Source organism: Ascidiella aspersa, chromosome 4, assembly GCF_963924565.1.
Source record: "Ascidiella aspersa chromosome 4, kaAscAspe10.2, whole genome shotgun sequence".
In the NCBI taxonomy this organism is placed as follows: domain Eukaryota; kingdom Metazoa; phylum Chordata; class Ascidiacea; order Phlebobranchia; family Ascidiidae; genus Ascidiella; species Ascidiella aspersa.
Genome location: NC_139450.1, coordinates 31,963,895 through 32,252,252, shown reverse-complemented (window position 1 = coordinate 32,252,252; position 288,358 = coordinate 31,963,895). Strand labels below are relative to the sequence as shown.

The 288,358-nt window shown below is 36.1% G+C and overlaps 21 protein-coding genes and 1 long non-coding RNA gene across 22 annotated transcripts; 8 read left to right on the top strand and 14 right to left on the bottom strand.

The window, feature by feature from the left end:
• Positions 1 to 1,409: 1,409 nt before the first annotated feature.
• On the bottom strand, positions 1,410 to 6,194 carry LOC146157533 (uncharacterized). Its single transcript, XM_083387729.1, has 4 exons — positions 5,408 to 6,194; positions 4,149 to 4,212; positions 3,354 to 3,395; positions 1,410 to 2,540 (listed from the first exon to the last, which is right to left on the bottom strand). Exons 1-4 carry the CDS (start codon positions 5,990 to 5,992, stop codon positions 2,152 to 2,154), a joined length of 1,080 nt encoding a protein of 359 aa, XP_083243855.1. The 5' UTR covers positions 5,993 to 6,194; the 3' UTR covers positions 1,410 to 2,151.
• Positions 6,195 to 89,709: 83,515 nt separating this feature from the next.
• On the bottom strand, positions 89,710 to 92,719 carry LOC146157532 (activator of basal transcription 1-like). The gene is made up of 3 exons (XM_083388239.1): positions 92,524 to 92,719; positions 91,556 to 91,745; positions 89,710 to 90,064 (listed from the first exon to the last, which is right to left on the bottom strand). The coding sequence occupies exons 1-3, from the start codon at positions 92,717 to 92,719 to the stop codon at positions 89,710 to 89,712; spliced, it is 741 nt and encodes a 246-aa protein (XP_083244365.1).
• Positions 92,720 to 95,617: 2,898 nt separating this feature from the next.
• LOC146157531 (uncharacterized) lies at positions 95,618 to 114,668 on the bottom strand. Its single transcript, XM_083388238.1, is given in 16 exon segments — positions 95,618 to 97,424; positions 98,500 to 98,588; positions 99,562 to 99,697; positions 100,760 to 100,979; positions 101,696 to 101,784; positions 102,906 to 103,072; positions 103,905 to 104,031; positions 105,003 to 105,074; positions 105,968 to 106,107; positions 107,177 to 107,336; positions 110,191 to 110,373; positions 110,952 to 111,169; positions 112,120 to 112,249; positions 112,731 to 112,901; positions 113,568 to 113,638; positions 114,514 to 114,668. Coding segments are annotated over 16 exon segments (2,169 nt in total). The 5' UTR covers positions 114,535 to 114,668; the 3' UTR covers positions 95,618 to 97,249.
• A 1,252-nt stretch (positions 114,669 to 115,920) lies between these two features.
• Positions 115,921 to 122,601, bottom strand: LOC146157530 (uncharacterized). Its single transcript, XM_083387836.1, has 11 exons — positions 122,468 to 122,601; positions 121,083 to 121,186; positions 120,341 to 120,470; positions 120,218 to 120,273; positions 119,927 to 120,022; positions 119,301 to 119,465; positions 118,859 to 118,936; positions 117,821 to 117,991; positions 117,171 to 117,257; positions 116,757 to 116,835; positions 115,921 to 116,228 (listed from the first exon to the last, which is right to left on the bottom strand). The coding sequence occupies exons 1-10, from the start codon at positions 122,562 to 122,564 to the stop codon at positions 116,767 to 116,769; spliced, it is 1,053 nt and encodes a 350-aa protein (XP_083243962.1). The 5' UTR covers positions 122,565 to 122,601; the 3' UTR covers positions 115,921 to 116,228; positions 116,757 to 116,766.
• A 536-nt stretch (positions 122,602 to 123,137) lies between these two features.
• LOC146157529 (uncharacterized) lies at positions 123,138 to 124,973 on the top strand. Its single transcript, XR_014494839.1, has 3 exons — positions 123,138 to 123,277; positions 124,022 to 124,075; positions 124,871 to 124,973. It is a non-coding gene; the product is annotated as an uncharacterized LOC146157529 (long non-coding RNA).
• A 190-nt stretch (positions 124,974 to 125,163) lies between these two features.
• Positions 125,164 to 135,439, top strand: LOC146157528 (proto-oncogene tyrosine-protein kinase Yrk-like). Its single transcript, XM_083388237.1, has 12 exons — positions 125,164 to 125,176; positions 125,771 to 125,858; positions 126,310 to 126,405; positions 127,230 to 127,333; positions 127,710 to 127,844; positions 128,481 to 128,639; positions 129,479 to 129,606; positions 130,935 to 131,057; positions 131,987 to 132,134; positions 132,789 to 132,920; positions 133,731 to 133,876; positions 135,386 to 135,439. The coding sequence occupies exons 1-12, from the start codon at positions 125,164 to 125,166 to the stop codon at positions 135,437 to 135,439; spliced, it is 1,326 nt and encodes a 441-aa protein (XP_083244363.1).
• A 9,856-nt stretch (positions 135,440 to 145,295) lies between these two features.
• LOC146157527 (uncharacterized) lies at positions 145,296 to 152,470 on the top strand. The gene is made up of 15 exons (XM_083387835.1): positions 145,296 to 145,389; positions 145,730 to 145,812; positions 146,183 to 146,300; positions 146,642 to 146,737; positions 147,078 to 147,407; positions 147,774 to 147,886; positions 148,187 to 148,320; positions 148,629 to 148,740; positions 149,178 to 149,297; positions 149,533 to 149,699; positions 149,958 to 150,080; positions 150,490 to 150,615; positions 150,698 to 150,771; positions 151,195 to 151,358; positions 151,879 to 152,470. The coding sequence occupies exons 1-15, from the start codon at positions 145,296 to 145,298 to the stop codon at positions 152,353 to 152,355; spliced, it is 2,331 nt and encodes a 776-aa protein (XP_083243961.1). The 3' UTR covers positions 152,356 to 152,470.
• Positions 152,471 to 153,415: 945 nt separating this feature from the next.
• LOC146157526 (uncharacterized) lies at positions 153,416 to 162,977 on the bottom strand. Its single transcript, XM_083388236.1, has 12 exons — positions 162,781 to 162,977; positions 161,893 to 161,969; positions 161,524 to 161,636; positions 160,856 to 160,998; positions 160,267 to 160,469; positions 159,124 to 159,214; positions 158,859 to 158,911; positions 158,548 to 158,703; positions 158,048 to 158,219; positions 157,424 to 157,590; positions 156,780 to 156,971; positions 153,416 to 155,526 (listed from the first exon to the last, which is right to left on the bottom strand). The coding sequence occupies exons 1-12, from the start codon at positions 162,910 to 162,912 to the stop codon at positions 153,951 to 153,953; spliced, it is 3,075 nt and encodes a 1,024-aa protein (XP_083244362.1). The 5' UTR covers positions 162,913 to 162,977; the 3' UTR covers positions 153,416 to 153,950.
• Positions 162,978 to 164,513: 1,536 nt separating this feature from the next.
• Positions 164,514 to 173,621, top strand: LOC146157525 (uncharacterized). The gene is made up of 12 exons (XM_083387205.1): positions 164,514 to 164,748; positions 164,955 to 165,121; positions 166,258 to 166,395; positions 166,714 to 166,860; positions 167,553 to 167,627; positions 168,096 to 168,201; positions 169,577 to 169,668; positions 169,986 to 170,065; positions 170,624 to 171,107; positions 171,701 to 171,833; positions 172,697 to 172,819; positions 173,401 to 173,621. The coding sequence occupies exons 1-12, from the start codon at positions 164,605 to 164,607 to the stop codon at positions 173,479 to 173,481; spliced, it is 1,770 nt and encodes a 589-aa protein (XP_083243331.1). The 5' UTR covers positions 164,514 to 164,604; the 3' UTR covers positions 173,482 to 173,621.
• A 646-nt stretch (positions 173,622 to 174,267) lies between these two features.
• LOC146157524 (uncharacterized) lies at positions 174,268 to 177,102 on the top strand. Its single transcript, XM_083387684.1, has 3 exons — positions 174,268 to 175,322; positions 176,152 to 176,307; positions 176,822 to 177,102. Exons 1-3 carry the CDS (start codon positions 175,129 to 175,131, stop codon positions 176,970 to 176,972), a joined length of 501 nt encoding a protein of 166 aa, XP_083243810.1. The 5' UTR covers positions 174,268 to 175,128; the 3' UTR covers positions 176,973 to 177,102.
• Positions 177,103 to 177,430: 328 nt separating this feature from the next.
• LOC146157521 (threonine--tRNA ligase 1, cytoplasmic-like) lies at positions 177,431 to 204,241 on the bottom strand. The gene is made up of 18 exons (XM_083388479.1): positions 203,946 to 204,241; positions 203,236 to 203,350; positions 201,500 to 201,619; positions 200,997 to 201,105; positions 193,338 to 193,458; positions 191,952 to 192,076; positions 191,307 to 191,442; positions 190,506 to 190,634; positions 189,874 to 189,981; positions 187,335 to 187,472; positions 186,169 to 186,335; positions 184,834 to 185,005; positions 183,717 to 183,845; positions 183,189 to 183,278; positions 181,752 to 181,840; positions 180,560 to 180,689; positions 179,403 to 179,624; positions 177,431 to 178,185 (listed from the first exon to the last, which is right to left on the bottom strand). The coding sequence occupies exons 1-18, from the start codon at positions 204,183 to 204,185 to the stop codon at positions 178,060 to 178,062; spliced, it is 2,466 nt and encodes an 821-aa protein (XP_083244605.1). The 5' UTR covers positions 204,186 to 204,241; the 3' UTR covers positions 177,431 to 178,059.
• On the top strand, positions 194,805 to 197,240 carry LOC146157523 (uncharacterized). Its single transcript, XM_083388482.1, has 3 exons — positions 194,805 to 195,048; positions 195,732 to 195,861; positions 196,437 to 197,240. The coding sequence occupies exons 1-3, from the start codon at positions 195,003 to 195,005 to the stop codon at positions 196,519 to 196,521; spliced, it is 261 nt and encodes an 86-aa protein (XP_083244608.1). The 5' UTR covers positions 194,805 to 195,002; the 3' UTR covers positions 196,522 to 197,240.
• Positions 197,258 to 200,932, top strand: LOC146157522 (uncharacterized). The gene is made up of 6 exons (XM_083388480.1): positions 197,258 to 197,321; positions 197,664 to 197,780; positions 198,757 to 198,878; positions 199,096 to 199,150; positions 199,571 to 200,612; positions 200,643 to 200,932. Exons 2-5 carry the CDS (start codon positions 197,669 to 197,671, stop codon positions 200,563 to 200,565), a joined length of 1,284 nt encoding a protein of 427 aa, XP_083244606.1. The 5' UTR covers positions 197,258 to 197,321; positions 197,664 to 197,668; the 3' UTR covers positions 200,566 to 200,612; positions 200,643 to 200,932.
• Positions 204,242 to 207,242: 3,001 nt separating the features above from the next.
• On the bottom strand, positions 207,243 to 219,746 carry LOC146157520 (uncharacterized). The gene is made up of 12 exons (XM_083387434.1): positions 219,543 to 219,746; positions 218,322 to 218,451; positions 217,856 to 218,009; positions 216,579 to 216,705; positions 215,985 to 216,160; positions 215,037 to 215,221; positions 214,438 to 214,549; positions 213,498 to 213,638; positions 213,010 to 213,080; positions 211,326 to 212,369; positions 208,897 to 209,206; positions 207,243 to 208,155 (listed from the first exon to the last, which is right to left on the bottom strand). Exons 1-12 carry the CDS (start codon positions 219,697 to 219,699, stop codon positions 207,508 to 207,510), a joined length of 3,255 nt encoding a protein of 1,084 aa, XP_083243560.1. The 5' UTR covers positions 219,700 to 219,746; the 3' UTR covers positions 207,243 to 207,507.
• Positions 219,747 to 222,798: 3,052 nt separating this feature from the next.
• On the top strand, positions 222,799 to 229,790 carry LOC146157519 (alkaline ceramidase 2-like). The gene is made up of 6 exons (XM_083388235.1): positions 222,799 to 222,900; positions 224,234 to 224,354; positions 224,957 to 225,101; positions 226,380 to 226,517; positions 228,918 to 229,058; positions 229,604 to 229,790. Exons 1-6 carry the CDS (start codon positions 222,799 to 222,801, stop codon positions 229,788 to 229,790), a joined length of 834 nt encoding a protein of 277 aa, XP_083244361.1.
• Positions 229,791 to 231,808: 2,018 nt separating this feature from the next.
• Positions 231,809 to 240,741, bottom strand: LOC146157518 (alkaline ceramidase 2-like). Its single transcript, XM_083387804.1, has 6 exons — positions 240,636 to 240,741; positions 238,755 to 238,875; positions 234,726 to 234,867; positions 234,120 to 234,257; positions 232,893 to 233,033; positions 231,809 to 232,151 (listed from the first exon to the last, which is right to left on the bottom strand). The coding sequence occupies exons 1-6, from the start codon at positions 240,735 to 240,737 to the stop codon at positions 231,956 to 231,958; spliced, it is 840 nt and encodes a 279-aa protein (XP_083243930.1). The 5' UTR covers positions 240,738 to 240,741; the 3' UTR covers positions 231,809 to 231,955.
• A 9,495-nt stretch (positions 240,742 to 250,236) lies between these two features.
• Positions 250,237 to 256,354, bottom strand: LOC146157517 (alkaline ceramidase 2-like). Its single transcript, XM_083388234.1, has 6 exons — positions 256,253 to 256,354; positions 255,337 to 255,457; positions 254,030 to 254,171; positions 252,452 to 252,589; positions 251,333 to 251,473; positions 250,237 to 250,423 (listed from the first exon to the last, which is right to left on the bottom strand). The coding sequence occupies exons 1-6, from the start codon at positions 256,352 to 256,354 to the stop codon at positions 250,237 to 250,239; spliced, it is 831 nt and encodes a 276-aa protein (XP_083244360.1).
• An 858-nt stretch (positions 256,355 to 257,212) lies between these two features.
• Positions 257,213 to 262,537, bottom strand: LOC146157516 (CDAN1-interacting nuclease 1-like). Its single transcript, XM_083386536.1, has 6 exons — positions 262,352 to 262,537; positions 261,822 to 261,889; positions 260,713 to 260,855; positions 259,793 to 259,977; positions 258,607 to 258,779; positions 257,213 to 258,082 (listed from the first exon to the last, which is right to left on the bottom strand). Exons 1-6 carry the CDS (start codon positions 262,535 to 262,537, stop codon positions 257,923 to 257,925), a joined length of 915 nt encoding a protein of 304 aa, XP_083242662.1. The 3' UTR covers positions 257,213 to 257,922.
• On the bottom strand, positions 262,352 to 263,582 carry LOC146157515 (prefoldin subunit 6-like). Its single transcript, XM_083386538.1, has 2 exons — positions 263,308 to 263,582; positions 262,352 to 262,763 (listed from the first exon to the last, which is right to left on the bottom strand). The coding sequence occupies exons 1-2, from the start codon at positions 263,467 to 263,469 to the stop codon at positions 262,548 to 262,550; spliced, it is 378 nt and encodes a 125-aa protein (XP_083242664.1). The 5' UTR covers positions 263,470 to 263,582; the 3' UTR covers positions 262,352 to 262,547.
• On the bottom strand, positions 263,511 to 264,923 carry LOC146157514 (small ribosomal subunit protein eS12-like). The gene has a single exon (XM_083386537.1). The coding sequence runs from the start codon at positions 264,831 to 264,833 to the stop codon at positions 264,417 to 264,419; it is 417 nt and encodes a 138-aa protein (XP_083242663.1). The 5' UTR covers positions 264,834 to 264,923; the 3' UTR covers positions 263,511 to 264,416.
• A 401-nt stretch (positions 264,924 to 265,324) lies between these two features.
• On the bottom strand, positions 265,325 to 283,830 carry LOC146157513 (pre-mRNA-splicing factor SYF1-like). Its single transcript, XM_083386442.1, has 21 exons — positions 283,734 to 283,830; positions 283,347 to 283,451; positions 282,369 to 282,536; positions 281,595 to 281,792; positions 280,490 to 280,603; positions 279,528 to 279,713; positions 278,587 to 278,734; positions 277,697 to 277,834; positions 276,941 to 277,074; positions 276,389 to 276,483; positions 275,388 to 275,556; positions 274,056 to 274,169; positions 273,392 to 273,554; positions 271,175 to 271,277; positions 270,387 to 270,462; positions 269,212 to 269,346; positions 269,007 to 269,123; positions 268,383 to 268,431; positions 267,033 to 267,150; positions 266,030 to 266,121; positions 265,325 to 265,442 (listed from the first exon to the last, which is right to left on the bottom strand). Exons 1-21 carry the CDS (start codon positions 283,755 to 283,757, stop codon positions 265,366 to 265,368), a joined length of 2,523 nt encoding a protein of 840 aa, XP_083242568.1. The 5' UTR covers positions 283,758 to 283,830; the 3' UTR covers positions 265,325 to 265,365.
• Positions 283,831 to 283,918: 88 nt separating this feature from the next.
• Positions 283,919 to 286,002, bottom strand: LOC146157512 (gamma-tubulin complex component 4-like). Its single transcript, XM_083388233.1, has one exon. It carries the CDS (start codon positions 285,944 to 285,946, stop codon positions 283,919 to 283,921), a length of 2,028 nt encoding a protein of 675 aa, XP_083244359.1. The 5' UTR covers positions 285,947 to 286,002.
• Positions 286,003 to 288,358: the final 2,356 nt, after the last annotated feature.

The following is a 288,358-nucleotide window of genomic DNA, read 5'->3' as shown; positions in this document are numbered from 1 at the left end:
CAGAGCTTAGAAACATAACAAAATCGTTGCGCTTTCCAATCTTCTATTTGCTTATTTTCTGATGTTGAATAAATATCTCCCTTTTGTGTTAAACGAATATTCTGTAGGTCGGCTTTATGCTTGTTCTAATGGTCAGCAAACTGTGGGCCCCTGCCCAAATGTGGGCTGCAGAGCCGTTTTTAGTGGGCCGCGAGTTACTTGTTAACAGTTTAGTGTTACCATGTAGTTGTGGGCCACGTGATACCCGTATTCACAGCACTGTATTAAAAAAATGGTGTTACTAAGAATTTCTATATTGTTTAACGTTCTATATTGTTTAATTTAAAGCCCGCATGCCAAATGTGAACTTGAGAGAGTCTGTCAAACTATATTCTTGCCTGCTTTAACTATATGCAACCGCAAAAATTTTCGCGCTTCGCGCGTAGGCTACATTCTTCGTTTTATTATATTTTTTTAAATTATGGAATGGCAGTGTTTTCGGCACCAAGGCGCCGTGTAATGTTTTTCACATTTTCTTAGTGTCAACAGCCTAACGCTGTATGGACTAAGACTCCTTGGAAAATCACTTTTCTTTACCAAATTATCTAGTTAATGTAATTTACCTTTTACGTGATTGCGAGTATCGCATTTTAGCTGTGGAGATAATATAGTGTTAATCTATTTTTATGTATTAAGTATAATATGTGTAAGGCAAACGTTTCGCCAAATGAAACCAAACTACATGTATATAGGCGCAATTTGTTTTTGCGTTTCGCGCGATAAACTTGGTTTAGTTCATAATTGTTTGGAAACAACACGTTTCTGATATTACTTTAACTATGACGATACTCGTGACGTCAAATGTAAGAATTTTCGGTTTTACTTAAATGAAATCGATTTAAGTATCTATTTTTTTTTGCCCAAATGCAATATTGTATGGTTTCTTGGGTCGTTTGACTCATAACTTTACAGTTCAATTTATGCTAAATTGTACCATAAATTCCGTTATTTCGAGCAATATTTGAATCCTTTTATGTGCCGTGTGCCTCACGTTTCCTTTTAATTAAAGATTTCCAGTTTAAACAAAAAAAAATCTAATTTGATTTGCAAAACGCACAATTAAACTGGATTTCAGCTTTACATTTGCGCGCAAGTTGCTTATTCTAAGAACGATTGTTTTATGGCGTAACTTTGTGACGTTATTCTAATGCCTCGAAGTCAAAACAAATATCCTGAATCCGCCATTGTTTTGCGTAGTGCTTTTATGTAGTGGGCTTTCAAGAGCTCTGATTAGAGCATTTTGGGCTGCGACAAAAAACGTTTGCCGATCACTGTTCTAAGCTATGTTCCAGAGTAACTTTTATTATAACTACAAAATTTCTATTAAACAATAAGAGCTTCTTCAAAAAATACACAGAAAAGATTAAATAAGATCTAAAAAAACGTAAAACTAACGAAAAGCGCTAAAAACAAAACTAAAAACAAAATTCGGTCAACATAGTTTCTTGACAGCAGTGACGCGAGTTCTTTGTGATTTACATTTCGCAAGGATAGGTTCCCCATAAAAACTTACAAAACTTAAGTAAACTTGGGACTCTTTATAGTTGTTGATTTTTTTTTATCGATTCGCCAAAATTTAGTACGGCTGTTGTATCGCAATGAATACGCAGGTGAAAATACAAGTTTCACAAGAAGAAAAAAAAAACTGAGAATATCGTTCTACGTCGGGCACAAATATAAAACTGAAAGTTGGTTTAAATACATTCAAGAAGGTGACGGGATGGCAAAAAATATTTTTTAACCGGTTTGGCGTAAATCTAGTTTACTGGAATGCCCTTCTAGATCGTTTAGGCTTGCTTTCACCACTGCCTTTACTTGTTATTTTTAAGCATTCACGGCGTTACTGCAAATAGTTTTGCGATATCATTGGGAAAAAAGTTAAACACAATAACTGATTTTAATGAACATATTTGTGTGAGCTCTTGTCTAACATTGTTGCCCAAGTCAAAAGTCCAAACCTCACGAAAAACTTCTTCTAAAACTGAGAAGGTTTGATTAACCAAATGAAAATTAAACAACCAAATGAAACCTTTTACGGCTTTGAAAACCCAAATTAGTGCGTTTTTTCTTGAGACATATTGCCCTTCCCATAAATAGTGGAAGACCAATATTCTAAATTAAGCAATGTTTCTTTATATTGTCCATTGCATTTATCAGATTATCGACTTTGAAACGGTGCGTGTCGGCTTTGTCCGAATCGCCATGAAATTGCAACTCGGACGAAACGATGAAAAACAAGATGCCGATCACGTGGTAGCCGGAATCAGTGAGAAAATTTGCAAACCCATTCAAATCAACGCCGGCCAATAAACTGTTTCGAAGGAGTTCACAGAGCGCCTTTCTCGCCTGGTTTGCTTCGACCATTTCCCTTGCGTCCATATGTAGCTTGTACTGCTGTATCAACCTCCCAGTGTAGTGCCAGTCAGGATGAAGAGGCCGGCCGTTCTTCTCGATACTTCGGGCACGTTTGAAACTTCCCAATTCCAAGTGCCTGTTGTATTCTACACAAAAAAAAAAGCATTCTGTTTCAAGGGTAAGGGCGAATCCAGGCCTCAGCTTTTATTCCACAAACTATTTGTATGTTTAACCAAATTTTACTGCGAAAAGGGGCGGATCCAGGTGGGGCATCCCCCCCCCCCCCGAATTGTGCTTGTTTGCCTATTTTGACTAAATAAATGCAAAGAAATTCGCTCTTTATGCGAATTTGAAATAGGTTTCTAGTATGTAGGCGCTTATTTTGTTGAAATAGCTTTAGTCCAAAGGCGTCGTCGGTCCAATTGCACTATCGGCAAACAAAGTTTTATAAAGGCGTTTTTTACTCAGCGCGAATCGATAACCTCTTTGTAGTATACCTTTCATACTGAAACACATTTGCAACCTAAAACTTATGCAAAATAAACTTCCTTATGACGTCACATTTATATGACTTAAATTTGCGACATTATCTCTGAAATTGTGCGGAAAAGCTTACAAGAACTAGCTAAACTCCTTGATTCGTTACGGTTTAGGCGCCCTTAACTATATGATTTGTTGAGGCGCCTTTAAGTGTGTGAATTTGTACGCAGGCTTTAAGCACTTCAATCCGGTGCTACAGGTAGCTCAGTTGCACTGAAGGCCGCAAATTATTGGTTCTCGACTTGCCAAACCACTAAGCCTTGCTAGAAGTCCCAGAGCAAAAAGTCCCACTTTACTGAGGTCGTGAGTTTAAATTTCCTTGCACGTAAACCCTTGCATTTTAGTTTCCAGCCTTCTCGAATTCGCTTTAGGTTATTTAACATATATTACTTTAAAATGGACAAACTTAAAATACCTACCTATAATAGATGTAAGATCTTCCAATGTAAGGAACTCAGGAACTGCAAATGAAAAGTGTAACTCGAAGTACAGGTAAAAATGTTGTTAAAGATCAATAGTAAATTATGGCATTGGATCTCGTCAGATATAAAATCTAATGATGCTAATGGGCCAGTTATAACAAAAATAATTCAATTGTTTACTGAAACAGTAAATACTGAAAACAGTAAAAACAGTAAATACTTATAATTGACTTTAAAGCTTGCGTCGAAAGATGCTCAGAATAAGTGATGTGACTTAAACCTAAAAATCAAAACACAAAAGTAATCGTTGATTTTGGTTTCGTATTAAAGTAATGTTTCACAACTAAAACTGGAAACACCGCGACTTATAAAACTTAGATGGCTTATTTATAAATTTCCAATCTAGATTACAGATATAAAAGTAATATTAGTTCTAAATTAGTTCTAATAATTCTTTAGCAGGGCTGCGAATTCGGAGTCGTAGTCGTTATGTTTTGCTGGAGTTGGACTCGGAATTCCCGACACTTTTCGAGACTATAAGGCCGCAAATTGTAAATTGTAAAGGTGAACTGGAATGTTGTGGAACTTTTTCCAACCATGTTTTGTGGGTGGATAACTTGTATGATACCTCTATCATTGGATGTCGGACCCATGACCCGAAATTAGGCCTAACAGAGTGGGACTCTAATTTTTTTTAAACCGACCTACGCAGCCTGCACTTATTCAAGAAGTTAACCATTTGTCCGACGTGTAGTTTATTTTTCGTAAATATTTGTTTTTCTGGCCACTTACTTTTTCTTTCGATTTTTAGCTGAGATGAATCATTTTCATTTTCTGTTGAAGACGATGTATGTCGCTATAAAAAGCATAAACTTATTTTAAGAGGGGAAATAATAGGAATTTTAATTTGTAGTACGTCATCGCCAAAAAACTATCTTTCTTTTAAAAGAGAAAATCGCTTATTATTCGAATGGTAAAATTACGTAAACATTTAACCTTTGGACATTTGTTCGCTTGTTAAAATGCTACAAACCGTTGCATCAAATTCCAATCAGTAGCCTATTCATAAAAAAATTTTATCAACACTTTAAAAAAAGCGCATTCATTGGTCATATTGGACAATCTGATTTTAAGTAAGGGGATTAGTGTTTTTTTTTAGGAAGTCGAATCGCAACTGAACCGGAACTTTATGAACTGATTTTGGGTCAATTTTTGCTAAACCGTAACCGAGCCTGAACCGTTTTTTTGTAAGCCGAACCCGAACTGAAACGAATAAACCGAAAAAACGTGAACCTTAACCGAACCCGAACCTGTAACCAAAAGCGGTTTACTCAAGCATGACGTAACATATTGTATTTTACAGAGTCAAGTTATGTCATGTTCGAAATTAAAAAAAATATATAAATGTTGATTAAATAGAACGTTGATTGTCTTATTTTTCAGATATTTTAATAATAAGTTACGTTTTTTTTAATACGTCCTGTCATGTAACTTAGATTAAGTTACTTACAATTTCTCTCCTTTTATTGACCCACAGTTTTAGATTTAACGCAACTTATATTTCATCCGAACCGGAACTTTATAAACCGGTGATGAAATATCGATGGTCGAACCGGAGCTGAACCGAAACTTTTTAATTACTTGAACCCGAAGCGGGAACTGAACCGGATTCGAAAAAATCCTTGAACCCGAACCGAACCTGAACCGCAATAGTCAAACGGTTCGACTCCCTAGTTTTTATTAGAAAAAAAAACTCAAAGCCATATTTTTGTTAAAGATGAATTAAAATGTATTGGAAATGTTTACAATATGCTATGTACTTCTGTATTAACTGTTATATTTATTTTACGTCCAACTACAACCTCCAGCCATTATCTTAAGATTTATTTAAAACGTTCAAAAAATGCTACCTACTTCTGTATGAGCTTTGATATTCATACTCCGTCTATAACTACAATCTCACACCATTATATGATACAACGCTTTGTCGTTATTTTGCAACGAACAAGTTGAGAGCTACAACAGTCAAAGTTTTGTCTACCCGCTCTAACCTGTGTGCCAATCTTTATTCCGTTTTCAATAGCATCCTGCATGACCTCTTCGGCTTGTTGCTTTAAATCCTCAAATTCTTCTTGGGAGATCTTTGAGCTCTTCTCTTCGACCAAAGTTACATTTGTGAACTCTGGTTGGGGGTCGTTGAACTTTGACACATATTCCTGCAGAGACTTGTTAAGTTTTCCAAGAAAAATTCCCTCCTCGGCGAAATACTTTACAATTTTAGCGGATATTTCAGTTTCAGTCAATATCGTCACTGTGACAGAACCAGGCGATACTCTTTCCACGGTCACACCTTCGACACTTCGGAACACCCCGATAAGAGAATCAAGAAACCCAGTGTGGTTTAGAACCTTGAAGACAACGTACATGCCGGTTAAGGCACCCGCTACTACCGGTGCTGCTTCCTTTAAAGCACGAATCATCTCCGGACCGCCATCGATTCGAAACACCATCCTTCGCGCGTCTATAAAGATCCCGCCGTAGTTTTGCTCTCCCAAGTGCTGGTCTGGTAGTGCAGGTTGAAACCTCTGTTGTTGGTCGTCTTCGTAAATATCGTCGAAATCACCCTGCTGGTCCATTTTCTAACTATAGGCGTTTAAAAACTATAATGCGACGGTTTCAACAGAGCAACATTTCAGCTTAACTTCAATTATAAAATGTTGAAAAGCCAACGTACATTTAGCGATAAGATGCAAAATCGAAAATACACACATAAAAGAAAGAATCAATCAATTGATATTAAGGTCAGACCTTGTTTTATACATATTTAAACAACGCTTATTGCCACTTTAAAAGAGTTAATTTATCTCTCCGGAAATATTTTTCTCAATTCTTCTATGTCATCGCCTTACGCCGCGTTTCTTTAGAAAAATACAATTCAATGGCGGTTAGCGCGAATCTATGACGTCTTTGTCATTTAGCTTGATTGCACCACCTCTGCAACTATACTTTGAAAAATAAGGCTATACCTTATGATGTTTGACATAGCTTTCTGACGTAAACTCTGAAAAATTCCATGCCCTTCTTACCAAACATCCTAGATTCGTCCCTGCTCTCATATTACCTAGCTTTCACTTAAACCTATTTAACTTATCACAATGTCGTCCAATTAATTGCAAATGCTGTAACAACTTCAATGTTTTCATTTAGGGGTAAGCCGCGAGTAACATTGGGGGTTAAACAATGATAGATCTAAACCATTGCAACATTGCCCTTACAGAATTTTTTCACAATAAGTAGCACGGTTTGGACCAACAATTAGGTCTTGTTGCTTTATTGTTTTTATTTATTCATTGTTTTCCTGGTATATATATATTTTCGCATAGTTGTAATTTATAGTTGTAATTATATTGCCCTGAAAAAGATTGCCCAAATAGGTGGTCGAAACGTTGGCATTTTAATAAAACAATTGAAGCCGCATAAAAATGCAAAACACTTTATTATTTTCAAAACAATAGAGCTTAACTGAATGGTGTCGATTATTTCTCGTCAACACAAACAAACTGATATAAATGAAACGTGTTTATAAGTTTTCTTAGACTGTTACCGGTTTTTTTTTAGTTTAAATGGTTTACGAGATTACTATAGTCAGCAACTTCCTGATTGATAAAAGTAGTCTGACATTCAAATGATGTATTATAGACTTTTGGATATTTGGTCTAGCATGCTTAAGTTTAAATACTGGTACATACCAATACACGAGTTCTATCTCTCCCTAAAAACGCCGACGCATATTCTAAAACGACGTCGGCTATTATCTGTATACCGTTTCACTGACTTCGTAGCCTAAAAGCATTCACAGTTAAAAGTTAATCAACGACGAAAATTGTAACTGTTAAAATGATACTGTCACTGTAGAGAAGACTATTTGACAAATTTCAGGTAAATTTTCTGTAACTGAATCAAAATACCTTCACCAAACAGTGGCATATTTTGGGGAATCCAGTGTAGCGGTGGTTAAAACCCACACCAGCAACACCTACACAGCGTAAAAAAGTAACTATTGCTTTATTTATTTCAATCCCGAACGCAGCCATAGAGCAATAGCTAGTCGCCTTACAGCGTCGCTTATTGTGCAGCCTTCAGGCGCTGTAAAACTAATGTTATTGACAGCTAGCCTACAGTGTGCTCAAGTTTCAGAACTCACGTAAAGGGAACTATATTGTTACAGTTTGAACCACCACCTGTAGCGAAACAACCCAATTTTTTTACTACACTGGATTGGTCAAGGTAAAACTTCTTTACTCCAAGTGGTAAATAAGTCATTTGAAAACGATTATAAAGTCCCAGTCAAAACATTTGCGAAAAAAACAGGATAGGATGAGTAATTTTACTCAAATCAAGTACCATTCCAGGCAAAACAAGGTATAATATAACAAGACAAACTCAAGTCAAATCGTTTGCTTCAAAATAAAACTTAAAATTATTAAAACTGATAAACTTGTGCGATAATTAGGTATATTTTTATCAGCAAGCAACAAAGATAGCAGAACTTTTTGTAAAACTAACAATTTAAAGAACGTCGTTTGCTAAGTCAAGTCATTTGTCCGAGATACAAAGTTATTTACAAGCAACGGCTTGAGTACACTTTAGTCAAATTATGGAAGTCATAACAACACTAAAATACAAGCTCTATAATTTAGAAATTTAAACTGGTATTCTTTTAAGTTAGTTCATTTTCAATTCTGCAGCACCTTCATGTGTAAAACTGTCAAGGTTTTAAATAAAATACTGATGGTTTAAGTTAAAACTGCAGGCGGTAATGCTGTAGGCTCGGTTGCAAGACTCTGTAACCTACACTATTGTCCTCAACTGGATTGTGACTGGCATGTTTGCTAGCTGATGATAAACATGAACAAAAGGCAGTCAAACTAGTCGTCAAACACGACCAGTAGTGTTTTTAAGGCTTCTGGAGGAACCGAAACATTTTCTTAAGTTTCTTCTTTATTGTTAGAGATCGACCGATATTTCAGGTGAACTATATCATATTTTCGTAGTAAATATTCGCGAAATATCATTTAAAATTTACCGGTACTGGTGGAAGAAAAGTATCGGCCGGTATTATCGGTAAACATGTGATTTTTATGCAATCATATAGTTCAGGGTGGTCCAAACCTAGGCCTGCGTGCCACATGTGGCCCGCGACGTCATTTTTCGTGGCCCGCGAGCACTGTTGAAATATTGCAAAGAGTATATTGAAGCTTAAGACTTTAATCCGCAGTAGCTCTCAACCGGGTTACGATGTACTCTAGGGCGCGCTCAAGGGTGTCGAGTTGATTTTTGCTCTATTGGTACCTAAGCTTCTTGATACAATTTGTTATGTACGATAAAATGCCAAAAATTAAAAAGTTTTTTTCAACCTTGTTGCACAGTTGTGCTGTTACAATCTCGTTTATTATAACGTTACAGTTAGCCACTTAGCAGAGCAAGGGTGCCGCGAACTATTTATAATTTCTGTAGGGTGTCGCAAGCCAAAAAAGGTTGCGAAATACTGGAATCAAAGAAATATAAGTGACCAACGAACAACAAGCACGTTCGAATTGTTTGGTGATGATTACAGTTATCTCCGGCTATACATCATTAACTAAACCAGTTTACTATCGCTCATCAAGTTCGGATACAGGGGTGACAAGAAAGACCAATGTTTGGTATGTGTTAGACCGGTTGGAAAGTCGCAGTACGTCCTATATGAAACTTTTTAAAATGGTTGATTTGCGAAATTATTAGATATATTTTTATCGTGTTTTCCATCTTTTTAATATGAACGTAACCATGACAAATTTTGCAACTTTAAAGTAAATGAACCACTAAATATATAGCGTTTCTGGAAAGTATTGTTTTACAGGTTTTCATTGGACTGAGGGCTAACGCCCTGGCCCTTCTTCAGCAAAATTGATCTAGTTAAAAACATTCAATGCTTATGAAATGCAGTCTTGCGAATTATCATTGATTTCATTTTGCGCACAACTTCGACGAGTGCAGCAAGTTTATGGGTCTGATATGTCTTTCGACGTAACTTTTTAACGATGCTTTGTGGCGTCATCTTTAATTTCATACCCTGAACAAACGAAAATCATTAATCCGCCCCCAGCACCCATATAACCTAGTACTTTATGTGGCCCGCAAAGAAGATGTAAGAAATATTGTGGCCTGCCATGCTGTCAACCTCTGACCACCCTGACATAGTTTATTGAAGACTAGGATGCCGCAACATTTTTATGACGATCCCAATGATACTTTTCAGTAGCGCTGGTAACAAAACACCTAAAACACTGTTACGTGTTAAAGCTTTTTTTCTCAAAAGGCACACTTTCCTGGACTATTTTAACAAAACTGTCAAAAAGCAAATAAATAATACAGCGCAGAGCAACATTATGAGCGTTATAACCAAATCAAAAGCATGTCGCTGCAAGTCAAACAGTTTAAATGACACTTTGTAGCCTAACGAAGATAGCATTTAGAGTTCCTTTTCGGTGAAATGTAAATGCTCCATCGCGAATTTTAATGAAACAGAGAAACACTAAGCAAAATATAATTCTGTCGGTTTGTTTTAGTTCGAAAGCTGCACTAAACGGGATCTCCAGTTCTTCACATAAACATCAGCGTTAAACCTGCTCGGTTGCAGTAGCCTGATGCCTGTTATGTGATCTAGCCAAAATGCGGAACTAGCTTAGGTTGTGCGCTTTACGACGCTTTTCCGGTTGTTAATCGAGCGCTGATCTACGCCTTTATGAATCAAACTGCGTGACGAGTACCTTGGAAGTACTATTTTCGCGGGGTAACAAGTCAATGAAGTCACAAATGCTTTTATGAGGTTTGTTATATCATACGACGTTTTAGTCAATAATGAAGAGCATTTGTTTTGAAAATACTTTATCTCCACTCATGACTCGAACCCAGATTAAAAAGAAACATCATTGCATCTTACGAAATGACTAAAATAGAATTAATCTGCTACACTAAAAATAACTTCTGGTTCTGGAATACCAGAAGAACTTATTTTTAGTATACTATGCCTGGTAGTAACAGCATATTTATAGAATCAATCTGCGGAAGGTGAAAAATACTCAACGTCTAGGTGGCAACAGAGAGCCAGCTAACACGTTTAACAATCAGTTCATTCAACATGCAAAAAAATCATTAAACGTGTAGCGCAAACAGAAAGAAAGGTCTACATGTAATGTTTTCGTGATAGTTGAATGATCTAAAGTTGTAAAAATCTTAAATTCATGCAGGGCTGCGGAGTCGGTTAAAAAGAGTCCGACTCCAGCTAACAAATTAAACCCGAGTCCGACTCCGACCAAATGTGTTGGCGGCAATATCCGTTTTAAAATTTGGTATTGCGCATGCGCACTTCGGACTCGGGACTTGGGTAGTTTAACGTGGTCTTACTTGAGTCCTGAGTCGGACTTCGCAGCCCTGCTTTCAATAAATCCGTCATGTTTTACCAATTCAATGTTAGGGCTGTATGAAGAGTGAGATTTACAGATTGACGTAACAGGTTATTGATTAATGATAAGGGTCACCAAACTTCTTTATAATGGGCCAGATAATTGCAAGGACTAAACATATCACGGTCCGGATTTTATTACTTATACTGACACATTATTATTACCTACACCACAACCAAAAAGGCGAAAATGCTGACCTTCTGCCGATGCGCAGTTATAACTCGGGCCCTACCTCCAAGTGGCTGCACCGTCTCCCTTTGGGAATGGTTTTCCTGAGGACTAGGCTTACACCTATTACTGACACTTCAGGCATTCCCGGCCTCCTTTTTCGCCAATGGAAAGAAGCCACTACCCCTTTACCCTTTACTTTACTTTACTCTTACTTTCTTAACTTTATTTTAGTTAGTAAAAAAATATAGCAGATTAATTCTATTCATTCATTCCGTAAGATGCAATGATGTTTTTTTTTTCATCTGGGTTCGAGTCATGAGTGGAGATAGATTTTGTTTGTACGAGCTATTTGTTAGAAAGTATTTTCAAAACAAATGCTCTTCATAACATTTCTATTAAATACATTCAATTATCAGTAGACATCTTAACGCCACTTTTAACTAACCTTTACAACACTTGTATTATTAACTCTGAATTTCCCAAATGCTTAAAAAATTCCCAAATAACACCTGTGCCAAAAATCTCACACCCAAAAACACCACATGATTATAGACCAATAGCAGTAACTTCAGTATTTGGAAAACTCTTGGAAAAGGTAATATATACTCAACTCCAAAAATTTTTCTTAAAACACAAAACAATAACACAACACCAACATGGTTTCAGAAAACATCATTCCACAGGCCTTGCAACAGCACTTCTTTACGAAAATTTGTTACTAAACAAAGACAAACACAATCAAAGCTGTATAGTGTTTCTGGATTTGGCAAAGGCCTTTGACACTATAGATCATCAAATTTTATTAAATAAACTTAATCACTATGGTGTCAGGGGCCCACCTTTAGCATTACTTAAGAGTTTTTTAGAAAACCGCCAACAATACACAAAAGTGGGTTCTCACATTTCACCTTGTCTAATGCCTGTATGCGGTGTCCCACAGGGATGTATATTGTCCCCCCTTCTATTTCAAATATATATCAATGATTTGCCAGCAAACACTAAAATTAACTGCAGCCTATACGCCGATGATACTGTGTTGTATGCCTCCCATTCCAATCTGAAAAGCCTAGAAAATATAATGCAGATTGAAATACAAAAAATAGATGATTGGTTTTGTTGCAACAAATTATCAATAAATTATTCAAAAACGCATTTCATTGTGACAGATTTAAAACATAAGAGTTGCAATAATCAGTTCAACATAAACATTAGGGGAAAAACACTCAAGTACCTTCTGCAAAATATTTAGGCCTTACCATTGACTCCCAACTAACGTGGTTACCACATATTCAACAAGTAGAGAGAAAAGTCTCCAAAGCAATTGGCCTTATGGCTAAAATGAAATTTTACCTTAATGCACATTCTTTACGCCTGGTTTATTACAGTTTAGTAAACACACATCTACAGTATTGCGTTCTAAGTTGGGGTAGAGCTTGTTTTTCAAACTTAAAACACATCACAGTCCTACAAAACAAAGCTATCCAAATTTTAAGCAGTTCCCCTCCCAGAACAAGATTATCACCATTATACCAAGAGCACACCATTCTAAAATTAAATGATATATTTAAACTTGAAATCCTAAAAACAGTACACAAATTTCAAACAAAACACTTACCGGATGCCTTCTTCAATATGCTTGTTCCCCTAACTAGTATACACTCTTACAACACACGACTACATGATCAGCAAAATTATTTCCGTCCTAAGAACAAGCTTACTTTGAATCCTACCTCGTGTGATCACAACAAACCAAAACCACGTGGTCCAAAAAAAAACATGGTAAACGCAGCCTAGCAACCGTCACGCTTAGTCGCTTACGGAACCTTCTCTATCGTGCCTGTATTAGTTGTTTATTTAGTTTTTTGGCTGTTGTATCGTCCCCGCTCCATTCCGTTGCATTGTTATATTTTTGTTTCTGTTTGTTATACCCTTGTTCGTGTTTTATTGTATTGTTATCATTGTATTGTATTTAGTTATCATTGTAATTATTGTATTGTATGGCAAAGGTGCCATTCACAAATTGTGCCCCTTCTGTCGCTTGTTTTGCACCGTTGCCCTTTTGTTTTTTGCTGTTTGTTTGTACCTCTTTTTGTTTTGTTTTTCCACAAAGGTTGTTCACTGTTATAGCAGCCACTAATGTGGCCAAAATTATGTTGTTTCATTGTATTTAATTGTTTTTTAATGATTTAATTTGCCGTACCTGTACATGTATTCTGATTATATTGCGGTCAGGGAGCGGCTGACTTTGATGACCTAACGGTCTTTCGCTGCTCCCTGGGAATCTACTTCCCTAACAATAAACATATCTATCTATCTATCATTATTGACTAAAACGTCGTATGATATAACAAACCTCATAAAAGCATTTGTGACTTCATTGACTTGTTACCCCGCGAAAATAGTACTTCCAAGGTACTCGTCACGCAGTTTGATTCATAAAGGCGTAGTTCAGCGCTCGATAAACAACTGTAAAAGCGTCGTAAAGCACACAACCTAAGCTAGTTCCGCATTTTGGCTGGTTCACATAACAGGCATCAGGCTGCTACAACCGAGCAAGTGTAACGCTGATGTTTATGTGAAGAACTGGAGATCCCGTTTAGTGCAGCTTTCGAACTAAAACAAACCGACAGAAAGAATTGTATTTTGCTTAGGTTCTGATTCTCGGTTTTATTAAACTTCGCGATGGAGTATTTACATTTCAACGAAACGAAACTCTAAATGCCATTTTAGTTAGGCAACCAAGTGTAATTTCTAATGTTTGATTTGGAGCGCCATGTTTTGATTTGGTTACAATACTCATAATGCTGCTCTGCACTGTCGTTGTTATTTAAACAGTTCTGTTAAAATATTCCGGAAACTTGTACGTTTATTGGGAAGAAAAGTTTTAACATGTAGCAGTGTTTTAAGGGATTTCTTAACTGCACTACTTGGAAAAATAGCATTAGGATCGTTATAAAAACTATCGTCATAATGGCGGCACCCTATAGTCATTTATAAACGATATGATCGCATAACAATCACGAGGCTTCAAGTTATATAATGTAGTGCGCTATGCTGTCGATTTGTTATAAATCTAATGTTGAAAATATGCATTTTTAGTTCATAGTAAACCTACACTTACGCACATTACGTTTTTGCAGTTGTGTGCACGATTTTTTGAATATTTGGCTTTGGCGGCGGTTAACATATTTAAATGACCTTAACTAAAATGACCTTAACTATTGTATTTAAGAATGTCACAATAACAAGAGTTAGACCGACATATGGGTTTACAGGTAATACCGGCCGATACTTTGCTTCCACCGATATATCGGTATCGCTAAATTTTGTTTGATTTTTCGGCCGATATTTACTACGAAAATATGATATATAGGTTTTACTGGAAATTTAACAAATTTCCCATTTTTTGCTAATTTTGTTTTAATATCCTGCCAAGTTACTACGCAAAATAGGAGTTATAAATATAGGTAGATGAACTGAAATGTTATTTAACCCTTTTTTGTTAATTTTAATTATTTCAAATTTTGAATATATTCCAGGAATAAAAAAATTTGGTTATCCGTATCGGTCCGAAAAAGTGATATCGTTCGATCTCTAACAATAAAAATAATATTATTTTAGAGACCGCTGGAGAATTTTAAGAGAATGTATCGGTCCCACAAGGCACCTTAAAATCAGTAGTTGTGTGTTAGGACTGGTTCGTCTGCCTTTTGTTCATCTTTATCATCAGCTAGCAAACATGCCACTCACAATACGGTTGAGGACAATAGTGTAGGTTACAGAGTCTTTTGTAAACAAGCCTACAACATTGCCTCTTACTGTTTCACACTGAACCATCGTTTTTTTTATTTAAAACTTTCACAATTTTCCGGGCTGCAGAATTGAAATGGACTAACCTAAATGCATACGAGTTTAAATTTCGAAACTATATACAGCGTGTATTTATAGGCTTGTAATGACTTAAATTCATAATTTGACTTAAGTGCACTTAAGTTATTGTTATCCCGGACAAATGACTTCGACTTTATTCAAATTGTTATTTTTATCAAATATTCTGTTTTCAAGCAGTTTGCTTCCGATATATTTTCTTGTTAGCTGATAAAAATTTCGCCCATGATCGAACTAGTTCACCAGTTTTAATAATTTAGTAGTTTGTTTTAAAGCAAACGATTTGACGTGAACTTGAACTTGTTATGGCTTGGACCGGCACTGGATTATAATTTTTTTGGGGAGAATTTTCGGTTGAACAGTATTGCAGCGTCGGTGTTATTACTAGGCTAGGCTGGTTCTCTGCGTGGCGAAAGTTAATTATTAGTTTAGCTTGTACAGCTTGTTAAAATCGCTGAGGCTTTGTCACACACATTGTATAAACGGCGGATATAGATTTAAGAAAGATGTATACTTTGAAAAGCGAAGCTTTTTGTAATTTGCGAATCTTCATAGGTAGCTATTTTTTAATTAATAAGCAAAACAAAAACACGCTGGCATAATGGCCGAGAACGTTCGACAAGAGCAACAAAATTTGGAAGCTCCATTGAACGACGACGAGCAACAATTGGAAGACAACGAGCAACTACAGCCACAAGAAATTGAAGGCAACGAGCAACTACAGCCACAAGAAATTGCACCAAACAACGCAGGTGGCATCTTCATAGACGTGCGAAGACAAGTTTTTCGCATAGATGGCGGCCCAGAAATGGTTCGAGCTGTGGCGGATGCAGCAATACCAGTAGCAACTGCTGCATCAGGAGCCTACCTAGTCTATAGGGTGGCCAATCACCCTGCGTTTCTCGATGCAGTTACACAAGTGTTTAGAGATGCGGGTTCCGCAGCAACAAGATTAGTTGAAGGCCTTGGTGATGCTGCTGTTGATACATTTAGAGGTCTGGGCCAAGTGATCGTGGAGAATATCACAGGCGGTTCGCTGAACGTAACAGTTTTGACGAAACATACCATGACCTCCGATGTTTTGAGAGTCTTGAGTAAAAACGGGATTATTCTTAAAAAACTTAACAAGTCTCTGCAGGAATATGGGTCAAAGTTCAACGACTCCCAACCAGAGTTCACAAACGTGACTTTGGTCGAAAAGAAGAACGACAGGATCTCTGAAGACGAGTTTGAGAAATTGAAGCAAAAAGCTGACCTAAATATGCAAGATGTCGTCCAATACGGGATAAAAGACAATAAGGTAAACTTGGCCTTTGCATTAAGCGTTTTAACATAATGGGTATAGGCTATAAGTTAAAAAACACTGTTACTGGTTTGTACATAGTTAAACTAATTAAAACGTAGGTCTGGCCATAATGAAGTACAATCTTACTGTAACCTTCACCACCCGTTCGTATTTACTTCGTTTGTAAAACAAAACTAAAAATGAGAAACATTTGATGAACATATTTTTATGTCTAAACATATTTAATTGGACGTAGCAGAATACTCAAACAAAACTAGCAAAAAATTAATTTATTAATTGGATTAAGATATACTGACGATGTCTTTGCTGGCGAAATATATATATAAATAATATTTTAAGATATTTTAATAGTGTCTGACCAGTAGTATTCTGTTACTGATCAGGAATTAAATTCGACATTTATCTTGCATAGGTCAAGGTGATTTCCATTATTACATATTCAGTGCAACATATTTTTGAGTTAAATGTTATATAATACAGTATAGTTACCCAATACAAATGTTACCGTTTTTTTAATGAAATTCTGTCAAAATTAACACATTTTGATGCGTTTTTTTCAACTTGTGAAACGAGAATATTTCTGCAATCAACAGCCAGCTGCATTACCGAAAAAAGAAAATGGAAATGCAAATTTTTTGTCACCTCATTTACATAAGCAAAGCACAGGTAATTAGAAATTAACACTTTGGTTGTTTAAACAAAATTTAAAATTGTCCTAAGTTCAGGTCTTTTTCATTAAATAACATGTCAAGTCCCAGTCCAAGTGTGACTCTGCGTCCATTTCCCAAAGCTTGGGCCCTATAAGCACATAGATTTTTTGAACAAAGCTGTTGAATACTAAGAATTGGGCCTGTTTTTTTGGGTCAATCCCAGGAAATGAAAACTCTTTTTTATGGGTAGATAACAATGCGATTGTATAGTTTTAATTAAAAATAATAATTTTTTAATAGGGAGGTTTTAATATACTTTAGATTCCATTGCTTCAAAAGACGAAAAAACTCTTACGATGGAAGATGTGCGGTCGGTTGTGGGTAGGATTAATTGTTTAGTTTTATTGCGGTTTGTGTGATATAGAATATTTTGCATAGATCTAGCATCTGAGCAGATTTACCAGGAAAGAAAATACTTCACAGACATGATACAACACTTATATAAGCTTACATGACTGTTAATTTAACCTAGTCACAACGGATGGGTTATTTAAGGGATATGCTTCCTAAATTTATTGACAAAAATAGTTAATTTTTAGCCCAAATGACAGCCCAATGACAATATGCTACGCTACAGTTACGAATCAAACAAGTCTAACTTTTGCATGGATTCTGATATTCGATCTACGTCTAAATACAATTTCCAATCATTATCTTAAGATAGGTCGAAACATTTGCAAACTTCTACCTACTTCTGTATGGGCTTTGATGTCCATTCTAGGCCTAAATACAACCCAGTCATTATCTTAGAATTGATTTGAAACGATCACAAATGCTAGCTTCTTCTGTATGGAATTAAAAAATTCTTTCTACGCCTGACTAACTTCGAGTAATTATCTTAAGATTTTTTCGAAACGTCCGATCATTATCTTAAGCGTTATTTAAAACGTCCATAATGCTACCTATCCTTATGTAAAGTATGGGCTTTAAAATTCTTTCTACGCCTAACTAAAACTTCTAGACATTATCGAAACGTTCACGAAATTCTACTTACTTCTGTATGGGCTTTGATATTTCGTATTACAGCTTTTAGTTCTTATGAATCAAAGTAATATTTTGTAGATTACCACATTCTTATGGACAAGGGGAAGACTAAGCAAGCCAGGATGATCGAAAAAGGTCGCCGCCCTTTGCACCCAGACTGGCATTTCGTCGGAAATCTGATACAGCAGTACAAACAACGCATGGACGCAAAGGAGTTGTACGAAGCAAGCCAATTGCAAAAGGAACTGGGCGCCTTTTTGCAAACAACTTCGTCAACGGATGGACAAGAACTGAATCACTATGCTCGTCTGCTAACCAGTAGTGGCCATCATGTGATTGGCATTTTATTTTTCATCATTTCCTCGGAAATGTATTCCAACACATACAACGACAAACTGAAAGTTTTTACAAATGTTTTGGAATTTTACAAAAATGAGCTTAACACTTCCAGTGGAAATAAGAATTTGTTTTAGAAAAACTCGATATAGTTATTCTTTATCGACTAATTTTGTTTCGATTATGCCACAAAATGTTACGTTATGTACATAAAGGTAAAAAAATAACAGTTTTACATACTTCAGTCTACTGTAGATCATTGCAACGTATTGTGAACCTTATACCTTTGTATGAGTTTTAAAATTTCGTTTTGTTTGAATGCTGTCATTTTCAAGGTGCCTGGAAAACGTAATAACTGTTCATAACTGTTTATTTTAAGAAAGATGCACTGAAAAAGTCTTGTAGGGAGTGAAATTCCATTTACAAGTGCCTTTTAGTAATCCTAATTTTAAAAAGTGCATACATCGCCTACTTATGTTATGTTGTGCTAAAATCAAACGTTTTGCGTTTTTGATGAATCTAATGTATAGTCTAATGTAACGTACAGCTTAAAGCGTATTGTGGTGTTAAAATAAAGTAGTAAAAAAACTTGTTTCCAGCATGTTTTTTTCAAGGGTGGCAGCAAATTTGGCACTGCAAAAAAGTTCAAGCGCAAAGGCTTTTTGTATGGCTTTTAGTGTGTTTGTTACAGCAATGGCCGGAAACGTTACAGTTAACCCCTCAGCAAACAAAATTCTAGCAAAGGTGTCACGAACTTTTATCATTTCTGACGGGCGTCGCAAGCCAAAAAAGGCTGCGAAACACTGCATTAATTGATATATCATAGCAGTATGTAAATATTTCCGCTTTGTATGGTTTGTGTCTTTAGCGATTCTGACATCTTGACTCCCATCGGGAGCGAGATTTTTAATAAACGAAAATTAGAACTTAGCGTCCACTTTTACCAGCCTGCAAAAATTAATGTGCGTTTGGCTCGTGTTTAAGTAGTTTATTGCCTAATCTTTTCAAAAGAAATTCTCCAAACAAACAGAACAATAATCAATTGAAAAGAAAGGTTGTAAAAAAATGTTAAAAAAACACTTTGTTTTTAATTAGGAAAAATGCCTGTGATCGTAATTTTAGAAAACATACAAAACTGGTCCAAAAAGGTAGTTGATGTCTACATCGTACAGGTAAATATTTAAATATATATTACGTCAGTAAACGAAAGAATACTGTATATATATAGACTCTAAATACCTACCTTTTTGTAAAGAGTATTAAAACACAGTATAATCAAAGGACGAGGGTGAACGGTTGGCCATGAGTCATACTTTTATTTAACAAGCTACACGGATTTATATTTCACCATTTATGAAAGCTCTTTCTATACGTGGTGCTTTCGAAACCACTGCTAGCTGATAACACAATCGCTTGCATGACTTTCAGGAACAGCTCAGGGCTGCACCAAGATAAAAGTAAAGCCAATAGAAGGAAATATTTCTTCCAACTTTAAACTTTGTGTGTTTTTATTTACGTTTTATCATAGGTAACGACCAGGGGCAGATCTAGAGGTAGGGAGGGGGACATCGGGCAATGGCCCACCAAACTATATATTTTTGGCCAACTTTTACTATGTAAATTAAAATAAACTCGTTTTTTTCACAACAAATTTCTTCTTCGCGCGTTCTTCTATTCATTTTTACTACGATTTTCTCCGGTTGAGAGAAATCTGTTGAGCCCAAAGATGTCATACATGATATGTAATGTTGGGCTGCGTCAACTGCATAGATTTCTGCTTAAAAGCTATTATTTCGAGCAATATGCAAAACTCTTTTATGGGCCTAAAGTGTCACGCAAACTTGAAAATTGTTTGCAAATTCAAATCAAATAAACTTAAGTTTTTGTGGATTCAGCTGCAATTTACGCACGAGTTCGCTCGAGAACATCAAGCGTTTTTAAGATGAATTGTTTTGTTTTTGATGTCACGTTTTTGCGAGTATCCTCCCCCCCCCCCCCAAAAAAAAAAAAAAATTATGCCTCCTCCCTCCCAAACTTCTCAACTTACAACTTTAAATAGATTGAAAATAAATTCACTAACTTGGATATTTTACTTCGTGCTATCGGTGCCGACTCCAACATTTCCGGGTTTCGTGAAACTTCTCGCAGACAATGGCCGGTTAAAATTTCGGAAATGACTTGATTAGTGCTCGTCCTTTAAAAGAAGAAACAAACAACGAGAACAGAGCAACCGCTTTTAAGCGATCGCAGTCACCCAATGACTCGGTAGTTTTTAAACCAGATTTTCCAGCATCAGTTATTTCAGCGATGTGTTTCTGTGATTGTCAGGTGGATTTTTTTTATTGTAAAGAATCATCTCTTGATAATGAATCACAAAACTAAAAAGGTCGACGATATCAGCATCATCTTGATTAAGACGTTTCGATACCTTGTATCATCTTCAGTTAATGTGACTGAGAAGTAAATCAAAGCATCACCGAAGCGTCTTGATCAAGATAATGTTGAACATCTCGACCATTTTGGCTTTGCAATTCATTATATCAAGCTAATTTACAGTTCAGTGCATACCCAAGAATCTTGTTTTTTTGTGAATTTTGCAGTTTAGTTTGACTGAAACGATTGAGGCAACATGTCCGTCGTTTGTCTAGTTCTGCTATTAAGTGTGAGCTGCATATGTGTCTATCGAGTCCATTCGGGTAAGTTCATGAAAAAAGAACTATGTGGAGTAGGTTAAATACTGCGACTCTAGCTATTTCTGTGTAAGTCGCATAACCGTGAGTTTGTTGCAGCGGAAAGGTATACTCCACACGGAGATTTACCTTCATAGAAAGACAAACACAGTTTAATTCGACTAAACGTTTTGCAAAAAACGATTTTTGTATTATTTGTGGAGGCGTATAATTAGTTGGGCCGAAAATCGAGTCCTGTTAAAAATGTTTTTTGAAGTACGCTTTCGAAAAAATATTGCTCGTTTTGGTAAACGAAACAGCTCGACTGTGCTTTTTTCAATACCGTCAGGGTTACACAAATAACTGCAGAAAGGGCGTTCCAAAATGTTATAGAACTCTTGCTTTTTAGACGACTGCAACCTGACTTATTCTGAAGACAACAAGGAATTGGAATCTTTCACTTGGGCTGTTGGAGTTCCAAATATCACGATTGTGATCACGATGAACACGACTCCAGCTTTCAAATCTGGAGATATTTATTTACAAAGAAATAGTAGCAGCAAATGGATTGCGCAAGTACAACCTGCCCGAATTTACCACCATAACAGAACCCTGGCAAAGTTGCACTCAAACACCTTGACAAACAAAACCTTAAATTTTACTTTGAACCTTCTAAGATCAGATCTGGTTGATGGACAGAGTATCTTTACCTTTGGGTTTAGCGGTTGTAGTATGAGCAACAGCCCCAAAATACGAATAATATGTAAGTTGATTTTTAGTATTTTTTACTCGCTACACTATCAGACCTGGGTTTATATAACGTTTCTTACATATCAGCTGCGTTCCAAGTGCGAGTCAACAAAGATGACATGCAAAATCGTAAATCGTGTTTATTTTAAAAAGGGAAATAAGAAAAAAAAGGGAAATAAGAAGAGTTTTCTTGAGATCATGTTTATGTCAGAGTTTCATAAGTCCAATCTAAAGGTTCTTAATCCCTTGTAACTACCGAAAGGCTTGAAATTGACTCGCTCTAATTATGACTTTTTTTCAGAAATACTTGACTTTTACCTAATATACTTTACAAATGACTTGACTGGGACTCATTTCGAAATGACCTGAAGTCATCACGACTTCAATACAACTTTGTATCATTTTGGTGTTTAGATTGTCCTGAACCTGAAGGTGTTGTTGAATCCACCAACACAAGCAAGTGGAAGTACAATAGCGAAGTGGAGGTTGGTCGGCCTTGCAACAACTCGGTGTATGTCGACTCGACGACCAACGCTGTTATCGGGAGATACGCGAAGTTGAGATGTGGAGCAAAAGCAAAGTGGACGCGACCGGACAACCAGCAGTGCTGGGATGGTGAGTTGGGACAAAACATAGAGTTCAGTTGTAAGATATTAAATGAAATCAATTAAGGTCGGTCAGTGTCGGGATTGGAAAACTAAATTGTTCAATTGAATGACCAATAGTTCCAGCGAAGCTTTGATATTTTCAATTTTCAAGTGCCACCTGTCAGCTCTAATTTAGTGTGTTTTTCCTAAAACGCTCGTTTGTATAGTTGGGGGTTTAAGCAAATCAGAAATGTCTTCTTGTGCAGAGTAAGTACCACTTCCTCATTCTGCTTTGCGCTTTCAACTTTTTGCAGACGTTGCTACTTTCGCTTTATGGCCAATAAAAATGCTTTATTAAACGCTCGGGGGACAAAGCTGGACTTCACAAGTGTAAAAGTCCCGGAAAACCCGAAAGTTTTCAACAAACGATTGATAGCTTCGAGTTTTGTTTAAAGAACTTACGTTAGATTTTGTGCTTTTATTATCTTTTTGCGACATGGAAATTCCCTGAAGGATTTATATACAACGTCTTAGTATTCTGGGGTCCATCTAACCCCCGTAACTAACCCCCTGATTTTGATACCTTACACTAGGGGTGGGCAACGTGCGGCCAATATCCATTTTTTGTGCGGCCCTTCGCCTTCTTCCAGCCATTTTGCCCTAAATAAGGCTATGACAGTGCACCATGTTGGAACTTTTGCTCTATCAGTTCCTGTTTGAAGTGCTATGCAACCCAGAGGCTACACCGCTACACTAATGCAGTTGTTGAACTCGAATGGGAAGCATCTATTACAAAACAATCTTCATTCAAAAAGTTTTATTTGTATGATAAACAATTGTTTGCAACAATTACATTTGTCTGTACGGTCAAGGTGTAACAGATTTTTGCCACGCATATTGACGGAGATGTTATGTTTAAAAGCTGGTTTTGAATCAAGGCTGTTAATTAATTTGTACTGAGGCGATCCGTACGAGCAAGGCTTCATTGGAATTGTAGGAAACGTTATTTCCGAAACCACAAGTAGACGCACTGACAAAACCACCGTAGTTGCAGCCTAGTAGCTCATTAGTTTTTTCTAGTAAAACTGAAAATATGAATTAGTGTTTATTTTATGTGCGATCCTCCTGTAAGCATTACATTTCCTAATTAGCCCTCCTGTTAAAAAGTTTGCCCACCCCTGCCTTACACCCATCCTGTTAAGCACGTCACACCACCAGCCGCCGTTTTCAGCGCACAAAATATTACCGAACATTTTCAGATAATTTGACAGAGTCGCGGTATCGGTTGGTCTGAGGTCGTGAGTTCGAACCTCGCAACAGGCTTTTTTTTCGAGGACGTTTGCATACTTGAGATTTTCTTACCTTCTAAAACGCCTAACGGACACATTTTCTGGTGGGTTAAATCGCTTTCAGCAAAATAATATTTTTACTTGGTGTTGTGCAATTTGCAGGTTCGTTTAGTTTTACTTGGTGTTGTGCAATTTGCAGGTTCGTTTCTCGACTTGTGGAAAGGAGATCGCGTCAGAAAATTTACAGCGGGAGAATCGGTTTTGTTGTTCTGTGACGTCACAGACCACACAATTGACAACGTCACAATACAAGGAAGGAACGTTAACACTAGTGGCGAAATGGTGAAACAATGGCTTTTCACTTTGTGGTTTCGAAGATATCTATTAAATTTCTTGCATCTTGCAGATGGCGTCGAGTTATGTTCACTTTTCGAGCGAAGATAACAATCGAAATGTGACGTGTCTCCAAACTACATCGACGTCATCACTTTCAAAATCAGTGGAGCTTGACGTGCTATGTAAGTTTGCGCCATTTTTTTACAATTTAAGTAACACCATTCACAAAGACCAACACTTCGTATTGTAATTATATATATTTTTTTTGCACTTAAATATTTGCGAAAGTTAACATTGCATTCTACAAAAGGAGAATTCTACAGACTTCTAGTTTTTATGAGGTTAAGTAGCCTTTATTTAGAAAGTGTATTCCTTTGAAATTTTATTTCGTCCAAACCGTGGAACACAAGCCGTACAAAGAAATCACGATGTCGCCATTTCTAATGTTACCCATGGGCTTCTACTTTGTAATTACAATGCATTTGATGGGACCAACAGACTGCTGATTGATTAATACGCTGTTGATTATTTCCTGTCTAATGTCCGCCATTTTTTATTTTGCAGTTCCTCCAATAATAAACAAGGTTTACACAAGAAATGTAACATTAAACAAAGATGGCCTGACTGTAATTGAGTTTGGATCGAATCCCGCTATTTCTGGTGTAAGTGCAACAAAGCAAGGTAATTACAGCGAACCTATTTGTCCTATTACATTATTAAGTGATTAAAAGTGCATACAATTTTAATTACTAGGTATAAAGGTTAAAAACATCTACAAGAGATACGACCGAGGTGTCAACAAACTCTTACTAATATTCCCAAAGGTAAGTAAAATTAGTAATTTAACACATTTTTATAAGCTGTTGTTACGAAAGTTAATCATGCTGCTTCAACAATTGGAGTTTGTTATAACTGAAATGAACTAGTGGTATTGTAGCATGCACGAATACTGATGGAAGACTTGTACCTTTCTTCAGGTTTCGCGTTCAGACCTAGGCGAGTACAACGTTACAATAGAGTCGGGGCCTCCGTTCCACACAAGGCAGCACTTCCTTGTTCGAGTCAGCGCAGTAATTGCAACAACACCGACGACCAGTAGAACTACCCTTTCACCAACGACAGGTAAAACTACACTTTCGCTTAATTACATTTATTTCATGTTTATATTATGTTTGTGTTATTTCTTTGTAGCTTCGTTTGCAAAATTAGGCCCACTGGTAAATAGCCTTAGGACTACAGTACCCTTAATCCGGCCCAGCCGGCAAAACTACCCTTTCACCTCTGACCAGTAAAACCACCCTTTCACCTCTGACCAGTAAAACTACACTTTCACCTCTGACCAGTAAAACTACACTTTCACCAATGACCAGTAAAACCACCCTTTCACCTCTGACCAGTAAAACTGCACTTTCACCAATGACCAGTAAAACCACCCTTTCACCTCTGACCAGTAAAACTACACTTTCACCTCTGACCAGTAAAACCACCCTTTCACCTCTGACCAGTAAAACTACACTTTCACCAATGACCAGTAAAACCACCCTTTCACCTCTGACCAGTAAAACTACACTTTCACCTCTGACCAGTAAAACTACACTTTCACCTCTGACCAGTAAAACCACCCTTTCACCTCTGACCGGTAAAACTACCTCTCACCAATGACCAGTAAAACCACCCTTTCACCTCTGACCAGTAAAACCACCCTTTCACCAATGACCAGTAAAACTACACTTTCACCAATAACCAGTAAAACTACACTTTCAGCAACGACCAGCAACTTACCAGCAGCATATTCCACAATCGTCTCCCAAACTTCGGTTTCTACTTGTGTGTTTTTTTATCTGTTCATCTGCGTCACAATCTTGCTTCTGGTTGGAACGACTCTGGGATTGCTCAAACATTTCGGCTTGCTCTGCTTCAAAGCGCGTCCGAACGCCGGTAAGTTGTGGTTGGAAAGCTGTACTTAAAAAATTCTATAAAAAATAAATTTAAAGTTAGGACAAATATTCTCTAGTGTCTAGACTTTCCTGTTTTAGTCAAAGTCAGTCATTAATAAGTTCTAGTCATTTAAAAGAGAAATATTTTGGCTACAAAATAAGGCTACGTCAAAACAAAAACAGTTAATGATTCATTCATTAATGTCTGACTTTGACTGCAGGAACGTCTAAAGGATATTTTCTTGCATTGGGAGTCAATATCGTCATTTACGTGTAAAGCCGAGGTGATATTTTCAAATTTTTCACATTTAGTTTGTCATCAAACAAAAGACAATTTATACTTCTTGTTTGCGATTTAAAGAGAATTGACTAAAATAGAGGTCGCCTACATTTTAACTTTAAAATGATTTAGTAGTACAGGCCCAGAAACTTGTACAGGCCAAGAAAGTGTTTTCTGGAAAATGCTTTCATCCTTTTGATAAAAAACAAGTAAGTACATGCCCTTTAAATCAAAACTTAATATTTTACACATTTTTGTGGCTTAATGTTTGTAAACTTGTCACGTGGGCAGCACAAGTGTAGCCAAACGTTTCGATAAAAAGCAACAACCAAAAAAGTACGCAAACCGGCAGAGTGCTCATCCTAGCGCGGCGGTTCTCAAAACTTGTTTTTTGCATTGTAAATAACCTAATTGTTATCCATTTTCCTCCCAAATTCCTCCTTGGGACAAATTTCGTCCTCAAATTTATTAATTCCTCCTCAAGGAACCAAATGACTCTTTCGAGAACCACTATGCTGTATTTTGCTTTTATTTGCAGAATCCGGACAATTGCAGGTTCGTTACGACCGCGACAAAGACAACGTGCGGGTGCAACCTGGAAACCAAGGGTAAGTATGAAGCTTTGTAGAGACGAAATTAAAGCAATGTTCATCAACTGTGCCTTGTTATCAGTAGCATTTGCTCTAACAAGAAACAAAATATCAAAAAAAAAGAAATCGCTATTCTGGTGTAAAGGAATTTATAAACCGAAGTTACAGCAGCAGATACCAGCTGACCTCATCACGGTTAACTATTATTAAAACGAGAATGCGTTAGCCAGCTTATACAGTATATTGAAAAAATGTAAAAATGTATGATGCAGATCAGCGATAAATTAAGACGTCGCTTAGGTATACATTAAGCTGGTATTTCGTGCAAAACTTTGAACGCAAAAGTTGTATTTTACTTGCATACAAACCAACAAGACACTGCCGTTGAAATGATCTCTTTCAGGATAAACACAAAATACTGTCAAAACTTAGTTTGATTCGTTTGTTTCATCAAATAAATCGGTGATATATATTGATGCTGTATTGGTGTAAGTTGTACGTTTGTGCTTAGATTTCGTTCATCTTTTTAGCCATGCACTTGAAACATTTTTAGCAAATATTTTAATTTTGTACAAGTATTTTTTTTTTTCAGTAACTACCAGGATGTGATGCCTGTCAACCCTGGTGGGCCTGGAATTGAACTTCAAGAAGATTGTTACGAGAACCCTTTACCAGCTTCATCTCAGCAACGTGACCCACAACAGGAGGCTGCATACGAAACCTTCTGACTCATCAGATTCGAAACTTACCAGGATGCTTAATTACTAAACGAACTTAACACAAACAAAAAGCTTAAACTATTATTAGAACTTATTGGTTGGAAGTTGTCTGAGCAATGATTGTATGTTGTAGTTAGACGTATAGTAAGAATATCAAAGCCCATACAGAAATAGCTATCATTTTAAATGATTCTAATATAAAAAATGAAATGATAAGTTTAAAATGAATAAAGAGATATTCGAAACGTTCAAAATGCTATTCTTACTTCGGTATGGGCTTTGATATTCATTCTGCGTCTAATTAAAACCTCCAGCCATTATCTTAACATTTATTTGAAACCTATAAAATGCTACCTACTTCTGTATGGGCTTTGGAGTTCTTACTATGTATTATTACAACGTTGGTCGCCCTGTGCTGTTCCGTACCGTTCCGTCTTATATTCACCACATATCTAATCATGTTATTTGGTCAGATAAGACAGGAATATTTTATTTGTAAGTATTAATCTTTCCTAGCAACCTATAGCTCTAACTTTTATTCCAATCCAGCCCTTCGTTTTTACCCGCCCTCGCACTTTTTTCTCCGAAATAAAACTTTCAAACGCATTGTAAGTAAGAAATATTTCACCGTCTTAATAGACATTATAAGTGTAGATTGAACTATGTCAGCACAAAGCCACGCTCCGATTATTTCGTAAATTTGTAGTTTGTTGAAAGTAAATTTGTAGTTTGTTTCTCAATTGCTGAGGCGCAAATCTGACGTAGCAGTACGCAGGTTTATAACAAGTTTAGACTTTAGAGTAGGTCCCGGTGTTGTAAACACGTCCTTTTGAAATTACTCAAGTCCCAGTCAAATCATTTGTTAAACCATTAAGTCCAAGTCAAGTCATTTTGAATAAATGACAAGTCAAGTCCACTCAGGTCAGAATTAGAGTAAGTTTCAAGTGAGAAGCCGTTGCTGTAAAAAATTAACGTTAAATTTTTTAAAATTGGTAAATTGGTCCAATTATGGGCTATATCCTCTACTAAGAAATTACAAAAAACCAACACATTGGAAGCAAAATGTTTCACGTGCAAATCTAAAGATAGAACTCAATTTTGTAATTAAAAATACTCATGAAAACACTTTATTTCAACCCAAAACATTTGTCCAAAAGTCTTAAATCAAGTCAAGTCATTTTGTCCAAAACATTAAGTCAAGAAAACCGTGAGTTCAGTGCTCTTAAGTCAAGTCATTGACTTAAGTCAAGTGCACACCTAGCGCTCGCATTTGGCTACAGCTTGTCTTACACCACTAGATGGCAAACTGTGCTTAAAATTTGTCCGATACGCTCTGTATCCCGCGAAGAATGCTGACGCTATAGCAAGCAGTACAGACAGGTAAAATCGTTGTCAAAATAAACCACACAGCGCTGAAAAGGGAACCAGGGGTTTCCCACGGCCAAACGCATTACTTAATTGTTTGCACAAAATTCCTGAGTTTGTGACACACAGGGGGGGGAGGTAATTATCTTGGACAGAAACTTAACTTTTAAAGGCTTAACTTTTTAAAGGGCTGAGCTGGTTTATGCAAAACAAGAAGGATTAACTAAAATTTTAGTTTAAGTTTTTTCACTATCAATAACATTACTCTCTGTGTGATGATGAAACAAAAAATCCGTAAGTAAGATTTTTGAATCGGTGGATACTTGCAAAAAATGTCCGCTTTTTGATAGAATAGATAAATAGCAGTCTAAAAACAGCTGTATATCTGAAACCTTGTAGTGCATCAGCTGTAGTTTGTTGACCGATGGCCATGGGCCCATCTCTATCTGGGACATTTTGGCAACATTGGCTCTCAAGAATCGCAAATATTATTACTAACATATAAACTGTTGTTGTCAGGTATAATGTTAATCAAAAATAACACCTCCCCTGGTAATTATGTTTCAAGGCAATTATATATTAACACATTTATTAACATGTTTTGAATATTAAGTTTCAGTGTCTCGTTAGTTTTTAATTCAAATATTTTTTTTTTGTTCTGATAAGAATGAAATATTTCATTTATAAGTTTGTTTGTTTTTCTAACAACCTAGTTCTCACTTTTGGTGTTTTTCATAATTTCTTTTTTAGCTGCTCTTGCACTTTTCTTCTCCACAAAAAAACTTTCAAAAGCAACGCAACACTTTATACCTACTCGAATTCTATTTCTATTGATGCGCACAAACTATACAAGAATATTCGCATATATTCGCATAACCACAAACTACAGAATGGCGTCCCGACGTTAATTAAGTCATAAGGTACGTCATTTTAAATGCAAATGTTGTTCTAGAGCGAACTAGGGCGTAAATGAGCAGCTTAAGATTGGCAAAACTTTTAGATGAAAAGTATTCGTGGCGCATTGGTTGCATTTATAGTCTTTTTAACAGAAATTGCACTTCGTCGAGAATTTGGGCTGAATAATTTTGCTTAAAACGAGAAATTTTAAAAAGTTAAAAAAGTTGGAAAAAATGCTTTTAAAGCGTAAAATGGTGAAGAGGCGTGTTCTGGTACACACCACCCTCAATTCGCCCCTAAATCGGCAAGACAAGAAAAAGATCATTTTAAGTATATACAAGTCATGCAGACGCCGTTTCCATATCTGTGTAAAGGAACTATAACTCAATAAACCGATTTTTAAGTGTTGGGCACAAAACACGTATGGCACTATGTAAAACACGAAAAAGTCGGGGCGGAAAATCTCCAGTAATACTTTTTATTTACATGTTGCTCTCCCAAAAAGTTTAACATATTAAAACAATAGGAAACTGGTAAATGCGTAGCTAAAGTTGTTCAGTTTTGTCCGTTTCGTATGCATAAAGAAATGGCTTGACTGAGACGGTAACGTGAAATTTTTGCTGTCAACTGCGGTTTGTTCTTCATACCGATTTTTACGGCGATGGTCGATGTTCAAATTTTGAAATTATTAAATTTAATTGCCAATTTTTAAATGAGGGTCGCATGACGGCCTTTCTACAAACACAATCACCCACTAACCGGAAAACAACCCTAAAATTGCCTGGAATACTTCGTATGCTGCACTACCTATGCCTCTTGCTAGGTCATAGACTATTTCACAACCATCGGTAAATGCATTGGTGACCGCATCCAGAAAAGGACGATAATTAGTCAGCTTGTAGACAACCTAGCCAACGGCAAGTGCTCCCAGTATGGCTAAAAACTCAGCCAAAGTCAGACATGTAATTGTTGCGATCACTGTTTCACCAATAACTATCAGGACTTTGGTCAATCCATCGAGGAACGCAGGATGGTTCGCTAGTCTATAAACAACATAAACTGCTCCTCCAGCGAGAATTACTCCTGGCGCTCCATCTGCTACAGCCCGAACCATTGACGGGCCGCCATCCAGTAAAATACGTTGTCTTTGAGCGTCCAATTCGAGGGTACCCACTCGAATTGGGGTTCTTTGTCGGTGACTTGAGAATGTGGAAAGTGACATCTTAATTCCTATTGTTTTTAGAACAATTCTGTTTAAAACACAAAATAAAATTAAGTAATAGGGAAAACATAAAACAGACTTTACACACATATAATTTCTAACATGCTACCGCGAATTATGTACAGTAAAACAATTAGAATGCTATACAAGAGATTCAACGACGCTATAGGCTACCAATGGGATTCCAATTAAGCAGTCAGTCCACAACTTGCAAAATGTACCCAAGCAGTATTAGGCTATTCAAATTTATATAGCGTGAACCCATCAAACTGCTGTTCAAAACTAGAATCCACTTTACAATTTTGGTTTCTATATTTATTAGGCTACTATGTTAGATATTTGCACTAAGCGGTATTTCTACATATTAAATATCTTTAAACTTGCTTCATTGTCATCCTGCTTGCTTAGCCGAAATGCGGAACTAGCTTAGAATCTGTGCTTTTTAACGCTTCACGGTTGATCACCAATCCTTACACTATAGTGACAGGCAGCTCGGCAGCAAAGTTCGTTCCGTCGGGTAATAATTCCTAATAAGGAAGTCATTGGGTCCGATACAATTTTGTTAAATAATAAAATATAATATTTGCTTTCTAAATGCAAACTAACAAACATACGAACAAAACCTATCCACACTCAGGACTCGAACCTTAATGAAAAAAAACATTGATTTTTTCAAATGATTAAATTAAACCAATCTGCTCGTGGAATTAATAAACTACACGGCTAGGTGGCAATGAAGAGCAAAACTTTTCCAGTCAGTTAATTAAACATGTCGCGCAAACAAAAAGAAAGGTGTAATGTTTCTGTGACGATAATTGATCCAATACTCTCAAAAAACTTTTTATAACTAGGACTAAACATCGCGGTCCGGACCTGAAAAAAAATTTATTAAAGTGCCATTTAGCTTAAACTTCAGCAAAATTTAGCTAAGTTTTGTATCCACCAAATATTTATTCTTTTTGTTTCTACGGATCATTACGGAACCTAACAAAAATAACAATGCCAGTAACGTCATTAGACAAAAATATTGTGGTGTTAGAATGAAAATTTATTCGGGAAATCTTCGGACTTCATGCGGGAATGGGCCTGCAGTGGGTTCGAACTCACGACCTCCGGTCAAGCCGGGACCATCGCTCTACCAACTGAGCTACACAGACTCAGGGGGGAACAAGACGATAAACAACCATGACGCCAATACTTGCCCAATCTGTTAGAACAATTAACTTCATATTAAAGGGGATCTACAGTGTCAACAATTACATTTGTCTGTACGGTCAAGGTGTAACAGACTTTTGCCACGCATATTGACGGAGATGTTATGTTTAACAGCTGGTTTTGAATCAAGGCTGTTAATTAATTTGTACTGAGGCGATCTGTACGAGAAAGGCTTCATTGGAATTGTAGGAAACGTTATTTCCGAAACCACAAGTAGACGCACTGACAAAACCACCGTAGTTGCAGCCTAGTAGCTCATTAGTTTTTTCTAGTAAAAGCTGAAAATAGGAATTAGTGTTTATTTTATGTGCGGCCCTCCTGTAAGCATTACATTTCCTAATTAGCCCTCCTGTTAAAAAGTTTGCCCACCCCTGCCTTACACCGATCAAAAAGCACGTCACACCACCAGCCGCCGTTTTCAGCGCACAAAATATTACCGAACATTTTCAGATAATTTGACAGAGTCGCGGTATCGGTTGGTCTGAGGTCGTGAGTTCGAACCTCGCCACAGGCTTTTTTTTCGAGGACGTTTGCATACTTGAGATTTTCTTACGTTCTAAAACGCCTAACGGACACATTTTCTGGTGGGTTAAATCGCTTTCAGCAAAATAATATTTTTACTTGATGTTGTGCAATTTGCAGGTTCGTTTAGTTTTACTTGGTGTTGTGCAATTTGCAGGTTCGTTTAGTTTTACTTGGTGTTGTGCAATTTGCAGGTTCGTTTCTCGACTTGTGGAAAGGAGATCGCGTCAGAACATTTACTGCGGGAGAATCGGTTTTGTTGTTCTGTGACGTCACAGACCACACAATTGACAACGTCACAATACAAGGAAGGAACGTTAACACTAGTGGCGAAATGGTGAAACAATGGCTTTTCACTTTGTGGTTTCGAAAATATCTATTAAATTTCTTGCATCTTGCAGATGGCGTCGAGTTATGTTCACTTTTCGAGCGAAGATAACAATCGAAATGTGACGTGTCTCCAAACTACATCGACGTCATCACCAAAATCAGTGGAGCTTGACGTGCTATGTAAGTTTGCGCCATTTTTTTTACAATTTAAGTAACACCATTCACAAAGACCAACGCTTCGTATTGTAAGTATATACTTTTTTTTGCACTCAAAATTTTGCGAAAGTTAACATTGCATTCTACAAAAAGAGAATTCTACAGACTTCTAGTTTTTATGAGGTTAAGTAGCGGGTTTCTATAACGTTTCTTACATATCAGCTGCGTTCCAAGTGCGAGTCAACAAAGATGTCATGCAAAATCGTAAATCGTGTTTATTTTAAAAAGGGAAATAAGAAAAAAAAGGGAAATAAGAAGAGTTTTCTTGAGATCATGTTTATGTCAGATTTTCATAAGTCCAATCTAAAGGTTCTTAATTCCTTGTAACTACCGAAAGGCTTGAAATTGACTCGCTCTAATTATGACTTTTTTTCAGAAATACTTGACTTTTACCTAATATACTTTACAAATGACTTGACTGGGACTCATTTCGAAATGACTTCAATACAACTTTGTATCATCTTGGTGTTTAGATTGTCCCGAACCTAAAGGTGTTGTTTCCACGAACACATCAAGCAAGTGGAAGTACAAGAGCGAAGTGGAGGTGGGTCGGCCTTGCAACAACTCGGTGTATGTCGACTCGACGACCAACGCTGTTATCGGGAGATACGCGAAGTTGAGATGTGGAGCAAAAGCAAAGTGGACGCGACCGGACAACCAGCAGTGCTGGAATGGTGAGTTGGGACAAAACATAGAGTTCAGTTGTAAGATATTAAAGGAAAGCTATTAAGATCGGACCGTATCAGGCTATTTAACATCCAGTCGATTGCAAAACCTAATTGTTCAATTTAATGACCTAGAGTTCCAGCGAAGCTTCGACATTTTCAATTTACAAGTGCCGCCTGTCAGCTCTAAATTTAGTGTGTTTTTTCCTAAAACGCTCGTTTGTATAGTGTGGGGTTTAAGCAAATCAGATATGTCCTCTTGTGCAGAGTAAGTGCCACTTCCTCATTCTGCTTTGCGCTTTCAACTTTTTGCAGACGTTGCTACTTTCGCTTTATGGCCAATAAAAATGCTTTATTAAACGCTCGGAGGACAAAGCTGGACTTCACACAAGTGAAGTCCCGGAAAACCCCAAAGTTTTTAACAAACGATTGATAGCTTCGAGTTTTGTTTAAAGAACTTACGCTAGATATTGTGCTATTATTATCTTTTTGCGACATGGAAATTCCCTGAAGGATTTATAAACAACGTCTTAGTATTCTGGGGTCCATCTAACCCCCTGATTTTGATACCTTACACTAGGGGTGGGCAACGTGCGGCCAATATCCATTTTTTGTGCGGCCCTTCGCCTTCTTCCAGCCATTTTGCCCTAAATAAGGCTATGACAGTGCACCATGTTGGAACTTTTGCTCTATCAGTTCCTGTTTGAAGTGCTATGCAACCCAGAGGCTACACCTCTACACTAATGCAGTTGAACTCGAATGGGAAGCATCTATTACAAAACAATCTTCATTCAAAAAGTTTTATTTGTATGATAAACAATTGTTTGCAACAATTACATTTGTCTGTACGGTCAAGGTGTAACAGACTTTTGCCACGCATATTGACGGAGATGTTATGTTTAACAGCTGGTTTTGAATCAAGGCTGTTAATTAATTTGTACTGAGGCGATCTGTACGAGAAAGGCTTCATTGGAATTGTAGGAAACGTTATTTCCGAAACCACAAGTAGACGCACTGACAAAACCACCGTAGTTGCAGCCTAGTAGCTCATTAGTTTTTTCTAGTAAAAGCTGAAAATATGAATTAGTGTTTATTTTATGTGCGGCCCTCCTGTAAGCATTACATTTCCTAATTAGCCCTCCTGTTAAAAAGTTTGCCCACCCCTGCCTTACACCCATCCTGTTAAGCACGTCACACCACCAGCCGCCGTTTTCAGCGCACAAAATATTACCGAACATTTTCAGATAATTTGGCAGAGTCGCGGTATCGGTTGGTCTGAGGTCGTGAGTTCGAACCTCGCCACAGGCTTTTTTTTCGAGGACGTTTGCATACTTGAGATTTTCTTACGTTCTAAAACGCCTAACGGACACATTTTCTGGTGGGTTAAATCGCTTTCAGCAAAATAATATTTTTACTTGGTGTTGTGCAATTTGCAGGTTCGTTTAGTTTTACTTGGTGTTGTGCAATTTGCAGGTTCGTTTAGTTTTACTTGGTGTTGTGCAATTTGCAGGTTCGTTTCTCGACTTGTGGAAAGGAGATCGCGTCAGAACATTTACTGCGGGAGAATCGGTTTTGTTGTTCTGTGACGTCACAGACCACACAATTGACAACGTCACAATACAAGGAAGGAACGTTAACACTAGTGGCGAAATGGTGAAACAATGGCTTTTCACTTTGTGGTTTCGAAAATATCTATTAAATTTCTTGCATCTTGCAGATGGCGTCGAGTTATGTTCACTTTTCGAGCGAAGATAACAATCGAAATGTGACGTGTCTCCAAACTACATCGACGTCATCACTTTCAAAATCAGTGGAGTTTGACGTGCTATGTAAGTTTGCGCCATTTTTTTTACAATTTAAGTAACACCATTCACAAAGACCAACGCTTCGTATTGTAAGTATATACTTTTTTTTGCACTTAAAATTTTGCGAAAGTTAACATTGCATTCTACAAAAGGAGAATTCTACAGACTTCTAGTTTTTATGAGGTTAAGTAGCGGGTTTCTATAACGTTTCTTACATATCAGCTGCGTTCCAAGTGCGAGTCAACAAAGATGTCATGCAAAATCGTAAATCGTGTTTATTTTAAAAAGGGAAATAAGAAAAAAAAAGGGAAATAAGAAGAGTTTTCTTGAGATCATGTTTATGTCAGAGTTTCATAAGTCCAATCTAAAGGTTCTTAATTCCTTGTAACTACCGAAAGGCTTGAAATTGACTCGCTCTAATTATGACTTTTTTTCAGAAATACCTGACTTTTACCTAATATACTTTACAAATGACTTGACTGGGACTCAGGTCATTTCGAAATGACTTCAATACAACTTTGTATCATCTTGGTGTTTAGATTGTCCCGAACCTAAAGGTGTTGTTGATTCCACGAACACATCAAGCAAGTGGAAGTACAATAGCGAAGTGGACGTGTCTTGCAACAACTCGGTGTATGTCGACTCGACGACCAACGCTGTTATCGGGAGATACGCGAAGTTGAGATGTGGAGCAAAAGCAAAGTGGACTCGACCGGACAACCAGCAGTGCTGGAATGGTGAGTTGGAACAAAACATAGAGTTCAGTTGTAAGATATTAAATGAAATCAATTAAGGTCGGTCCGTGTCGGGATTGGAAAACTAAATTGTTCAATTGAATGACCAATAGTTCCAGCGAAGCTTTGATATTTTCAATTTTCAAGTGCCACCTGTCAGCTCTAATTTAGTGTGTTTTTCCTAAAACGCTCGTTTGTATAGTTGGGGGTTTAAGCAAATCAGAAATGTCTTCTTGTGCAGAGTAAGTACCACTTCCTCATTCTGCTTTGCGCTTTCAACTTTTTGCAGACGTTGCTACTTTCGCTTTATGGCCAATAAAAATGCTTTATTAAACGCTCGGGGGACAAAGCTGGACTTCACAAGTGTAAAAGTCCCGGAAAACCCGAAAGTTTTCAACAAACGATTGATAGCTTCGAGTTTTGTTTAAAGAACTTACGTTAGATTTTGTGCTTTTATTATCTTTTTGCGACATGGAAATTCCCTGAAGGATTTATATACAACGTCTTAGTATTCTGGGGTCCATCTAACCCCCTTAACTAACCCCCTGATTTTGATACCTTACACTAGGGGTGGGCAACGTGCGGCCAATATCCATTTTTTGTGCGGCCCTTCGCCTTCTTCCAGCCATTTTGCCCTAAATAAGGCTATGACAGTGCACCATGTTGGAACGTTTGCTCTATCAGTTCCTGTTTGAAGTGCTATGCAACCCAGAGGCTACACCGCTACACTAATGCAGTTGTTGAACTCGAATGGGAAGCATCTATTACAAAACAATCTTCATTCAAAAAGTTTTATTTGTATGATAAACAATTGTTTGCAACAATTACATTTGTCTGTACGGTCAAGGTGTAACAGACTTTTGCCACGCATATTGACGGAGATGTTATGTTTAAAAGCTGGTTTTGAATCAAGGCTGTTAATTAATTTGTACTGAGGCGATCCGTACGAGCAAGGCTTCATTGGAATTGTAGGAAACGTTATTTCCGAAACCACAAGTAGACGCACTGACAAAACCACCGTAGTTGCAGCCTAGTAGCTCATTAGTTTTTTCTAGTAAAACTGAAAATATGAATTAGTGTTTATTTTATGTGCGGTCCTCCTGTAAGCATTACATTTCCTAATTAGCCCTCCTGTTAAAAAGTTTGCCCACCCCTGCCTTACACCCATCCTGTTAAGCACGTCACACCACCAGCCGCCGTTTTCAGCGCACAAAATATTACCGAACATTTTCAGATAATTTGACAGAGTCGCGGTATCGGTTGGTCTGAGGTCGTGAGTTCGAACCTCGCAACAGGCTTTTTTTTCGAGGACGTTTGCATACTTGAGATTTTCTTACGTTCTAAAACGCCTAACGGACACATTTTCTGGTGGGTTAAATCGCTTTCAGCAAAATAATATTTTTACTTGGTGTTGTGCAATTTGCAGGTTCGTTTAGTTTTACTTGGTGTTGTGCAATTTGCAGGTTCGTTTAGTTTTACTTGGTGTTGTGCAATTTGCAGGTTCGTTTAGTTTTACTTGGTGTTGTGCAATTTGCAGGTTCGTTTCTCGACTTGTGGAAAGTAGATCGCGTCAGAACATTTACTGCGGGAGAATCGGTTTTGTTGTTCTGTGACGTCACAGACCACACAATTGACAACGTCACAATACAAGGAAGGAACGTTAACACTAGTGGCGAAATGGTGAAACAATGGCTTTTCACTTTGTGGTTTCGAAGATATCTATTAAATTTCTTGCATCTTGCAGATGGCGTCGAGTTATGTTCACTTTTCGAGCGAAGATAACAATCGAAATGTGACGTGTCTCCAAACTACATCGACGTCATCACTTTCAAAATCAGTGGAGCTTGACGTGCTATGTAAGTTTGCGCCATTTTTTTACAATTTAAGTAACACCATTCACAAAGACCAACACTTCGTATTGTAATTATATATATTTTTTTTGCACTTAAATATTTGCGAAAGTTAACATTGCATTCTACAAAAGGAGAATTCTACAGACTTCTAGTTTTTATGAGGTTAAGTAGCCTTTATTTAGAAAGTGTATTCCTTTGAAATTTTATTTCGTCCAAACCGTGGAACACAAGCCGTACAAAGAAATCACGATGTCGCCATTTCTAATGTTACCCATGGGCTTCTACTTTGTAATTACAATGCACTTTATGGGACCAACAGACTGCTGATTGATTAATACGCTGTTGATTATTTCCTGTCTAATGTCCGCCATTTTTTATTTTGCAGTTCCTCCAATAATAAACAAGGTTTACACAAGAAATGTAACATTAAACAAAGATGGCCTGGCTATAATTGAATTTGAATCGAATCCCGCCATTTCTGGTGTAAGTGCAACAAAGCAAGGTAATTACAGCGAACCTATTTGTCCTATTACATTATTAAGTGATTAAAAGTGCATACACTTGAATTACTAGGTATAAAGGTTGAAAACATCTACAAGAGATACGACCGAGGTGTCAACAAACTCGCACTGATCATTCCAAAGGTAAGTAAAATTAGTAATTTAACACATTTTTATAAGCTGGTATTATGACAGTTAATCATGTTGCTTCAACAATTTGGTTTCTTATAACTGAAATGAACTAGTGGTATTGTAGCATGCACGAATACTGATGGAAGACTTGTACCTTTCTTCAGGTTTCGCGTTCAGACCTCGGCGAGTACAACGTTACAATAGAGTCGGGGCCTCCGTTCCACACAAGCCAGCACTTCCTTGTTCGAGTCAGCGCAGTAATTGCAACAACACCGACGACCAGTAGAACTACCCTTTCACCAACGACAGGTAAAACTACACTTTCACTTACTTACATTACACGTTTATAATATGTTTGTGTTATTTCTTTGTAGCTTCGTTTGCAAAATTAGGCCCACTGGTAAATAGCCTTAGAACTACAGTACCCTTAATCCGGCACTGTCGTCAAAACCACCCTTTCACCTCTGACCAGTAAAACTACACTTTCACCTCTGACCAGTAAAACCACCCTTTCACCAATGACCAGTAAAACTACACTTTCACCTCTGACCAGTAAAACTACCCTTTCAACCTCTTATCGACCATTTTTATGTTGATTATGCCCCAAAATGTGACGTTATGTACATAAAGGTAAAAAAATAAGAGTTTTACATACTTCAGTCTACTGTAGATCATTGCAACGTATTGTGAACCTTATACCTTTGTATGAGTTTTAGAATTTCGGTATGATTGAATGCGGTCAATTGCAAGGTGCCTGGAAAACGTAATAACTGTTCATAACTGTTTATTTTCAGTAAGGTGCACTGGAAAAGCTTTGTAGGGAGTGGCCATCAGTTTGCCAGTGCCATATTTTTTAGTAATTTTAATTTTTAAAAGTGCATACATCGCCTACTTATGTTATGTTGTGCTAAAATCAAACGTTTTGTATTTAAACGAACCTAATGTATAGCCTAATGTAGCGTATAGCCTAAAACTTGTTGCGGTGACAAATTAAAGTAATGAAAAAACTTGTTTCCAGCATGTTTTGTCGAAGGGTGGCAGCAAATTTAGCACTGATGGGAAATAGTTCGCGCATGCGCAAAGGCTTTTATTATGGCTTTTAGTGTGTTTGTTACAGGATGGATGGATAAATTAATATGCGTTTCGTGTTTAAGTAGTTTATTGCCTAACCTTTTTAAAATAAAATCTCCAAAAAAACAGAACAATATTTAATGGAAAAGCGAGGGTATAAAGAAATGTTAGAAAAAAACACTTTGTTTCTAATTAGGGAAAATGCCTGTGATCGTAATTTTAGTTCAATGCCACTATTCATTTCAGTTATAAGAAACCAAATTGTTGAGTGACAGTGTGCCCAACAGTCATATCTTTTTATGAATTTTGCAGTTTAGTTTGACTGAAACGATTGAGGCAACATGTCCGTCGTTTGTCTAGTTCTGCTATTAAGTGTGAGCTGCATATGTGCCTTTCGAGTCCATCCGGGTAAGTTCATGAAAAAAGAAAATATGTGGAGTAGGTTAAATACTGCGACTCTAACTATTTCTCTGTAAGCCGCGTCGCCGTGAGTTGTTTTGCAGCGGAAACGTAAACTCCACACGGAGATTTGCCTTCATAGAAAGACAAACAGTTTAATTTGACTAAACGTTTTGCAAAAAACGATTTTTGTATTATTTGTGGAGGCGTATAATTAGTTGGGCCGAAAATCGAGTCCTGTTAAAAATGTTTTTTGAAGTACGCTTTCGATAAAAATATTGCTCGTTTTGGTAAACGAAACAGCTCGACTGTGCTTTTTTCAATACCGTCAGGGTTACACAAATAACTGTAGAAAAATAGAAGGGCGTTCCAAAATGCTATAGAACTCTTGCTTTTTAGACGACTGCAACCTGACTTATTCTGAAGACAACAAGGAATTGGAATCTTTCACTTGGGCTGTTGGAGTTCCAAATATCACGATTGTGATCACGATGAACACGACTTCAGCTTTCAAATATGGAGATATTTATTTACAAAGAAATAGTAGCCACAAAAGGATTGCGCAAGTACAACCTGTCCGAATTAGCCACAAGAACAGAACCCTGGCAAAGTTGCACTCAAACACCTTGACAAACAAAACCTTTAATTTTACTTTGAACCTTCTAAGATCAGATCTGGTTGATGGACAGAGTATCTTAACCAAAATATTCTTTAAGTATCACAGGTGTATAAGCAACAGCCCCAAAATACGAATAATATGTAAGTTGATTTTTAGTATTTTTTACTCGCTACACTATCAGACCTGGGTTTCTATAACGTTTCTTACATATCAGCTGCGTTCCAAGTGCGAGTCAACAAAGATGTCATGCAAAATCGTAAATCGTGTTTATTTTAAAAAGGGAAATAAGAAAAAAAAAGGGAAATAGGAAGAGTTTTCTTGAGATCATGTTTATGTCAGATTTTCATAAGTCCAATCTAAAGGTTCTTAATCCCTTGTAACTACCGAACGGCTTGAAATTGACTCGCTCTAATTATGACTTTTTTTCAGAAATACCTGACTTTTACCTAATATACTTTACAAATGACTTGACTGGGACTCAGGTCATTTCGAAATGACTTCAATACAACTTTGTATCATCTTGATGTTTAGATTGTCCCGAACCTAAAGGTGTTGATTCCACGAACACATCAAGCAAGTGGAAGTACAATAGCGAAGTGGAGGTTGATCGGCCTTGCAACAACTCGGTGTATGTCGACTCGACGACCAACGCTGTTATCGGGAGATACGCGAAGTTGAGATGTGGAGCAAAAGCAAAGTGGACGCGACCGGACAACCAGCAGTGCTGGAATGGTGAGTTGGGACAAAACATATAGTTCAGTTGTAAGATATTAAAGGAAAGCTATTAAGGTCGGACCGTATCAGGCTATTTAACATCCAGTCGATTGCAAAACCTAATTGTTCAATTAAATGACCAAGAGTTCCAGCGAAGCTTCGACATTTTCAATTTACAAGTGCCACCTGTCAGCTCTAAATTTAGTCTGTTTTTCCTAAAACGCTCGTTTGTATAGTTGGGGGTTTAAGCAAATCAGAAATGTCTTCTTGTGCAGAGTAAGTGCCACTTCCTCATTCTGCTTTGCGCTTTCAACTTTTTGCAGACGTTGCTACTTTCGCTTTATGGCCAATAAAAATGCTTTATTAAACGCTCGGGGGACAAAGCTGGACTTCACACAAGTGTAAAAGTCCCGGAAAACCCCAAAGTTTTTAACAAACGATTGATAGCTTCGAGTTTTGTTTAAAGAACTTACGCTAGATATTGTGCTATTATTATCTCTTTGCGTCATGGAAATTTTTCTGAAGGGTTTACTAACAATGTCTTAATATTCTGGGTTCCATGTAATCCCCTTAACTAACCCCCTGATTTTGATACCTTACACTAGGGGTGGGCAACGTGCGGCTCATATCCATTTTTTGTGCGGCCCTTCGCCTTCTTCCAGCCATTTTGCCCTAAATAAGGCTATGACAGTGCACCATGTTGGAACGTTTGCTCTATCAGTTTCCTGTTTGAAGTGCGATATAACCCATAGGCTACACCAGGGTGGTCCAAACCCAGGCCCGCGGGCCGCAGACACCATTGTTCGTGGCCCGCGAAGCACTGTTGAATTATTGCAATGCGTACCGATGAGGGTTTATTCAAAGAAAGCTAACCAACGAACATTAAGCATATTGCAATTGTTTGGTTATGATTACATTTTTGCGGTTATACCATGTAAAAAACAGTTTCCTATCGCTCACCAAATTCGGATCCAGGGTGTGGCAAGAACGCTTAATTTTTGGTATGTATTAGACCGGTTTGAGAGAAGCCGCAGTGCGTCCTATGGAACTTTCTAAAGTGATGTTGTGCGAACTTGTAAGTTATATTTGCGTTTTAAAGTAAATGTACGATAAAATATATGGCGCTGCTCAAAAGTATTGTTCTACAGGTTTTCACTGTGACTTTAGGCTAAACGCCCTGACCCTTTCCAAGATGCAATTTAAACCAAATCAAAGTGGTGAATAAAACCTTTTTGCGCAAAACGATGACGTCTTTGTAATTTAGCGATTGTGTAGTATGCAACATCTCCCTTAAAAGTTGAGTAAGATACGCACACGGGTCACGGTTTACGGCTTACGCGAACATTTTAACTCTTATAAAATGCAGTCTTCGTTAAATACGAAAATTTTTCGCGCTTTGCGCGCACCTTTTCCCAATTCTCATTACATTCGATTTCATTTGCGCAAAACTGTGACGATACAAGCAAGTTTCTTGAGCTTATACGTCTTTCAAAGTTACTTTGTGACGTTTTTAACTTTTTGAGCCCCGGCCACACGGAAATCGTTGATCCGCTCCTGGCACACATGTAACCTTACTTTATGTGGCCCGCAAAGAATATGCAACAAATATTGTGGCCCGCGATGCAGTCAACCTTGGACCACCCTGGGCTACACCGCTACACTAATGCAGTTGGACGCGAATAGGAAGCATCTATTACAAAACAATCCTCACTCAGAAAGTTTTACTTATGTCACGTTGTGTATGATAAAGAATTGTTTTGCAACAATTACATTTGTGTGTACGGTCAAGGTGTAACAGACTTTTGCCACGCAAATTGACGGAGATGTTATGTTTAACAGCTGGTTTTGAAATAAGGCTGTTAGATTGTACTGTGTCGATCCGTACAAGAAAGGCGTCATTGGAATTGTAGGAAACGTTATTTCCGAAACCACAAGTAGACGCACTGACAAAACCACCGTAGTTGCAGCCTAGTAGCTCATTACTTTTTCTAGTAAAAGCTGAAAATAGGAATTAGTGTTTATTTAATTGCGGCCCTCCTGTAAGCATTACATTTAACTGGCCCTTGTGTTAAAAAGTTTGCCCACCCCTGCCTTACACCGATCAAAAAGCACGTCACACCACCAGCCGCCGTTTTCAGCGCACAAAATATTACCGATCATTTTCAGATAATTTGACAGAGTCGCGGTATCGGTTGGTCTGAGGTCGTGAGTTCGAACCTCGCCACAGGCTTTTTTTTCGAGGTCGTTTGCATACTTGAGATTTTCTTACGTTCTAAAACGCCTAACTGAAACATTTTCTGGTGGGTTAGGTCGCTTTTAGAAAAAAATATAGTTTTACTTGTTTTTTTACACTTTGCAGGTTTGTTTCTCGACCTATGGAAAGAAAAGCGCGTCAGAACATTTACTGCGGGAGAATCGGTTTTGTTGTTCTGTGATGTCACAGACCACACAATTGACAACGTCACAATACAAGGAAGGAACCTTTATTCTAGTGGCGAAATGGTGAGACAATGGCTTTTCGCTTTGTGTTGGTTTCGAAGATATCTATTTAATTTCTTGCATATTACAGATGGCGTCGAGTTATGTTCACTTATCGAGCGAAGATAACAATCGAAATGTGACGTGTCTCCAAACTTCATCGACGTCATCACTTTCAAAATCAGTGGAGCTTGACGTGCTATGTAAGTTTGCGCCATTTTTTCTACAATTTAAGTAACACCATTCACAAAGACCAACGCTTCGTATTGTAAGAATATACTTTTTTTTGCACTTAAAATTTTGCGAAAGTTAGCATTGCATTCTACAAAAGGAGAATTCTACAGACTTCTAGTTTTTATGATGTTAAGTAGCCTTTATTTAGAAAGTGCATTCCTTTGAAATTTTATTTCGTCTAAATCGTGGAACACAAGCCGTACAAAGAAATCACGATGTCGCCATTTCTAATGTTACCCATGGGCATCTACTTTGTAATTACAATGCATTTTTATGGGACCAACAGACTGCTGATTGATTAATACGCTGTTGATTATTTCCTGTCTAATGTCCGCCAGTTTTTATTTTGCAGTTGCTCCAATAACAAACAAGGTTTACACAAGAATTGTAACATTAAACAAAGATGGCCTGGCTGTAATTGAGTTTGGATCGAATCCCGCTATTTCTGGTGTAAGTGCAACAAAGCAAGGTAATTACAGCGAACTTATTTGTCCTATTACATTATTAAGTGATTAAAAGTGCATACAATTTTAATTACTAGGTATAAAGGTTGAAAATATCTACAAGAGATACGACCGAGGTGTCAACAAACTCTTTCTAATATTCCCAAAGGTAAGTAAAATTAGTAATTTAACACATTTTTATAAGCTGGTGTTATGAAAGTTAATCATGCTGCTTCAACAATTGGAGTTTCTTAAAACTGAAATGAATAGTTGCATTGTAGCATGCACGAATACTGATGGAAGACTTGTACCTTTCTTCAGGCTTCGCGTTCAGACCTCGGCGAGTACAACGTCACAATAGAGTCGGGTCCTCCGTTCCACACAAGCCAGCACTTCCTTGTTCGAGTCAGCGCAGTAATTGCAACAACACCGACGACCAGTAGAACTACCCTTTCACCAACGATAAGTAAAACTACGCTTTCGCTTAATTACATTTATTTCATGTTTATATTATGTTTGTGTTATTTCTTTGTAGCTTCTTTTGCAAAATTAGGCCCACTGGTAAATAGCCTTAGGACTACAGTACCCTTAATCCGGCCCTGCCGGCAAAACTACCCTTTCACCAATGACCAGTAAAACTACACTTTCACCAATAACCAGTAAAACTACACTTTCAGCTCTGACCAGTAAAACTACACTTTCACCAATGACCAGTAAAACTACCCTTTCACCAATAACCAGTAAAACTACACTTTCACCAATGACCAGTAAAACTACACTTTCACCAATGACCAGTAAAACTACCCTTTCACCTCTGACCAGTAAAACCACCCTTTCAGCTCTGACCAGTAAAACCACCCTTTCACCAATGACCAGTAAAACCACACTTTCACCTCTGACCAGTAAAACCACCCTTTCACCTCTGACCAGTAAAACCACCCTTTCACCTCTGACCAGTAAAACCACCCTTTCACCTCTGACCAGTAAAACCACCCTTTCACCTCTGACCAGTAAAACCACCCTTTCACCTCTGACCAGTAAAACTACACTTTCAGCAACGACCAGCAACTTACCAGCAGCATATTCAACAATCGTCTCCCAAACTTCGGTTTTTACTTCTGTGTTTTTTTATCTGTTCATCTGCGTCACAATCTTGCTTCTGGTTGGAACGACTCTGGGATTGCTCAAACATTTCGGCTTGCTCTGCTTCAAAGCTCGGCCGAACGCTGGTAAGTTGGTATTAGAAAGCTAAACGAGTACTACGACTTTTTTGCATAGAGTGCGTTATATATTTGACAAATTTTGTAATGAATAAATTCAAACAAACGACAAATATTCTTAAGACTTTCTTGTTTTAGTCAAAGTAAGTCATTAATAAGTTCTATAGTCATTAAGAAGCGAAATGTATTTCGCCACAAAATAATGCATCATTATTCTCTTAATTCGAATGAATGATTCATCCTTATTTTGTGGCCAATTTTTGTGGCATATAACCGATAAATTAACTTTTTTTATCAATTTTTCCTCCCCAATTTCTCCTAGGATAAATTTCCTCCTTAAGGGAGTCAAATGACTCCTTTTGAGAACCACTGTGCTAGATTTTTCTTTCATTTGCAGGTTCCGGACAATTGCAGGTCCGTTACGACCGCGACAAAGATAACGTGCGGGTGCAAGCTCTAAACCAAGGGTAAGTATGAAAATAAAGCTTTGTAGAGACGAAATTAAAGAAATGTTCATCAACTGTGCTGCGTTATCAGTAGCATTTGCTCTAACAAGAAAAAATATCAATATATAAAAATCGCTATTCTGGCGTAAAGCAATTTATAAACCGATGTTTCGTCAGCCGATACCAGCTGACCTCATCACGGTTAACTATTATTAAAACGAGAATGCGTTATCTAGCTTATACAGTATATTGAAAAAATGTAAAAATGTATGATGCAGATCAGCGATAAATTAAGACGTCGCTTAGGTATACATTAAGCTGGTATTTCGTGCAAAACTTGGAACGCAAAAGTTGTATTTTACTTTCATACAAACCAACAAGACATTGCCGGTTAAATTATTTCTTTCAGGATAAACACAAAATACTGTCAAAACTTAGTTTGATTCGTTTGTTTCATCAAATAAATCGGTGATATATATTGATGCTGTATTGGTGTAAGTTGTACGTTTGTGCTTAGATTTCGTTCATCTTTTTAGCCATGCACTTGAAACATTTTTAGCAAATATTTTAATTTTGTACCAGTGTTTTTTTTTTTCAGTAACTACCAGGACGTGATGCCTGTCAACCCTGGTGGGCCGAAAATTCAACATCAAGGAGTTCGTTACGAGAACATTTTACCGGCTTCATCTCAGCAACGTGACCCACAACAGGAGGCTGCATACGAAACCTTCTGACTCATCAGATTCGAAACTTACCAGGATGCTTTAATTACTAAACGAACTTAACACAAACAAAAAGCTTGAACTATTATTAGAACTTTGGTGCAAAATGGTTGGAAGTTGTCGTTATAATAACTTGAGGTTGTATCTAGACGTAGTACGAATATCAAAGCTTATACATAAGTAGGTAGCATTTTGTGAACGTTTTAAATAAACGTTAAGATGATTGCTGCAGGTTAGTTAAACGTAGTATGAATATCAAAGCGCGTACAGAAGTAGGTGTTACGTCAAACGTTTCGGACATGAAAATGGAATACGATGTTGAAAATGAACAGAGAGTTTTTCTAAACGTTCTACTTTTATATGGGTTTTGAAATTGATTCTACTTCTAACTACAATCGCAACGCATTATCTTAAAATTTATTCGAAACCTTCTGACTCATCAGATTCGAAACTTACCAGGATGCTTAATTACTAAACGAACTTAACAAACACAAAGCTTAAACTATCATTAGAATTTAATGATTGGAAGTTGTCTGAGCAATGATTGTATGTTGTAGTTAGACGTATAGTAAGAATATCAAAGCCCATACAGAAATAGCTATCATTTTAAATGATTCTAATATAAAAAATGAAATGATAAGTTTAAAATGAATAAAGAGATATTCGAAACGTTCAAAATGCTATTCTTACTTCGGTATGGGCTTTAATATTCATTCTGCGTCTAATTAAAACCTCCAGCCATTATCTTAACATTTATTCGAAACCTATAAAATGCAACCTACTTCTGTATGGGCTTTCTTACTATGTATTATTACAACGTTGGTCGCCCTGTGCTGTTCCGTACCGTTCCGGCTTATGTTCACCACACATCTAATCATGTTATTTGGTCAGATAAGACACGAATATTTTATTTGTAAGTATTAATCTTTCCTAGCAACCTATAGCTCTAACTATTATTCCAATCCAGTCCTTCGTTTTTACCCGCCCTCGCACTTTTTTCTCCGAAATAAAACTTTCAAACGCATTGTAAGTAAGAAATATTTCACCGTCTTAATAGACATTATAAGTTTAGATTGAACTGTGTCAGCACAAAGCCACGCTCCGATTATTTCGTAAATTTGTAGTTTGTTGAAAGTTTTAATTGCTGAGGCGCAAATAACAAGAATGCATTGAGACACGATTCTCTGACGTAGCCGCGCTTTGGTTCAACCGGGCACACCAGGTTTATAATAAGACTTCCCAGTGTTGTAAACAAGTCCTTTTGAAATTACTCAAGTCCAAGTCAAGTCATTTGTTAAAACATTAAGTCCAAGTCAAGTCATTTTTATAAGAACTTAAGTCCAAGTCAAATCATTTGTTAAACCATTAAGTCCAAGTCAAGTCATTTTGAATAAATGACAAGTCAAGTCCACTCAGGTCAGAATTAGAGTAAGTTTCAAGTGAGAAGCCGTTGCTGTAAAAAATTACGTTAAACTTTTTAAAATTGGTAAATTGGTCCAATTATGGGCTATACCCTCTACTAAGAAATTACAAAAATCCAACATATTGGAAGCAAAATGTTTCACGTGCAAATCTAAAGATAGAACTCAACTTTGTAATTAAAAATACTCATGAAAACACTTTATTTCAACCCAAAACATTTGTCCAAAAGTCTTAAATCAAGTCAAGTTATTTTGTCCAAAACACTAAGTCGAGAAAACCGTGAGTTCAGTGCTCTTAAGTCAAGTCATTGACTTAAGTCAAATGCACACCTAGCGCTCGCATTTGGCAACAGCTTGTCTTCCACCACTAGATGGCAAACTGTGCTTAAAATGTGTCCAATACTCTCTGTATCCCGCGAAGAATGCTGACGCTATAACAAGCAGTGCAGACAGCCAAAATCGTTGTCAAAATAAACCACACAGCGCTGAAAAGGGAACCAGGGGTTTCCCACGGCCAAACGCATTACTTAATTGTTTGCACAAAATTCCTGAGTTTGTGACACACAGGGGGGGGAGGTAATTATCTTGGACAGAAACTTAACTTTTAAAGGTGAAGCTGAAAAATTGATGCACAATAAGAAGGATTCACTAAAATTTCAGTTAAAGTTTTCTCACTAAACAAAAACATTACTTTCTGTGATATAATGAAACAAAAAAACCGTAAGTAACGTTTTTGAATCGGTGGATACTTGCAAAAAATAAACTCTTTTTTTTCTAGATAAATAGCAGTCTAAAAACAGCTGTATATCAGAAACCTTGTAGTGCACCAGGTGTAGTTTGTTAGCCGATGGCCATGGGCCCAATCTCTATCTGGGACATTTTGGCAACATTGGCTCTCAAGAATCGCAAATATTATTACTAACATATAAACTGTTGTTGTCAGGTATAATGTTATTCAAAAATAACACCTCCCCTGGTAATTATGTTTCAAGGCAATTATATATTAACACATTTATTAACATGTTTTGAATATTAAGTTTCAGTGTCTCGTTAGTTTTTAATTCAAATATTTTTTTTTGTTCTGATAAGAATGAAATATTTCATTTATAAGTTTGTTTGTTTTTCTAACAACCTAGTTCTCACTTTTGGTGTTTTTCATAATTTCATTTTTAGCTGCTCTTGCACTTTTCTCCTCCACAAAAAAACTTTCAAAGGCAACGCAGCACTTTATATCTACTCGAATTCTATTTCTATTGATGCGCACAAACTATACAAGAATATTCGCATATATTCGCATAACCACAAACTACAGAATGGCGTCCCGACGTTAATTAAGTCATAAGGTACGTCATCTTAAATGCAAATGTTGTTCTAGAGCGAACTAGGGCGTAAATGAGCAGCTTAAGATTGGCAAAACTTTTAGATGAAAAGTATTCGTGGCGCATTGGTTGCATTTATAGTCTTTTTAACAGAAATTGCACTTCGTCGAGAATTTGGGCTGAATAATTTTGCTTAAAACGAGAAATTTTAAAAAGTTAAAAAAGTTGGAAAAAATGCTTTTAAAGCGTAAAATGGTGAAGAGGCGTGTTCTGGTACACACCACCCTCAATTCGCCCCTAAATCGGCAAGACAAGAAAAAGATCATTTTAAGTATATACAAGTCATGCAGACGCCGTTTCCATATCTGTGTAAAGGAACTATAACTCAATAAACCGATTTTTAAGTGTTGGGCACAAAACACGTATGGCACTATGTAAAACACGAAAAAGTCGGGGCGGAAAATCTCCAGTAATACTTTTTATTTACATGTTGCTCTCCAAAAAAGTTTCACATATTAAAACAATAGGAAACTGGTAAATGCGTAGCTAAAGTTGTTCAGTTTTGTCCGTTTCGTATGCATAACGAAATGGCTTGACTGAGACGGTAACGTGAATATTTGCTGTCAACTGCGGTTTGTTCTTCATACCGATTTTTACGGCGATGGTCGATGTTCAAATTTTGAAATTATTACATTAATTACCAATTTTTAAATGAGGGTCACATGACGGCCTTTCTACAACTAAGCGGAAAACAACCCTAAAATTGCCTGGAATACTTCGTATGCTGCACTACCTATGCCTCTTGCTAGGTCATAGACTATTTCACAACCATCGGTAAAAATGGCATTGTTTAAAATTTCTTGCAAGTTTTTATTACATTGCCGAAAATAAAAATAAAAAAAATGTTGAAAAATATATGTCCAATATTTTTGAATACGTTTTCTGTTAGGTCGCGACTCGCGAGGCACTTGGCAGCCTTCCACAGCGCAACGTTAGAGAAGCGCTAATCTAGTTCAATAGACAGCATCAAAACGTAAAAACCGGATGTAAAAAGAACATTAAAAATTTTTCGCACTTACGTAGTTAAAATACTCACTCAAAAAGTATTTAAGATGGACTCGTGTATAGTTTGTTAAAGAGGCAGCGGGCCCGATTAATTAAAGCGACCGCTTGATTGACTGTTATTAATTGTCGAACACCCACTTGTTCATCAGCCAACCCGAACGAATAACGAAAGGCGAAAGACAAAAAAATATCCTGCGTTTACGGTCGACCAAACAAGAAACGAAAAAGGCGTTTTGCCTTTGATTTTGGTTTCGCATTAGCAAGACGTGTGACCCAATTACACTGAAAAAAACACGCAGCTTCGGACGGTGAGGTAAACCCTGACAAAAACGAACAATAAACGTTAATGTCACTTCCGAAAAGGGGGGGGTCCGAACCCCCAAACCCCCCCCCCCTGGATACGCAACTGGATGTAACTTGCCTTCCATTTTAGAGCATTAACATAGATGTTGTATCGTCGGCCTTAATTGTTCACCTATTGAATACGTTGTACTTTTTTGCATGTATAATGTGCTTCTTTAATTTGTTTACACAAAGTTAGCGTTTGACGCCATAACTAGCCTTCAGTCTTAAGCATTTTAGATATTATGTTGCAAATCAACAAAATAAGTCCAATAGGTCTGATAAAAAAAACTAATTGCGCTAAGGAAATATGCCAGTGGGGTCAGTGGATGTCAAAAGCTTAGAACAAATTGCACCTGCATTGGTGAGCGGGGGGAATATTACTATCTTGGGACCACACCAATTACCTAAAGCATCCTGAAGTTAGCTTGTGGTTTAAAATATATATATAAAAAAAAGTATTTTTTTTTAGATTTTCTAAAAGGAATATAATATTGTTTTAGGGCCCCAAGCCAGCCAACATCAACATCATACAAAGTCTTGTGCTTATACAAAAGTTATACTTTGTCTAAAAAAGTGAGTATTAATTTAATTCCTCAAATATGTGTAATATGGGCAACAAGAAATGTTTTGTTTTGCTACCGAACTTGGTCTTAATGAATAAGCGATGTAGGACTAAAAGTTCAGAGTCCTGCTTTAATTCTTTACCTTCAGGTTGTAAAAATATCCTTCCAACTTCGCCATACTTTTCAAAGATCTGTCGTATGTGAAGAGGGGTCATGTTAGGGGGAAGAAAACTGATGTAGATTAACCCAGGGGTGGTTTTCTTTTCATTTTCTGCTCGATATTCTTCTTCACCTTCATATGGGTCCAACTTATCAGATTCCGAAATATCTTCTGACATGGTTTCAATGCCAGTAACACAAGTGTTTAATGCTGTATTTAGCTCTACAAGATACTAATACAGTTCTTATGTGATCAAAGAAATATGTAAAACAAATATTGTTAGAATGACTTCTAGTGTGACATATCGTTTTATTTAGCTGTATACAACTGCAAGGCACTCTGTGTACATTGCACATTTTGTTGAGATTTAGGGTGTACAATAACAATTAACTGTTTCAAATTTTTATGAAACACATTTTAGGCTTTATGAGCAGGTGTGCAACAGAGATATCCAATAATATCATTTGAAGCAGATATCCGATACAGGGTTGTTCCTAAGCAAAAATTTACACTCGCCAGCCGGGCGAGCAGCTAGTTTAGGGAAATAACTGGAGCTAAGTTATATTTCGCTTAGTATTAACACACGTTGTCTTACACCAATCTGTTAAATTTCTCGCTGAAGTCACTTGCCAGGTGGGTGCCAATCAGCACTCGCCAGGAGCAATTTGTACTCGCATTGGCGAGCGGGCGAGTGCTTAAGGCCAACCCTGCGCTACCATGTTGTTGTATCGTAACTCGTCCAATACTAGAGTTGTACTAGTGCCATACCAAATTAACATAGGAATTTCAGTCATGATTTGCGATCCAAACAGCGTTTTTTACCTTGAAACACAAATTAATCAAATTAGGTGTACAACTAGATTACTAGAGGTAATTCACCTAATAACAATATATCAAATTTGACCCGGTAAAACTCAGTAAGAAACCTAATTCTAAATTAGAGGTGTGCAGTTAGTCAAACTGGAAACTTTTGATATTGCATAGGTGGCCAATCTGCATTTTATGGCACTTCACGCCACGATTTTGGGTGTGCAGAGCGAAAAATTTTGAGGTGAGTAAACATGTTTTCTGCCTAGCCGTTTATAAAAAATGCTAAAACATCAGTAATTCTACGGCCAATAGTTTAGCACTGTAGGGTCGTATTATTATTTCTAGTTGTTTTAATGACATGGCCCAATCGCAGACCTGCCACCATTCACATTGCTCGTAAAGTAACACAAAGATGTTATTTGCATTTCGTTAACACGCCTCTGCTAAACGATGGCCAGGCGATGTGTACAAAAGCGAAACGAAAGTTAACGAAACCAGATCCTAACTTATTCAACTGAACGTAACTGGAACTGACTGGATTTCAACTTATTCAACTCAAATAATTTAACGGACAGAACTTATTATGCTGGACTTTAAGCTATTCCTGTAAGTTGATTGCCAGTCTGATGTTGTTCAATAAAATCAGATCCGTTTAATAAATTGCTGTGGCTAAGCTGGTCATACACGCAACCTTCAAGCACCTTTTGAACTACCTTTACCTAGGGATGTTCAAAGTAGAATCCCCAGGTATTCTAGAATAATAGGTTTCGAATCTAGGATAACGAATCCAGAATATCGAATTCTAATATATTTTTGTTAAATTATTTAACCTCGATTTTGTTTGGGAAGGGATAAATCCTAATCTACCCTACAGGGCCCACAATCACAGCAATAAATCGCCCAAACAATTTGCTAACGAATGCTAGACAATTAAGCTGTACATAACTGCATAACCTCGCTGAATATTGGCCTAAAGTTGACCTTAGGTAACCCTATAGCGCAGTTTGTACAGCCAGCAAGTTGACATTTAATTATTAGACGACGTTATGCGAGACGCGGTAATTGGTCGCCCGAAAAAACGCTGACATTGCACTACCAGGTTACATTTAAAGCAAGCATTATAAATACGTCCCGCAGCGACAGACCAACTTAACACACGCGTTTATACAATTAGGCGCAACAATCGGCGGTAAAACATTAAATTATATCGGTTCCAATTACCCGAAATAAACGACAGAATTGGATTTGAATCTCATCTGGATTCGAATCCAAGGATTCGATATTCTACTTTGAACAAGCCTACCTTTAACAAATGGAGTCAGACTCAAATCATAGCTCAGTCACCTGCATCTGTCCCCAACAATTCAGTTTAGCCCTGCAGTATACTACTTTTTTTTAGCAGCGCACAGACTACAGATTGGGTCGGAGGAAATGGTTACGCAGCTCAAAATTGCGCAGCTGTAAATGAGTTACTACTGATAATTGTAAGCGCAGCTTAAGTTTTCTTTTTGCCTCAAGTCTCTACAGCTGGTGACAATGATTAAGCTTTAGTTCATACAGGAGTTTTTTGAAGGAAAAGGCTATTTACGCGTACATCAAAGTAGTTCGACATATATTAACGGGTGCAATTGCAACACAGTGATTTGGTCGAATGTCCTATAGGCACCTCCTGAGACTAATTTACCCGGCTCCAAAAAAAATCGAAAAATTAAATCTAACAATACCACCGACAAACCCAACCCTCCCAAATCAATCAATAATCACGTATTGGTGCAGACGTAAAAGAACAATCTGAGGCGCTCTTTTACTTATGTACATGAAAATTAATAAAAAAAACTTTTGTTCAAATGCCGCATACCACAACGCATATTGTTTAGGTTAGCGTTTGGGTGAGGGTGGGTCAAGTATTATTAATAGTAAACAAAATATTACTTGACCAACCCTCACCCAAACGCAAACCCGCACGTTAACCCGCACCCTAACCCAAACAATGCGTTGTGGTATGCAGTATTCTTTTGTTTTGTTTTTTGCATAACTTTTCACATACATAAGTAAAAGAGCGCCCAATCTGGTTCAATAGGCATTTCCTTTCATTTTTAATAGGTCGGAGTTGCAAACAAGTTTATTCTTTTGAGTGGTTTTAACCACTATTTTAACTATTCTTATATAGGTGTGATCTTTTGGATACAAATTAAGACTCAAGAACTGTTAAGTTAGTTAGTGAGTCTTGTTCTTGGTAATTTATAGGCCTTTAAGTGTTACTAAACAAAAACGCTTTTTAAGTGACTGTGACAGTTACTTTAGTTAGAACTTCCAAAATTATTTCCAGAAACGTGATGAGCATGGTATCTATTCGAGAAAGGCAATGCTTTTAAGTTAAGCTTCAGGCTTTTTTACACATGTAGTTTTACTGTAAAGTAAGTTAACACTATATATACATACCACAGACAATAGAAATAGAAATAGAAATAATTTCTATAGACTTTGATATTTTACAACCTCGTTAGTTATTGTTTACAAATTGCACATGTTATTAACTTTGCGTCATATCCGAACCAGTAGGGTATTGGGTGGCCAAATCTCTTGGCCAACACAAAAGTGGCCAACTCCTTATTACAAAGCTGTTTTTATAGATTTTCCTAATAATTATCCTATTTGAAAAGGCAAAAAGAATAAAAAAAAAATAAAGTTTGTGGAAACTACCTTTGGAGAAAAAATGTTTAAAACTCGGGAAAAACTAAAGTCGTTATTTCAACGGGTTATGGACACAATAAAGATGGTGAGAATATAAAATTTGTGTTCGCTGCCCGCAGCGCACCGTAATAAATTGTTCGCAAGCTGAGCTGCACCGCAAATTATTTTTAAAATCTTAAGCTGCGCTGCCCGCAAATTTAAGCACAATAAGCAATATATTCCAACATTAAAAACAAAACACTACAAACACCAAGAAAGCTAGTTCAAGCATAAAAGTAAGGACAACAGCTCACTTTTTACCCAGCTAACACACAACGTTTTTTCGACGTTCGGATTTTTTTTTAAACTAAGTAAACGTTTTGGTTATGTGTCCAAACGAACGTTAAGAAAATACGTCGAGGCCGTGTTATCAAAACGTAATGTAAAACGTAGCACTAACGTCAAAATTAACGTTAAGAAAAACCGCAATGCGACCAAATTTCAACGTCATTTGTAACGTACAAACAACGTTGATTACAGACGTCGATTTTAACATGTTTTACATCATTTTGGACGCCACTTCGAACGTTTGTTGAACGTTATTTTTTAACGTTGCGACGAACCACAATGAAACAAATTTACAACGTCATAGGTGACATGCAAATCAGGGCTGGGGAGCCACCGTAAAATAGCATTAGCTCCGGCTCCAGCTCCGGAGCCATCAGGCAATTATTAAATGGCTCCGGCTCCAGCTCCGGAGTCGTAAAACTCAATCCTTTGGCTCCGGCTCCAGCTCCGGAGCCATCAAACACACACCCAATGACTCCGGCTCCAGCTCCGGTGCCACCAGTCACTTATTCAATGGCAAGTTTTAAAAATTGCTTTTGGCTAATTAACGTTGGTGATGGAACAAAATATAATTTCTTAGCTTTAGCACCACAAATTGAAAAATGGCTCCAGCTCCACAAAAATAATAAAAATGGATCCGGCTCCGGCTCCAGCTCCACAAAAATAATAACAATGGCTCCAACGCAACCAGCTTAGAACGTCATACGTGACGTAGAATTCACGTTCATTTCTGACGTCACAATTAACTTGTTATAGACAAATTTTAACGTAACTTCAAACGTTTGATTAACGTTCTTTCGTAACGTTGAAACAAACCAAATGCAACTTATTTTAAAACGTCATAAATCACGTACAAAAACGTTGTTTACTGACGTCAAAACTAACGTCTTTTCAGCCACTTTTGACGTCGTTTAAACGTTTTTTTAATTCAATTGTATTCTTTAAAAAAATTGTGGCGCACCTCAAAGTAACCTGATTATAACGTCAAAGGTGACGTACGAACAAGGTTAATTAATTACTTTGAGGCCAATAACTTGTTTTAGGCTATTTTGTACGTCAGAGCGAACGTTTTGCTAACATTATTTTTAAACTTTGTGACCACCATTGATGTAACTAATTTACAACGTGATACGTGACGTACAATCAACATTAAATTCTGACATCAAAGCTAATTTCTTGGAGACCAGGACGCCATTTTAAGCGTTATAATAACGTCATTTTACCGTTTTGACTAACTACAATGTTATACAATTAAAACGTGAAACGTGACGTAACAACAACGTTACCTTTTGTAACAAGGATAATTTTTTTATGAATATTTTATACATCATTTCTAACGTTTTAATAACGTCATTTCTCAACCTTATTACAAACCTTGTGGTAACCAATTTAGAACGTCATAGGTGACGTACATGCAACGTTAATTACTCACGTCAAAGTAAACTTGATTTCATTTCATACGTTGTCGTGAGAAACCACAATGGACCCAATTTAGAAAATCATACGTGACGTACAATCAACGGTGATTTCTGACGTCAAAGCTAACTTATTTAAGACCGTTTTGGATGTAATTTTAAACGTTTTAATAACGTTATTTCTTGACGTTGCGACAAACTACGATCCAACTAACTGACAACGTCACGCGTGAAGTATAAATGACGTTGAATTCTAAGGTCAAAGCTAACTTCTTTGACAGCATTTTGGACGTGATTTTAAGCGTTTTAACAACGTTATTTTTTGGTTTGTAACTAACAACAATGCAATCTAATTAGAACTTCACGTGACGTAAAAACTACGGTAAATACTGACATCGAAGCTTACTTGTGTTTAGAATTAGACTATTTTATACGTCATTTTTAACGTTAATATAACGTTATTTTTCAACGTTATTACAATCTTCAATATAACCAATTCAAAACATCATACGTGGCGTATATTCAAAAAGCAATGATAACTGTCGCTGAAGATAACTTATTTGAAACCATTTTAAATGCTATTTTCAAAAGTTCCAATAACTTTATTTTTTGACATTACGAAAAACTAAAACGCGACCAAATTTGCAACATCTTAAATGATCGTAGTCATTTCGAAGGTTACGGCAAACCACAATGCAACCGGATTAAAACGTTAAACGTGACGTATACAACAAGGTAGGCTATATACCTGACATCGAGGTCAACTTGTTTTAGACTATTTTATACATAAATTAAAACATTTCATTAATATTGTTTAGCGTTGATACAAACGTCAAAGGAACCCTATTAAAACGTTAAACGTGAGGTAGAAACAACATCAATTAGCCTACTTACGTTGAAGGTAACTGATTTTAGACGAATTTGCGTGTCATACACAGTTTTTTCGACTGAGCTGAAGTACAATCGAATCAAAATGTCATACGTGTCGTATAAAAAACGTTGTTTACCGACGTCAAAACTAACTTTCCAAGTTTTAATTTTCGTTAAATAGAAATGCTCTCTTTTAAGGAATGCGTCGGGATTATGTAGCCTATGTACAAAATATTTGTTTTTTTCTGTAATGTGTTTTGATTAACTTTTTTAGAAAATGTAAAGTAGTATACTTAGTTATGCTTACATAAAATAGAGATGTGACTTAATTTAAGATAGCATTTTAGTAAGGGTAACATTGTCTTTACATGAAATAAATCGCATAAAAAAGTACTTAGCGCAGCGACCGCTATAGACGCAGTTTCCTGGATAGACAAGAATGTCGCATCCCCCCCCCAAAAAAAAAAAAAAATTATGCCTCCTCCCCCCCAAACTTCTCAACTTACAACTTTAAATAGATTGAAGATAAATTCACTAACTTGGAACTTTTGCGTTTTGTTTTTATTGCCGACTCCAACATTTCCGGGTTTCGTGAAACTTCTCGCAGACAATGGCCGGTTAAAATTTGGAAATTACCTAATGAATGCTCGTCCTTCAAAGGAAGAAACAAACAACGAGAACAGAGAAGCGCTTTTAAGCGATCGCAGTCACCCAATGACTCGTTAGTTTTCAAACCCGTTTATCCAGCATCAGTTATTTCCAGTGTTTCTCTGATTGTCAGGTGGATTTTTTTGTTTTGTAAAGAATCATCTCTTGATAATGAATCACAAAACTAAAAAGGTCGATGATATCAGCATCATCTTGATTAAGACGTTTCGATACCTTGTATCATCTTCAGTTAATGTGACTGAGAAGTAAATCAAAGCAACACCGAAGCGTCTTGATCAAGATAATGTTGAACTTCTCGACCATTTTGGCTTTGCAATTCATTATATCAAGCTAATTTACAGTTCAGTGCCTACCCAAGAATCATATCTTTTTGTGAATTTTGCAGTTTAGTTTGACTGAAACGATTGAGGCAACATGTCCGTCGTTTGTCTCGTTCTGCTATTAAGTGTGAGCTGCATATGTGTCTATCGAGTCCATTCGGGTAAGTTCATGAAAAAAGAACTATGTGGAGTAGGTTAAATACTGCGACTCTAGCTATTTCTGTGTAAGTCGCATAACCGTGAGTTTGTTGCAGCGGAAACGTAAACTCCACACGGAGATTTGCCTTCATAGAAAGACAAACAGTTTAATTCGACTAAACGTTTTGCAAAAAACGATTTTTGTATTATTTGTGGAGGCGTATAATTAGTTGGGCCGAAAATCGAGTCCTGTTAAAAATGTTTTTTGAAGTACGCTTTCGAAAAAATATTGCTCGTTTTGGTAAACGAAACAGCTCGACTGTGCTTTTTTCAATACCGTCAGGGTTACACAAATAACTGCAGAAAGGGCGTTCCAAAATGTTATAGAACTCTTGCTTTTTAGACGACTGCAACCTGACTTATTCTGAAGACAACAAGGAATTGGAATCTTTCACTTGGGCTGTTGGAGTTCCAAATATCACGATTGTGATCACGATGAACACGACTTCAGCTTTCAAATATGGAGTTATTTATTTACAAAGAAATAGTAGCCGCAAATTTATTGCGCAATTAAACCCTGCCCGAATTTACCACCATAACAGAACCCTGGCAAAGTTGCACTCAAACACCTTGACAAACAAAACCTTTAATTTTACTTTGAACCTTCTAAGATCTGATCTGGTTGATGGACAGAGTATCTTAACCGAATCATACCTTGGGTATAGCAGTTGGTGTATAAGCAACAGCCCCAAAATACGAATAATATGTAAGTTGATTTTTAGTATTTTTTACTCGCTACACTATCAGACCTGGGTTTCTATAACGTTTCTTACATATCAGCTGCGTTCCAAGTGCGAGTCAACAAAGATGACATGCAAAATCGTAAATCGTGTTTATTTTAAAAAAGGAAATAAGAAACAAAAAGGGAAATAAGAAGAGTTTTCTTGAGATCATGTTTATGTCAGATTTTCATAAGTCCAATCTAAAGGTTCTTAATCCCTTGTAACTACCGAAAGGCTTGAAATTGACTCGCTCTAATTATGATTTTTTTCAGAAATACTTGACTTTTACCTAATATACTTTACAAATGACTTGACTGGGACTCATTTCGAAATGACTTCAATACAACTTTGTATCATCTTGGTGTTTAGATTGTCCCGAACCTAAAGGTGTTGTTGATTCCACGAACACATCAAGCAAGTGGAAGTACAAGAGCGAAGTGGAGGTGGGTCGGCCTTGCAACAACTCGGTGTATGTCGACTCGACGACCAACGCTGTTATCGGGAGATACGCGAAGTTGAGATGTGGAGCAAAAGCAAAGTGGACGCGACCGGACAACCAGCAGTGCTGGAATGGTGAGTTGGGACAAAACATAGAGTTCAGTTGTAAGATATTAAAGGAAAGCTATTAAGATCGGACCGTATCAGGCTATTTAACATCCAGTCGATTGCAAAACCTAATTGTTCAATTTAATGACCTAGAGTTCCAGCGAAGCTTCGACATTTTCAATTTACAAGTGCCGCCTGTCAGCTCTAAATTTAGTGTGTTTTTTCCTAAAACGCTCGTTTGTATAGTGTGGGGTTTAAGCAAATCAGATATGTCCTCTTGTGCAGAGTAAGTGCCACTTCCTCATTCTGCTTTGCGCTTTCAACTTTTTGCAGACGTTGCTACTTTCGCTTTATGGCCAATAAAAATGCTTTATTAAACGCTCGGGGGACAAAGCTGGACTTCACAAGTGTAAAAGTCCCGGAAAACCCCAAAGTTTTTAACAAACGATTGATAGCTTCGAGTTTTGTTTAAAGAACTTACGCTAGATATTGTGCTATTATTATCTTTTTGCGACATGGAAATTCCCTGAAGGATTTATAAACAACGTCTTAGTATTCTGGGGTCCATCTAACCCCCTTAACTAACCCCCTGATTTTGATACCTTACACTAGGGATGGGCAACGTGCGGCCAATATCCATTTTTTGTGCGGCCCTTCGCCTTCTTCCAGCCATTTTGCCCTAAATAAGGCTATGACAGTGCACCATGTTGGAACTTTTGCTCTATCAGTTCCTGTTTGAAGTGCTATGCAACCCATAGGCTACACCGCTACACTAATGCAGTTGTTGAACTCGAATGGGAAGCATCTATTACAAAACAATCTTCATTCAAAAAGTTTTATTTGTATGATAAACAATTGTTTGCAACAATTACATTTGTCTGTACGGTCAAGGTGTAACAGACTTTTGCCACGCATATTGACGGAGATGTTATGTTTAACAGCTGGTTTTGAATCAAGGCTGTTAATTAATTTGTACTGAGGCGATCTGTACGAGAAAGGCTTCATTGGAATTGTAGGAAACGTTATTTCCGAAACCACAAGTAGACGCACTGACAAAACCACCGTAGTTGCAGCCTAGTAGCTCATTAGTTTTTTCTAGTAAAAGCTGAAAATATGAATTAGTGTTTATTTTATGTGCGGCCCTCCTGTAAGCATTACATTTCCTAATTAGCCCTCCTGTTAAAAAGTTTGCCCACCCCTGCCTTACACCCATCCTGTTAAGCACGTCACACCACCAGCCGCCGTTTTCAGCGCACAAAATATTACCGAACATTTTCAGATAATTTGACAGAGTCGCGGTATCGGTTGGTCTGAGGTCGTGAGTTCGAACCTCGCCACAGGCTTTTTTTTCGAGGACGTTTGCATACTTGAGATTTTCTTACGTTCTAAAACGCCTAACGGACACATTTTCTGGTGGGTTAAATCGCTTTCAGCAAAATAATATTTTTACTTGGTGTTGTGCAATTTGCAGGTTCGTTTAGTTTTACTTGGTGTTGTGCAATTTGCAGGTTCGTTTAGTTTTACTTGGTGTTGTGCAATTTGCAGGTTCGTTTAGTTTTACTTGGTGTTGTGCAATTTGCAGGTTCGTTTAGTTTTACTTGGTGTTGTGCAATTTGCAGGTTCGTTTAGTTTTACTTGGTGTTGTGCAATTTGCAGGTTCGTTTCTCGACTTGTGGAAAGGAGATCGCGTCAGAACATTTACTGCGGGAGAATCGGTTTTGTTGTTCTGTGACGTCACAGACCACACAATTGACAACCTCACAATACAAGGAAGGAACGTTAACGCTAGTGGCGAAATGGTGAAACAATGGCTTTTCACTTTGTGGTTTCGAAAATATCTATTAAATTTCTTGCATCTTGCAGATGGCGTCGAGTTATGTTCATTTTTCGAGCGAAGATAACAATCGAAATGTGACGTGTCTCCAAACTACATCGACGTCATCACTTTCAAAATCAGTGGAGCTTGACGTGCTATGTAAGTTTGCGCTATTTTTTTTACAATTTAAGTAACACCATTCACAAAGACCAACGCTTCGTATTGTAAGTATATACTTTTTTTTTGCACTTAAAATTTTGCGAAAGTTAACATTGCATTCTACAAAAGGAGAATTCTACAGACTTCTAGTTTTTATGAGGTTAAGTAGCGGGTTTCTATAACGTTTCTTACATATCAGCTGCGTTCCAAGTGCGAGTCAACAAAGATGACATGCAAAATCGTAAATCGTGTTTATTTTAAAAAGGGAAATAAGAAAAAAAAAGGGAAATAAGAAGAGTTTTCTTGAGATCATGTTTATGTCAGATTTTCATAAGTCCAATCTAAAGGTTCTTAATCCCTTGTAACTACATAAAGGCTTGAAATTGACTCGCTCTAATTATGACTTTTTTTCAGAAATACTTGACTTTTACCTAATATACTTTACAAATGACTTGACTGGGACTCATTTCGAAATGACTTCAATACAACTTTGTATCATCTTGGTGCTTAGATTGTCCCGAACCTAAAGGTGTTGTTGATTCCACGAACACATCAAGCAAGTGGAAGTACAAGAGCGAAGTGGAGGTGGGTCGGCCTTGCAACAACTCGGTGTATGTCGACTCGACGACCAACGCTGTTATCGGGAGATACGCGAAGTTGAGATGTGGAGCAAAAGCAAAGTGGACGCGACCGGACAACCAGCAGTGCTGGAATGGTGAGTTGGAACAAAACATATAGTTCAGTTGTAAGATATTAAAGGAAAGCTATTAAGATCGGCCCGTATCAGGCTATTTAACATCCAGTCGATTGCAAAACCTAATTGTTCAATTTAATGACCTAGAGTTCCAGCGAAGCTTCGACATTTTCAATTTACAAGTGCCGCCTGTCAGCTCTAAATTTAGTGTGTTTTTTCCTAAAACGCTCGTTTGTATAGTTGGGGGTTTAAGCAAATCAGATATGTCCTCTTGTGCAGAGTAAGTGCCACTTCCTCATTCTGCTTTGCGCTTTCAACTTTTTGCAGACGTTGCTACTTTCGCTTTATGGCCAATAAAAATGCTTTATTAAACGCTCGGAGGACAAAGCTGGACTTCACACAAGTGAAGTCCCGGAAAACCCCAAAGTTTTTAACAAACGATTGATAGCTTCGAGTTTTGTTTAATGAACTTACGCTAGATATTGTGCTATTATTATCTTTTTGCGACATGGAAATTCCCTGAAGGATTTATAAACAACGTCTTAGTATTCTGGGGTCCATCTAACCCGCTGATTTTGATACCTTACACTAGGCGTGCGGCCAATATCCATTTTTTGTGCGGCCCTTCGCCTTCTTCCAGCCATTTTGCCCTAAATAAGGCTATGACAGTGCACCATGTTGGAACTTTTGCTCTATCAGTTCCTGTTTGAAGTGCTATGCAACCCATAGGCTACACTGCTACACTAATGCAGTTGTTGAACTCGAATGGGAAGCATCTATTACAAAACAATCTTCATTCAAAAAGTTTTATTTGTATGATAAACAATTGTTTGCAACAATTACATTTGTCTGTACGGTCAAGGTGTAACAGACTTTTGCCACGCATATTGACGGAGATGTTATGTTTAACAGCTGGTTTTGAATCAAGGCTGTTAATTAATTTGTACTGAGGCGATCTGTACGAGAAAGGCTTCATTGGAATTGTAGGAAACGTTATTTCCGAAACCACAAGTAGACGCACTGACAAAACCACCGTAGTTCCAGCCTAGTAGCTCATTAGTTTTTTCTAGTAAAAGCTGAAAATATGAATTAGTGTTTATTTTATGTGCGGCCCTCCTGTAAGCATTACATTTCCTAACTGGCCCTCCTGTTAAAAAGTTTGCCCACCCCTGCCTTACACCGATCAAAAAGCACGTCACACCACCAGCCGCCGTTTTCAGCGCACAAAATATTACCGAACATTTTCAGATAATTTGACAGAGTCGCGGTATCGGTTGGTCTGAGGTCGTGAGTTCGAACCTCGCCACAAGCTTTTTTTTCGAGGACGTTTGCATACTTGAGATTTTCTTACGTTCTAAAACGCCTAACGGACACATTTTCTGGTGGGTTAAATCGCTTTCAGCAAAATAATATTTTTACTTGGTGTTGTGCAATTTGCAGGTTCGTTTAGTTTTACTTGGTGTTGTGCAATTTGCAGGTTCGTTTCTCGACTTGTGGAAAGGAGATCGCGTCAGAACATTTACTGCGGGAGAATCGGTTTTGTTGTTCTGTGACGTCACAGACCACACAATTGACAACGTCACAATACAAGGAAGGAACGTTAACACTAGTGGCGAAATGGTGAAACAATGGCTTTTCACTTTGTGGTTTCGAAAATATCTATTAAATTTCTTGCATCTTGCAGATGGCGTCGAGTTATGTTCACTTTTCGAGCGAAGATAACAATCGAAATGTGACGTGTCTCCAAACTACATCGACGTCATCACTTTCAAAATCAGTGGAGCTTGACGTGCTATGTAAGTTTGCGCCATTTTTTTTACAATTTAAGTAACACCATTCACAAAGACCAACGCTTCGTATTGTAAGTATATACTTTTTTTTGCACTCAAAATTTTGCGAAAGTTAACATTGCATTCTACAAAAGGAGAATTCTACAGACTTCTAGTTTTTATGAGGTTACGTAGCGGGTTTCTATAACGTTTCTTACATATCAGCTGCGTTCCAAGTGCGAGTCAACAAAGATGACATGCAAAATCGTAAATCGTGTTTATTTTAAAAAGGGAAATAAGAAAAAAAAAGGGAAATAAGAAGAGTTTTCTTGAGATCATGTTTATGTCAGATTTTCATAAGTCCAATCTAAAGGTTCTTAATCCCTTATAACTACCGAAAGGCTTGAAATTGACTCGCTCTAATTATGACTTTTTTTCAGAAATACCTGACTTTTACCTAATATACTTTACAAATGACTTGACTCGGACTCAGGTCATTTCGAAATGACTTCAATACAACTTTGTATCATCTTGGTGTTTAGATTGTCCCGAACCTAAAGGTGTTGTTTCCACGAACACATCAAGCAAGTGGAAGTACAATAGCGAAGTGGACGTGTCTTGCAACAACTCGGTGTATGTCGACTCGACGACCAACGCTGTTATCGGGAGATACGCGAAGTTGAGATGTGGAGCAAAAGCAAAGTGGACGCGACCGGACAACCAGCAGTGCTGGAATGGTGAGTTGGAACAAAACATATAGTTCAGTTGTAAGATATTAAATGAAATCAATTAAGGTCGGTCCGTGTCGGGATTGGAAAACTAAATTGATCAATTGAATGACCAATAGTTCCAGCGAAGCTTTGATATTTTCAATTTTCAAGTGCCACCTGTCTGCTCTAATTTAGTGTTTTTTTCCTAAAACGCTCGTTTGTATAGTTGGGGGTTTAAGCAAATCAGAAATGTCTTCTTGTGCAGAGTAAGTACCACTTCCTCCTTCTGCTTTGCGCTTTCAACTTTTTGCAGACGTTGCTACTTTCGCTTTATGGCCAATAAAAATGCTTTATTAAACGCTCGGAGGACAAAGCTGGACTTCACAAGTGTAAAAGTCCCGGAAAACCCGAAAGTTTTTAACAAACGATTGATAGCTTCGAGTTTTGTTTAATGAACTTACGCTAGATATTGTGCTATTATTATCTTTTTGCGACATGGAAATTCCCTGAAGGATTTATAAACAACGTCTTAGTATTCTGGGGTCCATCTAACCCCCTGATGTTGATACCTTACACTAGGGGTGGGCAACGTGCGGCCAATATCCATTTTTTGTGCGGCCCTTCGCCTTCTTCCAACCATTTTGCCCTAAATAAGGCTATGACAGTGCACCATGTTGGAACTTTTGCTCTATCAGTTCCTGTTTGAAGTGCTATGCAACCCATAGGCTACACCGCTACACTAATGCAGTTGTTGAACTCGAATGGGAAGCATCTATTACAAAACAATCTTCATTCAAAAAGTTTTATTTGTATGATAAACAATTGTTTGCAACAATTACATTTGTCTGTACGGTCAAGGTGTAACAGACTTTTGCCACGCATATTGACGGAGATGTTATGTTTAACAGCTGGTTTTGAATCAAGGCTGTTAATTAATTTGTACTGAGGCGATCTGTACGAGAAAGGCTTCATTGGAATTGTAGGAAACGTTATTTCCGAAACCACAAGTAGACGCACTGACAAAACCACCGTAGTTGCAGCCTAGTAGCTCATTAGTTTTTTCTAGTAAAAGCTGAAAATATGAATTAGTGTTTATTTTATGTGCGGCCCTCCTGTAAGCATTACATTTCCTAATTAGCCCTCCTGTTAAAAAGTTTGCCCACCCCTGCCTTACACCCATCCTGTTAAGCACGTCACACCACCAGCCGCCGTTTTCAGCGCACAAAATATTACCGAACATTTTCAGATAATTTGACAGAGTCGCGGTATCGGTTGGTCTGAGGTCGTGAGTTCGAACCTCGCCACAGGCTTTTGTTTCGAGGACGTTTGCATACTTGAGATTTTCTTACGTTCTAAAACGCCTAACGGACACATTTTCTGGTGGGTTAAATCGCTTTCAGCAAAATAATATTTTTACTTGGTGTTGTGCAATTTGCAGGTTCGTTTAGTTTTACTTGGTGTTGTGCAATTTGCAGGTTCGTTTAGTTTTACTTGGTGTTGTGCAATTTGCAGGTTCGTTTCTCGACTTGTGGAAAGGAGATCGCGTCAGAACATTTACTGCGGGAGAATCGGTTTTGTTGTTCTGTGACGTCACAGACCACACAATTGACAACGTCACAATACAAGGAAGGAACGTTAACACTAGTGGCGAAATGGTGAAACAATGGCTTTTCACTTTGTGGTTTCGAAAATATCTATTAAATTTCTTGCATCTTGCAGATGGCGTCGAGTTATGTTCACTTTTCGAGCGAAGATAACAATCGAAATGTGACGTGTCTCCAAACTACATCGACGTCATCACTTTCAAAATCAGTGGAGCTTGACGTGCTATGTAAGTTTGCGCCATTTTTTTTACAATTTAAGTAACACCATTCACAAAGACCAACGCTTCGTATTGTAAGTATATACTTTTTTTTGCACTTAAAATTTTGCGAAAGTTAACATTGCATTCTACAAAAGGAGAATTCTACAGACTTCTAGTTTTTATGAGGTTAAGTAGCGGGTTTCTATAACGTTTCTTACATATCAGCTGCGTTCCAAGTGCGAGTCAACAAAGATGTCATGCAAAATCGTAAATCGTGTTTATTTTAAAAAGGGAAATAAGAGAAAAAAAGGGAAATAAGAAGAGTTTTCTTGAGATCATGTTTATGTCAGAGTTTCATAAGTCCAATCTAAAGTTTCTTAATCCCTTGTAACTACCGAAAGGCTTGAAATTGACTCGCTCTAATTATGACTTTTTTTCAGAAATACTTGACTTTTACCTAATATACTTTACAAATGACTTGACTCGGACTCAGGTCATTTCGAAATGACTTCAATACAACTTTGTATCATCTTGGTGTTTAGATTGCCCTGAACCTAAAGGTGTTGTTGATTCCACGAACACATCAAGCAAGTGGAAGTACAATAGCGAAGTGGACGTGTCTTGCAACAACTCGGTGTATGTCGACTCGACGACCAACGCTGTTATCGGGAGATACGCGAAGTTGAGATGTGGAGCAAAAGCAAAGTGGACGCGACCGGACAACCAGCAGTGCTGGGATGGTGAGTTAGGACAAAACATATAGTTCAGTTGTAAGATATTAAAGGAAATCAATTAAGGTCGGTCCGTGTCGGGATTGGAAAACTAAATTGTTCAATTGAATGACCAATAGTTCCAGCGAAGCTTTGATATTTTCAATTTTCAAGTGCCACCTGTCAGCTCTAATTTAGTGTGTTTTTCCTAAAACGCTCGTTTGTATAGTTGGGGGTTTAAGCAAATCAGAAATGTCTTCTTGTGCAGAGTAAGTACCACTTCCTCATTCTGCTTTGCGCTTTCAACTTTTTGCAGACGTTGCTACTTTCGCTTTATGGCCAATAAAAATGCTTTATTAAACGCTTGGGGGACAAAGCTGGACTTCACAAGTGTAAAAGTCCCGGAAAACCCGAAAGTTTTCAACAAACGATTGATAGCTTCGAGTTTTGTTTAAAGAACTTACGTTAGATTTTGTGCTTTTATTATCTTTTTGCGACATGGAAATTCCCTGAAGGATTTATATACAACGTCTTAGTATTCTGGGGTCCATCTAACCCCCTTAACTAACCCCCTGATTTTGATACCTTACACTAGGGGTGGGCAACATGCGGCCAATATCCATTTTTTGTGCGGCCCTTCGCCTTCTTCCAGCCATTTTGCCCTAAATAAGGCTATGACAGTGCACCATGTTGGAACGTTTGCTCTATCAGTTCCTGTTTGAAATGCTATGCAACCCAGAGGCTACACCGCTACACTAATGCAGTTGTTGAACTCGAATGGGAAGCATCTATTACAAAACAATCTTCATTCAAAAAGTTTTATTTGTATGATAAACAATTGTTTGCAACAATTACATTTGTCTGTACGGTCAAGGTGTAACAGACTTTTGCCACGCATATTGACGGAGATGTTATGTTTAAAAGCTGGTTTTGAATCAAGGCTGTTAATTAATTTGTACTGAGGCGATCCGTACGAGCAAGGCTTCATTGGAATTGTAGGAAACGTTATTTCCGAAACCACAAGTAGACGCACTGACAAAACCACCGTAGTTGCAGCCTAGTAGCTCATTAGTTTTTTCTAGTAAAACTGAAAATATGAATTAGTGTTTATTTTATGTGCGGTCCTCCTGCAAGCATTACATTTCCTAATTAGCCCTCCTGTTAAAAAGTTTGCCCACCCCTGCCTTACACCCATCCTGTTAAGCACGTCACACCACCAGCCGCCGTTTTCAGCGCACAAAATATTACCGAACATTTTCAGATAATTTGACAGAGTCGCGGTATCGGTTGGTCTGAGGTCGTGAGTTCGAACCTCGCAACAGGCTTTTTTTTCGAGGACGTTTGCATACTTGAGATTTTCTTACGTTCTAAAACGCCTAACGGACACATTTTCTGGTGGGTTAAATCGCTTTCAGCAAAATAATATTTTTACTTGGTGTTGTGCAATTTGCAGGTTCGTTTAGTTTTACTTGGTGTTGTGCAATTTGCAGGTTCGTTTAGTTTTACTTGGTGTTGTGCAATTTGCAGGTTCGTTTAGTTTTACTTGGTGTTGTGCAATTTGCAGGATCGTTTCTCGACTTGTGGAAAGGAGATCGCGTCAGAAAATTTACTGCGGGAGAATCGGTTTTGTTGTTCTGTGACGTCACAGACCACACAATTGACAACGTCACAATACAAGGAAGGAACGTTAACACTAGTGGCGAAATGGTGAAACAATGGCTTTTCACTTTGTGGTTTCGAAGATATCTATTAAATTTCTTGCATCTTGCAGATGGCGTCGAGTTATGTTCACTTTTCGAGCGAAGATAACAATCGAAATGTGACGTGTCTCCAAACTACATCGACGTCATCACTTTCAAAATCAGTGGAGCTTGACGTGCTATGTAAGTTTGCGCCATTTTTTTACAATTTAAGTAACACCATTCACAAAGACCAACACTTCGTATTGTAATTATATATATTTTTTTTGCACTTAAATATTTGCGAAAGTTAACATTGCATTCTACAAAAGGAGAATTCTACAGACTTCTAGTTTTTATGAGGTTAAGTAGCCTTTATTTAGAAAGTGTATTCCTTTGAAATTTTATTTCGTCCAAACCGTGGAACACAAGCCGTACAAAGAAATCACGATGTCGCCATTTCTAATGTTACCCATGGGCTTGTACTTTGTAATTACAATGCATTTTTATGGGACCAACAGACTGCTGATTGATTAATACGCTGTTGATTATTTCCTGTCTAATGTCCGCCATTTTTTATTTTGCAGTTCCTCCAATAATAAACAAGGTTTACACAAGAAATGTAACATTAAACAAAGATGGCCTGGCTATAATTGAATTTGAATCGAATCCCGCCATTTCTGGTGTAAGTGCAACAAAGCAAGGTAATTACAGCGAACCTATTTGTCCTATTACATTATTAAGTGATTAAAAGTGCATACACTTGAATTACTAGGTATAAAGGTTGAAAACATCTACAAGAGATACGACCGAGGTGTCAACAAACTCGCACTGATCATTCCAAAGGTAAGTAAAATTAGTAATTTAACACATTTTTATAAGCTGGTATTATGACAGTTAATCATGCTGCTTCAACAATTTGGTTTCTTATAACTGAAATGAATAGTTGCATTGTAGCATGCACGAATACTGATGGAAGACTTGTACCTTTCTTCAGGTTTCGCGTTCAGACCTCGGCGAGTACAACGTCACAATAGAGTCGGGGCCTCCGTTCCACACAAGCCAGCACTTCCTTGTTCGAGTCAGCGCAGTAATTGCAACAACACCGACGACCAGTAGAACTACCCTTTCACCAACGACAGGTAAAACTACACTTTCACTTACTTACATTACACGTTTATAATATGTTTGTGTTATTTCTTTGTAGCTTCGTTTGCAAAATTAGGCCCACTGGTAAATAGCCTTAGAACTACAGTACCCTTAATCCGGCACTGTCGGCAAAACCACCCTTTCACCTCTGACCAGTAAAACTACACTTTCACCTCTGACCAGTAAAACCACCCTTTCACCTCTGACCCGTAAAACTACCCTTTCAACCTCTTATCGACCATTTTTATGTTGATTATGCCCCAAAATGCGACGTTATGTACATAAAGGTAAAAAAATAAGAGTTTTACATACTTCAGTCTACTGTAGATCATTGCAACGTATTGTGAACCTTATACCTTTGTATGAGTTTTAGAATTTCGGTATGATTGAATGCGGTCAATTGCAAGGTGCCAGGAAAACGTAATAACTGTTCATAACTGTTTATTTTCAGTAAGGTGCACTGGAAAAGCTTTGTAGGGAGTGGCCATCAGTTTGCCAGTGCCATATTTTTTAGTAATTTTAATTTTTAAAAGTGCATACATCGCCTACTTATGTTATGTTGTGCTAAAATCAAACGTTTTGTATTTAAACGAACCTAATGTATAGCCTAATGTAGCGTATAGCCTAAAACTTGTTGCGGTGACAAATTAAAGTAATGAAAAAACTTGTTTCCAGCATGTTTTGTCGAAGGGTGGCAGCAAATTTAGCACTGATGGGAAATAGTTCGCGCATGCGCAAAGCCTATATTATGGCTTTTAGTGTGTTTGTTACAGGATGGATGGATAAATTAATATGCGTTTCGTGTTTAAGTAGTTTATTGCCTAACCTTTTTAAAATAAAATCTCCAAACAAACAGAACAATATTTAATGGAAAAGCGAGGGTATAAAGAAATGTTAGAAAAAAACACTTTGTTTCTAATTAGGGAAAATGCCTGTGATCGTAATTTTAGTTCAATGCCACTATTCATTTCAGTTATAAGAAACCAAATTGTTGAGTGACAGTGTGCCCAAGAGTCATATCTTTTTATGAATTTTGCAGTTTAGTTTGACTGAAACGATTGAGGCAACATGTCCGTCGTTTGTCTAGTTCTGCTGTTAAGTGTGAGCTGCATATGTGCCTATCGAGTCCATCCGGGTAAGTTCATGAAAAAAGAAAATATGTGGAGTAGGTTAAATACTGCGACTCTAACTATTTCTCTGTAAGCCGCGTCCCCGTGAGTTGTTTTGCAGCGGAAACGTAAACTCCACACGGAGATTTGCCTTCATAGAAAGACAAACAGTTTAATTCGACTAAACGTTTTGCAAAAAACGATTTTTGTATTATTTGTGGAGGCGTATAATTAGTTGGGCCGAAAATCGAGTCCTGTTAAAAATGTTTTTTGAAGTACGCTTTCGATAAAAATATTGCTCGTTTTGGTAAACGAAACAGCTCGACTGTGCTTTTTTCAATACCGTCAGGGTTACACAAATAACTGTAGAAAAATAGAAGGGCGTTCCAAAATGCTATAGAACTCTTGCTTTTTAGACGACTGCAACCTGACTTATTCTGAAGACAACAAGGAATTGGAATCTTTCACTTGGGCTGTTGGAGTTCCAAATATCACGATTGTGATCACGATGAACACGACTTCAGCTTTCAAATATGGAGATATTTATTTACAAAGAAATAGTAGCCACAAAAGGATTGCGCAAGTACAACCTGTCCGAATTAGCCACATGAACAGAACCCTGGCAAAGTTGCACTCAAACACCTTGACAAACAAAACCTTTAATTTTACTTTGAACCTTCTAAGATCAGATCTGGTTGATGGACAGAGTATCTTAACCAAAATATTCTTTAAGTATCACAGGTGTATAAGCAACAGCCCCAAAATACGAATAATATGTAAGTTGATTTTTAGTATTTTTTACTCGCTACACTATCAGACCTGGGTTTCTATAACGTTTCTTACATATCAGCTGCGTTCCAAGTGCGAGTCAACAAAGATGTCATGCAAAATCGTAAATCGTGTTTATTTTAAAAAGGGAAATAAGAGAAAAAAAGGGAAATAAGAAGAGTTTTCTTGAGATCATGTTTATGTCAGAGTTTCATAAGTCCAATCTAAAGGTTCTTAATTCCTTGTAACTACCGAAAGGCTTGAAATTGACTCGCTCTAATTATGACTTTTTTTCAGAAATACTTGACTTTTACCTAATATACTTTACAAATGACTTGACTTCAGGTCATTTCGAAATGACTTCAATACAACTTTGTATCATCTTGGTGCTTAGATTGTCCCGAACCTAAAGGTGTTGTTGATTCCACGAACACATCAAGCAAGTGGAAGTACAAGAGCGAAGTGGAGGTGGGTCGGCCTTGCAACAACTCGGTGTATGTAGACTCGACGACCAACGCTGTTATCGGGAGATACGCGAAGTTGAGATGTGGAGCAAAAGCAAAGTGGACTCGACCGGACAACCAGCAGTGCTGGAATGGTGAGTTGGGACAAAACATAGAGTTCAGTTGTAAGATATTAAAGGAAAGCTATTAAGATCGGACCGTATCAGGCTATTTAACATCCAGTCGATTGCAAAACCTAATTGTTCAATTAAATGACCAAGAGTTCCAGCGAAGCTTCGACATTTTCAATTTACAAGTGCCGCCTGTCAGCTCTAAATTTAGTGTGTTTTTTCCTAAAACGCTCGTTTGTATAGTGTGGGGTTTAAGCAAATCAGAAATGTCCTCTTGTGCAGAGTAAGTGCCACTTCCTCATTCTGCTTTGCGCTTTCAACTTTTTGCAGACGTTGCTACTTTCGCTTTATGGCCAATAAAAATGCTTTATTAAACGCTCGGAGGACAAAGCTGGACTTCACACAAGTGAAGTCCCGGAAAACCCCAAAGTTTTTAACAAACGATTGATAGCTTCGAGTTTTGTTTAAAGAACTTACGCTAGATATTGTGCTATTATTATCTTTTTGCGACATGGAAATTCCCTGAAGGATTTATAAACAACGTCTTAGTATTCTGGGGTCCATCTAACCCCCTGATTTTGATACCTTACACTAGGGGTGGGCAACGTGCGGCCAATATCCATTTTTTGTGCGGCCCTTCGCCTTCTTCCAGCCATTTTGCCCTAAATAAGGCTATGACAGTGCACCATGTTGGAACTTTTGCTCTATCAGTTCCTGTTTGAAGTGCTATGCAACCCAGAGGCTACACCTCTACACTAATGCAGTTGAACTCGAATGGGAAGCATCTATTACAAAACAATCTTCATTCAAAAAGTTTTATTTGTATGATAAACAATTGTTTGCAACAATTACATTTGTCTGTACGGTCAAGGTGTAACAGACTTTTGCCACGCATATTGACGGAGATGTTATGTTTAAAAGCTGGTTTTGAATCAAGGCTGTTAATTAATTTGTACTGAGGCGATCTGTACGAGAAAGGCTTCATTGGAATTGTAGGAAACGTTATTTCCGAAACCACAAGTAGACGCACTGACAAAACCACCGTAGTTGCAGCCTAGTAGCTCATTAGTTTTTTCTAGTAAAAGCTGAAAATATGAATTAGTGTTTATTTTATGTGCGGCCCTCCTGTAAGCATTACATTTCCTAATTAGCCCTCCTGTTAAAAAGTTTGCCCACCCCTGCCTTACACCCATCCTGTTAAGCACGTCACACCACCAGCCGCCGTTTTCAGCGCACAAAATATTACCGAACATTTTCAGATAATTTGGCAGAGTCGCGGTATCGGTTGGTCTGAGGTCGTGAGTTCGAACCTCGCCACAGGCTTTTTTTTCGAGGACGTTTGCATACTTGAGATTTTCTTACGTTCTAAAACGCCTAACGGACACATTTTCTGGTGGGTTAAATCGCTTTCAGCAAAATAATATTTTTACTTGGTGTTGTGCAATTTGCAGGTTCGTTTAGTTTTACTTGGTGTTGTGCAATTTGCAGGTTCGTTTAGTTTTACTTGGTGTTGTGCAATTTGCAGGTTCGTTTCTCGACTTGTGGAAAGGAGATCGCGTCAGAAAATTTACTGCGGGAGAATCGGTTTTGTTGTTCTGTGACGTCACAGACCACACAATTGACAACGTCACAATACAAGGAAGGAACGTTAACACTAGTGGCGAAATGGTGAAACAATGGCTTTTCACTTTGTGGTTTCGAAAATATCTATTAAATTTCTTGCATCTTGCAGATGGCGTCGAGTTATGTTCACTTTTCGAGCGAAGATAACAATCGAAATGTGACGTGTCTCCAAACTACATCGACGTCATCACTTTCAAAATCAGTGGAGCTTGACGTGCTATGTAAGTTTGCGCCATTTTTTTACAATTTAAGTAACACCATTCACAAAGACCAACACTTCGTATTGTAATTATATATATTTTTTTTGCACTTAAATATTTGCGAAAGTTAACATTGCATTCTACAAAAGGAGAATTCTACAGACTTCTAGTTTTTATGAGGTTAAGTAGCCTTTATTTAGAAAGTGTATTCCTTTGAAATTTTATTTCGTCCAAACCGTGGAACACAAGCCGTACAAAGAAATCACGATGTCGCCATTTCTAATGTTACCCATGGGCTTCTACTTTGTAATTACAATGCACTTTATGGGACCAACAGACTGCTGATTGATTAATACGCTGTTGATTATTTCCTGTCTAATGTCCGCCATTTTTTATTTTGCAGTTCCTCCAATAATAAACAAGGTTTACACAAGAAATGTAACATTAAACAAAGATGGCCTGGCTATAATTGAATTTGAATCGAATCCCGCCATTTCTGGTGTAAGTGCAACAAAGCAAGGTAATTACAGCGAACCTATTTGTCCTATTACATTATTAAGTGATTAAAAGTGCATACACTTGAATTACTAGGTATAAAGGTTGAAAACATCTACAAGAGATACGACCGAGGTGTCAACAAACTCGCACTGATCATTCCAAAGGTAAGTAAAATTAGTAATTTAACACATTTTTATAAGCTGGTATTATGACAGTTAATCATGTTGCTTCAACAATTTGGTTTCTTATAACTGAAATGAACTAGTGGTATTGTAGCATGCACGAATACTGATGGAAGACTTGTACCTTTCTTCAGGTTTCGCGTTCAGACCTCGGCGAGTACAACGTTACAATAGAGTCGGGGCCTCCGTTCCACACAAGCCAGCACTTCCTTGTTCGAGTCAGCGCAGTAATTGCAACAACACCGACGACCAGTAGAACTACCCTTTCACCAACGACAGGTAAAACTACACTTTCACTTACTTACATTACACGTTTATAATATGTTTGTGTTATTTCTTTGTAGCTTCGTTTGCAAAATTAGGCCCACTGGTAAATAGCCTTAGAACTACAGTACCCTTAATCCGGCACTGTCGTCAAAACCACCCTTTCACCTCTGACCAGTAAAACTACACTTTCACCTCTGACCAGTAAAACCACCCTTTCACCAATGACCAGTAAAACTACACTTTCACCTCTGACCAGTAAAACTACCCTTTCAACCTCTTATCGACCATTTTTATGTTGATTATGCCCCAAAATGTGACGTTATGTACATAAAGGTAAAAAAATAAGAGTTTTACATACTTCAGTCTACTGTAGATCATTGCAACGTATTGTGAACCTTATACCTTTGTATGAGTTTTAGAATTTCGGTATGATTGAATGCGGTCAATTGCAAGGTGCCTGGAAAACGTAATAACTGTTCATAACTGTTTATTTTCAGTAAGGTGCACTGGAAAAGCTTTGTAGGGAGTGGCCATCAGTTTGCCAGTGCCATATTTTTTAGTAATTTTAATTTTTAAAAGTGCATACATCGCCTACTTATGTTATGTTGTGCTAAAATCAAACGTTTTGTATTTAAACGAACCTAATGTATAGCCTAATGTAGCGTATAGCCTAAAACTTGTTGCGGTGACAAATTAAAGTAATGAAAAAACTTGTTTCCAGCATGTTTTGTCGAAGGGTGGCAGCAAATTTAGCACTGATGGGAAATAGTTCGCGCATGCGCAAAGGCTTTTATTATGGCTTTTAGTGTGTTTGTTACAGGATGGATGGATAAATTAATATGCGTTTCGTGTTTAAGTAGTTTATTGCCTAACCTTTTTAAAATAAAATCTCCAAAAAAACAGAACAATATTTAATGGAAAAGCGAGGGTATAAAGAAATGTTAGAAAAAAACACTTTGTTTCTAATTAGGGAAAATGCCTGTGATCGTAATTTTAGTTCAATGCCACTATTCATTTCAGTTATAAGAAACCAAATTGTTGAGTGACAGTGTGCCCAACAGTCATATCTTTTTATGAATTTTGCAGTTTAGTTTGACTGAAACGATTGAGGCAACATGTCCGTCGTTTGTCTAGTTCTGCTGTTAAGTGTGAGCTGCATATGTGCCTTTCGAGTCCATCCGGGTAAGTTCATGAAAAAAGAAAATATGTGGAGTAGGTTAAATACTGCGACTCTAACTATTTCTCTGTAAGCCGCGTCGCCGTGAGTTGTTTTGCAGCGGAAACGTAAACTCCACACGGAGATTTGCCTTCATAGAAAGACAAACAGTTTAATTTGACTAAACGTTTTGCAAAAAACGATTTTTGTATTATTTGTGGAGGCGTATAATTAGTTGGGCCGAAAATCGAGTCCTGTTAAAAATGTTTTTTGAAGTACGCTTTCGATAAAAATATTGCTCGTTTTGGTAAACGAAACAGCTCGACTGTGCTTTTTTCAATACCGTCAGGGTTACACAAATAACTGTAGAAAAATAGAAGGGCGTTCCAAAATGCTATAGAACTCTCTTGCTTTTTAGACGACTGCAACCTGACTTATTCTGAAGACAACAAGGAATTGGAATCTTTCACTTGGGCTGTTGGAGTTCCAAATATCACGATTGTGATCACGATGAACACGACTTCAGCTTTCAAATATGGAGATATTTATTTACAAAGAAATAGTAGCCACAAAAGGATTGCGCAAGTACAACCTGTCCGAATTAGCCACAAGAACAGAACCCTGGCAAAGTTGCACTCAAACACCTTGACAAACAAAACCTTTAATTTTACTTTGAACCTTCTAAGATCAGATCTGGTTGATGGACAGAGTATCTTAACCAAAATATTCTTTAAGTATCACAGGTGTATAAGCAACAGCCCCAAAATACGAATAATATGTAAGTTGATTTTTAGTATTTTTTACTCGCTACACTATCAGACCTGGGTTTCTATAACGTTTCTTACATATCAGCTGCGTTCCAAGTGCGAGTCAACAAAGATGTCATGCAAAATCGTAAATCGTGTTTATTTTAAAAAGGGAAATAAGAGAAAAAAAGGGAAATAAGAAGAGTTTTCTTGAGATCATGTTTATGTCAGATTTTCATAAGTCCAATCTAAAGGTTCTTAATTCCTTGTAACTACCGAAAGGCTTGAAATTGACTCGCTCTAATTATGAATTTTTTTCAGAAATACCTGACTTTTACCTAATATACTTTACAAATGACTTGACTTCAGGTCATTTCGAAATGACTTCAATACAACTTTGTATCATCTTGGTGTTTAGATTGCCCTGAACCTAAAGGTGTTGTTTCCACGAACACATCAAGCAAGTGGAAGTACAATAGCGAAGTGGACGTGTCTTGCAACAACTCGGTGTATGTCGACTCGACGACCAACGCTGTTATCGGGAGATACGCGAAGTTGAGATGTGGAGCAAAAGCAAAGTGGACGCGACCGGACAACCAGCAGTGCTGGAATGGTGAGTTGGAACAAAACATAGAGTTCAGTTGTAAGATATTAAATGAAATCAATTAAGGTCGGTCCGTGTCGGGATTGGAAAACTAAATTGTTCAATTGAATGACCAATAGTTCCAGCGAAGCTTTGATATTTTCAATTTTCAAGTGCCACCTGTCAGCTCTAATTTAGTGTGTTTTTCCTAAAACGCTCGTTTGTATAGTTGGGGGTTTAAGCAAATCAGAAATGTCTTCTTGTGCAGAGTAAGTACCACTTCCTCCTTCTGCTTTGCGCTTTCAACTTTTTGCAGACGTTGCTACTTTCGCTTTATGGCCAATAAAAATGCTTTATTAAACGCTCGGGGGACAAAGCTGGACTTCACAAGTGTAAAAGTCCCGGAAAACCCGAAAGTTTTCAACAAACGATTGATAGCTTCGAGTTTTGTTTAAAGAACTTACGTTAGATTTTGTGCTTTTATTATCTTTTTGCGACATGGAAATTCCCTGAAGGATTTATATACAACGTCTTAGTATTCTGGGGTCCATCTAACCCCCTTAACTAACCCCCTGATTTTGATACCTTACACTAGGGGTGGGCAACGTGCGGCCAATATCCATTTTTTGTGCGGCCCTTCGCCTTCTTCCAGCCATTTTGCCCTAAATAAGGCTATGACAGTGCACCATGTTGGAACGTTTGCTCTATCAGTTCCTGTTTGAAGTGCTATGCAACCCAGAGGCTACACCGCTACACTAATGCAGTTGTTGAACTCGAATGGGAAGCATCTATTACAAAACAATCTTCATTCAAAAAGTTTTATTTGTATGATAAACAATTGTTTGCAACAATTACATTTGTCTGTACGGTCAAGGTGTAACAGACTTTTGCCACGCATATTGACGGAGATGTTATGTTTAAAAGCTGGTTTTGAATCAAGGCTGTTAATTAATTTGTACTGAGGCGATCCGTACGAGCAAGGCTTCATTGGAATTGTAGGAAACGTTATTTCCGAAACCACAAGTAGACGCACTGACAAAACCACCGTAGTTGCAGCCTAGTAGCTCATTAGTTTTTTCTAGTAAAACTGAAAATATGAATTAGTGTTTATTTTATGTGCGGTCCTCCTGTAAGCATTACATTTCCTAATTAGCCCTCCTGTTAAAAAGTTTGCCCACCCCTGCCTTACACCCATCCTGTTAAGCACGTCACACCACCAGCCGCCGTTTTCAGCGCACAAAATATTACCGAACATTTTCAGATAATTTGACAGAGTCGCGGTATCGGTTGGTCTGAGGTCGTGAGTTCGAACCTCGCAACAGGCTTTTTTTTCGAGGACGTTTGCATACTTGAGATTTTCTTACGTTCTAAAACGCCTAACGGACACATTTTCTGGTGGGTTAAATCGCTTTCAGCAAAATAATATTTTTACTTGGTGTTGTGCAATTTGCAGGTTCGTTTAGTTTTACTTGGTGTTGTGCAATTTGCAGGTTCGTTTAGTTTTACTTGGTGTTGTGCAATTTGCAGGTTCGTTTAGTTTTACTTGGTGTTGTGCAATTTGCAGGTTCGTTTCTCGACTTGTGGAAAGGAGATCGCGTCAGAAAATTTACTGCGGGAGAATCGGTTTTGTTGTTCTGTGACGTCACAGACCACACAATTGACAACGTCACAATACAAGGAAGGAACGTTAACACTAGTGGCGAAATGGTGAAACAATGGCTTTTCACTTTGTGGTTTCGAAGATATCTATTAAATTTCTTGCATCTTGCAGATGGCGTCGAGTTATGTTCACTTTTCGAGCGAAGATAACAATCGAAATGTGACGTGTCTCCAAACTACATCGACGTCATCACTTTCAAAATCAGTGGAGCTTGACGTGCTATGTAAGTTTGCGCCATTTTTTTACAATTTAAGTAACACCATTCACAAAGACCAACACTTCGTATTGTAATTATATATATTTTTTTTGCACTTAAATATTTGCGAAAGTTAACATTGCATTCTACAATGGGAGAATTCTACAGACTTCTAGTTTTTATGAGGTTAAGTAGCCTTTATTTAGAAAGTGTATTCCTTTGAAATTTTATTTCGTCCAAACCGTGGAACACAAGCCGTACAAAGAAATCACGATGTCGCCATTTCTAATGTTACCCATGGGCTTCTACTTAATTTTAATTTTTGTAATTACAATGCACTTTATGGGACCAACAGACTGCTGATTGATTAATACGCTGTTGATTATTTCCTGTCTAATGTCCGCCATTTTTTATTTTGCAGTTCCTCCAATAATAAACAAGGTTTACACAAGAAATGTAACATTAAACAAAGATGGCCTGGCTATAATTGAATTTGAATCGAATCCCGCCATTTCTGGTGTAAGTGCAACAAAGCAAGGTAATTACAGCGAACCTATTTGTCCTATTACATTATTAAGTGATTAAAAGTGCATACACTTGAATTACTAGGTATAAAGGTTGAAAACATCTACAAGAGATACGACCGAGGTGTCAACAAACTCGCACTGATCATTCCAAAGGTAAGTAAAATTAGTAATTTAACACATTTTTATAAGCTGGTATTATGACAGTTAATCATGCTGCTTCAACAATTTGGTTTCTTATAACTGAAATGAACTAGTGGTATTGTAGCATGCACGAATACTGATGGAAGACTTGTACCTTTCTTCAGGTTTCGCGTTCAGACCTCGGCGAGTACAACGTTACAATAGAGTCGGGGCCTCCGTTCCACACAAGCCAGCACTTCCTTGTTCGAGTCAGCGCAGTAATTGCAACAACACCGACGACCAGTAGAACTACCCTTTCACCAACGACAGGTAAAACTACACTTTCGCTTAATTACATTTATTTCATGTTTATATTATGTTTGTGTTATTTCTTTGTAGCTTCGTTTGCAAAATTAGGCCCACTGGTAAATAGCCTTAGGACTACAGTACCCTTAATCCGGCCCAGCCGGCAAAACTACCCTTTCACCTCTGACCAGTAAAACCACCCTTTCACCTCTGACCAGTAAAACTACACTTTCACCTCTGACCAGTAAAACTACACTTTCACCAATGACCAGTAAAACCACCCTTTCACCTCTGACCAGTAAAACTGCACTTTCACCAATGACCAGTAAAACCACCCTTTCACCTCTGACCAGTAAAACTACACTTTCACCTCTGACCAGTAAAACCACCCTTTCACCTCTGACCAGTAAAACTACACTTTCACCAATGACCAGTAAAACCACCCTTTCACCTCTGACCAGTAAAACTACACTTTCACCTCTGACCAGTAAAACTACACTTTCACCTCTGACCAGTAAAACTACACTTTCACCTCTGACCAGTAAAACCACCCTTTCACCTCTGACCAGTAAAACTACACTTTCACCAATGACCAGTAAAACCACCCTTTCACCTCTGACCAGTAAAACTACACTTTCACCTCTGACCAGTAAAACTACACTTTCACCTCTGACCAGTAAAACCACCCTTTCACCTCTGACCAGTAAAACTACACTTTCACCAATGACCAGTAAAACCACCCTTTCACCTCTGACCAGTAAAACCACCCTTTCACCAATGACCATTAAAACTACACTTTCACCAATAACCAGTAAAACTACACTTTCAGCAACGACCAGCAACTTACCAGCAGCATATTCCACAATCGTCTCCCAAACTTCGGTTTCTACTTGTGTGTTTTTTTATCTGTTCATCTGCGTCACAATCTTGCTTCTGGTTGGAACGACTCTGGGATTGCTCAAACATTTCGGCTTGCTCTGCTTCAAAGCGCGTCCGAACGCTAGTAAGTTGTGGTTGGAAAGCTGTACTTAAAAAATTCTATAAAAAATAAATTTAAAGTTAGGACAAATATTCTCTAGTGTCTAGACTTTCCTGTTTTAGTCAAAGTCAGTCATTAATAAGTTCTAGTCATTTAAAAGAGAAATATTTTGGCTACAAAATAAGGCTACGTCAAAACAAAAACAGTTAATGATTCATTCATTAATGTCTGACTTTGACTGCAGGAACGTCTAAAGGATATTTTCTTGCATTGGGAGTCAATATCGTCATTTACGTGTAAAGCCGAGGTGATATTTTCAAATTTTTCACATTTAGTTTGTCATCAAACAAAAGACAATTTATACTTCTTGTTTGCGATTTAAAGAGAATTGACTAAAATAGAGGTCGCCTATATTTTAACTTTAAAATGATTTAGTAGTACAGGCCCAGAAACTTGTACAGGCCAAGAAAGTGTTTTCTGGAAAATGCTTTCATCCTTTTGATAAAAAACAAGTAAGTACATGCCCTTTAAATCAAAACTTAATATTTTACACATTTTTGTGGCTTAATGTTTGTAAACTTGTCACGTGGGCGGCACAAGTGTAGTCAAACGTTTCGATAAAAAGCAACAACCAAAAAAGTACGCAAACCGGCAGAGTGCTTATCCTAGCGCGGCGGTGTCAAAACTTGTTTTTTGCATTGTAAATAACCTAATTGTTATCCATTTTCCTCCCAAATTCCTCCTTGGGACAAATTTCGTCCTCAAATTTATTAATTCCTCCTCAAGGAACCAAATGACTCTTTTCGAGAACCACTATGCTGTATTTTGCTTTTATTTGCAGAATCCGGACAATTGCAGGTTCGTTACGACCGCGACAAAGACAACGTGCGGGTGCAAGCTGAAAACCAAGGGTAAGTATGAAGCTTTGTAGAGACGAAATTAAAGCAATGTTCATCAACTGTGCCTTGTTAGCAGTAGCATTTGCTCTAACAAGAAACAAAATATCAAAAAAAAAGAAATCGCTATTCTGGCGTAAAGGAATTTATAAACCGAAGTTACAGCAGCAGATACCAGCTGACCTCATCACGGTTAACTATTATTAAAACGAGAATGCGTTAGCCAGCTTATACAGTATATTGAAAAAATGTAAAAATGTATGATGCAGATCAGCGATAAATTAAGACGTCGCTTAGGTATACATTAAGCTGGTATTTCGTGCAAAACTTTGAACGCAAAAGTTGTATTTTACTTGCATACAAACCAACAAGACACTGCCGGTTAAATGATCTCTTTCAGGAAAAACACAAAATACTGTCAAAACTTAGTTTGATTCGTTTGTTTCATCAAATAAATCGGTGATATATATTGATGCTGTATTGGTGTAAGTTGTACGTTTGTGCTTAGATTTCGTTCATCTTTTTAGCCATGCACTTGAAACATTTTTAGCAAATATTTTAATTTTGTACAAGTATTTTTTTTTTCAGTAACTACCAGGATGTGATGCCTGTCAACCCTGGTGGGCCGAAAATTTAACATCAAGGAGTTTGCTACGAGAACATTTTACCGGCTTCATCTCAGCAACGTGACCCACAACAGGAGGCTGCATACGAAACCTTCTGACTCATCAGATTCGAAACTTACCAGGATGCTTAATTACTAAACGAACTTAACACAAACAAAAAGCTTAAACTATTATTCGAACTTATTGGTTGGAAGTTGTCTGAGCAATGATTGTATGTTGTAGTTAGACGTATAGTAAGAATATCAAAGCCCATACAGAAATAGCTATCATTTTAAATGATTCTAATATAAAAAATGAAATGATAAGTTTAAAATGAATAAAGAGATATTCGAAACGTTCAAAATGCTATTCTTACTTCTGTATGGCTCTGATATTCATTCTGCGTCTAATTAAAACCTCCAGTCATTATCTTAACATTTATTCGAAACGTTTAAAATCCTACCTACTTCTGTATGGGCTTTGGAGTTCTTACTATGTATTATTACAACGTTGGTCGCCCTGTGCCGTTCCGGACCGTTCCGGCTTATGTTCACCACACATCTAAATATGTTATTTGGTCAGATAAGACACGAACATTTTATTTGTAAGTATTAATCTTTCCTAGCAACCTATAGCTCTAACTTTTATTCCAATCCAGCCCTTCGTTTTTACCCGCCCTCGCACTTTTTTCTCCGAAATAAAACTTTCAAACGCATTGTAAGTAAGAAATATTTCACCGTCTTAATGGACATTATAAGTTTAGATTGAACTGTGTCAGCACAAAGCCACGCTCCGATTATTTCGTAAATTTCCAATTATTTCATAAATCAAATAACAATAATGCATTTAACCACGATTCTTTGACGTAGCCGCACCATGGTTCAACCGGGTACAAAAGGTTTATAATAAGCTTAGACTTGCCAGTGTTGTAAACAAGTCCTTTTGAAATAACTAAAGTCCAAGTCAAGTCCTTTTGAAATAACTAAAGTCCAAGTCAAGTCCTTTTGAAATAACTAAAGTCCAAGTCAAGTCATTTTGAAATAACTAAAGTCCAAGTCAAGTCATTTTGAAATAACTAAAGTCCAAGTCAAGTCATTTTGAATAAATTACAAATCAAACCCAGTCAAGTCAGAATTAGAGTTTCAAGTCAAGTCCTTGTTGTAAAAATTTAACGTTAAACAATTAAAATGGGTAATTAGTGCGATTATGGGCGATACCCTCTACTAAGAAATTACAAAAATCCAACATATTGGAAGCAAAATGTTTCACGTGCAAATCTTAAGATAGAACTCAATTTTATAATTGAAAATACTAATGAAAACACTTTATTTCAACCCAAAACATTTGTCCAAAAGTCTTAAATCAAGTCAAGTCATTTTGTCCAAAACATTAAGTCGAGAAAACCGTTAGTTCAGTGCTCTTAAGTCAAGTCATTGACTTAAGTCAAGTGCACACCTAGCGTTCGCATTTGGCTACAGCTTGTCTTACACCACTAGATGGCAAACTGTGCTTAAAATGTGCCCGATACGCTCTGTATCCCGCGAAGAATGCTGACGTCATAATATTTCTCAAAATAAACAACACAGCGCTGAAAAGAGAACCACGTCGGCGACGTATCACTTAATATTTCGACCTAAATGGCTGTGTTTGTGACACACAGGGGCGAAGGGGTGGGGGGAGGGGTAATTATCTTGGACAGAAACTTAACTTTTAAAGGTGAAGCTGAGAAACTGATGCACAATAAGAAGGATTAACTAAAATTTCAGTTGAAGTTTTCTCACTAAACAAAAACATTACTTATAATGAAACAAAAAAAACGTAAGTAAGATTTTTGAATCGGTGGATACTTGCAAAAAATAAACTCTTTTTTTATAGATAAATAGCAGTCTAAAAACAGCTGTATATCAGAAACCTTGTAGTGCACCAGGTGTAGTTTGTTAGCCGATGGCCATGGGCCCATCTCTATCTGGGACATTTTGGCAACATTGGCTCTCAAGAATCGCAAATATTATTACTAACATATAAACTGTTGTTGTCAGGTATAATGTTAATCAAAAATAACACCTCCCCTGGTAATTATGTTTCAAGCTAATTATATATTAACATATTTATTAACATGTTTTGAATATTAAGTTTCAGTGTCTCGTTTTTAATTCAAATATTTTTTTTTGTTCTGATAAGAATGAAATATTTTATCTATAAGTTTGTTTGTTTTTCTAACAACCTAGTTCTCACTTTTGGTGTTTTTCATAATTTCATTTTTAGCTGCTCTTGCACTTTTTTCCTCCACAAAAAAACTTTCAAAGGCAACGCAACACTTTATATCTACTCGAATTCTATTTCTATTGATGCGCACAAACTATACAAGAATATTCGCATATATTCGCATAACCACAAACTACAGAATGGCGTCCCGACGTTAATTAAGTCATAAGGTACGTCATCTTAAATGCAAATGTTGTTCTAGAGCGAACTAGGGCGTAAATGAGCAGCTTAAGATTGGCAAAACTTTTAGATGAAAAGTATTCGTGGCGCATTGGTTGCATTTATAGTCTTTTTAACAGAAGTTGCACTTCGTCGAGAATTTGGGCTGAATAATTTTGCTTAAAACGAGAAATTTTAAAAAGTTAAAAAAGTTGGAAAAAATGCTTTTAAAGCGTAAAATGGTGAAGAGGCGTGTTCTGGTACACCCCACCCTCAATTCGCCCCTAAATCGGCAAGACAAGAAAAAGATCATTTTAAGTATATACAAGTCATGCAGACGCCGTTTCCATATCTGTGTAAGGGAACTATAACTCAATAAACCGATTTTTAAGTGTTGGGCATAAAACACGTATGGCACTATGTAAAACACGAAAAAGTCGGGGCGGAAAATCTCCAGTAATACTTTTTATTTACATGTTGCTCTCCCAAAAAGTTTAACATATTAAAACAATAGGAAACTGGTAAATGCGTAGCTAAAGTTGTTCAGTTTTGTCCGTTTCGTATGCATAACGAAATGGCTTGACTGAGACGGTAACGTGAAATTTTTGCTGTCAACTGCGGTTTGTTCTTCATACCGATTTTTACGGCGATGGTCGATGTTCAAATTTTGAAATTATTACATTAATTACCAATTTTTAAATGAGGGTCACATGACGGCCTTTCTACAACTAACCGGAAAACAACCCTAAAATTGCCTGGAATACTTCGTGTGCTGCACTACCTATGCCTCTTGCTAGGTCATAGACTATTTCACAACCATCGGTAAATGCATTGGTGACCGCATCCAGAAAAGGACGATAATTAGCCAGCTTGTAGACAACGTAGCCAACGGCAAGTGCTCCCAGTATGGCTAAAAACTCAGGCAAAGTCAGACATGTAATTGTTGCGATCACTGTTTCACCAATAACTATCAGGACTTGGGCCAATCCATCGAGGAACGCAGGATGGTTCGCTAGTCTATAAACAACATAAACTGCTCCTCCAGCGAGAATTACTCCTGGCGCTCCATCTGCTACAGCCTCAACCATTGACGGACCGCCATCCAGTAAAAAACGTTGTCTTTGAGCGTCCAATTCGATTGTACCCACTTGAATTGGGGTTCTTTGTCGGTGACTTGAGAATGTGGAAAGTGACATCTTAATTCCTATTGTTTTTAGAACAATTCTGTTTAAAACACAAAATAAAATTAAGTAATAGGGAAAACATAAAACAGACTTTACACACATATAATTTCTGACATGCTATCGCGAATTATGTACAGTAAAACAATTAGAATGCTATACAAGAGATTCAACGACGCAATAGGCTACCAATGGGATTCCAATTAAGCAGTCAGTCCACAACTTGCTAAATGTACCCAAGCAGTATTAGGCTATTCAAATTTATATAGCGTGAACCAATCAAACTGCTGTTCAAATCTAGAATCCACTTTACAATTTTGGTTTCTATATTTATTAAGCTACTATGTTAGATATTTACTTAGCAATATGGTAAAAAAATAGGCAAAAATGGGAAGTTTGTTTAATTTACCGGTGAAAATATATCAGCGGGTCGCGACCCACTGGTTAGGAAACACTACTTTAGAGTCAGATACCGACAAGAAACGTGTGATAGACTTTAGGCAGCCGTTGGTTCTCGCATTAAGAGCCAGCGCCTACTTACCCGTAACTACAGCTCTCGATCGCTAAAGTAGCCCAACTAAGATTGCATTTTGAGTTGTGTTTGGGTGCGCCAGTGTTGTAATGATTTGTTTTCAAATAACTTGACTTGACTTCAGTCTTTTGGACAAATGGCTTGGGTTGAAATGAAGTGTTTTCTTCAAGTCTTATTTTAATGAAATTGAGCTGTTTATCCAAATTTTTGCACATAAAACAATTTGCTATCATGACTTGACTTACACAACCGATAACTTTTTATTTATTCAAAAATACTTGACTTAGATTTAAGTTATTTTAGAAATGACTTTTATTTTAAATGACTTGTTTACAACACTGCGGTGTACTGTAAATAGGCATACTCCTTTGCGAATTTTAATGAAATACCGAATTATACACTAAACAAAATACATTTCTTTCTGTCGGTTATTTTAGTTTAAAAGCTGGACTAAGCGGTATTTTTCTACATATTAAATATCTTTAAACTTGCTTCATTGTCATCCTGCTTGCTTAGCCGAAATGCGGAACTAGCTTACAGTTACCTGAGCAAACTAAACTCAACAAGGATCTGTGCTTTTTAACGCTTCACGGTTGATCACCAATCCTTACACTACGCCATTTTGAATCGAATTGCGTGACAGGCAGCTCGGCAGCAAAGTTCGTTCCGTCGGGTAATAATTCCTATTAAGGAAGTAATTGGATCTTTTGGTAAATAATAAAATATAATATTTGCTTTCTAAATGCAAACTAACAAATACCTTGTAAGAACAAAACCTATCCACACTCAGGACTCGAACCTTTATGAAAAAAAAACATTGATTTTTTCAAATGATTAAATTAAACCAATCTGCTTGTGGAATTAATAAACTTCACGGTAAGGTGGCGATAAAGAACCCGCAAAACTTTGACAATCAGTTGAATTAACATGCAAAAAAAAATTATTAAACATGTCGCGCAATTTTTACGGAACCTAACAAAAATCACACATATTTTAAGTGATATTTCATCCCTTAAACGCAAAAACTCATATTACAAATAAAAAAACAAAACGCAGCGATTGCAATGTTGTACAAAAAATAGGGAGAAGTGTATTTTAAGTGTTATTTTTAATCCCCAAAATGCCAATAGTTTAAATCCCTAAAAACTCATATTACAAACTAAAAACAAAACGAGCAATTGCAATGTTGTACAAAAAAAGGGGACTAGAGTCACCAAACTATTTTACAATGGGCCTTTGGTGAGGTTTGAACTCACGACCTCTGTCATGCCAGCACCATCGCTCCACCCACTGACCTACGCAGACTCAGAGAGGGGCGAGTCGACAAACAACCCTACAAAAATCATATACGTTAAGTGATCTTTAATCCTTAAAATGCAAAAAAATTCATATTACAAAAAACAAAAAACGCAGCAGTTGTTGTTACTACAGCGAGAAGATTTTACTTAAAACAGTTTTCCGCTGCGAAGGAGCTTCTCCTTGACTCTGTTGCTCCTCAACATCCACCTTGTCCCCTCCTCCAATCAACTTCCTCCTCTTCAATGCTCTCAGCTCCTCCACAGTCTTCCTCTGCTTTACTTTCCTCGTCACTTTGTCCCCTCTCCATTCTTCTCCTTGCTTGATCTTCCGCTCCCGGATACTTGCCATCCTCTTGCTCGCTGCAACGTTGGAGAGGAACGCGGAGGTCTCCTTGCGAGCTTGCTCCTGCTCGATCCGCATCTTCTGCTTCCGAGACTCGCGCTCATGAGCCAGACGCTCCGTCAGATGCTGCCAGCGGAATCTGGAGATTTAGAAAGATTTTTTTAAGGGTTAAAGAAAATTATTACTATAACAAACACAAAATGTGTTATCTTAGTTTGAGGTTCAATGTATGATTATAAAAAAATTAAAAAATTGTCGATCCGTTAGCTTGTGAGTCAGACGCTGCGTCAAAGACTGTCAGCGAAATCTGAAGATGTTTGGAAAATATCTGAGATGAACTTTGATGTTTTTAAGGTTGATTTATTATTATAAAAAAATGGATTATCTTAGACTCTTAGTTTAAGGTTAAAAAACAAAAAAATTGTCGCTCCATTAGATGCTGCCAGCGGAATCTTGGGGATGTTTAGAAAAAATGTGTTTTTTGTGAAGGTTAAGATTTACTATTACAATAAAACAAAATGTATTAGCATCATAATTAAAGAAATTAAAAAAATTGTCGCTCCATCAGATGCTGTCAGCGAAAACTTAAAAAACAAAATGTATTATTTTAGTTTAAAAATTATTTCAAGGGTTAAAGTATTATTATGAAAAATCAAAAAACGAAACCTTGGGAAAGTTTGGTAAAAAATATCTAACCTTTTTTAAGGTTAAATTAAATTGTATAATTTAAGGTTAAATGTATTATTAAAAAAAATTAAAAGTGGTTTAGCTATTTTAGAAGATGTGAGTTGCTACCGATAAGTAGGCACTTGCCCTTCAGGGGAGAGCTGACAGCTGCCTAATTCTCTAACACGTTACTTGTTACACCTGTCTCCAAGGAACAGGCAATTTATAGTTGGCCTTTCATAATTTGTGCCGAAAAATATCTAGGCAGAAAAATCTCAGGACTAAAATTCTTTGCACATATATTCCAAAAATTAACATTTATTGTAAATTCAATATGTCTGACATATTTCATGCCAAATGGCGTTACAGCTGTTAAATGTCCTTATAACTTCTTGAACTCTAGACCGAGTCACTTCACTCAATTGATATTGCCCGTTGAGTATATATTCACAAATCTCAGTATACGCAATAAAAGAACACAGTGATTTAAGCTGCTAGTTTAAAAGCAGTATTAGGTAAAATCAATCAAAAAACCGCAAACACACTCGCCTGGGCGTTGGTCACACCTCAATGGAGACCTAAATTCGGCAACGCAGTGGTAAGTTAGGGAAAACTACTTTCTATTGCTAAGCGGCCTTTCTGGTATGGCCAAAATCGTGAATTCCAATCTCATTACAGGCGAGTTTTACGGACATAATGCAGAAGGCAAGAGAGCTCTGGTGATTTTTTGACATGCTACCCTGTAAGCCTGTATACTGTTTAGCTCAGTTGATAAGGGCTCAGTCCCGGTAAGGCCAAGGGTGTAAGTTCAAATCTCACCACACGCTTGTTTTACGAACAGCAGCAGACAACATTCTTGCAATACATATACACGTTTTTACAGATAAAAGCTGTTTCAAAAGAGCTATAAATTAGAAATCTTGTAGCTGACCAGCAATTTACAATCATATATTCCATGCATTACCTGTGCAGATATTTGACATTCCATTGGTAATTTGAAAACTTGGATTTCTTGCCATCTTCTATTAAACTATTGTTGAGAGTCATAGCGAGTCGTTTTGCCAGTTTTTTGTCTCCCATCTCCACCCATCCTTCAGAGAATGAACCCTTGTTGTATTTCGGCTTAACTTTTTTCTTTTTAGACGGGCCATGTTCTGAAAAAAAGGGTTTATAATAAACAGACGGTCCCAGGGTTAAAATGAAACCAAAATTTAGATAGTTAGGCAAGTGTATTTATCAGCACTCGCCTTGATAAAATACCACTAGTAAATGTCGGTACAATGACTGTAAATTTAAATCCTCCACCTAATAGTTTTTCTCCAATGCTTTAATCAAACTTTACAGGGGTTAACATAGTTCTCGTAACGTCAGCCTCAATTGTTTACCAAACTATTGAATACATAGAACTTTTTTGCTGTGTCTAATGTGATTGTTTAATTTGTTTGCACAAAGTTAGCGCTTTGTGCAATAACTGGCCTTCAGTCTTAAGCATTTTAGATAATATGTTGCAGATCAACAAAATGAGTCCAGTAGGCATGATAAAAACAACTTATTTACCGCTAAGGAAATTTGGTCAGTGGATGTCATTCAACACTCTCCGAGAGCAAACTGCAAACATTGGTGAGCGGGGGCAAACAATTATATTGTTTTAGGGATCCTTAGTCAGTCAGCATCAATTTCATACAAAGTCTTGTGCCAATACATAAATTGTACTTTCATTTATCTAACTTTTAAATTTCAAGGTTTGAAAGTAACTTTCAAAGGTTTGCAAGTTAAAAAAGTAATAAAACACAAGTTCGTAGTGAGTATCAAATTACTTTGTCAAATATGTGTCAATGTGGGAAACAAGAAATGTTTAGTTTTACTGGTGAAACTTGGTCTTTAAAAGGTTAAATAGGATTTAAAGCTTAGAGTCTCGCTTTAATTCTTTACCTTCAGGTTGTAAAAATATCCTTCCTACTTCGCCATACTTTTCAAAGATCTGTCGTATGTGAAGTGGGGTCATGTTAGGGGGGAGAAAACTGATGTAGATTAACCCAGGGGTGGTTTTCTTTTCATTTTCGGTCAGATATTCTTCTTCACCTTCATATGGGTCCAACTTATCAGATTCCGAAATATCTTCTGACATGGTTTCAATGCCAGTAACACAAGTGTTTAATGCTGTATTTAGCTCTACAAGATACTAATGCAGTGCTTATGTGATCAAAGAAATATGTAAAACAAATATTGTTAGAATGACTTCTAGTGTGACATAGCGTTTTATTTAGCTGTACACAACTGCAAGGCACTCTGTGTACATTGCACATTTTGTTGAGATTTAGGGTGTACAATAACAATTAACTGTTTCAAATTTTTATGAAACACATTTTAGGCTTTCTGAGCAGGTGTGCAACAGAGATATCCAATAATATCATTTGAAGCAGATATCCGATACAGGGTTGTTCCTAAGCAAAAATTTACACTCGCCAGCCGGGCGAGCGGCTAGTTTGGGAAAATAACTGGCGCTGAGTTATATTTCGCTTAGTAGTGGTCGCTTAGTATTAACACAAGTTGTCTTACACCAATGTGTTAAATTTCTCGCTAAAGCCACTTGCCAGGTGGGTGAGTGGGTGCCAATCAGCACTCGCCAGGAGCAATTTTGCATTGGCGAGCGGGCGAGTGCTTAAGGCCAACCCTGCGCTACCATGTTGTTGCATCGTAACTCATCCAATACTAGGGTTGTACTAGTGCCATACCAAATTAACATAGGAATTTCAGTCATGATTTGCGATCCAACCAGCGTTTTTTAACTTGAAACACAAATTAATCAAATTAGGTGTACAACTAGATTACTAGAGGTAATTCATCTAATAACAATATATCAAATTTGACCCGGTAACCAGAAAAAAACAAAAAAAAAACAAGAAACCTAATTCTAAATTAAGTGTGCAGTGGAAACTTTTGATATTGCGTAGGTGACCTATCTGCATTTCATGGCACTTCACGCCAAGATCTTGGGTGTGCAGGGCAAAAAATTTTGAGGTGTGAAAACATGATTTTGCCTAGCCGTTTCAAAAAAATACTAAAACGTGCAGTAATTCTACGTTTAATAGCATTTGGTATATTACTTTATTTTTAGCGGTGCACAGAATACAGATTGGGGAGGGGGAAATGGTTACGCAGCTCAAAATTGCGCAGCTGTAAATGAATTACTACTGATAATTGTAAGCGCAGCCAAAGCTTCTTTTTGCCTCTACAAAGTCTCTACAGCTGCCGATATTTTTTTCTAAAAGTGTGATTGCTGGATTGCTGAAGCTATTATAAGGCGTGTGTGAAAATTTCAGATCTCTAACGTGAATATTAGATGGTATTTGGGGCATTTGAAATCGAAAGGCCATATGTCGAACTTGAGCAGTTATGAAAATTTTGATCGCATATTAAAGCATGGCCCGATTGATATTGACTACAAGCGATGGCTTATTTTGAAGAATATGCCTTGTAGTTTATTTCGTGAAAAAATTAGCGAGAAAATTTAAAAATTGGGTGTTAATATAGCTAAATATTAATATTCTTAAAAATGAATATTATTATTTTTTCGCCAAAAGTGTGATTGCTGGAAAGATGTAAGCAATATAGGGATTGTGTAGAAATTTGAACTTTTGGAGATATTGCCCAAAACCAATCCAGCGCGCCAACTTCGCCCAGGTCAACAAACCCCAACCCTTTCCCAAATCAATCAAAAATCACATATTGGCGTAAAAGAACATCTGGTTCAATAGCGTTTTCCTTTCTTTATTTATAGGTCGCCGAGGTCGGAGTAGCAAACAAGTTTATTCTCTTGAGTGGTTTTAAACACTCCGTAGCCTCGGTTATGCAATTTACTACTTCAGGTAAACACACACCCTGATTAAAAATCTCGGATCTTATATAGGTGTGATCTTTGGATACAAATTAAGACTCAAGAACTGCTGAGTTAGTTAGTGATTCTCGTTCTTGGTTATTTATAGGCCTTTAAGTGTTAATAAAGTTAACAAAAACGCTTAATAAGTGACTGTGACAGTTACTTTTTAGTTATAACTTCCAAAATTATTTCCAGAAACATGAAGAGCATGGTATATATTCGAGAAAGGCAATGCTTTTAAGTTAAGCTTCAGGCTTTTTTACACATATAGTTTTACTGTAAAGTAAGTTAACACTATATATACATACCACAGACAATAGAAATAGAAATAATTTCTATAGACTTTGATATTTTACAATATCCTAAGTTATTGTTTACAAATTGCACATGTTATTAACTTTGCGTCATATCCGAACCAGTAGGGTATTGGGCGGCCAAATTTCTTGGCCAACACAAAAATGGCCAACTCCTTATTACAAAGCTGTTTTTATAGATTTTCCCAATAATTATCCTATTTGAAAACGCAAAATTAAAAAAAAAAGTATGTGGAAACTACCTTTGGAGAAAAAATGTTTGAAATTCGGGAAAAACTAGGTCGTTATTTCAACGGGTTATGTACACAATAGAGATGGTGAGAATACAAAATTTTTGTTCGCTGCCCGCACCGCACTGCAATAATTTGTTCGCAAGCTGCGCTGCACAGTAAATTATTTTTAAAATCTAAAGTTGCGTTGCCCGCAAATTTGAGCACTATAAGCAATATATTCCAACACTTATAAAAATACTACAAACACCTAAAAAGCTAATTCGAACATAAAAGTACGGACAACAGCTTACTTTTTAGGGATCAAACATCAAAGTGCAAACTGCTTGCTATCTTTTTTCAATTAACTGAAATGAAAACTTTGGAATGTCGCGGCAATTTTTTTTAGATTTATTTACGCAGCGCTGTGCGGTTACTTAGCTAAACCGCGCAAGCGGTCACAAACGCTGCGCGGTTTCCTACACAATATGATATCCCCGACAGTAGGGTGGATTTTGCAATGATTAGTACAGAAAAGATATTCGTCTTAGTTTTAAACATGTCTGTTTACTCTAGTATAAATGAATATAAAAGTTAGCTTAACTGCAATCAACACACTCGAGTCAGTAAGTTGTTTATAATCAAAGATAATCACAAATAAATACAAGAAATAATAAGATAGAACACAAATTGGCTATATATAATTTAAAGACACTTTAATAAAATCAACAATAAACTCAGAAATCACGTTGAAGGCAATTTAGTAGAAATGCAAACGTGTAGGGCAGTTAAAAATGAACTCTCTTACAGATATGCTGCGCCATAGTAACGGCAATAGTACCTACGCGAGTCACAGCTATCGATAAAACAGTAAAATATATACACAGTCAAATGAAACGTCGGTTTAAATGAGATACCGCAAAACAATTCAAATTAAAGTTTCGTCGTTGAATAAAGCACAGCAAAAATAACAAGTTATCAGTAACACGGGCCTTTGTGAGTGGTATTTTTTTATTTTTTTTGAATAGTACCTTGGACGGTAAAATAGCTTTAAAACGCTGTATATTCTAAATTTCTTACATATTGGCAAGAGATTAAATGATCATAGCATCTAGGATATAACACTAGTATTATAGACGAATTGAAATTCAATCGTGAAAATATCGCCTCATATATATGTAACGCAAATATAGAGTAGTAGTTTTTAACCAGGATGCGGCATATTTTTAGATTTTTTGAAATTCTACATATTGCAACAATACAGAAATCCAAAAACAAAATACTTGTAAACAAGCCGCAAAGGTTAGGAACATATAGAAGGTTACGAATGCGCTATCTACTATTCGTTCAACCTAGCTTGGCCCCAGTTTATTGGAACCTAAAGAGAAGTATGAACAGTTATTTTGGTAAGCCTTACTTAAAAAGGCGGCTAGAGTTACCTTGATTCGTGTGTAATTTTCGGTGATAGAATTACGCGAAGATATAAATTCTTGTAGTATGTCAATAGTTTTATGTTGGGCTTTTAACCGTTTTGGTATATATTCTGATTAAATGCCGTGGTTTAAAATTGTTTTGCAATTATAATCCTTAACTAATATAGGCATACAAATATATAGGCATAATAGTAAGAATATAGGTGTGAAACGCATAGCTTTGAATCTAGCCTTATTTAAATAAAAAAATATAAATTAGGCGACAGCTTGCCAAGATACGGGAATATATAGTCTCACTAAATTTTAAATTAAATTAGACGGTGCACTTGTTCACTAACGGTTTAGATTAGGCGGCAGACATTTTAACTTGCGGACCGCGGTCCGTATTCGAACCTTTGAGTTGTTGAATGTGGAGCTCAACAGAAGACCATGGGTACACCATACACGGGTCTGTAATGTTGATAATGAATCTCAAAGCTAAAAAGTACTTCTCAGTCACATTAACTTAAGATGATACAAGTTCGTATAGAAACCTCTTAATCAAGATGATGTCGATTTACTCGACCTTTTGGGCTTTGAAATTCATTATCAAGCAACAAATGTCTAGTTATCTAAAAAAATGACTGACTACTTTGTGGTACGATGAGTGACATTCTCGAAAAGCTTATGGAAAAAAATTCCACGAGCTGATTAGTAGAACAGTTATTCGCCTTGCGCTTCGAAAAAAAAAGCATTCACGTTATGAAGTAGCCCTGACCTATACAGCCTGCCGAGCACTTTAACACTTGGTAACAGTCTCACGGTCCACATTTCATCACTTGGTCACAACTTAAGCATTCCACTGACACCAGCACCACCAGAATGTCGCGATTGGAGCCTTGTAATGGCTGGAAGCTGATCCCTTAGCCGCTGGACTCCAGCAGCGCTTACGTTGCGACACATGGAAAGGTCCAACTCACGCAGCCACTTGCAGTTGGACGCCAGGTAGTCCAGCGATCTGCAAGCAGTAAAACGTTTTTATGATATAGAACAGGAGTGGGCGACTCGCCGGCATGTTTTTGTGGCTCTTCTAGTCGAATCGTAAAATTCCAAAAAAATTGTAAAGGCTACCAATAGAAACGTTCATAGTGCCATTTATTAACGTTTCTGTCTTTTTATTTTCTTTATTTAGACAAACATTTCGGTTATGACGTAAACTATACTTAGAATCCGAGACAGCAAGTTAACGCAATTTCATTCGCCAAGGTTTCAGAGATTAGCCATTCAAACGAAAGACTGACATTGATAAATTTTGTGTGTGGTATTTTGTTATTACCGTATGGTTATATTAAAATTGTGCTATTATTGCTGAACTTACATTATTTACTGTTTTTGTATTGAATTAATTTTGGCTCTCTAGTACTTGTATTTTCTGCAAATGGGTCATTAATTGAATACATTTGCCCAACCCTGATATAGAACGTGAACTTGACGTGGTTTGAACGATGAGTAAAGTTAGGTTTGTCGTATATTTTTATGAAATAAATTGAAAGACAATCAAAGACTTTAAAAGAGAGAAAAATCTTAATAAGAAGCCCAAAGAAAAACGAAACCTTGCTGGAAAAATACGGTCATAGTCCGGTGTTTATAATCACTGCATTTATTTAACTAAGAGCAAAATTTCTAGGTTTTTAAGACCTAATAACGATACACGATGTTTTGGACAAAAAATTATGCGATAATGACTCTTTACTATCGGTAAGTAATCCAAAAATTTAAAATTGAAATGCCCAAAGGTTATATATTATTAGGCGAAAATTTGTTTTAGCGTAAAACCGGTTAGTTTTTTGATCAATCAACGTTTCAAGGTAGAAATCACTATGCTGGACGCAAACCATGGGTGAAATTTCTACATTAATTGGATCGGCACCGAAACCAACTCAATTTGGTAACGAATTTGCGGCGATATATCACCCTATTATCGCACGCATGCCGATACTATCACTTGGTATCGGATACCGGCTCCGATCCGATATTATCGGACATTCCTGGTACTGAGGAGTTAAAAAAGTTCTGAGTTAAGCAAAGTGTACTTGTCAGTGATTCCATCGCAGCTTGAGAGGTCCAAGTTGTCGATGTTACGGAGGTACCTTGTTATTTGAAGCACACCAACGTCGGTTATCTGCAAACAATTATAAAGTCGTAAATTGTTTGTTGTGTAATATAAAGTCAAGAACTTGAAATCTCCCTTTCTGTAAAAATCGTAAAAATCCCGCAGCAACTTTTTCAAAGTAGCGTCATAATTAGGGCGGGGCAGGGGTAACGATTTGGGGATACTCCCCTTCGATATAACCAGAATGCCCGATAATATCGGATAGCAGCCGATACGCAACGCCAGGTGGAAGTATCGGTACCCGTCCGATAAGAAATTCTTTCTTTAAGGGTTGACGGATAATCAGTTATGTTGTGGAGAGGTTGCAGTCGAAATACAGAAAAATAAAAAAAATTTGGGCAATTTTATGTAAAACTAAAATATTGGCGTTGGTAAGGCTAAAGCTGCAAGTGTTTTGTTTTCCATTTTTCATTTTGATTTTTGAAAGCAAAAGAACATTTGTAGCACGACTGTATGTGGCTCCTTACAAATAGCAAAGCTAGGAATAGTGGCTGAATTGACATTATTTCTAAACATGGTACACAATTTAATAATTTTGAAGCCTTTATAGAACAGTACTATACACACTATTTTTAGTTTGATATGAGCTTAATATAATTTCCATTTCTAATCCCTCCAACTAGTACACCGACAGCCATTGTGGACTACGAATCTGTCGATCAATGATGCAAGCAGGGCAGGGTAGAAATGCAACTAGCCTGCAGTGAGGTTCGAACTCACGACCTCCGGTCAAGCCGGGACCTTCGCTCTACCAACTGAGCTATGCAGGTTCAGAAGGGAACGAGTAGAGAAACAACCATACGTCAATGCTTGCCACATTCTGTTAGTACAAGTAACTTCATATTGAAGGGGATCTACAGTACTATATCATTATATCCCTCCAACTACTAATTGTTACGCGAGACCGCCAACAAATTTGATATGGAACTTGTTAATCGGAGAATTATTAGAACTTTTTCGATTAAAAGCTACAGTTTCTTACGTCGGCAAATGCTAACGATAGATTAAGAATATCCGGGCATCCACTGACAATAATATTTGCCAAGTCATCGTTCACAGCGTGACGCATCATATTCAGGTTGAGGCTCTCAAGGTATTTGAACGGTCCACCTTTGTAACTGAACAAACAGTAAGTTTAACTTGCTAAAAATAAACAAGGCTACATTATGCAGGAATCTTTAGCTTGTAGATAAATTGCAAAGCAAAAAGGTCGAGTAGATCGACATCATCTTGCTTAAGACGTTTCGATACGAACTTGTATCATCTTCACTCAGGGTCACATAAATAACTGTAGATGATACAAGTTCGTATCGAAACGTCTTAAGCAAGATGATGTCGATCTACTCGACCTTTTTGACTTGGTAATTCATTATCAAAAATGATCAATGTGACAAAAAACATTAATTTTTAATATACTTTTTTGCCCTAATTAAAAATCCAATTATGTAATGGAAGACCAGCTTTCGAACGAGTGCTACTGATTTTAAATAACAAGAACCTATATAGCAATTGAGCTGTGGAATATACATAGGTATATACACTATACAGTGATCTCGCCCCTCTAAAGCAGAACTGACCAACGTTTATGACATATACATAAAGTAGTGTATCGTGTGCCTTTGCGAAGGTTATTGCCGGAACATTGGATGTCCGATAATATCGGATCGCTGACGAGACCAGAAAATTTATATTGTTATTTCAGGTATGATTTGCGGTAAAACGCGGCGTTTTCTACTTCAAAGGGTAAAAATTTACGAAACAAAAGCAGTTTAACAACTGGAGGTAACTAAACTATCTAACGTTTAAGCAATTTTGGCTTAGAATCCTAAAAAAAACTCATTTTTTACTCATTTTTCTGTATAAACATAATGATGACGTCATTTGGCATCAGACCAGATGGAAAAACTTTTTTCCTCAATATCGGAAATCGGAATAAAATGCCAGGTATCGGACATTCCCTTTTATTTGTTTGTAAACTTGCTTATTCTCGCTTTTTAAAGTTAAATTTGTCGCCTTTTAATTGATAAACCTTGTAACGCAGCATAATTTAGACCACTTTCAATAAATAAACCAATACCGGGTTCTAGACATTATATGGCCAAGGTAAGAGAGGTTAGCAAATATTGTCTGTTTAAAAAGGCCGTGAACTTGATTTGGAATTCCCCGATTAAGAATCTCACCCGAACACGCATCGCAGCCCTCCCAAGGTGACCTTGCGGCAGTTGGAAAGGTCAAGTTCCCGTAGTTTGGTGAGTCGAACAATTCCTCGCTGGCTCATGTACGTGTCCAACAAGTCGCTATGAAGCTGCAGCTTGTCGCCTGAAACAACACCTCTTTGTTGGACGCACACCAAACTGTCCAATAGACTTGGACAACTGGATAAGTAAAAAGTCAAATTGTTTTTTCACTTGCAAGACTCCATTAAATTCAAATCTTTGAAAGTGCATACCAAAACAGGGATGCAATGAAACCTAAAATGCGTTATTATTCCATGTTCATAAGGACTATATATGTTTTTTTCCTTTTTATGCCCAATAGAAAGCTAAAGCTTATCCTTCACGTAGTAATTCCTAACCAGTGATTCCTAACCTTTTGTTACGCAAAGGCGACCTGTAGAACTCCAAAAACGACTTAGAGAAAAGGAAAAAATTATATTAAAAAATATATGTTTACATAATATTGTTGTATTAGTTTTTCCATATGTCTGCGGCACAACGGTTGAGGCGCACCGCAAGTGTTCTGTTGCGACGAGTTGGAGCCTCATGCTGCTAATTTTAATTCTAATCTAGTTTTAGTTCTCACCCAATTTCAGTTTTAAGCAAAACTGCTGCGATTTTTTCTCAAAAGAACAAGTTATGTGTATATCTTGAAGCACTAATTTTTGCCATTTACATTTGCTGTGGGAAAAAAATGTGTTTTAAAATAAAAAGGATTGTAAATTGATTAGAGCTAAATAAAAAAGTTTAAAGTATATTTAAAAAAAAAAATTTTTTAATTGCCTAATTTTGGCTCTTTGTTGCTTTTTTCATGTTTTGAATTTTATTTTTCATGTCTTTACAGAATTCTGGACAAACTAGACATAAAAAGAACAAATCTCCTAAGGAAAAGTCACTCACTTGATCTCTTTTGCTTGAACTGTGAGCCTGGTTGCTGAATCAAGCCACTGTAGCTGTGGTTTGTACTGTGCTTGCCAGATGTGATTAGCGTCACTGTAAAAAAGCAAAATAAAAAGTAAACGGCTAATGTACATCGCTAGCTTGCCAAAATAATTCGTTTCTTTTCCACAGTGAGGTTCGAACTCACGACCTCGGCCATACGGAAATCCGCAGAATGTTTAGATTTTGTATCAGAAATCGTCTGATATTTTTGCTCCGGTTAACGCAGTGGTCGGCAAACTTTTGTTGTCGCGGCCCAAAGTTATCTTTGAAGAGCAAGTGAAGGCCCACTAAGTAAAACTACTACGAAAACAGTGGCAGACACAAGATATTTGATTTAAAGGTGAAATATTACACGGCGCCTCGATTCCCAAAACACTGCCATGCTATAATGTAAAACATACTAAAAACAAAACGAATAGGCGCAAAGCGCAAAAAATTTTGCGTTTACATGTAGTTGAAGTTGGCAAAAAAATATAGTTTGACAGGCTCCAAGGACCACATTTGTCACTTGGGCCTTTCCAAGCTGATCCAATATAAAAATTCTATACCACATCAACTGTTGAAATAAGTACAATGAATGTACGCCGTACATTGTACGGCTATGCGCGGCCCACAGTTTGCCGACCACTGGGTTAACGCAAAGGTCATTGTAAAGACGGTTTTACGTTTTTTCGCTTATACAGGGCACCATAAACACAATATAAACACAACAGGAAAGCATCTAACCGGCTTCACAAAGCTTTAAGCATTTAAAACAATTTAAAATGTCAAATAGCGAGGTTTTGCTCATTAGGAACAAGTTTTGCAAATGAATGTAGCCAGCTGTGTGAATTTTGACTCAACAACTAATAACAATATGGAAAGCGCCAGTTTATAAATAACGAGATGTTGTGGCTATAGGCTTGACTTAAGCTCATCTTACAAGATTCACACGTGGAATCACACGTGACATCATATGTGGACGTGCGACATCACGAAATCGTATCACCTCATGCCATCATAAATTACATGTGACAAATCACGAGTACTCATGAAACCACGCTGAAAATAAACACCAGTGAGAAATCTTGCTTTCCCAACGACTTAACATTAGGCCAATAACGACTAAATAACAGGAAAATTTACCTCGAAAATCACATTAGCTTAAGATGCCCAATGTATTAATCATGACATTCACTTCAACTTGTACTCACAAAGTTCGATCGGTATTTTTTCGTCGAGGTCGTTCACCCCGTTGAAGGTTTTCTTCACGATGCCGAGCAAGCCGAAGTCGGTGACGGAGGAACACCAGGAAAGCTTCAGCACTTGGAGGTTGACTAGATGCATGCTTACAGCCTGTAAACGTGCGATGAGACGTTTAAGCAGAAGTGCTTTTACGCTATTTTGAGGTTTATCGACGTAACTCTTTTACAATACTTCATGTCACATATTTTTAACTATGTTAACTAGACGATGGAGCATAATGGTTGGAGGTTGTAGTAAGACGTGATGAGAATATCAAAGCCCATACAGAAGTAGGTGTAATCGTCACTTTGAACGTTTCGAATAACTCTTTATTCATTTTCAACATCGAAAACGAATAAAGATTTATTCGAAACGTTCAAAATGCTACCTACTTCTGTATGGGCTTTGATATTCTCATCACGTTTTAACTAGACGAAAAATATTTTCTCTCTAAACTTAAAGTTTCTCCTATTTAAATCTGTATATTTTTTCGCTGATGTATTCCGGCTTTTTACGATAAACAGAACAATAATATAATTAGAAAATTTGCATCTTTCATTTTATTTGTGCTCAATGAGTTACGTCTTATTGTAAATTAAAAGGTTTGCAAATTCAACCTAACAAACGCAATTTTTTTTCGCTAAGCGCGTTGTTACTTTTATAGCATGAGGGAAACTAGTTTTCAATTGAATAAAACAGTTAGGTCGTACCCTGATCACAAGTGCTTGAAAGCCACACGAAATTTATTACGGCCCGCAAAGAACTGAGTTTGTTTTAGCCTGCGTTTAGGAAAAGGTTGCCGAACCCTGTCTTAGTAATTCCAAACATTCCCTTTAAAACACATGCCGTTTGGGGTTATAACGTCAATATAACCCCAAACTGCCTCAAATTGTAAGTAAAGAGGATCCACACCCACGCCCCACCCTCATGGTCGACCAATCACCTGCACTGTAGCGTCATTGACGTACTGCGATGAGCTGATTTCCAAACACCTGAGTGATAAAGGCAGAAGAGACCGGGCGGCGATATTTCGAGGAACTGAAACCGAAGTGGCAAGACCATTCTGTGAGCTGGAAACACAAAACAGTGGTTGGTATTAGGAATGTCCAATATTAATGTATAGGAGCCGATGTCCCATGTTAAATGTTAGTACTGGCAGTCGTTTGATACTGGGGTGACATCGGTGTCGATCGGACACCAAATTGATCTGGGTTTTGCAGCTAAGATTTGCGGACGAACGCAGCGCATTTTTCCGTAAAAGTTATATTTACCAAATTTTAGCCAAATAACCTGGAAAACATTGCTATTTCACGATCTATTTGCTTTTTATTCACGCCAGTTGGTTTCGAAATGGATTACAATACGTTTTGTCTTTAATTTCAACTATAGGCATCGGAATAAAATGTCAAGTGTCGAACATCTTTACTAGCAATTCATGCCTCCTTTACAAAGATTACAGACATACAATACACATCAGGGCCGTTCAATGCTTGATGTTTTATTCCACTACTCGGTATTTTGGTAAAAGGTAACGCGGTCCGAACCGACACCAAACGACGTCATTAGAATACTCAAACAAACAGAGTTTATCAAACTAGAACGTGCATTGGTAACTATTTCCAGGGCGATAGGCCGAAACATGATTTTGCTTCGGAAAGTCAATTTTCAGGTAATATTTTGATATTTATCTCACAAATTATATCAAATTACACGTTGGATCGAAAAACGGGTTTAAAATCGACAAATGAATTTGGTAGCGGATCGGCACCGATACCTGCCTAGTATCGGACAAATACCAATACTACCAGTTGGTATAGGGCAGTGGTTCTCAACCGGGCAGCCGCGGCATTCTAGTGAATTACCTAGGGAAATATCTTGTAGGGGTGCCGCAATCTATTATTATTTCTGAGGAGTGCCGCAAGCCATAAAAGGTTGAGAACCACTGGTATAGGGCATCGGCTCTGATCTGATATTATCTGTATTAAACAAAATGTATAGAAAATGTTATTTTTCACAGGTTAACCACCAATTTGCCAAAAACCTGTTAGGAATAGAGGTATCGGCGTTGTCGGGTAATGTGAACGCATCGGTAAACTTTGTGAGATTGCAACCTCTGAAAATATATGGAAAAAATGTTAAATCTCAAACAAGGAATGTTGGGCATTTCAAAAGCAGTGTTCAAGCTACAAGTGTTGAATAAATGTTCGCTTTACAAGTTTAGATAGGAAGTTATGTACAATGGCATGTATAGCGTAGGTATAGACTACGCTTTACAAATATAGTGAGGGACGAATATAGTAAGGAAGTTATGTACATTGGCATGTCAAGCGTAGGTAGACGTGTGATTTGTGGTACAGACCACCATCTAGAAGTTCTAATTCGTAGTTTTGCCCATCACGAGTTTGTTTCGAGGGGCCGAACCGGATTTTCAAATTTTTCCAACTGTTACACCCGTAACGTGTATATTATACTGTCAGTGTCATGTGGTTCTCAATTTGCTGACTTTCTGTGTTATGAGATTGCAGTTGCAGACAACTTGAAAAACCAAACCTTATCCTAATTTAAAAGTTTCTTACGGCGCTATTAGGCTAAAATGGGCAAAATGTAACATTAATTAAAAAAAACGTGCTTCCATATATTTTAAAAACATAGTTTTGGGGATTCTAAGGCCTCGTGCTGAAATGGTAATTCAGGAAAGTATTAATCACTTTTGGTTGACTACAACTGTGCCACAGGAATTGATTTTAAACATTTGTTAATAAGTTGGTAAAATTCTAGAGCGCATTGACGCCCTGTCAGAAGTCTTGGGCGTTCTAAAACGCTCTGCACACCCACGTTAGGCGCTTATGACATGACCGTAATATACATGTTACGGACGTAACACCAAGCGTCTGGCAAAATATAGCCTATTACTGCAAATACAACAAAAATCAGCAATGCTTATACTAAAAGGGTCGTGGTCCTTTGAAATCAAATTCTTGCTTACAAGCAAAGTCAAAATCTCACTTCATTTCTAGAGTCTTGAGCAATGTTAATTCGCTGATTCCCTTATGTAGAGCGGCCATCCCGACGTCGAAACACTCAGAAATGTCCAAGTGACGAAGATTTTTTAACTTGTGCAGGTTCTTAACCGAGTTGTCAGAAATCTGGAAAAAAATTATGTGTGCGTTTTATAATTTAACTTCATTGAAAATGTGGAAAATGGGATCAGTGTTTGGTTTTCTTAAAAAACGGTTAAAAATGTAACGTTTTTTGCTTAATCCTTTGATTAAGAAGCTGTTCAGCTGATAACCAGTAACAGAAAAACTGGAAAATTAAAGTAATGCCCTGTTGTATAAGTCATTAAACAGATGATTTAGGATTTTTTTTATCTATGACGCTAAGAAGCAGAGAGGAGGTTTAACACAGCGTGTTTAATAAAGAGTCTACTAAATTGAGAGAAAGCGGATGGAACATATTTTAAATCTGACTTTACGAACTTACGATAAAGTATTTTTATTTTCTAGATTTCATTAATTGCAGAAAAAAATTAAAAAAAATTAGATTTAAGTGAACAACACTAAGTGCATTTAGCGGATCGTAAAATAAAAAACGCTTGTACCTAAATTCGCCTTTTGTACGAACAACGAACTATAAGCACATTACTTGAAGTTGTAAAATAAAACTGTGCGAAAAATGCCAATTCATCACATAAAAAAACAACACTTGCAACTTGCTCTTATTTAATCTAACAACCAAACAAAACCACAAAGTCTCTCAAAGGGGAGGCAAGGGGGGTGGGGCAAGTCATGCCAATAAAAAACAGTGATTTAAAATACAGTTATTTTAATTTGACTTGGGTTATTTGACTCATAATAGCACACTTTTTTGTCTTCACTAAAACTTCGTATTTTTTATGTTTCATTTTACTTACTTTGGGGCATTTTCTCATTTTTAAAGTGTTCACATAAATATCGCTTTGATAGCGCTCCGCACCAAAAATACAACTTGAACTTAACAAGCAAAATTTAACCAAATAGTCTTTATCAGTAAACACGGTTAAAAACGTAAAAACGGCGCAAAATGCTGCGTGCGGATGAATACGAGGCAGCTGGAAAGAAAGTTCGCCGCCGGTCAGCTGACTGAGCAAAAATAATGTTGCTTAGAATGTTGCTTCTCAACACATGTTTGCATTTTGGACATCCATGAAAATTACTAATCATTTATTTTACTCACCTTAGGGCATTTTCTCATTTTAAAGGTGTGCAAGTCGTACAGGTTGTCGCACACCGCGCACACAGTTGCGTCGCCCAAATCCGAGCTACCTGATATATTGAGTTCGACCAGACCTCGCTGTTTACGAACGAGAAGGCAAAGTCCTCCGTCTGACAGCTCCCTATAATAAGTAATCGTACACTTCCTCGTTAAACTCGTAGAGTTTAGAGTTACATAACGCTTGGTTAGAGGGGTTGGGTTTATTTTCGGTCATTTAGGCGTGTTTAATTTGAATAAATAAAAAGTCATATCCCATTCTAGAGCAAGTCAATGTCAAGTCAAGTCCTTTTTATAAAAATTAAACGTTAAACTATTAAAGTTGGTAAAAATAATACACAGCGCAAGATATAGCAAGCATATTGTTGATTGGGCAAAACGCAAGATAAATATCCCAGTTTTATAATAAAAAATGCTTAATGGAAGCACTTCATTTTAAGTCATTGTCCAAAAGACTTAAGTCAAGTCAAGTCATTTGAAAACAGCGACTTATAAGTGCACTTAAGTCTAGTCATTGACTTGAGTACTTACAACACTGTAAAACTGGTAGAGTTTCGTGTTACATAATGCTGGGTTAGAGGGGTTGGGTTTATTTTCGGTCATTTAGGCGTGTTTAATTTGAATAAATAAAAAGTCGCGTTCTATTTTGCACAGTCATTATGACCCGTGCGAAAATTGCCATCATAACTAACGAGAGATATCAAAGCCTATACAGAAGTAGTTACCATTTTGTGAACGTTTCGAATATCTATTTTTTTCACTTTCAACAAATGTTGAAAATGAATAAAGAGTTATTCGAAACATTTTAAAATAGTTATAGAGCGAAGGTCCCGGTGTGACCGGGGTTCATGAGTTCGAACCTCACTGCAGGCCAGTTGTTTTTCTAGCCTGCCTTGTTTGCATCATTGATCGACAGATTCGGCGAGTCTGCGATGGCTTTCGGTGTACATTCAAATCTAAAATCCTTACATGGTACGGATGACAAAACGTAAGTAATCGAACACTTCCTCGTTAAACTGGTTATTGGTTAAAAGTTTCGTGTCACATAACGCTAGGTAGGAAGGGTTTTGTGTGTTTTCGGTTAAGCGCGTTCTATTTTGCACAGTCATTATGACCTGTGCGAAAATTGTCATCATAACTGACTACAGATTGATTAGATAAAATTATTCTAAGGTCAGCAAGAATATCAAAGCCCGTACAGAAGTGTAGGTAGCATTTTGTACACGTTCCGAATTTCATTTTTAACGGGTGCTGATAAATGAATAAAGAGACGTTGAAATGAATACAGAGTTATTCAAAACTTTTAAAATGCTACCTACTTTTTTATGAGATTTGATATACTACGCCTTACAAGACTAATTTAACCGATTTTTTTAACATTTGATAGAAGCGGGCTTTTTGCAAAAGTTTTAATAATTAATCAATTAAGAGTGTAATGAAGAGTGAAAATCACAGTAAATCAAAATAACTGGCAACAAAATAAGTTGATTTCATTTAAATAGAATCTTCATTTGCAAACAGTTTGCAAATGACGCATTATTCCGTAATTTAACTGTTTATTTTAAGTAACTATGGCCTCCTTATAGGTTATGCAATATTATTATGAGCCCGTTAAAAACTGAATTACTATACGCAATTTTTTTACCAAACATTTGCAGAAAAACGATGGCTTATTCGAAACACTATGACAATCTACTCGGGTAATTATAGTTCCCGTATTCGCCTGTGCACGTTCATTTCTTGTGTTACGTAACTTCGCCAATTAGTAAAAGTGACGAATGTATTCGTTAAACAGTTTGCACCATCCTTTTTTATAGCCTATAGTAAACCACGAGCGTCCACAAAATGTATAACTAATTGATGTTTCACAGTAACAAATCAATTTTCCCGTAGCTTTTCAGTTTTTATTATTAAAACCCCAAAAAAATCTAATCTGAAAAAGTTTGCCCAATAACTTGCTGAACTTAACACAAAAATTGCTTTCTTTTTCTATACAGCAAAAACGACCTTGAACAATGTAGGCATGTTACCACTACCATAACTTTAGCAGCGTACTTAATATATAGGAAGGCAACGGGTAAATATAATACTGTATCACTTATGTAGCACGCCCTTACTAAAATAAAATTTTGCAAACGAAGTAATTTCCGGGTTTAGGTATGTCTGGTACTTGACATCTTTATTCCGATAACAAAAACCGATACTTTTATCCAATAGCAAGTGACATCATAAAGCTCATACTAACCAAATAAAACAAATTTAAACGCTTGAAGATAGTTTTTGAATGTATTTTTCAATGTTAAGGCCCAAATTGTATTTAGCATTACCAAGTTGAGTAACTTCCAGGTGTTAACATACTTCGTTTTGTTAAATTTACCAAGATAGAATAGCTGCGCTTGGCCCCAAATCAAGACTGAAATATGCCCATATTATTTGGTTTTTGATCGCTACAGACCAGGTTTTTTTTAAGGTTTTTTTAAGGTTTGGTTTGGGTGACTGCTAAGTAGTTTTAAGAGACCGCAAGTGTTTCATTTAAATACCAAAAAGTTGCAAGTCCAAAATTTGGGAAACTGCTGGAGAAATTTGGGGGACCGTTTCGGTTCCCAAAACACTGGCTACAGATACAACTCTAGTGTCGCGTACCAATGCTACCACTTGGCAGTGGCAATTATCGACTGCGATCCAATACTATCTGACATCCCTAATTGGGAACAAGTCTGCGCCCCCTTTTTTGTTTCATAAAAATAATTCCTGATTTGCTCTACTGTTAAAACATGCAAGTTAAACTTAATTATCTTAGGAGGCTCTAGTTTAATCTCTAGTTGGTGTGTATTACTTTTTTAGTTGACATAAAGTATTAAATACTTTTAATTCTATGTAATTCGAATTTCCGAAAAAAAATTGAACAAAATCCAGTTTGTTGATTTCTGTATAAATTAAGGACAGCAGACCAAACAAAAAAACAAAGCACGCCTTACTTGCAGTATTGTATCACCAGTGATTTGAGCTTAAGTCCTTTGGTTAAAGCCAGCATCTCCATGGCTTCAGACATTATCGAGGTCCTGCTGAAATCCAGGCTTGTAATGGTCGTTGCGTGCATAGAAATCATCTGCTGGACAACCAGAAATGTCAGGGAATTGGACTTGGAAATTCCCAGCGAACTAAACATAATAATAAAGAAAACTGGTTAAAATACACCATACTCCTTTTTTAGGCGTTTTTCAACAATTGTAACGGCTTAGATGCTTTTTTCAGTTGCTGAACAGAGATAAAAGCTTCAGAACATTTGTAAACGTATCCAATCGACCTTTTTTCAGTTACACACTTTAAATACCCTAAAATTTAAAAAATTGGTTAAAGAGAAAATACCAAATTAATTTGCTAACTTGGACGTCCTCAAGCTGTGTTTTATTAAGATTTACCTTCACTATCTTTTAAAATCATGTTTTGCTAAATTTTGTTACCTTAAGCACATCCTTGATATTGATTTCAACTAAAGAGTAGTTATTGTACATTTTTAAATTTTACTTTTTACAAAAAAAAAACTTAGTTTCAATTTTTTTTTTTTTGTAAAAATTTTATAAAAAAAATATTTTAAGTAAGCATAGGGGGCCCCACAGGTTATGAAGTTTAAGAACCACTAACTTTACATTTTTTTAAAACTATATCAACACTTCATGGCAGACTATATAAACGAAGATAAAATCAAACCGAATATTAAAAAAAAAACTTTTCTTACTGGCATAACAGGTTGTTGGAGGCGAGCGATAGTTTGGAAACTTCGGGACACAGACTGAAGAACTGGCAGATAATGGAGTCGTTCATGTATCGCGATGCTGACAACTCAAGCGAGGTAATCTGCGAGAGGATTTGTCGTGGCAAGGAGTCGGGAGCAAGTTTCGACAAAAAGTGGGAACCGGCCATAAAAAGAGAATTGCATCCACTCAGGTCCAAGCTCTAGAAAAAAAAATATTCAACTCTTGATTTAAAGTAGAAAAGTATTCTTTACAAGTTTTTTTGGCATAATCAAAGTCAGCCTTTTTACTGAATGCATGGAGAAAAAATTTGACTTATAACTGGTATTATTAGCCTCTGAAACGAAAAGAAAAAAAAACAGTACAAACATAAAAAACAATTTCTTTCTATAATTTTTTAATATTTTTAAAGACATTGCAGCCATTCTGCAAATATTTAGTTTGCTAATGATTAAAGTAGGACTGATGTGAGGTACAAATCTTTTCGATGAGACATATAATTACTACAGGTCACTATTTTTAAATTTAAAACTAAAAACCTTTGTTTATTAAAGTGCAAAAATAAAAAAAAGATAAAGCTAATACTTTGTCATGTTAGTGCGGGGCTGGGTAAAGTAATTTCTAACAATCTATCTTTGCAAACATAGGGCTAAACAAACAGTTAGACTAATTTAAAGTGGAGGTCTAAATTTTTAACAAAGAGCATGATTACCGTGAAAGCAGGATTACAAGGTATTTATAAAGCCTAGGACTTCAACTATATTAAAAAAAACAGATCATACAAAAATATTATAGCACTCTTTATATAGCAGTCAATTAGTTTATATTTTTTAATGTTTAATTTGTAGTTACACCTGACAAATATTTCAATATTTTAAATTATTGAAGAAAATATGCCATAGAACACAGTTTGGTAGCCTCTAAATTAGAGGAAGGCTCCATTGGAAAATTTTCTCTCTGTCTGTTTCAGATTGAGAAGTATAAGTACAAAAACTTTACAAAACAAAATGTTGAAACCAGTTAAGGTTAATGTGAATGTACTTTTGCTGCCTGTGTGGTGTTGTGTACATTAAGCTTTAGAGTAATTAATCACCAACATGCTGATGATTGTTAGTGAGTAAGCAATAAGGTTGTTCAGCCTGATTCTTTCACCTTAAGGTTTTCACAGTGTGACAGAATTTCAATGAAGGTACTTTCAAGAATACTTGAATTCTTCAAGGAAAGATGTTCAATGTGGGGTCCAAGTATTTGCATTCCATTCTTGTGCAGCCTTAAGAAATACCTTTCACAAAACAATATATATTATTGTCTACTACAAGAAATTATGTGAAAAACATCTTTTATAAAACTTATACTATGAAGTATGGATAAAACAATTAAAAAATGCACAAATAAATAAACTGTTCCATATTTAAAAAAAGTGTATTTAAGCATAATCATTAGACTTTGGAGGTTAGTTAGCGTTACTTATATTTATAAACTTATTTTAATAAAAAAAATGGAATTTAACTACTAAAGGCCCTAGTGGTTGTGGTATATCTATTTTCACATGTTCAACAATACTTTTAAAAAATACTAATGCATTGAAATTTCTGTCAAAGCAAAAATTTATAATTCACAATCAATAAAACTCTTAAAAAGCATCAAACATAATTATACCTAAACTCAATAAAATAAAAACACATTTCAGCAAGTATTGCACATCTTTTAAAATCTTGATACCTTAACCCTGGTATTTTGTTTAAACAAAAAAGGAAAATTACTTTGCATTGAAGTTTTCATCCAATCCAAGAATTTGCACATTGGGTGACTTTGACATACAGTCATAACAAAGGTGCTTGCCCTTGTTAAAGTACTTCTCATCTTCCAAGATGGTTGCATCGAACACAAAGCGAGTGTGTTTTAAAAGTACAGGGTGCAAACTGGCCTCATACCTGGCAAAGACAATTAACATGTGGTGTCTTGTTGTATACAAGCCTTAACAAATTGGAAGACAGAATGATTAAATAAAATACAATTTATATCATAGAATGCCAATAAGATAGGATCCAAGCAAATAATTAATTCAAAGATTAATTTTTACTATTTAGCCATGGTTTTAATTTAATGTTATCATTTATCTGTCAAAAACAAATTTCTTACTAATAACCTTTAAGTATAAGACGTATGAAAAAAGTTTGATTAAACTGGGAGTTATGTAACAGTATTGGTGGTATTTGAATTCAGATCAGACTGCTGTAGTTTTCCTATAAAATATTGGGTAGCATTGTACAATAGAAACCAAGGTATTGCCCATCACTAATTTAAATATAAGTTATGAACAAGTATGAGTCAGAAAGCAGTGTTTGATGTGATAGTGTCATAGGGCTGTTCTAATGACAACACTACAAATACAAAGTCATTCTGGAACCAGGTAAACATGTTGGTTCAAACAAACTGACAAACTTCTAAAAACGTTGCACCAACAAGAAGGCAAAGTTTGCATAAAATTATCATACTTAACATTACTTGGCAAAATACCACATATTGATAACATTGTTGTAACACATAGCATTTTACAACAGCCATTATTGGTAAATAAATAAATGAAGTATTTTTACCAAGATCTGCAAACTAAAGCTGCTTCTCTTCTACTTGAAAAATCCAAGTATCGCAAAATGTTTGATAGAACCTAGAAAACAAAAGTGATCTCAGTTATACTATTTTAGCTTTCAGTTAGTGGTCACCAAATTAGTCAATGTGGTAATTTTTACAGGCCAGCCGCATATTGCCCTAAGGAAGATAGTGAACCATCGCATAAATGTGAGACAATTAGTTTATGACCGAAAATTTTACTTGTGCCACTATTTTTAGACGGCTGTCTTCAAACCAATTTCAGCATTCCCTCCAGGCTGCATTACTTGGCCAAATCTTGGGTGTGCAGGTATGCAATAAAGACAGGGCATAAATATTTAGGTGTGCAATTACCTGAATTATTTATGTGCACAAATATCTGTGAAAATAAAATTGGTTGTGCAAGCGCCTGCCACAGAATGCAGATAAGAATTCTGCTAGATCTTCAAACAGTTTTCTACACCAAAATTCAGCGCTGGTCTAGAATCCTATTTTTTTATGGTAGTGTAACAAGTTGTCATAATTGAAATTGCAAGGAAGAAATAAATATAATAATAATATTTGACTCACCCTAACCTAAATAATGGTAGCAATATAAACCCCTGAAAGTTCCAGTCAAGTCGCGCCGAAGATTCTTACATTGCGGATAGTTAAATTAACCATAACCGTGAAAAGCTATATCACACGTAAAATTAGGCAAGAATTGGCGCTGGTCTTTAATCCTACCACAGCGTTAAAAATATTTTCAAGCAACACACAATATTTGGGTGAGGGTAGGTTAAGTGTAACTATATTTATTAGTTAATAATATTGCTTAACCTACCCAAACTAGCACCCTAACCCAAATAATGTTCGTTGTGATAGGATTCTAGACCAGCGCCCAAGTATTTGATAAAACGTATTTAAACAAAACAATAGATAAATTTTGCTTACCTCAATTGGCAAATCCTGCATTATTTTCACCAGTTTTCCAAACCTTTTTACTTGTTATATCGTAGTATCTTCAGGACATTTACCGTGACCTTGTGGTTCATGGCATACAAATTAACCACTTAAGTTTATCTTGCTAAGATTAAGCCCCTCGGGCCACAATTAATTAATAAAACTTTACTTTGAATGTCAGATGTTATAAAGCTACAGAAATCAAAACTGGGGAATACCCGTGTAAGGAACAGGTTGTCATGTGATTTCCTGAACTTTTTAGATAAATTAGTTGTGACGCAAAATTGTCTTGTGATTAAGTTTTACCTGATTTTTGTGTAATTAAAAAGTGAACACTCATTTTGATTTTACCAATGGTATGGATGATGTTTCGATTTAGATTACAAATTAACCATGTTTTTCTCACCCTTCGGCTGACTGTACAATACAGGTTCAGGTTCCAAAGCTATTATTTAGGACCTAAATTTTAGGTGGCCATGTTAAGAACTCTTCATAAAGTTTCCAACAATTTTTTATGCCCTTGTTTATTAGACTTGAAGTGAATATGTTTTTCCTGCGGCTCATTCACAATAAACAAGAATAGCCTACGTTTAGGGTACCGGTAGTTGTAGATCAAAAATTAAAACTGTAATCGGTTGAGGGGCAAATCACCCCAGAAACCATATTATATTTTAATCTATGAATACACACCGGATTTCCATTCCCAATGACATCCTAAAGTGACAAGCTACGTAATCTAAGCCCTTATACCAGTGCTTCTTAAACTTTTTTAGTATTGTTCACCCCTAGCATCTAACTCCAGATTTCATTCACCCTTACTCATTATAGTTTGAAAGTAGTTTTCCTTGTCTCATTATGTGATAATACTATCTCGTGTATATTTCACTGAACAAGCTGAACACCTGGAACATTCGCCCTGCTCGCAATCAATCATCCATTTCTGACGGTTCACCCTTATTCACTCCTTTCGGTTGGTCCACCCCTGCAAAAAATTTATTCACCCTGGGATGAACCATACACCTGATTAAGAAACACTGCTTTATACTACTGCAGCGATTTTTCAGCTTTAATACACTTTTTTAGGGTTTATATAATGCGGAATATTACTGAGGCTACTTCAGCTTGCATATTTACTAGACATAAAAAGTTGATGGAAAATTGAAATTAAACGAAATTTCAAATAATCCTAATTATATACTGTTGAAAATGAATTAAAGAGTTATTTGAAACGTTTAAAATTGTACCTACCTCTGTATGGGCTTTAATATTCTTACTACATCTCCCTACTACCTCCAACCATTATGCTCCAAATAATACTCTTTTGTATGTTATAAAATTCGGGTTTTTATGCATTTAAACCGCCAAAACTCGAAGTATATATTTCAGTCAGGTGGCAGTTTTCCAAAAAGTTACACCTCATAAAAAAGAATCACCAAAAAAGTGTCGGTATTATTAAAAAACATTTGCGAAAAATCTTTAGCACAAATACAAAATGCTAACATAATTAGCAAAACGGACGAAATACTAGAAAAAAATCGCAGTACAACCATTCTTCTTTATGTTGTGGGCTTTTTTTGAAGTTATCACAAGTATGGAAAATGTCCCTTTAAGGCAGGAAGCTTTTTGTGCCGTTTTTCACCTTATCTTCTCTTTACTCTAGGCGAGCAACACTTGTGTCAGCGTGGGGAAGAATTAAAGAATTAAGCCTGGAAATAAACAAAAAAAAGTTTATTTGTTTCTGTCTAGTTAACTCAATAAGGCTCATAACGAAAAACTAACTTTTTTGACACTAGTAAATGTCATTTTAAATGAATAACAAGTCAAGTCCAAAGGCAGATCCTTGTCATAAAAATTAATCGTTAACCTATTAAAATGGGTAAACTGGTCCTGATTATGAGCAATAACTTAACTAAAAAATAACACAAAACGCAACATATAGCAATTAGCAAGCAAATTGTTATATGTACAAATCTTAAGATAAATAACACAATTTTATAATGAAAAACGCCCAATGAAAACTCTTCATATTAATCAAAGTCATTGTCCGAAGACTTAAGCCAAGTCAAGTAATTTTGTCTAAAATACTTAAGTCGAGTCAAGTCACTTGAAAACAGTGACTTGAGTGCACTTAAGTCAAGTCATTGCAAAACTGCGAGCAACAAACTTTATAAAACTTTAAATGACAGGACTTCTGCTTTTAAACCAATAATAAAAGAGCTTTAAAAGCATTTTACCGCCTTTCCTTTAGGTTTGTCCTTGCGAAACATCTATGGTTTTCACCAGTTGTAGTTGCCCGTCAGGTCCAAGTTGTAACTTAAAAAACATTCTTTGTTATGAATGAGGCCTTTGTTAACTCGTGAAACTATTTTGTGGACAAAATTTTGGAAGGAATTAGAAAAAAAAGTAAAACAATGAACTTACTCGGACATAACTATACATTTTTTTTTCTTTTTGCTATTTATTTTGACAGACTTGTGAAAAATTATCGAAATTGATAACTTAATACCTTGAGAATGATTTTTTCATTTGAGCTGGTTATTTTAAAATGCCTTCCTTACAGTTCAAACAATGTCAGTAATTTCCCGGAAATGCCAGTCAATTATTTCCTATATTCTTCTTGCAACCCAAAAATATTAATTTCAACTTACCGAGTGCATTTCTCCTCCTAAGCTGTTGTTGCTATTGGTCAGGAATTGCTGGATCACGTTGTTTTGTTGACGATTCTGTTGGGATGTCTAAAGTATAAAAGTAAATTTGTATTTTATTTTAAAGTAACTTGTGAACGATTATATTAAAGCAATGTCCGATACTAAAACAATTTCTATATTTTCATTTCAAAGATGGAAAAACCAAAACTTTTGGAATTTAATGATTCTACATTGTGCAAGTCATTGTGTTTTGGGTTGATTTTGAAAATATTACCAACCTAGTACCCTATATGTTTTTATAGTTGCTCAAGTTTTATAAACTTGTAGAGCTTCAAAATCTGTCAACAATTTTTTTTTTCATTTGGCTAAAATGGGCAAGTGGTTAAAAAGTTATGGATTTATAAATCGTGTAACTTATTTTTTTATGACAATAAAACAAATCACAAAATGATTCAATAAAAACCAATTCCCAATTTTCCACAATTAAACAAATAATTTTAATGTTAGGTCAAAAAACGCATAGTTGTAATAAATGGGACAATTTTTTTTTTGTAAATTATCCCTTCGCTTAAAGTCCGCATTCTCTAACAACGCTAATAATATTCGTTGTTTAATTTAAATCTTTTTTACGTCAAGCAACAAGCTCACACCTCAGTCTGTGTGTTTAAGATGGTCCCAAGTTGCTGTAAGTTTCCACCAAGGGCGATGGCGCCTCCAGTGGTAGCGGTCTGCTGAAAACCCTGAGTTCCACCGACAACCAACGAAGCACCAACATTAGCAGTGGTCGTACCGCTCACCTGCTGGGTCTGTGGCTGTGTTATCTGAAAGTTACATGATTTTAGCAGTTTCTTCAAGTGGTTTACAAATATTTTTATCTTTGCAAAACCCTTATGCTTTTTTGAAACAATAGCTTAAAATAATGGCCAATGTTGAAAACAGTCAAGATTTTAATTTTACCAAAAAGTAGTTAATCTCACATTGGAGCATAGCGGCTGGAGCTTGTAGTAAAACGTAATAAGAATATCAAATGAAGAAGTAGCTAGCATTTTGAACGTTTCAAATAACTCTTACCTCATTTTCAACATAGAGCTATAGAGAATCTGACATTCAGTTCGCTAATCTGACACTCGGTACACATACTAACTATGCATAAATTGCATATTGCATACTGTAATAAGCTGTCGGATAATTGATTAATTATTATCAAAAATTTCAACTAAAAATAATATAGAATATGTTTTGTTGACCCCTGTAAACCTTTCTCACTAACCCCATAGTTTGAGAACCGGTTTATATATTTGAGAACACAGTATAAGAACATAACACGACTTACAAACTGTTACAAGGCAACTGAAATAGAAGTTTGTTTAAAATTAAAAAAAAATTACATGGAGGGGGTCAGAAGGTGTCATTATAATATAGATTTTTTTCTTTTTTGCTTGCACAATAGACTTTGTTGACCGACTCGTTTTAGTTATCCCCTCTAAAGACCTCCATTGTAGTATAAAATGTTTGATGTTGGGGTTCAAGATTTCATATTTTTACATATGTGTATAAATTCTATATTAGTCATATATGTGGTATATGTGATATATGTCGTCCAACATCAAACTTGACGGATTTTTAGTGGGATTTTGACAGATTTTTAGAATAAAATTCATAACAAAAAACACGTTTACAAGACTTGCCTGTTGTTGAGGTATTTGAATGATTTGTTGGTTTCCATCAACAGACACTAGCTGGCCATTCTGTGACAACTGAAGAATCTAAACAATTTCACACCAAATTGAGTTTTGAAATTAACTGCAACAGTATACACGGTCTAAACTTAAAAGCCCAGGTATTTGTCTGATCTCAGATTTTAACCTGTCTAAGTTAGTGTTTTAATTTGTCGGTTCAGGCAAATTAAGATTGAAATACCCAGTTTACAAGAGTTTCATAAACAAGCCAGGCCTAAAAAAAATCTAACACGTGTTTAGCTTTTCAAACTAAAACATTGCATATCACTTTTCAATATAGCTTTTTTATGAATAACCTGTCCACCATAATGTAACGCTTATGTTTGTCCAGCTGTTAAATAACATTTTTAAGAAATGGCAAAAAATGCCTGTAGCTTATACAAAGGCTCACCTGTCCACCGGATTGTGTGAGAAGTATTTGTCCAGCAGGTGTTGAACTCGCAACGGTTGAGCTTACAGGTGTGGGTTGGGTCTGCACCACTGTTTGCTGGGCTTGGTTGGGAAGTGAGTAGAAGTACTGGACGTTCTCTGGAGCTGTAGATGCTCGTACTTCTTCCTAGATAGATTTCACAGACGAATTTATCATCAGTTTTCACATAATGGTTTGAAGTTGTAGTAAGAATATCAAAGCCCATAGAGAAGTAGGTAGATATTTAAATGTTTCGAAAATCCCTTTATTCATTTTCAACAACTAACCTTCTTTTTAGAAAAATGTTTAGCAATTCTATGTTTCAAAGACAAAATCCCATTATAGACTTTTTTGGATTAAAATATTTAACACTTTGCAATAAGCAGAGCGAGTATGTGGTCTCATTTTTTACAGGATTCACAAAACTTATATAGTTGCATTGTATTTTTTGCAAGTTGAAAAGGTTAACAAAGTTTTGTTTGTAATTCAATACCAATTCCCTATTGGGGTGACCTTAAACTGTTGATTGAGAATTTAACAATGTTGCAAGACTCACAACATACAAATCAACAACATACAAATCAACAACATACAAATCAACAACATACAGGTCTGCGAGCTGGTTTCAGCTCCTCCCTTGGCACAATATCGATCAAGAAATCAAACTGGTCGAACTTTGTGATTGCGGTTGCAATGTCATTTCTCTGCAATAATTAAATTTGGCTGATTTTCGTAAAAAAACGCTAGGACATATTTAATGATATGCAACTTGACACATTTTAAAATATTCAAGTAGAACTCAAATAACTTTACTTTTATATTTTTAGTCTCCTTAAAATCAAGTAAAATTAACAAATTACATACCAAGCAATTGCATACATAGTAAGTTAATAACCTACTTGTAATGTCCTTCTTTTATTTTCTTCTGTATGAATCCAAGCTCGCAAACTCAATTCTAACAACACAATGTTTACTTTAACTACATATACATATACATAATAAGGCAATATTGTATTTCTCACCAGTAACAAACATCTGGGCAGCTTTGGCAAAAAGCAAAGGTGCTTCGGCCGATATCATTTTCACATCATCATCCATTTTCATAATCTTCTTGATTCTTGCAAGCGGTAAGTCTTGCACTTTGAAGTCATTCTGTAGAAAGAAGATGATAAACTAAGTAAAATAGGATGCACAACACCTCACTTATCCTACTCACAAGTATTTAGGTATTTTACGAAAAAAGCGTTTTTTATGGATTTTTTATTGTGCTCATAATGTTCTTATGCTAGTCATTAATTCAAACACAAAATCAAACAACACAAACTAGAGAGTATTAAATTTAATGATAATTTTTCGGGGTGTGACACACACCGAAGTGTTTACTGAGGGCGCAATTGCCATGAAAAGGAACGGGAATTGCATTAATTCCCGTTCCTTTCTGCGCAAAGATTTTTATGTGGAATGCATGCTCAAAACCTTGCCAGTCAGTTATTTAACATAAAATATAACAAAGTCTAGTAAATTCAAACTGAAAAATAGCCTTGATATTGTATATATTACAAAATGTTGGAAAAAGATTTGACTTTGGCGACTTTGGCCACAAACTGTCCAATGCAATGTGAATATCTACCATAACCCAAAATGTAGAGTTAACAATTCTTAAAAAGACTGGGTGTAATTTTAATTTTTAACCTAGAAACCAATAAAAATACTGCTCAAAAAAGAAAACAAAGCAAGGCAAAAAAAGCTCAACATTTTTTATACCGATGTGACATGCTGCACTTCTTGCAATTGATTTTGCCAGAAATGTTGAAGAAGTTGTTGGGCCTCGCTTGGTTGTGGCGGGGATGAAGCCGCTTGCTGGACCTCTGAGTAAAAAGTAAAGAAATTTCATTATTTCGTTATTTCATTATTTTTCATAATATTTCGGTGACTGTGGAATGGTGGTTTCATATATTACCGTCCATGCAAGACATTCTGCATTCTGTGTCCAAATATTTTTTTTAAATAAACTTGTGTGCACACCGCAGGTCACTCTCACTAAACAGTGTGGCAAGTGCAAATGTGATTTTTTTTTAATAGACTAATCCTGCACCCCTAAAAAATAAATATGCAACACATTGTCTCATATATTTTTGTAATAGGGGGGGCTTTAGGAAAATAGGGTTTTGTACTCTTAGCAGCGACATTGCTGAGAAGTGTTTCAGTTGCAAAAAATAGCCCAAACTGGCAAACCTTCTGTTGCACTTCTGTTGCACATACTGTTGTTGGCAGTAATTATTGAAAGTAGCTATTTAATCAGATTACTCTTTGTACCAATACGTAGGTAACTATTGAATTGAGTTAGGATTAGCATTTGGGTTTGGGTGGTAGTAGTCTTAGACTTAGTTTCCAGAGTTTTGCATCAACAATAATTTTTTTTGGAAAATGATTTAAAAATCTTTGTTAGTCAGGACAGCCAGGTTAATAGCCTCAGAAGGGGCCTATAGGCCAATGTAGAAAGTATGGCAAGAGCACCAGCGAATTTGTTTTAATCTTTTAAAAGTGCACACTAAAAAAATATGAACTGCACCCCAAATTGCGCGGCATACGTTTACAGTGCAATGTATGCAATCACAGAGTGCATCGGAAAAATCATAAAGTACACCAGAGGTGCACTTTTTTTACCTTTGTTGCACTCGGTCACCTGTATTTTTTCGGCCGTGCATTTGCGAAATCGCGTCCAAATCTGCCATACTTTTCAGACTGGCCTCTAGGCTGTTTACCTTTATCGCTTGTTTACGCTTGCACTTGTCAGTGATTATTGTATATTTGAACTAGTTTTGTGTCCAGGTAAATAGCCTCTTCTGTAATTAATACACTGATCGAACTAATTTTAGCAGAAATAGATTTTGGGCATGTATTTTTAAGCGGCATAAGCATCTACCCTATGTCCAAAGTTTCTAATCATCTGGCGCACGCCAGAATTAGTTCACTAAAACTTTAGAAAAAGGTTGTAAGATTAAAAAACATGATCATGCAAAAAACATGAATTATACAACTACACACCTGAAAATATCCTATAGCTTATTATTTAATTATTAAAGATATAAAGATAGTTAACACAACTTAAGCAAAGAACACTTTAATATGAAAATTTGTTCACTAACCTATTGTTGTAGGTCTTACTGAATTGTTGCCAGCCGAAGATAATATGTTAGAGGTGACAACCAAACTCGGCGGGGTACCGGTAAGTATTGTACTCATTGTATTTCGTATTAAACACCTTTAACACTTTTAAAACTTGTAAAGCACTAAATAAACAATTTTAGAAATTATTTACAAACGCATTCAACCAGAAAAAATTGTTACGCATTGATACATTAATAGAAATCGTATAATTTAAATTAAATAAAATTAAATTGCATTTCTCGCATCTAAACATATTTTAGTTCTTCTAATATTGAAAGAAAACTAAATTGACTAAAATAAACAAGTTTTAGTTCTTCCTCTGTTTTAAAAATAGAATACGACTTTAGCATTACGTTATCAGAATTATATGGGTAATGTAAATAGACACGGCTTTGTGTAAACTTTTCTGCTAGGCTCGATATCAATGGAGTGCTCCCACCTATTCTATTCAACTGAAAGCGTTTGTCATGAAAAACGTCAGAACTGAAATCTGATACTTACGCAAGGTTTAGTTATGATAAGAAAACCATTTCGAAGGCAATTACTAAGTTAAGTAAATTTTAGAAGAGAAGTGTATTTCGTGGAATATGTGCTCGATTTTGATGCATATATTTTATGTTTAAAAGGAAAGCGGGTGGGTATGCCATGTCTATGCTTTAAGTGGTGTTGTAAAACTTGCTGCTGCTGTTGCTGTTGTAAAAGCAAGGCAGACCAATATGCACCTTCAGATGCGAATAGTTTGAACGGAGGACATGTAAACCAAGCAATTGACAACATCTATGAAAACGGTAAGTAAGAAGAAAGAAACACCGAACAAATGGCAAAAATTCTCACCAGGGGAGGATCCAAGGGGGTATTTTCCCCCAAAACTGTGTTTTAGCCTAGTTTAACTAAGTAAATTTAAAAACGTTTCGCGCTACGAGCGAATCTACTTATTTTTCTTTTTATGTGTTCATAAGGTTATTCTTTTAATGACGCAACATTTAGATGTAACTTTGTGGTGTCACATCTTTACGTAACCGTGTGACGTCACATTATGACGTAACTTGGTAACGTTATCTCTAATAAAATGTCATGGCCACCCAAACAAAATTCCTAGATCCACGCCTTTACCTGTTTTACAAAGTTCCTAGATTCCCTTTACTTGTTCGTTTTAAACTTGCCTAAAGTGGTGTAAGATTGTGTAAAAAAAATAATAATGTTCGAATGAAACACTGCAGCTTTACACGACTGTGTAGCCTACATTTTATTACCCTCATTAAAATGTCAATAGCGCTCCTGTTTAACCGGGTGACAAATAAAATCTTTAACTTTTTTTCGTGTAATATTAAAATGTCAATAGCGCTCCTGTTTAACCGGGTGACAAATAAAATCTTTAACTTTTTTTTCGTGTAATGAGAAGCTTTAACTCTGCAGTTTTCCTCGCTTTGTTCATTACCGTAACATAGATTTTGTTCATTACCGGAACATCGTATTCCGGTAACTTGTTTTTGTCTTTGGTAAGTAGCACAGTTTATTTTTATATCCAACAGAACCAACAGCATTACCTCTGAGGGAAGTTAACGCAACCCCAACTAGAAATGCAGGTATGAATGTCAGGCATTTATTGCGTCAACATATAAATCAGAAAGCATTTTATTATCAATGGCTGCAAAGCGTACAGTTCTTTTAATTACATTGTTTTTTAGTCAATTTTTTACTTTTGGAACAAAGCACAACAACAAATGATACAAACATTTAAAAATAAGAAAGCTAAACCAAACTGCTTCGTGCTGACGTATTTAAGGTTTCTCCCGCTGACATACCATAAGTAAAAAAATACTTGTCTTTATTAAAAGAACTGAAGACTATTTATTTGAAACTTCCAAAAACAAGAATAACTCCTCAACAATAGCACTTTGAAATGATATAAATCAGTGTTGTCATGACTTAAGTCAATGACTTGACTGAAGTGTATTTAAGTCACTTTTTTCAAATGACTTAAGTCGTTTTGGTAAAATTACTTGACTTGATTTAAGTCTTTTAGACAAATGACTTGACTTGTACAGTCATTACATCAAAAAAATTAAGGGGTTGAAGTCACAGGTTTTTATTTAACATTTTATCATAAATTTGAGCTATTTATCGCAAGTTTTGCACATTGGACGAGTTTACCAATTTTAATGGTTTGTCGTTTTATTATTATATTAATGGTTTGACTTGGAGATGACTTGTAGTAATGACTTGACTGAAATTAAGTGATTTCAAAATGACTTGTTTACAACACTGTTGTAAAAATACATTTAACTTTGAATTTTATTTTTCTGTGTTATTTTTTACAGTTTGACTAATAATTTTTTTGAGTTTCTTAAATTCACAACGATTCCTCATTACCATTCCAGGAAGCGCACCGGTTCGAGTGAGAACAGAGCAACCCAGAACAGCGTCACCTACCGAGCAAGTTGATAACCCAGTGTCGTCGCTCGCTATTACGTCACCCGACGGTAATGAAAAGAATTCACGAAACGGGTCTATTAATTGGGCACACCATGCACAGATCTGTAATGTAGCTTATAATAAATTTCAAATCCAAAAAGGTCAAGTAGATCGACAGCATCTTGATTCAGACGTTTCGATACGAGCTTGTATCATCTTCAGTTGGTGTAGGCCCTAGCCAAATGAAACCAATTGAAAAATGATACAAGTTCGTATCGAAACGTCTTAATCAAGATGCTGTCGATCTACTCGACCTTTTTGGCTTTAAAATTTATTATCGGGCCTATTAAGTCTTGTGGTTTCCAAACAATTTTCACACAACGTGTTATGATTATAATCAAGATTATCAAAACATTCCCAAATAGATCATATCCCTTGTATAAACAGCTCAGAATTAATTTTAAAGGTATTCGGCTAGGCTCTCTATTTACTTCAAGGCCTATTGAACGCAATGAGAAACTGCGTTGTTAAATACCCGCTGTTAATTGCATTGGTCATGTTTTCGTGGTGAAACTATATAAAATAATTAGAAAAAAAGTCAAATAACATTGGTAGCTTGTCAGAATATAGCAAGGTTTTGGGCTGTGGTTCTTGTGATAGATGTGTATGTCTTTAAAAACAGGACTAATTTCCTTTACAAAATTTTATGCGAAATTTCAAATTTAAGGATTAGCAAATTAGTTTTTAATTTAACCAAAACGATAACACATTAAATTTACATGATTGCGCACCTTTGAGGAAATTCCTACCCTAAAACTATGTTTTGTAAATGGTAACTACAAGGTTATTATATATTTTATTTACAGGAATTTACAGGACATCGTATGATTTTGACGCACCAACTACGGAACACTTGCAATGTCTGAGAGGAGAAAACCTTACCATTCTGGAAATGTGGGTTTTAGCGTTTGAATGTACTTACATCAGAGTGATCACAGAATATAGCAGCATTTGATTTAACATGCAATAGGTGTAAAAACAAGAATTTAATTCAACTTATTTTGATTTACACTCGACAGCACTACAAATGGCAATATACTTCTTCCAATCATTCATAAGTTGTCCACCGATTAACGAGTGTAGACTTATGAAAAAATAAATAAATTCAGCATCTTGCTGCTTAATAGAACCCTCTTTAAAAGGTTTAGAAAGGAGTTGGGTGTTTTTGTTTATTATTTTAGAGAAGGGCGTCAATTGGCTTCACAAACAATTAATTTATACTTATTTCTGCATGGGCTTTATATTCTTATAACAGCTCACTACTACCTCAAACCATTATGCTCCAAACATTAATTTCCAGTGTGTTGGCTTTCTATGAAAGTAATACAATTTCTATGAATTTCAGCGGGAAAGAGTGGAGTCGAGTTCGCAGTGAAAGCAACAGAGAGGGATTCGTCCCCACAAACTTCCTAGCTGCACCAAACAGTTTGGAAGGACAACCGTAAGTTGTTGTTATTGCTGGATTGTGCCTCAATATATGTTTTGCTTGTTTTTTTCAAACAACACCTTCCAGGTAATATACTTTTTGATTTACAACGCTTCTATTTTTATCACACCATATTATTGACCAGATATTAGCGCTCCAACGATTTGGTACGTAGAAATAAAACCGTCTACAAATACCGTATACCGCAGAGCGCATTATCTGGGTTAGAGTGTGGGTTAGCGTTTGGGTTTATGTGGGCCAAGCATTACTATTAATACTAAATATAATAATAATTGACCCACCCTAACTCAAACACTAACCCGCAGCCTAACCCAAATAATGTGCGTTGCGGTATGCGGCATTTGTAGACCGTTTTTTGCGTTGCTTTCTACGTACCAAATGGAAAGAGCCCCCTATTTTTATCTCACCCTATTATTGACCAGATATTTCTATTTTAAAACCAACATCTCATCGTCGTTCTGTTACAACAACTTCTCGTTTCTTGATATACAAAGGGCGTATTTGAACAGAAACCGTTTTCTGATGCAGTGCTTCCCAACCTCAGTTCGCGACCCACTCTTAATGCAAGTTTTATAGTGCGACCTACAATAAGATATGGCCAAAATATAAAAGTTCCTGCAGATTTACTACTGGCATACGCACTGAAACAGTTAATGCGACACAATAGATCTAATTGTTAGGAATTTGTGTTATTCTTGCATTGCTACGTAATGAAAATGCAATAATTTCCCGATCCAATAGAAAACTGTAACATATAGAAATGCTTCGCGGCCCACTGGTTGGGAAGCACTGTTCTAATGTATACCAACCTCTCACAGCTGGTATTTTGGCAACTTGGGTCGGCAAGAGTGCGTCCGCCTGCTCAGCCTTCCACCGGCGTCCCGTGGAACCTTCATGGTGCGGAAATGTCTTTCAAGGCCAGGTAACTAACAAAAACAGAATAGAATCCGAAGGTGTTCCAATGACAAGCACTTGAAAAATAAGCTTCCGAATGATAAGCTGTATATCATAATGATATAAATACAAAGAAATGATAAGCAGTCCGAAAATTGTTTTGATTTTAAGACCAACAGATAAATAAAAAAACACTAAAACACTTATATGACGATAAATGGGTTTAGACGAAGAAAAATGATGCAAATGGAGACGAATGAATGGTAGCCATTTAAATGTGGGTTTATTATACATTTTAGGAAATGCACGAGCTGCTTTTCATTAGTTGGTATAGAACAAAAGTTTAAACGACGACTATTTCTTATTGTTTCTTTATTTAAAAAACTTTGTTTTATTTCGTTCAGGAAACTATTCGCTGTCGGTTTATCAAACGCACGAAAACGTTGTACACTGCATTGTTTTCAACGAGAACGGACAGTTTTATCTCCAGCAACGCTTGAAGTTTCCGGATCTGTTGTCACTGGTCGAATATTATCAAGGTGACCTGATTTGTTTCATACTTTTATTGGCCCAAGCTCTTAAGACCAAGCACTTAACGTCTTTCGATAAAAATATATTTCAAAATAGTTTTGAATCCAATGGTCCGCTATGCCGTTTCGGTAAATAATTTTTGCAGGTAGGCTACGCTGTACCGGTGAAAAAAACTTCAATTTCTTACCGAGCCATGTTTTATTTAACAGTCCATCCCACCATCTACTTTTAATTTGTTTAAATTGTATTTGTGTATAAATTACACTTCCCGTTGAACGATTATCTCAAGTTTCCTGTGTTACTTTAATGGCTAGCAATGTTAAATTTTTCAGTTTCTTTCATTCTATACTGTGTTATGTTTTGAGGTTCAAATTTAAGGTTGTTGAAAATTTGTTTGTTAAAATGGCGGAGCGTTTAAGCTTTTGACAAGGCGGATCATGCTTGTTTCGTGTATTTTAAGTTTAAACTGGTTAGCAAATTTTAGTTGAATGTACCGGTACAAAAAATAATTTTTTGGATTATTTCTAAGCTGTTTAAATTTAAATTTTTTTTGAAACAGCGAATTAAACTAAAAAATCTTTTTAGAATAAAAAAAAATATCTTTAAACAACTTTTTTTTTTTAAATACCTTTTCTATTTTTTAGAAAACGCGAGCGAAATAATCGGTCGTCTGATCGAACCATGTCGTCACAAAGCCACTCCCCCCATCTTGTCGCTAGGTCTGACGTCATTGAGGGTAAATCGCTCGAGCGTGGAAAAACTAAAGCTTCTGGACTCCGGAAATTTCGGGGAAGTTTACCAAGGTAAGGATTAAGATGTCGTTTGATGGATTATATTATAACAGTATTGAAGCGAGACGCTTTATGTAGCTTTGAAAAAAAACAGTCAATTCCACAATGCGATGCACAGGAAGAGAAAAGGCAATCTGTCCGGTTCGTTGCAATAATAAAGTGTGCGTCGATAAGCATAAAGGGCCGCTACGGATGTGTTGTTTGCAGCTGACTCAAAGATTTCAGCGCAGTTTTAACAAGTGGCGTGCTTTATATAAACTGTTTTACCAGGCTGAACGTTAGAAACAGCACCCCTGGTAATATATTTCTTGCAAATAAAACATCAAATTATTGCATCACTCAAAATATAGAGATATACGATAGTAGGTACCAAATGACGTCATTCATATCGCCAACACTCGAAATGCATAGAATTGAAGCACTAAAAGTTGTTTGTTGTAATTAGGCAAAACTTTGATTTACCTTTATAAAGTAATTCCATAAAAGTCGCGACAAATTTGAACACACGCGAAATGACCTACGAAAATATTAACAACGCAAGAAAGCAAAAATGGCTTTCACTATTTTGTTGGTAATTATAACCTAAATACAATATTGTAACCCTGTCAGTTTTTTGTTTAATAAAGTAGAAATGCCGTTATTCCGAACAACATGTGAATCCCAAAGTTTTAGGAAGTTGAATAAAATAAAAGCATTTTTGTGCCTGGCGTGATTAGCCTGAATTTCATCCGCACATTTGCGCAAGAGTTTTCTCGAGAACAGCTGGCGTGTTTAATCTTTAATTTTTTCTGCGACGTCACGCTATGATGACGTAACTTCGTGATGTCATATAAAACTTGTTTCGATTCCAGGACGCTGGAATCAGTTCGACATCGCGATTAAAACTCCGAAAAGTCGAATTGATCGAGAGGAATTCATCGCTGAAGCTGAACTGATGGCGAATCTGACCCATGAAAATATCGTCAAGCTGCTCGCAGTGGTAATGCAAGGATTTCAATTAGAGATCGACCGATATCAATCTTTTAGACCGATAGCGATACCGATTTTTTACAATTTTGTCAACCGATACCCGATACCGATACCGATTATTTTATATATACCTTGGAAATGCTCAAAACTTGAATTAATTGAAAATAAAATTCTAACAAAGTGTTAGTCTATGTACCTTTATTAAATATTAAACTATTGTTTTTTATTAAATTGGCGTAATGCTAAAACCACCATATTTTATCATATTTTTCGTAGTAAAATATCGGCCTACATTTACCGATACCGATATATCGGTAGAAGCCAAATATCGGCCGATATTATCGGTAAACCGATATATCGGTCTATCTCTTATTTAAATAGGTATATCACATACTCGACATTTTGTTCCGATACCCCGGTATCGTGGCTTGAAAATATCGCGATCCGATACCTGATGACGTCATTATTAAAAAATTGATCAAATTGAAACGTTCATAGGTAATTTACAACCATTTTTTTCGCCCAAGTTTGCTGTGGCGACGAGTTTAGTTACCGCCAGTTGTTAAACTACAATTGTGTATGATAAATTTACATTTTAAGGTAGAATTTCGTGCCTAAATTTCGATATTAATTTGCTATCGGATCGGCACCGATACCACCTTAGTATCGGACGAGTGCTGATACTATCACATGGTATCGGGTATCGGCTCCGATCCGATATTATCGGACATCCATAGATTTTAATTTCCTTTTTGTGTTTTCTTTGAAGGAAAGCAGGCTATTGGAGAGTACGGTAGTTCATAAAAAACATTTTTAATAATCCTGTGCTTTTTTTGTTTACACATTTTACCGAAATGAACAATCACCTTGATATTGATCAACAGATTCGGTGAGTCTGCAATGACTTTTCGGGTCACCTTGATATTATTCGTTTCCAAATTTACGAACATCAAATACATGGACATTTTTTTACATCAAATACGTACCAAAACAATATAACATAGATTCCCTAATTTATCTTCAGAGCAAAATTGCAAGAGTCCGTCACATACAAAATTGGTTTCTAAATTAACAAACAATTACCTCAATGAACATTTTCACAACAAATATGGAACAAAAAAAAAAACTTTTTTCTCATTTTAAAAAGATTTCTGCAGGCGTTTACCTTAAACACAACAATAATTTACGTTCTTGGCAATAGTTTAATCAAAAGAATATATAGATATCCTACACATTGGAAAATATAAAAATGTCAGCCATCGGAAAGTTGCGCAATACATTATCTACTAGTTGAATTTCTTACTTTTTGTTCACATTGAAAACTTGTTATAACGCCAGGTAGCAGAGGACCCGCAGTACATCATAACGGAGTTCATGCGGAACGGCAGTTTGTCAAACTTTCTCAAAAATTCAACTGGAACGCAAACAAGCTTGTCGCAAACCATCAGCGCAGCCGTGCAGGTATAACGCTAATTAGGATTGCTACTGAAAGACAGGGCTGCGAAGTCGGGAGTCGGAGAGTCAAATAAAGACTATCTAGGCTACTTAAGTCACGAGTCCGAAGTTGGCGTCTGCAGTAGAAAGTTCGCAACCCATAAGGCTGCACATTGTAAATTACTGTGGAACTGCATTACGCAGGGGCCACATTTCACCTGGTCGATCGCGTAGCGGAACATTAAATGTTCCATTGTTGTCGGGACAAGCAAAAAAGAGTTCTTTGACGTAACAAATTAACCTCTATCGCTTGCTTGGAATGCAATTAAAGTTCAAAAGGTTTAATAAGAATTCTTGTGACTTTTTTACTAGACCATTCGTTCAAGAGTCTTTAAAAATATTTCAATCGATCGCAATCAAACATAAGTTGGCTACATTTGTAGGGTTGAATATTTCTAACCACGTATTGTTAGTGAAAGAGTTATAAATGGATTTGCCTTCTATCCACCCTATTTGGGTTGCATGTATGGGTGGAATACAGGACGTTAAGTCAGAGCCAGACTCGGGTCTCGATTTTCAAAGCGAAATGCCTTTGTAGATGGAATGTAAAAAATGTGCTTGTGTTAAGCAAACCTTGGCAGCCTCCTAAGCAAATGTTGCAATTACCCATCAAAAAGTCAATGATTTACATGTTGACAAACGTATGCCGCGAGAGAAATTATAAACTAAACATTTCATATATAGTTGGTAAGATTAATTTTCTTACAACTCTAACACGAAATTTAAGGTTTAGGAGGCTAATTCAATGAGGGTTGATGCGTACATACGTTCATGTACTTGCGTATATGCGTATATGCTAAATTGTATTGGTACTGAATGACGTATATACGTATATGTATGTGCGTACGTGCGTAAATCTATCAGTGCGTCCGTACGTGCATACTTTTTCCTTATAGGTTGCAAACGGTATGGCTTACTTGGAGGAGATGAGATACGTCCACCGCGATCTCAGGGCTGCTAACGTTTTGGTCGGGGAAAACTTTATCTGCAAAATCGCCGACTTTGGATTGTCAAGGTTCATTCCCGAATCCGAGTACAAAACAAGTGAGAAAGTACCCCAGTCCTGGTTATTTACTTTCTATTGCTTAGCTATTAGGCAAAATATTTGGTGTTGCCCGGAAAAGCAAACGGTCAAGTGTTACCACAGACGTGCAGAACACATCTTGCCCTATGCTGCAAATATTTCGTCTGGGTCAGTTACAATGAAAATGTGTACTAAAATTTGTGTGTTTTAAAACGTTAGCTTTAGAAAGAATGGTAAACCAAGTTGACCAATCTTTCGTGACTCTTCAATTATAAGGTTCGGTGATTGGATAGGGTTGCCAATCATATACAGTTTTTTTAAATGTATCGCATCAAGCAAATTCTTACCAAAACATAATTACCACTCTATAACTACGAAAAACATAAGCAGGTCGATTTTATTGTTAAAAAAAGCAAAATTCCGAATGCAAATTTGTGTGATACACTCCTTCCAATTTATTTACGAACCCACATATGTGTTCTGAATGCCTTAGTCGGTTGAGAACCTTTTGCAGCATATGTTAAAAATGACTAACGAGATATTGGAAAGGTTTAAAATGGCAAATACTTCTGTTTGATATTTTTACTACGTCTTGCTCCAACCTCCAACCATTATACTGCAAATTTTTGCGTAAAATTTTACAGCATTGTAACTTGATTTTTAACTTGTTTCAGCCGGTCAGTTTCCAGTACGTTGGACTGCCCCTGAGGTGCTAGCTTTCAACACTCACACCCACAAGTCGGACGTATGGAGCTACGGGGTCCTTCTCTACGAAATCACAACCAAAGGCGCACTGCCTTATGAGGGTAATTAATAGTGGTGGCGAAACGCATTTGTTTAATTCGTAAGGCCACAAATAATAAAAGATTTTTTATTTTTATCGAGTAAAATAGATGAGCAACATTTTTGTTAATCACCAAAAAAATGTATTTTAAAAGTACAACCTGATTTAAACTAAAAAATGTAAATTTAAAGGAGTAAAATATACGAAGTTATATTTTCACAATGTATTACTGTTCAATATATACGAGAGCTGAATGTTGTAAATTATTATAAAACTGTTTTAATGACCTGACTTGGAATTAAATCCTTGCGTCACGGATTGAAATTAGGGGCTTTCATAAAATTCTTTTGCATAAAATTTGGTAATTTATCTAATTTTTTCACCTTAAACAAGTTGCGTCATATATGTTACTTTTTTGTTAGTTTTTGTTTTCATCACTGGCTTGACGTGGAGGTAACCTAATATAAAACTGCATGATCTGAGACTTGGCTTGTTATTGTAAGCATCAAACTATGACGAAATTTGCATTTTTTACAAAAAAAAAATAAAAAAAAAAATAAAAATATCATCGCTAGACATAAAATATTGTACAAAAGATTTGACTGAGATTTAAGTCATTTTAAAATGACTTGTTTACAACACTGGTAATTAACCATTCCATAGGAAAAATTTCTCTTGAACACAAGGCGGAAAAGCATTTCTTTCAAAACTTTTTTTTTTTTTTTTTTTTTTTTTTTTTTTTTATGCCAATATCTTAAATTATGTGTTTTAATTATTTCTTCCAATTTAGAGTTCGACTTTTATTTTAGGCTTATAAACAAATCAATTACAGATAAAACCAACGCTGAAGTAACGACCTACGTTTGTAACGGGAATTTTCTGGAAGAACCAGCTGGTTGTAATGACTTGCTGTACAGCATTATGACGCAATGCTGGGGGAAGGAAAGCTGCGAAAGGCCGACATTCGCCCAAATCAAGGTTGGTTTATGAGGTTTATTAGGCTTTAAAACTCACAAAAATTGCGTGCCGGTAAATAATTGGCAATAATACAAATTGAAGTTTCACATTTAAAGGCCAAATTGCCTCTGTGAGTTTATAATTGACAGCTTTTAGGATAAAAAAAACTAAAAAACGTGATGCATATTAAATTAAACAAGTAAAGAACTAAAATTGATTTTTAGTTAAAAATACGCTCAAGCTTCAAACCAAGTTTATACCAGAGTGGAAACCGACAGAGACGAGTATGATCAAAGTTAGAATCTCCGATAATTAATTAATGTGTTATTCCGATAACGATTTCCGATATTTAAAAAAAGTATCGCCATATGATTCGATACCAAATTCCTGCATTATGGTGAAATAAGCAAAATAGGTGAAATGAAACGTTAAAAAGTTAATCTTCAGTTTTTTTCTGAATTAGCTTTAGCATCAAGTCAGTCAAGTTACTTTCAGTTGTTAACTGCTATTCAATCTATCTTTCAAGGTAAAAATAAGTGAGTTGGATTGCAAATGGACGATGAAAACATGATCAAATTGGTATCGGATTGTAACCGATACAACCCCAATATCCGAGAAGCAACGATAATATCGGACAATTGATAATCACACTGCCAAAAATTTATTTCAAATGACTAAATAATTAAACAAATTAAAAAATCTAAATTCCAACCTTATCTTAAGTGTTTTTATTTAACATTTCATTATAAAATATAGAGCTATTTATCTCAAATTTTGCACGTAAATCCATTATATTTGCTGTTGTTTTTTTGTTTATTTTAATTGAATTATTGCTCTTAATCGGACGAGTTGACTCATTTTTATGGTCTTATCGTATAATGAGTATATTAGTGGTTTGACTTGGAGATGACTTGCTCGAATAATGAATTGACTTGGGCAGCTTATGACTTGAACTGGAACTTAAATTGCTGTTTTTTTAAAAGCCTTAAACTTGGACTTAAGTTATTTCACAACTGACTAGACTGGAACCTAAGTCATTTCAAAATTTTACAGCAGGGCTGCGGAGTCGGACTCGGGACTCGAGTAAGGCCACGTAAAACTCCCCGAGTCCCGAGTCCGACCTGCGCATGCGCAGTACCAAATTTTAAAACTGATATGGCCGCCAACTGGAATTTGTAAAGGTGGAATAGCTTAGGATGGAACATTTTCCAACCGTGTAAGTGAATGAATTATACGACACCCCTATAAGCGGATTTCTGAATATCAACGTTATTTTAGTTACGTCAATAGGTGAAATAGAGGCTGTGGGATCAGGGTCGGACTCAGGACTCGACGAAATTGCATATTTGACCGGAGTCGAACTCAGGACTCGGTAGTCGGGTTTATTTTTTTGGCCGGAGTCGGACTCGGGTTATTTTTAACCGACTCCACAGCTCTGGTACACAACATTTTATGCTAGTAACGATTGTCAAGATTTGGTTTATATTGAGAAAAAGGCAAAGATACTGACCACGATTCGTTTCTTTGCAGGATTTTTTGGGCGGATTTTGGAACCTTGATGAGCCGGAATTTGAAAACCAGTGAAGAAACTTAAAACCACCGATACGTTTATGCAGCGAATTTAATATTGCTACAACATCCAATCTATTTCACAGATAAATCCTTTACTTTATTGTTTTTCGTTGTTTCTTTCTTTTCGCCTATTTAATTACTTGTATGCAATCTTGTGGACGATTTACGCGTATGCTTTGCGCTGCCAAAGCATTTTTCTTTGTCTGTTGTTCTTCGTCGTCACATGTGAACTAATAAACCACAGTTATGGCGATAATTCAGAATGACGTCATATAATTTTTTACGTCCAAGGTATGACGTAATCAGCGCCGACCAAGACGCAAAGGCCAATATCGGGGGACAGATTGTGGATTACCCATAGAAAGTGAATTAAATAAACGATTCGCATATTTTTCGATGTAATAGTGATGGCGAAATAATAAAATGACGGAACTTTAATATCTTGCAAGGCGAAAGGACTAACTTACGATACAGTGAGTGCCTAAACTAGATTAACATGGCGTAAAACTTTTTTCTTAAAGAGCCATTTAAAAAAGGTTTTGCGTTTATGTGTTTTAAGTAAGCAACAAACTATAGTTTGGAGGGGCTATGGCCTTTGCCATCCTTCTGTAACCACCCGTGAACAGTGGTACTGTCTACCTTAATCTACATTGAAGAAACACCCATTACTATTATATTCACGCAGCTTTTAGTCCATGTATATTGTCAGTTTCTAGGGTCGAGCTTATGCACACAAACACAAAAAAGATGGTTTGGTTCAGATGATTAAGATCTTATTCTGTCGTAGAAATTGCTGCGTAATTGGCTTTATTATGTCGTTGGTCTTAATACTGTGGTATTATATTCGGCTGTAACTATTGTTGCTTGGTAGGTCGTATAACTTGTTGCGTGTTCCAGCGAAGGCTGAGGATTCGGAGTCGGACTCGGGACTCGAGGAGTCGGTTTGTTTTGCTCTGGACTCAAATAAGACTTCGTAAAACTACCCGAGTTCCGAGTCCGACATGCGCATGCGCAGTACCAAATTTTAAACTGATATGGCCGCCAACTGGAAATTGTAGAGGCGGAATAGCATATGGTGGAATATTTCCCAACCAAGTATTGTGAGTGAATAAATTATTTGACACCCCTATAAGTGGATTTCTGAATATCCACGTTATTTTAGTTACGTCAATTGGCGGAATTCAGGCTGTAGAGTCAGGCCCGGACTCGGGACTCGAAGAAATCGCGCATTTGACCGGAGTCAGACTCGATTACATTAACGCAGCTTATAGTCCAAGTCAGTTATATCGGGCGCCGTGCATTTTCGGGTTTGTTGTGACGCGCTTATGCACACAAATGCAAAAACGATGGTTTGGTTCAGATAATTTAGATCTTATTCTGTCGTAGAAATTGCTGCGTAATTGGCTTTATTATGTCATTGGTCCTATTGGTATTATAGATTACTCGGCTTTAAATATTGTTGCTTTGTAGGTCTTATAACTTATTGCGTGTCCCCCCATTAGCTTAATGCCACTTTAAAGACCTTTTGAAGTCCTAAGAAAATACACAGTACACTTCGAAAGGTTTTATTATGTCATCTTTTTTCGCTGAAATTCTTCTTTGCTGATGACATTTCTGAAATAGAAATATTTTAGTGTTAAAGAGTTGAAAACTTTTACAATCTAAAAACTAATAATTCAGTGGTCTGAAAAATTTATTATATTCACCATTTCTTTTCAACATCTTTTACTGAGTCCTTCGTATCTTCCATAGACGCTTCAATGTCTGGAAGATATATCAATGATTAAAAAATGATAATTGTAAATAAGATTACCAAAAAACTTGGAGGATAATAGCTTCAGTTAGGCACTTATGAAACCTCAAGAAAAAAACAATAACAAGAAAAAAATTCGGGTGGTTGCATAGAAGAGAGAGAGAGAGAGAGAGAGAGGAGGGGGGTGTGAGAGAGATAATAAGAAAGAAGAGAGCTAGAGAGAAAAAGAGAAAGGAAGAGCCCTCCAGGAAAAAGGACGCTTAAAAACATGTGTTGAGCGCATGACAGGGAAAAGGCTCAGGAAAGTGACAGTAGCACGTTTTGGAAGCTGGCACATCGTTTAGTGCTATACAGGAAGCCTTGATAACATCCGTGATTAAATTACTCAATAGAATGCTAAAACTTCGAGCGGGGATTAATCGAAGCATATGTTTACGAAGACTTATGAATAATAATTTGAAACAATTATATATTAGAAGACTTGCGAACATTACAAATGTCTTACCCAGTGTCTTTTTGGCTTGGTCACTGCAAAAAAAGTAAGATCGTTACTGCTTAAGTACTTTAACATTGACAAACTATTAGTTACAAGTAAATGACGACAATGACTTCAAACTAAGGCAATTATTCTGTAGACTTTTATTTACACTCTTGTATTCAAATAGAATTGGAAACTGTAGGTGATTTTATTGCGAAATATGAGGGTACCGATATTTAAACTTAAAACTAAGCAACAAAGTACGGCATTGTAACAACTTGTGTTTATGATTTGTAATCGTTTAGGCCGGCGCCATTCAGCTTAATTGATTAGGAACAGGTTTCAGTCAAATATATGCTTGAAAAAAAAAAGAAAAACAGTGGTACTCAAGATTAATTGGATTAATTCAACTTAGTTGCGTGAATTTAAATTCCACAATCACACGATAATTTTACTCTATTATAGGATTAAAAAACGTAAATTATGCACAAATGGCGGCTTTGACGGTTATTGTCCTGCGTGGCAATCTTTCGACACGGAAAATGATATGACCTTTTTATGTATAATATATCAACATTAATTTGAGGGGTCGCGTAAGTTTCTGAAAGCCCAAAATGGGTTCGCGGGAGCAATGAGGTGGCGAACCATCTTCTTAGAACAGGGGTTCTTAAACTTATTTTACCGCGGATTCTAAATTTTATTTGGGCTTCGCGTGGACCACGGTAGCCAAAAAAACTAAAAATGTGCGGCATATATTGACGTCACAATACAAAAAGACTTCCTAAATCTGCTGACTTCCAAAACGTGCTACTGTCACTTTCCTGAGCCTTTTCCCTGTCATGCGCTCAACACATGTTTTCAAGCGTCCTTTTTCCTGGAGGGCTCTTCCTTTCTCTTTTTCTCCCTAGCTCTCTTCTCTCTTATTATCTCTCTCTCTCCCCCCCTCCTCTCTCTCTCTCTCTCTCTCTCTCTCTCTCTCTTCTATGTAACCACCCGAATTTTTTTCTTGTTATTGTTTTTTCTTGAGGTTTCATAAGCGCCTAACTGAAGCTTCTATCCTCCAAGTTTTGTGGTAATCTTATTTACAATTACCATTTTTTAATCATTGATAGATCTTCCAGACATTGAAGCGCCTATGGAAGATTCGAAGGACTCTAAATGGTGATTATAATACATTTTTCAGACTACTGAATTATTAGGCTACTGAATTATTAGACTAGGTTACTGAGTTATTAGTTTTCATATTGTAAAAAATGTTAGACTCTTTAACACTAAAGTATTTCCATTTCAGAAATGTCATTAGCAAAGAAGAATTTCAACGAAAAAAGATGACATAATAAAACCTTTCGAAGTGTACTGTGTATTTTCTTAGGACTTCAAAAGATCTTTAAAGTGGCATTAAGCTAGAGGGGGGACACGCAATAAGTTATAAGACCTACAAAGCAACAATATTTAAAGCAGAGTAATCTATAATACCATTAGGACCAATGACATAATAAAGCCAATTACGCAGCAATTTCTACGACAGAATAAGATTTTAATCATCTGAACCAAACATATTTTTTGTGTTTGTGTGTATAAGCTCGTCACAACAAACTAAACTTACGGCGCCTGAAAAACTGACAATATACCTGGACTAAAAGCTGCGTGAATATAATAGTAATGGGTGTTTCTTCAATGTACAATAAGGTAGACAGTACCGTTGTTCACGGGCGGTTACAGAAGAGTGGGAAAGGCCATAGCCCCTTCAAACTATAGTTTGTTGCCTACTTAAAACGCAAAACCTTTTCAAATTTCTCTTTAAGAAAAACTTTTTACGCCATCTTAATCTAGTCTATGCGCTCACTGTATCGTAAGTTAGTCCTTTCGCCTTGCAAGATATTAAAGTTCCGTCATTTTATTATTTCGCCATCCCTATTACATCGAAAAATGTGCGAATCGTTTATTTAATTCACTTTCCATGGGTAATCTACAATGTGTCCCCGATACTGGCCTTTGCGTTTTGATCGGCCCTGATTACGTCATACCTTGGTCGTAAAAAATGATATGACGTCATTCTTAATTATTGCCATAATTGTGGTTTATTAGTTCCACATGTGACGACGAAGAAAAATAAACAAAGAAAAATGCTTCGGCTGCGCAAAAACATACTCGTAAATTGTCCACGAAATTGCATACAAGTAATTAAATAGACGAAAAGAAAGAAGCAACGAAAAACTCATTTTGAAAATTGAAAATTATTCACCATTTTCGGCTCTGTGAAAATAATTGCCAACCTCTTCTCTTGATCGTTCCAAAATTTATGCGACTTTAAAATATAGGTTTAGACCTGATACAAAAATATTATTATTACGTGGTACTATATAAACACATATTGAATTGTATTCTCGAGAAGCTTTTGCACAACCGTCAACCGTGCTTCATAAAATCAAAATAAAACTTTTACGATCTACAAACTAGTTTACAATGGCTTTTGAAGAGCATAGAGTTTTAAGCTCCATAATACCCGTCAACTGCGGCCGTGCTTTCAAAAACTCTCTGTTTTGTTGCCCACAACCCACTACTCCGCTTACGCTGGTACCCACCCATGTGCTATGACACCGTCCTAAAGTGGTTAATGCATCTGATGGAGCAATGCATTTGCAAACCTAACCTGGGTCTGCGGCAATGTAGACGAGTTGGTCTGCCAAGCAATTTTATTTCGTTACGCTGCTATTTTTTTCTCATTTTTAATAAAGCTAGTTTAAGCAAAAATTGGAATTTAAAATTTTTTCTTGATTTTAGAATATTTCATTCAATAAATTACCCTTGTCCGCCGGCCCAATATGCGGTTTCGTCGAGTCCTGAGTCCGGCTCAGACTCTACAGCCTGCATTTCGCCAATAACGTAACTGAATACGGTAGATATTCAGTTCTAGGTCGGGGTGTCATATAGTTCATCCACTCAAAATAAATAGTTGTGAAATATTAATCATATGCTTTTCCACCTTTACAATTTTCAGTTTGCGGTAATATCAGTTTCAAAAGTCGGACTCGGGACTCGGGTAGTTTTTACGTGGTCTTACTCGAGTCACGAGTCACGAGTCCGACTCCGACTCCGCAGCCCTGCTTCAGGACATTATCTATTACTTAAGCAGCCCGGTCGAAAATAATGGCCAACCTCTGCTCTTACCAAAGTCATGCGTCTTAACCAAGGCTGCGGATTGTTTTTGCTGTACTCGGACTAAGGACTCGAATAAGACCACGTAAAACTACCCGAGTCCCGAGCCCGACATGCGCATGCCCAGTACCAAATTTTAAAGCTGATATGGTCGCCAACTGTAAATTGTAAATGGGTAATTGCGAAGGATGAATATTTTTCCAATCATGTATTGTAAGTGGATGAATTATACGACACTCTTATAAGGTGGTTGCTGAAATCTGAAGCGGGAGTTGAACTCGGGTTTTTTCTAACCGACTTGGCAGTCCTGGAGTTGACACAACACTTGCAGAAAGCCTACTGGCCTTCAGATGCAGAATAAAACATATGGTAACGCCAAACAGTGCACTTCGCACAAGAGGAAGTTAAGTGGAAAAATTAACGTGGGATTTCCAATCTAAACTTGAATACAAGGAAACGGCTCGATGTCTATAGAGGAAACAGGAAGTTTGCTCGAAATTAATCGCGATGGGAATATTTTGGATGAAAAGCGTTTATTTTGTTAGTTACGGACTTTGTTGCCGGTTGATTGTTGATTGTCGACGGTCGACGCCATATGCTCGCCCGCGTGGGAACTTGCCCACTCTGGCATTTCAAAATGCGATTATACATATTTATATCATGGGTACCGAAGTTAAATTCCGTTTATTTTTCATATTCCCCCCCTCCCCCCCTGGAAACTCTTCTGCTGACGTCACTGTTTGCCGGTAAAAATCAAGTCAAGTATGTATAGGTAACCTACATTGTATTTTTAAAAAAAGTTTAGAATTTTATGTTTAATGGCTTTTTGCAGTTTTTTAACAACGTATAAGATTTCGCCAAATATCGCGTTTATCGCAGCGTGGTTCTTGACATTATTTTATTAGGCATCAAGACACTACTTACACAGACAACGTACAGCAACCCTAACCGAATGTGGGTCGATAAATGTAGAGAATAATCTTTGAATTGTAAGTCATTTAATCTAAATTACGTGACTGATTAAAAAAACAGCAACTCAATATTGAAATATCTAAAAAATAAAAAAATAAACGATTTTTTTCATTCAATATTTATATTTTTTTCATAAAATTTCGAGCATGGCGTAACTTGACTCTGTAAAATAGAAGTTGTGACGTCATGCAGGAGCGAACCGCTTTTATTTACAGGTTCGGGTTCGGTTAAGTTTAGGTAGGCCTACCTACTTTCAAATTATTCGGTTCACTTCCGGTTCCGCTCCTTAAAATCTTTTAAAAACCGGTTCAGGTTCGGTTACGGTTCGCTGTGGGGGTGTTACTCTGATTGTTGTGTGGAAGCATTAGGTTAACCGATTTCAAACACACTTAGCGTCAAACAGAATAGGAACGACCAGAGACAGCTTTGCTTGTTACAGTGTAGGCCTAGCACCGTTTGATCACCGCGTAAAGCATAAAAACACATAACATGATATAGAATATCTATTCACTGGCACGTAGTACAAACGTTTATACATAATTAAACAGTTACACCATTTGAAAAAGTATTTTCGCATTATCTATTCCTCTTACGAAGATCTTACGTTATCCGTAACATTACTTTTCGGGTCACTGTAAAATTTGGAGGATGTAATAATCCACCTTGGGGTAGACATTGATCGAAAATAGTGTCAAGTTCCACCATCATGCGACAAAAGGTAGAAGTAAAACTCCTAAGAGTAATTTTTCACCAACACCAATAGCATGAGATTTATAGCGTGGAAATCCCCACCCTGCGATCATAAAAGCGTGGTGAAAGTCAACGTGCTGATTGCCACGTTATTTCTCATAATCATGGGCTTTAACACGATGCTATAGCAGTTCAACATGTTACTGTAATGTGCAATAGTGATGAACAGACTGGGCTCGTTATTTATCCGAAATGACTTGAGATGCACTTCAGTCCTTTTAAAATGAATTGTTTCCACATTGTCATTTAAGGCAGCGGTCGGCAACCATTGGAGGAGTTCGTTACCGGTCCGTAGCAGGGTTGCCAAAAAAAATTGATTTAAACCCAAACCGTACGTAAAATGCGGAAAAAACAGAATAAAGTAAAAAATAAGTAAACAAATTTTCTATTCAAAACACATTACCTTTCGTTTAAACATACTCCATGGTTGATTGGTTTAATAAAAAACTCTCTATTAGTATTAAGCACTCGTGAGATTCAAAACAAACCAGTGTGCTGTGGCCATATGAGATGCATTGCAAAATGATTCATTATTTTGATTTTCAGGCTGAAAAGTTTTCATAAACAACTTAAAAATTTTACATCGTTCATTGAAAAAAAGGTATTACCTTTGCTGAAAATTTGCATTTTTTTTAAGCCGGTGCGCGAAAATAAATTTAGTTTTAAACCGGTCCGCAGGGCCAAAACGGTTGCCGACCCCTGATTTAAGGAATTTAAGCGGTAAATGTGTACTATTACCACTCGGCAATAAAATTAGTTAACGTGTATTAACATTGAAAAAGCATAAAAAAACAGAGGCTGTGTAATATTGTAATATAACTGTATCACTTATATTTCGCTAATATTTCGATCTAATTTGATTACTTTGCAAAGTTAGTGATCTCATCGTGACCTTGCTAAATCAGCGTTATTATATATATTCATTCTATCTAAAAAAAATTGCTATTTAAGAAAATCATTTGAGGAAACATTGGTTGAACGCATATTTTCGCAATAACAAGCGGTAGGCGCCCGACAGTCACCAAAAGATTTATGTGTAGCCTATTTAAGTCTACATCAGATTACAATACGTTAAATGGGTTTGGTTAAAACAGTGGTTCTCAACCTTTTATGGCTTGCGGCACCCCTCAGAAATAATAAATAGATTCCCTACAAGATTTGACCGCACGTAGTTCACTAGAATTTCACAATAAACGAAACTGGAACAACACACGTCAACTCTACACAACGTAGGAAGTAGTAACGGAATTTATTCCATTCTAATCTTACACAAAAGTTGTTGTGCCAAAATTAGATTCTTAAAGATTCTTAAATATCTCTCGGCACCCTTGAACATTAGAAATTGCACCCCAGGGTGCCGAGGCACCCCGGTTGAAAACCACTGGGTTAAAATTCCAAACGTGCATAAGTATAATAGACAGTTAAGTAATAATAATAATACGCACGTAAGCAAACCGGATGTTAGCAATCCTAATGTAATTGGGGTTTATTTGAAAAAGCTTAAGTAGGCTACCATGTGTAGTTTTGGAAAAAAGGAAAATATAATCTTCTAGACATAGACCTGGTTAAAGGTATTTTTGAGTGTAGGCCTACATATTTGTAATGCTATCCTTAAAATAGCTATTAACAGATAAAGGTTTAAAGAGAAATGTAAACAGAGTTTATTTGGGCCCCTACAAAACAAGAATAAAATCCGCACCAATAAAGGAATTTCTCAGTAGGCTTGTGCTACAACAAAGGGTGGCAGCTTAAGACGCGCTATCCAAACATTGTGTTATCAGTGAGCTTGGGCAATAAACCCTAACACAAAAGCACGACATTGCTGTTTGTGTCCATTTTAACATCGTCCAGTTTTTCAAACCCGAAACAAATACATTGGCAGCCGAAAGAGCGATCTTCGCCAAACAAGAAAAAAGGAAAGTTTCAATAAAAAAGAGAAAGGCTCGCCTCTCTTCTCTCTCTCATTCGAGCGCGTTGCTACAGGCGATCGGCCATCTTGAGCGCCAACAAAACTCAATGAAATTACAAGGTTACTACGTAAAGCGATAACCTGCGTGTTGAATGTTTACCAATACAAAAGGCGAGGTGTCTCGTACCTATGTGCGCTGGAGCCTCTATGTAAAGAGGCCGCCAATCGACCTGCTATTATTTCAGCTTGAACAATAGGCTGGTATTAGAGATAGGTGGAAATGTGGTAGCGGCGCGAAACCATCCTAGGATGTAGTTTGACGTATTTTGGAATCGTAAACTTGTTATGTTCCTTCAGTTTATGGTTTTTAGAATTATTTTGTCAGATTTTATCAGAACTTTAGTAGAGTTCTAAGGGATTGCTTACAGTGGCATCTCGGTAAATTTTATGTCAGGTAAAGAATGTTGAATTTTAGGCAAGTTAGTTCAAATGTTATTTTGGATATCATTAGACGAAAAGCTAGTGACTCACTTAAACATGACTTTTTTAAATTATTTTTGCTCTGGGTTTTAAACGAACATAGAATATTTGCTTTATTTACAACAAATGGTTGTATGTAGTCCATTTTTGTCAGGTTTGAGAAAAACATACACTTGTTTCTGTACAAGAAAATATCTCTTGACACTTGTTGTCTATTTAAAGTAGATAAAGTTTAGACTTGTAAAATAACTGAAATCTGTTGTAACAATCCTTGTTGTTTGGTTATGTAATTTCCTTTTTTAGAGTTTCTAAAATAACTGGGCTTGAAATGTAACCAACCATGACTTTTGTCTGATGAAATTAAAAAATGACACAAGATGAAAAGGAACTTGAAGACAATGACCTTCACATTGCAGTGAGGTTGGGTGATGTTGAGGCAACAAAGTCAGCTTTGAACAATGGTTAGACTAATTAGTTATTAATATATATATATATATATTTAGCCTAACTATGAATATGAATAATTCATAATGTGTTTTGTCTGAATTTGTTTACAAGAAAATATAAATAAAATTTCAATTAAACAAAACTTATTTAGAAAATAAGAAAACTGTAAACTGAAAACTATGATGTTTTGATTTTGGTATTTGACTTTTTAATAATAAAAGTCAGCTAAACAAAATTTTTTAAGGCTGTGTACTTTACTTGAAAGCAATAGAGCTATCAGGCTAAATACGTATCTCAATTAAACCAATGCTAGAAAATACAAAGTCTGTAGCGTGAATAATTATTTACTTTTAGGTTACCAGCCTGATGAAATTGGTTTGTTTGAGTGGAGTGCTTTGCATGAAGCTTCAAACAATGGAGACTTTGAACTAGTTGAGGTAAATCACTTATCTGGTTTCACAACACCTTTAATAGTAGACATATAAAAAAATGGATAATGTATGTTAATTATCCAATAAGATATAACAGAAAGATATTGTCGAAAAAGCTACATGTCACCGTGGTATGATTTAATGTGACAATATATAATTGAAAATTTTCATGCAATAAATTCAAACATTACTGTTTTGCAATACGTTTTACTGGTGCCTACTCGAACCTAATTTGGTAACAAATATAATTTAACTATGGATAAATGCTCTTCCTTTCTTAAGGCGTTTGACCAATTTCGATTTTTAAGTCAATATAAGCAGAGTAACAAAAAGAGTTGGACAAAGAAAAATTATAAAATTATTGTATGTTTTAAAGGTTTTGCTTGAGCATGGCGGCAATCCAAACCATCCTGACTTGGTTAGTGCAAACACATCTCTGCATTACGCCTGTTCAGAAGGTCATCTTTCATGTCTACAAGCTCTGATTAAACATGGTGAGTTATGTTTGCTGTTGCTAACAAACAGGAACAGTGTTGACATACTTAACTTCTGTTACATAAGTTTTTAGCAAGCATCAAGATGAACATATAACGCTTCTAATTTTTGTGAATAGTTTATCATTAATAATATTTAAACATAGAAAAAGAAGCTCTTAGGCAGCAATAACACCACACAAAGTAAATTTAAACAAAAAATGGAATAAAATTGAATAACAAATGAACATTCTCTGATAAAGGCATCTGTATACTCATTTAGTGCCAGAGGAGTTTATTTTTTTAGTATACTATGTCTGGTAACAACAGCATATTAAAGTTTAAATATTTTAATTAAATAGGTGGAAACATTAACATTAAAAACCGTCGGGGAAAAACTTGTATTGATTTAGTGGAAGATACAGAATGCCTGGCACTGCTAAAGAATTTAGAAAAAGGTAAGATTCAATAAGAAAAAACATGGTTATCATTAGGGCCTGAAATCATGTTGTATGTTTTGTGTGGATGTTAACCTGGGTCATGATAGCTTTTCTATGTGTGACATCATTAATACAATAATTTGTTAGCAAACATAAAATACAGCCTTATGAATAAAATGATGTGTTTTGTATTGTTTTAATATGCAAAATGATAAATAAATAACTAAATAACTGGGCACTAAGCAGTTGATGCTTTGAAGCATCGACAGCAAAATACGAAAAAAGTAAATTTCCTGCATCTATGCACGTGAACAAACATGCAACCATGTACACCAAAATACAACAATAATATTTTCAGGCAAAGAAGAAACAAAATGCAAACAGCTTACCTCACAAAAGTCACTTCACACTACGACAACGGCAATGGTTCATGAACCACCGGTTTGCAAAACACCTGAGAAATCAAAACCTCACAGCAGATTACCTCAGCAACATACAAAGAGAATAGCCTCAATGGACAGTATTGACAGCGGTGTAATTTCACCAACTCATTCTGTGAATGGAAGTAAATTGTTGGGAAATGAAAGAGTCCACCTTAAAGTTCCTTCATCGCCTGTTAGGTCAATTGGAAGTTCATACGGAAGTTTAACTTCGCTTGGGTCATCAGGATGTTCATTTTCTGATGATTGTGAGTAAACTTATTATTTAATTTCAGTCAGTGGCTAAGTCAAACAAGATGTTGTGTGTAACTTTCAATTTGTTAAATATTGGATGCTATTTTCAATATTTCAGGCAGTTTTTTTTTTAAGATCTTACGAACAAATTAGAAAATATTAAAGTTGTTTTACCTGCACTTTATACGTTTCATTTAATATTGCTGTAAAGATTGCTGTCAAAATTTTCTCAAAGTGAGCTTAACTAGAATACACCAAGGTATTTAGCTTTACTACTTTTATGTTTAATACTTTGTTTTTACATTACATATAATGAATCTGAATTTGAATATGTATATATTTAAAAAAAAATTACTTAAATAGTGATATTTTTTATCTAGGTGCTGGAGAATTTGTACTTTCATTTCGTTACAACAGCAAAAAGCAAGAGTTGAAAGTTTGCATTTGGGAAATTCGCATTCTAAGCCTTCTACCTCCTTCGCAAATGCCAAAGGTAGCGGTTAAAATCAATTTTATACAGACATTTTTATAATTTCTGTAGTATTTTGTATATTATGCATCATCTATTAACTGTAAAACAAATTATATACCTGTAGATATGTATGACAACTCTTCTAATTTGCATGAACCATCTAATTTAAAACATGTTAAAAAAATCCTTTAAACCAACACCTTTTTTTTAATTACAGTTTTTTATAAACTATCAAGGTAATAAATGTTGAAAACAGCTAAAAGGTCAAAATTACTGATTTAGTAGAGAGATAACCAACAAAAAAGAGATTTTCTTTTATAGGGATCAAGCATACATCTTTACATTAAAACCGTCATATTGCCTGCCGATCAATATGAGCCATCGACCAATCTCAAAAGAAAAACAGGGATTTACAATTTACATGCGGGCAAGACAATAGAACAAGAACACCAACTGTAAGCTGTTCTAAATTATTTGAATTTGTTTTAAAAACTACAATTTATTTCCCAAACACGACATTGTATCTCTAAAAGTGTAAAATTGTTTCAAATAAAAGAGAATAAACCAAATGTCAGCTTTGATGCCTAATTTTATTAACATTTATTTTTAAATTAATTTAAACATTTATTAAATTTTACATGTATGGCATGTAATGAATCTAGTCTAAAATGAAATAGATTTCATTAACTCCAAAAAAGTCAATAAAACTTGATCGTTAAAATATATTTTTGAATTTTGCTCAATTAGCTTTGTTTACTTTTAGCGGTACCACGTTGTCTTGGCTAGACGGGGAAGCCAAGCTGGAATTTAAAAACTCACTGGCTCTTGAGTACAGGGAAGTGCCAAAACAACTTGTAGAGCCAAGTGGCATTAAGGTGAGAGCTTGAGACGCTAAAGAGTGCCCATCAATTGGAGGGCAACCTTTTAAATGGTGGCAAGTCTTTTAGGACACAAGTGTCAGCCAAGTGGCTCCTTGCCCGCTATTTAAGTTAAAGATGTAGTGGCACAAAATAAGCCTAAGCTAAAATTTATTTTGATGCTGAAATATATAGATGTATATGATAAATTGTGTTCATTTAAGGAGTTATTAAAAATCAACTATCGTTTTTTGCACTATTAGCAACATTTACATATTACATTGCAGTGGCTAAACAGTGTTATTCATGTACTTTTTGTTTCAATTTTGGCCAATTTAATAAATCATTTTGTAAAAGTCAAATTTACTCTCGCCCCCATTTCAAACCAATTGAGTTTATGACACTCCACAAAAATAAAGTGAAACCTGTTTATAACTATGCAAAATTTATTGCAGATATCACTATGTGTACAGCCAAAGCGATCATTTATATCAAATAAAAGCAAACTACCTTCGGATCCAGTTTTAGCAAGTACAGAAATGCCTTTATCACAGGCAGTAAAGCGTCTAATGAAGGTAAATTAATGACAATTTGCTTGTATATATATATCAAAACAGCAGTTTTCTTTTTACATCATTCCTAAACGACAATAATTTAGGGAATATTTTAAAATTCTTTTCACTCTTTGTAACATCAAAACAATATTTCTCATTTTGCTACACTGTATGTATAACAAATATTTTTAAACTAAATTATTATCTGTTCTTTTGTAGAAGTGAGAAAATAATATTGAGAGTCTATTTCTAATAGGAATCATACGAAGCTGAAAGGCATGAAGTCCCGGGAATTACAAGACAATCATATCAGCTTGACTCTGTGCTGTCACATAGTGGCGTATCGAATCCTTCGTTTAACAGCGATCCTAGCGTTCAAATAGAGATGTCTTTGCTAAACGATGAACCAGAAAATAGTCCAAGGTTGGTAAAAAACTAAATTTGTTGGATTCTATCGTTTGCACAAGTGTTACTCTTGTAAATATACCGGTATAAAGTAACTTGGCTAACACATGTGCCCTAATTACTTGTGGTTAAAAGGTTATTAGTGGTAAAATCAAAATGTTTTAGAAATTTAGGAACTTCAAAACTTTGTTTTTTAAATATGGTAAATTTAAAGCCTTCGAAAAGGAAAAAAAGTGGGTGCTTATAATTTTGTTATTTATTTTATTTTTAATACAGATGTGCCAGTGATAGTGAAATTAAACACAAATCAAGCAGCAGATCAAAGCCAGTAACTTCTCCAGTTTTGCTTCATGTTGAAATCGATGACGATTTAGAAAACGAAATGGCAGTAAAATACAAGTAATACAAATTTTGTATTTTTTCTGTAGCAAAAGTTACAACTTGTAAAGCACAAGTCTTAAGATGCATTTCTTAGTTTATATTTAATTGGTATGGTTAAATAATATATTTACAGTTAGATTAGTTTATATGTCCTAAAATTTGTTTTTATTAAACGCATATATTTAAAGCGAAAAAAAGTTAATTGTTGTTTAAATTGTTTGTAAAAAGTAGTAAGAATATCAAAGCCTATAGCCTACAGAAGTAGGTGGCATTTTGACCGTTTTGAATAGCTTTTTCGGTGTTAAATATAAAGTTCTGTATGGGCTTTGATATTCTTACTACGTCTTAATACAACCTACAGCCATCATGCTCCAATGTTTGTAAAAACTATTCAAACCATTAAGTTCTTCAACTTATGCTGTTGCAGTGAATCGTCACTTAAAAGCGTTTCAACACACGTTGGTCATGCAAATAAGTCCTACAAAATTCCCATCGGTGTTCCAACTATTTCAGCAGGCTTAAGTCGGGTTGAGGTTCATTCCACTAAACGCAGGTAGAATTTAAGTCCTACAGTACTTTTAAAAATGACAGGCCTCTCAATTTTAAATCAAATGTAACAATCTATTATTTTGCAGGGATAAAAATGTAGGACTACAAATGCCACAACTGACCAGCGACTATTACAATCCTGCATTGATGAAACAGACTGGTAAGTAGGTAGAATCAATGTGATAAGAAAAAAAACAAAATCTATGGTTTTAACCTGCCATAAAAAAGGCTATAGATACGAAACCAGGGAACATTATAATTTAAAAAGCGTCCAACTATTTATTTGTAAAATTTTATGATTTTTTTGTTAGTCTACATCCCTTCACCCCAAAATGAATCATTAGAAAATTGTGAACATAATCATTATTCATCACATCATTAGAAAGATGTGGACATAATCATTACCCAAGCATTTCAATCTATTTAAAAAGCCCTTACAGAAGTAGGTAGCCTATAATTTTGAACGTTTCCAATATCTCAAAGATATTCTACCTACTTCTGTATTGGCTTGAATACAATTAGAAGCACTTAATGGTAAATTTTATTCTTCTGAAAAAATACGATAACTTTACTTTATCTGCAGATACTCGCGGAAGAAGCAGTCACCATCATCAAAGGCACAAACACAGACCGAAGTCTGCCAGTAAGTTACTTGCCTCTGTGTCAAGCAGCCTTATTCTGCCCAACACTTCTGCTGTTAAGGCTCTAGACAATGAAGAAATGTCCGTAGGAAGTCCTTCGGAAGAAGTAAGCAAAATTATTAGCTTTGTAGAAAGAAATTTTGATTTTAAACACATATTTTAACGTTGCATTAATGTTACGTCTAAAAGTTACTATTATTTGTTTTGGTCAATTCGTATGCACTATTGGAACCATTAAGTTCTTCAACTTACATTTTAGTAGTGAATTGTCAACAAAAGCGACTCAACACGCTTTGATCATGAAAATAAGTCCCCTTTCTTTAAATGCTTATTTTGGAAGGCCACTTAAGAAATAATCTTGAGACTAATTTTCAACTGTTTAGACTAAATAAATGTGTCCTAAATTGAGTGGCATTTTTCATTTAGGTGCTTCTTTTTGTATGGCCAATATACATTAAATCTCAGTCAATCTTTTAAGTTGGTGCTTTGACAGGTATAGGCCTACATATTTAATTAACTGAATTTGATTTATTTCTTGAACGATCTAAAGACTTTTCAATATCCGTTAAATGCGACACTTCACAAAAAACAATAGGACTGACAAGACCGTTTATTTTGTTTTTCAGCAAAGTGATTTTGAGCCAAGCGAAGGCGGTCAGCTTTATACTCACAACCGTTCAAACTCGTCAAGTTCATTCACAGAAGTCGACGAATCTCCTTCGAGGCGAAAAAACCCAGTGACCTATTCCTCGCCCAAGCAAAACCGACAACTCACAGTTCCACAACGACGCCAACAACATCCAAAGCAAAGTGCCTGGACCCTACAGATGGACCCAAACGACGTGGCTGTTGATTTGGAGCGGAGAATTAAAACGCAGCGAGACACGACAGAGCAATACGAACTGGACACCTTTGCAAAACACGGCGGCGATTTTACGCACAAATCACGCGGTGAATCTAGAAATAGGCAGAGACATCGCAAAACCGACTCTGGTAGATCTCCCACCAAAGAACAGGCGCTTAGAAGACTGGTTTACGACGAGTTTAGTTTGAGTCGCGAGGCGCATCAGTCGAATGCTAACCCGGGCTTTGTAAACGATTAATATCGACTGGATTGTTTTATCGTAGAGAGCAGTGGTCGGCAAACTGTGGGCCGCGGCCCAAATATGGGCCGCAGAGCCATGTTTTGTGGGCCGCGAGCTACATTTGAATAGTTTAATGTTATCATGTTTTTTTTTATTATTGGATCAGCTTTTTTTTTATTTTTTATATTGGATCAGCTTGGAAAAGCCCAAGTGACGAATGTGGTCCTTGGAGCCTGTCAAACTATATTTTTTTGCCAACTTCAACTATATGTAAACGCAAAATTTTTCGCGCTTCGCGCCTATTTGTTTTGTTTTTAGTATGTTTTACATAATAGCATGGCAGTGTTTTGGGAATCGAGGCGCCGTGTAATATTTCACCTCTAAATCAAATATCTTGTGTCTGCCACTGTTTTCGTAGTAGTTTTACTTAGTGGGCCTTCACTTGCTCTTCAAAGATTACTTTGGGCCGCGACAACAAAAGTTTGCCGACCACTGGTATAGAGTAAACGCAGTAAGAAAATTCTTGTTGGTAGCAGTACCAGGCATTTCAAATGTTTTTTTATTTTTCGTTATAGCAGTTAAAAAATGAGATCGTGAAATGGCATCAAACAACTTCATTAAAAAACTAAACTGTGTCTTACAGTTGAAATGGCAATAAGTTTTAAACTGAATAAAACAAACTACTGTTACAAAGTGAAAACATAAATTTCACTATTTTTTTACAAAATAGAAACCTGAATTTAAGTACAGCCTATATATTTTATTTGAGGGTGAATTCCCTTTTTGTTTATTCCGTCTACCAAACTTAAATAACTTCACAAGTGCAAAAATAAAGGGTTATTGGACAGCGCGTTATTATAGAAACGCTTGTTTTTAATCAAATTTGCCCACAATGTGCAAGAAAAGCGTTTTCGCCATGGTCATAGATAGAGCCACGAGCTTTGATCAAGTGCAATGGTGTTGTTTTTTTCCATTTTTTACACCATATACCTTTATCATATATTTCGTCTTCCATGTTTTGTTCGCGCAGTCGTATTTTTTAATGTTTCAACGAACGATCGCCTTTTTATTTGTGCCACTGTAACTGCGAAATAAATTATTATTACACAATTTAAAATAGTAAAAAAAGGAAAATTGACAAAAAGGTTTAAGTACGACAGAACAAATTTTGAAAACCGGGCGAAATCTTTGCTCTGCGTGAAAATGAAGAAGTGGTGTGAAACAATAAAAACGAAACTTTTATTGCAGCAATTAGGAAAAATATATTCGGTTAAAAACTCTTCAACCAAAAGCCATCGCAGAATAACCAAATCTGTCGTTTAATGATGCAAGCAAGACAGGCTAGATACACACCTAGCCTACAGTGAGGTTCGAACTCACGACCTCGGTCATATCGCGACCGTCGCTCTACCAACTGAGCTACACAGGCTCAGAGAGGAGCAAGTGGAGAAACAACCATACGCCAATGCTTGCTACACTCTGTTAGTACAAGTAGCTTTACATGGAAGGGGATCTATGTGTTCAACAACTGTAAACGTTGGTCAAAAAGCAGCTTCAGAAGGGCTAGATCACTGTTGTTGAACACATATGTGCGTGTATCTTTCATTGAATGGTTAAAAACCCATCATAATTTTTCGTTTTTTCGGCGTTTTTCTGCGCGAGGTAGACTTGGGAGAATAGGTTTCCTTTACTTTGGCAGAAGATGCGGTTCTAAATGGGGAAAGCACATTAGAACCATCTCTGCCCCTGAATTGAAACGATGCACCAGCTGCAGGGGAGCTTTTAGCAGGCGAAAATAATCGCGAAGTCGACTGGAAAAAGCTGAACTGACTTGGACCGGTTTGGTTCAAATGCTTTGAGTTTTTCTGAGGAGAGGAAACGATAGCGTCGGTTTCAATGCCAGGTTGAATAGAGCTGTTATGAGCTGGAGACGAATAAGGAGAAACAAGGCTTAGTTTGTTGATTTCAACGTTATCCAACTCGTCCTGAAGAGGTGCGGTTGCTGGACTTAGGTTTGCTAAAACGTCGCTTTGACTAAATTGCAAAGAATTTTTTACTTTGTCTTCCGCTGGAGGATTTAAAATTTCGCCTGTTGCATCTGAAGGATCCGGACTCGCTCTAGGTGAGCGTAGATCGAACGCCGACATCGATTTTCGTCTTTGTTCTTCTAGCTGAAGCGCTTGCTTCTGTTCGTCCTTTTCAATCCAAACGTCCTCATAGGATCCGTCCCATGTGGAAACCAACACTCGACCAAGATCAGTCGCGTTGCTGGTGTCTATTAACTGGAGCGGCTTAACTTCGTGTTTTGTCACAGTCTCATCGAACATCACCGGGCGACCTTCTACACTTCCCGACGTGATTGGAACGCCGGAACGATGGCAGTGCAGCAGCGAGGAGCCGTACTCGAAGCAAACTCCGCACCTTGGGCAGTTCTTAGCGTTTTCTAGCTGAAGGCGGCGGAAATTTTCCAAATCGCTGTCGTCCGAGCCGCTGCTGCTGTTTTCAAACTTGGTGGGCAAGAAGTGATGGCGCGTTCTCAGAATGCACTCGTCCTGACAGAGCGGGCATTTTGCCGAAGTGCGCACGCGGAAGTTCTTCTCGAACCTTCGCTTCATTATAGGCGCCGAGTAGCGGACGAAATGCACAGGGCGCTTGCCTTGCGCGACAAAACAGCTCTCCCGCTCTGAACGCTCAATATTCTGCGCCGCGATTTTGCCAGCCCAGTCTTCCTGAAGCCTTTTCACCGCCGAGGACTCTTTAGACACGGAGGGCTCTCTTAATCCAGTCGTCACGTTAAAAACGTCGGTTTCTTCCGCTATTTTACAAACGGAGTGCATGGGCTGGTACAGCAAGTCGCCGCATTCAGATAGCTGTAACACAACGGCTTTGCGTTTAAAACCAAAGGCGGCTAACCCTACAGTGGGCATCGACAGTCTGCCAGCAATGTGAGTGCTACAAGGGAGCGGAAAACTTGAGGCCGATCTTCGCAGAGATTTGAAGCTGCCGATTGATCGAGGAAGGGTTTGAGACGACGGTGGGTTTCGGCTTGTTCCTTGTGGTGTGAGTGTTGTTGTTGTCTTGTACTGGAAAGAGTGGACTTCCTGGGGTAGTTGGTTTGCGGCGACCAGCAGCGAAACGTTTTCGTTTCTGTCGGGGAAACTCACGTGGGCCAAGTGCTGACAGGGTTTTCTGCAAAATAAAAAGAGCTTACTAAAAACAAGCTTCCGGAATTTCTTATCTGTTTTATCCAACGTTTCGGCTACCTAGTACCTCTTATGCAGGATTGATCAGGAAATGCAACAGCAACACTTTAAACACCACCTAGAATGCCTCGACAAAAAATAAGATAAAATGCAACAATCAACGAACTTGTTTGTCTTTTTAAGACAGCAGCCGGATTGCATTAAAATCATCCTTTTTATGAAATAAAAAAAAACTTAACGCCGCGAACCTAACAACACACTTACAAACATTCAGCAAGCTATAGTTGTCTTATCTGGTGTGTGCATGGCTCTTCATCTTGTGTAGCTCAATTGGTTGAGCGATGGTCCCAGTACGGCAGAGGTTGTGAGTTCGAATCTCAGCACAGGCTCGGTTTACGAAATGTGTGCAGCAGGCTACGGTGGGAATGTTTGTTTCCCGAATTGCTCCCAACTGAGCATGTGTGTTAAATTTTGATTTCGGTTTCACCAAGGTCGTTAGTTCGAAGCGCACACAAGCTTAGTGAAGCCTAGCCGTGCTTTGCATTAAATCCTTGGTCAGACGAATAATTGGGAAACCTATCTTTACAAAAAGCAAATGGTATCTGTTCAGTGCATTTCAGTGTAACTATTTTTTATTCTTTATTTCATTTATTTGCCAATTTAATTGGGTAAGCATTCTATCAAAATAAGATCTGAATCCAGGGGAACATACAATACCATGTTTGGGGTACGTGGTGGCTAATGGGTGGGGTTAGAAATTGCTCTAGGGTTTAAATTATTAGGGGAGTATTGTACTTATGGGTTTGGGGTTAGGTAAAGTGTTGTATAGGCCTTATTCTCGCCATTTCGGTCTTATTCCGATACGTTTAGGACTTGTTCCAAATTAGGTTTTACGACTATTAGCTATTAGTACTATTTTGGTCTTATTCCGAATTGTGTTTTATTCCGACGTTGATGTTGTTCTAATTTCGGCCTTATGGCTGGAGTCCGAATCCAGTTGGGTAGGCCAGTGCGTCCATAATAAATGCCTATACAAATCTGAATTTTCAAATTGGCTTAGCACGGTCAATACTGAACCAAACGTACTCAGATTTCGTTTGTAGGGTTTTTAGACGCAACCTAACAATTCAAGTCCCCACTCAAATTGGACAGAAAAGTGTTTTTTTGACCAACCATACTACACAGTACAAAGGCTTCAGTATCTGGTCAAATACACCTGTTTTCACTACACATACTTACTTCATAGAAATGGACCACTGCAGCAGCGGGTTTCTGCAAAACCTTCGATCCATCAGCATCAAGTGTGCTTGTGTGGCCACAACGCAGTGGTTTTCTTTGTCGCAGCTTGAAGGGTTTGAAAAGCAATTTCCCGGTAATATTGTCATTATTTGTTCGCCGGCGAAAGTCGTTTTCGGTGGAACTATAAGCACTCTGAAAAGCGGAAGATTAAAGTTTAGAGAAATTCATTGTTTTGTTCGATATAGTTGTATCTAGGCTGTTCGATAATAACGGATCTATGCCAAGTGGTATATATAAAAAAAAATAATAATTTCCTTCTGTTGAAATGCGGTTTGCACGGTATTAATTCCGACTAAGTGTAAGATAATAACATAGAAGCATCACACTCACAAGTATATAGTGACAGGAAAATTACACATTTTGTGTGGTAAAATATCATAAACAAATAAGATATATATTAGTAGACTGCAGAAAAAACGGTCCATTACTTAAGTTTAATTCTTCTAACATTATTCGTAGAATTCTAAAAAAAACAAAAAAAAAAAACAACGACGTGTAGGTTAAAAATTAAGGTTGGTTGAACGCATATGACAAATCATCTAATTTTTTTGGTTCAGCCTAATCATAATATTGTATTTTAGCACCTTGATGGCGACACAGATGTGGTCCTCATATCAATCATAGCCACTTCACTTCTCTTTGCAACATAAAGTTGTCGAGGATGGGCTGCGAACATTGCTTGAATCCAAGTGTTTTTCAATGGATTTCTTTCAGAAGTCAACATTACGCGTTGAAGTCCAGCGCCATTTTGCTGTTGCGATAAATATATCGCAATTAATAAAACAGACAAAAAACGAAATGTCAATGAAAGCCAGGGCATTACTTAAAGTAGCTATTTTATTAAAACAATTAGGCAAGTACTTGATATTTTTTAAAGAATGATATAACACACAAAAGGAGTTCATTTTGACAATTACTAATGATGCTGAATAAAGATATAAAAAAAATGAAATAAAAAAACTAAATAAAATTAAAAACATAATGGCTCTAGGTAAGATACCAAAGCCCATACAGAAGTAGAAAGCATTTGTGAACGATTCGAATAAATCTTAGGATAACAACTGTGGTTTGTAGTGAGGGGTAGAATTGATTGAATAAATAAGTCCATTCAGAAGTAGTTAATGTTTTGTGAACGCTTTATTCTGTAGAGGGTTTTACATTCTTTGTATAAAACAAACTACAAGATGACAGTTAATTTTGTATTCTACCTCGACATCTACTTTCGTTTCCAGATTAGCATTCCACAAATGCACAGATCCGTCATAGAGTGCGACAACACTTTCCCCGGGTATATAAGGGCTGACAGACATGCTACTTATCAACGTTGTACTTTGCAGAGCACCCAACTCATTTACGACATTTTCAGAGTCAAACGTAGGTCTGTGGTGATAAAAATTATAAATGTTACAAAAACTGGCAACAATATATTTAAAGAGAAAGCATATATGAACAATAATTTATACTGCTTAAATTTTATGTGCTTAATTAAAATTATTATTAGTCATTTAAAATTAATAGGACTGTGTTTTATTTTAACAAATAAACAAAACTCAAGACTTGAGCTAGGCGAATATATCGGTTGGCAAAATTCAAAATACAATCGGCTATTGTATTAGTTCAAAGAAGTGATATGGATGATATCAGTCAATGTCGACTGTTAAACACCCCAAAAATTTTAACAAAATAGTCTAACTACAAAATCAAATACCTTAAACTTTCAGATGCATCAGGGATGGAAATTTGACTTTCGTCCAAGCAAGCCATTACCGCGTTATAATGCGACCTTGCAGAAAAAATGCATGATTTTTCCTGTACCCGAGACTGGGTGGCACAAGTTTGAAGAATTGTTCCGTTTAACTTCATCCTAAACAAGAAAATCATAAACAAATAAAATATAAGTAGGGTGTGGATTAAATTTTAAATTTATTTCATAATACTAGAATTTTACATGCTCTTAAAAAAACAATATATGTTATTTTGCATTGATTTTTCAGACAAAATTTTATGTTAAATCCGTACCTGAATGAAGACCCAACATCAATTTTTAGATTGAAAGGATTTGAGTCGGTGGGCTGCATAAAAGAAAAGAAAACAATTTTGAAATAGAAGATGATATATTCAATAAATAAATATAGGGGTGGATTTCAAGTAAAGGCCATAGAAGAAAAAAATGGAAAAAACATTTTTTTTATTTTCCTAAAAAGAAGCAAAATTAAAATCGATCTTTTCAAAGAAACGAACATACTTATGAGCATCAATAACTTGCATCGCCAATATGTAATACCTGAGAAGATTCAGTTGAAAACAACTGCAAACTTAATTCATCCATTGCTTTGCCCTGAGGATAAACCAAGAGACCGCAGTGATATCGCTCACTAAAAAATAAATAAAATACTGTTAGAATACATCCGAAAAACTTTTGGATAACAGAAATCGTTTAAAAAGCATCAATTAATCTTTTAGATAAAACTTGACAATTTTTTAAATAAAGCATATTTTTTTAAATTAAGCAACCTTTTATGACCTTATTTTTATCGTAAATAACAAATTAGCGAGTTCTGGTATGTTTAATCTTAGCGCTCTGCCTCAGTAAGACTATCTGCCTGATTCTCAAAAATACCAAGAAACGTAATTACCATTATTAATTATTGACAACAACAACGAGCTTGCGCATTACAATAATTTACATATATTATCGACTAAACAATCAACAACTAATCAAAGACTTTTACATAACACTTTCCTTAATCATAAAATAAATCTTTAAAACTGCATCAATACATAGCAACACTATGCTAACAAACTATAACATTTTCTAACATTAACTTTACCATTCCATTAAAATAACCAAACATAATCAAATAATTTCGCCTCATATACACAACAATCGCATGATCTCACATGCTATAGTCATACACATAGTCGCGAGGTGAGTAGCGTGGTAACCGGCGCCTATGAAACGCACGAATTTAAAAACCCATCGGGGTACTGAGTGTGTTAATTTAGAATTCCTTAAGTATAATTACTAACGGCTAAAGATGTTGCAAGACCGCAACATAACCTAAATGATGATTAAAGTAAGAATTTCAAATTCACTTTCATTTTATTTGAGATACTGGTGATACTCTTTTTTCAAATAACATCAAAACAAACTGATTTTCATTTGTATAAGTTGTTCTTAGTTTGACGCTTATTAAATTTTGATTAACAAAGAACTTGATAAACAGAAAACATTACTCAGTGTGCACTAAGCATAACAGCGTTATTAATAATTTAGAAAATATTATACAATTCATCCACTGTAAATAGAAGACAAAAAAGTTAGTACTTAATTAGCCTTTCTTTTGAACATAGCTATTAAATAATTTGTGCATTGTTGAAAAACATTGTATTAATCCACACAATAATTTTTGCCACAAACCCACACCTTTCCATAACAGTGTGATGTGTAAGGCAACCTCCAGTGTAAGATTGGTCAAACACAGACTTTGCACGTTGTTCAATCTGCTCCTCAAGCAGCAGTTCGTTAAGCAAGTCATGTGAAATGTCCAAAATTGAGGGGTGGAAATTAGGCAGCCGTCTAATGAGTGCAAATTTCTTTGGTAGTCTGCTCATGTCAGCCATGGCATCCTGGAATTATATTTGCAGATTAGTAACAATTGTATATACAAAAAAAAATATCACAAAAATACACAGAACAACATATTTTTCTACCTGTCAATTTAATTTAAGAACAGCAAGTGTTATATACCTAATTATTTATTCTAATATCAATGGTATTTGGGACAAAGTTTACCTTTTAAATTAGAAATCACTACGTTCACAAATCATGGCCAAAAATTCTTTCAAATTGGTATTAGACCGTCAATCTAATACAACCCTAGTATCAACAAGAACCGATACTACACCGTGGCAGCAGGAATCAGATCCGGTCCGATATTATCAGACATCCCTGGTTGTGTCGTGAACTTTATGACATCATCCCCCAAACATTTAATGCTTAATAAATGCCAAACCTTAGGAGGCACATAGCCATATCCTGCTGACTTGGTGCCATCTGGGAAATATTTGGCAAACATCTTTAGAAATGTTCCATGATATGCGTCTGGATGGTCGGTGAGCAAATTTAAAAGCTGACTTTCAATATCAAGGACCATGCCTAAAAGGTATTGGTTAATAAGTTTCTGATAAAACAACTTTGGTTTTTTTTTATGTATTTTTCATTAAAAATGATATGCAGCGAAGGCCAAAACTGTTTACAAAAAAATATAAAGACTGGCGGTCGCAATATAAAGACTGGCGGTCACAAACCTAAAGTCCTTGAAAATTTTGAAAAGTTACCAATTGAAAAAAGTGTTTAGAAGCAGAAAAAGAAATGCATTCAGTTGCAAGCAAACATAAAGGCCTTTGAAAGTTTTGACAATTATGCAGACTGAAAAGTTTAAGATATAAAAGTATACCTGCCAACAACTCCTAAGTGACAAAACCTAACATTTTTGTTACTATTATAATTTAAAGCGAGCATGGCTAGGAAATAGCTTTTTTATGCAGTGGCACTTTTGTAATTATGGTTTGGCGTTTGAAGGCTAGAAAGCAAAACAATCTATGATGCTAAACGACTGATGATGCTTTTGAAACAAAATGTAAATATTGGTATGACATTGATAATTAAATATTCCATTACCTCCTTTATCACTGAAGTTTGAGCACAAGTCCTTGTCAGTTGGGTTTGAAATGACTCGAGAAATGTTATTTGGTTCTCCGATGGGCAGCACTTCACAAGATGGCTTGAAAATACTAAAAACAAACCTGTTTAACTCAGGAGTTCAGAGCATTTAACATAGAGGCCAAGTCAATTAGCAGAAATGGAATTTTTTGTAAGGATTTAACTAGTTACGTTCAGAAAAGACAATAGAACTTTTTTACCAAGAAATTCAAACAAGTGTTTTATATCGCTGTGAACATAAAAATGTTATACAGCTTATGACTACTTTATTTACTTGAACTGACCGCTCACATTTTCTAATATCACTGAAGGGAAAATAAAACCCACCTTGTTTGAAAATGATCATTTTCATGATTAACAGGCATTTCCTTTTTGGCAAAGAAAGTGAACTCTTCTTTGTTGGCCTAATAAACCAAACAACAGTAAATGAATCAACAAGTTAAAAAACAAAAATCTTACACAAAATTGCAAAATTTTAGGTGAATACATTGATTTACAATTAAAAAATATATATTGATGCAAAAGACTGTAATACAAAAATAAGCAAATTTTTTGTTGGTAAAGGATAAAACTCAAAAGTAATATACAACTATACTCAATTTACAAAATTTAAAAACTACAAAGTTGCTATTTGCCATTCAACCAACAATGGTATTAATTAAATTTATGTTACTGAGTTCTTTATTATTTTCATGATTTATTTCCTAATCATTTAAATTAACTTTGAAACCAGTTAAATAGCCTCGAAAGGTGCCGATTGTTTATTTGGTATTCATACACCAATTGTTCATTATTAAAAATAGGCCGATATTTGGCTTCTACCGATATATCGGTATCGGTAAATGTAGGCCGATACTTTTGCCGATATTTTAGTACAAAAATATGGTATAATTTTTCCTGTACAACAAACAACTTGTCAATTGTTTTATGAAAAACATTTTGGTTTTAGCATCACGCCAAGTTAATATGCAAAATAATAGTTTAATAATTAATAAAGGTGTATAAACAAAACATTATTAGGATTTCATTTTCAATTTATTCAAGTTTTGAACATTTCCCAGGTATATAAAAAAATCGGTATCGGTATCGGGTATCGGTTGAAAAATTGTAAAAAATCGGGTATCGGTATCGGTCCAAAAAATGGATATCGGTTGATCTCTATTTATCATACATTTCATTAAACTACTGGTGTTAGGGGAGTAAGTATAAACTGACATCAAATTCCAAATTGATGGCTTCCATACACCCATACTCCGAGAAAACATCCTGATGGTTTGTGCAGGTAGATTTTCTCCCGTTCGGAAGCAAAAAGCTGTAGAACTCTCTTCCGTAATCAGGATGATCCATTGTTGTTGTTTATTGTTAAAACTTAAACATGATATTTCTTGAATGTGCTAAGCAGGGGTTGTGTTCTACCCTGACCATTGTAAATACCTGCACACAACTGTCCGAAAAATTTGTGCATCAATTTATGTTTTACTACAAATAATAACCATAAATAAACCAAATTAGAATTATTGGTCTTCACAAAAAAGGGAAGCATGCAACTCGAAATTTCATTGTGGCATATCCTTAGCCAGCAATCAGACTTGATTAAAATAATATTAATATATTTATGAATACAAATATACAGTCATATTCGGCGTTAAAATTCAAATATGTTGGATATCTTGTTTACTTACTGAGATATTTACACGAAGAAATTTCAGGCTGCATGCTCCCCTTTGGTAATCTGCTCGGGGATAAATCGGTCGACGGTTGCACTAAGCTTCAGCCGCACATTTCATAAAAAATCACCATTAAATGTGTTCAGTTGCGAAAAGCCAATTAAACACTAAAAACGTCAGTTGCACTTATGTATTTTAAAAGTATTTATTTACGGTCAAATAAACTAACAAATAACTTCATTACAACCCAGATTGGATACTTTGGGTATTGTGTGGGGAGTGGTTTATGTGGCTTATTATTGTGCAAAGTTAAAAAAAATTCTGCTGAAATTTACCAGGTTAAAATAAGTTTGATTCTTAAATTTGCAATGCTAAAAAATTACTATAACAACAATTTCGCACATTTGTAGTTGTACACAAGGCCTTAAATAAATTATTTTTAGAAGTGGGCCGGACTTTACAATTAAAAATAAAAACAAAAAAGGGAAAAGTTAAACTAAAATAAATTAAAAATAAATAAAATAACTATTTTGTAAAACGCCGAAGTTTTATATGATTTTGTGATGAAATAAGCACTAATTTTATTAAAGTCTTTACACGCGTTTTCTGCACTGTGTAAAAAAAATTACGCGCCAGTATAGGTAAATACCCTGTTTTGAGACAACTAATTTTAACAAAATAACGAAAACCAACAGTAGTATTTGTTATCTTTAAATTTATTTGACTAGAATTGTAACTAACTTAACTCAAAATCGATAAAATTTAAAGCAAATACAATGTTATTATGAAATAAACGACGATTAACGTTGCCAATTTTAAAGTCAATGACCCGTGCGAAGTCGACCAATGAGAACGATTTACTTCGTTCTTTCTCTACAGCTGATTAATGCGTTTGTTTACAATTTTCATGCCTAAAAACGTAAACAGAATAATAAATTTTACTCCGAATAGTGAAAAATAATTTTAAAAACGTGGTTTAGATAAACTTTGACAAAAATAATTAACTATTACTAACATAACTAGATGTGTACACGGCCAATAATCTATTTATCTTAAAAAAATCTATTTATAGGATCGTTTTGTTATTGATCACACAATGTAATCCTTTAAATCGATTTCACCAAGACAGGTAAATTTAATATTCAAATTAAACCGTGTACGTGTTAATATATTTAATGTTATTAATAAAGCAACGTTTTGTTCTAACTAATTCCAATAACTCAGACTTCGTAAATTAGTTATAAAAAAGTTTTCTGATGTTTTATTTGACATTATAGCTTAAAAAATACGTTAGGGTGTGACCTATAATTTGGGTATTTGTTTTTATTTATGTTAAAACAAAACTGCTTGGTGACAAAAGGCAATATACAAAATGGGTATAACGTCTCAAGAACGAAAGGAAATGGACAAGTTTGTAAAATTTCTGTGTCTAAAGGCAACGCAAATAATAGTACAAGGCCGTCTGGGCAAAAGAATTTGCACAAATTCAGTTGCTACTCCATCCGGTGCAGAATGGGTAAGACAAAAATAAGTGAAAAAATAGTGTACAATGTTAATTTCTTTCACAAAATAAAATTAGGATTTTTACAAACTTTTCTTTCCTATTTTTAAAGTTTAGTTTTCTGTCATAGACTAGTAAAAATGTCTACACTATTTTGCAAGCTTTTAGAGAAAAAATATTAAACTATGTTTGACAAAACGACTTTCACTTTCTTTTTTCAGTTTAATCTGGCCATAAAAGACTACCCAGAAATTCAGCGAGAAGCAAAAGCGGCATTAAGCAGTGGTGTGCCAAACGCCGACCAGTCGCTGGTGATTGAAATTTCACTGAGAACGAGTGATGCTGACTCCCTGGTACTGGAAGTGTGGTCTGTAGGACTGACAAATAAGTAAGACACCCTAAATTTTTTATATATTTAAATTGGTACAACACTATGTAAGCATCGCTGGATAGCTTATGTTAGAGTTGATATAATTCTTTTTTTAGCTGTGGCTTTAGTGATATATCTCTAATTTATAGCTTGGTATAGCTTTGACTTAAAATTTGAACTTGATCTGAAATTAAACGGGTTCATTTATTTGGCATTGTGATAGAGAAATTATGATGCAAAAAATGAAGTGCTATGTATTCTATTATTTAACCTTAAATTTTCCATCTCTGTAAGTTAGCTAATAGCAAAGAATGAATTCAGGTTGTTCAAACAATATTTTTGAAGCAGTTCAAATCAGGGCTGTGGACACGGGACTTGGGACTCGAGGAGTCGGTTTGTTTTTGCTGGAGTCGGACTCGGGACTCTAGTAAGACCTTGTAAAACTACCCGAGTCCCGAGTCCGACAAGCGCATTCGCAGTACCGAATTTTAAAACTGATATAGCCGCCAAATGGAAATTGTAAACGTGGAACATTATATGGAGGAATATTTTCCAACCATGTATTGTGAGTGAATGAATTATACGACACCCCTATAAGTGGATTGCTGAATATCCACGTTATTTTAGTTACGTAAATTGGTGAAATACAGGCTGTAGAGTCCAGACCGGACTCGGGACTCGACAAAATCGCACATTTGACCGGACTCGGATTCGGGAATTGGACTAGGGTTTATTTTTAACCGACTCCGCAGCCCTGGTTCAAATACAATTAGGCTGGTCATTTCAAGTTGACACTCTTTTGTTTGCAGTTGAATCTTTTTGTCAGTGTACTAAAAATGTGGTTAGTTTTAGGGAGACTGTATTTTGTTCTGGTCACACAGAACCTCTCTTGTTGGCATGTAAGACTTTAAAGTTTGGACAACCAATGTAGCAAATGAACAACAATGTACAAAAATTTATAAACATATGTGTAGAACAACTTGATTTAGTCCCTTGGAACTGATACACACATATACAATGTGTATTCTGTAATCAATTTCTCCAGGAGTCATACTGAACTAAAACAACACCCATATATAGGACACAAGATAATGGCTTAGCATAATAAATGATGAGTTTTTGCAAATATAGATTTAATTCTGTTTTCAATTTAGATGCGACGATGTTCGAATCCACCACACAGTTTACAACCGAATGTCGATGCTGCTTCGATCCCTGCTCTGTGTATCACGAGTTACCCCCGCTTACAAACTATCAAGACAACAGGGAAATGAATATGTAATCTGCTACAGGTAAATGGAAAAACAAGATTGGCTAAAAATTAGAAATTTAAATATTGTAAACATCATATTTGGTAAAATTTTAATTTTTTTTTTAAACTTGCTGAAGCTTTGGAACACAATACTTAAGTTTTCTTATTAATTTCAATTAAAATAACAAAGCCAGCATATAATATTTAATAAAATCGATCTTTTTTGTTTACAATTGTTTCGGCAATATTTCATGCCATCTTCAGTGTAAAATTAAGTGAAGATAAATGCAATAAAACACAATAAACATATCTATCACTTAATTTTTTTACCGAGTGCATGTTTTTTGGTGGTTTTAAGAGTGTACATGGGACAAGTCAGTCTGAGTGGGCTTGGTGAAGGCTTCAAAACATTAAGGGTTGGTTCAGTTGGAAGTCCGGCCGGAACTATTACCATGTCTGCTGCTTACAGGACGACAAAAAACCTCCACGTATCGACACGGGAAATGTAAGTGAACACACCTAAATTTAAATGAACAAGTAAAACTAAACAGACTTATGATAACTCTATGTTTTTAATCTAGGGCCAAAATATATAACAGAAGTTGTTTTTGTAAGCCAATGTTTTGCCAAGTAATTATGCTATATTTTAAAATATTATGAATGGGATTTTGTTTAGTGCCCAAAGACTTAATTTATTCATATCCGGTGAAATCATAGACGCTGAACGTAGTAGTGCACAAGCGCTTTTAGACGCCCTGGATTTCTCGTGGAGCGTCGAAACGCCCTGGAATTCGACCAAGTTATTAATCAATTTGCAAAATAATCTCTGTAACACAGTCTTAGTTTAACCAAAACGTGATTTTCCTGAATTACCATGTATAGGGACGAGGTCATAGATCCCCGAACTATGTTTTTTGCAATTTTTTTCAAATTATTGTTATGTTTTTGTTCATTTTAATGAAAACTTTTTCATTTAAAGATGCTAAAATAAAGTTTTAAACGGTGAAGTTTTGGCTCAATTATAAAAAGATAACTGCTGTTATCTAAGAGCTCACATTACTATCTAAAATTTGCACTGTCTAGAAAATAACACCCTGGAATTTTAAAAGTTCTGCGCCGAAGAGTGAAATGATTGATTTACCTGTTGTTGTTTTGAAACTTTGTGTAGTTTAACATTCAACCACCCGTAATTTGCAGAAGTCCACAAATGTACTCAAACCATCATGCATCTGCTGCTCGACCTTGTCACACTCTTACATCAAGACTCAGGACGTGAGTGAAACTTCATTTATTTCGAATCAACAAAATTAATTTTGTTTGTTGTTATACTACTCTTATCTCAATTTTTTTATCAAAATTTGCCATGATCTTGAATTAATTTGACCAGTCAAATTTTAGGATTTTGTTTCGCCTAAGGTTTTGTTTTTCCAGAAGCCCGAATTTTTCTAAGAAAAGTATGTAATTTCTTTTTTTTTAGCTGCAGTTACAGAGAAATAGGCTAAGGAACTGTTTGTCAAAATTTAAACCGGTCAAATTTGAGGACTGTGTCACCTGTTTGCAGGATCGCTAAGAAAATTTAAATTAACTGCTTTTATTTTTCTTCTCTGATTTAGTTACAGAAGTTTTAAACATCCTATATAACACTGAGAAGTTCAAAATCAAAGGCATGAAATACTTGAAAGATTTTACATTAAGAGAAGCGTGAATGTCTACGATTTCTTAAAATTTTACCTTTTTCAGGCTGAGTGGCAATTCTGATACAATGCCAGTGCTTGGTAAAGGCTCAAATTCTCCATCGTTCAACATTTTTAACGCTTCTATTTCCGGATCATCCCTTGTTGATAAGGTAATATTTGCAACTGTACCGATTCAGCTTTTTGTGTCCTTAAAATTATACAAGTGCTCACTTACTTGTAACATACACCTTTAATTTGGCGTTTTTAAACTTAACCCGGTGGACCCCTTTTGTAATAGAGGATGCAAACATTTTTTAAAGCGAGAAAATAATTGTACAAAAACTATCAAATCATTTATTATAACTATATAAAAAGAATATACCCAAGTCAGTGCTTATCAACCTTTAAAATTTCCATCTGCACTTTTTTATTTTGGAAAATCTCCATCCGCACGAAACAAGCACAGTAAGTTTGCAAGCTTTAGTTTTATTTGTGAAATAACAATGTAAGGGTTTGTGTGTTAAAACCGTGTGCCTAAGCCTTGACCGATATAAAATAGATAGCTTAATCTGCAATGAACCACTATACGAGACTATATTACTAAGCCTGCAACGCTTTAGTGGGCGCACCAGCTTGTTTGATTACTGTATTACACATAATAAAAATAATAGCATGCACCGTTTTCACCTGCACAACGTGTGTCATCTGCATTACAATTTTTGTTCATCCGCACGAGTGCGTACCATCCCACGGGTTGAAAAGCGTTGACCCAAGGTAATTTGATTTATCAATCAATATATTAAAACATATTTCCAAACTTTTGAGAACTTTTTTATAATCCCCCAGTTTCATATTGTGCTGATTTACTTTTATCATATTTTTTGCTGTAATCTTGTTTATTGTTTCGATGTTGGTTGATAGCCATATTTGTCTTATTTAATAAAAAATAAACTGAAAAACAGGTGTCACTGTTGACAAATTGTATTTAATATTGCTGAGCTTCGCACAACCATATGTTTCGATCATTCCCCAAATTCTACGCCATATTTGAAACCCTTTCGCATCAAAGGCATATTTTAGGTGGGGAAGTTTTCGGCCCATATCTGTTTTTGCTTGCAGAAACAAGTTACGGATAAATAAAAAACAAAATATATAATGTAAAGTACACCATACAAAATATTAAAAAAAAATAAAAAAAATAAAAAAAAATAAACACTCAGCCCTGAAAATATACCCCCTGACAAAATATACAACAACCGCACCCCCGTCTAGTTGTATTTAATATTGCTGAGCTTTGCACAACCATGCTTCACCAGGTCAGAGTAAGAATAAGAACGGTGAAAACAGGCAAAAATATTCCTATCTGACACCAGTGAAATACAAATTTGTCAACAGTGCCACCTGGTTTCAATTAATTTTTTATTTATTGTTTGTATTTGTGTTAATCCTCATTTGTTACCCAGTATTGAAATGTCGATGTCCACCAGTGTACGAAACAAAAAAATGACCGATCTTAAAATACTGTATATTTTTTTGCATTTTTAGGACCTTGGTGCCACTTTTACGATCGGCACACCTCCCATGCCTTCACAATCACCACAAAACTACATTCCACACAGGACAGTAAGCTCAAACAGGTAAGAACACCAACTAACTTATTGCAGTATATACATAGAATGAACACCAAAGCCCATACAGAAGTAGGTAGCATTTTGAACGCTTTGAATAAATCTTAAAATAGTGAATGGAGGTTGTAGTTGGATGCAGACTGAACATCAAAGCCCATACAGAAGTAGGTAGAATATTTTAAAGTTTCAATTAAGCCATAAGTTATTTTCAACATAATGTGATACTCCTTGAACATCCACCTACAACCTTCAGTCATAATATATAAAGCACTATGTAGTTCTGATTGTCATTTCTTTTCATTGAATTGTTATGTTTTCTTACCCAGCATTCAGAAATCTATCGGTGGATCAAATCCAGTTGGAGTTCCAAATTCTAGGTCAAACAAAGAAAGAACCATTGCTCATGGTAAGTATAACAAAAAAATGTTAGTTTAAAAATTTTAACTGGAATTTGCAGAGATCTTGTCAATATGTAAAGTTCATATAAATTTTGAATTTTGCTAAATTTGGAACAAAGAACAGATTTAATTAACATAGCTTATTATGTTTTTTTTTTTACTTTTCCAGTTTGAAACATATTGTTGAATCGTAATGGCAATAATTATTATTTACAAGGAGAAATGTGAAGTAAACCCCTTAAAAACATAATGATTACTGTTTATATTTAAACTAACAGCTTTTACAATTGACTGAGAAAAGAAATGAATATTTCGCCCCTAAATATTCTACTACAAGTACAAATTTTCTGAAAGTTCAGATTTTACATAAATATATAACTTTTCATAAGAGCTATCTATCATAGTAACATCTAAAATATATTTTTGTACTTGGTTTGGTCGTAAAAAAACCGAACATCACTTGATGTACAAACAGATTTGTGTGTTTTACCCTTCAGCTTTATTCAGTTTTTTTTTACATGCGAAAGATTATTTCGATGTTAACCAAAAGTCAAATTTATTTGCAGGTTTTTCGGCCCCTGCTATGAACTCGCACCACTTTGCCGGCGATTCTTCCCAGACCCCAACCGTCACCCCTAGCGTTCCGCTAACTTCACCCAATCGAAAGGCCACACCTTCACATCAGGGCACAACCTACTGTCATTGGAATAATTCAAAAGCGACCAAAGTTAAAGCAGACTCAGTGCTTGTTTCAAGCAGCACTCACAAATCGCCGAGCACAGCGCCGCCACAAGGAAAGGTGATCTTGGGCTGGAAAAACAGTAACGAAGTTGCAGCCCCTGAAAACGCAAAGCCCTCAATCGTTTCCCCGTCTTATCTTGTCTCCGGAGCTTTTGTGTCGGGCAGTAAAACTGCAGCACGAGCTCGGCAGACTCTGGCAGCAGCCGAGGCAATGAAACTGCCGTTCAGCGATTTGGTCAATATGGCTGAAGTGTCAGATGACAATCTCTCCCAGAAGAGTGATTCAGACAATGGTCTGGACGAAAAAGGGTTGGTTTTTACTCATAAGACAAGTTTGCTTAGGTTTACTTAATTTGCACTTGTGTTGCCAGGGCTAGTGGGTGTTAATCAGCATTTAACTAGAGCAGGGGATTTTAAACTGGGGTTTGTGGACCAATTTGGGGTACATGGACTAGTTTTCAGGGGGATCTGTGTGGGCCTAAACAAAAGCTCATTGTATAATTTGAAAATTGGAATGAATTTTTCAAATGAAAAAGCTTAATTAAAAAAAAACTTTTTGGTACCTTCTCCTTATATGTATTTACACTTTATTTCAGTTTTACATTTGTGGGACCAAAAACTGTATGTTTCTCAAGACTACTTGTCTTTTATTCCCAAACTTTCACCAGCACGAAGCATAATAATATTTTAGGTGGTTTAGGTTAAAAAACTAAGAACCCCTGGCCTAAAACGAACTGGACTTACATTGGCGAGTGCAAAATCTCAACTCTGCCATATAATTTGTATTTTTTATTTTTAATCCCACAGCCTGTAAAGCAATTGTTTTATTTGTTAAAATATTGGCTTGCCCTCCTTTACTATTGGTTTAACATTTAATCATATTGTGTATTCAAATGTTGAAGGAACAACGACAGGCTCTTGCCCACAAGAAGTGAAAGCACTGATAGCTTGTCGTCATCAAAACAAAGTTCCGACAGCAACCCCTGGGACAAACCACCAGCTCATGGGCAAGAGGATTTTGTCATGGTTGATCTTGTAAGTTCGTTTTTTATTTAATACTTTTGTGTTTGAAATCAGTAGACCGGTTAAGTGTATTCTGATTTGTAGATCTGAAATTAAACAATGTTAAACATTAAGAGCTTGAGATAAAGTTTTATCCATAATTTTTTTAGTATATTCTGTCAAAACACAACTATCTATATCAAGTTGATATATGTTTAATGCATTTGTTAAACACACCTTGGTCAATAATAACAATTTAATTATATTTTTTAAATAAAAAAGCAAAAACGTTTTAATTAAGAAACAGAGCCTGCTCGAACAGTTAATGGCTGTTATGGAACATCTTTACTAATTTGTGTATTTTAAACTGTGAATATTTGTGTTTTATGAATAGGCTTAAATTTTTCATTATAATCTGGTAAAATACAACTATCAATATCTAGTTTATATATGTTTAATGCATTTGTAATACGTACACCATCTTATTAACTTTTTTAAATAAAATAGCTAAAACGTTTTAATTAAGAAAACAGAGCCGGCTCATATAGTTTATGGCTGTTATGGAACACCTTCACCAACTTGTGTATTTGTAAATGCTACTGAAGTAAAACGTTCTAAGCTACTTGGATAAAATTATCAATGCATTTGTAATATACTACAAATACAAGTTCTTCTGGTCTTTGTTTATCCCCGTTTCGGCTAACTATTCAGAATGCCTTCACCAAGGATGGCAATATATACACCAGAATAACTTTACCAAATAATATATACCACAAGAACGTATATTTGTAGTATACTATGACTGGTAGCAACAGCATATTTATTGCATTATATGCAATTAAAATAAGTGCAATCTTTTTTCTTTTTTTTTATATCCATTTTTTGATATCCTTTAGAAACCGGCATTTGGACGGGATGATTCGGTTGGTGACCTTGCAACGTTCTACAGAGAATGTGAGAATATTGCTGACCTGGTAATGTTTCAGGACAACAACGGAACAGAGACAGAAGAAACGCTGGTATGTATAGCTTAAAAATATGGAAAGGTATTTTTGGTTAAATATTTATCCTGAGTTAACCTGGCATCTTTTGTCAAAAAATGCGTATTTGACTCTGAGTATACCAATTGAGTTTTTTTATTGATGGTGCATAGTTTACTAAAAATTTTATAAATGCATTTTTTAATAAGTTGCCTGGTCAAGCTATTGGGTTATGATATTCAAAGTTGTAATTGTAATGACAGGGCACTTAAAGTCACTGTGTTCAAATGACTTGACTTTTGACAGAATACGTCTAGACTTGGACTTAACCTCCGTCAAATGACTTGAGTTCAAATGAAGTGTTTTCATTTAACCCTTTATTATAAAATTAGGACATTTCTCAAGTTTTGAACGTAAATCAATTGAACTGCCACATGTTATTTTTTGTCATTTTTTAGTCAAATTATTGCTCATTATCGAAAGAGTTTTATTGGTATATCGTTTTACGATTATATCAGTGATTTGACTGAGACTTGACAAGTCGTTTCAAAATCACTTGTTTACAACACTGATAATGTCCATCGTTGTTAATCATCGTTGTTACCTACTCACTTTTTTAGCTGGACCTCGCCAAAGAGTTGAAAGACTTCGAAAATGACGTTTCAGAATTCGACGAGTTCATTTCGGAACTGCAAACTTGACAAAGCGAAATCGCGTCGTTTTACTTTTTGTACACTGTGTCTTGTTCGGGATTATTTTGTTGAAGGCACGACGTGTCATGTGATATTTTGTACAATTTTGCCTGGCGTACCATTTTAAATACAGCGAATTGTGAAAGGTGTATTAGGCCTACCAACTGATAAACCTGCACTAAACGATCCGATTTAGGGACAGAGCGATCAAAAGTTAGATATAGACCTACGTAATTTAGGTAGGTCGAGGAAAGACGTTCGTACTTCTAATCAAGTTCTAATTAACCCTACTATTATGAAATGTACAATCAGTGTGTCAAACTGGATTGTTTTATCAGATGTTGCGCCTAATTAACGTAATTAGCACTGTGCTTTCTTTATAGCTTTTTATGCGGCAATGGCAGCGAGAAAGTATTTAAACACATGCATATTCACATACAACCCAAGCTAAACAATCTACTCTTAAATAATATTACGTAAACTAATGTTTTTATGTAAAAAAAATCTCGTATGTGTTAAAGCGTGACCACGTCACGTGACATACACCACAACATTACAATGCTTTTAGTGTTTTTAACTTTAAAAAAGAGCAAACTTTACGGAATAAAGTTTAGTTTTCTTACAAAATTGACACCTTTACTTTTTACAAAAATTGAAATGAACGCAAAAAAAAAAAAAGTTGTGCGGCTCGTAATTGTAATTAAAACGGTACAAATTTTTTAAAGTGTGTAAAAAAGCGTCATTGTCTGTAAAATATTTTCTGTGCATCATAGCCTTCCTTAAAGCTAAAACTACAAACTTCTCCTGAATGAGTTCAATTAAATTCTAGAATTTTAGCACCAAATGGAATTGCACCCTGAATCAGGTTATGATTGTTTAATCAACACTAGACTGGCCATAGACCAGTCTGTATTATGTGCTCACCATGGAAAGTATGGCAGGTTCACCTCCACGTTTTACAACAGAATAACCCTGCACTCATCAGACTTAATCACTTGCAATAATCGTGAAGCAACTCACAAATTAAACAGGATTTCCAATATTTTGTTAGTGGCATACTTTTCTATTTATCTGCATGTATGGTAGACAAACTCGTGATTCAAAGGTAGGAACACATAAGACCAAGTAAGGCTAACCAAGTCCTGAGTTTGGTGTCACTAAATCGGTGACAGGGTGTTGATAAAACGTCACGAACCCTCCTTCTAATAAGGCTGCAAACTGTAAAAATGGTTGGAATGGCATATTATGGAAAATTTTATGTATGACTCCCCTATAGGTTGTTTGCAGAATATCCACCGGATATTAGTTGCATAAATAGATGAAGTACAGTCTGTGTAGTCAGATTGAACTCACCAGGTCTTGACAAAATAGCACATTGGGCCAGAGTATAGAGTGCCAGATTGGAAACTTTGGATATTGCAGCTAAAAATTGCACGGCTGTAATAACGTTATTTGTAAAATCGCACGGCTGAAAATGAAGTACTATACTAAAAACTGATAAATCCCCCGTGCAGGCCTTACTTTCCAACCTGGAGTAAAGGATTCAGTTCCACGAAATAGTTATGAAAATACATTTTCACTAATCTTTTTAATTCAGGACATCTATCTATTGGTTTAAAAAAGTAATTCGACAACTTGTACTGCAAAGCAGTCAAGATGAGACTTACTATGGTTCTAGGTTTACACATTTTGCCCTACGGACGTGTGCCCGGTTCCAAGGAAATCGGAAAGGTTCAGGTTCCGCATTTTATCCAACAGAAACACCGCAAGAAGTTTGTAAAGAATTTGAAAGCAGAATGCTGCAATGAAATGTGGCTAACAAGATCTTACCTCAACACAACTAGCGAAAGGTCTCAGTAAATGTTTGTATTTGTATAATTTTTATTAGGTTAATTAGGCGGCAATGCATATATATAAAGAAAAATTGTTTTGAAATCTTGACAAGCTTTTTATTTTTTTACCGTGCTTCATAAAAGCTGTTTAAGTATTTTCCTTGCACAATATCAAGTTTCCAATATCGAGTGTTTGTTTAACTTTCTTGCCACAGTTTATTCGTGAAATCACACACACGTCAATCGCCACATTTCACCTGGGCGATCACGTTGAATATGTAGCACACAAGCGGAACAATAAAATGACCAATTGTTGTCTGGACAAGCCTAATATAATAAAGCATTCATTAAGCTATATCGCTTGCTTGGAATGCAAATGACGCTTAGAATGTTTAGTGTTCTAGTGACTTTTTTACTGAACCAGTCAGCTGCGAGTCTCGATAAAGTATTTCAATCGACCGCAATCAAACATAAGTTTGCTACACCTATGGAAGGCTAAAAAGCTAGTTATCACTGCTCTTTGAATTTACAACTGTAAACATACTGAAGTATGGATGTGTAAGTAAATCTTACTCACACTGGATTATTGTATCTTTAGACTTATCGACTGGTTGTCACTGTCTCACTGAAGTGTAAATTAGTAAAAAATAATTTCACAAAAATATATATAAAATGTAGGTGACAAAGATATTATATATTTAATCTTGAATAAAAATATCTAAATTGCTCTTAAAATAAAACAACCTATTTATAATTTCATTTATAACATGTGGGTGTCAATTTTTGTTTTTGTCCTAAAAATACAATTACTTTTCAGTATGTATTAATGCAACAGCATGTTTTTTAGATTTTTAAAAAACAGAATCATTAAGAAACATCCAGGGACACCAACAATACAGCACAGCAAGAGCAATTATGAGTTTAAAAACAAGCGCTTCCGCATAAACATGAAACAAGATGTGCGCTTTGAAGATATCTGGGGCAGACTAAGAACCACCGAACAGTAGGTTTAAGTTTAAATTTCATGATTTAAAGTGTTTTAATTCCATGACTTAAGCTCTTTTGAAAATGACTTGGGTTGTTTTTAATTCATCTAGTTTTCTTTGCATAATTATAGAAACATATTCATTGCCTGAATGTGTTGAATAAATTTTCCTTGTTTTGTGTCATTTTTGCTGTTAGTAATTTGAAATTATTTAATTTTTATTTGCACTGTTTTTGCTGATGAAGCGCCAGTTAAAAGCCAAACAACAAAGTTTTTAATAAAGTTTAACCAAATTACATAAAACATGGGTACACTATGAAAGGATCTGTAATGTAGCTTGATAATGAACTGCAGAGCCAAAAAGGTTGAATAGATCGACATCATCTCGATTAGGACGTTGCGATACAAGCTTGACATTCACTGAAGATGATACAAGCTTCTATTGAAACGTCTTAATAAAGATGATGTCAATGTACTCTTTTTGCCTTTGTTCTTTTTTTAAAAAAATGACTTTTTTAAAATTTATTTTCAGGTGGAAACGATGGGGATTGGAAAGACCCGAGCAAAAGTTCGAAAAAGAAGCTCGCGCCGTAATTCCCGAGCGCTACCCTGAACGTATGCCCAGACCGGTGGAAAATTGGGAAGCGTGGAACAAAATTGAAGGCTTCGGCAAGAAAAGATGAAACCATTTTGAAACGGACTACTGCCGATAGAAAATTTCCTTCCATAAATGTGGCGGAGATTTTTAACCCAAATGTGGTTGATATCAACATTGCTAGAAAGTGCAGACTTAAAAAAAAACAATAAATCTATGTCACACTGATGTTTTATAAATGGCCTCTGCAGTATATACAAATTGGAAAGTTCAGCTTAGTGGATCAAATAATTTACTTTAATCCAGTGTTTCCAAACCTTTTATGGCTAGCTGCAGCGGCACCCCTAAAACATTTTACCATAGGAAATTCACTGGAATGTCACAACTCTAAACAACATAGAAGTTATCTTACACGAAAAGTTAAGCAAAAATCAGATTCTCAAATATCTCTCGGCACCCTAGTGTGCCGTGGCACCCCGCTTGAAGACCACTGCTTTAATCTTTCCTGCTAGATGTCAGAAGTAGAAAACGCACACAAATTTTTTTTTTAGGAATTTATTACTGCAACACGATAGAATGACTGACAGGATACACAGCTACCACCCAGCCCATCAACAGCCTATCCAATAAGTTCATTCTAGCGATGCGTTTTTTACAAATCCAGTGGGATGTGGTTATGTTAATTTATCATTGAGCATTAGATGGTTGAAACTACATGCTACAAAGCGTTAAGCCTTGAAAAAAATGTGCAAAAATATGCAATTATATTGAATAAAAGGGCAAAAAAGAATTTGTTTAATAACTAGCCATAAAGCACGCGAAAATTGTCATTTTTAGGTAAGACTTCTGTAATACTTGAAACGTTATGTCTATGTTTGATATAGGCTTCACCTTGACTGTAAACATTCCACATTGCATAACATGCACAAGATTCGAAATAATGTACCAAACATTCGAAGCCCGACAAGGTGTTTTTATATGGTTCAACAAAGAAAATTAGCAGCTTAAATAGGTTTTTATTCAGGCTCCTCCGAATATTCCTTTAATCAATATTAGATGAAACAGTTCCAGTTTCCATTATAAAAATATCAACAATTACCAGGGTCAAACATTAGAAAAAAATGCAAGGGGCGCAGCCTATGACAAGCATCTATATAAACGAGGTAATTATTCCTCTACTGATCCGTCTTCTCATCTGCCTTCAATCCATCACTGAAGCAATCTTCCGCGTGTTGATGCCGTGAGTCGATCAGCTCACGAAGACGATCGATCATGGCCGTGACCTTGAACTCACCGTGAACCTGTAAATGATAAAAATTAAGTTTCTTGTTTTTAGAATCAAAGTGTGAGCTTAAGTCAGTGTTTTTCAACCTATTTTTGCGGCCACCCGAATATTAAACGTTAAGTATTTCAGCGAAGCTTTGGCGACCCAATTCTCCTCACTTAACTTAGCAAAAATATAGTCGAATTTAATAAATGTAAGCCATATTTTCGTATGTCTCACACAGTTATCTAAAAATTTCAAATAAATTTTTCTTGACCGATCTCTATAAATCCCTAACCATGTAAACTACCGCAGTCGGCCCACAGGTTGAGAAACACTGCCTTAAATTGTTGTCTGATTCATATAGTGGGCGAGATTCGATCATCACCGTGAACCCGGAAATAATCAAAAAATTAGGTTCCTGTTTTTTAGAATTCAGGTGTCGAATAACTTGACATAAGGTAGTCAATTTTGTTAATTTGACTGGATTTCCAAGACAAACGGATATTTTATGTAGTGCGTTGGTTTACTTTCGGGTGTTGGCAACCTACAGCTTAGGAGGGCGAAATACGTAGGTAAATGTAAAAAAAAATTATCTCTTTGCGCGAATCTAGTTTACACATTTAGTATGTTTGCGTTTGAAAGGAATCTTTAAGCCTAAAGGCGCCCTATACATAACCTGAAATAATTAACAAAGTAAGTTTTGCCAACTTAGTGTATCTAAATGCATTTTGTTGCGCTTCGCACAAGGCCATTGCATCTTTTCATATAAACACACAATCAAATGTTTAACGGCCCTATTCAAATTTCGCCATAAACTAGATTAACATTTCAATTTATCGCGTATTCCTAAAGTATCTTTATTACACCTTTTGGAACCGAGTTTTAAACCAAATAAACGCAAACGCATTTTGTTTCTTTTAACTGCATGCTAATATTTTCAACTGAAAAAACCATCAGGACTCCGGGGCCTACCTCATTGTCCCGTGTGCCAATATTAACGGTCTCGTTTGCCTTTTTTGTAAACTAGGTTATCTTTCATTATTTCAGGTAAAGCATGTTTATTTTTATATTTACACCTAATTAGGCACCAATGTCTTTGAATGTCTATATCCGCGTTGTTTTTCCTGGTGCCAATATTACCAGTCTGGTTTTCATTATTTGTAAACTAGGACGTCTTCATCATAAGGCACAATAATTTTCACATGGCTATATCCATCCATATAATGAATAAAGGAATTAGCAGCCGTCTACCTTATTATCCCTGGTGCGAATATTAACGGTCTCATTTGCTTGTTCCTTTTCTCCAATGACTACAATAAAGTTGTATTGTTCCAGCTGGGCGTTGCGAATCTTCTTGTTCAAGGTCAACCCAGGGTCACACTCGTGGTCAGCCTCGAACCCGGCTGAGTGGAGGCGAGTGCGGACTGACTCGGCGTACTCATCAAACTTACTCGACACAGCGATCACCATCACCTAAGAGTTGGAAATGCTTTTTTATAACTTGGATATCCTAAGTTAATATGCGATTTAATTTGACAGTTTGAGCTTGTATTTGAAGAATAGACATTAAATTTGTTCTTCCGGCGAAATTTAATTGAAGTACCAACGCCCTGGTAAATACATATATTTTCCATCGCCTACTAGTTGTAATAACATTGCCCTGAAGAAGGTTGGTACCTACATAAAAATTTTCCTGAAGAACAATTTTACTATTGTTAAAATTAATAATATAAAAAAAGTAAAAGTGGAAAATGCTTTTTGTTTTTGAAATTACCGATCTTCGAAAGATGTAGCCATTTTAAATTAATATATATTTATAAAAATTAAACACAGTGACAGTGCGAGAAGCAAGTATTAAAAGCAAAAAATCTTTATTTTTCTTACCAACTTAACATACAAAATCGAACTTTTTGCAATTTTTTTCCAAATTTAAATAAAAATAGGATTCACCGTAATCGCATTAACGAGAAATGAACAAACTGCAAACATTATACACGCTTCGACAACTAAGAAACTCGTTTAAACTAAAGCAACCTAAAAGCTGGTCTAAGTGACATTGACAAAAACCAAATGACGTTTTTTTTTTTACTAACAAGTGACAACAATAAAATAGGCTGATTTGCACACAGCCATGCCGAGAAACGAATCCTGAAAATGTCGCAACACAATATCTTAATTCCTAAGTGACGACTCTTTTAAAATAATGTCGCACTTTTCGCATTTAATCATGCACTGTAAAGACAGCAATTTTTAACATTTAAATTGTCAAACTTCGACAAAAACGTCGCGTTTTTTTTCAATGTATACCATAGGTTGCGATTCGGGCAATAGTGTAGTTTTCTATCACGAAAAATATTGCACTTTTTGTCCTTTGGGTGCAATTTTTAACCACCAAAGCATTCACCCACCTGTCTTGGCGAGAGCCACAGCGGCCACTTTCCGCCGTAGTTTTCAGTGAGAACAGCGATCATCCGTTCCATGGATCCCATCACTGCTCGGTGGATGATCACCGGGTGTTTCTTCTCATCTCCCTCACCACTGTAAAACAACACAAAGCCTTATTGGTTAAACGAATTTTAGACTGTGCAGTATAGGGTTGTTCAAAAAACACTTTTTTTGTCAAATTTTAGTGGGGACCCCCTGCAATTGTTAGGTTGCGTCTAAAAAAACCCACAAAACAAATCTGAGCACGTTTGGTTCAGTATTGACTGTGCTAAGTCAATTTGAAAATTCAGATTTAGGCTAAAATTTTGGGAAAAAATAATTTATCCACCCCTAGAAAAAAAATGTTTTCTACTTTTTTGCATTGCTTTGCAATTGAATAGCTATAAATAAACTTGTTTTACAGTTTAAAAATGAGTAGTCATTGTATAAATGTTTCATGTTAACAACATTTGTTAGTTTTTAGACGCAAACTATCAACTCCAGGGGTCCCCAAGTGTTTTTTTTTGAACAACCCTACTGTGCAGTGTGCACCGCAAAGCAAACACCCACCGGTTATTGACCGGAGGTCGTGAGTTCGAACCTCACTGCAAGCTAGTTGTTCTTCTAGCCCTGCTTGCATCATTGGTCGACACATTCGGTCTGCGATGGCTTTCTAACGTACTAATGATACGTAAGCCGTAATCGTTGTACACGTGTATATTTGTATCTTTCGTTTCAGACTGTTATATGTGCACGGTTACTCGTTTAGGTGCACATTTAAATCCCTCATTAGTTAAACGCATTTAGGCGTGTTCCAAGATAGTTTAGTGACCTAACGCATGTGGCTCTTACGTGCGTTGTTTTTGGACGTTCAGAGTTTTTAATAATATCCAGTGTCGATTCTCCTGTGCATAATTTTATGGCCTATATTTTAGTACGAGGTTGTAATAAGACGCAGTAAAAATATCAAAGCCCACACAGAAGTAGGTAGCATTTTCAATGCAAAATAATGTAAAAGTATTACATAGTCTGTGTTCTAAACAAATAAAGAGTTGTTGAAAATGCTACGTACTTCTGTATGAGCTTGGATGGCCTTACTACAACCTCCAGCTATTGTGCTCCAATAGCAAAAACAGCCCATTCCATTACCAAGCAAATGAATGGCTTGCTACTTACGTGACATAAGTGAGGTTGAAGCGAATTGGAAGTTGAAAGTCGAGTTGGATTGTGGCGCACTGGTGTGGACGACGAAGGGCGTCCATTATCTAACCAACAATACAAGCATTGTCTTATTTCACGTGTCAAATCCTGGCTAAAGTAATTGATTGGCGACAACACGGAAGATTAGGTTATCCATATCAACTTCTATTTCGCAGGTTTTATTTTTGTAAATGGGGAACATAAACAAAAAGCTTGAATGGAAAATTTATTTTTTTAAATGGGTCTATAGTTACTCGTGAGTCAGTATAACAGGGGTTCTTAAACTGGGGTCCATGAAGGCCTAATTGAAATATTAGTTTAAATTAAAAAGTCATCATTTTTTTAAAGAAATCAGTTTAATTAAAAACAAAACAGTTTTGCACTGGCTGTATTAAGACTTCATTTCAGTTTCACATATTTTTAGACCGAAATCAACAGATTTATGAAGTTCATTTGTATCGTGACGTCAATTATGACGTAATTTTTGGAAAAAATTGCCTATCATGGTCCACGCGACGTGCAAAAAAATTTTAGGGGTCCGTGCTAAAAAAGTTTAAGAACCCTTGTCTATAGTTACTCGTGAGTCAGTATATTAAGTTCGCTTTTTCTTGTTGCATAATAGCAATACTTGGTTTGTAATAGTAGGATTGTCATTCCGTGGGACTGTTTTTTGTTTTGGTAAATGGGCAACATGAATAAAAAGCATGAATGCGTAATAGGATTTTTATATAGGCTTATAGATATTTCAAGTATTTCAAAAAATGATTTTCTTAAAATAGCTAATATTTAAAACATTATTTTACTTACAGAACTAAATGATTTATGTGAGTAATAATGTAATGTAATGCAAAACTGAAAAAGCATCTTATTGATAACCTTATAAAAATCAACCTGGTAACACTTGAGTAATTATAAAAATCGTGAGAACTGTTGGCAATTTTTGTATTGCCTCAACCTGTCGAGCATTCAGTGTACCTCATTGTCTCTCAACCTCTGGGTTACGACCCCCAGGTTTTTTTTAAGGTTTGGTTTGGGTGACCGCTAAGTAGTTTTAAGAGACCGCAAGTGTTTCATTTAAATACCAAAAAGTTGCAAGTCCAAAATTTGGGAAACCGCTGGAGAAAACACCTTAAAAAAAACACTGACGACCCCCCAAAAAATTGTGTTAGTTTACTTTAAATTAATTGAGATTGGGTTCGGAGCACGATTTTTTTTTGTATATGATAGTTTCGTAGGCAAAATACAAAGACATGCCTAATATAACATTTGAACTTATTCTATGCTACGTCTTATTCGTGGTTTGTTGACTTTTACGCTTACAAATAATTGAGTGGAGAGCACTGAAAAAATAATTTCGCTCTTGTACTTTTGCGTCGCCGTAAAAAAAAAACGACGAGAAGGACCGTATTGTACCTGGATGTCTATCTTCGGTCCATAGAAAGCTCCATCGCCAGGATTAAGCTTCCAGGGATGTTTGGCCTCGTCCAAGCATTCAGCAAGTTGCTAAAACGAGTAAGCGAGTACGTTGTTACAATAACAATATTACTATTACTTTTATTTTTATTGTATATTTTAGAATGCCTGTTCCAACACTTCTAGTTGATCTTTTTTTCCATATAGTAAGATCCAAACAACACCACAAAGGTTATAAAAAAACAACTGAATCAACTTTTTTCAAGAAGGGTACAATACTATAGTTACGATAGGGCATAAGCAAGCCGATCAAAGAAAATCAAGAAGGTTAGTTTTCAAGCGGATTTTCATCTAAAATACACAAGCACAACTGCTTAGGACAGAGACTTGGCCACTAGATACACCAGGGCATAATTAAAATATTAGTGTGTTATTTAAAAAATAGTTTTTCGAAAAAAAATAGTTTAATTAAGAAAAAAAAATTAGTTTCTTAACAGCCCCACAAGTAACAAGGATCAGGGGAAGCACCTTCTCAGCGTCGTCCCACATCTCCACTTCACCCAAGAACTTCTCGGGTCTCGTGGAAAGGAAGAGCTTGAATGTGAAGCCGAAAGTACCGTACACTGTCTTGAGGAAGTCAAGGGCGCCGTGGATCTCCTGCAAATATAACGTGTGGAAATTGTGTATTCACTAACGTTTAGGGACGTCCAATATTGGTATTTTTATTTTAGATACCGTTACCCTGGTATTTTTATTTTGATACCGGCGATCCGATTAGATACCAAATGACGTCATTACTATGTTCGCACAAGCAAAAAAATACGAAATTGAAACGTTCAGCGGCAATTTTTTCCGGGTAATTAGGCAATTTTTTTTCTTTTCTTATCGAAGTTAGTTCGATTTAGAGCAGTGGTTCTTATACCGGTTTGGCCAGGGAGTTTTAAGTGGTTCACGCAATCTTTCAAGTTATGTGATTTCTAAAGTTGTTATCGCACAACTATTTTTTATTTATTACAATCGGTCTAACAGGGAGCAGAAATATAGAAGCGTACAGTTATTTTATTGCAACTTGTAGCTGAAGCAAAATTTTCAAAAATAGCGCTGTTTTTTATTCCTTAACGTTTATAAAAATAGGAGCAGACCATGCTAAGAAACACATTTGTAATTTTGGGGGCATTTAAACTCTGGTCGGAAATACAGTACGGTTCGCCAGGTGAAAACCTTGAACAGGGCTTGAACTACACTATTATAAAAAAAAACATTTGAAACATTGAAAGGCTTTTTAAAGAAAATTCATACTTTTTTACAGTCTAAGCACAAATCAATTCAAAGACTTAAACTTTAGATCTGTGGCACCCCTAGTTTAAAAGAACTACTGATTGAGCCTCGACAATATATTTTATGTCGTAAACTTAATATTTTTAAGAGTGAAATCGAAGTTTGATATTTTTTAGCATTATTATGACGTAACATCATTTCGTTGAACAGAAAACAAATTTTTGATTAGATCTTAAAAAATCTTTTTTAGAATTCTTAAGTTTAAGTTAACATTCTTTAAAGTTTAACTCAAACTTGGGAATGGTATAAGTGTTTTTTCGCATTAATAAGAATTATTCACACTCGCTCACTTTCTATTCCCACCGACCTGTTTAATCTGCTCTGGTCGTGCGAAGATGTGTGCGTCGTCCTGTTGGAACCTTCGCACCCTGGTGAGCCCGGTCAGCGCCCCACTCAGCTCGTTACGATGAAGAACACCGAAGTCGGCGAAACGTAAGGGAAGTTCGCGCCATGAGCGGTTGCGGTTTGCGAACATGAGGCTGAAAACAAGTTAAAAAAATGAAAATAAAAACACAGACTAATTTTGATTTTTTAAATTCACAAATGAAATAAATTAACCTGTCATTCTTTAAAGTTAATCTGTATTAAATTGGTAAAAAATTCAATTTAATAGGATACATGACGCATTAGGAATATTTAAGAAATAACAGGATTTTAATTCAACAAAAATTGCACTTTATGGAGAGTTTGAAACAAACGGCGTAACACGCCACAGTATACATGGCGTCTTTGGCCTCAATTCATTCCTTACAGCGGATAAAAAGGTAGTAAAAATTCATAAAATTTTGCGCGAAGCGCTAATATTTTTTGTTTTTATGAAGTAAAAGTTATCAAAAAATATAGTTTGGGGGCTATGGTCTGATGCCCCCCTGAATCCGCCCCTTGTCGCGGATGTTAATATTTTAAACAAGGGGGGTAAAATTCATAGGGGGGGGAGGGTTCTATAGGAAGATACGGGTTTAAAATCATTGGTCTAAAGCAGTGTTTCTAAACCAATTGGTTGCTGACCCAAAATTGTATGCCATTTAATTTGGGCGAGTCACTGACTGCAGTAATTCACTCGGTAAGATTTTAGATTTATTGACATTGGTTTGAAGCTTTCCAAAATTTGAGAAAATTTGATTTTTCCAAAATTTGAGAAAATTTGCGATAGCCATGGTGCGTAGTAATTGTACATGGCGCATATTATTAAGTTTGAATTGTTAAAGCTGTTTTCTTACTTGTGTTTTACTTTTAAGCTTGCAAAAAGTTCAGTATTTGGTCGCCGAATCTTCGCCGTTATACCTACGCTCAGTATTTAGGTCGTAGAAAAAAAATGTAGAGAAGCACTGGTGGTCTATCCAAGTGCTCCTTAAACTTTTTTAGTTTTGTTCACCCCTAGCATCCATCTCTAGATTTCATTCACCCTTCTCATGATATGATAAAACTGGCTCGTCCATATATAATAGCACAAAAAGACTTGGGTTGTTTCGATTTTTGTTAAGATCAACTCCAGCTAAGTGTTACTATTGTAAATCTACAATTTCTCGATCACCAATTTCTCACGGTTCACCCTTATTCACCCCCTTTGGTTGGTTCACCCCTGCAAAAATATTATTCACCCATTCGCCTGTTTAAGAAGAAACACTGTTCTAAACCTCACCAATGTCCCGGGCAGTTCATGGGCTTGAGGGCGTAGGTCTCCTTCTCACAAGGAAACGAGAACATGTTTTGGTCGTAATGCTGCCAGTGACCCGAGGTCATCCACAACTTCGAGTTGTAGATGTTTGGGGAGATCACCTCCTGAAATCCCCGGCGCCGATACTCCTCCTAAACAAAAAATAAACCGAAGTTGAAAACTAAGCTTGGACAAGTATTTTGCTTAGTTCTTTTAACCGCAACCTCTTTGCTTTGTAGCATATAATGGATGGAGGTTTAAGTAAGACGTAATAAGAATATTAAAGCCCACATAGAAGTAGATATCAATTGACGGTGGAATTTGACCAAGACGCTCTTGTAAATAGTGTGCAATTTTCACTTGGAAAAAATTATAACGAAGATACGCCGCCAGTTGCTCAGTTCAAATTCACTAAAATAATGTGCGAAACTTACAGCGTTGGGAAGTGTTATATATATATAATAAATCATTTTCAACATTGTATTGAAAAATGAATAAAGAGTTATTTTAAACCTTTGCTGTAATTGCTGAAGATTAACAAACTCCACCATAGTTTCCGACACCGTCCTAAACTGACAGTGTTATATTTGGCATCATAATAAACTGACGAAAACCAGCAGTTCAACCAGAGGATAAACGCTAACGCATAAAACTACTTCAAGCGAAGCCAAGCGTAAGTCCGCAAATGTTGGCGAAACATTTTTTAACGAACAGCAAGTCAGCAACACAAGAGAACACCAAGCATGCGTCTTCCTTGCTACAATTTTGTCTTGCCGAGAATACAATTTCGAAAAAAAAATAAGTTAACTACACTTTTAATTTGTTTTATTTTTAAATTTAAACTGTCGTAAAACTGTAGAATTGCCCGACGATAAACTCCATAATCACAAAAAGATTTCACAAGAGTATTCATCGATAATTAGTTCTTCCCCAGCTTACCCTTATAAACCTGATGAGGGTGTTTAAAGAAAAACTTTCAAAAATATAAATTTTTGGTCATCATGTTTTTTCTTTCTTATTTAATGTAGCTCATTAAGCATAATGTCTACTTTAAAAAAGATGTAATAAAAACTTTTAAACAATAATTTAACAGAAATAGAGGTATTCTAAAAAATCGTGTCAATAGCAGTGGTTCGCTTGATCCAACTCACCCTTATAAACTTGATGAGGGTGTTGTAGATGAATGCTCCCTTGGGGTAGAAGAAGCAACTTCCAGGACTCAGCTCGTGGAAGAAGAAGAGTTCCTGATCGCGACCGATCTTCCGGTGATCTCGCTGCTTTGCTTCCTCCTGCAAACACCATAAGTTTGGTTGTTATTGAAAGCAGGGATCGAAATGTCAATCAAAAGCTGGTCTTGAAATTTGGTGGCTTACGCGTAAAATAACACTAGATGTTGCTGTTAAGCAGTGTTGTAATCGCTATAGTCAAACGAGAAGTTGGGTTTTCCTTTTTTATTAATGTTCAAAAACATGGTCAAAACAGTAAAAAAATCAGAATACTATATTGCGCTAGGAAATAAGAATCTTGCTGCTTTTCGAGTTAAATGGTCCAGTCTGTAAACGTGTCGTATACCTGTCGCCTCTCATTAAGTCCTATCCACCTTTTATCTCTCGTGCGTCTTTTTCTTCCGCCGTAACTTATTATCACGTAATAATACAAAAAAAAAAAAAAAAACGAGAAGTTTGGTTATTATTGAAATCAGGGATCGGAGTTTAAGGGTTTTATTCGTAAAATTGCACTACATCAGTGGTCGGCAAACTGTGGGCCGCAGAGCCATTTTCAGTGGGCCGCGAGTTACTTTTGAACAGCTTAGTGTTATAATGTAGTTGTGGGCCGCATGATAGTCGTACATTCATTACAATTTATTTTAAAAGTTGGTGTGGCATATTTAATTTGACTCAGCTTGGAAAGGCCCACGTGCCAAATATGGTTCTGACAGCCTGTCGAACTATATTTTTTTCCATTTTAAACTGTATGTAATTTAAATAAAAAATTCGCGCTTATATTCTTCGTTTTGTAGTATGCTTTACATTGTGATATGGCAGTGTTTTGGGCACCAAGGCGCCGTGCTACATTTCAGCTTAAAGTAAAATATCCTGAATCCGCCACTTTTTCGAAGTACTTTCACGTAGTGGATAGCTCTAAAGAGAGTACTTAGGGCCGCGACAAAAGAGTTTGCCGACCACTGCACTAGATATTGCTGCTAAGCAGGGTTGTAATCACTTTAGTCAATGACTTGACTAAAATGCATTGAAGTCGCTGTTTTTTCAAAATAACTTGACTTGGTATTTCGGGAAAAATATCTTGACTATACGTAAGTCTTTCGGACAAATAATCGGGTTAAAATAAAGAGTAGTTCTACATCAACTTTTTTTTAAATTGTTTTTTTTTATCTTCATTTTTGCATATGAAACAATTTGCTCTGTATAGGTCGCGTTTTTGTTATTATTAGGGCGAATATTTTTTGACTTGTCAAAAAAAGTCAAATTTTGCAAAAATTTACACGTTAAGTCAAAATCGAATATAAACGCACATAAACCGTTTACAAAATTAAAAAAAAACTATAGTCAGCTTTTTGAAATCGTCGTTCAGTTGTTTTGAAATTTATCGTTCAATTTTATCAAAAATTAACGTCGCCTAGCTCATTTAAATCAATGTATTTCTAACTGGTCAACATTTTGTCAAAATAAACTATATTTTAAGTCAAAATTTTTCAAAACTTTAATTTTTCAGGTCAAAATTTCCTATTTTTTATGTCAAAAAATAATCGCCCTAGTTATTATTTAGTTGAGCTCATATTCGCACAAGTTAAGTTTAACGTTAAATTTTATGAGTAGATTACGAAAATGTCGCAATAAACTAAACTGGAACAATACAAATCAAATGTGCACAATGTAAGAAAAAATAATTTGATTCATCGAACTTTAAACTTACACAAAGAGGTGTTTCAAAGGCCTTATCAATTCAGCAAAATTCAGTGAGTATTTACAAAATTCGGGAAACAAATGAACACATGATATGTAGTATGCGAGCATCGATCAGTTTGCCCCAAATGTGCCGATGCCGGATTGGTGTTTTTTTCGACAAACAGTCATCCTCGAATCTCGGCCCAGATAATGTCGCGGTTCCCGGAGCTTTTAACGCTCAAATCGTGATCTAAAAGTCTTGCTACCATAGCCTGTGTCGGCAAAAAGCAAAAGCAAAAAAAATCAGGGTCTGCGGTGAAAAAAGTTTAAGAACCCCTGCCTTAGGTGGAGAAGCATGGCCTGAAAAATCCTCAACATGCCCATGCTAACGATTATATCATTGACACCGATTTTCGCCATCAACGGACTCGTGATGGATGGAGTTCCGGTCGGTGGCATCATCTTTGGAGCTCACGTGATGCAAAATTCAGATTTTTAAATAATCCAAAATATTTCTCGGCACCTTTGAGTATTCAAAATGGCACCCCGGATAGAAACCACTGGTCACAACGTCATAATTGTATTCAATATATAAACTGTTGCTACCAGGCATGGTAATATAAATCAAAAACAGCTCCTCTGGTAATCGTAATTGTAATGTCATAATCGTATGTTTAATTTTAAAAGCGACAAACGTCCTTAAAATGAATCGCTTTAAATGAAAAACGATTAAAACATTCTCTGGTTTTATGACACGCAAAATGGCAAATTTTATGTATTTGACCTGAAATTGTTGCCAGAGCTTCATTTCCTTTTTATCTGGAAAACTTATTCCGTAAATTCTCTGCAGTGATTCCATATCCGCCTTTCCCTCCCAGTATGTGGCCGAGTTCTGAAAATAACAAAAAAGCTTTGTATCTTGTTTTTTACATTTTCAGGCATTTTTTAAGGTTTGGTTTTACTGAGCACCAAAAAATTAAGTTACTGCTACTTTTTATCAAAGTACCAATTCTCCATTGTAGCTTCACAGGGTACTTGTGTGTAGCATATATTTTAAGACTATTTGAGATATTTGAGAGTTTCCTGTTGTTTCAACTTACCTTAAACAACACTGACATTGAATATTTTATTACTTAAAGTAACACTTTTGAAAACACGGAACTGAAAAATTACTTTTTTGCTTTGCAAATATATAGCAGTTCGTTAAATTACGCATTTCTTAGTTTTTTTGCAAAGCACGTCGTAATGAAAGTAGCAGCAAATAGAAATAGCAGTTAAGAAACTTAAAAAAAAAAAAAAAAAAATCTCAGAAAGGGTTATTGGAATTCAGTAGTTCGTCGTCAACAGTTCCATTGAAATGAGTTATTGACCGCCATAAATGAATACCTTTGGGTGAGATTCGAACCCAGTGTTTACCTTGTACAGCTGGAATGCTTTTATCTTTCCTGTATGTCTGACGTGAGGTCCTCTACAAAGGTCGATCAGTGGACCGCATCGATATACTGTTGTAGTGGGGGTTGTGACCTTTTCGTTGAGGATTCGCACCTACAGAACCAATAACAAAAGTATAATATGCAACAACAACTACTGGTTTATTCATAGGCGTATCCAGGGGGGCTGAGGGGCCATGCCCCCCCAAAATGTTATAAATATGTTATTCTTAATAATTTGTTTTTTTTAGCATTTGTGAGCAGTACCGCAACAGTCGATCACAGGCATGCCACACTTTTAATTGTCATGCACTGTTATGTCACAAACGATATACATTAATGTATTTTTACTACTTCTAGAAATTTTTGCTCTTTGAATGTTTTTTGAGTATTGCGTAACACTCAGTCAGTTGCTGCTCGAAACGGTTTGCTAGCATTGTTATTTGTGATCGGTACGGCAGTTAATACAATGACAAAAGCTAAACAAAAAAGTTCAAACTTTTTTTGCATATATGCTCCTGGATTCTAGAATTGAGCATATGCCTGTGACGCAAATACATTAAGTCTTGTGTTTATTTTTTATTAAAATCAAATATTTGTTTTTAAATAGGTGTGCCTTTTGAGTAAGCCTTATGTTGGTATTATAAGACAAATCAGAACATTTAACTATACCTGACTAAAATAAAAAAAAATAGAAAAAAAATAGAGAACAAACACGACAAACAAAAATCCTCTGGGTTAAGTGAAATTGAGATGTTGTAATAGAGAGTTATTACATCAAACATACTTTAAACTTGTTGTAGGCGAACATTTTCAACAAGTTTTCTTTAGTGATCTCCAGCCGTTCAAATGTTTGCTTGTCTTTCAAAATCGACTTCATCACATTTTCAACAACCGGGAAGTCATTCTTGTCCGAGACAATTCTAAGAGCATCGTATTTAGTTTGTCATTTGAATAAAAAAGTGAAACACAAAAGAAATAATTATTCACAAGAAGTTACTATTAGGACATGTCATTGAACAATTTGTTTCTAATATTTCAATTTATTTAAATTTAATTTTCTAAATCGAATAATTCTAATTTTTTAGTCAGTCAATTTTTTAATTTAATTTTCTAAATAGTATACATGTAATATTTCAGTCAGTCAATTTTTTTAATTTAATTTCCTATATAGTATACTTCTAATATTTCAGTCAATTTTTAAATTTAATTTTCTAAATAGTATATTTCTAATATTTTAGCCAATTTTTTTAAGCAAAATAATTTGATCATATTTACTATTTAGGCCAAATTTTTTACAACAATATTGAGAATAAAGGCTTGTAATGGTTTGACAAAGCCTGACTGAAAAATATAATCAGATTCCATCCATATTTTTATACACAAAACACGTACATTTGGGCATTAATGATTGGGCTCAACAACGGCAAACCTGTCATCCATAAACATGTCGTAGTAGAATCCCTGTTCAATCGGAGGTCCGTAGCAGAGACATCCCCCGTATGTTCTTTCCATCGCTTCACCGAGGATATGAGCCGTTGAATGCCAATACACCGCCTACAAATCATTGCATCGTATGGAACAGATGTTCTTAAACTGGGGTCTGTCTTAAATTTTGAAACGGGTACCAGCAGTGGCGTATCCAGAGAGGGGGTTTGGGGGTTCGGACCCCCCCTTTTCGTGAGTGTCATTATCGTTTTTTGATCGTTTTTGTCAGCGTTTAAACTCACCGTCCGAAGCTGCGTGTTTTTAAATGTAATTGGGTCACGCGTTCTAAGCTAATGCGAAACCAAAATCAAACGCAAAACGCCGTTTTTCGTCTTTTGTTTGGTCGACCGTAAACGCTAGTTTTTCTCTTTCACCTTTCGTTATTCGTTCGGGTTGGCTAATCAACAAGTGTGTGTTCGACAATTAATAATATTAGTCAAGCGGTTTCCGCTTTTTTCTCTCTGAAAACGTCGAGTTAGACGGTGCTGATGTTTCTCGCTGTTTGTTGTCTGCGTTAATATCAGATGTTGGTGTAAGACTGGGGTCGGCAACCTACTGTAATTCATCGGGCCCGTCGCCTCTTTGACAAACTATACACGAGTTCATTTTAAATACTTTTTGACTATTTTAACTACGTAAGTGCGAAAAGCTTCGCGCGAATGATCTTGCTACGTCCGGTTTGTCAACGTTTTGATGCTGTATTTTGAACTAGATCAGCGCTTCTTTACCGTTGCGCCGTGGAAATCTGCCAAGTGCGTCGCGGACAAACCGAAAACGTATTCAAAAATATTTAACATATATTTTTTAACATTTTTCATTTTCGGCAATGTAATAAAAATTTGCAAGAAATTTAAAACAAATGCCGTTATACCAAAAAAAAATCGCGTCGACAACGCACGTGTTCGCTTTGCGTCTAAATGTTCGCTTTTGCTGGACGTTAATTGGCTGTTTCGGATGATTGTTTTTCTTGTTTATGACGTCATTAAAATCGCTATTTTTATGAAAAAAGGATTTGAGGGTAGTAACTTATTTCTCACTAAGATCGTCACATTTAAAAAAAAATATTTATAAATGTGTTATTCCAGATAGGATTTGTATAATTTCCAGCACTTTTGGCTGATTTTATTAAAATATATTGCGTGTGCAATTAAGAAAAACACAACATTTACATCTAAATTAAAAAGTGGAGACTAAAACTTTGCAGCATAATTTTTTAATTCATTTTTAAAAAAAAATAAAATAAGGAAAATAATTTAAAGCAGAAACTTTTGGTTTAAAATTTCTGTTGAATAAATTTCAGAGAAGAAATTTTGTTTCATAATAATCTTACTTGAGCTTCCTCATCGTCAAATTTCAGTAGTTGAACTTTTGCGTCGCATTCCAGCGGTCGATCAAGGTCCCACACGACTCCGTTGACCTTTGCAACGATGCAGTTGTCGGCCAACCCTTGGCTGAAATAAGTTAACAAAACTTTGAGGCTTTGTAGCATTTTACAACATATTTAAACGCTACATAACAGAAGAAATATTGTAGAGTTACGAAAATAAATTGGTATATAGTGTTTTTATGGTGAAATACTTGACATTTATGTGAAGTTTTATAATGACATCACCAAAACAGTTTTAGCAATACCTCTAATGCCAAAACAGGGTTTTTTAATTTTATGTCAATTTATGTGGAGAGCTAGGTTACCCATAAAATGTACAACTTAATATCACAGCTTTTATGATACGTTGATGGACAGAAAGATATCGCAATTCTTAGCTAAAAAAAACAAACTAATGCCTAGCACATAAAGTAAACAAAATAAATATTTAATAACTTAAAAGTCTAATCTTAAATTTTAGGCTGGAAGTAATGTTTGATTTTTTTTTGGTATTCAAGGTTGCTTTTTGCTGTTTAGTGTCTGCAAAGAATGAATTGTTATGCAATACAACCATACAAATCAACAATATATGAAAATTTGTCATTTGTTTTACAGTAAGCAGAAATTAAGTCTTGATCTCACAATCTCATGCTTAACAAAAATAATGTTTTGTTTTTAATTTAAGATTATGAACACAATATTAACTAGTACAAAAACAAAAGTAAAATATCAACCATTTTTAATTTTTCTTGACTGAAGTAACAAACCACAGTTTACAAGTTATTTTCTAGTAAATCAAATAATTTTAAAAAATATGTTTAAAACTAATGCCTAGCACATAAAGTAAACAAAATAAATATTTAATAACTTAAAAGTCTAATCTTAAATTTTAGGCTGGAAGTAATGTTTGATTTTTTTTTGGTATTCAAGGTTGCTTTTTGCTGTTTAGTGTCTGCAAAGAATGAATTGTTATGCAATACAACCATACAAATCAACAATATATGAAAATTTGTCATTTGTTTTACAGTAAGCAGAAATTAAGTCTTGATCTCACAATCTCATGCTTAACAAAAATAATGTTTTGTTTTTAATTTAAGATTATGAACACAATATTAACTAGTACAAAAACAAAAGTAAAATATCAACCATTTTTAATTTTTCTTGACTGAAGTAACAAACCACAGTTTACAAGTTATTTTCTAGTAAATCAAATAATTTTAAAAAATATGTTTAAGTTCAACAGAAGTATTTATTGCATCTTTTTTACTACTTACTTAGTAATAAATTACTTCTAACAGTGGTTATTTACATACAGAGACCAAATTCCCCTGGGAAAACCCAAGTCAAGTGTTGAAAGGAAAGGAAAAAGGAAATTTGTTTGCTCCAAAATTACGTCTTGTGAAATCGTTCAACGACAGAGCTCTTGTAAAATGGTTGGCTGCATTTTAAATCGAGAGAGCTCAAGAAGCACATAGCATTCTCTGAAGCGTGAAATTGAAGTCACATGAGCTTAAGTGCTTTACAGGTGTGTCTTATTTTTATCAATCTTCGTGCTGCACTAAACATCAAGTTTTTGTCTCATAATAGCCTATGAACCGTTAGATAATAAGAGGCCTTGCAGACAAAACAATGGCAATTTCTGCAGTGGAGTATTTGTACTATGCATATGCAACAGGTAAGTTTATCAGCTTGTTAAATAAACTAAATTAATTATATGTAATATAAATTTTCTAGTTTAGTTATATATACTTGCAGTTTTGTAACGAGGTTATTTAAAGGTGAGGCTGTAAAACCAAGTACACATTTAATTCTGTTAAAAATATACAAAATAAATTATTAATGCTTATTTATTTTGTGGCCAACAAAGCAAATTTTAGTTAAAATTGTTCATTATTGTTTGTGTTTGAAATAAAAAAAGCACATACATATATATATATATATATATATGTATACATTTTTATGAAGTTTAGGGCAAATGATTTGACCAAACCTAAATCGATATACTTTCTTTTAAAAAAATTTTGCTTTTTGTAAAAAAAAATAAAATAACCAAGAAGGCAATTTTTCATTTTAGTTGTTAAAAAAAAGCATAAAACACCTTTTGCAAAACGTTTTTTTCTTCATGTTTTAGTTGAATTGTTGCTAGTTTATTTAATAAATAAAATAACCAATAATGCAATTTTTTTTCGATCAATTGGTGAAAAAATTCATTCAAGACTTTCAAAAATGTTTTTTTATGATTTATGTGAAGAGATGATAGTTTTGTTATTTTATAAATTAAATAAAATAATCAGTACCCTAAAGGCATATTTTCACATTAGTCGGTGAATTTTTTAAAAACGTTTTTTAATGTTTTAGTTGGAGGGGTGGTTGTGTTGGTGTCGCTTGTCGTATCCAGTGCTGTGTTTGCAGACACTGGGGTGATGAAATATGCTCGGAGGAGAGCAAGAAAAGAGGCGAGAAGACAAGGTCACGAGCAACAGGAGAGGTGAGATTACGATAGTTTAGAGATGTAGAAAATATATCAAAGCTCATACAAACATGCACAACATTTTACCAATCAATTTGAGTCGAAACATCATCTTGATAAAGTCATTTTAATATCTACTGGTATCATCACCAGTTAATGTACATCAACATATTTCAAAATCAGTGATGATGTCATTATACTTAACCCTGTTGGCTTTGGTATTTTGTTATGAGGCTACATTACAAATGCGTGCTTAGTGTACCTAATTTTACCAATGACTATAAGATTACTGAGCCAATTAGGGAAAATACTTTTTTTTTGTCACTTTATTAGTAGAAAAATAATTACACAGTGTTGTCTACTTAAAATGTTTTATTTACAAACTTGAACAACATTTTACCAGTGAATCTCGCAGCCAAACAGGTTGAGTAAATTGACATCATCCTCATATTAGTTTAAAAGAAAAAAAAATCTTTTGAACAGGTCACTTCTTGCTTCAGGATCGTCTCTTAAAAAGACAATTTTCAGTTTCTGATTTGATTGAAATGCCACAGTGCATTGTTTACCATATTTCTAACTGAAACTATGTTTAGGGGTGCTGCAAACCCTGTGTTCATACCTGAAGAAACCATAGTAAGTCCAAAAATTATTTTGCTAATAATAATTGCACTTTTGTAAGTAAATAGTTTAAAAAAATATTAAAATGATCACTATTAAAAAAAAATCTGGCTAGGCTAACTAAATCATATTGATTTAAAGGATTTCCAATTTCTATGGTTTAGACCAGGGATGTCCAACCTTTTAGCAGAGTGGGCCGCATTACCACTTTAAAAATTCCGATGGGCCGCCAAACCTCTCAAATTAAAGGTGGTGAGGTCATAAGTTACGTCATATCGTGACATCATAAAACAACTTAACTTATAAACACCCGCTCTTGGAGAGTGAACTTATGCGCGAATAAGTAATCTTGACCTTATTTATTAGTTTTATTATGGCGAAGCGCAAAAATTTGAGTTTTTTCATCTTTGGGTTGATCCATTTCCTTGAAACGGCCCGGAAACATACACATTTAGTAAAACACACATCTTGCTTAGCAATGGTGTGTGCACAAAGTGTTCGATGGATTTTGAAATGCGACATTAGACTTGATTAGTCTCAGCAAAAAGATTTGGACTACATCAAATACTGCGCGTTCTACATGATATTATGATAGTCGAAACAATTGTTTTTAATAGCTACTGATATTGACAATAAGTGGTGGGCCGCACATAAATATCAGGCGGGCCGCAGGTTGGACATCCCTGGTTTAGATCATATAAATTCACTGTTCTTATTTCGAAGGAATAATTATTCCGCTGCACACTAAATTTAAAGTAAGAATAAACGTGGATTTTGTTTTTGTTTTTAGCCAACAGCACCACCTGTCTCTCCAGTGCCTCCAGTTGTGCTTTTAGCACAGCAACCATTGGAGCGAAGAGGCAAGTGTTGGAATTTTTAAAGCTGCACTTGTATCAAAAAACCAAGTAGTGTTTAATTTTTGTAACATGGCATATGGCTCCTTACATTCCGACTGTCGTATAATGTTTACAAATGCCAAGATTTTTGCAAAACCCTAAGAAAAGTGATGCTTTTCAAATTAATGTCATTTTATTAATAAGCTTAAAAAGTCACATTCTTACTAAAATATTTGTTATTAAAATTAAGAAAAACTTATTAGCTTATTCTAACCAGTTTCTGTAATGATTTCCATAGAATTTAGAACTTTTCTAACTAGTTTTTCGAAAGATGCCTATTAAATTAAACAAAATGTTTTATTTTAGACACAATGCCACCGCCGTATGCAGCCGAGGCTCCACCTACATCACCCCCGCCTGTTTCCCCCCCTCCAGAACCCCTTCCAGCAACAAACGAATATTTAGTCGCAAGTCCACAACCAAGTAAGGACCCAAAAGATTGTATTATGAAAATTGGAATTAGCAGTTTAAACCAAGGTTCAACTTGGCTGCTAAGTTAGACTTTAGATTTAAAACTATGTAACATTAACATTAACAGTCCCTGATTAGACATGTGCGGTTTAACAAACAAGTATTTAGCCCCAATCTCAAGACCACAACAAGTAAGGACCCAAAAGATTGTATTATGAAAATTGGAATTAGCAGTTTAAACCAAAACAAGTTCAATTCGGCTGCTGAGTTGGACTTGAGACTCGAGAAAGACTGTGTAAGATTAACAGAGTCCCTGATTACACATGTGCACTGTGCAGTATACCAAACAAGTAAGGATCCAACAGATTAAACAGCATTTGAATTGCTTTTATTTCTACTATAATCGGATGAAGCACCGTTGTACGAAAGCTTGTCAAGAATACAATTTGTCTTTATATAGTGGCACCTGATTTACAATTAGACAAACCCGGCCATTTGCAAAGATAAGACTAACAAAAAGATCGAAGAAATTGCATTAGGTAATTGAGACTTCGAGGTCAAACCAGCCAAGTCAGACTCGGAAATCAATAAAGACTAGACAGAGTCTCTATTCCGACAAGCGCATCGCGATATTGAAACCTAAAAGGATGCAACTAAAACGGTAGAATAGATAAAACACGCGAATGAGTGGATTGCTGCATATCCCTGTTTTTTTTGTTTTTTTTAAGGGTAAAAACAAGCGGTAGAGTTGAAGCCAAACTCAAAATTGGCAAATTTGATGGGATTTAGACTGGGGCTTATTTACCCGACTCCTCGGCCCTAAACATTTTAAAATATTTAAATTAACAAAAAACTATTTATGTAAATCTTTGTGTACATTAATATAGCCACACCAGCGACCCTCGAAGGACCAGTTTTGGGAGGGATGCACAGTATTATTTTTGCTACTCTAATAACCTAATAAAATCTGTCATGTTTTTACAACCAGTCCCACCACTGGATTACACTGCAATGTCACCAGCAAGTGGAACAACAAGGAGATCACCAAATGCCCCTTTGCCATCCAATCATATCTACCAGTCAATTGAAGCAAGCAGGATAGCAGAACAGGTAATTAAGCAATGTTTTACAAACTGAACAACTTTGCAAGTTATGTAACGAAATTATTTGTTTAACTTTTTTATGGAAGACAGCTTTTTTATATTTAAGGTGGATATTCAGTAAAGGCTAAATAACATAGAACTACTATTAAAAAAACTGCTATTTATTGAAAGGAAACGAATCAATAAAACATTTTTACTAATAATTGTTAACATGTATTAAACAGAGAAATTCAGCACAACCAAGTCATGCTGGAGGACAAACGCCAACCTCACACGAAGGTAATGGAACCTGAACTTAGTAAAATAATGTTTTTGAGAAAATAAACCATATAAACAGACTAGAAATGCTAAGTTGAAATTTAACCTAAAATGCTGGTTTTAAAATGACTAAAAATAACTTCGAAATTCCAAATTTTAAAGGTAGATTTGTAGTTTTTTAACTGGTTTAACAAGAGATTCAGCACTGAACTTATAGTGTTCATACAAGGGTTAACAATGTATACAAGTTAGAATGATAAATGCTAATATTTTTTTCTGACCAATATAAATAATAGTTAAATGTCACATAGTAAATGTAGGTATGCAAGTTGATTGAATAATTAAGTTACTTAGTTCACCAAGAAGTCTGAATTATTATCTCTAAACCAACCATTAGGTCCTACTACTTTTAACGCTAAGTAAATTATATTTTTTTGACAGATATTCCGTTACACTTGCGCAGCAGTCGGCCAAGCACCTCAGTTCAAGTAGAAAGTGATTTGAACGAACACACAGAATCAAGTTTCAAAGCAGAAAATCGACGAAGGTCAAAACCGTTTGACGACAGCGAACAACTGACATCAAAGCAAACGGCCAGTCTACTTCGATCCCAAATGAGCATCCCGATTCAAGAAAGTAGTGAAGCAATTGAGAATAATGAAAGCCCAAAAACGCCTGTTTCAAAACTGGAAAAAAAACCTCCGACAGGTGGAATTATTACCCCACAATCTCCGGTACTTGTGTACAGAGTAGAGCAAGACAGACAGCATGTGGCTTTGGGGGAGACATCGGTTCCACTAAAAGACGAGGAAATTGATAACGATTCTGCATCTGACAACGCACAGGAACAAATCGACGACATTTTGCCGGAAAATGATGCTCCTGTACAAGCGGAAACTCCGGATTCTTTATCACAGGATGAAATTCATCACAGCAATTCAATAGATGAAGAGGACACGCCTCCAGTGTCACAAGAAGAATCTGAAGAAGAAGAGGTAAAAGAAACAGATTGTAAACAACAGGAATTGGATGCGGGAAGCAATTCAAGCCACGACAGCCACCAGAGTTTGGAATCAGACACAGAAAAATATCTGAACCAGTTGGGCAAAGTCCAAAAAAGTCTCAGTGGTCAATCTAGTTCAAGCACTGACCGTGCTACAAGGTGGGATGAAATCGAAAATATCTCTGAAAACGACTCGGAGGCAACTGAAGTTGATGTAGAGCCTTCTTTGGAGACAAGTCTTACTCCAAGTTCGGTCGGTGAAATGGAACCAATCAACATGGACCTTTTCAGCGACTTGGAATCCATGCTTTTTAAAGAGAAAACTTCTGCAGCAGAAAGCAAAGGGGCAAATCTGGACGAACTTACGGACTCAAAAAATGAAGAGACAGAAGAAAAAGAAGACTTGGTAAAATCAATCAACTATCTTGAGTAAACAAAATTGCTAACAAAATAAATAAACAAGAAATCTTGGCGAAAATTTGGTTTAATGAAAAATAGGAATTTTTAATTGATTTGTAAAATATTTTGTGTGTTTTTGTTTGCTCACGTGGGCTGTAAAAAAGCATCTTTCTATCGACTTTTCTCTAAGGAATTCTTATTCTCAGAGTTCCTTTACAATTTTGTTGCACTTTAAGTTGTAACTTACCTGATTCCCTGAGCCACTATGTAAGGGGTGCTCGGCAAAAATGTTTTTAAGAAGGTTTTCTAAAAAAATCGGTGATTTTTGTTTTGATTTGTAAAATATTTTGTGTGTTTTTTGCTCAAGTGGGAGCTGTAAAAAGCATTATTCTATAGACTTTGTTTTCTCTAAGGAATTCTTATTCTCGCAATTCCTTTACAATTTTGTTGCACTTTGTAACTTACCTGATTTCTTGAGCCACTATGTAAGGGGTGGTGATCCACGATTTGCCCTCCACAGTTTTTCCGTCTGGCAGCGTTACGACAATTGGTGCAGCCTGCGTTTCTTGTCGCTCTGAAAAAATAATAAAATAAACTGTTATATATATATACATACATTGATATCTATAATTATGTATGTTCATTTTGATGAGTTAAAAGCATCGCTATATTAGAAAGCAAGAACACAACAGTTTAAACACAACAGTTTAAACACATTTGAAAAAGCAAAAAGTGTGCAATATCAAATTCGAGAAAGTGATTTTTGAACATAAGTATGAACAATAGTTAGAAATGTAGCCAGAAAGTGAAGTATGACTGTAGGAAGCCAAAGGTTTTATTAAAAGGTAAAGCCTTAAACATTGATTTATATGAATGTGGTGACTTGTTATCACTAATTGTAAATATACACTTTTCACTCTTTTCCAAAAACTTAGTTGGTTACTACATCATAGCGTTGGGGTCCAAACCTAGGGCGAGTAAATCAGATTCCTTCTTGAGCTTGTCGTAAAGATCAAGTCGCTCCTGAATATACGACGGCAAAACAGTCAACTCTTTTAAACCGGTCGCATCGCCTCCCGTTTTTTTACCTGTGAGCAAATATGTCAGTTTTTAGGCCGGAATTTTGAATGATTTTTAAACCAGTGAGTTGTTGCTCTTTCTTTAAGCCAGCATTTACTAGCAATTTTATATTTACAGGAAAGGAATAATAAGATTATTTAAACAAAAAAGTATATATATATTCACATTTTTATGACTATTTTTACAAAAACATAATTTACCTAAACCTCAAAAAACAATGCCCTGAAATTTGATCAAGTTAAATGCGAGAAAACTATAAAGATAACGCAAAATATGCCCTCAGTAACATAGTTTAGGTCCAACAACACTGTGCGATTCATTCCAGAATTACGAAGTGGGGAGGTAACTAGGGATGTTCAAAGTAGAATACCAAGGTATTCTAGAATAATAGGTTTTGAATCTAGAATAACGAATCCAGAATAGCGAATCCTAGTATATTTTTATTAAATTATTTAACCTCGATTTTGTTTGGGGAATGGATTAATCTTTTTCTACCCTACAGGGCTCACATTCACAGCAATTAATCGCCTAAACAATTTGCTAACATGTGTACATTATAATAAAAAATGTTTTACATTCTTAACAACTGTCACTTGAAGCAGTTGTGTAAACTGTAATACATGTCCACTGTCCAGGTTGTTGCCAAAACTTATATTTTTGCCAATTGTGAGTACAATGCAACACTGCACACAGAACTCTTTAGCAATTCGGTACAGTTTTTAAAAGCATTGTTGGGTGAGCATCCCTAGAGGTAACATCTGCAAAAGAATCCAAATATATAAACGGAAGCACTGAAATTACAGGACCATTTTTCACTTAGTAAATCACAATTTGTTCTGGCGAAATTACGGGAGACACAGTGCACTGTTCCATTAAAAGTATGCCAAAGTGCAAAAATGGTTTCCAAAGAGCCATTACGCTTGGTTGGTGATTAAGCATTTTGTTCTGGTGTAAAAAAACACCCTGGAATCACCCGACCCGTCAGAAATTAGTGCAGTTGAAAGCAAAAGGTCGACGACAATTAGTGCATCCAAAGGATCAAAAAGTCCGACTTTTAGGTCTTGGACAATGCACTAAATGGACTTAACAAATGTGCATAAGAAGATTAAATTTAATATTACTTGACCAACGAAACCCAAACGCTAACCAGCGCCCTAACCCAAATAATGTGCGTTAATTTAATAATAACGCTTCAGGTCCCAATACCCTCAATTTCTGATCCTATATACAATGGACAAGAAACTATCTTATGCCCACCCGAGTTTGGGCTTTTTTTAGCGTTCAAATACTTATTAAATTAACGCACATTATTTGGGTTAGGATTCGGGTTAGCGTTTGGGTTCAGGTAGGTCAAGTGTTAGTAATCCTATCTCACATATTTTGTTATCTTTTGTGAATTATACAACAAATATTTTTAATTTATTTACCCTGGGAGTTTACCTAAAGGTCCAAATTAGTGCACTGCCAGGACCGCAAGGTCTAAAAGTCAGACTTTTCTGCCATTCGATGCCCTAACTGTCATAGACCTTTTGCCTTAGAAATGCACTAATTTCTAACGGGTCGGGTGCTGGAATGGACTAGATCACCTTTATTCATAATATGTCAAAACACAGGGATAACTTACCTTTAGCCTGTTTAGATTTTTTGTTTTGTCCCTGAGCAGGTTTAGGGGCAGGAGTCTTATTTTCTTTTTCCGGTTCTGACATCTTGGCCTGTTGTTTCTTTGACTCGGTTGATATCTAAAATAGTACACAAGTTTTTAACACAAGAATCACATAACAGAACGAGAAAAGTTTGTTGTTAATGGAAGCCTTCATCTTTTAAATAAAATTTCACATATCTATTAAATGCTGTTTATCCCGATATGATAAGAAGATTGAAAATATAATCAAACTGTAAACAAACTGGTATTTTTTTTTAAAGTATACTACTATATTTGGCCAACTCGAAGTCATAAAAGTAACATTAAAATATGAATATATCTACATTGCGGCCTGTAAAATGCGATATTCCTTTGGGTAAAATAGCCTTTATGTATTAAATGTTTTGTGGCTTTAGTAAGGTAATTAGGATTAGTTTATATTAAAAAAGTGAAAGCACATACATTGTGTTTTCTAAAAAATAATCGATTTCTAAAAAAGCAGAAAAGTAAGCCTGTTACCTAAAGTTAGTCAGAAGAACAAAATTTAAAAGTTATAAAAAAGAGGCTTTTTTAATTACAAGGACAGTTAAATCCATATTTTTAGTTTTAAACGAACATCACAAAAAATTAGGAATATATTTATCTTAATCTATTGCATTAAAAACGTAAAAAAGCTACTGTTTTTGTGGTACCTCAGCGTATCTTGGCAGACTAAACTTTCCAAATTTTAAGATATGAGAATACCAGCGGTTCAGATTAGGATAGGGCGCCAAGCTGGGAGTGCTAGTTTGCAATTTTTTCGCTAAATTATCGTCAGCTTCACTTGGTTGAAATCCAGCAATGTAGCTATAGTTTTGTAGGTATTTGTCTAATTTTCCGAGATTTTCTTCAGTTAAAGGCTGTTCACTAAGAGCTATACCAGGCCTATCCATTCAGAAATATTAACAGAACATAACAGAAATAAACAACCACAGAAGACCTATGATGTTTTGCCTGCAAGACATCACAAACTTAAAATCGAAACAATACAAAAACACTCTCGTACCAATCTTTTATGATGCGAAAATCCGTCCCTCAAAAATAAACTCCTCAACTTACAGAAAGTGTTCATTTATAAAAGCCTTACGTTTTTAAAAAAAAACACTATCTGCAACAAAATAGAGGAAAGGGAATTTTCAGAAATTTATCATGCAAAAGATAGTATTGAATGTTGTTCTCTTAGGAATTTATTAAGGCTGTAATAAGCAAATAAATGTAAAGGGTCTTTTACAAATAACTTTGAGGAGTTTCATTAAATTACTACGAAATATTAAAATTGTGCCAACCCAATGGCATTTAATTTAGACTGGTTAACTCACACTAATCTAAATATGGACAGCTTTCTGACCAGTATAGCAAACCATGCATTAAATTTGCAATGCAGTAAGCATAGTTAGAAAAGTGTGTAAATTCACTGAAGACTTTAGGATGAACTAGAGTATTTTATTAAAACCTATAGGCTGTAGCTATACCAAGGTCCATAAAAATCTAATAAAATATAGGGTGCTGGTCTACAAACTTTTCACACTAACGAAACTAGTTGTAAAAGTTGAAATTGCAAGGAAGGCATAAATATGAAAGAATAAATATAATATTAATACTTGAACCACCCACACTCTCATCCTAACCCAAATATTCCTAGCAATATAACTCCCCAGACAAAAACGATTTCGGATTCTATAAAACAGTGCCAAATGTTGATCTATGCCCGAGCACAAATGCATAAGAATTTATCCAAATTGCAGCTAACACAACTTATGACGTAATAAGAATGACAACCTTTACAGTGATGCGGTAAAACGTTTTCCCAAACCGCGCTGCAGAACGAATGGTGTTTAAACAACATACGGATAACTAGCGGAACTTAATATATCCAAATACAAACGTTCTAATTTTACTGCTCATGATATTAATTTAACTATGTGACAATTCAGTTTACCTAACGCGCCTTATAAAATCAAAGACATATTTGCTAAAGGTGCACGCGCCAATAAAGTAGTGATGGTTTGTTGCATCAGCATTTTGGTCGCGCAGGTTTTTCATCAGAACGTGTTTGGGTCTCGTACTAAGTACATAACGTTTTTGCGTAGCGCAATTTAAAGGCAAGGTTGTCGTTTGAATTCTCCCGATTTTTAATTGTATTTACGAGTAAGTTCGTATTTACTCGATTATAGTAAATCAGTCATGCGTGCAATCCGCGGACACGTGGTAAATATAAAATTTATAAATAGGTAAATTATTTGGGAAGGTCACATCGGAAACTTTTCCTACTAAACAATTGCTAGGTGTAGTTTCGACTCCTTCTTGTTCACCTTAAAGTAATACACTTGTCAGCAAAAAGACAGAAATACGGATAGTAAGATGATACAAAGGCACTTTGGTCACGTGACCACAAAATTGGTCCAAAAATTGATTTGTCGTTAATGTTAACATTTAGAAATAACAAAATACATTTCCATAAACTGCCTGAACTAAGCTGTACTATTTAAAGTCATCTATAGACCACAAAGGCAATATGTTTTTGGAAACAACGGTTTAACATTTCTAGTGTCATGACCGCTAATATACGTGTGTAAATAACCTTTTGATTGCAAGCCCGCCTGACACATACTTACCTAAAACGTTAAAAGCTAACCCTAGCTTCTTTATAAACGTTATCTGATTATTACAGGTCTAAATAATGGATTTGTTCGATATTGATATATTTTTGTGTGAACAGTTCGCTTATGAGCTTTTCGTTAGTTTGTTCATATTAATTTTTTTAAAAATTACAGCTCTAATTGTGCTTTGTTTTGTCGAGGAATGTAAACTGTCTCAATATAACGCAAAAGTCGATATTCTGACTAGTTAGGCTTCGAACTAATAAGTGACTGTTTTGCGTGCGTCACACGAATATTTTGAAGTTTCTTGCAGCGAAGAAAAAGCACAAAGGTGAACGAAAGTCCTTCCAATACTTCCAAGAAAAATTTGTCCTGTTTTTCTCGCCGAACCGCGAGTCTGGATGCATTTCTTCTTGTCCCAGAGAAAAGCAGCAAACCAGTTGACCGCAAAATTCCGTTTTCTCCAATGGGTAAAGCGAGCAGCCATACGCCAAAAAACAATGCGGTAAAAACGAAGCGATATTTACAAGCGAAAGCGAAAAATTGCGTGTGTGGCATAACCAGGCCATTATTCAAAAGCAGCTCCTCTGGTACCTAATTGCAACAACTAAAAAGGGTTGCCGAAACGTTGGTTAACAATTACAATTACCAGAGGAGTTGTTTTGTATTAATAACATGCCTGATAGAAACAGTTTCTATAACTAGGTCGTTTCTACGCGGTCTACATAGCATGTTGACATTGTGGATTTAAATCACAAACAGAAACATAAATAAATTTAACTTAAATTGAAATGTTGCAGTGGTTCAGACGTGCTTTGATGTAGATCATGTACGGCAGGTTTGAATTGCTATAAATGGGTAAAATTTAACATCAAATTATTTCGCAGTGTAACTAGGAGTTCAAAAGCCTTTAAACAGTTAATATCAGGGCATTTTATTTAAATATTTGATTCCCCAGAACATATTGTACATGGGTACGCCACACGACGCTATAGCAAAAGCACTTTATGTACAGCGTGAAATACGTGGAAAAAATACGTCTTTCCGCTCACAACGGACAAATCAGATTGACAGCTGAATCACCACAGACACAGAACGAAGAAAAGGTGGCTTTGGTTCTGTTTCAACCAAGCTACACTTGGCTGAAGTAAACTATTGGCACTGGATTCAAAATTTCGATTCAACTATTTAAAAATCATTGAACACTCTGTTTTTGGCAGCAAAGTAGCACGCACTGTTGTGAACGATAAAACGTTACAGTAATGTGGTGTGATTTGAATATTCGATAAACACCTTTTACCCAAACTAAACTTCTACAATTTTTGTTACAAGCCATGGCTAACATTTAAAAATCCTAGAAAAAAATATATTAGGCAAATATTCTAATTTAAGGTAACTTATTTTACCCATATGGAAGGTTTTGGATGTGTTTTTACACCTTGACGATTTCTAAAAACCTACGCCTTCAAAATTAGGTCTCGTGTTACAAGAACAGAGCAGCATTTAAAACCTTCGAACATAGATAAGAAGCACCCGGACTCTAAAATGTCTTACCAAAGAGCAATCGCAGCATCTTTTCATCATTTATCCTTCTCCTAACAACATCTTAGGACTCTCATCGGAAGCGCATTCGATGCGGCCTCATGCCTCCTGCAAATCTCGGAGGAGGTCCTCCTGAAGATCGGATTAAACGAGGACGGGCTCTTGGATGACTCGGTCCTCTCGGACGCCATGGACGCGGGCTCGGATGTCGCTCTGACAGGTTCCCTGGCAACATCGACTCCGTACGCCGCTCCTCGAAATCCATGTCGCCAAACTCTTCTTCTCGGAAACTTGTTCTTCGCACATGCGGAGGAGTCGGAGGTGGAGGCGCTCTATGTCCGGGAAACCTTGGACGAGGAGCGAATTTCCGCGGAGGCGCTCCTCCAGCGAAGCGAAGTCGGTTGCTTGTCGCGAAACCATTGTTATCGGGCCAAGCTTTTCGAGGAGGGCGGAATCCTTCCGAGGGCCCTCTCGGACGTGGAGGAAATCCTCTCTCGAAGAATTCCTCTTGTTGATGTTGCTGCGGTTCCGGCGCTCTCGGCCTTGGGGTATCGACTGGTGCGTTGGAAGAGCGGTGCGCTTCGCGCCGGTAGATGTTCTCATAGTTAAACGCACCGGCGTTTTCATTGTGCGAAGACACATTGAGGATCGAAGAGGTTTGTTGATGTTGTTGCTGTGAAGTTTGAAGATGCTGCTGTGGATGATGCTGACCACGGTCGTGCTGATGTCCAATATGGTATATATTTTAATCGTGGTTTAAACCTTAGAACGTGGTCCATTGTTGTTTTTCTTTAATCGTTTGTCTAGTGCAGGGATGTCCAACCTGCGGCCCGCGGGCCGCATTGCGGCCCGCATGATATTTACGTGCGGCCCACCACTAATTCTCACTTTCAGTAACCTTTATTAAAAACAGTTGTTTCGAATATCATCAAAACGTGAAGATCGCGCAGTATTTGATGTAGGCATAATCTTGTGTTTTTTATAATCGAGTCTAATGTCGCATTTCAACATCCATCGAGCACTTTGTGCACCCATCATTGCTAAGTAAGATGTTTGTTTTTCTGAATGTGTGTTTTTCCGGACCGTTTTAAGGAAATATGTCAGCCCAAACACGTGAAAACTTAAATTTTTGCATATTTGCGCATAAGTTCACTCTCGGGTGTTTATAAGTTTTTATGACGTCACGATATGACGCAACTTATGACGTCACCCCTTTAATTTGAGAGATTTTGCGGCCCATCGAAATTTTTAAAGTGGCAATGCGGCCCATTCTGCTAAAAGGTTGGACATCCCTGGTCTAGTATATATATTTTTTCAGTTGCAATTGCCCTGAAGAAGATTGCAAAATAGGTAATCAAAACGTTGGCACTTTAATACAATTTTGCCGGTAGAGCAATTTTACAATTTAAACAATGCCTGGCAGCAACAGCATATTCATAACATTTATGTATCGCTAACTCACCTGCTCGCGCTTGTAATCTAACAGATGATTTTCATGCTGGTGAGGTTCTGAAACGACCGCAGCCTGATCGCTAACTGGTACCGGAGGTGGGATTATCTCTTGTTTTGCGTGGATATTTCTTCCTTCAAACTCTGCCGACTTCTTTCGAAGCACGTTGGCGAAATGCGCCATCGGTTCGTAGCTAGGAGGAATCGGGTCTTCCGGACTCGGGAGCGCCTTGTTTCCCGTTGCGACCCTCGGCATCCCGGATAAAGTGATGAGGTTGCTCTTTCTCGGATTCCCAACATCTTGTGCTTCGTGGGATTCGCTCCTGGAGTTGGAACAAGGAAAACGGCCCAAGAGGTTTTAGTTTCGAGTATAAAATAAACAAATCAGCTTCATTTCACGGCAAAGGGCATGTACACACAATTAGAAATATAAAGCAGTGTTTCCCAAACTGGGGGGCGCTCAACGGGTTTAAAGGCCCGTTTACACTACAGCTGCACTGAGCGGAGCTGAGCTGCACTGGGCGTGAAATTGTTTTCACTACAGCTGCAGTGAGCTGCGCTGGGCGTAAAAATCGCACTTTCAATAACTGCACTGCGGGCTTGAGTTTAGCAAAGCGTGAAAATCGCTCCAAAGCGTAACTTCAAGCTAGCTGCAGTTGATGCACGGGGCTTGAGTTTAGCAAAGCGTGAAACGCTCGCCACAATAGAATTCAAATGCAAATCACGCTTTGCTCAGCTCAGTGCAGCTGTAGTGTAAACGGGCCTTAAGGGGCGCGGGTAAGTCCGTTTAACGTTTTATACAAAGTGTTACATTTATAAAATTAGCATTTTTTTCTGTTTGGTTTGCTAATGGCAATTTTAAGGCAAACCTGAACTCTTATAATGGACATTACTTCAAATGCGTACCAAAGCAGACAACGCGGAATGTTATGCTTTAAACCAGGGGTGTCCAACACGCGGAACTTTTGGCACGCGGCCTAATAAAAAATGGCGCGCAAACCCCCGAAAAATACTAAATTTGTTATTATTTTGCCAATTGTCAAAAAATGCTAAATTTGTTATACAGCCAACTGCAATTGTTTATTCACAATGTAAAACAACTAACAGTTACTTGGACAACTAGCAAATTACTTCTTACCTTATAACTAGGGCGATTATTTTTTGACCAAAAAAATTGGAAATTTTGACAAATTTTGACCTTGAAATTTAATTTTTCGACAAATTAAACATCATATTGTTGACGCGTCAAAAAATAATCGCCCTACTTATAGCATTAGTTTGGCTGAAAACAAACGTTTGCAAAGAAGCAGTTTGGGCAATTGCTTTGCTTGATTAAATAAACATCATGTGTAAATAAAGCTTTAATTTTTTTGTAAAAAAAGCGGTTTTAAGAATAAAAAGGATTAGTTACGAAACTTTGGCACGGGAAGAAGTTATAAGATAAAAATTGGCACGTCGGCATTTTTGAGTTTGACACCCCTGATTTCAACAGCTGAACCGAGGATCGCGAAAAGTTTTAAAAAAATAAAAGGGGTCGCAGACTGAAAAGTTTGGGAAGCCCAGCTATAAAGCAACAATATATAAAGAGGAATATTTTATAACGCCATAGGATTAAGACCAACGACAGAATAAAGTCAAATACGCAGTAGTGATCTACGACGGGACCAAAACTCGTCGGAGTAAAAACTTAACCTGTCGAAATAAGTTCTGTACGGAATTTGAAAAAAAAATGTAGGAAGATCAAATGTCGGGATAACAGGTCATCTATGGTTGGCCACATTAGGTTGCTAGCTTGAGAATATAGTATTGACGCCATTTATTGATCGTCGGATCATGATACTTTTTGTCCCAAATATCAGGTATTGATATAAAATTAATCAAAAACAACTCCCCTGTAATTGTAATTGTTAACCAACGTTTCGACAACCTATGCAAATCGCCTTCTTCAGGATGAATGACACCGAAAGCTTCGACGCTCAAAGCTTATGGCAAGCTATATTATGGCAATCTATCAAAGTCGGTGAATGACAACGAAAGCTTTGACGCTTAAGCTTAAGTGTGTTTTCAACATCAGAATCTTGCCCTCCAGCAGAGTAAATTAAGCCGACGATAAAAGTTAAAAACTTGTAAAATTGTAATAAGCTGAATACGCGCAACCGCGTTTTCGAACAAAGTTTTTCGTTTGTATTTATGTACTTTATAACATATGGAGTTTAAAAAAAAATTCTTATGTTAAAGGTGACTTGTCGGTAACATTAACGAAGCTATCAAGTTCACCATGGTTAGTCGTTATTGAACCCTTTGACGTTAGGTTGCCGAAACGTTGGTTAACCATTATAATTACCAGAGGAGCTGTTTTCGATTAAAACTATGCCTGATAGCAACAGTTCATATACTGATATAAATTGTTTGGGCATTGCACTTTTCACCCGCGAAATTTACCTGAAAACGTTTGGTCTCTGTTGCTCTTCAGTGGACCACCGCGGCTTTTTCATGGGCGACTCAATTAAATCCTCAGTGATCGAACTGTGCTTGGAAGCGGATGTTTGTTGATGGGGGAAGTTAATCTGTGCATCGCTGTGCTTCTGATAGGAAGGAGCTGAAGTGTAGCTGCTCTCCCAGGAGCTGACGTTGTACTGGACAGTGCTGGTCGGGTCCTCCGAAAACTTGGTCGTTGGCATCGCGTTTGACCGAGTGATCCAGTTACTGTTGGGTTGTGCTTCGACGGTTTTTCCCTCTTGGGGAACCCAGGTTTGCGAAGGAGGTGCTTCTTGTCGTAGAGGTGGCGCACTGGTAGTGGGCTCCGATTCGTCCAGTTCTGTTTTTGTCGCTTGACCCATGAACTTGCTTAGAAAGCTTAAAGCGTCTCCGCTGAAACGTGGCGGCGAAAGAAATGATGGCGGAGGTGGAAACGGAATCTCCATCGAAGCGGACGTTTGCGTTGCGCTAAACGGAGCTTCATCCAAAGTCGGAGTTGAGGATCCGTCGGTTTGCGAAGTGGATCTGAAGAAACCTCCGATAACAGGAATCGCGTGACTGTTCCGCCGCTCCAGTGAAGCGGGGTGATTCGGAGTCGTAGTATTGGCGTTCGGCGGGAGCGATCTTTCTGGAGTCGCAAAGGCCAAGTTTTTCGGCGAAAAAAGATCCGACAAGCCGGGGATGCTGACTTCGTTCGAGAAGCCGAGTCCGGGAAGACTCTCGGTGAATTTTTCTTCCGCTTCGGCCACAAGCGGAGGCGGAGGTGTCGGAGTCGCTTCCTGAGGCTCCAGCTCTTTTTTGACGTTGTTTATCAGATCTCCGACGTCCGATTCGCTGTCGCTGGTCGCCTGCGCTTTGTCGGTTCCGGCCGACGCTGGGTTATTGAAGAGGTCGGCGAGTCGCGAGTCGAGACTTTGCTGACGAGGAGGACTCGAGATGTTCAGCTCCGGTGATCCCGTCGGAGAAGGGGGAGACTCGCTCCCTAACGGAGTCAGGATGTCCGGATCGCTGAATAACACAATGAAGCATTGTGAGAGAACAATAAAACTAAATCAGCCATAAAAAGCAGGAATATTTATATACTGCTATGATATATAGAACAATAAATGGCTGTATCTAAATTGAATCTGAAACCATTGTCAGCAGGTTTGTCTTTCATTTCGGATGGTCTGCGATGGCTAAAGCTTCAATGATGGGTCTATCATAATTACAATTTTACCGAATATTGTGTACTTTTCAAGTTAATGCAGTTTATTAACGATTGTAACGCAGCGACGTGTTTCAGTGACGTCATATGTGAAAAGTGAACCTTATAGTAACTGGTTTCGGGTATAATTCCTCCAATTGATCTGTGGGCGTCAGCTGAGAAATTTGTGGCAATAATTATATGTTAAAGATTACCCCAGTTACCTGCCAAAATTTATACAAGCAACTAACACTACGGACGATTGGGCGTGTATTTAAAAAAAAAACTCCGAAAATTGCTTTTTAAATTTTTCGAAATAACTGATAGGAAATCGGGCATCTATAAACTGAAAATTTCATTTACAAAAGATTGACCCAAAAAAAAATATCCCAATTGGCCCGTTTGTTCTGTGAATGAAAACACAGCTAACGACATTTCATTAGAACAATAAAAATAACTAACCTTGCTTTAGCGTTATCGATCACTTGAACTGACCGGGTTATTGTGAGGGAGCCCAAGTTGGTTTCAGCTTTCTACAAATAAAATACAAATCAAAATTAATGGTAATAACAACTAACAATAAAATGGTACACATGGTTCAAATTTCAAGTATTGCTCAAAATTTAAAAAATAAAAACTTTATAAATTTCCTAAAGCCAATTGTTTCATATAAATATAACTGTTAAAAAAAATATTTTACAGAAATTGACTTACTTTTTATAGAACACAATTTTTATAAGGTTTATTTATTTAATATAATTTGCAGTTTGTCCAACCAAATTGTTTTTCCAATAATTTAACCTGTTTTTTTTTACTTTGATAAAATTACACTTTAAAAATTGTTTCTATTTAACTGTAAAAATATATAGTATAACATACGACAGAACTCTGATAAAATTACATTTAAAATTTTTTTTGATTTAACTGCGAAAATACATAGTATAACATACGACAGAAGGTTCTATTTTCGCGGTAGAAGCACCCCTCATTCCAGGTCTGCTTATCAGGCCGGTCATTACTCGTTTTAGCGACTCTTCAGCTGCTTTTGGGACATCTTTGGCCGCTCCAAGCCCAGTTGCTATCAATTTGATCTGTAAAATTTGACATTTTTGCTAAAATCGAAACACAGGGTTTCCAACCAAATTTATGAAAAAATTCTGAGGGAAATCAAAGAATTTTCTAGAAAAATTTAAAGCTTTTTAAGCAAAATTTACAGCTTTTTAAAGACCTAAAATTGGCTTAAACTTTTTTTTTCGATATAATTCGAAAACAAAAGAGGATAAATCCTATGGTCAGCGCAAAAACACTTAAATTGGTTTTACAATGACACTTTATAAACACATGAATTTAAAGACTTAGTACCACTCTGAATAAAGCAATAGCAAATATAAGAAATATTTGAGTCAAATGTGAAAAAAACTAATTTGTTCTTGTCATATGCCAAAGTTGAATAATAATATACAATTTGTCAGGTGTAAATACGATAAGACCAAGAACGGCTTTAGAAAAATAAAATACTGGAAAAAATTTAAAAAGAAGGTTTTTAACACTGAGCCAATTGCTTCAAAACGACCAATAAGTTGGACAATTTCCAACGACAATAAGAGTTCCTTATAGTGATATCAGGGAAACTAAAATTGTAAGGTACTGATTTTTTGTGAAAAAATCGTGGTCGGTAACAAAGGCATCAAATGGTCTACTGTAAATTTCTAAAATCTGTAAAAAATAGATTAGGTCCAATTAATACCACACCACATTTTTGCAATAGGACAATTTCGACATTTATAGCCATCGTGACTACTATTACAAGAAACAGCTGTTGTGTCAGCGACTGACAGTCTGCAAACCAAATAAATTTAGCTCCAAAGACGTAACGTTATAACAACATACGACATTCTCTGTAGTGTTATCAACAGGTTGCGGCAAAGCGGGCATAACCGACTCAGTAGAGTTCCTCGAAGTAGGTTTCACAAAATCAACAGCAACGATCTTCGATGGTTTACTAAAACAGATAATAGAACATCAGTCAGACACTGGTTGAAATAAAGGCAAACGATAAAAGCATATTAAATATTTACCTATAGTATTTAAATAGGTGCAACAACTAAATAAAGGACGTCATTGAAATGGCATTATTAGTCCTTCATAGTATTTTCAGAAATACACTAAAATAAAAGCAAATAAATAAAAAAGTAAAATATTAACCAATTGAACGAGATTACAAAAACCTTGCGATTTAACAGTTATAATGATTGTTTATTAAAAGAACACTAAAAATAAAAATAAAATATATAAACTCGCATATAAAAAGATTTGCACCTAAAATTGTCTTTTTTACTCAATAGTACCCCAAAACAAACACAGAAACTGTGTAATCGCTACCAAAAAAATATTGGGCATGAAAAAAATTGCCATTAATTCTGTAAAAATTCACAGCAATTTTTACAAAAAAACGCCCCAGGTCGGAAAAAAAACTTTGGATTTTCCACCTTCCCAATTCCTTATCATCATCGGACATTTCCATGTCTTCCTGGCTGTCCAGGGCAGCTGCAACTTTAAACATCGAGTCGGGGTTAAAAGCGTCATCAACCCTCTGCGGAGCGGGCAGTCGTTCCTTTACCTTGTCAAGTCCACGCTTCATTTTGCTCACACGGCCCTCAAAGTTTTTGTACGCCTGAGAAAGGGTAAAATTTGCAGCATGGTGAGAAAATAATGTAGTGTTTTTTTTTTGAAGAAAGCATAATATTTGCATGATGATGGGAAGCAAAGGTTCTGTTTTAATATGAAAAATTACCATTAATTGATGTTTGTTCTTAGAGCTAAGCCACCCAAAATTGCTAATATGAAGTAAAAGGTTTGCATTGTGGTGAGAATCAAAGCTATGTTTTTGTATAAAAAGTGCAATAAAACGATATTTGTATGCATGAGAAAGGGTAAAATTTGCATGACAATTAGAAAATAAGGTATTTTTTTTTATAAATACACAATCATATGATGTTTATTTGCAAAGGGGGTTTTAACCTTACAATAAAGTGCATTTTATTTTTTTAAGAAATTACAAATGTTTAAATTAATAAGACCCCTGTTATGCAACACAAGTAAATAGGTTGGTTAATGCATTGTTATATCATTAGTATTAAATAAAACCAAAAGAAAGAAAGCAAAAAAATTTTGTTTTTCAGGGTAGCCATTAAAACAGCTTTCGTTTTGGGACTTTTGGGTTAATACATTGTTATTGACTTAATAATTAGCTTCATAATCCTAGGCTACCAAATGTGTCCAAAATATAAACAAAGTTTACGATTTAACTAATCACTTTTCTAGTGTAAATAAGTATATAAACAAGTTGTGGCTGTATAGTATTTACTGGACAAGGTTATAAATTACTCTTATTTAAATAGAATTTAATTTGGTTGTACAGTTGTTAAATAACCTACATTGACAACTATCTTAGCTTCATGATACTGAGCGTGATAGTAGACGCTTCCTTTGTCCAGCAACTCCAAAAGCTGTTTTCGACGCTCAACAAACTTTTCGTAGCGGCCGAGAAAAACTTCAACCTGACTTGCCGATTCCTCAAAGTCTTTGGAGAACTTTTCGCCACCGATTTTATCTTGAAATAAATTTGAGTCGGTAACGAAAACAATTTTTTTGTCTAAATTGGTTTTATCGTGTGGTGTACACAACAACCCCGAATGAGAGTACACATTAATTATTTTAGAAATGTAATGAATTCTATATAAACAACTATCTTAAAATAAAAAAACGTTTTTAAGCATTTTTTATACTGTTCAAAAAGCTGAAAATTATACAAACTAAGTGATTTTAGATTATTTTTTTTATTTTTTGAGTGCACCTCAAGGCTAATAATTTTAAACTATATGCAAAATTTTTTTAATATTTAGATTTTTTTGCAGGCCATATCAAAGCAAATAATTTTGGCAAGATTAATGATGACACATCGTCAAAACTGTGTGATGTGTAAACTAAATTGTGCAAAAACTAACTTTTATAGCTGTCCTATGGATTACCTTTCAACTTTCTAATCGCATCGCAACTGGAAACATCAACTCGGAGAGTTTTTAATCGCTGTTGGTCGGCTTCAATTTCATCTTCAGCTTCCTTAAACTTCTTGACTTCATTGATCAGCAAAGATGTCTAAAAGTTATTAGTTTTACAATTAAATCCAATGCAAAGAGCGTGAAATATGTTAAACTAAAAATTAATTAATAAAATGAATGAAAGACACACACAAACATATGTGTTTAATAGCATCTGTGATCTAGCCCCTCGGAAGTTGCTTTATGACCAACGATTACGGCTTCCGTATCAATAGTACACCGAAAAGCCATCGCAGACTCACCGAATCTGTTGATCTATGATGCAAGCAGAGCAAGCCAGAAAAACAACTGGCCTGCAGTGAGGTTCGAACTCACGTATTAATTAATAAAACTATGTATTTTAAAAAAAGAATCAATAAATCCATTTAATATTTTATTCAGTTTTAACAGATGTATCTCTGTATGGGCTAAATAAGCTCAATGTCGAACGATAACCTCTAGCCCAGTGGTTCTCAACCTTTTTTCTTTTGTGACCCATTTACGTTGCAAAAAAATGTCTGTGGCCCAAAATATTTTTATGAAAGAAAAAACTGTAAAATAGGTTTAAAACAAAACACAGCAGCATAACATATTTCAAAACAGATTATTTATTCAACCGTGCATTAGTGAGATACTTGCGGCTGAACTGTAAATTTACATTCCTTTTTAATTCCTCCCCAAGCCATTATTCCTGTAAAATTAAATATAGTGACACAAATGTAACCATCTGGCTTTTTTAAATTGGTCTGTGGCCCACCTCAAATGTTTTTATGGCCCACCAGTGAGCCATGGCCAACTGGTTGAGAACCGCTGGTCCATTATACTCCAAAATTATATATTTTATGATAATTAGAATTATAGTTTAAACTTTAATCTAACTTTTTTCTAACTAAATAATGCATTTTTGTACATTTAAATTGCATAACTATATCTTTAAAATTCAAAAGGTTATATAAAAGTAAGTAAACGCTGCTGCAACTAATTAAGAAAATAGTTTATTTTTTTGCTTTATTCAAACATTTTGTAGAAAAACTCCATTTAGAAAAAAATCTCTAATTAGGAACTATAGATACTTATTCAAGCCATAATTGTAAAATTGCTCTCCTCGCAAAATTTTATTAATGTACCAATGTTTTGACAACATATTCGGACAATCTTCTTCAGGGCAATTATCATTGCAACTATAGGCGAAAAAATATATCAGCCACCTTATATTCCACCAAGAGTTTGTTTCTAAGCTTCTGCTGCGGTTTTGTGGTGTGCAGTCCTGCTAACAGTTGGTCCGTTATCTCCGGCTCCAGGATTTTTCTCTTCGCCCAGATTTGCACGACGCGCTCAGCATTGCTTTTGATAAGGGTATCCCTAAAATTAATAGGAATTCATTCAGTTTTGGTTTAAAACAATGTGCATATACCAAATAAATACGCTAAATATACCTGTTTACAAAGTTTTACTGTTTAGATAAACTGTCGCACTTTCATGACTAATTGGCACTACTTGAAACAACTTAAATCTAGTTAAAATCACATTTTGTGAATGTAAGAAACATGTAACTTGTGTAGTGTGATTTTATTTAATGTGAATGGGTATGTTTTTACCTTAATTAAGCGCAAAATATTATAAACCTTAATGATAAACAATTTAAACAAAAAAGTATATTAAAGCATTACAAACCTTAACAAAGTTATGGCTTCAGGTAAGACGTCACAGAATGCTTCTTTAAAGATGTCAGCATTTTTTCGATGACAGTTTTGAATGACGTCGTTGCAAAGATAAAGCAATGTCAAACGATGAGCACTTTTAGCTAAAAAATAAAAGAATAGCAATAAAATTAAAAGAGTTTGAAAAATGTTTTATTTAACACTTTCCAAATCACGATTTTCAAAATCACTTTTTCCTATTGTAAACCACACGGAAGTACGTAGCACTTGGCTTTTTAGCTGCATTGCTTTGGTTAGACACTGCATAATCCCATCAGCAATGGTACATTTTTGTACAATTCACCCACTAACCATTAGGTTATTTTGTGCTAATTACCATGCATTGGTTTGTTATGCTTTGTATGCTATCAAAAAATGAGCTCAAAATTGATTGTTTTTTCAAGTTTCTAAATATAGACTAAGTAGAGGCTTAAATGTTTCCAACAGAAATCACTGTGTTTAAACTCATATAATGGTTTTGTCAATTCGGAATTGACACCGATCATACTTTAGTATCAGACGAAGAGCGACAATACTGGTTGGTATCAGTTTGGATGTGCAAGTTACTAATTGAGGTGTGCACACAAATTGCTTATAAACAAAACAAATCTTGGGTGTGCGCCATTTACAGAATGCAGCCTGAGGGTATAGCTTGTTTTTTAGCACTAGGTCAGCGATGTTTCATGCCAAATCATGTCACTGGTGAGATTTTTAGTGGAAAAGCAGTAAAATACAATCATGCCCAAAGTACGCATGGAACCTTGATACCTGCACACCCGCCAGGTTGGAAACTAAGGCCTGGGTAAAATCCCCCGCGCATTTTAGCGCTCAGCCACGGTCATAGTCGCGCATTTTGTGTAAAATCAGCGTTAAATGCAGCCAGCCGCGAAAAATCGCTTAAACGCGTAAAACTTTCGTTGCTTTACGGTTTTCACTATAGTACTCCATTTTCAGCCGTGCAAATTTTATAAATAAGGAGATTACAGCCGCGCAAATTTGGATGGAAATGTTATTACAGCCGCACAATTTCAAGCTGCAAAATCGTCTCACTCGCGCAAAATCCAAATTTTCCAATCTGGCACACCCGATACCTTACTAAAAAGTACCCAGGTATGCAGACTGGATGGTGAGTATACTGTGTTTTTTTTCAAACCACTACTCCACCAGGATAAAGTAGAAACACTAACAAACTCACAGTGTTTTAAAACATTGAGCCACTGATCGGCGATAAGCTTGTGGTGTGCCTTGTGGTGAATAATCCACAGCGAGAACATGGGGATGCTGTCCTGTGTGTTGGACACAGCCTTCAGTTTCTTCACCAGGGTCTCCGTGTTCATTTTCTGCTTTGACATCTTTCATTCTCTGTAACCAGGCAACCCTTCCACAATTACAAAGTATTTCTGCTCTTCAAATATGCCAGTTTAACTTCCCATTAAGCCCTAAAAAGAAAACATTTTTTATATTTCAAGCAGAAAATAAAACTTGCTCAAAGCTCGAATCAACATAACAAAAACAGCAGAACTACCCAATACGAACTTGGAATTATGGCAACAATATACAAGTTTATCATTTTACACGGTTAGGGTTTACTGATAACGGACAAAACAAAACCATATTGACATATGTTGATCATCTATTTGGAATAGGACTACACTTTTTGTAAACGGTAATCGTTATATAACTTAATAGCTCTTTAAGTTCGTTTTAGCTGTACAGTGGATAAAGAGATTGATTCAATGAGTTTAGTTGGCGTTGTTTAATTAGGAAAATTCCCTTTGGCAGTATTAGGCAGTAGTTAGATCTTGAAACAACACAAAAATAGGATTGCATATTTGCAGGAATTTCAAATTTGTCATAAATAAAAACACTTTTATATTTCAATCCTACATAATCATGATAAAACAATGTAATGTTAGTTGCGTGATCAAATTGAGGATTCGCTTTCGTTTATTTGACATACTTGTTAAATTTCGACTGTTATTTTTAATAAATTTACGTTTTGCAAGGTCTGTCATGGTTCATTGACTTTCCACACGAGTGATATTCTTTTCAAGTGACGTCATGCGATGGTTTATGTTGTCATAATCACGCATCAGCGCGCGTTTTGCAAATCTAGATAACGTTTCTATGTGAGGTTTAGATTTTAATAAATTTAAACCGTTTTCTGGACGCTCATAAATGTTTCACTGTGTTATGTCCGGTTGGTTATACTTTCTTGGGTTTTCCTGATAAAATAAACTGTCAAATTTACACACATTTATGCAAGCACTGTCATTGCTTACACAAAACACACATGCATTAATGAACGGAACGCACAACCTAATTACCACTTGTTAAGTGGAAACTATCGGGAAAAAGTTCGTTAATAGACGGGATTCTATTTTTCAATGTGTTAGCTAACTTTAGTTGTGTGATCAAGGTAATCAAAATAAAACGCCTTTAAAAATGATAAAGTAGGTTAAGTATAGTCAATAAGAAACGGTTCATACTCTGTTACTGGTAAGGATAATTAAACGGTTAAAACAAACTGCGGAAGGCTTTATTTTGTTACTACTGCTGGTTATTGTTGTGTGGGTCGCGCCACTGCATCGTATGGTTTCAGAATAGGTCACGCCGGAAAGGAATACCCACAGGCTTGTGCAAGTAATTATATTTATCCATTAGCAGAGGACATGACACGATCAGAAAGTACATACGAAATATTGTATTATGCAGGGGTAAAAGTGGAATAATTTAATTACCGGGACAATGGAAATTTTGACCGGAACGCACGGAGTTTTTAGAGATGACGTCACAAAGTTACGCCATTACTGAGCTTATAAAACCTAACCTTAGTAAACCTTGGTTATTGCTGGATGTAGTGCACACATATGCCAGGAAAAACCTAGTTTAAAAACGTTCAAAGTTAGAGCTGGATTGCCTGGAAAAAAGAAAACACTTTCTAGCGATGCGATGTACCAAAAAATCGGAATTAATTACCAACAATCACCCCTATTTAGGTAGCCTACTTTTGTTAAAAGAATTTTTGCGATAAAATTATTATTTTTTTTGGAAAAAAATAGGCCCAACGCTTTATTTTTTATCAGGATATGGATTCATTGGTGTGTTTTTAGGCTACAATAACTTAATTGTTTAAAATTCGTACAGAAAACGCCAAAGCTTTACTAAAAGAAAGTGGATTTATCTCAGCAAATAAAAATAGATAAATTGATGACCCTTTTTCAAAATCGTGATATCCGCCTTAGATAACCTAAAGCAGTATATTAACATAAACAAAGCGAAACAGTTGTGCGCCGCAAGACCCCTTATGGTTCACCGTCTCAGCATTTATCATTTTCTCGACGGAAACGCTACACTTTAAGAGGAAACAGGCTGAAGGGGCATCGGCGCGCTGTAAGCAGCAAAACAGCAGTAAACAACAGTAAACAGCTGCACAGAGTTATAAAGAGATATAATACTACAATGCATAATCGTGGGAAAAATGACCCTTGAGCGCTGTACAGTAATCCTACTGCGCATTTCCTGCGCCAGAAGGGCGGTTAGATAAACTGCGTTTTTTTGTGGCAGTTTTTTTAAGTTAGGGCGTCGTATACTCATCGTATACGATTGCGGCAGACCTTCCGGTGTGTTTGCAATAACTCGTCGATATTTTTGACTCGATGCAGAGCCTATTTTGTCCGTATGGTGTTGTTATATCTAAAGGAGATTTTTGTTCAATTATTGCTGCACTTTAGAGCATAATGGTTGGAGGTTGTAGTAAGGCGTTGTAAGAATATCAAAGCCCATACAGAAGTTGGTAGCATTTTGAACGTTTCGAGCTCTTTATTCATTTTCAACATCTGCCCTTTTTTTCGTCGATTTTGGTCCGTGGCCACGGTAGGCGTAAAATAGCTAAGAGGGTCAAATAGAAGTTTAACTACATAGTTTTACTGAGTTTTTGAAATGAGAAAATTGTTGGTGCAAACATACTCTGTATAGATGGAACTTTGATTTCTATCTTTTACTTTTGAGATGTTAGTAAATAGCATTAATTATCGAGTACGCATTACTTGACGCATAACGCACTGTTTAAGTTTAAACGCCATTTGTAGCGCATTTCAGTATGTATTGTGTAGTTTTGTTTTAAGTTTTCACGTTTACCAGAAAGGCATTATCTTATCACGCGTGTCACGATTTTCTGTCAAGTCGAATATTGCAAGCTGTTTGTCTATTATTCGTTCGAATCTGGCAATTCCCAGGCTATCGCGTGTGTGTATGACTCCACTAAACTTGATGTGTACTGCATGGCCAATTAACAAGAACAATTTATTCAGCAGCGCTACAGCGTAAACCCCAGTCTGTTGCAAGTTTTTTAGCGCCCGCTTTCTCTGCCGCGCGCCGCTCCGTATGCTATATTGTTGTGTGTGCTTTTACAAAAGCGAAACCGACCATAAGCAACTGTTGTTGTCGCGATGAAGCTTTCCAAGGAAATCTTCGAGTCGCTGTCTTCGGACGTTGATTGGTGCGAACCGAACTACATCTACACGTCGCATATCGCCGAGATGTGGAATACTGTGAGTTATTGCGAAAGCTGTAACGCGGGGAGATTTGGATGTTTGACGGTCAGGGTTTAATCGAAGCTGTGTTGTTCAAGCTTTTTACGCGGCGACCCAAATATTAAGCGCCATGTTAACTGTGAAGCTTTGGCGATTCAATTCTCTTCACTGTTTTTTTTTTGTAACCTCAATGTAAAACACGATCAAGCAATTAGAAATAATCAGTGCAAATTTGATTTGTATAAACCATGCCTTCGAAGTGCTTAAGCAATTTTCTTAAAGTTTTAGAGAACCCATGTTGTCTTTATTAATATGAGCCACGTGAACTACTACAGTCGGCGACCCAGCCAAAATTTTGGGTGCAACCCATGCGTTAAGGAACACTAAATTAAAGAAGCGGGATTATTTTAATAAGGTCCGCTAAAGTGATAAGTAGGGGCTCACGGAAGTAAACGGAAAATATAACAAACACTCTAGGATTCGTATTAAAATATGACAATTTTCCTGGCAAACGAACAGTAAAAACTTTAAATGTATATGAGGTCCTTACCGCAAATAAGAGGGGAACCCCCTCCGGTCTAACAACTTAAAAGTCAAATCATTAATAGAGGCATTTCGGAATTATTGCAGGGATTAAGCACTTTATTGTATAAAACCATAACAATTTTCTAAAAACAAAATAAAAGAAAGGCAATTGTAAATATCATGAAAAAATATGTCCCATTCCATTAGTTTAACCTCCCATTGTAAGCTATGCCCCTGCCTAATCAGCCTGTTGTGTTTTTGCTCACTTTTGCGCGACGTTTCCAGTAAGGCGCCTATACAGTTTCCATTTAAGCACTGCAGGAGCGAGCGTGGAAAAAGGCCTGATGTTGTTGATATGAGAGTCGAAAAACGGCTTAACATTTTAAGAACTGTCGGCCGTTTGTTGATAGCAATATTATGGCGCCTTATAGAGATTGTAATATGCTCAGGTATCTCCGTATGTTAAAAGTATATATATATATAATAAAGCGCAACACCACCATTGATATTTCTATGTCATAAAAGGAATAAACACAAAATCTTCTTTGGAAGTCAATTTTGTTCTCCAAACGATCTCAGGTTGGTAATCAAAAACTGATATAGATAATTTTGCTACCGCCCCCTTAAAATGCTTGTTTTGCGAATTCCTTAAAAGTGATTAACTAGCCTTAAGGTGTTAACAAAACACAAACAATTTTAGACTTCTCTTATTAAACTAACGCATTTATGTCGGCATTTGTGTTAAAGAAATAGTTCTTTTTTTAATCCTTTTATAAAACCTGAGTAGGCTACTACAGACGAGCATCATTGGTTTTGTTTTGTTCAGGTTTCAAGTCTTTCGCTGGTTCTAACATCTCTAATTCTGATGTACCTTTACCAAGAATACGCCACAAAAGTCCCTAACTGCTGCCACGTCAACTACGTCTGGTTTATGTTGCTATTAGTCGGTAAGTTACAGCCTAAAACCTTTTGTCAATGAAATAAGACTAGAGTTAGGTCATATATACTCCCTGGTACATTTGACAAGGTTATTAATTTGAGAGGTAGACCTATCTAATTTAGTTATACTGTAAGAAAGAAAGTACCGTACACCACATATTTGCAGGGAGTTCTTCACAATTAGTCTTTCGAACATGCTACAGCTACACGGCAAAGCTTTTTGCTTTAGTGATTAATTTAAACTAAAATATTAGAGTCGAAGGGCTACCATACGATACAGCAACCCATTAAATAAATAATTGTCTTTTACCACACAGCAACCCATTAAATCTAACCATGTTGTTTTTGTGTGCCTTGTTTATAGTACATATGACTCTAGTCTAGTCCAGCAGTTCTCCACCAGTGGGCCATGGCTCTAGTTTAGTCTATAGGCTACCTGTGTTCACACTTCATTGTTTGCACAATCAGTCGATTATTATCATTCCAACTTCCTGTAAAATACCAGTTAAGTGCTTATACGGTGACACGGTGTCCCTATAGTGATTGTGTTTTATCAACATACAAAATCACAATCTAAATACAGTAGTTATAATGTAGTTTATCCATTAAGGTGTGGCCTCTATCTACTTCCACGCCACCCTTAGTCTTTTCGGTCAATTTCTGGACGAAATCGGCATTCTCTGGATCTGTCTGGCTCTCATAGCTTTCTGGTGGCCCACGGAATGGATTCTGGTCAAATCAATGAGATATAGACGGTTAGTTGGTATTTTATCAGAGCGGGCCCGATTCATGATACTATCGGTAGTATCGGTCTTTGTAATATCGTAACGGAATTCAGTGATATAGCCAAATAATTCGTGAAGGGGGTGTGCAGCAAACTATTAAAACAATGCAGAGATTTCTGTAAAGATAGTCAGGGACGCCGGAGCGATTTCAGGGCAAGGGGGGCAACATAGACCGCAGGCGAGCGTAGCGAGCCGAAATATTGGGGGGTCCGGGGGTACTGTTCTCTTAAACAATAGAAAACAATAGAAAATTTAAGAAACTTTTAGTACTCGGCTTGAGCCAAGTTTCTTATAAAAAAAATGCGTGTACAACACTGATTTATGATTTCCGTCGCATAATATTTAACGTTGTGAAAGCTATATATCATTTTTCATGAAATGGGCACTTTTTCACTTTTTTATTTTTCATGAAAAGGGCACTTTTTTTTCAAAAAAGGTTGGGAAACACTGTATTAGAGTTTCATAACAATAAATTAAATCTTGTATTAACTATGAGGTTAACGCCGAAGATATTGCTGTCTATACGATACCAAATTATTTACGCATTTTAGGCATGTTTTGCGATTTTAATACAATATTAAACAAAAAACAGAGTAAATAGGCCCCGTAAGGAAAAGTAAATTTGGGCCTCATAGAAAGTATTATATATTTTGATCATTTATCCGTAGTAATGGGGCATTTAATATCAGACGGATTGTGGGTCTTTTTGCCTAAAGTTTATAGTCCATCAGTCAGTGTTGTAAACAAGTCATTTTGAATTTACTTAAGTCCAAGTCAAGTCATTTGAAAAATAACTTAAGTCCAAGTCAAGTCTTTTGCAAAAATAACAAGTCAAGTCCCAGTCCAAGTCATTATGAGAGCAAGTCAATTTCAAGTAAATTGTTAAACTATTAAAATTGGTTAATTCGTCCGATTACAAGTAACAATTTAACTAAAAAAACACACAAACGCAATACACAGCAATTAAAGTGTTTAATGTGCAAAACTTGAGATAAATTTAAATGAAAAACACTTAATTTACTCCCAAGTTATTTGACAAATGACTTAAGTACAAGTAAAGTCATTTGTCCAAAAGACTTAAGTCAAGTTTAGTCATTTAAAAACAGTGACTTAAGTGCACTTAAGTCAAGTCAATAACTTAAGTCATTACAACACTGGCATCAGTATCGGAACAGAATGCCAAGTACGGCGAAGTCACCAATGACTTGCTTATAACACCGCAACATTGTACACGTTTTCTCAAATCAGAAGCCGACATCATCTGCTAATGTTGGTGGTTGGAGTTTTCACAACGCTTCTTTGCTTCGTCAAACCAGAAGTCAATCATTTGATGTTGTCGATATTCGCTTTTCCCGGCGTAGGCTTGCTTATCTATCATATAAAGAGGTATTTTGTCGCCGATAGTATGTGCTGTATAATAATTGACAATTTTTACCTTTGATTTGTAAGGTTGGAGAAAATACCAGTGTTTTAAACAAGTCATTTTCAATTGACTTTAGTCCCAGTCAAGCCATACGTAAAATAACTTGTCCAAAGTCAAAGTAAAATAACAAGTCCAAGTCAAGTATTGTTGAATAAATAACAAGTCCCAGTCCAAGCCATCGGTTGCCCAATTCAAGTCAAGTCACAGTTAGACCAAGTCAATTTCAAGTCAAGCCTTTGTCACCCAAAATAAATAAAACTTTAAATTATGAAAACTAGCAAACTCCATCGATTGTGAGCAATAACTCAAGTAAAGAATAACACAAACGCAATATATAGCAAGAAAACTTTATATGTGCAAAGATTAGGAGAAATAACGCAATTTTATAAATAAATCTTATTGAAAACAGATTATTGCAACCCTAGTCATTTGTCCAAATGACTTAAGTCAAGTCAAGTCATTTGCCCAAAAGACTTAAGTCAAGTTAAGTCATTTTCCCAAAAGACTTAAGTCAAGTTAAGTCATTTGCCCAAAAGACTTAAGTCAAGTTAAGTCATTTGCCCAAAAGACTTAAGTCAAGTTAAGTCATTTGCCCAAAAGACTTAAGTCAAGTTAAGTCATTTGCCCAAAAGACTTAAGTCAAGTTAAGTCATTTGCCCAAAAGACTTAAGTCAAGTCAAGTCATTTGCCCAAAAGACTTAAGTCAAGTCAAGTCATTTGCCCAAATGACTTAAGTCAAGTCAAGTCATTTGCCCAAAAGACTTAAGTCAAGTCAAGTCATTTGCCTAAAAGACTTAAGTCAAGTTAAGTCATTTTCCCAAAAGACTTAAGTCAAGTTAAGTCATTTGTCCAAATGACTTAAGTCAAGTCAAGTCATTTACCTAAATGACTTAAGTCAAGTTAAGTCATTTACCCAAAAGACTTAAGTCAAGTTAAGTCATTTGTCCAAATGACTTAAGTCAAGTCAAGTCATTTACCTAAATGACTTAAGTCAAGTTAAGTCATTTACCCAAAAGACTTAAGTCAAGTTAAGTCATTTGCCCAAAAGACTTAAGTCAAGTCAAGTCATTTGCCCAAAAGACTTAAGTCAAGTTAAGTCATTTGTCCAAATGACTTAAGTCAAGTCAAGTCATTTGACCAAAAGACTTAAGTCAAGTCAAGTCATTTGCCCAAAAGACTTAAGTCAAGTCAAGTCATTTGCCCAAATGACTTAAGTCAAGTCAAGTCATTTGCCCAAAAGACTTAAGTCAAGTTAAGTCATTTTCCCAAAAGACTTAAGTCAAGTTAAGTCATTTGTCCAAATGACTTAAGTCAAGTCAAGTCATTTACCTAAATGACTTAAGTCAAGTTAAGTCATTTACCTAAAAGACTTAAGTCAAGTTAAGTCATTTGTCCAAATGACTTAAGTCAAGTCAAGTCATTTACCCAAAAGACTTAAGTCAAGTCAAGTCATTTGCCCAAAAGACTTAAGTCAAGACAAGTAATTTGCCCAAACGACTTAAGTCAAACCATTTGAAAACAGTAACTTAAGTGCACTTAAGTCAAGTCATTTTAAGTGATTACAACACTAGTATGTGCTGTATACTAAATGACATTTATTTACCTATGATTTGTAGGGTTAAAGAAAATAGCACTAAAACTGTCGTTAAGCATGCAAATAAATACATTGTAAAACTTGCTGTTTACTTTTTGTTATTGTTATAAGTTTACCTGTTAAACATTTTATTGTTGAAAATGACTTGGGCTTATAATTTGTGTTGAAAATGACTTGACTCGGACTTAAATGTTATACATAAAGCATTGTTCACATCGTTTAATTTTTCGTTAATTTAGTTGACTTTTTGGTGAGATATTATCCTAAGCCTACTTTACATCACATATATACACACAAAAGCAAAATTAAAAAATATGTTTACATGTTGTAAAAGACAAAGGAATTTTCGGTCGGTGTGTTTACCTTATTCTTCTGAAGTGTTTTGATGGAAATCTTAATTTTGCTTTGTTTTGTCCTGCTGAGTAAACATTAAACGTTTATAAAACCGGAATTGTGCGAGGTAAAGTTTACAAAACTTAACGGAACTCGTCAGTTTTGTAAGCACTTTTTCTCGTTTTTATCCGACCGAAGAGTGGTCACCAAACTAAGTTATAAGCCCTGATAACTACCTTAAAGAATTGAAGAATGATGACCGGATATAAAATTTTGGGTCGATCTTAATTGACTTACTTAATTCGATCTTAATTGGAACATTTTTGCAGTTTTTTCGGTTAACAGCAATTTCAGGCATATTTCCAACGATTGTGATAAAATACATTATAGGCCTACATATATTGCTTAAACGAATTCTTGCCTTTGTTTTTTGCAGGCTTAAAGGCCACCACGAATTCCAAGAACTGGCCAGGTCCGGTTTAAACTCGTTTCTTGTAGCCGTGACGTTCTGGGTTCTCGACCAAGGCTTATGTCAGTTTTGGCTCAACGTTCACTTTCCCTATTTACACGGATTCTGGTAAGTTCGCCATAAACCTTTAAACTATGTAGAACGACAACATTGCGGGTTTAAAAAAAGTTCAAAGCTAAAATAGTTAGCAAAACCAATACCCGATATATTCTGCAAAAACCACTGCCGTACGATTTCACAGTGTTGTAAACAAGACATTTTTAAATGATTTAAGTCCAGGTGAATTCATTTGCGAAATACCTCAAGTCCGGGTTAAGTCTTTTGCAAAAAAAAGATTTAACTTTTGCAAAAAAAAAATGCAAAAGTAATACGTTGAGGTTGTTATCACGCTAAGAAATTCTGTTAAATAAAAGATTCGTTTGATTGCAAACCATTGGCTGAATTGATTTGGTATTGGATCGGCACCGATACCACCCTATAGTATAGGACGAGTACCAATATTGTCACTTAGAATTGGACAATGGGGCATCGGTACAGATCCAATATTATCATCCATATTTAAAACAAGATTAAAGATTTTCGTAAATAAATATATTTTTCAATTATATTTAACGATATACAACAAGGCTATTAACACCCTTTTTTCTCTACAGGCATCTCATGATATCAAGGGCGACGTACAAGTCTTGTGTAGCGTTTTCCTACTGCTATGCGCTTAACGAGTCGACCTGCTTGCCTTACCTCAAATACCAGCACTTGCCTATCAGTAAAAACCTGGGACTCTGGTGTGTCGGATTCCAGCAAACACGAAACGCAAATGTTTCCAACAAAGCAACGTGACCCTTGAATACCAACATTTTTAACAGCGATTTTTTGCGCATTTCGAGATTTTAGCATCGCCAATAAAAGTAATAAACCTCAAATATCTATTTGGCACAGGTCAATTCTTTAATAAAATTATGTGAAATGAAATAACTGACTAACTCTTCTTAGTGTTGTAAACAAATGATTATAAAATGACTTGAGCTAAGTCAGGTCATTGAAATAAAGTCAAGTCTCAGTCCAAATCATTGTCAATCCACGCCAAATCCAAGTCACAGCATTGGAATTTAAAAAGTTTCAACATTGGTGAACGTGTTACCTTGTGGGCGTTATTTAGCATAACAAACACCAAAAAACGAAACAAAAGTTAAATATTCAGCTTGAATAACCCTTTTTTAAGTGATTATAGTAAAATTCATTACCACACTGGTTTTCCCGTATCCTTTAATATGTTCGCCTTTTGCATAGCTTAGCATTTTTTAGCGTGAAAAAGCATCCAACCAAAACAGCTTGCTGCACAAACCGCTAGCTATAAACTAACTTGAAAGTTTTATTGTCATCAGCTTATAAATATAAACAATGCGCAAGATACGACATACCGTCGATAAAACATTGACTTTGAACAGGAAAGTATTCCGTTCTAAAATTTTCTAGACTTGCTACACAAAGGTAAATCAACTTCAGAAAAAAACGAATTTTCTCGCGTTGCGAAATTTTAAAGTATGATGTAAAATAGTTTATGACGTAATAAAGCACCATCCCAATACTTCCAAGTGGAAAGATTTATTCTTTCTGACAGTCAAATCAACGCAACATAAAACATACATAGAAAACATATTTTTTATTCTAATAACAATATGGCTGACCCTATAAAGCAGCGAAAAAATAGAATACGGTAAAACTTTCGACAACGCCTCAGAATGAGGGCTGTCGAGTCGGAGTCGAGACTTACGTAAAACTACCCGAGTCCCGAGTCTCTCGTGCGCATGCGCAGTACCAAATTTAAAAACTGATAAGGCTCAAACTATAACTGTACAGTGTATATACTGTATTTTCCAACCATGTATTGTGAGTGGATGAGTTATACGAAACCCCTATAAGTGGATTGCAAGATATCAACGTTACTTTAGTTACGTAAATGGGTGAAGCACAGGCTGTAGAGTAAGAGCCGGTCTCGGGACTCGACAAACTTTCACATTTGGCCGGGGTCGGACAAAAATAATTATGAATTTGCAAGATCCGTAACTGATATATAATATAACGATTTTACTAAATTTCTTGTCGTTTATAATAGTGGATCAAGTGTATGGCGAAGTCATTTGACCCAAAATACAAAAAATACAAAAGGTTTACAAACAGTGACTCAAGTCTTAAGTCATTGACTTAAACCACTACAGCAGTATTAAATTCCTTGCCGTGTATTAAGGTGGATGTCATATTCGAAACGTTCAAAATGCCACCTACTTCTGTATGTAATATTCTTACAACGTCTTATAATAGTATTGCTATGATAAAGTGTGTTGCGATTTTATTTCTGAGTAAATGTAAGCTGTAAAGTTTGATAACAACTGGTTTACAGCAACAGATTACGTTAGATTGGGTTCACGTGGAAGCATATTTGTTAGGGTGTTCGTAAATAATTTTCGGTGAACTTTTTGCTACCGCAGTTTTTAATCGTCGCTTATTAAAATATATAACACTGACGAAACAATTGAAATAAATTAAAAAAAATTAAAATAAATTAAAAACGGAGAGTAAAAGCAAAAAAGCACGCAATAACATTATCGTAAACTTTGGGTTTCATCGTTCAATTCGTTTTATTTTTTTAATTTTCGCCTTGCCAAAATTAAGTTACAAGTACTAAAATTAAGTTACAAGTAAAGAGTAAGGGAACTAGATGTATCTGTTATGTACACATTACAAAACTGTACGGTTTTGAAACCAGTCAAATTCTCTTAAACGTTTTTAAAGTCAAAGCACACTTTGTTTCTCAGGTTACTTTCTTTAAAAAACGAAGTTTGTCGGCAAAAAATATTTAAAAAAAACCGCTTGACCTAACAGTCATTGCGTGTGTATTGCATGTAGGCGATAAAAAGCACAAAAAAACGCAAGTTCGAGCCAAGCAAATAAATAAGCAAAGAAAAAGTCACGGAAGACCGTCGCAAAACGGCAGCAGCACTCTCTCAGTACCAACTTTCTTGCTTAAAATCTTCTTCGTTCCGCTTTGGCTGAAATCCAACGCACCAGAGGCCCAGGTTTTTACTCAGAGGCAAGTGCTGGTATTTGAGGTAGGGCAAACACGACGATGATTCCTTGAGAGCGTAGCAGTAGGAAAATGCGACGCAACATTTGTACGAGGCCCTGGATATCATTAGGTGCCTGAAGAGAAAAATTGCATTTCTTTAGTTAAAATTAGAAACGCGAAAATCTACGAAACTAGTTCCTAAATCGGTCATATTATTGTATAAGTGCTCGTAAAAAACCTAGAATTAACTAAAATTAAAAAAAAAATCGAAAATTAAAAGTACATTTTGTTGTGGCATATTTCGCAAGGGTAAAAGTTCGCAAAGTATTAGGCGATTTTCCGTGGTTTGGGCACATTTATTTCCAAATCGACACCAAACAAAAATACCGTACTTGTTTGTATGTAACATGAGTGATGAGATAAAATGTGTTGCTTGTCCGCTTTAAAAGATAAAAATACATCAACCGCTAGACGGCGGAAAAGAGATACTTAAAAAAATAAATATAATTCGAAAAAATTTCAGAGAAACACAATAATCTATAACGGGCAAAACACGCATAAAATTTTATTTAATAATATTCGAGTCATCTATTATTTTACCCGTCGATTTAGTGCAGTGTTTCACAACCTTTTTATTCGGCGAGTATTAGGCGCAAGAATAGCAACGAAGCCTCAACATATGCCATTTATTTGTATTGCGTCCGCAATATTCTGAAGTTTTGGAGAAATCTTTCTTAGAACCAAACTCAATAAACTTAACCATGTGAAGAACTGTAGTCGGCGACCCTATACACAATCAAACAGCCACCCAATTTGGGTCGCAACCATAGGATAAGAAACACTAAATTTCAGTGTGTTGTTATTTACAAACTCACCAGAAGCCATGTAAATAGGGAAAGTGTACATTGAGCCAAAACTGACACAATCCTCGGTCGAGAAGCCAAAAGGAAAATGCGATCAGGAACGAACTGGTGCCGGATCTGGCCACGGATTGGAATTCTTGGTTGCCTTTGTGCCTGCGGAAGAATAACAGAACTCCAGTTAGCGGATACTATCTCCCTTTAAAAGTATATTTTAACGTATTGTGTTGTATCGCTAACTTTGCGTGAGCTCGTGAAGGGTACAAGTCAGTGCTTCTCAACCTATGGGTAGCGACCCCAAATTGGGTCGCTGTATGATTTGGTTGGGTCGCCGACCGCTAGTCACATTTATCAATTAACAAAATTAAGGAAGCAATAGAAATAATGTCTTAGAATAAATATTAAAATTGGAAATTCTTCATGCTAATGCCTATTTTTTGTTCGCTTGCATGAAGATATAGTTTTTATTTCGCTTACAAGAAAAAAACAATTGGGTCGTAAAAGTTCAGCCGTCAAACTTATGTTAATATTTGGGTTTCCGCGAAAAAAGGTTGAGAAGCACTGGTATAGACATAGAGGGTTGCCACACAGTTCCAATAAAAAATGCATAGTTGTGAAATTAAGATCTGTGTTTAAATGGATTAGCATCGGACGAGCACCGATTTACTGAACTGAAATGTAGTCTAACACATTTTATGAAAAGGATGTCAAAGCGTTTTTTGTCAATTATACTCTTTTCTTTAAAAAAAATTATTCAAGTTTTTAAATTATACATAAAGATTTCATGCTAGGTCTTCGTGGACTGCTTAAAACACGAACCCAAAGGAACCATTTAAAAAAACTGTTTATCTCCAAAACTCATTCTTTAACGCAGTGTTTCTCAACCTTTAATGGCTAGCGGCAATCCTCAGAAATAACAAATAGATTGCGGCACCCCTACAATATTTTTCCGACGGTAATTTACTAGAATGTCACAATAAACTGGAACAACACACATCAACTCTACACAACGTAGGAAGTTATAATTGGATTTAATCCCTTCTAATCTTTACAAAAAAACTTGTAAGAGTTGAGCAAAAATCAGATTCTTAAAGATTCTCAAATATTTCGCGGCACCCTTGAGCATTAGAAATGGCACCCAAATGTGCCGCGGCACCCGGTTAAGAACCACTGTTTTAACGTTATATCGCTGTGGTTTACGACCTTACGTGATTCACTGTAAATGTGTATCAGCGGTCTTACCTTTGCATCTGGTAGATCATCATTCCGACGGCAGGAATGGCGAATATGAAGAGCAGGACGTGATTAACTTCGGGCTTGATGAAGCAAAGACAAGTTGTGACGACGCCGATAAAAGCCATCAACAAATGGTGCCCGCTCCTGTTGAGAAAAAGTGAAAAAACCAATCATTTTCTGGTAAAGTTGAATTTGTAGTGGTTACAAGCGTGAAAAAAACAATGGGCAAAACTAGAAAATATATGCTTTAAAACTGCGCGATTTTGGTTTTTTAAAAAACATTTCAGACGTGGAAAAAATGGGCTAAAGCAATTTAGCTTTTTTTTACGATGTCAGATTTTTGCTTTTTTACCATTAAACCGTTCATTTAGGAAATTTAATTTTATTAATTTTATGTCAATATTTTAATTAGACCCTAGTTGACCCCCCAAAACCACGTACTCTGATTTCAAAAAAAAAAACTGTTCCAGAGAATAAAACAAATATATACTGAGAAATACATTTCCCATGTGTTAGTAATTTAAGTATATTTGGGAATTGTTATTAGGTTTAACGAGATCTTCTTATAGTATAATTTATGTATTCTGTATACAGTGTAATGTTGCTTTTAACCTGTTGTTTCGCATCGATTTAATCATGAACTCGTTCGGCCACCAGAAAGCTACAGCCGCCAAACAAACCCACAGAATTCCGAGTTCGTCCAGAAATTGACCGAAGAGACTCAGGGTTGCGTGGAAGTATATGGAGCCTATCCCTGAAAAAATCAACGCTATGTGTTAAAAGGGCAGCATTATCAGTAAGGTATGCGATTTTTATCATGACTATTAATCAGGGTTGTAAACAAGTCATTTTGAAATTACTGTCGTCCGGGTCAAGTCATTTGTAAAATAACTGAATTCCAAGTATTGTTTGCCAATTAATGTTTTCAACTGAAACAAAAGAAATAAAAAGTCCAAAGCTTGACTGTTTTGCTAACAGCGGTATTTTTGCATTTTTATTTGAAATCGATTTTTTTTTTAAATTGAAAATTATTTGAAATCGATATTTTTTGATACCCATTTGGCCCAGCGTAAAAAATAATTTCCCTACAATTGATCTAACTTAATCCTCGCCCTGAAACATTTTCGTTCCGGTTTAAAATAAACATCGCTTGGATTATGTTTGTTCGTTGCTCGCTTCGACAAACAATGGCTTTTGTGCGACGCGCAAGTTAACGTTGAGGGAAATCCCCAAGACCCCTACGTGCCCCAAGCCCCCGATTGCCCAAATTAATTCCCAGTCAAGTCAACTTCAAGTAAAGCCCTTGTCATGGAAATAAAACGGTAAACTCGTCCGTTTAAGAGCAATACCTTAAGTAGGAAATAACATAAACGCAACATGTAGCGAGCAAATTGTTTTATGTGCAAAAAATTAGATAAATAATTCAATTTTCTAAACTAAACATCTTAATGAAAACACTTCATTTCAACCCAAGTCATTTTGTTCATAAGACTTGATTGAGGTCATTTGAAAACAGTGACTTAAGTGCACGTAAGTCAAGTCAATGACTTAAGTTTAAGTCAACTGCTAATAAAACATATATATTTACATTGTAAATATTTACAAGAATAACCTTTCTGAAAACATCACGGAAAAGTCAATATAGCAGCTTGATACCAAGTGCCCTTAGATATTAAAATACAATAAAAACAACTCCATAAAAATGCACTAATTATTTCCATAAAATGTTCTAACCAGTATGCGAATAAATTCTAGACGATGATTACGAAACATTTAAAAAAGTTGAACGTAAATTAGTCATTTACCACAAATAAGAACACAAAATGATCGCGAACATATTTGCATGGCACTTTCCCGACCTATCCACCAGTCTGTCTGGGTCTACATGTTTCCTGGCAATACAGGTATTAGTTCACCGAAATGGATTGCAAGTCGTGTGCACGGTTGTCACGATACATGATGCGAATGCAATAATAATTAAATGAGACTCGGCGACCTTTGACACACTTTAATCAGTTTTCTAAATCGTGGCGATTTACGATGATACAGTGAAAGTTGGGCTGATAATAAGCTACAATAGTAGCAGGGTAATGCGCTTTTCTGGCAGTCATAAACCAGGGTTGTGTAACCTTCGGCTCGCGGGTCGAATCAGCCCACCAATGTAAATTATCAATCCCGCCACCTCTGCGATGCCATGCCAAGTTTTGACTATTTTAACCAGAGAGTCGAACCGTTTGACTTTTCCGGTTCAGGTTCGGTTCGGGTTCAAGGATTTTGTCGGAATCCGGTTCAGTTCCAGTTTCGAGCAATTTAAAAGCTCCTGTTCAGCTCCGGTTCGACTGTCGTTATTTCAAAACCGGTTCATAAAGTTCTGGTTCGGATACAATTAAAGTTGCGTTAAATCTAAAAATGTTGGTCAACAACTGTACATTTAATAAATTTTAACCCGCATTAAATCTAAGTTTCGTGACGTATTAAAAAGAGAGCAGCTCATCATTAAAATATCTGAAAAAAAATTGTCGGTTCCGGTTCGGCTCCTTAAAATCTTACAAAAACGGGTTTCGGTTCGGTACGGTTCAAAACCGGTACATAAAGTTCTGATCCGGGTCAGGTTTGACTCCCTGATTTTAACTAAACGAAAATGCAAAAGTTACGTGCACGCTTAAGTTTTAATTTAGGTGAAAATATGGCGCAGCACTAATAACGATTTTCAGACAACCTATTGATCGCTCGTCTTGGCTCTTCATTTCCGCGTTAATTTTAAAGCAAGGAAATGACCAAAAAACAGTCGCGTTTAATGCATCGGCGCAATCGGTTCAAGGAAATAGGCAAATTGTATTGAAATTTGAGCACAACCGGCAAAGAATTGCCGATCGATGTCCTAAACCAGGGGTTTTTACCCTTTTTTGTATGTTTTACCCTTTTAACAAGGATGAATATCAGATTTTCCCCCAATATATAAAATGGTTCTATTTTTTTTAAATAACGAGTAGCAATTTATATCAGTTATGATGTAACAATGAAGATACTAAGAGATTAGGATGTTGCCAATTAACTAAAATAGCTATCATCGCGAAAAATAATGTTACCGACACTAGATGATAAAGAATTAATAGGCTACTATAGGCTAACTTCAAATTAGCAGTTAATCTGAACTAGAGAAGTAGGCCACCAATACCTACGGCTTGCACACTTTTTCTGTCCTGTCAGCTGATGTGGATATTTTGATTGATAGCTCATTTGCCCCCTAAAACGAGAAAATTTACCCCAGGCTAAGAAAGGCTGTCCTAAACGAAAAGAAATTAGAAAAATGTTTTCTCTTGAATTAGAAATGTTCGTACAGTGTTTTGGCAACTGTATAACAACTTTAGTAAATGTTTTGAAATTGCTTGACATGGCAGATGACTTTGGGCAAATTAACCTTATTTGCTACCAAATACCTTGACTTAACTTCAACGTATAAAATAAATTCGTTTCATATACAACTAAATGTTTACACATTAAGCAGTTTGTCTATAATTGCCTAGAATCGAATGCGTTAGAACACTTATTTTCATGCTATTAAAAAAAAATTGAACATGTGTTATTTAGCAATTAACTTGATTTGGAACTAAGCTTTTTCGAAACTTATTTTCCATTTTTAAAGACAATGTTAACCGATTTTAAACGAGGGTTTAAAGCTCATTGGCCCCTACATTTATCACTTAATACCGACTTCGTAGCCCTCCTAGTAACAGCTGAATCCTAGTACCCCCAAATGACACAGATTGACCGCCCATATACACGCGACATATGATCGGCCATAAGCGATGAGTAGGCCGCAATTAGCACGCCGAAATAATGGTAAACTTGCTTGATGATCGCCCGAGCATATGTGCGGTCAAACGGTCAAGCGGTCAAGCTCTTTGCCGCAAATTACGCTGACCAACGTTCTCGGACAAATCGAAATCCGATAGCTTTAATCCTCGAGGTTGCTTGACGTGTTTTTGTTTGACACCAGGAAAAAATTGGAGCAAATTTAAGCCGGAATATTCACTGTTGTAATGACTCGACTAAAGTGGCTTGTTAAGTTTATTTAATTTTAGCCCTATTTTTTCAACAAATCAACTGGTCTTTGGAGCATAATGTTTTGATTGTAGTAAGACGTAGTAAGAATATCAAAGCCTATACAGACGTAGGTATCATTTTGAACGTTTCGAATAACTCTTTATTCATTTCCAACATCCACTATAGTCTTCAAAAATAGTTCGAAAAAATCGTTTTGGCGGGAAAGGCTCGCGTTGTAATTAAATTAATTAGTAGTAGTTGACCCTAATTCTAAATCATATATTTTCGCTCTTAATAAGAAAGTATTTGCTGTCACGATATTGCACTTTGGTGAAACAAACCTCAATTAAATTGAGTAAGCGTCCAAAGTTTTGGAAAAAAAAAACTTAACTTGCCTTTTTAAACAACAAAATATTCGACTGGTGCTTAAGTAATTAGTGAAATGACCTGACTTGAATCTGATCTACAGTAGAATATGTAATGTCGTTATCGGCCACGATATACAAAATGTAACAATTTATAATCGAACAGAAAGCATGTGACGCATCCTAAAAAGTCAAAAACAAACAATATTACTGTGGCAGCTATACGCACCTACAACCAGAAGCAGGAACCAAACGAAGTTGACGTGGCAGCAGTTTGGAACTTTTGTGGCGTATTCCTGGTAGAGATACATCAGAACTAGAGAAGTTAGGACCAGCGACAGACTTGAAACCTGAACCAAACAAATTCGCATTTTTTAGTTACAGGTAAAACATGTTTAGTTGAAAATAGGAGAAGGAAATTGGAGCCTAATATAGCTAGAGGCCGTTTTGCAGCCAAAATATTACTAATAGGAATGTCCGATAGAATAGGATCGGAGCCGATACCCGACGCCAAGTGGTATCGGTACTCGTCCGATACTAGGGTGGTATCGATGCCAAACTAACATTGAAATTTCAGCCATGATCTGCGTCCCAACGCAAAATTTAAAAATAAAACTCTGTGTAAACCAATTTTCTTGAGGCACGGCCTTGCTTTGCCTAATAGTTAATCTAAGTTCCAAGTGCGCATGATCAATAGCAAGTTTTGAACCTGAAAAGGCCGCAAACTGTTAATGGCAAATGCTGAATAGCATCTCATCACCAAATTGCCTAAGTCATTTTTTATTGATTTTCAAAGTTTTTGATTCAGTCATTCCTTGTTACCATCACGCAACAAACTTGAAAGGTAAATTTATGTAAAACTATAGCAGGCTAACAACTGGAGGTAACTGAACTGCTTAACTCTAAGCAAAATTCTGGAGCAATATTTAAAAGAAGCTTTTCCGGCACTTACATCTTGAGTCCTGATACTGAGGTATCACAAATAGCTTTTTTTTAATCATACAATGCACTGGTAGCAACAGTATGTTTTTTGCCTTAATAACGTGGAAAAAATCACTTTGAATGCTTCAATTTAACCTATATTGCTTGTTGGAGCATAGCAATGACGTCATTTATTACCGGGCCGCGATATTTTTGTCCAAAATATCGGGTATCGTAATAAAGTATCAAGTATCGAACATACCTGATTCCTAATACGACCTGCAAGTTTTCTCAAGGCAAACCAACAATAACCACCTTTGAATCATTATTGTATGATTAGTTCCCTTGGGGTAAGATTGGATTAAGCGTTATATTTTAACCAGCTTTTAATACAAAGTATAATTTCAGTTCTAAGTGAGCTCTTTCCGAGGTTTTACTGAACTTCGGGCAATGGTGCAATCTGGAACTGTCAAGTGCCTCTGGCCTTGAACGTTTTCAAGCTTTATTTCCGTTCCCCAAGTTTCAAATGGTCCTCGACGTACCGCCGGTTAAAAGTGCCATACACCGACCAAGGGTTACCCTTAAGTCAAGAGCAAAGCTAACCAGCTGTTCCGAGTGCTGACTGAGTACTGCGAAGGCGGTGGCGACAACAGCTTGCAAAGTGGCACTATCCGATACTTGCTATTTCATTCAGATGAATACTAGGACGCCACCCTTAAAAAAAGCAAAATTAGTCCGCTCGAACGGCTTTCTACTGTTAGTGAAAAACAAACTTGTGTACACTATGCACGGATCTGTAATATAGCTTGATAATAAATTGCAAAGCCAAAAAGGTCGAGTAGATCGACAGCATCTTGATTAAGACGTTTCGATGCGAGCTTGTATCATCTTCAGTTGATGTGACTGAAAATAAGTCAAGCATCACTTATAAACCTGGGGAGTGAAGGTGCTCATTGATGCTCTAACTTTAGAAACTCAGACTGATAAGAATTGCGTCCCATCTTTTAAAAATGATGCTTAAATTACTTCTCAGTTTACAGTTACATTAACTGAAGATGATGCAAGCTCGTATCGAAACGTTGTAATCAAGATAATGTCGATTTACTTGACCTTTTCGGCTTTGCAATTCTTTTTATCACAAATTACGATCAAAAGAAAGCGATAAACCGTTTTAGCATTAAAAACTCACAGTATTCCACATCTCGGCGATATGTGATGAATGGATGTAGTTTGGTTCGCACCAATCCACGTCCGAAGATAGTGACTCGAAGATTTCGTGGGACAACTTCATTTCAGAACTTTCAGGATTTCGGGAGAAGTATTTTATGAGTTTTAAGTCCGGAGAGCTACAAAAAGACAAGTTGAAATAGTTTGCACTAAACCGCATAGATTCATAAAACCACCAATGCTCTCATAAAAGGAATATCGCTGTTAGCTGTACGTAACGCTTTCCGTCATATAGTAGAGCGCTTAAATAGAAAAACTTTAGTTGAATTTTAAGCTGTTTAATAACCGTACAAAGAGCTATGTTGGGTGCATTACAAAACAAAAGGGTGAAATTTACTCAAAATGGACAAAGCTAGCGCTAACTGCACTTTTCAACTACATTGTTGCAACTAAATAATAACTGTTGCTATGTGCATTTCAACAGCTGTGTTTTTGCAAGTAAAAAAACGACCAAAAGTGTATAACATGAACGAAACGAGGCGGATATCTCAAAATGTGGAATAAAGGCGCCGGGCGTTAATGCTATTGCAAATATTGAACTTGTTCAGTCGTAAGGATTGTTGACATTTTTAGGGAGCTTTTTCGCACGTATGATATTATGTCCGTTTTGTAGGAAAACGTACGTAAATACACGCGTACAAAATGTTTTCAATTTTTACATATCCGTGTTATTACGCCGGCCCTTGCGAATGTCTAGATATAAAACAGCTTGCAAAATAAAGGGTAGCTATATATAAACTTACAATTTACGGCGAAAAGAAACTGTCTTAAATTACACCAACATGAAATTCGCAACTAGCGAATGTAGACACAACTAAGTAATACTTAACCATTAACCAAATAACACCACATATGAAAAACACCTTTATATGTAAACCCTTTTAGGTCAATCCAACTTTTCTACTGGTATGGAACACAAGGTAAAGTCATGACTGAAGCTAATATTCGAAACTTAAGAACAGCGAAACTGTACAACACGCACACCAACTGAAAGCAAACACGAACTGCGTAAAAGCAACTTAAAGGTGAAGTACCGACTATAGCGACCATACATGGACTAAACAAAACTGAACCCTCGAAAACGAGCACCAATTTAAGACTAAAACATCTTGCGTAAAAGCAACTTAAAGGTAAAGTACCGACTAGCGACCATACATGGACTAAACAAAATTGGACCCTCGAAAACGAGCACCAATTTAAGACTAAAACATCTTGCGTAAAAGCACCTCAAGGTTAAACCCCAACCAGTGATATACAAACAGTAAACAAAGTGGAAAGCATATGTTATCACGCACGACAACTTAAAGGGGAACCGAACTCCTAAAAAGCACCTAGACAGTGAATTCCCTTCTAGTGAATATACCAGACGCGTGCTGGGAGTTTCATTTCCAATTTCCCAATTTTTAAACCGCAATCTGTATAGCTGTCTGCGTGTCTGTGAAGAGCTGCGGTGGCCAATTCAAGCCTATAAACCGACACCGTTTCAGACGAAGGATGAATATTTATAGTCCATACAAAATGAACACTTTGAAAACAAACTGAGATTTATTCGAAAAGTTCGCAGAATGATATACGTTATTCATCATAGGCTTTGGTGTTCATTCTACGTCTAACTACAACTTAGCCTTTTAAAAAGTTAACAAAGTGATTTTATTCGAAAAGTTCACAAATGCTACCTACTTCTGTATAGGGTTATAGGCTTTATTATTCATTCTACGTCCATCTATTACCTTAGGGTTTATTTGAAACGTTTTAAAATGCTACCCATGCAGTCATGAACTTTGGTGTAAGGTTTGATATCTATTCATTCTCGTTTAAAAAATGCTTCCTACTTATGTATGGGCTTTGGTATTTTTACTACGTCCAATTACAACCTCCAACCTTTCACTTATAATTTATTCGAAACGTTCAAAATGCTTCCTACTTCTATATGGTCGTTTATTTTCATTGTACGTCTAACTACAACCTCCAACCATCATTTTGAGATTTTTTCAAAACCTTTACAAAATGCCACCTACTTCTGTATGGGCTTTGATATTCATTCCACATCTAACCACAACCTCAAGTCATTATGCTCCAAATGCAATCGTTTTGTTTCTAGACTTTGCCTCTGCCGCGATCAACTACGCACAGCTGTTGCTAGCAATGGCAAATGTGGTCTGCGCCCTTAATTCAACATCCACGATTCCACGTTCGGCCGTTTTTATCGACCGACCGTCCGAATGCCTGACGCAGCCGAATATACGGCGCCTTACAATGAGGGCAATTAACTGTAAGCGGGCCGCAGTTTAGGATCAAACACGCGCAGTAACATTGTCGGTGGCAGTCGTCGAGGAAATAATAATATGCGTTTTATATTTATCGCATAATCTATATGTATACAAATTACCTCTATTTGTATTTTTGTGTAGGAACCGCGTGACATTTGTTGACAAATTAAACCTTAAATCACCCTAGAAAGGGAAATATAACGTTTCTGTTAAAACAAAGTCTTTTTAGGTAAATTTGTCGCTTCGCAGATTGTATAGGCCAGAGTTTGCCAAACCGGGGGCACACAAAGATGTTTTGAGTAGTCGTCATAAAGTAAGCCTTCAGCAATTTCCACAACTGTCTTTTTCATTTTGATACTCAAATATCAAACTAATGCAAAATGGAACAGCTAACTGCGTCATTGCTTGAACAAATACGCTTATAGGCAGTCTTTACTCTGAAAAATCTTGTTTAAATCGATATAATGAAACGGTTTGCAGGCCTATAAAATGGTAAACCCTCGTCTGAGCGACTTTTAAAACGTAATGACGAATCAGTAAAATATTAGGAAACCAACGCTTTCTCTTAGATTCAGTGTCAATGGGGAATTAGGCCTATCTGTAAACAATTCGCTTGAAAACATTGGCGTTTCGAAGTTGAACCACAGTAGTTGAAATGCGTACTCTGTAATACGTTAATCTTTATTCATTCTAAATCTAGGAAATCAGGACAAATTGTATTTCAATATTGGAAAGCTTTGGCAAAATCCTGCTTTATTAGGTCAAATAAAAAAAACGTCAGTACCCCGGGCAGTGACGTCAAATTTCAGTCAAAAAGTTTTGCGTAAAAATTTCTTGCCCTCGAGGCATTTAATCAATTTTTGTTGTGTTTTTTTCCGGCTTGAAATGGCTTTTTCGCGTGAACTGTGAAGGCAGCTGATGTTGCGCCACACAGTTAAGACTTTAATGCTGCTATAAAAAGATAACATCGGCTGTTGTTTCCCGTTTCGAAAGGCTTGTAAAAGATGAACATATTTATTGCACCACGGCCGGAAATGGTTCGCTGCAATGAGAGATGACGCAAGAATGACTATTGAAATTATGACGTAGCACACAAAGAGCAAGCGGCTCTACGTCATACAATTTAGGTTTTGGCGGAAAATTATATGAGAATAAAATTCGACTGCAATAAGATAAGTTTAAGATAACAATTGAATTGTTAAAATACAAGTAACATTATTCAAAAAAATGAATGAGTCCTAATTGTCAGATATTTGTTTGTTTTCGTTACTAGTCCCCAATGAAATCCACTGGTATAAATACAGTAAGTAAAATAAACGTTAAGGTTAGCTTTCAACCTGTTTTGGTCTTAATTTTACACCAAATTTTAACCGAAATTATTTCCTTTTTTTTTAAGTTAAAATACAAATGACATTAACCCCAAAAAAATCTGATTCGAACGAGTCTTGATTGTCAAAGGTTTGGTCTTTCGTCTTGTATTCCGATGCTATTTCCTAATGAAAGTTCGCCAGTTTAAATATACTAACCTAAATAAAACGAAATGCTTAAACGTCAAGGTTAGTTTTCAACCTGTTTCGCTCTTAATTTTACACCCGACCAATAAGCAAACAAAATTGCGGGTATACAGTTTATTTACTTATAATTTGGTCGAAAAATAAACACGAGTAAACCTTTTTTTTTCACCTGTTTTAGATTTTAATTCGTTCGCCTGTTTTAGATTGCCTATTCATAAAAAGCAGAATATGTATTTCTGTAAAATTTCAAGAACTGATTTTATGTTTTATATCTGTTTTTATAAACAGTTTTAACATTGGAGCATAATGGTTGGAGGTTGTAGTAAGACGTAATAAGAATCTCAAAGCCCATACAGAAGTAGGAAGCATTTTGAACGTTTCGAATAACTCTTTATTCATTTTCAACATAGTTATAATGAATAAAGAGTTATTCGTAACGTTCAAAATGATACCTACTTCTGTATGGGCTTTGATATTCTTATTAAGTTTTAACATCATTTGATACGAAAACAAGGATTTTTCTGTTACATTTTATTGTCTGCGAGAGATTCCTTAATTCCTAAACTGTATCAGCTGTTTTAAATTGCTGTGAACTGCCCAACCAAACCTGCACTTAATACGGCGTTTTAAGTGCAACTATGTGCTGTCAAGTCGCAATTTTAAAGGCCAGTCTAGGAATTAAACTTTAGAGGGAAGCTATGCGCGAACGGAAGTAATTAAACGGTCGTCATTTTCAAATTGCTGATCATAGTGGTCAAATTTCTCTTTTAATGCTCGTTTACAGGAGAATCGTTTTATCTAATGAAAAAGAGTATAAAACAGGCATAGAGGAAATAATACAACTTATATTGCATTGATGGTTTTGTGTTGCCTATACATGAAAATGTTAAACATTATGCTTGTCGTTATTTTTGACCTAGTAAAAAACTAGTAAACTGAAGGGTTATATCATAAAAAAATAGCGCTATATTGTATCGCGTAGAATTAAAATGGTTTTCGAACTTCTATTAGATAACAAATGACAAAAAATCAAATCGCTCATTAGTCTACCCAATTTTTTTACGGAAAAAAATCAGGACAAATATGAAATTGACAAGATAATCTGCTCCGTTTGACCTTAATTCAGCGGAAGGCTTAGCGTGTAAATGCAATTAAAGCAGAAATCATTGCCTAACAATCCTTGTTTTTGGCTAATGAGCCACAAAACGAGATAAACTAGTTAAAACTAAATCTACACTGTATAAATCACTATTTTACTAACAGTTATACACACCTTAAATTGCTCACCAAATAAGCCTTTAAACACAAACAAGTCTATCCATGTGGGACTTGTAGTTAGCCACGCATAAAACGCAGACACGGCTTCAGTTGTAAACGAGGAAGTAAACGCTTCAACACAGAATTAATCTCTGCCCACACTGGATTTATTTGAAACCATCCTCAGACCTAACCCACAGTCAACAGCACAACAACAAAGACCATCTGTGACCTCATATAGGTCAGGCTGTAATAATTACTCGACTGTGACCGGTGCGTCCATACGTTCATTGACGACTTTGTGAAAAAAGGTGATTCACCGAATAGCCTACGCCAGTCTGATATTCGCACGGTTTATAGTCTGAAAGTTTTTCCAACCACTGTGCTAGATTTCACTAAGTGGCAGTTGGAACAAACATGTTTTAGCCTAGTATGTGCGAACAGTACAGTGTTATGGTTTGGAAATCGCAGGATACTAGAGACGTCTTTTTTGCCCAAAGTAACGTTTGCAAGTTGTTCTTAATCTCATTTTGAAGGAATTTAGTAACCTGGACTATATATATTGTTTTTCTGCCTTTAAATTCACACTATCCAATCGCTATGGGTTGTCATAGAAACGTCAGAATGACAAGGGTAGACCTTTAAGTAAATGTTTCAACATAAACCATGTGAAACATAATCCAGTAACATGCTTTCCAAAAAGTATGTGACGTATGTTCATATGTGCGTTGTACAGTTAGGTTATAAATTTCCACAGCTTCGCTTAAAATCAACATTTTATGACAGATTACAAAATAATGCAGTGGTTATCAAACTTTTTTGGCTTTCGGCAAACTAAACATCATCAATGTTTCGCGGCACACTTGTTACAGAACAACATCTTCTGGCAATTATGTTTTTATTAAGAAGTATACCGCTCTTCGACAACCCAGGGGAATTTCATAATATGTAAGCTATAGTAGTAATACAATAAATAAAAACAAAATTAAACACGTTTTATAAGACGCTGAATGTTTTACAATTGCCCTTAACACAGGAAAAACGATATGTAAAGGTTAAGTTGTATCAATTTTGTGTTCGATAGTGCATATTCAAGTCTCAAATAGTTGACTGGATGTCTGTGCCTATTTGCAAATCAAATAAATCACGGCATAACTAACAATCTCTCGAGGCACACTAGTGTGTCGCGGCATACAGCTTAAGAACCACCACTGATTCTATTCCTCTAACGATCGCTGCGTGCCATATACGCTCAGAAGAAACAATTTTACTTAAATATACCGTGTAGACAATAATGAATTAAAAACAACCAGTTCTAAATGCTACATTACATTAATTTGGGGTGGCCAAAAGAGAAATTATAACTTAGTTATAGTAGCCGCAATTATATTAAAACTTGCGCTAATTCCTTAACTCGGCATATGACGGGTCGGTCGTGTAGGCCAACTATATAAAGAGGCTAAGGGTACAAAGGGTTAAAAACCACTACTTTAGTTGGACCTAAGACAATTATAGTTTTTTATCAAAATAGACTGGCATAAGCGTAAGAGCACTTTTATAGCATGCTGGTCTTTCACTGTCACGAATTTACCGGATATGCGTGATAATGCTACTTAGCATTTATTGCCAACCCCCTTTATGTCGAATTTACGATGCCATTATATGGGCAATAAAAAATGATCTTCTACATATCGTGAAATGACTGAGTTAGATTGCGTCAGAACAGCGCGAAGAATATTTTCCAATTTTCGCGCGCATTTTCAACTTCAAAATTCATAACACTTGGAATACATTTATACAACTTTCAAGTGTGAAAAACTTATATATTATAGAAATGAAAGATACACACACATATGTGTGTTAACAACTGAGATCTAGCCCTTCCTAAACTGAATTTTAACCAACGATTATGGCTTACGTATCATTAGTACACCGAAAGCCATCGACTCGTTGAAGGGGATCTACAGTACCAAATCATCATTCAATGAAAAATACACACGCATATGTGTAGAACAACTGGGATCTAGCCCTTCCCAAGCTGCTTTTTTACGGCTTACGTATCATTATTAGTACACCGAAAGTCATCGCAGACTCACCGAATCTGTCGATCAATGATGCAATAAGACAGCCAAAAAAGTAACTAGCCTGCAATATTAAACATGGACTGCATATTATATCAAGTGTACATTTATTATATATCCGTAAACCAAGGGTTTACCCAGGAATCAGTCTGGCTATACTCAACAATTTTGACCTATAGTCATTCATTCACAAAAATCAATACCGTCTGCAACTCATAAACCACAATAGATGGCGACCTCCGCCAGTCTATAAAAAGCGCTAAAGCCTGTCGCAATTTCCCGCACAAGTTACGGATTTTAAAAGCTTTAGGATCCTTTACTTTGAGTTAAAGTCCACTAGACTCGAGCAAAGTGTCTCTTGAGAATTTAAAGAGTGGTCCAAGGGTATAGGCTGCTAAGGTATGGTTGCGCAACTCAAGCTATTGCTGCGAAAGGCATATGGCCTAAAGCAGTAAGACCGTGATACAGAAATCATCCTGTAGTAATTTAAAGGGTTGTTTAAAAACTTAATTAGAAGAATATCAGTGGTTGTTTAAATATGCAATGCTATATTACAATATTTAGGGTAAATATTGCATTTGTAAATAACTTCGCGATTCGATAAATGCCAAGCACATGGCTTGTTCACAATTATACAATTAAGTTCCTTTGTACAAATCGATAAACAATAAAACGAGACACCATAAAAGCTCTTTCCCATTTACAACAATAAACAACAAAACAATTACAATCATAAACAACAAAATCCCAAGTACAAAATTGTGGCAGTTTTTCTCAATTTATTAAAGCTCAAATTACAAAAAAAACTTTTCTAAAGATCCAGTGAGACACGAAATCATAAAAATTTACAAACAGAATTTTACCACCATCTTGTGACGTCACAAAGCCACAAGTCTTTTGACTCTTGGGCCTTGGATTTTCAGCGATGTGAGGATTATGGTCACATGAATGACCCATAAATTCTTGTGAAGACATGAGAATTTTTGACACAGGGTTGGTTGAATTGAAAAAAACAATACTCTTGCTGTAGTTTTCCAGAATAACACGTTTATTTGGGTTTATTAGTCCCGCATACAAACCTTTGCTGGAGTATGGCCATAGGAGTTTCTCACCTCGTTTTTGTACATGTCTCATTATCGGGTGCAGACTAAACTATGCTACAGGAAAACCAAACAGCTTTTTCCTGACACTTAATCAATCGTTAAACGTTATTGACCTTGGGATTTTAAGCTACTATTTGGATAATATTGGTTGAAGTTTGTCGTTGGATTTCTAATAAAAATACAAAACAACAAACGGTACATAACTATAGGAGTTTTGTGAGGGTGTATTAACATCTTCCATTTTTAAAACAGTTGCAAAAATACTCCTAGCGTTAACTATTAACACCTGAACTCAATCAATAAAATACTAAAAACGAACCAACGTCTATTTTAAACCCTTAGCCCCACACACTGGTACCAAGTTTTAAAGGGGGCATTGGTATTTCGTTTACAACTAACGTCCTTGCTGTTTCAAAACGTGGTAGAACTGAACTGACTTCACGACATTATGAAGATAGGCGTTGCAAGGTTCAACAAAAACTGCCGTTCACCAAATGTTAAGATACGCTAAGCTTGACTTACACACCCGCGTATCGCCTGTCCTTTCTCGCAAAAGCAGTTCGTCTGTCCAATAGTTTCTTTTACTAGCTCCTTTAAAAGGGCATCTGGTATACGTAGAAAGGCCTCAGCGATGTGGCACATTCAGAGTCGTTTACCCGTAACCCAGACTGTCTTGCATTTGGCGAACAACACTTTAATTTGTTTAAAAACATATTCTCGAAAAAGTCTATACTGGATAGAAAGATATAGCATAGGTACCTTCCCAGAAGTTATTTCTCGCTATTTTGACACATAATTGTTAGTTAGTCATGAAAAAACGTGTGTCTATCACTTAGAAATAGTCTATTTTGCAAGCGCTATGATTTTGAAGTGTAACGAACTTTTAAGCTAAAGGTCCAACTTGTACTAGTCAAATTTCAGCCAAGTCATTTTTAGAACAAGTTAAATACAAGTCAATCACTATATAAAAACTATATCGATAAACCTTTAAAATTGGAAAATTTGAGCAATAATTAGTTTATTTAAAAAATAACAAAAATATTATTTACCAATATCGTCGTTCACTAGCAAAAATTGGATGAATAGCTTATTTTTGTTATGAAATTTTAAATAAAACATTTAATTTCAAACCTTTTGACCCAAAGACTCCAAGTCATTGGTTGAACATGAATAAGTGAAACCAGATTGCGGCCAGGGTTCGGTAAAATTTTACAAAACCATGAGATAGATATTTAATTATTTATTGTATTTTCTTAATATGCGAAAGTAAAACGCAAAAACAATATTCGAAAAATGTGTTTGTCACTGGTGAAAAAGCAATCTGCAATTGTATTACTCTCAAAATTCCTTTTTCTCCTTAAGATTCGGTTGAAATCCGACGCACCAAAGCCCAAGGTTTCTACTGAAAGGCAGGTGTCGGTATTTCAGGTAAGGCATTAAGCAGGACGATTGCATCTCGGTGAAGGCATAGTGGTAAGAAAAGGCGACGCATGACTGGTACGAAGCCCTGGCTATCATGATGTGCCTGTAGAGAAAAAAATGTGTGTGTCGTTTTGTGAAAACATATAGAAAATGCGACCACGTACATTCTGGCCCCTGCTGCGGTTTTCAGGCGTTTTCGTAGACTATGTCAAGCAAAGTAATTTCAAATAAACAAGAGACGTCTATCGCCCAAAAAGAGTAAATCGGTTCTGTAGGTATGGTTAGTTGTGCTTTTTTTCCCTTTTTTACATGCCTTTTTACATGACCTACTCAACGCGCGTTAAAACAAATTTTGAAGAAATAGACAAAATTAAAACGTTAAAATGTCATGTTTCCAATTCATTAGGCCAAGACATTATTTAGCGTTTAACAGTTCAGTTATCTCCGGCTTCTAACCTAATTACTATTTTTAAGTTTACCGTTCACATTATGGTCGCTGCGGTGAATCAGAAATCATGAACGAAATTTTTGTAATAATTTGGGATCGGACGAATGCCACTTAAAATCGGGTATCGGCTCCGATCCGATATTATCAGACATACCTACCTTCAATTAGTTAAATCTTATCGCTTTAACCTACTTTTTTTGTTTTCACCATATGGTCGCTACGTTAAATCACAACTTATGGATGAAATTTAATGGTGAAAATAACGGCCAAAATAGGCATAAAAAGCGACATGCTTTATTGTTCAAACATTTCGGCAAATGCTCATGCCATCATCAGTTGATATGAAGGCCACATCAGTTACACTCGTTTATATACACTTTAGTCGCACAAAGGAATGATAAAAAGATGCGAAACAAGCGACGCAAAAACGATGGATATAAAGGTGCGCAGAAGCGAGGTGTAAGCCACCTGCGAGTGTGCGTCGGACGAAACAGGTGAATAGCAACTACGACATACAATATGAACAATAAAGCATGTCGCTTTTTATGTGTAGATATAACTTACCAGAATCCGTGTAGATAGGGAAAGTGAATGTTGAGCCAAAACTGACACAAGCCTTGGTCGAGAATCCAGAAAGAAACAGCTACAAGGAACGAGTTTAAACCGGATATGGCCAGTGCTTGGAGTTCGTAATTGTCTTTATGCCTAAAGAAGTAAGGGAATATTACAAAAATCAAGTTGCTCGTTGTAACTATCGGTGTTGTAAACAAGTCATTTTGAAATGACTTAAGTTCAAATCAAGTCATTTGTTAATACCGCGGAAGTCCCAGTCAAGTCATAAAGAAATTACCTGTTGTAAACTCGTCCGTTTATGGGCAATAACTTAATTTGAAAATAACAAAAACGCGAAGTATATTATAAGTCAAAAAAAGACTTAAGTCTAGTTAAGTTAAGTCATTTGGGTGAAAGCCTTATGTCAAGTTAAGAAATTTTTCTAAAATACTTAAGTCAAGTCATTTGAAAACAGTGACTTAAGTGCACTTAATGACTGAAGTCATTACAACACTGGTAACTATATAGGAATGTCTAATTATATACTAACACATCAATAAACTGTAGTTTAAATTTGATACCATATTGGCCAAAAGTGCGGATGTCCGATTTGAGGCCAAATGGCGTCATCACTAGCAGTAAAAAGCTTTTAAATTGAAATGTGCGAATTTAGTTGTTTCATATTATTATTTGAAAATTTACTTTTGTGGTATTTTTTTCTAATCTTTGTAAGCTGCACAAAATGTGTGTGAGTAAATGCATGAATGTGTGTGTGAGAGAACGGCTGTAATCTTCCAAATATGCCAAAACATTGAAAGGAGATGGTACTTGTCTTTACCGGGAATCGAACCCGGGTCTGAGGACTGTTAGCCGAAACCTAGACCAGGTCACCAACTCGCCCAAATGACTAGCATATAAGCCTGTATCGAATATCAAGAACCTAACATTGGAGCTTAATGGCTGGAAGTGGTAGCGAGATGTAAAATTCATGGCAATATGCTGTGTTGAAATTTATTTAAGATTTATTCGAAATGTTCAAAGTATATGCCACCTTCTTCTATATGACCTTTGATGTTCTTTCTAAACTAAACTACACCAGATTGTTAAAAACCGGAATATTCAACCATTCACCTTCGCGCCAAGTGGATAAGCATACCAACCGCAGGAATGCCGAATATAAAGAGAAGTACGTGATTTACTTCGGGTTTGATGAAGCAAAGACAAGTTGTGACGACGCCGATCAACGCCATCAACAAATGGTAGCCGCTCCTGGTGAAAAAAAAGTGAAAAAAACAATCATTTTCTGGTAAAGTTGAATTTGTAGCTGTTACAGGCGTAAAAAAATCTACAAAGGGCGAAACTCGAAAAAGGTTAAACATTGAACTTTGAAATAAGCCATCAACAAATGGTGGCCGCTCCTGGTGAGGTATATCAAAAACATAAATAAAACTGCCAAAAAAACCTTAAAGCAGTGGTTCTCAACCGAGGTGCCATTTCCAATGCTCAAGGATGCCGCAAAATATTTGACAATTTCTTAGAATCTGATTTTTGCTTAACTCTTACAACTTTTTGTTTAAGATTAAAGTGCAATGAATCTAATTATAACTTCCTATACGTTGTTTAGAGTTGATGTGTGTTGTTTCAGTATGTTACTTACGGAAAAATCTTGTAGGGGTGCCGCAATCTATTTATTATTTCTGAGGGGTGCCGCAAGCCATAAAAGGTTGAGAACCACGGGCTTTGAGAACCTGAGAACCAAGGCTGCAAGTCGCTATGATGTGTAATCAGCACGTTTTGATCGGTTAACAAATAGAGCTCAAATTCTGCGCGAAGCGCGAAAATTTTCCGACCGTTAAAGGTAAAATAGTCAAAAAGTATTTGAAATGGACTCGTGTCTCGTTGTCAAAGAGGCGGCAGTCCGAACCTGGCCCGTGGGCCGTAGGTTGGCGACCCCTGCTTTAAATATACAAACATTTTACCGCGAATAAAACGGTGAAGCGCAAGAGCAACCAACAACTTTACATAAGAAAGCCAACTATTACGTAACAATGGTCGGGAAACTACTACAAGTTCGCAGTACGGAAGTTGGCATTTAAGGTTAAAAGTTACCTACAGTGCTGTTTGTTGCTATGTTTATGTGAATCTTTTTATAAAATATAGTCATAAGTACTTTCATGTAACGCCCCCTTATGTGCGTTCAGCGCCCCCCAAATGAGAAACAGTCCCAAAACGCCCCCTTGTAACTCGCCAACGCCCACAAGGGGGCGGTACCGCCCACGTCGGGAACCTCTGAGTTAAATGATTACAACCACAGTTGGATTAATTGTAATTTGTAATTAATTAAGGCTTTTAATGTACATTAAAACATTTAAGGGAGAAATTGTAATTGCATCAAATTGAAGCATTTTTGTTCTTTGTAATTCTAATTTGGCTAAAATTTTGACTTTGATATTGAGAAAATCAAGTTTTAATGCCAAAAATTGTAATTGATATAATAATTACAGTTTTTAATTTAATTGTAACTGTAATGTAACAGAAACATTTAACGGAGTAATTGTAATTGTAAGCGTTATTGAACTGAATTAAAGTATTTGATTCAACTCTGATTGCAACACTGGTATCAAGTTTTTTATTCTAAAAAAGAAACGTTATATATTCTAAAAGTTTCATCTCTAAGTGGAATTTTTCGACAATGTTTTAAGCCTAAACCTGTTGTTTCGAAGCGATTTTATCATCAACTCATTCGGCCACCAGAATGCGATAACCGCCAAACAAATCCACAATATTCCGAGTTCGTCCAGAAATTGACCGAACAGACTCAGCGTTGCGTGGAAGTATATGGAGCCTATCCCTGAAAAAATTGTTAAAGTTCATTCAAGTAATATTTTAAATGATTATATCAGGGGTTCTTAAACTGGGGTCCATGGACGCCTAATTGAAATATTGGTGTATATTTAAGAAGTTTCCATTTTTTCAAAGAAAACCGTTTAATTAATAATAATAAAACAAAATTTTTTGCACTGTATGTATTTAGACTCCATTTCACTTTCACATTTTTGGACCGAAATCAGCAGATTTATTAAGTTTATTTGTATTGTGACGTCAATTTATGACGTCATTTTTGAATATTTTTCCCTACCGTGGTCCACGCAAGGACCAAAAAAATTTTAGGGGTCCGCGGTAAAAAAAGTTTAAGAACTCCTGAGTTAGATGAATGCCACAAGGTTAAGTCATTTCGAAATTGCTCAAGTCCTAGTCAAGTCTTTTCGCATAAATAACAAGTCAAGTCCAAAGTCACCGGTTTTTCAAGGCAAGTTCCAGTCAAGTCATAATTGGAGCAAGTCAACTTTAAATCAAGCCCCCAATTTTTTTTAATTTCGCTGGTAATTTCGTCCGATTATGAGCAATAGCTCGAGTGAAAGGTAACATAAACTCAAAACATGAAGCAATCAATTTGTTTTATTTGCAAACATTAACATAAATAACATTTGGCCAAAACACTTAACTCAAGTCATTTATTAGAAAATAAATATTTTTGACATATGGAATATTTTATTTTCGAGGCAGTTTACAAACGTTTCGAAATGTTGCCAAAACGACTGGAACCTATAGTTTAAGGTAAACGTCAAAATAAGTTTAATTACCTCGATACTTATTTTATTACTTTAGGGTTAGGCTACCATTTATTTTTGATGCCAATGACTTTGACTTGAAATTGACTTGACATGACTTTGACTTGGATTTAATTTATTTTGCAAATACTTGACTGGGACTTGGGTCATTTGAAAATGACGTGCTAACAAATGACATGCTTACTAACAGGAGAAAAGTTAGACTTTTAATTAAATTTGTATAGTAGAAATAGGCCGCTGAGAAAAAGTTATGTTTGTCAATATTAATAACAGTATTTCTAAAAAGTATTTTAGATTAGTAAAAATATTAGGCTTTAAAATTAACGGCGAATTTTGTCCGTGTGTAGGTATTACAAAACATAAAACTGTGGCAGCTATACGCACCTACAATCAGAAACAGGAAAAAAACAAAGTTAAGGTGGCGACAGTTTGGAACTTTTGTGGCGTATTCTTGGAAGAGATACATCAGGATTAGAGAGAATAGAACCAGCGAAAAACTTGAAACCTGGATGGATGAAAATAAATTAGCAGTTATTCTCTTTTCAGTTACCAAGTGTTTATATAGGGCTTTGATCGTGTGTCTTCAAGTTTGCTAGGGAAATAACCAGTATTGTAAATGACTTAAGTTACATTGACTTGACTTAGGTGTAATTAAGTCACTGTTTTCAAATGACTTGACTTAAGTTATTTTTCAAATCACTTGACTGGAACTTAAATCATTTTAAAATGACTTGTTTACAACACTGGATATTAACGCAACTGTAAGTATAGTGCTGTACTGACTTAAGTCAAGTTTTCAAATCACTTGATTTGAGTTAAATTATTTCATAAATGACTTTAATGGGTTTTAAATCATTTCAAAATGACTTGTTTACAACACTGTAGTTCACCAGAGTAGAATATCTTATTCTTATTATAGTTGACGTATTGTTGACTCCAAATGTGATTTCGCATCAACTTTGTGTCATATGGTTTATACGTGCTATATTTTATAATATTTTCGGACCTAATATATTCTAAAATATATAAGACGTATTACCCATGTTTATTAGGCAAAAACTTTTTACTGGACTAGTTAATGTTTTCGAACAATCTTACTCAACTTAGCAAACTGGCCTAATTGCCGTAGGTTTTTTAAACTTAAAATGGAAGAAATATAAAGGGCCTGTACTTGATTATTATAAGGTAAAACATAAGTAGAAGCCATGTGGTTAATTTTAGTTGTTTCCCAAAGCACTGAAGAATACGGTGGGCAAAAGTAAAATCAAGCCCAATATAACGTCATTTATTTTTAACTCACAGTATTCCACATCTCGGCGATATGTGATGAATGGATGTAGTTTGGTTCGCACCAGTCAACGTCCGAAGATAGTGAATCGAATATTTCCTTGGACAGCTTCATTTTAAAGTTCAACTATTTGGCTTAAATCAGAACAGCTTTATTATTAGGTTAAAATACTAACGTCAAACTTATTTATTAACAAGAGTATTAATCTGTATTGCGGTAATTAAAACAATCAAAACTTTATTGTTTCACCTATACTCAACACACAACTTGCTAATAATAAAATAAATCAACTTGCAATATTAAATTGGGGTTAAAGTGTTTTATTGACTTGAGACAATGACCTGACTTAAGTTACACGTTTTAAATAGCTTGACTTGGCTTAATATTTTGAGACAAATAACTTGACTTGGACTTAAGTCTTTGAGGCAAACAATTTGACTGTAACTAAATCCATAATATGGTAAAATTAGTTTAGCTTAAAGCCCGGTTTCTGCTTGCTTAATTTAGGTTAGATTTTCGTTTCCTAGTTAAACTCTTGTTTAGGTACTCATAAGTTACAAATTTTAATAGTTTATCATTTTATTTTCATGCAAATGACTTTACTAATTGTTTTGCAAACGACTCGACTGAAGCTTAACTCTTTCAAAATATTGTGCTTCACAACGTTGCGTTTTTCTTAAGGCACACCCAAACTCAGCAATAAATTGTTTTGCTGGCATGCTGATTAGCTGTTATATCGTATAAATTTACTGTCCTAGTTTGATCTGCATTAATGGGGGCTTACGGCGAAATTACTTTTGTAATACGATAAAAAGGAAACGAGAGAGGCCGTAATCGCCGATTATATTACGAATTCGTAGACACTAAGATGAGTTTTCATGCAAAACAACGTTTGCAATTTCTCGTTAAACCCACAATGGATGTTCGAAAAAAACAACACTACATGAAACTCTTTGATGTAAAAGCGGCTTTTATACAAATTTCTTCTCGGTAACATAAAGCAGCCTAGCGGTACTCACTATAAAGAAACTGTTTTTAAACCAATGTTCGTTTATATTTCCAACCAAAAAAATACAACGTTACTTGCAAATAATTATATGCAATACAAAATATATTGATGCCAGTGTCAGTATTAGTTAGCAGCCGTGCTCATCTAATTTAAAAGCTGAAAATCAGGTGGACGAATTGCTTTCCAGTTTAACAAAAACCGTGCTTTTGTTAAATGTACCCATTGAATTTACAACTAAACAAATCAAAAACCTTACCTGCTTACTAAACATAGTAAAACATTCGACTAATAACGCCTTATCGTATTTTTCTAACTTTAACTGTAAAAAAATATGCATTAAACAATATATTATTTCAAATTTAGACTAAATACACCAAAATGCGTCGAATATTCAAAGATTTTTGTGCAAGAGAAATCAGAAGTCTAGCCTGCGGTGAGGTTCGAACTTACAACTTCGACCAAACTGGGGCTGTCGCTCTACCAAGTGAGCTACACAGGCTCAGAGGGGGGCAAGTCGAGAAATAACCATAGCATCGTTGCCGTTTCCCAAATATTGCCACCTAATTACCAGCTAAGTAGAACACGTTGTTTAGTTGGAGATTTGCTGTAAAACGAGCGAAAAATAAACAGCAGACCACCGTCAAATCTAGGTGCCAAAAATTGACCGGTGCACTTAAGCTAATGGTTTGGCGTTCCGGGCTGAGCTTGGGTCAAAGCGGGTGATGGTTGATTCTTCGGGGAAGTGGTCCATCAGCATTATGCCCTTGTGTTGTAGCTCGACACGGAATTCTTCCACGAACCCGAACCAGTAGATCACAAGACCAGGACCGAACCTTGAAAAAAAAGTGAATTAACTTAATGGTTGGAGGTTCATAATGGTTGGAGGTTTTACCTTAACTTAAGAATATCAAAGCCAATAAGTGGGTCGCATTTGATCAGACAACTTTAAAATTAAAATATACAAATAAAAATGAAAGATAAATTTTGAAAATTAAATGATATGGACAACTTGAAAAAGAGATATTCGAAACGTTCAAAATGCTACTAACTTATATATGGGTCTTGATGTTTATTGTTTGTCTAAAGTAGGGTATTTTAAAGATTGTTTTTATTTTAACGTCGGAATAGACCAGTCTATCTAAATCTAAACCCTTTTTGGCGTTTTTTTGAGACTCTCTTGGCAGAACTATTTTTTTTTCAAAAGCTTCCAACTTTGAAAACCCTGAAAATTCGCCGTTCAGCAACAGTCGTTAACTTTTCATATATTCTGAACAAAACAATGATACTTTATTACTATGTCCTTATTTGGGCTTCGAAAACACCTGAAGAAATTGCACGCATCAATCAACAAGCTCACCTGTTAAGGTAGCTGTAGTACTGGTTGTCCAGATAGTTCTTGTGGGCCTCAGGAGACCCAAATGATGCTTTGCTTTCAATCCAGCAGACCACCTGGCCTTTCACAGCGAACGGAATCTCAAGCTTAATGTCGGGAGTCTTGTCGTAGCCAAGCTTACGCAGGTCGTTCTCATCCTGATAAAAAAACATCGTTTTTAAGTTTTTAGGTTTTTAAGTCCAGAAGGGTTTTTAAGTTGTGGTTTTACCCAGGGCTGGGGAGCCACAGTGAAACAGCATTGGCTCCGCCTACATATTTAGAGCCACCAAACATATATACAATGGCTCCAGCTCTGGCGCCACCAAAAACATATACAGTACAGTACAATGCCTTCGGTTCAGTAGCGGTATTTTTTCAAGTTGCTTCAGCACAAGTCATATAAAGTTACGTTTGCCACACTAAACCGTTTGGTTGTTTAAAGTTAAGCAATTTAATATTCTTTCGAGCTAGAGCACATAAAAATATCATAGATCTAGCTCTCAAAATTCAAAAATGGCTTGGGCTTCACAAAAATATTAAAAATGGCTCCGGAGCTCCTGGTTTAACTCGTGTAGTAAAGTGGTAAAAAAGGGTTTGGCTTATCGGAGCGATGGCCCTATAATAGGTTTAAAGCAGACCTTGAGAAGGTAATAGACCTATGAAGAGGTGGCTCTATAGAAGGTAAAGCAGTGATTTAGGACCAGTGGTTTTTAACTTTCCAGACATTGCTGTCCCCTTCGATGGACGTTTAACATTTTGTGCCCCCCGTTCACGTTTCACAAAAATTCGTCAAGGAATTTTACAAGGAGGTCTCTAAAGTTATAATAAAATACGCAAATTTAAGCTCAACTGACCAATAATTAAATATCAGCGAATTTCAGGAAGATTTTTACCATGGCTGTGCTAGGTATTTATGCTGATTCGCACCTGATCTGTAATTTATATTGAAAATGATACATAAACTGATGGCAGTACAAAGTCGTATCGAAACCTCTTTATTGAGATAATTTCGTTATACTATTTGGCTTTGGTAAACAATATTTTAAGAACGTTTGTTAAAATATACAGTTTAAAAAAAAGTATTGGATAGAACTATCTCGTGAAGGTTTACGATATTATAGTTTTGCACACACGCGTATGAATGTTTTGGTTATTTATGCTATTTTTTCACCTGAAAAGGAACGTTTAGCTTCTTGACATTCTCCACAAGTTCTTGCTCGTATTCCAGTCCTACTAAGTGGCGTATTGAGTCGGTTATCGGCCCGTAGCCTACGTCATTAATGACGCACTGTCTGACCTCATAAGAGAGCCGCTTGTCTTGGATAAGGTGGGGACTTTTCATGTAACGGGCCACCTCTAAAAATAAAACAAAATTCAGAGTAAATAAAACAAAATTCTGAGTACTTTTTATATTTTTTGTAGGCGACTTAAAACAAGGCCACCTCAATTTTTTGTCCTATACGTCACCTCTAAAATAAAAATTAAAGGTAGGAAAAAAAGAGTTTTTCAATAAAATTAACAAAGGGATTTTCTTGGCCAGTCTTGTGATTACTTCCAGCTTAGCGTTGGTGAGGCCCTCTGCATTCAACAGGAGAACTGACATCCTCGCATCTTTGACAATTGTCCGCCCTGAAAAGGGGCGCAATGTGGGATTCGTGGAAGCACTTGACCTTTCATATCTTCGCATAAGTAACAAGTTTCGTTTCTCAGGACTGTTTCTTAGATTAACTCGCGTTTTTCTGATATGCTCTGATACTTACGGCTCACAAGCCACTGCCCAGATATCTAAGGCAACACGAAAGAAGAAGAAGAACAAAGGGATAATATCTTATGGTTAGTATTTTGATGCAGACTGGTGCAACACTATATATGCCGATTATACTATAAACTTACGTTTTGCATGACTTTTGTATAAGTATATATGTATCGTGTGTTTAGTTCATTAATCAACTTTATTTCGAAAAATTCATTAGTTCGAAAATGGCAATTTTCAGATTAGTTGTCTATTTTTTTTAATTTAAATCTACAACATAAACCTGTGTTAAAAATAGATTTTATAAATCGTTTTGCAAGTGGTTAAGTTTAAAGTACCTTCTTTAAATATAAATTCTTCTGTGTCAACCTTTTCCATAGCCAAATGTTTCTTTAATATAAATCTTGCAAGCAATGCTGGTGGAATTTCGTTTAGCTTCGAAATCTCAATAAGGGCGGATTTTTCACTTGTTGCACTTCCTTTATACAAATAGAATTGATCAAAATCAGTATTTTTTAACCTTTTTGGGTTACCTCTGAGAGCACCCTATGGATATTATTTACCCATTTCTATAAAATTAATACTTTGCTATAATTTTATGATAGAGTTTTTTTTACAATGGCATAAAATTTTAGTAACATTGGAATGGCATTAAATTTGCATTTGAATAAACTGTTAAATTTTAGTTTAACAAAAGGCTTGGTACTGCTTTCTGCTATTACATTTGAGCCTTTTCGAATTATTATTACAGCTTAAGAACCACTAACTTAAATGTTAGAATAACAAGTATCAATGTCTCTTGAATCACTTAAGAAAAAATATTTAGATCATGTGCGATAACAAATTTTAGGATGAATAATATGGGGTCATTTTTTTTAAACTGTGAAAACAATCTCGCCAAGGAATAGGGTAGCAACTGTATTTTTAAATTAAGAGTATTAATTACATTTACTTCAAGCAATTGTAATATAAATAATCTTCAAAGTTAAAGTCGCAGTCCAAGAAAAGTTTGTTTGCTAGTCGCGGTACTGAGTAATGTTTCTTGTAAAATCCACTGAAAACAGTTTAACTACTATATATATATATATATTATAAATGGCTGGTACACAATTTAAGGAACAGATCCTCAATGTGTACAAATTGGTTAATTACTGTAGTCTCAAATTGTTCCTATTCTATGCAAAATTGTAAAACATTGAAAGTATAATTTTAATTACTAGGTTGGAAAAAACAGTTGTACAATTTGGTACTACGTCAAATCGACATGTAATGTTTATAATGCGATTAACATTGATCGCAATCACAGTCGCTTCCAAGCAAAGCCCTGCTAATTAAACCAAATCTGTAACAATGTCCATACAGAATGCTTCACAGCACATATGAGCACCACATAATAATTACACCCTTCAATCTGCTTTGAAACTTAAAAAATGACCTACCTGTTTCTGTTTCTTTCTCTACTTGCTGAATGTACAACTGGTAATACTTGTCTATCATCTCATCACTGCATTTTTTCTAAACAGAAATGTAAACAGAAATTACAACCAGGACGTTTATATACGGTGCACAAAGAAATAAACATTTAAAAAATAATAATATTTTTTCTTCTAATGTAAAACACATACATTACAATATTTTATTTATTTCCTAAAAATATTGAGTGGGGTAAAAATAGAATCACTACGAATGCTAAAGCATATTTTTCCTTAAACAAAAATCATCTAGAAATTTTTTTATTTGCATAAATGCAGCCTGGTTAACAACAGATATTTTTTTAAATAAAAAGCACAGCAAGGAACACACTGCAAAAAATATTTCTAGTAGTATTAGTTGTGGTTCACAGTATAGTAGGTGTCGCTTATTTAAAGTTGGCCCAACGCCCATTCTATTGAGCATTATTGCTTTAAATAAAACAATTACCTTAAAAAAGGGAGTAACCATTTAAAAAAGGAGTAACAATTTTTAGTAAATACCCACCGAAAATGTGGATTTAACTTGATTTTGGTGATAAGTGAGACATATGCTTAACAAGGTGTCAGCGTCCAACGTGGACTCGTATTTTTGCTTAACATCTCGGACAACAGTTTCAAACAAATTGTTCGGTGACTGCGCTTCGATAAATGAAATAATCAGCGAGTAGTCGGACATTTTCATTGTCTTCATCTTCAAGATTTTATGCAGTCGCGGGCGGAGGTTGAAGTCGTCCTTGGAGTTGTGTCAAACTATCCCGGTGCTTCTCCTGTTCTTTCTGGAAATCTTCGATGGACGTTTCTTGACGTTTCACCTCTCCGTTGATGTAGGCGATTCGCTTGGAAACTGTGTCCTTTGCTTCTTCGAGATCTTGCTTCACCAGAACTGGGCCGGTCAGTTTGTAAACATTGGCGCTAGACTATAAGTGTTTACAAAAACGAAACAAATTAGTTTGTAGTTGTGTAATGTGTATACATGTAAGTAGATTTGTTTGTTTGGGTTTTGCTACCTTTTTCTTTTAAATAGACCACTTGGCTTCAAGAACAGGAGAAATATATTAAGCATACAGAAGAATGTTTTCAACCGACCTTTAATGGTAACCATTTGGCATGACAAAGTATATGGTAAAGTTCTGTCTAAGCCAAGACCAGGGGCATTGCTAGACATTTATAAATCAAGTTTGGACAGGATGTAAAAAAATAATAATTTTGACAAGGTTAAATGTATTTATTGAAAAGTAATTACATATATATATATATATATATATATGCGTGTATTTAAAATATTTAGTTAAAAGGCTTTGGTATTAATATTCCTATTTATTAAAAACGTGAATTATAAACACAAAAAATTTGGCACAAAGTTATGAGGGTACTTTAGGGATGATGAACCAAAAAAGCCCTTAAAATCACAGCACATTTTGCCAAAACCTGTGAAAAGTTTAACGACGAAACATTACAAACCTCAAGCAAGTCAAGTTCTTCCTTGACAACTTTATTTTCGTTCAGTTGCGTCTCAAGTTTTTCACGAGCTTCAACGCAGTTTTGAATTTCCTTCTGAATTCTCTGCAATTCCTCCAACGACTTTTGAAATTCAACCTTTATTTCTTTCTCGACAGCTCCCATTATAAACAGCAAGTCATTGACTTTAAAAATCTCACCTAATATCTAAAAATGCAAATAACTATGGGGTTAAATACTGCTTAACTGTCTAAATCACATATTTTGAAACTCTTAGGTGTTTTTTTGTTAAAACAATGTTATCATTTTACTCTTGCAACACATAAATATGTTAAACTTTTGCATAATTTTTTTCTTGTGTTGTTAATGAAAATAATAGATTTTACTGAAATATTGTTAATTTCAATTTAGATGAAGATATTGTTATTTGAATGAATAATGGATTTATACTAACACTGGCCAAATTAACTCATTTTTTAAAGTTTCTGCAAAGGCCTACAGCGCTGGTCTACAATCCTACCACAATACTTTTACAGTAAAGCAACGAGTTTTAAAATGGTAATTGCAAGGAATAAATAAATATGATAATAATACTATACCCACCCAAACCCAAGTAATGTTAAAAAAACAGAAACACCCATACGAAAATGTGGTAGGATTCTAGAATCTAGACCAATGTGCAGCTTTCAAATAAAAAAACGACTAGCACGACTCAAAATTTGTTTCTGTACACACAATAGTATCTCGGCGCTCATTCACTTATGTATGAAAAGTTATGCAAAAAAAAAATAATACCGCATACCACAACGCATATTGTTTGGGTGAGGGTAGGTCAAGTAATATTATGTTTAATATTAATCATAACTTAACCCAAACCCGCACCCTAACCCAAACAATATGCGTTGTGGTAAGCGGCATTTGAAGAAAGTTTTTTTTTATTAATTTTCACGTACATAAGTGAAAGAGCGCCAGTATCTCTAACAGCCAGTATAAATCTGACATTCAAAAAAACTCGACACACTTTTTTGTATTTTTAATTTTTATTCGTCGGGGTCAAACGACAATGTTTTACCCATTACCATCACCACCGCCGCCACGAGAGCAGAAAAAACTCAAATCTTCTTCATGTGCTCGGCCAGCACGTCGTGCGCCTGGCTTTCTTTGCCGTAATCGCGCACGACGACGCAACTGCATCCAACAACCTTGCGAGGTTTGCCCTCCTGGTCGATTTTACAAAGCCCAGCCCATTCGCCAAGCTTCTTGCCGTCGTCGACCTTGATCAGGGGGATCTGGTGCTCGTTGCACAGCGCCTCGATCAGCTTCACGTAGCTCGGCTCGTCGCAGTTGTTGGCCAGAACGCACAAATGGGCCTGGCGCTTGTCCAGGGCTCTTGCAGCTTCGTTTAGGCCGCGGGCAAGACCATCGTGAATAACCGAGGTCTTGAGGACCTCCTGCAGGGCGGTGTTGAGGTCCATGGGCCCGCTGACCTCGACAGGGGCGGGGGCGGCATCTCCTTCGGTGTCAGACATGTTTTTTTCCTTGACTTGACGCTCAAAGTCCTCGATGCAACCTGATTACTTTTGGTTCGTTTTGGAAAGAACTGAGATTCGTAAAAAACCGACGAGCGTGCTGCTGCTCAAAGTGCGCGGTAACCGGTCGTGTATTTTTTTTATTTTGCTAGGGTTGAATTTTAGACTAAAACGCCTTTCTTTTCTTCGCACTGTTTGGTTGATTACTTTTCGTGTGTTTAATTATAAATTAAAGTTAACAGGTAGTATATAGGAGTTTATATAATAAATAAATAGCTATGCAAAACTATAAAAGGCGCAAATGCCTCATTGTTTAAACATGTTTACATTTGTTTTTAAACATATTTACAAAGACTTTCAATAACTAACTTTTACGTAAGCCTTGCTTTTCGCTCGATTTGTTTTTATTTTAAACAAGCCTCCTTTAGTTATATACAGATTTGATCTAATGCTTTCACTATATTTCAGTAGCCAATGAATAAACACATGACTGTATTGCGAAAAATGTATTAACAAATTGGTAGTAGGCGTGTTAAGCTTGTTCAGATTCTGGTTTCATTCCTCCATAAACTTCGTCTGGAACAACTTTCTCTTGGATAACTGGAACAGCTTTAAAATATAAAAAACATTTAGAGTTTTTGAAGTGGATCTGTTGAAAAATTGTAGTTTGTTTGGAAATCTTTTTACAAAGTAGGTGAATAGCGAAAATTTTAAGAATATCTACTATTCCGGTTATGGTAAAAAAACACGAACGCAACAAACGTTCTAACAAATTCGATTTGAAGCCCCATTATTAGTGCACGCAGTCACATTATTAGTGTGACGCCATCGTAAAAACACGAAATACATAAATCGTACTAAAACAGTACCTAGCATTTTAGCAATATGATGAGTTTATGATGAAATTTTCATCAATATGATGAAAATTTTAGGCGAACCGACTCGGGATCGCGAAACATACGGCGTCTTTATGCTGAAAAGATTCCCTTTAAACTCAAATTAACGTTTGTTTTTCAGACGTTTGCGTTGGAGTGATATTAAATAAGGGTTAGGTTCCTTACGTGTTCATCAAAGTAAAATTAAATTGGCAGTCACAATAACCCAATACGAATTGGCCTCAGTAAATGTGTAAGTTCTAGTGACCAAACAAAATCGTGGCCACCAGTGAAAACTTTTGTTTGTATTATTTGTCTCACCTTCGTCGTCATCACTGAGGTCATCAATTTCGATCTCGTCAGGATTTTGTACTTGACTGACATCAGTGATGTCATCGGGTTTCTTGTCGCTTCTGAAAAATAAACAAAAACTTTTAAAGGATTCGTTATAAAGGCCCCATATTTTACCCCGATTGATACGTCACAAACATGAGTGATACTTGTGAACTTTGCAACGAAAAGTTTTTTTTTTAACTTGGCTTGCTGGCACAGATGAAGACAAATGTAAAGCATTGATGTACAACTGGAAGAGAAATGCAATACTTTATCATTTAAGTTTATTTGTATAACTAATAGCATATTGCTTATATATTTTGTCTCACAAACAACGGTTGCAAGTCTTTAACACAATGCAATATAGTGGGAAATTTGTTAAGGGTCGAATCGCATGTACTATATAATCTATGTGTGTGCTGTTTTTAATAGACACTACATCTCCTAAAGGGCTAGATCACCATACACAAGTGTACACCAATGTGTATCAACGTTAAGCTATACGTCGACCTGACAAACAAAATCCCCTTTTTTGGTTAGGCCAGCGGTTCTCAACCAGTGGGCCATGGCTAACTGTTGGGCCCTAAGAACATTTGAGGTGGGCCACAGACCAATTTAAAAAAACTAGATTTGGTTTCATTTGTGTCATTCTATTTAATTTTACAGGAATAATGGCTTAGGGGAGGAATAAAAAAGAAAAGTAAATTTATTGTATAGCCGCAAGTATGTCACAAATGCACGGTTGAATAGATAATCTGTTTTAAAATATGTTCTGTTGTGTTTTGTTCTAAACCTATTTTACAGTTTTTTTCTTTCATAAAACTATTGGGCCACAGAATTTCTTGCAAACGTAAATGGGCCACGAAAGAAAAAAGGTTAAGAACCACTGGGTTAGGCCGTATCTTCAAAATCGAAAAATCGCTCTTCTATTGTAGGACCTATAATTAATCAAACAAAAGAAAAAACTGCCAGCATTAGGCTAACCACCGACCTGACAAACATAATCCCCTGCTTGGGTTTTGTCGTATCTTCAAGTGCCCGAGCCGCCGCTTTTTGCTCGAGAAGCTTCATCCCGTCGTTTTCACCAGGGGCCAAGTCAGACGCAGTGCCTGGAAAAATGTATTAGGTGTTTTTGGGTGGGTTATGTCTGTATTTCAGCAGTTTCGTCTGGTATTGCATAAGGCTTATACAGCATAACTGTGACCGTTGTTTACAATTTAGAAAAAAACGTCACTAACCACCAAGACAGGGCTACGGAGTCGGTTAAAAATAACCCGAGTCCGACTCCGGCCAAAAACTAAACCCGAGTCCGAGTCCCGAGTACGGCTCGGACTCTACAGCCTGTATTTCACCAATTTACGTAACTAAAAAGGTGGATATTTAGCAATCCACTTATAGGGGTGTCGTGTAACTCATCCACCCACAATACATGGTTGGAAAATATCCACCTTATGCTATTCCACCTTTACAATTTTCAGTTGGCGGCCATATCAGTTTTAAAATTCGGTACTGCGCATGCGCATGTCGGACTTGGGACTCGGGTAGTTTTACGAGGTCTTACTCGAGTCCCGAGTCCGACTCCAGCAAAAACAAACCGACTCCTCGAGTCCCAAGTCCCGTGTCCACAGCCCTGATTTGAACTTCTTCAAAAATATTGTTTGAACAACCTGAATTCATGCTTTGCTATAAGCTAACTTACAAAGATGGAAAATTTAAGGTTAAAACTAGAATACATAGCACTTCATTTTTTGTATCATAATTTCCCTATCAGAATTATAATTAGAGCATTTTAGTTTTTCCAAATTAGATTAGAATTAGAATTAGATCGTTTTGAGTTTTTTGAAATTAAATTAGAATTAGAATTACTGAATTGCTAAAATATGAAGTTTCAACTAGAATTTGAACTAGAATCAATTATTTACAAACAATTTAATTTAATCGCAATTTGTTCTTACGTGAATGGTAGTTATGTGTGTGCTAATTTTTATGACTTTTAATGTTTTTTAGACTGTAGAAATTACATAAAACTCGTTCCAACCAAAAAATTATAAATGAAATTCTGTGTTTAAGCTGAGAGACTAAAAATGCCGTTGGAAAAAGTAGCATTTTTGGTAAAATCCGAATTAGATTAGAATTAGAATTAGACCGTTTAAGCCATTCACAATTAGATTAGAATAAGAGCCGCATTTTGCTCTAATTTAATCAATTAGAAAACTAGAATTATCTAGTTGTCCAAGTCTGCAACATTGGTGTATCCCTATTTAAACCTGTTCCGATTAATTCTAAACTACACGATAGGCACTCTCGTTTCATGTTTTATAAAAGTCATGAATAACGTTACCTGTGAGACCACTGGCTGCCACGACCATCTGTGCCGACATGTAGTTGACCTGAAAGCATACAAGATAAGATTAATCAAAGTTGGAAATGCAAATACGTGGTTGGAAAGGAGTCCGGCATACTTTTGATTACACTTTCCCGTTTTTGTGAATGAAATTAATTGATATTACGTGTTTTGTGGCATTTCCAATATTAACACTCGTCGAAATTCGAGGGAAACAACTTCGTATTGAAGTGAAATTAAGATTTGCTGCTGGAGTGATTGTTTTTCCCCTTATTCGAAAATACTTGACTTGGGCGTAAGTTATGTTACAAATGACTTGACTAGGTCATTTCAAAATTACTCGTTTACAACACTGTGAAAAAAGAAAATTCCCAAAAAGTTTGCGGGGATATACAGCTCCTTAAGGCCCGTTTACACTACAGCTGCACTGGGCGTAAAAATCGCTCCAAACGTAATGTGTTTCTATAGCTGCACTGGGCTTGAGTTTAGCAAAGCTTGAAACGCCCGCCACAATATAATTTAAATGCAAATTACGCCCAGTGAAGCTCAGTGTAGTGTAAACGGGCCTTTAACGAGATCGCAATCACACCGAATTGACTCCATTATTTTAAAAGAGTCTACCTTTGTGTTGAAAGTTGCTTGCACGCTTCTTTTAATCCGGAGCATCTCGCGGACCGTGTCCTCGTTGCCATGGGAGATTTCAAACTTCTTCCAAGCCTCCCAAAAGTTGGCGGTCGTCTGAAAAATATTACACGTTTATTTTACGCTGAAATCCCTCGCAAAGATGAAAAAATGTATCAGAACAAACATAAATGACGTGACTTACCCTTGGGTCGCAAATTTGCGAGCAGTGAGCGTAGATTGCTCTTGCTCGGTCGATTTCTCCCAATTTCTTCTCGAGGTCGGCAAAGCGGAGACAGAAATCTCGCGCGTGTTCGTTCGGGAGAACCTCGATCGCTTTCTGTGGATCAAAAATGTACAATTAAAGTATTATAAAAGTAATGTTTATAATACAGGGTTGCAACACAAAAAAATTTTCTTTTTTTTTTGGAAGACATTTAAATTTTTTTTTTTTTTAGGAAAATTATAGGTTCCTAAAATTGGATCACTCGACAAGTTTGAGTATAGTTTAGAAAAAATCAAAAAAGTAGAAATGCCATGGTCATCACCAAATTGTTTTAACAATACTTTTAAAACATATAACTTGAGCTTGACATAAACATTTTTAAAGAACGTTTAAAGATATTTTAACTTTTTTGACAAAAGGAATGTCGATCTTTTTATAAGATGTGAAGGATACTTGACAATTAACAGATTGAGGTTACGTAGGTTGTGCAGCTTTATCGTTAATATCCTGACAAAAAAGCCAACTTTTTTAAGCCCTTAGAAACACGCAAACAAAGGAGCCTTTAAAAGAGGAAGGGAAACTTTCTTGGGCGCCTTTCTACGGTGGGCTTGAAATCTTACAACCAACCAAAATTACATGCGAAAATGCAATGTAAACACGGCCTAGGGTTTCTCTTTTTTCCGGATTTTTTCAAACGGGATTGAAAAAAAGAAAATTCCCGGGAGTCCCAGGATTCCCGGCAAAAAAAATTATACCTGAAATTACGTCCTTATGACGGTTAAAATTATTTTATATTAGCTCTAAAGATTCAATCAAGCTTTATTTTTGTTTTGTTGTCTTGCTTCTGCAATCTTGCAAGATCTTCTCGTATTAAAGTTGGCAGCCTTATTTGTTTTTATAAATTTAATCAAGTTTCTTCGCTGGTAAGTGCAAATCAATCAACTCAGGCAACGACATTAACATGGTTGGTAATATTTTTTTTTCTTTATATCAGTCAAAAACGACAATTTAAGTTTTGCTATGTTGCCGAATAACTGGGATAAAATAAAATATCCAGGGATTCGGGATGGATTCGGGATTGTTAATTCGCAGGAAATCCCGGGAATTTCCCGTCGAAACATTCCAGGAGAGGAACCCTACCGGGCCATTGTTACCTCATAAATGGGTCTTGTGTGCGTCACCCCGTACAATTCTGCCGCTCGCCGAAGATAGATGTTGAAAAGCTCGTGTCTGTCAGAAAAAACAACACATTTTTATTTTACAAACGCTTTAGAGTTCTTGTACAGGGTGCGCCAGAAAAACCTACCACATTTTAAACTTGTACCAAAGTTGTGTAGCAGTCTGACAAAAGGTTGAATTGAAATTTTGCAGCAAAGGATTTGCCATTTGTGGTTCAGGTTTTCGTTTTTATAAGTATAAAATGTTTTGTGCAAACTTTCAAAATGTAAAATGACAAGGACTGGCGAGCACCGTGTAATTATTGTAGAAGATTTCGTTAGAAATGGGGAATCTGTGACTCGAGGACGCCATCTACAGGATGTAATCTTATACATCAAATGGTAACCTTTTGACTTTTGAGATGAATAAATGTTTTGATTGCTTATAAATTTTATCTCTTTTTCCTAGTTTAAAATGTGGTAGGCTTTTCTGCTTCGTACTAACATGCTTAGAGGTACTGGTACTTATTTGCTTGTATTAGTGGTCGAACTTACCTTTGTTCTTTTTTTTTATTATTACGCTGAAACAACAAAATAGAAAGACGGACGAGAAATTAGCACTTATCAAGAAGCGACAGGTTGGGCTAAAGGCCAGCCCACTTAACTTTGTGATTTTTTTTCAGAATTTAAAGCAAAGATATACTTAGAGTGTTTTATAGACTTTATCACTAAAACACGCTTGGAAGCACTTGGACTGATTTGCTTGTATAAGTGGTCGACCTTACTTTTGTTCTGGAAGCACAGATTTTGTGGCGCGCTCGTATACCGCCATCGCGTGGCGAGAAAGACCGTGGTCTTCTTCCAGTTTGGCGTACAACAAATAAAGATCTGGAGAAATATTTTGAGGTTTTGAAAGGTTACTGCCTAATTAATTTACAAATGGAGAATAACTAAGTGGTTTTAAATTTTTTTTTTAATTTTCACGAGGCGGACGCCTTGCAACCTTTTTTTAAGATGGTGCACCCTTGCTATAAACATAATATGAAAGGACAGACTACATTATATAAGGATGTAAAATAAAATAAAAACATCATTTTTATTTTTTAAATGGGTTTAGTAGCTTTGCTTCATTTTTTACAGTTTCGGGTTGGGTTTAGGACTGAAAATTTAAAAAAATCCTAAACCGCTTCACGGTCCCCTCTTTGGACTTTCTGTTATTTTTCTTGACGCTTTATTCTAAACTCGTTAAATTCATATTTTAAGTTGAATATTGCTTACTAAGGATTTGTCAGTTTCATCTATTTTGCTTGTTTCGGATAGTAATGAAGTCGTTTGGTATCGGACAAGGTCGTGATACTTTATGTCCAAAATATCGAGTATCGGCAGTGAATATCGAGTATCGGCAGTGAATATCGAGTATCGGCAGTGAATATCGAGTATCGGCAGTGAATATCGAGTATCGGCAGTGAATATCGAGTATCGGCAGTGAATATCGAGTATCGGCAGTGAATATCGAGTATCGGCAGTGAATATCGATATCGGCAGTGAATATCGAGTATCGGCAGTGAATATCGAGTATCGGCAGTGAATATCGAGTATCGGCAGTGAATATCGAGTATCGGCAGTGAATATCGAGTATCGGCAGTGAATATCGATTATCGGCAATGAATATCGAGTATCGGCAGTGAATATCGAGTATCGGCAGTGAATATCGAGTATCGGCAATGAATATCGAGTATCGGCAGTGAATATCGAGTATCGGCAGTGAATATCGAGTATCGGCAGTGAATATCGAGTATCGGCAGTGAATATCGAGTATCGGCAGTGAATATCGAGTATCGGCAGTGAATATCGATATCGGCAGTGAATATCGAGTATCGGCAGTGAATATCGAGTATCGGCAGTGAATATCGAGTATCGGCAATGAATATCGAGTATCGGCAGTGAATATCGAGTATCGGCAGTGAATATCGAGTATCGGCAGTGAATATCGATATCGGCAGTGAATATCGAGTATCGGCAGTGAATATCGAGTATCGGCAGTGAATATCGAGTATCGGCAGTGAATATCGAGTATCGGCAGTGAATATCGATTATCGGCAGTGAATATCGAGTATCGGCAGTGAATATCGAGTATCGGCAGTGAATATCGAGTATCGGCAGTGAATATCGAGTATCGGCAGTGAATATCGAGTATCGGCAGTGAATATCGAGTATCGGCAGTGAATATCGAGTATCGGCAGTGAATATCGAGTATCGGCAGTGAATATCGAGTATCGGCAGTGAATATCGAGTATCGGCAGTGAATATCGAGTATCGGCAGTGAATATCGATATCGGCAGTGAATATCGAGTATCGGCAGTGAATATCGAGTATCGGCAGTGAATATCGAGTATCGGCAGTGAATATCGAGTATCGGCAGTGAATATCGATTATCGGCAGTGAATATCGAGTATCGGCAGTGAATATCGAGTATCGGCAGTGAATATCGAGTATCGGCAGTGAATATCGAGTATCGGCAGTGAATATCGAGTATCGGCAGTGAATATCGAGTATCGGCAGTGAATATCGAGTATCGGCAGTGAATATCGAGTATCGGCAGTGAATATCGAGTATCGGCAGTGAATATCGAGTATCGGCAGTGAATATCGAGTATCGGCAGTGAATATCGAGTATCGGCAGTGATTTTTTAAGGTGTTTTCTCCAGCGGTTTCCCAAATTTTGGACTTGCAACTTTTTGGTATTTAAATGAAACACTTGCGGTCTCTTAAAACTACTTAGCGGTCACCCAAACCAAACCTTAAAAACCCTGGGTATCGGTATTTTTTGGAGCATAATGCTTGGAGGTTGTAGTAAAGACGATAATAGGAATAACAAAGCCCATACAGAAGTAGAGGTATAGGAAGAGAATGTCAAGTTGTGAGCATTCCTAATAGTTACACAATATAAACAAATAACCTCTACGAGAAATTCATTTAATATCTACCGTATTTTCGACTCACTTTTCGCGAACTTTGCCGGGCATTTGTCGAGTGCTTGTTCGAATAGATCTCTGGCCCTCTCCAACTTCTTGCCACCGTACCTCGCTATGAACTTGGTCAGGTAGGTGTTCCAGATGTCGAACACATTCGGCCACTTGAACAACGCCACCCCCCGTTCGTAAGCCTGGCGGGAAAATAAGTTGTTGTGATTGCATTGAACTGAATTCGTTATAACTGATAGGCTTATTTTTTGAAAAAAAAATGTAAAATTTGAACTAAAAAGTAAAAATTTTAAGATTTTGACCAAAAACTTACTTCTTCCACATTACAAGATTACTTGATATAACCAACGCTTTACTAAATGAAGGACTGTAGTGTTTATACGTGGTATTTTTTTCTGCTGTTTAAACAAGAGCATATTTTTGTTTTCATTTTGATCAACTTTGACAGATTTATATCTAGATCAACGTACAGAGGAGTGGTGAACCATAATAACTAAGTAACTATACATGGGATAATAAATTAGGCGGCTGTAAACAACTTGTATTTAAATAACGTTTTTAGCGAATAAAGAAAAAAAAACTATAGCAGATGTTCAAACGCGGTATATACTCAATATTGTAAAAAAAGTGCTCCCAAAATGTAATGTGAGTAATTATTTTGCCACTTAAGCCAACGTAAGCACCTTGAACGCATCTTCAAAGTAGTTGCTCTCCTCCAAAAACATTCCATAGTTGATGATTATCTGTGGAGTGGCGATTCGCAGATCCAAGATCTTGTCGTATACCGCTTTGCAAGTCTAAAGTGAAAAAAAATTAAATAATAATTAGAACGAGCAGAAATTCACCTTGTTAATGCATCAGTTGTTTAGTTACTAGAAGGAGTAGGTTACCTGATATTACCATTTTTAACCTTTTACTAATAGCCCTGTAGTACAGCACAGTAAATCCACAGTCCACACTGCTGAAGGTCTTCTTTTTTTTTTTGAGGAAAACCCACGATTTGAAAAAATCAATGTCCACGATTTGTATAAATTATGCGAAACCATGAAGAGTTAGTGTATTTTTATCTTAGAGAGTTAAAACTTTTCTTTAAATAAGTGTGGTGCAGCGAAAACCCCTTAAAATGTTATTTGCGTGCGAATAGACCAGCGCTTCTTAACTGGTGCGCCATGGAAGGTTGCCAGGTGGGCCGCAAGCAAAGTAAAAAATATTTTGATATGAAAAACACATATTTTTTACTTTTCTATTCGACTTAGCATATTGATTTTACAACACTTTCAAGATATGCAATTATGAAGCCTAAGTAGTGAAACTATGCGAGCTATTCATGAGAAATACCGATATACCCCAGAATTTCGCGTTCGCTTCGCTCGGCAGGTGTGCAGCCAAGTTATAAAACGTTTCTAGGTGCGCCCTGAAGTAAGAAAGGTTAAACACTGGTATGGACGAAATTTTCACCTTTGCACTTCAAATTAGGAAAACAAAAAAAAAAACAGCGAACAATGACCTTGAAAGTGCCGAAACTCTCTTCAAGGTCAGCAATTTTACCATTTTACTAAAAATATAAAAACAAAAAAACAGCAAACAATGACCTTGAAAGTGCCGAAACTCTCAAGGTCAGCAATTTTACCATTTTACTAAAAATATAAAAAACAAAAAAACAGCGAACAATGACCTTGAAAGTGCCGAAACTCTCTTCAAGGTCAGCAATTTTACCATTTTACTAAAAATATAAAAAACAAAAAAACAGCGAACAATGACCTTGAAAGTGCCGAAACTCTCTTCAAGGTCAGCAATTTTACCATTTTACTAAAAATATAAAAACAAAAAAACAGCAAACAATGACCTTGAAAGTGCCGAAACTCTCAAGGTCAGCAATTTTACCATTTTACTAAAAATATAAAAAACAAAAAAACAGCGAACAATGACCTTGAAAGTGCCGAAACTCTCTTCAAGGTCAGCAATTTTACCATTTTACTAAAAATATAAAAAACAAAAAAACAGCGAACAATGACCTTGAAAGTGCCGAAACTCTCTTCAAGGTCGGCGTACATGGACCAGAGCTTGAGAGAGCGGTAGACCCGGTTCTGTACTGGTTCGGATTGGTCGAAGTAACCGGCCCTTCTTGTGGGGAGGGCGGTGGCGCGCTTCATTATACGCAAAGCCGCCTCGTAGTTCTCGTGTCTGGAAAAGGTTGAAAATGACGTCATAACTTCTGTTCGGCAAAATTAAATAAGTTTACAGGTGCAATTGTAATGATTTTCCAGGAAAATAGGTTGAGCGGTGAAACAGCGGTGGCTAGCTTCATTATACGCAAAGCCGCCTCAAAACATAAATGTAAAAATTTCAAAAAAAAAAATTAAAATAAGGGTTTTCGATAGTCAGAATTTATTTCGAACTGTTTTCACAAAAAAACGTTTTTTACAAAAAGTATCGAGATCCGATGCACTACCAAATGACGTCATAACTTTTGTTCAGCAAACTTGATTAAATTTACAGGTGCGATTGTAATGATTTTCAGGAAACTTGGTCGAAGTTTTGCGTTCGAAAGCAAATTTATCTTGAAATTTCCCTTTAAAATTAAAAAAAAACTCTTACGTGGCTCTTTAAAAACACACGAATGACACACGCACAAATTAATTTCCTTCGGATTGGAACCGATAACACCAGATTATTGGACGAAAACCGATACTACCACTGGATATCGGCTCCTGACAGGTATTATCGGATATTTCTAGTTGAGAGCGCTAAGAAAAGTGCGAACGACTCTTGGATACTTTCTTGATTTAAATAAATTTCGAAACTGCACAATAAAGCGCTCTACAAGCTTCGGAAAGACGGCATTATTTAAGAAAGAACATGGCTATTTATTTTCCTTTGTTTAACGAGAACAATCAAGGTAATAAATAAAGTTCTACAACAAATTTTATATCCGGCATCGCCCGTCCTTACAATTACGCGGCTCTAGGTGAAAAAAAGTTGGCGAACCCTGTTCAAGAAAAATAAACTAACTCACCTGATTTCCAGTTCAGCAAATTCGCACCAAATTGAAGCAAGGTCGTCAACTGACTTGTAGGGAACGGCCGTCGCTTTGCCGAATATAGTGCGAGCCTTAAAAGTAACAAAACTTGCGTCAAATGTTTTAAGCCAGAATTGATCGATTTAAAAAGGCTACATTAAACACTAGACGGGAGGTTACCAGGTTGTTCTAATATTAAAACTAAAAAAAATCAAAACTAAAAAAGTGTTCTTTTATTTAAATAGAAATATTTTTTCTGCACAATGCGTCTAAATAGGGTAAACTTGGTACAAATACTCACGTCATTAACCAAAAAACGTGTCACGCTAACGCTTTACCCGTTTACCAAAGTTGCCACAAAACAATACATTTTAAGAAAAAAAATGTTTTTTTTTATTCCAATGAAAATTAAAAAAAAAAACATTGTAAAAAATCGCTTACAACGTCCGAAAAGGCCAAAAACGGACGAAAGACGAAGTGAGGCCCGAATTAAACGAACATTATTTAAAAAGTTTGCCTAAAAATGTGCAAGGTTCGAGGAGCACTCACGTCGTCAATTTGGTCGTTTTCCTCGTAGAACTTAGCGAATGCCACCCACAATGTGTGCATCTTGCCCACACACTGTGCCACATCCACCGTTTGAATTGCCTCGGTGTAAGTGTTAATTACCTCGCGAGGCTGGTCTGAAAATTTATTTTTGCAATTTTTAAAAATATGGACAAAAACAGCCAGCACTAACCTAAGAATTTATCTGCCATTTTGGCAGCATCACACAGCCATACATATAATAAATATATATATATATATAGAAACCTTTGCAAAATTTAGAAATAAATATAACTTAAATTGGCACATGCTAACCTTAAGAGACCGTAAAAAACGGCATTTTTTATTTGCATTTTTTTGGCTTTATATGGAAAGAGTGGGAAGTCATATAATATCGCAATTCGCAAATATATCGGATCGGAGCCGATACCCGATGCCAAGTGGTAATATCGGTACTCGTCCGATACTAGACTACTGGTATCGGTACTCGTCCGATACCAAATTACTGTGCATTACGTTTTGCGATACGACGTTGAGTTTCAAACATTTGAAGGTAAATTTCTGACAAAACATTACAATAAAAAACGAATATAAATAGGCTTCTAAAGGAAAATATCCTTACAATCACTATCTTAGCACATAACGAGTTCTCTATATTTGACCATTTGCAATGATCGCTGTACATTTTGGCCAAAATAAAAGGTATGGGTTTAGGAATAAAATTTCAAGTATACGAGATTCCTGGTAATCAGCGCGTACCTTTATAAAGCTCAACCCTCTTAAGCCACTCATGTACGTTGTGTGGGTTCTGTCGGAGCAGGACGCTGTTTAGTAGCAGAGGTCGTCGGTCCATTAAGTCCTCGAAGCGAGCCAAGCGTAGTTCGATGTCAACGTCGTCTGCAAAGTGTTAAGAGCGCTGTTGTAAAGACTGGACAAAATGTGTACAAAAGGTCCTGTTTTTTAAGGTTAAACCTCCTGGACTTGAAATCCATATAAAAGCCCATACTAAAGTAGGAAGACGTAATAAGAATATCAAAGCCCATACAGAAGTATGTATCATTTTGAACATTTCGAATAACTCTTTAATTATTTTTGATAAACATCTTGGTGTTGAAAATGAATAAAGATCTATTCGAAACGTTCAAAATGATACCTACTTCTGTATGGGCTTTGATATTCGTATTACATCTTACTACAACCTCCAACCATTATGCCCGAAGTAGGAAGAGTTTTCTAAACGTTTTGAATAATCATGTTAACCTTTTCTCTTTTAAATTGATTGCGAATCTAAGCAATTTCTAAAAACCGTGATACACAACCCGGGCTAGGTTGCAATAGACAGCGAGTGCAATGAAAATTCCCGAAAAAATAAGACAGCAACATTTTTAAAATGTAAAATTTGATAAGCTCTTTTTAATTTTATTTAAACAACATTGTTGCATTAAACTTTAGAGTTTACTTTTTTGTCGATTGTCGATGTTTTGCAAAAAAACAATTAGTTAGGGTCAATCGAAAAAAAAGTATAAGTTGAACCCTTAATATAATTTAAAAAAGGGCTCTGAAAAAAACATTTTTCTTACCTTCTTTTGTTTGGCTGGAACCAACCTATTATAGGTATTTAAAATATATTACATTAACATTTTTTTCACCTTCTTGCGTTTGATTGGATCCTTCAGCCATCTGATCCATCTTCGAGCTGATGACCGACTCTTCAAACTGGGCGTAAGCGTCGAATATTTGGGTGAAGTCCCGAACAGTGGTCACCGTTTCAAGGGATTCTTCGTAGATATCTCGCGCCTTACAACACAGGGTAGGAGTGGTTAGGAATTGTCCGTTTTACAGAAAACACTCATACACACACATGCATTTACAGCCATCTTGGTTGATTGTAGCATTTGTCTTATTCAAAAACTGAAAACAAGTCGCACTTTTGACAGATTGTATTATTACATGTATACAACTGTTGTCTTAAGAATTTGTATGCCGACCAACGATAACGACACACGTATATTGTACTACACTGGAAGCCATGGCAGAATACTAAAAAGACAAGGCCAGAATAAATTTTGTGATGAATATGTCACCAAATCACAATCTGTTGGCTTTGGTTGGCTTAACCTGAAAAAGGAAATATCATTTGACCACCAGTCAACACATCAATAGATAAAAATCGTTCTTCTGGTGTAAAGGAAGGTACTATCCGACGTTTCGGCAGCAGATACCTGCTGACCCTAGCGAGGTAACTAGTCAAGACGAAAAATAAGTGATCCAGCTTTGTAGAAATAGCGGAATAAAAAGACTAAAGATAAACGATAAACCTTTGCTGCCGAAACGTCGTTAAAAACTTCGCTTTTACCAGAAGAGAGATTTTTATGTATTGATAAAAATGGGAATCCTGCACAAGCCTCTGATTTTCTCACCTTGTGATGCCAAAATTTTAGCGGCTTAGGGAGGTCATGAGTTCGAGCCTCAACGCAGGATAGTTGTTTGTCTAGCCTTCATTGCTTAGTTTTTTATCAACTCGCTTCCATCTGAGCCTGTTTAGCTCAGTTGGCAGAGAAACAGTTCTGGTGTGGCCAGAGGTTCTCACCCTTTCAAAAAGTCCGCTTCTGGTGAAGTAATCCGCAAGTGAGCACCAGAGTTGACCAAGTTGGTCGGTAAACCGCTTCAGCCCTCCCCTAATGATCGCCTCCACATTGAGCGAATGCACTTTGTCCGGGTTCTTTGAGATCAACTGACACAACTCGTGCCATAAAGCGTGCTTTGATTTTCCCCTCTGCAATTAAAAAAACAATACTTTGCATTTAAATAAGAAAAAAAATTTAAACTTATATAATAGAAGTAAGCTATTGCTGCCAGGCATAATATATAACGGAGTGTTGCTCTTCCAGCAATATTATATAATAGATCGACGTTTCGACGTGCTATACAGAACGTCTTCATCAGGATACTGACGTATCATGTAAAACAGATTCCTTATAAATCGACAAACAATAATAAAATAGAAAATATAAAAATATCAAAGCCCACACAGAAGTAGGTATCATTCTGAACGTCTTGAATAAATCCTTAAACTCTTTATTGAAGAGTAATTCGAAACGGTCAAAATGCAACCTACTTCTGTTCAGGCTTTGATATTTTTACTACGTCTTACTCCAACCATTATGCTCCAAAGAACTAGAAATGTTTATCGTTGTTGTTAGAATAAAAAGACCCCAATAAACCGAACGGTTATGTTAAATAGCACTGCGAATAGTTTAGTAAAAAAAATCTTATATTCAAGCATTTTTGCATTTTTTTTTTCGATTTTGAACTGCAGGGAAAATTCTTCTTAGATGAAATGCTTACTCTCTCAAAAACGGGTACTCGTTTGAAAAGGTAAGAATAACAGATTGAAAAGCACTAGTGAAATACAAGTGTTAAACTTGTGGCTTTAGTGATTTCAGCTAGATGCCGTTATTGCAAATGCCATGGAATTCGGAGATGTTAGATCATGAAAACTGCAGCATTGGTATTCAAATATTTGTATTTTACACAGTAATGGTGTCTCACCTTTGATAGAAAGTGTTCGTCGTTGACGATGTCTGCAAGTTTCTGGCAAGCTTCGTCCAAACGGTCGATGGAGATCAAGTAATCAACATATGCTTCGGCATCTTCAGGTAGAAGCTGTGAATGTAAAAGCACATTAGGAAATCACTTCGATTAAATCTGTAATATTGCAAAAACATAAATAGCCCGGACTCAAAGCAAATCCAGTTTTAAATATAGCTTAGAAAAAGATAAATGAGAAAAAACACCATAGAACAGTCTACAATATTTATAAAAAACATATCTGTTTACACAAAAGTGCAGGCAATAACGGGAATATACAACGGCGCAGACATTCAAAGGAATGCTATGTTATAGCTGGTTTGTTAAAACATATTTCATAAAGTTTCTACTAGCGATGTTCAATATTTGACATATTTTGATCCAAAAGTATTGCTTTTTGATCTGATATTAAATGGAGTCTCTACGGTGTCCAAAAAGCTAAATAGATAAAATTCAATTCTTCAGTTGTTATTGTTAACATACATGTTTGGATAAATTTACATTTTAGAACGGTTGCATTAAATCGCATACCATGGCTGAAATTTCTCTATTAATTTAGTATCAAATCGGCATTATACATAACTTGCATAAGAAGAGTACTGATACCACCACTTGGTCAATATAATTATTATAAATCACCTAAAGCATTAATATAATCACCTTAAGCATTAAGTTGTAGTAAGACGTAATTAAGAATATCATAGAGCCCATACAGAAGCTGGTATGATTTTGAACGTTTCGAATAACTCTTTATTCATTTTTTCAACACATGAATAAAGAGTAATTCAAAACGTTCAAAATGCTTCCTACTTCTGTATGGGCTTTGATATTCTTATTACGTCTTAATACAACCTCCAACCATCTTGCCCCTATGACTAGTCATTGTCGAGAGTTTAAATTCTGAGGGTCGTGAGTTCGAATTCCGAAGGTCGTAAGCCATGTACATAGCTATGTTGAAAATGAATAAAAAGGTATTCGAATCGTTTAAATGACATCTACTTCTGTATGGGCTTTGATATTCTTATTATTACGTCTTACTAGAACCTCCAGCCATTATTCTACAAACCTTAAGCATTCTTCTAAATACACGAACGGCTGTCTCATGCACAGGATGCTGTTTGACGAATGCGATATAGAGTGGCCAGATGCGGTGATGTTGTGTGATGGGAAGTGCCCGCAGCGCTCGATCGAAAGTCCTCCGGGTCCTTGTGATCTTCCTCTGCTCCACCAGGAACTTACAGTAGTCGATCCAAATCCGGGGCATCTGGGGAAAAAGTTTTTGTTGTTTTTAAGTTGTGGTTGTCTTAGTTTAAACAACGATATAAAGCATGTTTTTAGGTCATTGATTGTCTTTTCTGGTAACGTACTTCCTACTGCACCGCACCACCTGGATTTGAAAGAAACAACTTTGATTAAACTTTATATGTTTATTAAAAAAATATAACAAAAAATAAGATAAAAACCTTTACTCACAAGTCACAAGGCTAGTTAAATTTAAAACTGACTGGTTTAAGTTACAAATATACTCTTACATATATTGAAAAAAAAAAAAAGTGTTCAAAATGTAACAAACTGGCAGTTGAGGGTTAAATTAAAAAAAATCTGTAGTCAGCATTCAGCAAGTTATAGAAAACACTGTTAAAACCTGTTTTAAGAAAAGGTAAAAACCTTGTTCAAAAAAGATAATTAAAGGTAAATTTGAACTCTATTCAAAGACTTGTTAAAACTTAACAAACTTTATACTAAAAAGAAAGACATAAAAGTGAAGACAAATATCACTATTTAAAAGTTTTCATTTGCTCGATCAAAAGTTATTATTTTTCTACAAATCTTAAACTACCTTGTGCATGAATACGAGTGCCCTTTCGTGAGCGTTGTTGACATCTTCAAACAGTGGGTTGTTAATGCATTTTCCCTTCACTTGGTTCCTCCTAACACGTAGATAGCTGTACCAAAGCTTATAGCTACCGGGCAGTTCTTTCACTGCTCGCTCGTAAACCATGTTGATCTGGGGGCGGGAATGTATGTTAGGATAGAGTTAAATAAATTGTTTGATGAAACTTGATTTGTTCAATTTATGAGTATCTTCAACATTAAAAAAATAAGATTTTAGGATTTACTATTGTACATCTATTAAGTCATTCTCAAACTGTCGTCCATGACCTGTACAAGGTTTATCGCACAACTCTAGTTGTAATACACAAAATCAGTCATTTTATGAGGTGGTTTTAAGATGAGGGATACTTTTCATTTGCCTAAAATTGCATTGTCTGTTGCTTAACTCGCCATGTGAATTCTACAGACCTTATCTAAATTTAATTTAAACAACAAATCAGCCTATAAAAGGTTTTCTATAGCCCAGCAAAACATACTTTAAGTTAATAATTTGGCACTTGGCAGCTTGTGTATCATAAGTATATAGTTGGTATGCCAAATGATATGGATGATTAATATTTATGTTTTGTACTTTAAAATTAATAGGGCAACAATTATCTTAAAGAAGCCAATGTTTGACAATCACTTGCCTGAATACTTTCTGTGCTGAAGTTGGGACAAATCAGACATGATTAGACAAAAAAAAAAAACTTTTACATTTTTCATAGAAAAAAGCTCACAAAACAATCAATTTAAAAATTAGTTTTACAAAAAATTACTCCTACATGCTTAGCGAAAATGAAACAACTAATGTAACAAAATTTTACAAAGTAACTGTGCATATCACACTCATTTTGAAACCATTTTATCCAATGGATTGGGCATTGTGGTGAATTAGCCAATAATAAAAGTATATGACAGTGATTTTGAAAGGTAAACTAACTTGATTTGGTGGAGAGCCCTCCTTGTGTTCAATATACCTCAGCCAGCATTTCACCGAATATGGATTCCGGAGAATTTCCTCTTCGTAAGGTAAATCATGTTCCTCCTGCAAATATTAGCATATATTTGTTGACTGTTAACTTTAAGCAAACATTATCAATCTTTTATTGGGAATCAACTGATGAAACATTTAAGGAATAATATGAAATAGTAAATGTTTCGCACTAAAAATTAAGTCCAATTAAATATTAATCAAATACAAATACATACATTAATGACATTATAAATATCATTACGAAACTGATGCTAGCTAACTTAGCTTTGGGATAGTCAGTTCACATTATAAAAACACATGTGCATATTTGTTAAGTAAATGAATTAAACTTACAATAATTAGATTCTGATCCGGCATCCTTTAATCTATGATCAGTAATCAGCAGTTTACAATTTCCAATAACTAACTATATTTATATATAATTATTTTTCTAAAAAAATACACATACATATTGTGGTAAATAAATTTCTATTATTTAGTAGAAAATATTGTTTGACAATAAACAAAAACCGAAACATCTAAAAGGTTATTGGTTTTGTTTCATTTGACTTTAAAATAAGCTTGGAATAGTAGCGATTGTAATCCAACCGTAGAGTAAGCTGCGATATGTGCGGGTTACACTGGTGCGTTGAAACACCAGTCAAAAAATGAAAGAAAACCAGGGTCTTTTTGTAGTACAAGTCCCAAATTTCAGCAATTTGATCGTTGAACGTCGACTTTGCAATGACCAGTGACGAAGTTTGGACGACGTCACAAAATTTCTGGCAGATGTCAAGAATCTCCATCAGGTTTTTGCAGACGGTATTGGACAGGATGAAGCTCTGCGCCAGAAGCGAATGGATGAAGTTGTCATGAGCCGCAATGATGGACTCAAAATCCTGCTGGGCATCGTTGGTGCTGCGGATTTTTTCCAGCATGTTTGTGAAGTGCGATTCAAGCACATCGGCCAACAAATAGTACTGTAAGTTATCTATGAAAATCTGCATGTAATTTCTGCATCTCCATTGGAGCCTATCTGCAGGAGTATCTTTAGGTAGCGAGTACCTATCGCAATCGATGTCCGCATCCTGTTTAAATCGCATCTGTATGGACCAGATTTTCTGCAGTGCTGATTGGGTGCGCTTTACACGGAGCAAAAAACGAAACAGCTGGTTGTATTTCTCCAAAAGAGCAGGCTTAAAAATGGTGTGTAACGGCCACTTTGCTTTAAACGTCATTCCAAGGCGCGACCATCCATCATCTATAGTGTTAATATTGACAAACGGACCTGATTGATCAATGGTTGAAGTTTTGCTAATAGTGAGCTGAAACAGCTGAAATGGAAGTTCATCTTCCATTTGGACTTTAGCCGCGGATCGTACAAATGCCTGCTGCACGTCATGTTCCGTCACCCTGGAAGGAGGGCTTTTTAGAAGCTGACCAGCCTCTTCTATAAAGGCGAGGAAGAGCTCTCCCCGACCGAGTAGAAAAAAGTCCTTGAGCATGTAGAGATGCGAAACAAGCTGCGCTCGTTCTACGCATAAAAGCCACAGTTCTTTGGCAACGGCGGATCGGATTTTGTCAATGCAGACGTCAAAGTCTTCAATCACAAATTCTCTGGCACGCTGGAGTTTCTGCAAGTCGCCCATGAATTCTCTCTCTTTGTCGTGGAGCACGCCTTCCATCGCCAGCGAAAAGTCGGCAGTTTTGACATCGACTAGCTGCTTGTTGGCGACCGGGTCGGCGCCGAATTGCCCCTGATTGTCTACCTCAAAAAGATGAAGTGATGTGCCGACGAAACAAATCACGCTGGCCACTCGGTTAGGAATGTAAGAGGGTAACATGTCAAGCCGAACATGGAAGTCATCTCCAATTCCATTACCACCAGACCTACTCAAAGCCTCTTCTGATTTGGAAGCATTTTCCGCTTCTTCGTTGCGTATGTCCTTGATAAAAAACTCCTTGTGTCTGTCGATAAGTAAACCGTGCAAAAGCCATGCCGAAAGCTGATTGTACATCACTAAGTGACATTGTTGTAGGATCGTAAGCAAGCTGTCGCGAACGTGGGCGTTTCCGCTACGAGTTGCCTTGAAAACTACATCCAAAATCTGGCATCCGTGAGCCCGACGCGAACGTATGGTCATGATCACTTCGTGAATGACGTCAAAGAGCACATGGTAGTGGTCGGTCTCGTGCTGTATGTACAGCAAAGAAAGATGCTCGTCTTTTAAAATTTCCTTTTCAATGGCGAGAAGATTTCTCCGGTACTCTGACAAAACTGTTTCTAATCCGCAGCAGAACGATTTCAAGTAGCACCCCGGTTTTAGTCCTTCGCTCGAAACCACGTCGTCTTCAATTCCAGGCGAATAAACAGTGGACATGTGGGCAGCCATGAACTTTTGGAAGTACAGATACCTCGTGGCCAAATGGAGCAGTCTGTTGAGGGCTGCCTCTTCACTCGGAGATATGTGCGTAAGTCCGGGGATCACTTCAACTTTTCCCATTGCCATTTCCTTGAAAACGCTGCCAGGATTGCCACTTAAGGCATAGATCAAGTCATGCAACATTTTTTTTGTTTTAACGCAATTTATTGAAAAAATAAGATTTATCTAGATACCTTATTACTTATTAGATACCTTATTTAAAGAAATATTTTATAAGGTAATGCATATAGTTAATATAATTACAGCCTATTATAGCACTCAGCAACAATATATGGCGCTCTTTCACTCATGTACATGAAAAGTTATGCAAAAAACAAAACAAAATAATACCGCATACCACAACGCATATTGTTTGGGTTAGGGTGCGGTTAGCGTTTGGGTGAGGGTGGGTCAAGTAATATTATGTTTATTATTAATAATAACTTGACCCATCCTCAACCAAACGCTAACCCGCACCCTAACCCAAACAATATGCGTTGTGGTATGCGCCATTTGAAGAAAGTTTTTTTTTTATTAATTTTCATGTACATAAGTGAAAGAGCGCCCAATATATATATATATATATATATATATATTATATACATATACATATATATATATGTATAACCAAATTGAATGTAAAATAATAAAATCAATAGAGTAAAATTAAGGCGCTCTTTCACTATTGTACGTAAAAATTAATAAAAAAAAATTTTCTTCAAATGACGCCTACCACAACACATATTGTTTGGGTTAGGGTGGGTCAAGTTATTATTAATAATAAACATAATATTACTTGACCCACCCTCACTCACCCAAACGCTAACCCGCACCCTAACCCAAACAATATGCGTTATGGTATGCGGTATTATTATTATTATTTTTTGCATAACTTTTCACGTACAATAGTGAAAGAGCGCCAAAATTAATCCTTCTTTAAATCAAAAGCAACATCTAAACCTGTTTAAAGGTTCCATTATTAATGATGTGTTTAGCTATTCAACAAAGAATTAGATATATTTTTTTAAATAACCACATGATTTTGATGGTACAATTAACACAACGAAATAAAACTATTCCTTTAGGTAAAGTTTTAAAAGATCCTTTATTTTTCTATCCACAGTAGATTATTTTTTTTTGTTAAATTTGGCGCTGGTCTATAATACTTCTACAACGCACAGTACGGTACTATTTGTGTAAGCGTTTGGGCAAGTCAAGTATTGCTATTAAATATAAATAAAATTTTACTTGACCCTCCCACATCCAAATGCTAACCTACACCTTAATCCAAATAACGGAGACATTTATAGATTTTTGTTTTTACATCTCTATTTAGCAGCACTTGTTTTAGGATATTTTTCTGTGAACATGGCTACGAAGTAAGGATGATAAAAGGTATAGCACTCATTTAAATAAAGAACATGACAATATTTTCTTTAACGAGATATGTTTCCTAATGACAGCTAACTTAAAACGACAACTTTACGTTAAAACTTTGTTTTTTTTTCGCGCCGGTTGGTTAAGCATGGACCGGTAAGTTTGTGGACGCAAAATCACTTTACGGATGGAAATTAGCTGAATATCAATAAAATTGGAAAAAATTCTCCCCTATTATCTATGTTTTTGCTTATGAATTGTGATTAATTTTTTCTAAACTTATGAAATCGTTTTTATTCGCATAAAGTGAAGGAAAAACGACAACTTTACGTTAAAACTTTGTTTTTGTTTCGCGCCGGTTAGTTAAACATGGACCGGTAAGTTTGTGGACACAAAATCCCTTCACGGATTACGGAATAAATTTAGCGGAAACCAACTAATATACAAATAAAGGTAGTCTTTAAAAAAATTGAAGAAAATCATTTTTTTTATGCCACATAATAAGCAATAACAAAACTAAATCTTAGTTGACCGTGATCACGGCTAATAGTTTTCTGTAAGTAGGTATATTCTACAGGTTTGACCAGTGACTAAATAGAACCTATATATATTATTATATAGGCACAGGCCCCAAAGTTATGTTACATAAGGGCCCCAGTGAACTATTCGGAATATGGTATGTGGTATATGTATGTATGCATAAAAAATATGTTTTTTTATCGAACGTCACTAGAATAGTTTACATCTTTACTCATTTAACGATCGTTGTGTGTAAACTTATTTTCTCCTAACGCTAGGGACGTAAGGCAAAAAGGTACGATAATTTTTAAGTTTCAAACTGGCACGTTTCAAAGTAGAATTTTAGAGGTAGGTATTCAAACATGACGTAATAATATATGTCATAGGCTAGCCATATGACGTCACAGAACTTGTAGCTTAAAGAAGCTATATTTGCAATGCGCAATTCAAAGCTAATGTCAGTGCAGTGTTGGTTAATGTTGGTCCACAAACGGCAAATTTTTGTCCTTAAAGAGATCGGTAACGCACTTAGAAAACAATCTTTGTAATAAATTACTTACAGACCCCTTAGAAGCAAATCTTGCCGTATTAAACTTGATCATAAATTACCTTAACCAGAGAAACAATAAAATAATTTATTTGAGTACGGTAGTTCCAAAT

Coding starts and splice junctions, on each gene's coding strand:
- LOC146157513 (XM_083386442.1), bottom strand. CDS start 283,757: ATGCCGGATCAGAATCTAATTATT. Junction 282,537..283,346: donor AGGGCTCTCCACCAAATCAA/GTTAGTTTACCT, acceptor TCCCGCCCCCAG/ATCAACATGGTTTACGAGCG. Junction 268,432..269,006: donor AAGCAACTTTCAACACAAAG/GTAGACTCTTTT, acceptor GTATGCTTTCAG/GTCAACTACATGTCGGCACA.
- LOC146157515 (XM_083386538.1), bottom strand. CDS start 263,469: ATGGGAGCTGTCGAGAAAGAAATAAAGGTTGAATTTCAAAAGTCGTTG. Junction 262,764..263,307: donor AAGAACTTGACTTGCTTGAG/GTTTGTAATGTT, acceptor AAACACTTATAG/TCTAGCGCCAATGTTTACAA.
- LOC146157518 (XM_083387804.1), bottom strand. CDS start 240,737: ATGAAGTTGTCCCACGAAATCTTCGAGTCACTATCTTCGGACGTGGAT. Junction 238,876..240,635: donor TCGCCGAGATGTGGAATACT/GTGAGTTTTTAA, acceptor TGTTTGGTTCAG/GTTTCAAGTCTGTCGCTGGT. Junction 232,152..232,892: donor CCCTATTTACATGGCTTCTG/GTGAGTTTGTAA, acceptor TTTTCTCTTCAG/GCACCTAATGATATCCAGGG.
- LOC146157530 (XM_083387836.1), bottom strand. CDS start 122,564: ATGAGTACAATACTTACCGGTACCCCGCCGAGTTTGGTTGTCACCTCT. Junction 120,274..120,340: donor TGCCCAGATGTTTGTTACTG/GTGAGAAATACA, acceptor TTGTGTTGTTAG/AATTGAGTTTGCGAGCTTGG. Junction 116,836..117,170: donor TAGGAGGAGAAATGCACTCG/GTAAGTTGAAAT, acceptor ATGTTTTTTAAG/TTACAACTTGGACCTGACGG.
- LOC146157520 (XM_083387434.1), bottom strand. CDS start 219,699: ATGTCAAAGCAGAAAATGAACACGGAGACCCTGGTGAAGAAACTGAAG. Junction 218,010..218,321: donor GAAGCCATAACTTTGTTAAG/GTTTGTAATGCT, acceptor TATTAATTTTAG/GGATACCCTTATCAAAAGCA. Junction 216,161..216,578: donor TGCGATTAGAAAGTTGAAAG/GTAATCCATAGG, acceptor ATTTATTTCAAG/ATAAAATCGGTGGCGAAAAG.
- LOC146157522 (XM_083388480.1), top strand. CDS start 197,669: ATGCCACCGCCGTATGCAGCCGAGGCTCCACCTACATCACCCCCGCCT. Junction 197,781..198,756: donor AGTCGCAAGTCCACAACCAA/GTAAGGACCCAA, acceptor TTTTACAACCAG/TCCCACCACTGGATTACACT. Junction 198,879..199,095: donor CAAGCAGGATAGCAGAACAG/GTAATTAAGCAA, acceptor TGTATTAAACAG/AGAAATTCAGCACAACCAAG.
- LOC146157514 (XM_083386537.1), bottom strand. CDS start 264,833: ATGTCTGACACCGAAGGAGATGCCGCCCCCGCCCCTGTCGAGGTCAGC.
- LOC146157517 (XM_083388234.1), bottom strand. CDS start 256,354: ATGAAGCTGTCCAAGGAAATATTCGATTCACTATCTTCGGACGTTGAC. Junction 255,458..256,252: donor TCGCCGAGATGTGGAATACT/GTGAGTTAAAAA, acceptor TCATCCATCCAG/GTTTCAAGTTTTTCGCTGGT. Junction 254,172..255,336: donor TTTCCTGTTTCTGATTGTAG/GTGCGTATAGCT, acceptor CAATTTTTTCAG/GGATAGGCTCCATATACTTC.
- LOC146157523 (XM_083388482.1), top strand. CDS start 195,003: ATGGCAATTTCTGCAGTGGAGTATTTGTACTATGCATATGCAACAG. Junction 195,049..195,731: donor GTACTATGCATATGCAACAG/GTAAGTTTATCA, acceptor TTAATGTTTTAG/TTGGAGGGGTGGTTGTGTTG. Junction 195,862..196,436: donor GGTCACGAGCAACAGGAGAG/GTGAGATTACGA, acceptor AACTATGTTTAG/GGGTGCTGCAAACCCTGTGT.
- LOC146157516 (XM_083386536.1), bottom strand. CDS start 262,537: ATGAAGACAATGAAAATGTCCGACTACTCGCTGATTATTTCATTTATC. Junction 261,890..262,351: donor AAGTTAAATCCACATTTTCG/GTGGGTATTTAC, acceptor ATTTCTGTTTAG/AAAAAATGCAGTGATGAGAT. Junction 258,083..258,606: donor TACTACAGCTACCTTAACAG/GTGAGCTTGTTG, acceptor TTTTTTTTCAAG/GTTCGGTCCTGGTCTTGTGA.
- LOC146157528 (XM_083388237.1), top strand. Junction 127,334..127,709: donor GAAATGTCTTTCAAGGCCAG/GTAACTAACAAA, acceptor TATTTCGTTCAG/GAAACTATTCGCTGTCGGTT. Junction 127,845..128,480: donor ACTGGTCGAATATTATCAAG/GTGACCTGATTT, acceptor TCTATTTTTTAG/AAAACGCGAGCGAAATAATC.
- LOC146157527 (XM_083387835.1), top strand. CDS start 145,296: ATGACACAAGATGAAAAGGAACTTGAAGACAATGACCTTCACATTGCA. Junction 145,813..146,182: donor GAGACTTTGAACTAGTTGAG/GTAAATCACTTA, acceptor TATGTTTTAAAG/GTTTTGCTTGAGCATGGCGG. Junction 146,738..147,077: donor GCTAAAGAATTTAGAAAAAG/GTAAGATTCAAT, acceptor TAATATTTTCAG/GCAAAGAAGAAACAAAATGC.
- LOC146157521 (XM_083388479.1), bottom strand. CDS start 204,185: ATGGATAGGCCTGGTATAGCTCTTAGTGAACAGCCTTTAACTGAAGAA. Junction 201,620..203,235: donor AAAATCTAAACAGGCTAAAG/GTAAGTTATCCC, acceptor ATTTGCTCACAG/GTAAAAAAACGGGAGGCGAT. Junction 192,077..193,337: donor TTGACGATGAGGAAGCTCAA/GTAAGATTATTA, acceptor AATGATTTGTAG/GCGGTGTATTGGCATTCAAC.
- LOC146157519 (XM_083388235.1), top strand. CDS start 222,799: ATGAAGCTTTCCAAGGAAATCTTCGAGTCGCTGTCTTCGGACGTTGAT. Junction 222,901..224,233: donor TCGCCGAGATGTGGAATACT/GTGAGTTATTGC, acceptor TGTTTTGTTCAG/GTTTCAAGTCTTTCGCTGGT. Junction 229,059..229,603: donor CCCTATTTACACGGATTCTG/GTAAGTTCGCCA, acceptor TTTTCTCTACAG/GCATCTCATGATATCAAGGG.
- LOC146157524 (XM_083387684.1), top strand. CDS start 175,129: ATGAGACTTACTATGGTTCTAGGTTTACACATTTTGCCCTACGGACGT. Junction 175,323..176,151: donor CTCAACACAACTAGCGAAAG/GTCTCAGTAAAT, acceptor CATGTTTTTTAG/ATTTTTAAAAAACAGAATCA. Junction 176,308..176,821: donor AGACTAAGAACCACCGAACA/GTAGGTTTAAGT, acceptor ATTTATTTTCAG/GTGGAAACGATGGGGATTGG.
- LOC146157525 (XM_083387205.1), top strand. CDS start 164,605: ATGGGTATAACGTCTCAAGAACGAAAGGAAATGGACAAGTTTGTAAAA. Junction 167,628..168,095: donor CTTACATCAAGACTCAGGAC/GTGAGTGAAACT, acceptor TACCTTTTTCAG/GCTGAGTGGCAATTCTGATA. Junction 169,669..169,985: donor AGGACAGTAAGCTCAAACAG/GTAAGAACACCA, acceptor TTTCTTACCCAG/CATTCAGAAATCTATCGGTG.
- LOC146157532 (XM_083388239.1), bottom strand. CDS start 92,719: ATGTCAGAAGATATTTCGGAATCTGATAAGTTGGACCCATATGAAGGT. Junction 91,746..92,523: donor GATATTTTTACAACCTGAAG/GTAAAGAATTAA, acceptor CCTTTTTTTCAG/AACATGGCCCGTCTAAAAAG. Junction 90,065..91,555: donor AATGTCAAATATCTGCACAG/GTAATGCATGGA, acceptor CTAAATCTCCAG/ATTCCGCTGGCAGCATCTGA.
- LOC146157526 (XM_083388236.1), bottom strand. CDS start 162,912: ATGGATCATCCTGATTACGGAAGAGAGTTCTACAGCTTTTTGCTTCCG. Junction 160,470..160,855: donor ATGGCTATGTGCCTCCTAAG/GTTTGGCATTTA, acceptor ATATAATTCCAG/GATGCCATGGCTGACATGAG. Junction 156,972..157,423: donor ACATCTGTGTCGCCATCAAG/GTGCTAAAATAC, acceptor TCCGCTTTTCAG/AGTGCTTATAGTTCCACCGA.
- LOC146157512 (XM_083388233.1), bottom strand. CDS start 285,946: ATGTTGCATGACTTGATCTATGCCTTAAGTGGCAATCCTGGCAGCGTT.
- LOC146157533 (XM_083387729.1), bottom strand. CDS start 5,992: ATGGACCAGCAGGGTGATTTCGACGATATTTACGAAGACGACCAACAA. Junction 4,213..5,407: donor GAATAAAGATTGGCACACAG/GTTAGAGCGGGT, acceptor TGCTTTTTATAG/CGACATACATCGTCTTCAAC. Junction 3,396..4,148: donor GCTAAAAATCGAAAGAAAAA/GTAAGTGGCCAG, acceptor TTTCATTTGCAG/TTCCTGAGTTCCTTACATTG.